General features: G+C 51.3%; 4 protein-coding genes and 1 long non-coding RNA gene across 7 annotated transcripts; 2 read left to right on the forward strand and 3 right to left on the reverse strand.

Annotated features, from left to right (window-relative positions):
* Positions 1-4,356: 4,356 nt before the first annotated feature.
* Positions 4,357-5,390, reverse strand: LOC121463962. Its single transcript, XR_005976480.1, has 3 exons — positions 5,351-5,390; positions 5,217-5,258; positions 4,357-4,470 (listed from the first exon to the last, which is right to left on the reverse strand). It is a non-coding gene; the product is annotated as an uncharacterized LOC121463962 (long non-coding RNA).
* Positions 5,391-5,417: 27 nt separating this feature from the next.
* Lmf1 (lipase maturation factor 1) lies at positions 5,418-110,871 on the reverse strand. Of its 3 annotated transcripts, none has more exons than XR_005976479.1 (12): positions 103,174-103,357; positions 84,026-84,335; positions 81,311-81,321; positions 53,382-53,530; positions 34,305-34,370; positions 22,719-22,886; positions 13,447-13,630; positions 12,853-13,006; positions 12,520-12,703; positions 11,888-12,000; positions 8,165-8,464; positions 5,418-5,553 (listed from the first exon to the last, which is right to left on the reverse strand). XR_005976479.1 is itself a non-coding variant. In XM_041676557.1 (11 exons), exons 1-11 carry the CDS (start codon positions 103,343-103,345, stop codon positions 8,278-8,280), a joined length of 1,698 nt encoding a protein of 565 aa, XP_041532491.1. In that variant the 5' UTR covers positions 103,346-103,355; the 3' UTR covers positions 8,027-8,277. The 3 variants fall into 3 exon arrangements, 1 of the variants encoding a protein (XP_041532491.1); XR_005976478.1 differs by lacking the exon at positions 103,174-103,357 and adding an exon at positions 110,648-110,871 and having other exon boundaries at positions 5,419-5,553; XM_041676557.1 differs by lacking the exon at positions 5,418-5,553 and having other exon boundaries at positions 8,027-8,464; positions 103,174-103,355.
* A 210-nt stretch (positions 110,872-111,081) lies between these two features.
* Positions 111,082-115,875, forward strand: Sox8 (SRY-box transcription factor 8). Its single transcript, XM_041675846.1, has 3 exons — positions 111,082-111,635; positions 112,814-113,043; positions 113,744-115,875. The coding sequence occupies exons 1-3, from the start codon at positions 111,223-111,225 to the stop codon at positions 114,490-114,492; spliced, it is 1,392 nt and encodes a 463-aa protein (XP_041531780.1). The 5' UTR covers positions 111,082-111,222; the 3' UTR covers positions 114,493-115,875.
* An 82,212-nt stretch (positions 115,876-198,087) lies between these two features.
* Positions 198,088-199,191, forward strand: Sstr5 (somatostatin receptor 5). The gene has a single exon (XM_041676547.1). The coding sequence runs from the start codon at positions 198,103-198,105 to the stop codon at positions 199,189-199,191; it is 1,089 nt and encodes a 362-aa protein (XP_041532481.1). The 5' UTR covers positions 198,088-198,102.
* A 16,420-nt stretch (positions 199,192-215,611) lies between these two features.
* Tekt4 (tektin 4) lies at positions 215,612-220,411 on the reverse strand. The gene is made up of 6 exons (XM_041676446.1): positions 219,878-220,411; positions 218,498-218,568; positions 218,041-218,184; positions 217,443-217,665; positions 216,607-216,761; positions 215,612-215,879 (listed from the first exon to the last, which is right to left on the reverse strand). The coding sequence occupies exons 1-6, from the start codon at positions 220,409-220,411 to the stop codon at positions 215,663-215,665; spliced, it is 1,344 nt and encodes a 447-aa protein (XP_041532380.1). The 3' UTR covers positions 215,612-215,662.
* Positions 220,412-258,964: the final 38,553 nt, after the last annotated feature.

Here is a 258,964-nt window from a genome sequence, read left to right on the forward strand (position 1 = left end):
CTGTCTTCAGGCAGCTGCCTTCCTGATCTCTCCTCTCCCCCTCCCTCCCCTCCTGTCCTCTCTCCCTCCCTCTCCCTCCTTCCCTCCCTCTCCTCCCCTCCCCTCTTCTCTTCACTCCCTCCCTCCACACTCCTCTCTCTCACACACACTTGGAAATAGAACCAAGGGCCCCACGTCTAGTGGTGAACACTCACCACTAAACTACACAGCAGCCCCCTTTAATTTTGAGACAGTCTTTCTGAGTTGCTCTAGTTTGCTTTGGACTCTCCGTCCTCCTGCCCCACCCCCTGGGCAGCTGGGAGTATAGGCATTCCCCAATGTCCATATCTCTCTCTTATAAATTCTTTTTTGTCTGTTTGTTTTTTGAGACAGGGTGTCTCTGTGTAGTTATACTCACTCTGTAAACCAGGCTGGCCTTGAACTCACAGAGATCTACCTGCCTCTGCCTCCCAGATGTGGGGATTAAAGGCGTGCGCCACCACTGCCACCTGGCTGCCCTATTTTATAAATTCTTACACTTGAAGCTGGGCTTGGTGGTGCGTGCTCTTAATCCCAGCACTCAAGAGGCAGAGGCAGGAGGACTGCTGCAAGTTTGAAGCCATTCAGACTGTATAATGAAAGCCTGTCTCAACTCTCACCAACACATAACAAGTGAACAGACATGTGAGCACAAAGGCTACCCTAATCCTGGGTGGCTATAGCATATGATCTTTAATTAAATCTGCAAAGACCCTACTTTCAGAGGTCACGTTCTGAAGTCCTTTGTTGGGATGAATTTGGGGACACTATTCAACTCTCTACAGTGGCGTTGTCTCTGTAGTAGACAGACATTAGAGAGAGATGCCTAGATGACCAGAGCGGATAGCAAGCTGGTGAGCAAGCCTCCGTGAGGGACCGGGTGACCACGCTATGACCGGGACCCGTCCTCACCCAGACCTCTGACTTGAGCTGTCCACCTTGCCAGGGCACAAAAGTGAACTGTACAGAGACAGGGGTGGCACCAGCCTGCAGCTGTGCAGCCACTGTGTGGGGTGGGGCCATGACAGGGATACAGCTGTTTTGCGTTTTTTCTTGACCTTAGCCGGGAGTGGGAGCTGGGTGGGGGGGAGCTGTGGGGGGGAGCTGCAGCCACTTGATGGGGCCCCAGGCTTCCCCTCCCCCAGCCGGACAGCTGGCTCCTTAAAGATGAATCCCCATCATTGAGATGCAAATGTTGCTCACCACAGAAGGCCCAGCTGCAGGGCTGGCACCAGTGCCCCTGGCAGCCCAGGTGCTGGTGGCAGAGCCAGGAGGAATTCACGACCTCCACTAAGGACAGCCACCTTGCTGAGCCTCTGGCCCTGTTGTGTTGGTGGCAGATTTCCTGGCTTTCATATGGGCTAGGTAGACACCCTGACCCCCTGCTCAAAGATGTGAGTTGGCACCAAGGACCCAGCATGGACTTGAGTAAACTTCAGCCCGGAATAGAGCCAGAGGGCTGCACCATTAGGGAAATGACCTGGGGAGGGTCAGGCAGATGGGATTCCAGTTCCAGGCTGATGGATGGTGGATACTGCTCCACAGCCACCTCGTCCCTGCCTCTAGTTTCCCAGGGAACCCAGAAAGGAACATTTCCAAAGAGCAGACAGGGAAGGGGTGGGGTGGGGGGAAGGTGAGGGAGGAAGGTACAGCCAGCAAGGGCAACAGTAGCCAGCAACATCAAGAAAACCACGTGGTTCTCAGACACCACAGATGTCACAGGACAGTTTTCCTCACAGTTCTTAATGTTCTTGTTGGAAGAAAAACATCCGCCCTGATGTCATTTATTTCATGATAAATGCAGATTTAATACTTAATGTCTGAAAACGCCTCCCTTTCTCTCTCTCTCTTTCTCTGCCTCCCAAGCACTGGGATTAAAGGTGAGACTATGACCATCACCATGACTAGTTGACCAGCGTTCTTACAGTGAACTGAAACTCACGAAAAACAGTGGGCAGAGTGGGCACTCTTTGCACAAAAGGAACTTCCAAGTAGCCATGGGGAAGCGGTGAAGTGTGATCGAGCCCCCAGCAACCTCCGTCTCTCCTCCTGTGCCTACTTGGGCTAAGCCTGAGGATTCTGGAGCAATGCCTCTTTCTCTTTTTGGGTGGCAGAGTCCTGAACCCAGGGTCCTGTACTGGCAGGTGAGTGCTTTAACCACTGACCTACAGCCTCAGACCTCTTAATTTTTTTTAAAATTTGGAACAAGGTCTTGCTAAAATTGTCCAGGTAGGCCTCCCTCTGCTTTAGCGTCCCAGGTAGCTCGGGTTACAGCACTGACTGACAGCTGTCCCTCCTGGTGGGTTCTCTTTGCCCTAGACCATCATAGCTAGGGTTCCCATGTTACCGTTTCATGGGACCCATGGGACTGTATTGTGGTCCCACAACAGTTTCAAAGGACCAGCCTGGGTTCACTGACATGAACCCTGAGAAGGCCCTGACACAAAGGTCAATGTCTCCGTGCCCTGGCTATCACCAGGACAGGGTGCCCTCTCCAGAGTATGTATCATCTTCCTGGGTTTCAGCATCTTTTTTTTTTCTTCTTGAAGTGGAGTACCCACACTCCTTTCGTTAGGAAGGAGCCTCAGCATTTCCATGTGTTTGTGGGAAGGGACTTGCAGTGTGCTAGATCACGTGGGGAAGGCCTAAGGCAACAGTGTCTAGGTCAGGAAACATGTGATACCATAGACAGATGCAGGCTCTGCTATGGCCCAAACCTGATTTTGTTTTGTTTTTCAAGATGGGGTTTCTCTTTGTATATTCCTCATAGTCCTGGAACTTGCTCTGTAGATCAGGCTGGCCTCAAATTCACAGAGATCCGCCTGCCTCTGCTGGGATTAAAGGAATGTGCCACCACCACCCAACATCCAAAACTGTGTTTTAACTAAACGGTGAGAGGACAGGTCATCCTGTAACAACCCACACGAGCGGCCAGCTGTTTTGTACAACAGCCGAGGATGCTGAGGCGGTTCTGAGGCCCTCATGGAGCAGGACTGGAATAAAAGCTCTTGCCCTCTGGACACTGGGATACTTACTACCTGTGCAGGTACAGACACACAAGAGTGAGCCTGGAGCATAGCATACCTGGAGGGAGGTAAGGTTCCTGTGCCCCGAGCCCATGGCACTGACCGAAGGGACAATGCACCTTCCTGGTACCCACAGGACTCTTCCCTCTTGGGTATGACGGTGGTACCTCGCCTGGTGTCGGCACTGGGCACTTTTTTCTCGCATGCTTGCTGGGGGTCTGCTGCTAAGACCTTATAAATGCTGAGACCCACCGCCTGCTGTGGCCCCAGAAGTGGCTGCTCAGGCAGTGTGTGGCACGTGGGCTAATGACCGAGGCCTGGTTAGAGAGGCATAGGGGTCTCCAGTACTGGGACTGGAACAGACCCACTGCCTGTGTGTTCTCAACAACCAGTACCATCTTCAGACCTGTCGGGAGGGGCCTCTGTGTGGTCACACCCTCTGCCCTGCCATTCATCACTGTGGAGATGCTCTGGGCAGTGTCACTGTGCAGCCCTCACCCAAGTATTCAGCAAAGAAGGGACAAGGTACCAATTATGAAGTTTCTGTTTATCAGATATTTTAAGAGTTTTTAGTGTTAGTTCTTTTGTTTAGGAGCATCAGTCATTTCTACATCATCATCATCATCATCATCACTGGTGCTGTGGATAGAGGCCTCGTGCACTTCAGGCAAGTACTCTGCCTGAGTCACACCTCGGCTCACCTCTTTAAAGAAAACCAATAAAACCCAATCTATGTGTGTGAATGTTTTGCACACATACATGTTAAGTGCGTTATATGCATGCCTGGTACCCGAGGAGGCCAGGAGAGTCAACTGGATCCTCTGGAACTGGAGTTACAGATGGTGGTGGGCTTCCATATGGGTGCTGGGACTGAATCTGGGTCCTCTGCAAGAGCAGCCAGTACTGTGAACCACTGAGTCATCTTTCCAGTCCCTGGAACCGATCTTTTAAAGTTACATTTTAGAATGTGTGTGTGTGCATGCACGTGCATGTGTGCATGCACACACATACCATGACATGAAGTGTGTGGCGGTCTGACGGCAACTGTGGGACTTGGTTCTTCTTTTCATCTTGTGAGTCCTACAGCTGGCAGCAACTTTTCTGCTCAGCCTCTCTCCAGTTCTATGACTTGAGGTAAGGGAGCAGCTCCTGCCCTCTGCATGAGGTCAGTTGTCTTGTTCCTGCACTGCCCCCTGGGAACGAGTTTGAGGCAGTGAGACAGGTCAGTGGTTAAGAGCAGCTTCTTGCTCTTTCTGGCTCAGAACCCCCATCAGGTGGATCTTGACAGTCTTTAACTCCGGCTTCTGGGGATCCAATACTCTCTTCTGGCCTTCTTTTCTCACACATAAAAAAATCCCAGGAGATGATATTTCCTATTAGGTGAGATAGGTCGTGCTCACGGTGACATGGCCATAGACAATATTTCCTTTAGAAAAAGAAAGAAAACAGGTGTGTTTCTTTCCTCTTGCTTGCTTTTAGAGCCCTTGTCAAAAACATTCAAACATATATGCCAGCACTATCTGGGCATTTTGCTTTTTCCTTGAGACAGGCTGTCATTCTGCAGCCCAGGCTGGCCTTAGATTCGTGGAGATGCTCCAGCCTCAGCTCTGGGTTCTGTCTGGTATTACAGGTACATGGCACCACACCAGGCTACCACACCGTTTTCATCACTGAAGCTTTGTAGGAAGTTGTAAATCAGAAAGCATGGGGTCTCAAGTTCAATTCCCTATTAAGATTCTGTGTGTAAGAACGTTTGTGTGTGTGTGCACGTGGAAGTCAGAGGTTGGCATCTTCAGTGATTGCTATCAACCTTATTTTCTGAGGTATAGCCTTTCACTAAAACTGGAGCTCACCAATTTGTCTAGGACAAGCAAGCATGGAGCTTGCCGTGTATGGGGGTGCTGGGGAATTGAACTCAGGTCCTCACGCCACACGGCATGCGTGTTACAGACAGCTGTCTTCCAGCACGAGACTGACTATCATTTTCGGGTTCTACACTGAGTCTGGAGCTAGGGTTCCTGCTTCTATGGAAAGAAAACTAGGGCTGTGTCAGGATTGCGCCTCAGCCATCATGGGGAGAACCGTCATCCCGGCAGTGACGTTTTCAGGTGCCTTGACACCTGCTCTGCCGTCTTCAGTTCCTTTAGTTCCTTTGCTGAGCCTAGCACCTACCTGCTTGGCTGGCTTCCTTCCGGCATCTTGTATCCCGTGATACTGTAAAGAGGGATATTTCCTTGGTTACGTTTACTAGCAGCCCAGGTGACTGGCTGGGGACATATGTCCAGAGAATGATACGGGAACATCACCTCTGTCATCTGATGGAGAGGGAAGGAGTGAATCCCACCGCACTGCTGGCAGATAGGGGACTAGTCGGCCCAACGTGGCACCTCAGGGAGACAGCGCCTGGTGACTTGGAGTCCTGAGTTTGCAGGCAGGTAGAGGTAGGGTTCTCCATGAGTGTCCTCTGTCAGTCCAGAGATTCTGCTCAGCTCCTGGCTGATGCCTGTGTCTGGAAGGTGTGGAAAGCAACTCTAGCACACCAACATGTCACCAGCAACTAGGACACGCTCAGATTCTAACCTAGCTTCTGTGCATCCTGCTGAATGAAGGCGGGACCACTCAGGTCACAGCTGCTCTGCCCACTCCCCTGCTGTGAGGATCTGGGTAGAGAGGTGAGGAGGCTCTAGTGAGACAGTACTGTTTAGCAGCCTGAGTCTTCCTCCCCCTGGACGGAGCTTTCCATGTCTGTCCCAATGCCCCACACAGAAGTTTCTTCCTCGGGCTCTTCCATGGAGGGAGAGTGTGGCCAGGGGCAGGTGGGCAAGTCTGTTAGCATGCCACAGTTGACCTGGTAGACCCATATAGCATGCCTGCTACACTAAGAAACAAGGATGAGACCCCTCTCCACCTGGAGTATGACCAGGGAGCATAGTACATCCAGTGCGAAGGTCCTGTGGCCCTGATGCAGTCAAGGCATGGGTGGGAGTGGGGCTCCCTGGATGGCTTTAGGTCACTCCTGGTTGGATTGACCCAATGGGGCTATAAGGATCATTTGCTAACAGAGCTAGGGACACCCCCAGCTTCCAGAAGGGGAGCTCTGGAAGTGTATGTATGATGGGATACATACATACATACATACACACACACACATATATATATATATATAATCAGAGGTAGAAACCTGTGAGTGTGACCATGGTTAGGGCTTCAGGTCCCTGTTTTAGACCTTTGATGACAGAGTCACCACAGCCAGGACCCGTCTACCCTGGGGTGAAAGGTCTCCCTGAGTATGGCTGGACCACCTACAGTCAGAGCTGCCAAGTCTCTTTGGTGGTTCCCCTAGGCCGCCAACTACTGTGATGACCTCTGTGCTTGACAAGGGAAGTAACTGCCCACTGACAGCCACATCAGCTTGTCTACTGTCACTCTTGCTGGGCTCCTGTGGGCCTGAGGCCCTAATCCCACACTGAGCACCAGTGTTATCAGGTGACCACTCCCCACATCGTCCCCCCCCCCCCCCCCCCGTCCCCGCTCCAAGTGGCACTACTGGTGTCCTCATCCCAACTCTGGAGGCAGTGTTGACCTTTAACCCCAGCACTGTGAGTTCAAGGTCAGCCTGGGCTACGCAGAGAGAACCTGTCTCGAAAGAACAAAAGATGTCAGTGAACCTCCGAGTCATCCAGTATGACAGTGTGAGCAAACCCAGACACGGGGGACAGCTCAGGCAGGACTCAGGGTGACTTCTGGGTGAAGATGACATTCTGCAGCCAGCAGGGCCCAGCTCCTACCTGTCCTGATCACACTCTGGCTGTCAGACCCTGTCTGTCCTACAGCAGGCATCCTGGTGGATTTTGATTGCACCAGGGCTGGCTCCTCCACCCCCCAGGCTTCAACACTGCTTTTAGCCCTGCTGGACCTGCAGCCCCCACCCCCCCAGGATCCTTGGGAAGGAGGGGGTGCATTGCTGGACCAATGCCCAGGGGTGTGTATCTGGGGCCCTGAGGCTTCTCCTGTTGAGCCCCGAGACTGTGGTCCTGGTAACCTGGTAAGGGCTTGGAGGCCTCATGGTGAGTTCCAACATAGGCAACTAGGTGCTGCTTCCCAGGTCACCAGACTATCCAAGCAGCTGGTGTCCCTGCTAAGAGCCCCACCCCCATGTCTACCGCCTGGGACATGGACAGGACGCCCCCAGGAAGGGCTGCTCAGGCTGCAGGCTGCCAGTCACTCCTGTGGTGGTCATGGCAGACTTGCTGGCTCCAGTCTCCCTGCTCTGAGGCTTGTCTGTCCCTGACACACACAGAGTGCCCTGTTTCCTTGGGAGCTGGAACACGGGCTCTCTGTTTGCACCTGGGCTGGCCGTCCCCCCGAGACAGGCTGAGGGGGTGCTCTGTACAGACTTGTGCTCCCCCCCAACCAGCCTCCTCAGCTGAACCTTTTTGTTGTCCCTTCTGGGATTCTCTGCAGTGTGGCCCAGGGGCGGGCAACATGGGCTCCAGACACCACGCTTGGCAAGGAGGGGGATGGGAAAGCATTCTGAGTCTCTGCTGTCCTTGAAGCTGCAGAGCCTGGGCAATTCTCTCCACTCAGTGAAGTCTTTTCCACATATCCCTATGCTGGGGTGTGTAAGAAACCCATGAGCTCGTGTTTCTATGTGTGTCTGCCCAGGTAGTATGCAAGGGTCCCTGGGTGAGGGACCAGGCTGAGGATAGCAAGCCTCCTTCCTCAGGGAGATGGCGGGGTTTTGTGCTGCCACACTAGAGAGAGAGAGAGAGAGAGAGAGAGAGAGAGAGAGAGAGAGAGAGCGCGCGCACTGGCTATTGGCCTGACTATGAGCATACGGTTGGGTTAGGTGAGAACTAGCCTCTAGCTCAGGGAATCTGAGGACTTCTGAGGACTCCTAGGGTTTACCAACCTATGGGGTTGCTATCATAGCTCAGACTAAGAAAAGTTCCCCAAGTGACTGTCATCTAGATATGGGCAGTGGCCTCCTGTGATAGTGGAGGAGTGCCCATGTGACCCTGCTGTGTGGCCACATGCAGGGCATGGGGGTGATGAGGCTTCTCTGTAACAGAGAAGGGATAGCAAGGTGACGGGGACAGAGGCAGGAGGCTGGCAGTTACCGAAGCACAATCTTTTTCAATTCTCTTCTTGGCAGGACCGATGGGCTCTGTGTGGGACCCATGGCCACAGCAGAAAGTACAGGCAGGAAAGCAGTTAGTCTCTGGTCTTTATTTCAGGATGTGTCTGGATGGGGTTTTAGCAGCGGCCACTCCCGAGTCCTAAAGAAGTCTTTCAGATCCTCAAGGTGGAGTGGCGGAAAGTAGGGACCAATTCGCTTGCGTATCCACCACTTGCCCTGGGCAGCGTGCTGGCCACTGGGGAGGCTGAACCGGTAACGGTAATGTTCTCCTCGGATCCACCTGCGGGGAAAATGTGTCAGCCTGCTGTCTCTTTGCCACCCCCCAGACTCCTCACGGCCCCTGAATCCCAGAAGGCAGGCCTAGAAACCTACAATCCTTGGGTGGAGCCCCATCAGCCTCACAATCAAAATGTTCCCAACCCTGTTACAAATCTTGACTGTAAGACAGGTACATCTGGGCTCCAGTGCGCACAGAGCCTATCCTGGGACTTGAGGAAGACCCTAGGTGATGCCCTGTCTCCATGATTCACCCTCTCCAACTCGTGCTACTAGGGTGTGCACAGGGCACAGCAAGCCTTGTGATGGGACCAGGGTATGGGTCTCAAGGCACCACTGGTTCTAGGTGGGACAGCCATCCTTCCTCTGGTGTGCAAACCTGGGTGGAAAAGGGTTCCTGATGATGTCAGTGTCAGCCATGCTGGACTCCACAGGTGGGCACGGAGAGGTTAAGGCTGTGTCTTGGAGATGGCCACAAAGTCCCTCTTCTCCTGAATCTGGGGTCCTGACCCTTCATTTCACAAGGTTGGGGAGACTGGGGATACACAGAGCCTCTGGGAAAGTCACTGTTGTGCGATCATGCCATCCTCTCTGAATTGGCCTTCTTGCTTTCATTTTCTTCTCAAGATACAGTCGAAGGTCTAGGATTGCAGGGCCTGGACATTAGTTACAGCCAAAGAGGGTGTGGTGTGTTTGGGGGAGTCCTGGGACAGGGCTCAGGTGCCCAGGGTTGGGCACGGGAGGCTAGGGAAGAGTCAGGGCCTTATGCTTTCCCTGACAGGTCTGTGAGGGTACGGAGGACTGATACCACCCGTGGAATGTTCTAGAACATGACTGGGCTGGTTGGTTGTTATCAGTGTGACACAAACTAGAGTCACCTGGGAAGAGGGAGCGTTAGCTTCAGAACAGCCTCTATTAGTGACCTACAGGTTGTCGGTCTGTGGGGTGGTCCTGGGTTGTGGAAGAAAGCAAATGAAGCAAGCGATGGACAGCAAGCCCGTGAGCAGCATCTCTGTGGTTTCTGCAGAGGCCGGAAGAGGGTGTTGGGTCCCCTGGAGCCTGAGTTACAGGCAGTTGTGAGTTGCTGGATGTAGGTGCTGGGAACCAAACTTGGGTCCTCTGGAGGGGCAGGCAGTGCTCTTAACTGCTGAGCCATCTCTCTAGCCCCTATTTTCTCTCATTAATTTTATGAGTATGAATGTTTTGCCTGTAAGTGTATACATGCACCACATGTGTGCCTGATGCCAGTGGAGGTCAGACAAGGGTGCTGGATCCCTTGAACTGGAGTTACAGATGGTTGTGAGGCTCAAAGTTGGGTTCTCTGCAAGAGTAGCCAGTGCTCTGAACCACTGAGCCATCTCTCCAGCCTCATTTTTTTTTTTTTTTTTTTTTTTTTTTAGTGATCCTTTTAGAGGGCTGGGGACATAGATCAGCAGATATAGTGTGTGATCCCTAGAAACCACATTAGAAAAAGAAAGCCGAGCGTAGTGATGGACATTTGTAACCTCAGCGCTGGGAGGTGGGAAAAGGACAATCTCTGAGGCTCTCTGGCTGGCCAGCCTCCTTGAGTTGGTGAGATCTGGATCGCAGTGTCCTCTGACCCTCAGTGGCAAGGTGGTTGCTCTGGTTCTGACTGCTCAGTCCCTTTGCTGTCTACAGTTTCTGCACATCTCCTGTGCCTGATCTGCATCTCTCCAAGATTTACCATCTGGGGTTCCCTTTGTTTACTGACTTCCAGGTCTGTGTCTTTTGGCAACTTTGGGAAATCTTCACTAACGCCTTCCCAGACCCAAGTGAACTCTTTCCCTGGGGGCAGCCACCCACCCTGGATCTTGTCGAGGTCCTCGGCCCACGCTCTACGCCGGCGCTCAGCTGGTTGCCTACACCGGGTCACCATCGACTCCTCCTTCATATCCCATTTCTTCCTCCCCTCTTCCGGTGCTTTACCCCAGGGACTACTTTTCCATCCTGAGTCTCCCCTGTTCTCCCTCTGTCGTGTTTCTTTGCTGACTCTTCTTGTGAGTGTTGTGTTTATAATCACCTCACGATTGCTGTGGGGAGAGTCAGCTGTTGAATCTGCTGACTGTTTATTCCTGATCGGTTCAATGTCTTCCTGGTTCTCAGTGTGCTCTTAACAGTTTGGGTGCTGGGATTCCAGATCACTTTTGACCCTTCTGTTGCACTGATTCTTCTAACTCCATGCTGGAAGTCCGGATGTTTTTTACCTTGCATCCTGGCACTGCCAGGCAAAGGTGGCAATCGAAGGCCCCCACTGATGACACGAAACCAAGCTGTCACTCCTTGCTGTGGTGAGCATCTGGGTCACCACAGGGCCGTCCAGCAGCTCAGTGAGTGACCTCTCCTGCTCTTCCTGCTAGGTGGGACCATCTGCTGGGTGGCTTTGGCTGGAGCCGAACGGTCTTGCTATAGCTTCTCTCTCGCCAGCGGCTCCTTTTTGGGCATCTGCTGCTGCTGTTTCATCTCCACAGACAGGAAGCAAGACACGCTGGTGCTATCTTAAGGTTGATCCTCCCACTATGGCGACTCCAGAGTCGCCCACCCATTCAGAACATCCCAGCTGGCTGTGGGGTGAGGCTGAGGTCGCATTCAGCTCTGCCACCAAGCAGAGTGTGATGACGGCCCCTCTGCTGGGCCATGCTCTGTGGCATTTGCTGTATTTCAGCTTGCACATATATTAATAGTGACCAACAATTCACTACTGATTCACGCAAGAGGCAGCCGGGTCTGCATCTTCATATCCACAGATTGGCCTGTAGGCTTTGTCTCCACAAGGTATACCCGACCACATCCTCAGAGTCTCCCACTGGATCAGGAGACTTCATCTGAAGCCCCAGCCTTCCACCTAACCCAAGACGGTAGCCAGGAGGCTGGTCAGTGAAAAACTCTCCAGAGTCAGGAAGGACACAGCTCTGTGTCAGAGCCATTTGGCCACTAGCAAATCTGGGGATGTCTCCTGTGTATCCACTTCAGTGTGTGCCTAGTTCAGGTCTCCTGGTGGCTGCAGGGTGCTGGGTAAGGGCAGGGAGGCAGGTGGTCCCTGGGGAGGGATGTCCCCACATCCTCAGTGCTACAGTAGGCAGTGTGGGAAGGCACTTGGCTGGCTCCCTTGCCTGGGATGCCACACTTGCAGCTGCTCACGGCCCCTCAGCACCCCTCCTGACAGCCCCGACAGCTGTGAGCAGCCCCAGGTGCAGCTGTCCTGAGACTTCTCCAGGGAGAGACAGGAACGTGTTTTCTGTCAGCATCAATGGTGGGCAGGACACAGGAGAGGGATGGGGCCAGGGCTGCTCAGTCCCCTAGTCTCTGGCTGTGACTGAATTCCACATCATGTATCAGGGTGCCCAACTCAGGCACTAGTGAACACTACCCACTGACCACAGGCTGAAGTGAATAAGGAGACTCTTACCTGGGGGGAGTCTTGCCCTCGAACGGGTTGAGAGCTAGCAGGGACAGGGCCTCGGCGTCACCAGCTAGGAGCTTCCCCGCCAGGTGGATGATCCACTCGTTCTGCTCATAGGTCTGAAAGGACAGTGTTCATGAGGTCGGAGTAGGGGCACAGCCATCCCTCAGCAACCTGGCACCTGCCCCGGTGTAGTCGCTACCTGGACACTCTGAACATCATCCACTTCCCTGAGCTCCACAGTCTGGCATGGTCAGGTGGGCCAGGGTTGGGTTTCCTCTGAGGGCCCACACGCCAATCTTCCAGAACTGCCTGCTTCATGTTCTTCCTGGGGTCTCACCTGAGGATCACTCATTCACAAACCAGCCCTCAGCTGTGTTTTCTACCTGGCTACTTGTCCTGGCCTTAGGTGTGAATGGCCTGGGCCTTGCGGGGAGAGGAGCTATCTGCAGGAACTTTCACCACGCAGGTTTAGGTCAAAGCAAGGCCTGTTCAGTGCCTTGGGTGGGATGCACCTCTAAGGAGAGGTCCCCTTTTCTGTGAACCTTTTGGTAGGAGTCTGAGCACACATGCAGGACTTGTCTGTGGACAAAGGGGAGTTTGTGCCAGGTCAGAGCATCATGGTGGGACATTATTACCTGGAAAGCTGCAAACCACATCAGCCAGTCCAGGCGGTAGTGGTATGGAGAGATAAGGCATGGCCGCCTCCAGAGGTCTCCTGGCTTACACTTGAACTCATAGTCCTCCCACACTGCGTCGGGTGCACTGGCATTAGGGCTGGCTGTGCCCTGCAGGATCACCTCAGTCCGTTCCTTGGTGATACTGGGGGAGATGAAGAAGGTCAGCGAGACCACAGTATCTACCTTCCCCCAGCAGGAGAGGGGGATGCCATGAGCCCATGCCTCCCAAAAGTGAGCCAGGATGGTCAGGAGGGCAGAGCCCAGTGCCCCAGCCAGGATGCTGGCCCATACCTTCCAAAGGCCCCGTAGGTGTTGACAATCCTGAGTGGGTTGAAGGAGGTGTTCATGACCTGCCTGGAGCTTAGCAGGTTGATGACCACAGGCACGCTGAGCCAGGCCACCAGGATGCCCAGGGAGAAGTTGACCACTTGCCGTACCATGCAGCCTAGTCCAAAGGTGGGGGTGGGGGGCAGGGTGGTCCTCATCAGCCAGGCTCCCAACCTCATGGCAAAGCCGTGCTATCCCTTCAGGAAACCTTGGCTGCTATTCCGCCACCTCAGCTCAGGAAGGCCTAGAGAATACCCAGCTGGCCACAAAAGCCACGAGCCGGGAAAGGTGTCCTGAGCCACAGCCCCTTGTGCTTGAGCCAAGAGCACCCCCTGAAGTCAGTCAGGAGGATGAAGGGTGACTGTCCATGCAGGGGGCCCTGGAAGTGGCTAACGGGCCAACAGTCCTGGTAAAGGTAGGCAGCAGATGTTCCCCCCCACCCCCCCGGGGCCTATGGTACCCACCCTTATTTTCCTGAGTGCTGTTGATCTGGGGGGTACCCTACCTGCCTACACTAGGCATGAGGGTCATGGGGCTAGCTGGTCCTGGTCCACCTACCGTATCTTGGCTTGGACTGGACCCCTTGTGTTTCTTCCTTTTGCATCTTTAGGACTTGGTTCTTTAAGCCTCGAGGTCCTGAGGGAAACAGGAATCCCAGAGCTGCATCGTCAAAACAGGCAAGGCTGGGCACAATGGTGAGCCAATTCAGGAAGCTCAGGTTCCCACTGATGATGAGGATCACCTGTGGGCGGAGACTGCACTGTAGTATGCCTGGGAGCCGGGCCTGCTGTCCTCTAGTCCTCCATGTGTCTGTGCTGGGTGCCCGCATTTCAGTAGCACAGCACAGGCTCCAGGGGGGTTTCTGAGCTCCTCTTGCTGTTCTCTTGGCTAGGGGGTGGGATCCTAGGTCCTCTCTAAATTTGCAGGTGCCGCTGAGGCCCCAGGTACAGAAACCCACACAGGAATTGGCAAGCCCAGGAAAGGCTAGGGTTGGGGGATGGATTGACCTATTTCTGTGGTGGCCTGAGAACACCGGGATATACCACGGTGGCAGCTCTGGCTAAGGTATGGCTAATGGTAGGCACTGAGGTACAGACTTTGCCTGGAGGTGATGAGAACCCAGGGGGAACTGGAGTTCACAGGAGACACCAGAGTGACCTATGACCTAGGGCTGAAGATAGTGACCACAATGGATGCCCTTGAGACCTGGAGGACAGTGGCAGCTGGCCAGGAGTCATGGCTGGGAGAAAGGTTTACACCTGGGTAGGTACTTTAGTCAGACACCCCTACCCCGAAGGCCAGCACCCCTCACACTCTGATGATCCTGGGCTCTCCCAAGTTCACAGAATGAGAGCTACAGGGTGGCTTCTAGGATACTGTGGAGGGTCACCCGATAGGGACAACATCTATCTCAGAGTCCTTGCTTGTGCTCCTGCAGTGGACGTGACCTGTGCCGGGTCCTGAGGCAGGCCTGTGGTGACTCTCCGACTACTCTGCAGGATGGCCGCAGGGTTTCACACTCTCACAAGTGGGGCCCAAGGCTGCTGCTCAGGGTTAATATATGGTGCTGCCTCCTGGCTGGGAGTCTCAGGTGCTGCTCGGCATCTCACCCGCCTCTCTCCCTGAACGCTGGATGCCTCCTACTGAGCAGGAGTGCTTTCCTAGCATCTCCTGCTAGGAAACTCATGCCCTGCGCCTCTTTGATTGGATGGTTGGGGGGTTTACATTTTCACAGGTCACAGCGGTGCCTCCTGTCCCACCTGAGAAGTCCCTGCCCATGCCACAGTGACACGTCTGTGAGCACAGGGCCAGTTGCTTCTTCCCTCCCTTTTAGATATCTACTGTGGATGGACGTGACCTAGCAGCTAGACGGGCAGGTTCTTTTTAGGTCTAGTATGACCTGGGGGCAAAGAGATGAGGGGGGTGAGGGGTTCCCAGATAGGAAGGTGGCAGAGAAGGCAGCTCTGACTTCCCAGCGCTGGAGGGGATGTGAGAGGCTGGTTGAACCAAGCTTGGGGAGCCCAGGGGCGAGAGAAAGACTTGGGAGAGCTCCTGACCCCCACCCCAGTAGGATCAGGAGCGGTCCCCGGGCTGTAGATTGTTATCGGAACAGCCCGGAGTCCAAGCTCCCTTGTACCAAGGGATGCAGGTGTGGGTTCCCTAGGGTGCTGGAAGGCCATTTAGGTGCTGTGCAAGACCTCTCAGCATCCCTGTCTGTTCCTAGATGCTGTACCAGCCCTTCCAGTTGCCCTCTGTGGCTAGCCTGGTGTGCCGAATAATACCTCACTGGATAGCTGGACATTGCTTCCATATAGGTCTGTCCCTTCTTGAGGGCCTACAAAAGAACCCAAGTGGTTCCAACTCCATCCCCTCAGGCTCTATGTGGTCTGCTCCATCTGGGAATCTGCACAATCTAGCACCCAGATGTGTGCTGTTCCTTCCCCTCAGCAGAAGTCTGAGAAATGCATTGTTTCCAAACACCTCACACACCGAAGGGCCATCACAGGCGATCGTCCCACCCTGCCAGAGCTGCAGAGCTCCCAGGAGTCCAGCCCATGATTTCCCAGGTTAGCCTCCATGGTCTAACCTGCACCTGTGGCTTTCTGTGCTTCTGTGATCTGTGCATGTATTGTTCCCAACAAAGGGAATTTGAGGGGCTTACTCTGCTTTATGTGGTCAGGGTTGCCAACGTGGCTGCATCCCACGGCTCTGCCCTCTCCCGCTCAGCATCTGCTCTGTTCCTGAGCTGGGGAGTCTGCCTGCCCCCCTCTCACATGTTCAAGGTATTCCACTTAAAATGTCATCCTGTCCACTCGAAACTGAGTCCTAGAGTAGGGACCATGACCAAATCAGTCTCTCAAGTCCTCCTAGCTGGTGACAACAATGAATGCAGATAAAGAAGCTCAGGAAATCACGACCAGGACAGACTTGAAGAAACACACAGGTCCTGCCCAGTTTCCAAAAGCAGGACAAGAGTGACCGTCAACTGCACATCATATACAGGAGCAGAGACAGAGGTGATGGCCATCTGGAGTGACGTGTGATAGAGAGCAGGGGAAGGACACCTTTCTGAGGTGACAAGGAAGCTGTCAAGCAGCTAGGTGTGGTGGTGCATGTCCCAGAACTCAGAAGTGGAGGCAGGAGGGCTCCAAGTTCTAGCCTAGCCTCAGCTACATCATGAAGCCTATCTTGGGGATGGTGGGCAACCTCTGGGAAGAACTAGAAACCAAGTGCAATGGAAACTCTCAGGAATCGATGAGGGTGACCTAGCTAATACCCCTAGTCACGGGGGACATGGAGCCTGAATTGGCCATCACCTGGAAGTCCAGGCAAGATTTCCAGTGGAGGGATTGGGACACCAACCCAGCCACAAAAACCTTGGTCCGAAAATTTATCCTGCCTTCAAGATGTGCCTGCCCGTAAAGACGGCGCACAGCCTGTGGGAATGGCCAACAAAGGACTGGGCCAGCTTGAGAGGGAGCTCACTCCTGAGGACCAGGAAACAGGCAGGGCAGGCCAGAGACCTAGGACAGAACCAAATGTGACTGCAAAAAATAAAAAAGTCAACGAAAGGATCCTGATGATATTCTGCTATACTCAGGTCATCAGAGAGACCTCACCAGCAACTGATGGGAACAGATGCAGAGACCCACAGCCAAACACTAGGCAGGGCTTGGGGAATCCTGTAGAAGACAGGGAGGGAGGATTGGAGGAGCCCAAGGGGTCAAGAACACCATGAGAAAACCCACAGAATCAACTAAGCTCCTAGGGGCTCACAGAGACTGAACCCACAACCAAGGAGCCTGCATGGTATTGACCTAGGCCCTCTGCATATATGTTACTGTTGTGCAACTTGGTCTTCTTGTGGGACTCCTAACAGTGGGAGCAGGGGCTGTCTCTGACTCTGTGGCAAGTTTTTGGGACCCTTTCCACCTAGCAGATTGCCTTGTCCAGACTTCATCAGTGCCTAGTCTCACTGTAACTTGATATACCATAGCTGGTTGATATCCATGGGAGGCGCACTCTTTTCTGAAGAGAAATGGAGGAGAAGGAAAGGATTTGGGGGCAGGGCTGACGGGAGAAGGGGGGGGAGAACCTGTAGTTGGGATTTAAAAATAAACAAATAAATAGGTACAAAAAGCGAGAGCTGGGTGTGGTGTGGAGAGGCAGAGGCAGGCGGAGCTCTGAGTTTGAGGTCAGCCTGCTCTCCAAAGTGACAGAAGCCCATCAAGAGAACTCCAGCAAATCTAAAGAACAAAACAAAACGCTCTCCAGATAAACCTGATTCCTGTGTAAGCTTGGAGCTACCCAGTGCAGAGCGCTAAAAAGGTGAAATGCGCATTAATATTCAGGTCTTTGGGGTTTGGAGGACCAGCTCAGTGGTAAAGAATACTTGCTGGCCTTGTAAAGGACCCAACTTCTTTCCAGCAGCCACATGATGCGGCTTAAAATCCCCCGTGACTCCCGTTCCAGGGACCCGTCGCCCTGTGCTGGCCTGTGCAGCCCTTTCACACACACATGCACACCCTCACATACGTGTTAAAAAGTCTTTAAGAATTTAAGTCATTAAAATTCCTTATAATACTAAAAAATGAATATAAAAATTAGCCAGGAACACAGAACTTTTAGCTTTGAGACAGGGTCTCTGGGCCCAGGTTGTCCTCAAACTCCCAACCCTCCTGTGCCAGCTCCAGAGTGCCAGGGTTACAGCTGTGTGCTGCATGCCTGCCTTAGAACTGACTTTTGATATAACAGAACAATCATCCCATGTGGGAGCCCAACTGCGCTGAAACACACCTAACCGGCTGATGAAGCATTGTTTCTGGGGTGTCTGTGTAGGTCCAGAAGGAAGACTGGAAAACCTTAGAAATGCCAGCCAGAGTTATGACTGCCCTGCCCAGTGCACTGTCTATCAACCCCCGCCCCCCCCCCCCCCCACACACACACACCAAGGTCTGGAAAGAGCAAAAGTGTCCAGGAAGGGCATCACTCCTCTCTCTGAGCTGGACGTCCACCTCCTCCTGTTCTGGCCTACGGCGGTTCTTGGTCCATGGATGAAGCCAGGGTGAAGACTGCTGGCTTCCATCCATAGCTCTTGGTCCTTGAGTTTGGGCTGGGACCAACGAGCTTTCTTGGGTTCCCAAACTTGCAGGTGGCAGATCCTAAGACTTCCCACGGTGCACAGGCTGAGTAGCCACTCCCCTCTAATCTGTGTGCTCTGTAGGCTTCTCCTCCAGGGAACAAATCCGTGGTGGAAATGTGTAAACTGCCCTGACTCCTGTGCCCAGCACGTACAAGGTCCTTACATTTGTGTCCTTCCATCCCTGCACCCGGAACCTCCTCCTTAGCTTTCAGGGGCAGGTGGCAGCCTCATTCCTTCTTTTCCCAATCATGGTTATGTTTATGGAAAGCAAGGCATGGAGAAGTGCTGTTGGGGTTCTCGGTGTGTCCCAAGACACTGCTCAGTGCTGCTCGGGAAGGGCCTCAGGAGGAACCCAGCTACTGCAGAGGGCTCAGGGCATCCCTTTGGGCTGCAGTTTTGGAACCTGTAGTCTTGAAGGCTCTAGTCAGCACCTTCCTGGAGAGACACTGGATCACATGACAGATGGTGACTTTGGATCCTTACCAGTCACTGCTCTCCTTCTGCCTACAGACACCTTCTCAGCCAATTCAAAGTGTCTCTAGCTTCCAAGCAGAGAGGCTGCAACTCAACACCTCACGGTGGTGAGGCTATGGCTGACCACTCTGCTGAGATGACATGCCCGCCTGTTGCAGACACTTGTCTGGTGAGGCTGGGGTGATGTCCTGTGGTCATGAGCCAGGGGTCAGTCCCCATGGGCAGACTCAGCTGTACTGCTGATGACCTAGAACCCTGCATGGCATGAGGCCTCTCCTCAGCTGTCTGGCAGCTGTGCTAATACATCTGGGGAACTCTGAATGACACAGACCCACCCTAGAACTCATGGCCTTGGGGTGGAGGGCAGCAACTTAAGGAAGGAAGGGTTTGTCTCACAGTTTAAGGGCACATAGTCCATCATGGAGGTAAAGCAAGGTAGTGGGAACTTGAGGTAGCTGGGCACATTAGACCTGCAGTCAGGAAGCTGAGAGAGATTGAATGCAGGTGCTCACTCTCTTTTCTCCCTCTTCCCTAATTCATTCAGTCTGGGGATGGTATGACCCACATTCAGAGTGGTGGTTTTCCCTCCTCAGTAACCCTCTCCGAAACACCCTCACAGACATGCCAAGGTGCTGACACAGGTGAACCGTCACCGGGTGACATCCTGTTTCTAACAAAGCACTGTGGAGAGCCTGTGACACTTTGCCCAGGTGGACAGATGGGGGCTGTGCTCGGGGGGGGGGGGAGGTCAGGCCCACGCGGCCCCCGCAGCTCAGGATCCCCTCCCCGCACAGCCTGTTTGTTGGGTAAGACTGGAATTCATCACGCAGCACATGGTCCGAGTGCTCCAAAGGGATCTTATCTCTCTTGTTTTCCTTCTAGCATCACTGCAGCCATCCCTCTGAGGGAAATGAATCTCGTCACAGCCCATCTGTGTTTACCCCTGGCTGGTAGGGTCCTCAAGGAACTCTCAGTGTGCTCTGCAGATGACCGGCTTGGAGCACAGCCGGGCGAGGCTCGAGACGGCAGAGGAAGATGAACGTGTGTTGGTGGAATTCGGCCCCAGAGAGGCTCTAGCAGATGTTCCAGGCAGATGCAACATGACCCCGAAAGGAAGAGGGGGGATTTCTGGATGTCCCTGCTGGGCTTGCAGTTACCACAGAGGACACAGGCCTGCAGGCAGGCTTCCCACAGGGGAGACAGGAGCTTGAGAGGACCTTCCAGAGGACATGTATGTGGTCACAGGGAACTTCCACAGAAGACATGCATGTGGTTACAGGGACCTTCACAGAGGGCAGGTATGTGCTCCCAAGGCATCTGGGTAACCCCAAGTGACCTTAGCAGAGGAATCAACCTCAAAGCTGCCTCCCAAGACCCTCTCTTGCCTTCTCTCCAGAGTCTCAGGTCCAACCCCACCTCCTTCTTGTTCCTTGGTGGGGACTGATACCATGGTGGGCCTCGGAGATGTCCTGACCTAGCTCAGCAGCGGAGGCTGACCATACCGCCCCTTCCGGGGTCATCCCCTCAGAGCTCTTCAGCTCTTCCCACGTGGATCCTGCGGCCTTGCAGGGATCCTAGGAGCAGCTGTGTAAACCGAGTGTGGGAGGAAGTGAGTGAACTCAGACTCTGCCTGGCCCACAGGAAGGAACACAGGAACCAATGGGTCAGGACACAGTGCAGCTCCACACCAGGCTCTTCTCAGACGCCCCAGAATGGCGGGTGCTGGGGGCTGGCACTGCACTCTCGACACCTTCCATGGGGGCTCTTGGGATGGTAAAGGCCACACCAGCTGACCCTGATCCTATACTCAACTCTGCCTGGGGGACGTCAGACCAGTCCTGGGGAAAAGCCCTAGCCCTGGATAGCTCCATTTCTTCTGGACGTGGTGTGACCAGTTCATGTTCTCTACCGTGGGAGTCAGGTGGAAGCTGCTGGCCAGGGATCCCCTCATGACAGAGCAAATTCACGGCTGCCTCTGCAAGGACTACAAGGAGTTAACAGAGGCTCAAGGCTGCTGGCAGCTCTTGGAAGGTGTGGTGTAGGCTTCTTCATTTTCTAGGGTGTCCCACGTGGGGGTTGCTGAGAGAAGCTTGCTGTACAGCTCCTTGTACACAGGAAGAGGAGACTCCTGAACCCCAGGAGACCCCAGAACCCAAGGTGTCTGCTTTGTCCAGATGAGGACTCTTGCTACGTGTCTCTGGTATCTGTGTAGCTGAGGCACTGCAGGCAGCCATTCCCAACATGGCATCCCTGGTCTCTGCAAAACTCCCCCGTGTTTAGTGTGGAATGCATGTGCCTGCCCTGACCCTTATTCTCCCTGAGGCTCTGGGTATTATTGTGGAAGGCTCAGTCTAGGCACCAACTTCCTCACTAGGCCATGCTGGCCCAGGAGCAACCTCATTACCCTCTCCAACCTTACACATGGGCCAGGACAAGAGGGCAGAGACACTTCCAAGGCTATGGCTCTTCCTCAATGTCTGGTCCACCCAGCTGGATGGTCTTGCTCCTCAGGCAAGGTGGGGTCTGGGAGCCAGTAGTCATCTCAAGACTGGAACTGCCTGTGGCCTCCAGAAGATGTGTGGGAAATAGGCACTCCAGGCAAATCTAAGCTCTGAAGAGATATGAGGAGTTACACCGTAGGGAGGAGCCTGGGACACATGACTGAGAGAAGCTCGGGAAGCCTGAAGACCAGGGGTCAGGGGAGAGGAGGATGAAGCAGTGCTCCCATGACTCTCAGGGTGGGAAGAGGTCTGCACGACAATGACATTCTCCATTGTCCAAACCCAAAGAACACTCTGCGGCCTTTGGTGAGTCATGCGTCATGTCGGCACCTCCACCTTGTACCCAACAGTGGGAAGTGCTCATAGTGGGGATGTGGGGCACAAAGGAATTTTCTAGAGCATCCTGATTAAAAGACAAAACAAAAAGGAGCCAGTATGTTAGAGCACTAGAGCTCGTGAACAGGTAGTGGCCAGAGATGTGGAGCAGCCAAAGGTCACTGCGGCAGAGGTGCCAGTGAGACTCAAACACCTGCTCCCCGTCAGTCCTGATTTAAACAGAGCTCTGCACGGAGAGAAGGGACACGAGAGAGACAGGCTCAGGGACCCAAACTTTGCACCGAGGAGAACATGACGTCCCCTCTCCCCTCTGCACTAATAAATCTGAAAACAGCTGAAGCTGACATTTATTCCCAGGAAGATGCTGACTGTCAAAGCTGCTTCAAAAAGGGTGTCCCACAGCCACAGTCCGCACCATGGCAAAGCTCTCAAAGCTCTGCGCAGAAGCACACCCAGCATTGCCCAGGCTCCTGAGTACAGGCTGCCTGGGTCTCCGTGGACCCTTCAGAGAGAGCGGACAGTCTTCAGAGCCCAGACAGGGAATCCACACTAGGCCCACATTACGCTGGAAAACTACAGACAGGTCTCTCTCACTGACAACCATGCAAAATCTAAAACAAAACATTGGCAAATTAGCCCTAGCAATATATTAAAATATCTACAGCATGACCAAACTGAGTTTATTTTAGAATATGAAACTAGCTCAACCGGAGCAGCGGTAATGTAATTCACCTCATTAACATATTGAAGGGGAAAACCCTGCGACCCTCTCCTGACTGATGGTCAACATTCATTCATGACTGAAAACAGAAAACCAAAACCACAAGGTGAGCCTGGCCTGGTGGTGCAGGACTGTCATCCCAGCTGCCGGGAGGGCTGAGGAAGGAGCACAAGCTCAAGGGCAGCACAGACAACTTCCTGAGACCCTGACTCCAAAGACATCAGCCCTCAGGAAGTAGAGGCTGAGGGACCACAAGTTCCAGGACAGTCAGGGCCACATGGCAAGACCCTGTCTTAAGCAACTTACCCAATTCCTAGTAGACTGATGTCTATGTAGAGCAAGACACCTAACATTCTAGGGTTGGATCCAAGAACACAGGGCGTGTCTGTGTGGAGCAGAGGGGTGCCTGAGCAAGGTTTGTGTCTCTCCCTGCAGGCAGCTCCCTGAGGGCAACCAGACACCACCATGGGCTCATGGAATCTGGGAAGGGGACCCTGGAATCCAGCCTGGATCAGATGCAGTGGGGCTCCTGCAGGGGGTGAGATGGAGCTGATGAAGCCACTCCCCTGGGTGCTAACTCAGAAATGACGAGACAGGCTCTTGTCTTCTGTAGACACACGGGGACCCCAAGTGGTGGCACCCTGGCACAGCCTACCTGGAAAAGGATCTGCAGCACCCCGTGAAGAATGCACATCCGGCGGCCGAGGAACAGGAAGAAAGGCACAACAAGTTCCAGGAAGTGGTTGCTGAGTGTCTCAAAGTGATGGAACCACCAGGGTGACCTGTGCAGGTAGTAGGCCATCGGGTTGGGCACTGGCTGGGTCTGTGGGGACAAAAAGAGGCTTTTGAGTTACCACCTTGGCTGATGAGGGTGGTACTGCCCTGGCTATGAAGAAGCCATCTGTTCTCTAGCCCTGTGCATTTGCAACTGGCCTAGCCCATCGGGGCTGGAGGACTTCTGTGGGCAGGCTATTTTTGAAGCAAAAGCGAAGTTTTTTTTTTTTTGTCCTGTTTTAAGCCTTCATTATCTATAGGCAAAAGCGTACACTATCCCTGAAGGAAAAATCTTTAAAGACTTGTGAACAGATGAAGAATCTAAAGATGTAAGAACCAGCCTGCTGCCCCTAAGCACCAGTGGAATTGTGGGTGGCGGCTGCCTGGGGCTCATGGCCCACTGAGTTGCCAGTGGCCTGCCACCCAGTACTCACAGCCCACTGCCAGGCTCTATGGCCCCTAGGATCCCTTTTACCCCTCAGGGGATCCCACAGACCCATGCGGGCCTGTTCCACAGGAAATGGGTTTGAGCATAGGGAACTGGAGTCAGGGATAAGGGTCACAGGAGCAGTGGCTCTGGAAACAGGAGCAGGAGGTACAGGGAGGCAGAGAAGGGGCTGCCATGGTGCTCAGAGGACAGAGCTTGGTACTCTGCTGCTTCTTAGGCACGGTCCCCTCAGGATTTCACCTGGGCCATGGAGCACTTAAGGAGCCCACTTGTCAGCTCACCCCATCTTCATAGGTGTGGAGCCCCTCCCAGAAGGACACCTCCCCTGAAGCCCCGGGCCCCTACAAGTGCCCTGCTCCACCCCACGCGGGGCCCCTGCTACTTGAACCACCCATGTGATCACAAGAAAAATAAACAGCCTAGTAGGACAGAACAGAAACCAAGCTTTTCATTTAACAATGCTTCAGGCCACCCTCAGCCTAGCTCTGTGGGGCATCACCGCCCCTCTTCTAACTGGTCCAAACAAAGTGACCCCACAGCCCTGTGCCAGGAGACAGAGGCCATTGTGAGATCTTTGTCTGCCAGATCCACCTTCTCTTCAGCTGTGGACCCTTTACTTTCTCCCAGATCCTTCACTCCAACAGGACCAGAAACTGGAGCACTCTTGGCTTGCTGCCCCTCCCCCTTCCATTCTCCTGGGCTGCTGCGGCCCTTGTCACTGTTCCCTGTTGGGCAGATTCTGGGAATCAGTGTTGACCTCCACATCCCTTGGACTTGGAGACTCTGTGTCCCGACTGGAGACACCATTTGCAGCGGAACAGTCTAAGGATGAGAGTAATGGACCGTCACAGCCTCTGACCCTCAAAACTTCCAGAGGTTCCAGAAAGGGTAGGAAAGCAGACAACGAGGGAGGGTGACCATGGCCACAAGCATACTGGCAAGCGAGTACAGGGCTGGCGAAGACATCACCTCAGATCGGTAGGAAGCAGTGCCTGCAAAGTCACTGTGCTTCAGATCCGCACAGTGTCTGTCAGCTTGCAGGACAGTGTACCACAAAGAATGAGACACCGAGACGCAGGCATTGATCCCAGCTCAACCAGGGGTCTACGCAAACTCAGCGAGGCAGATGCTGGGAACTAGAAACTCGGTTCTATCCCAGTCCTCATGGGCTTTCCTAGACCAGATGAAAACGAGAGTAGTAATCAGAAGGTAGTGTTAGTGAGAGGTGCTGCGGCCTTCCTGACAAGGGGGGTCCCTCCGAATGCTGCACCTCTGCCAAAGGCATCCTGGGAAGCACAGCTTCCCTGGATCTGTGGGCCAGGGCCTGACTGTCCAGCAGGGTCTGTTCTGTGACCTGAGGCCTCAAGGCACACCATAGGGTCACAAGGGAGGGATGCAGCCTGTCTGCATACCATGCCAGGGACAAGGCTCATTTCTGTTTGCATAAAAGCTGGGGAGTGGGTAAGTGTGATTGTTGTGGGGGTGGCAACGTTGCACCCCGTAAAGCACAAGAGAGCACTGAGAGCCGCTGACACCGCAGCCCTGCTGGGGGCCCAGCTTGACGACTCATCAGACAGCAGTGACCAAGCGTCTCCATGGGCACAGTGTATCCAGACCTTGGGCTATGGTTTACAAACATGCTCTACAAAGAGACTATCTTAAGTAAGAAAAACACGAGGAAACACAGGGGGTGAAGATGCTTAGCTGGGGATCCCGAGGGCGGCACATTTTGGGGAGACACAGGTCTGTGCTGTTGTCGCACTGGTCCCTGCTGAAAGAAAAGTCTGCCTCCAGAGACAGAAGATCCCATGCTTGGGGCTGACATAAAGGGAACACCTATTGCCACCTGGAGGACAAATTTCTTACAACTCTCAAGTGCCAGCCACATGCTGAGCTGCTCACTGAAGACGCTGCCCTCCACAGCCCTCACCACTGGCCAGTCCCTGACTGTCTGTGTCCTGCCCCCCCTGGAGCTCACTGGAAGGCAGAGCAGGTGCCGCGGCAGGCCCAAAGCTCAGATTGTTATGGGGTAAAGTAGCCTTTCTGTACCTGAATACTGCTTGTCACTGGGGAATGTGGAGGTGACAGTGACAAGCTCCTCCCTGGAATGACTCACGCTCATGGTGTGGCCTCAGCAGGGTTACCATGTTCCAGGAGCAGAGCAGACCAGTGGCCTATGGATCACGGTGACTGGCTCTTGGAGGTGAAGACCCAACATGGCAGGCACCTCTGGGCAGCAGTGGAAGGTCTGGGGTGGGGGCCCTTACGGTGCTGAGCACTGGCTGCTGGCTGTTTCCCACATCCCAGGGTGACTGGGGGCGAAGAGAAGGGAACGCTAGCCATAAAGGTGCTTATGTAAAGATGACCACAGCACTGAGAACCGGACAAGGTCACGTGGGTTCTTCTGGGGTACAGATGGCCACAGATGGCATCTACCAGCAGCTCCCCATGTGCATCCCATGGATCAACTGAGAAGAGAGTCCGTGTCCTCTCTTCTCAAGCCCCAGCTGGCCACCAAAAGACACAGGCAAGAGATGTCTCATGGCCTTATGCAGCTAGGTTAGAAGGGACACCCCACTGTGAGACAAGCTCCCTCCGTGTGAGGAAGACCAGACATTGTGAAGGCCACCCTGCTGTGGGGACGGTTACCCTACTCTCAGGAACGTCATTTCCATGTGACAAGGGTCTCCCTGCTGTGAGAAAGTCCACTCTGCTTGTGTATCTATCGGTCATGCTGCTGGGTGTGCAGCCACAAGGGGCCGCACTGATGTTCTGAGGGTACTGGGGACCCTGGCACACTGCACTGGCCTTTACCTGAAGTGAAGTAAGGCAGAACCTCCAAGAACCTGGAACATCACATTATAGGACCCGTGAAGGGAAAAAGATCCCTTTCAGTTCAAAAGCTGTTGTGTCTGCAGCAGGTTTGTGATCCCACTCTGTTTTCCACGCCACAATCAGACATGCATTTTACAGCCATTATAGGTCTAAGAGCAGCATTATTGGAACTTTGGCTTATGATCCCATGCTGTTTTCACATAACTCGAGAGACAAACACATTTAAAGTATTGTTAGCTGGAGCTTTGGATTCAAACGTACAAAGACATAATTCCGAGGCGTCAACAAGTGAGGGGAGCGGGACCTGGCACATGGGAGCAGGATGTTCAACTTGTACGCTAATGCGTGAGGCGAAACTGGTATAAACCAGTTCAGGATGTTCTGTGTAACTCCCATGGAAACTGCAGAGCGGAAGAGAAATATCGCACAAAAGGTAACAGGGAAAGAATCTACATTTGTACCATTAAAAAGGCGCGTGACAGGTTTACCAGCAGGAGTCTGAAGAGGAGAAGGGCGTGTATGTGAAGACTGCGTGGAAGCTGAGATGAAACCGCACAGAGGAGATTAAAGAGACAACAAGCACCAGTGGCCTGGGGACACTCCAGGCAGGACAGCACACAGGTAATCCAATCCCCAGAGGAGGAAGTGTGAAACAGTCTTCAAACGTGATGGAGCCCAAAACCCCACAAATACAAAAACCTCAGCAGACTGCAAGCGAAAGCAACAGGAAGAAAACGACACCACCCTAATCAAACTGTTCAAGATTCGTGATAAAGAGAAGAATCTTGAAGCAAACAGAATGAAGTTGTTACAGAGACACAGACGCGGATTCCTCCTGGGGAATGACGCAAGTGAAGAGACACAGGCACCCTTAGGGCACTAGCCTGTCAGCCTAGAGTTCTGAACTCCAGGGGAAATAAAGACATTATCAGGCAGCAGCCTGCCACGAGATTCCATCTCCTATGAGTCACACTATGAGAGGGTGAAGGAAACTGGAGAAAGAGAAGTCGAGCATGGGAGTCTGCAAGACTACGAATAAGCTCAGGGGCTACTTTCTACTTTAATTATCTTTTAAAACTATTTTATTAAGCTGGGTGGTGGTGGTGCACAACTTTAATCCTAGCACTTGAGAGGTAGAGGCAGGCAGATCTCCGTGAGTTCGAGACCAGCCTGGTCAACAGAGTGAGTTCCTGGATAGCCAGAGCTACACAGAGAAACCCCTGTCTTGAAACCCCCCCCCCCAAAAAAAATCAAAAACAAAAAACAAACAAAACCATAACTATTTTATTATTATTATTAGTGTGTGTGTGTGTGCGTGTGTGTGTGTGTGCATACATGCACACGCACATGCACCACAGTACACATATGGAGGTTCATCAGGCTTGCTGGGCAAGGGTTTTTAACCTGCTGAGCCGTCTCACTGGCCCTTAATTAAATATCTTGATGTGAACATCAAACACAGTTACAATGTATAAAAGCCAAGAGAATAACAACAGCAGCAGGCACTGGGGTGCTGGTGTCAGAATACTGTAAAGTTCCTTCAGATTCAAATTAATTTCACTGGAATGTGAACTGAGGTGGTCACTCATCCATTATGTCTCATACATGCATGCATGTGAGTGTGTGTGTGTATACATATGCCTGTGCGCAGAGCATATGTGTGTAAGGGTGTGTGCACACACACACACAGTATAAATCCTGAAATGACCACAGAAATAAAATAACAAATATTGACACAAAGTTAGAGCTAGCAAGCCAAACAATGACTAAGTAACCAAATGAACAAAGAGTTACACAGAGTTATAGCTAGTAAAAAAGGAAGGAAAGAAGAGCTACAAAAATATTCAATGAATTCACAGAAAAGTCAGAAAAATATTTAAAAAGGGGATAAATAATAGATGATAGGAAGAGAAAAACTGTGTTTGTTCCAGGCTGGGGTGCACGCCTTTAATCCCAGCACTCGGGAGGCAGAGGCAGGTGGATCTTCATGAGTTTGAGGTCAGCCTGGTCTACAGAGTGAGCTCCAGGACAGCCAAAGCCACAGAGAAACCCTGTCTCAAAAAACAAAACAAAAAAACAGGCAAAAAGAAATGTGTCCGTCCCAAAGAGTTCAGCTCAAACAAGAGGCCTAAACACTCGGTTCAAAGACAGAATCCATTAGACTGAGTAAATAATCAGACCTGGCTACAAGCTGCCCGTGAGAAGTGACTCCAAACGTGAGGGCATATGCAGGCTCAGAGCCACCACAGAGGCACCTGTCACAAGCAAGCTGGAGCATGGTGTGGGACAAAGCAGAGAAAGCAAGGGAAAGATCAGGTCAGAGGAGACTGCAGCCCCACGAGTATGCCAGCACAAACATGTATTCACCAAACATCACAGCTCCAAATACACAAAGCAAAGGGGAGAGAGATCTACACATGCTGGCAGATGTCCAGCTGTAACTGGAGCCCCCCCCCCCCGTGTGTGTGTGTGTGTGTGTGTGTGTGTGTGTGTGTGTGTGTGCATACACACATATTTGACACTAGCAGACAGAGAACTAGGAAGTGTGTAGAGAGTTGGGAAACACTGCCAACCAATGTCACCTTGACGACCACTGTCCCACACACGGCAGACTCTAATGTTCAAGTGGAATGCCCAGAAAGACAAACCAAGTACTGGGTCACAAAACAGATTTTAAAAGTTTTAAAAGACTCAAGACATGTAAAGTGTTTTCTCTGACAGTAAAGGAATTAAATGAGAAATCATTAAGAGAAAGCTATCTGGAAAATTCTCCCATGTTTTGAAGCGCAATTACACACTTCTAGCTTTTTGGATGGGAACCCAGTGGATGTTCCTGGGGGTCTTGGGACTGGGGCATACAGTGTCACCAAGCCTGAGCTTGTGGAGGGCTGCTATTCGTGTCTTGAGGTGAGAGGATGAGATGGAGAGATGGTATGAAATCCCCCCAAATCTCCAGCAAAAGAATTAAATTTATCCCTTAAACATGTGTGTGACCTATCTTCAGATGACAGCCCCACCCCGACGCCTGTTCATGGCTGAGGCAGTGGTTCTTAAGGGTTGATGCCACCATTCAGAAGGCTTCCTATTTATTTATTTATTTATTGATCGATTGATTGTATGTGCAAACACCACAGTGCACATGGAGTTCCGAGGACAAGCTGAGGGATTTTGGGTTCTGGGGACTGAACTCAAGTTGTCAGACTTACTTGCAAGCACCTTTATCCACTGGGCCGGAACTTCTATAACTCAGGCTTTGGAAATGCTCTGTGGTGTAAGCACCTCATGCTGTTGCTTCCTGAGCTCTTGGAAGCAGCAGTCTGCTTAAAAGAATCAAAGATACGACTTGGGCCTTCGTGTGCCCCAGGGCTTTGCCAGTCACAGGCCATTCTATGGGGCCAGGGTCCCGAGAATCATATTGGCAGCTGACTTCCCAAAGTCCTTGTGAGCATCAATCTTGCACTGAATGACCAGGAGAGATGATAAGAAGACAGTGGGCCCTGCAGGGAGGTAGTGGCGAGTGTGGAGACACACACAGCCCTCCAACCACTGCTCAGGTTAAGAGGAAACAGATCATACCACAGGGGAAGAAACAGCCTCAGCCCAGCCATGTGTTCCTAGATCACACGGGCCAGCTTTATCTGACAGGAGCCCTCCTGTTCCTCAGTTACAACTGCCCAGTAGGCTTCCTGGGCTGTGGGAGCACGTATAAAAACAGCAAAAGTGTTCTGTGTGAGAGCTCTCTCCTTTCCATGATGCATCCCTCTCAACTCTGCTGAGGGACTGGCAGATGGCACCTTCAGGCTGGGATGCCCCAGCTCTCAATACAGGGAAGCATCTGAGACACACGCCCATACCTAAGTACTTGGCACCCGAAGGATTAGTGCCATCTTCGCTGCAACCTGGGGCCATCGTTCCCATATTTAGAGATAGGAAACTTACACAGGAAATGAAGCCTCCTACTCTCAAGAGAGAGAGGAGGAACTATAGCAATGCTAAACAAAGCTGCCTGTGGGCACAGACTCCATCCCTAGTTAGAGAAATGGAGGAGCACGGAGAAAGCTGCAGGGCCCAGGTCATCACTTGCATCAGGTACATGCATGTTACAGAACACAGAAGTAGACATGCAGGGATGTGCACTGACACACCATGGACTTTGCCCGGCCTGCCAGTTCCCAGGCATAATCATGGCACCCATGTTGTGCAGACCATGGTGGAGGTGACATCAGCTTCTCCTACCATGGGCTTGACACTCTAACTTAAAACCAAGTAACACGGCACAAAGGCTTCCTTTGTGTATGCCGAGGCTGCGGGGCTTCACCAATAATAGGAGCTGAAAGTGATTTATTTCCCTGGATTAAAGGTCAGCTCAGCAAAGCCACAGTGCAAACTTCTATTACCTCATTCATGTTGCCCTGAGCAAGGCAGGGGAAGGAAGGGGAGAGAGAGAAAATGAGGAGGGGTGGGCAGAGACAGGCAGTGAGAGGGAGAGACAGATCAAGGGAAGAGGGAGAATGAGAAGGGGGAGAGAAGAGAAAAAGGGAGAGAGGCAATACAGTCTGCTGTGGGTGACTGTGGTCAGGCCAGGACACCTTCCAACAGCTCGGGGGACCAAAAGGCAGCCCTCCTTGCTAAGCTTTAGCTGGGAGGCTGCAGGGTGAAGCTTTTCTACAAGTGGTGTGCTCAACACTGGGTGTGAATGTGAGAAATGGAACCGTTCTGCTGTAGAAACATTTGGTCAGAGGCGAATGCACAAATGTGGCTGCTTCCCCGTTCAGACACCTGAGTGTGGGACACAGTCACTATGGGTGATCTGTATTTATAGCCCCACCAGTAAGTGCTGCAGGCCATGGCATCTCACGGCATCTTCTGTACACAGTGGTCTGTGACTGTCATGCTGTGCGCTGGGCCCTGAGCATCTCTGGCAGGGTTTCCAGATGCTGCTCCAGCAGAGGACATGCTCAGAGAGGCTGTTTGTCAGCATGGAGCTGAGCTCCAGGGTCTGCACAACAGTGACCAGTGCTCACATCAGCCACCTTGTGTGAGCCGCAGTTGAGGACTGCACTGCAGTAAGCAGCAGGCCACAGGGACCAACCAGCATTTTCCAGGCTACAGAACACACGATCCGTGAAGCCACACGGCATGTCCTGTACCGCCCAGGGATGGGGTGTCCAATATCAAGCAGAAGACCATGTGGAGAATTTCATGGGTGGTGTGGCTGCTGGTGGGCTGGGCTTAGAGCTAGGACATCATGATACGGAAAGAACATTAAGATCACCAGCTTAGCGTCCTTTTAATCCTCCAGTGGTGTGTGAGTGACCACTCCTGGCAGTTTCCTGGGCTGGTCATGAATGACAGGATCCTCCCTAATGCTGTGAAGCTGAACTACAGCACATGGTCAGCTATGACACCTATGGACCACCGGCACTCTTCAACGTGCTGTGCTACGTAGAAGGCTGGTTGTAACCCTATGCTTCCAATAGGACACAGCCTTGTCATGGTCAAGGAGTTTCTTTACTTGGTCTTTGTCCAGATTCTGGGCCCACAGCTCCTGAAACCCCTACAATGGGTGGCAGTGGTGGTAGGACATCTGCTGTCCACATAAATCCGTGATGCCACCACTTATGCCACTCCCGGGTGAGGTTGGTCTGCTCACCAGACCCAGGGCCACTGCAGACCCTAGGGTCAGTGCTGGAGTTGGCCATGGTCACCAGTGCCAGCAGTGAGTTCTTTAGCCATGCCCATACCGTGAAGAGGCCTGGATGCTCAAGGCAGGACGCTCAAGCTTCAAGACTAATGACTAAGCGGGAGAGACCACGTAACTTCTCTTTGGCCTTTCCCAAATGTACACTTCACAATAAACAGAATCCCAACAAAGTGTCCCCAATTCTGTGAGCTGATCTGCATGCCATTTGATTGAACATACTGTGGGAACCCCAGTTTATAGTCAAATTGGACAGAGGGTATGGATCCCCTGGGGCTTGCTGCTTGTAATGACAGCTGTCTGATGAGGGGCTGTGTCTCTGGATAAAGTTAGGTTGGGACTATGGTAGCTCAGAGCTCAAGTGCTACAGTTTAACCCATCCATAAGCGTTGATTCCACATGGCCTGGCCTGGCACTGGCATCGATCTGCCCATAGGCACAGTTGCACCCTCTCTGCCTGCCCATGTCCCTGCAAGGCTGAGATGGAAGATCTGCCCTGACTCCAACTAGGCCTCCCTTCCCCAGTCTACATGGCTACCTGTGAACTATAGTACCAAGACACAAGTACAGACACCCACATGGACAGTCAGCACAAATAATGTAAGGTCTAACCATACAGTTTGTCTCTGGTTCAGCTGGATGCCAACTATGGAGCCTGAGGAAACACAGCTTAGAGACAAGGTACTTACTGTGTGGTAGCCCACTGGGGAGAGATACCCCATCCTGTCGGGAGGGTCTTCTCCCCATTACCCTCTCATATCACAGCCCAGGGCAGTTGGGTCTGGCTCCGTTCCAAGACCAGTCATCCTCAGCTCTGGCGTAGGTGCCAGCTGCCCCCTCCTTGATGCTGGGGACTTGACAGGTGCCCTCTGCCTCTCCTCAAGCACACTTTGCCATGCTTAGGCCAAGCCTTAAGCAAGGAGAATTGGATTTGGGGCAATTTCCAGCGTCTCTAGGCTGGCTAGTGGCATACCCCGTCCACTGGCCACACTTGGAGAGAATACCAGCCTGTCAACCTGACCCATAAGATGAAGGGCATGCCTTCCCTCACTTGGCCTATCATAGTCCAAAGCAGCCAATAGGCTCAGGAGCCTTCACCAATCAGAGTGCAGCAATGGCCATGGGGCTTCTATGGACGTGGTCCATGCCTCATGTGTGCTTGGCTAGGCCCTGAGGAAGGGGACAGAGAACCTGAGCTGCTTCAGCTCTTGAGGGGGCCCAGGTTTATTATGAGATGCATGGTGCAGGATGTATGGATGAAAACACAGGCTCCAGTGTGCGTTCCTGCAGAGCAGACCTCAGATGGCTTTGCGTCAAGGAGACACTGATGCATGGGTTCCCCATGAACTCTGCATCCAGACGGTTCCTGGGCTTGCCAATGCTAGCCTGCAGGTGACCTGTGTTCACAGCGCTGACACCCACCATGCTGTGTGGGCGTGGGACCATCTCAGTGAGATGCTGCTCCCTGAGGGACAAGGGCAGCCCAGCTTCACCGACAGGCTCTGAGCCCTATCCTCTGTGCCATGGCCTGTATGTGTAAATAGCTCGTTGCATACGGTCAGCCACTCATTCTAATGGACGCTCTCCTGAGAGTGCGAGGCCGAACATGCCTTCTCTCTGGCACTTACAGAAGCTGGAAACCCCACCATAGGAAAGAGAAGATTGCGGGATCCCTAGTGAAGCAGAGACAGGATTTCTGGAATAGATGGGGGATGATGGCATGGGGACTCCCAAGACCTTAAAAAGTGAAGTCTAGACACCCTGGTTAGCCACAGCAAACAGTGCATCCCTCCCGCTGATGGACAGGGATGAGCACACAGAGGAGCGGCTGCAGGCGTTAGTGTCTTCAGCGGTTAGAGGACTTGAGTGTCTAGACTCAGTACTAAAATACAACAAAGGTAGAGACCGGTACCCACAGATCTCAGTGGGGAGAAGGCAGTAACTAACTGCGAGTCTCCAGCAGTGGGCAGTGTGGGCTGGGCAGGGAGAAGAAAGGAATGAGACACACACAGGAGTTCCAGTTCTCCTGGCTAGGGTGACGGGCAGATGGACATCACCACAGTGCCATGTGCCCTTGGATTAATTTGCAGTTTGAAGCTGTTCCTGACCTCATCTCTGACACAAGCACATGGCCATCTGTAAGGGCAGGCTGTTTTGAGGGCCAGAGACCTGGCCAAGGGTCCATGTTGTCCCGGTGCCTGGGATCGCTGTCTTTGGGAGTCCAAGCACAGCGGAAGGTGTGGAGCAGCCTCACCCTCCACCTGCAGGAGATGCAGCCAGAGCTGCAGCTCCCAGGATGGGACTTAGCCTGTCCTAGAGGGAGGCCTGGGCAGAAAAAGGGAACCAGATAACCAGAGGAACCAGCCCAGCAGCAGGAGACACTCTATAGGCCACCTGGTGACCCAACCCTGCCCCGGACACAGCAAGGATGCTCACTTCTGAGAGCAGTGCACAGCTTCAGCCACAGCCAGATCTGTGCTCACCTCATAGTGGAAGTCCATGCAGGTCAGGTCCAGCCAGCACTTGTCCCCACGGATCTTGATTAGGCCCTGCAGAGAGGCAAGACAGAGGACAGCATCACTCATGTGCTAGAGGTTGAGATACAAAGACCCCAAACAGGATTTACTTCTGGGGATGAGAAGTGACCCACCCCCAAAGGCAAGGTCGCTGTGCTTTAAAGAACATGGGAGGGGTCTATTTCTGTGGGAAGTACTCCAAGAGGTAAAGTCCAAACAGCTTTATGATAAGCACCCGCAGACTCCTTCTGAGGACTAAAAGCCAGCACGCTCTCAGCAGGAATGGCATCCTCTATACAGTCAGTGCCCATGTCATTTTGGGGATGGAGCCCAGGGCCTCGCCTATTTTGAGTAATCACTAAACTGCACCAGGGACTATTCTGTAATTTCTTTAAAACCATTCTTAGGGAGTTAGGAAGATAGCTCACTTAGTAAAGTGCTTGTTGGACAAGCACAGAGATCCAAGCTCAATGCTCAGAATGCACATAAAAAGCTGGCCAATGGTGATGTTGGGGAGGGGGAGACAGACAGACGCTGGCCAGCCAGTCTAGCCTACTCAGTGAACGTCAAGCCAAGGAGGGATCCTGTCTCAAAGGAGGCAGATGGCATTCCTGAGCATGCCACTCAAGGTTGTCCTATGGGCTCCACATGCAGGATGCGTGTGCAACCTCACACACACACATGTACCAACAGAGAGAGAGAGAGAGAAGAACAAATGGGCTGAGGAGATGGCTCAGGCAGTGAAGTGACTACAGCACAGTATTAGGCTCTGAAGTTGGATCCTCAACATCCACACCCCGGGTCTGGATGCAGTGGTGTCCATCTGTGATGCCAGCTCTGAGATCCTGGAAGGCTCTGCAGCTAGCTAAGCTGATTGGTGAGATGAGTAAGAAATGTAGCTCAGAAAAAAAAGGTGTAGTGTGACAGAAGATACCCCATACTAACCAGCACGTTTGCGTACCCTCTTTTCCCTTAGCATGCACCTCAGCACACACCTGTACATACACCACACACAGACAATACAACGCTATTACAATAATACAGTTGTGCCTTTAATGAAAGAACTGAATGAGTCCAAAGGCTCAGATCTCACACTACAGATACCCAGGACATCATCAAGGGAAGACCTGTCAGCACTACAAAGGTTTAAAAGTTTCAGTGGGGGATGGAAATGTGCAGCCACATCCATGAGAGATGTCATGGGAAGCCCAGGTTCAGGCTGGCAGTCTCCCCATGAGCAGAACATGCCCAGTACTGAGGATACTGAGCACCGGAGGGAAAAGTTTCCAGGGGGTCTTCTGTAAGTCAGATGAGCCCTTGGGAAGAGCAGCTGAGAGTGGGAGTAGCACCCGGCAGTTGGTCCTCACGGCTCTGCCTCAGCCATCTCTATAGTCTGCCTACGTGTACCACCTGGGCCTGTCCACCTTCTTTCTCTTAAAGAAAGCCAGGGCTAGGTGCCTTGTTTGTAAATCAGGAGCAACTATGAATGAAAGAACTAAAATCTTAGCTTGAGATACAGAAATTCAACTCCAGTTTCTGTCATTTCCACACTAGCTGGGGGAGAAGGTGAGGAAATGCCTCAGAGAAAACAACCCAGCGTCCTGAGATGGCAATTCCTGTAACTACAACTGTCCTGGAAAGTTCCGTTGGTTCCATCCATCACTACCCATCCATCTACCCATCATACAGTTATATATCATCCATCCAACAACCATTTGTCCACCATCCATCTAACTCATCCACTACCCACACACCACCCATTCCCTTATCCATCATCTGATCACCTATCATCCACCTGCTCATTGTCATCCATCCATCCATCCATCCATCCACTCACCCAATCACCCACCCATCAATCACCAGTCCAACATCTACTCACCGGCCCATCTACCATCAATCTACCACAAGCTCACAGACCTGGACTGAGTGCCATTGAAGTCTAGGTGGGCACAGAAGAAGCCACATCCTAGTGCAGGAGGGAGAAGAGGCAGGTCCAACAGAGATGCAGAGAGCAAAGGCCAAAAAGGGTATTAAAGCTGTTATGACAAAGTGGCAGATAAGTGATGTATTAAAAAACAAAATTTTATTTCTCAGTCTGGGGATTGAAAATTCAAAGCGAAGGAGGATGACTGGGTCTATCAAGGGTCCACTTCCGAGCTGTAGACAACTAGCCTACACCCTGTGTTAACCTCACCCCGTGTTAACCTCACAGGGTGCAGAGATGGTGAAGGATTTTCTGGGGACTCTGAGCAGGGGACTCATAACATTCACAACAGCGCCCTCACTGAGACCGGAAGATGTGAGCCCCCTACTCACATCATCTCACTAGGCTTGCAAGTGGATGACGGGGTGAGAGAAACAGCCTTGGGAGAGGGTGTTCTGGTTAGTTTTACATCAGCTTGACACAAGCTACCATCATTTTGAAAGAGGCAACCTCAATGGAGAAAATCCCTTCACCAGATTGGCCCACAGTGCACTTTCTTGGCTAAAGACATCACTGTGGGCAGTGCCATTCCTGGGCTGGTGGTCCTGGGTGCGCCAAGAAAGCAGGCTGAGCAAGCCAGGAAGAGCCAGTCAGTAAGCAGCGCTCCTCTGTAGCTTTTGCATTGATTTCTACCACCAGGTTCCCACCTAGCTTGAGTTCCTTCTGATGTCCCCCAGTGATGGACTCTTATCTCCAAGTGTAAGATGAAATAAACCCTTCCCTCCCCAGGTTGCTTTTGGTCATAGTGTTTAATCCCAGCAACCGAAACCCTAAGAGTGGTATTCCTGGATAGGCCAGGGGCTGCCATGAAAGGAATGGGGGAGTGGCCTGAGGATGCTGGGATGGTGGGTGGGAGGCTTGCTAGGGGCAGAGAGGAAAATGAGAGGTCCCTCAGCCTAGACCAGGACATGGGTGGAGACTGTGAGGTTCACTAGAGACAGCAGGTAGCACTTAGTATGCCATAGTAGGCTGCTCAGAAAGCCCATGGTCCACGGGGAGGCCACAAGATTGGGCCACCAGACATCTCAGCAAGGCTGGGGCTGCTGTCCACTAGCTGAATGGGTTAGTCTGGGCCTCCTAAGAGTGGGACTAACAAAAGCTAGCATACTGAAGTCACACTAACCAGCACCTTCCCAGACATGCCGAGAAGACCACCTTCTCCCCTCTTACATGGGGAGGATGTGGGACAGCTGAGAGTCTCAGCAGGGACTGGTGGCACATAAGTTGTCTGTTCAGTCCTCTGGCTGCTGTGGGGTCAGCAGTGGCCTCTGCAGCTACCCAAGCAAGGTAATCTGGGCAGTGTGAGGTTGTGCGGGAAGAGAGACATGTCTAGTCCTAGACACACTCACAGAGGGAGTCCAGGACACAGTGAGCGACAGATCTGATATAAACGCCAAAAGGGGCTGCGGCCACATAGAGATGCTGGCCTGAGACCCCCCCCCAACCTCCTCCAAGAACAGTGTTTGAATGTAGCCACCAACACCAGGAGACAGGGTGAGCTCAGCTCAGAACCTACGGGAACACGTTGAGTACTCACACCAGCGTCACATGTGACACTACTAATGGGTGCCTGCTGGTGAAGTCTGGCTTTAAAGGGAGCACTCTGTTCAGAAGCAATGTCTCCAGGGTGTCACAGGCCCCACAGGGCTCCCAGCAATCCTGATGCCACAGGGGAGCCGTGTGCACTGCGGGGAGCTGAACTGCACCGCCTCCTGGGAGCACTCTATTTAAAGACTCCCTGGATGAGTTACTCTGACAACCAAGCTACCTCTTGGGAAACGAAAACACTCAGACTGTAAGCTCTGGGGCTGGAGTCCAGTGGAAGTCCTGTACTGTCCAGCCATGGTCACGTGAGCGTGGTGTTGCTAGGTAGGTCTGTCTGTCTGGTGCCTGGACACTCCCAGCTCGGCATGACGCTGCTCTGTGTGTCCGTCAAGTGGAGGCCCTGGCAGCCGACAAAGCACACCTAGTGCGCAGGGGAGTTGGTGCCACAACTAACCCCGGTGAGGGCTAACCTCAGCATCCACGAGCTGCACCATGCTCTGTATCCCGCAGAACCTGAGCAAGAGGGACTCTTTGGAGACTCACACCAGGAAAAGAAGAAAAAAACAAAATAATTAAAATGTCAATCAAACGCGAAGCTGAGATGAGACACTTAGAAACCTGAGGCATTCTTGGGGAGCGGAGGGCGTTCGAGCTCCTCCCATCCACTCGCTCCTGCTGCAGATGTCAGCCTTCCCACGGGTCTTTCTTTCAGAGTGTCAGAGGAACAAAGCCTTCTTTGAGCCTTTTTCCGCCCAAAATTAATTTAAGAAAAAATGGCACAGACGGGTCTTAGCATGCCAGACCGAGAGGGAGCCGAGTGACCTTCAGTCTCCTATGGCCCCCGCTTTCTGCCTGGGAAGAAGAAGAAGAAGATGCTGGAATGTTCCAGGCAGATAGAAGATACCTTGGCCTCTCAGTGAGTGGGGACGAGTGTGTCCCTGTCCAGAGGCTCCCGATCGCAATTCTGCTTCGTAAAAGCTCCCACTTGGCCATGGAAAGCCACACCAGGAGAGCCGCAGCACGAATCTGCTTTGGATGCCTAGCACCCTGGCTTGGTGTAAGAGGCCTCTGTATTCCCTCAAGAGTTTGATGGGATCTAGAGCACTGTTGGCATCTCAAAGGCAGCTAGGTATGGGGCACTGGGCATCTGGAGGGACTACTCCTTGCTTGCCAGAGCTGAATTCCTGATGGAATGCCCATGAGCTCTGTACGCTGTGCTGGGGGGACATGTCACATGTCAGCACTGGAGGGACTGTGCCCATTCAATCTCAAGTCCCCTGTCACATGCGATGTAAGCGCAGGCTCTACAGTTTCTTGTAAAGTTTTTGCAACACTTCCAACCAAACACTTCTCTAGACCCACTTGTCTCCAGACATGGAGGGCACAGCCTACAGTCCCCCTCCTTGGAGAGTGGTACCTACCATTCCCAACCTGGGCCAGCAGCACTCATGGACAGAGGGTTACTGAATGCGCTCCAGGCTGCAGACCTGAAGGCCTCTCCTGGCTCAGCTCTGCCCCGCACAGGAAGCGCTGCCATGAAGAGGTGGCAGATCCCGAAGGCAGGCCCAGTGTTTGAGACCCTTGGTGGCACCGAGAGTGTGGTCAATGGGGTACTCTAATGAAGGTGCCCTGGGCTCTGCACTGTGACGGCAAAGCTTTTCCCTTGCTATCACAGTCACCTGCTCGGTGTGTACTCGGCACTGGGACGATTTGGAATCAGAGGGACCTCGGGCATGATGACCACACCTGGCACTTCCAGGATGGAAAGGAACTCCCGCAACCATCAGGACAGGCCCATCTGTTTGTGCAAGGACTGAGAAAATGCAGCCTCTGCGCAAACAGCAGCCATGTGCTCCAGGTGTGTGTGTGTGTGTGTGTGTGTGTGTGTGTGTGTGTATGGGCACGACAGATGGGCCCAGCACACTGTCCCTACATGGTGGAGGAGACAGGTGTGCTATAAGCCTCAGTTTAGCAAAGTTCAGGGCGGCGCAGAGCTAGGCAGAGCGTGCAGTTTTACATTTCGAGTACCTTCAGCAAAGACCTAGTTCAAAATGACAGAGGCGGTTAGGGTTAGGGTTAGTCCATAGGACTAGGGCCATCCTGGCATGGCTAGTCAGGCCAGAGCCAGAGCACACCAAGCCCTGGACACCTACGGGCTTACAGTATGGTTTCACCAAAACACCACTACCACACCTCAAACAGACTCCTGGTCTGAGAGGTTAACTGGAAGGTGTGTGTGAAAACAGTAACTATTTCTACTATAGCAATCTGCCTTTCTGTGAGCTCACTTTCCCTTCTGGAAGCTTCCAGACCTCTCTTGCCTATTAACCCCTGCAGATTCACTAGTTTTCCTGACAACTCTTGGGACGGGTCCGATTCACTGTCTCCTTATTGTCAAGCAGCATGTGATTCAATAGCATCCTGCCTTCTGCATTCACATGGTCTGCATATGTGTGTGTGTGTGTGTAGGATAGCCTGATGCGAAACAAAACAAAAACAAACAAACAAACAAACAAACAAAAACCACTTTGAGAGTAGACATGTGTAGAGCTGCAAAGATTTTGCCCTGCGCCCTTTGAAAAGGGCCACAATCCTATGAGTGATAACCTTTGATGGACTGCTAGGAAGGGATGAGAGGGTTCTGCAAAGCTCTTGGCTGTGCTGGGGTTTTGATGCTTTCTTAAGCCCCTGAGGGTCATGAGCTGTGGTTGAATGAGGACCCAAAGAGGATGCCAGGGGCCGGGCTGGGATAGCTGTATGAAAGGCCTGCAATTGGGGATCAAAGGTCATGACACAGGAGACATGGGGTCCAAAGATTCCCGCGATGTCTCTGAGCAGAGTCAGAGGTCAGCCCTTCTGACTGTCCTGGGGGCTGTTGGGAAGGCAGGAAGAAAAGCCCCCTTTCTCTAGCTCTGCCTACGCTAATGCAATAAAGCCAATTAGAATGATTGCTCTCATTTCGGAGTTAGGATGCCCAGGACGAGGGAAATGGCAGGGACATCCGTTTCATTCGGCCTTCACAGGCACACTCTGCATTCCAGCATTTATTTCATTATATTTAATACGATTTTACCAGCGGCACTCCAACGCCGAGAAAGAGCCCGGCAACTTCAAAGCCTGTTTTTGTCTCAGTTCCCTAGCACCGGCTCTTCTCTGCTACCGCTGTCTCCACCCTGCTCGCTAACTGCTCAGAGCCGCCCACAAGCCCACACTTCCGTGGCCTGAGCATCATCTCCTGAAGCATCCTGGGGGCGGTACACGCTAACATGGAAACTGCTTTTAAAATTATCCTGGCTCATCCCGTTCATGAGCACATGAACGACATGAGCACAGCCTGCCTCCTGGATAACAGGGACTTGGTTTTGCAGCAGTCTTGGGGTCCTCACCTCCCAACAACCTGGGGCTGCAGGCTGAGTGACCCTGCTTTGGAAGCAGACATGAACAGAAACATACTTCCTTCTACATGAAAATGACCCACAGGAAAATATCCGAGTTTCTCTGTAAGCTACACATCTAGCCCCACCATGGTCTGCAGACACTCCACTTACTCCCAGCTACAGGCCCACAACACTCTGTCTAGAGGGGACGGGCATCATCCAGGGCTGACCAGGTGCTTCTGGATGTCTTTGACTCCTGTCTACTCTTGGGATCTGTTGGCTTTTTGTATCAGTTGCTGAGTAAGCTTTTGGACCAGGCTAGGCAATGCTTAGAACATCTTGGACACAGGTAATCCTGGGGCCATCTCTTGCTTCAACAGGAGCTGCTCTATGGTCAGTCCGATCGGCTGGCTCTTTCCTTCCAGAATGCATTTCCCACTCAGTTCGCAGTCACTTGCCGGCATCCCCTCCCACTCACCGCCCACATCTTCTCTGGCCATCTCTGCTCTGTGCTGAGTTGTCTTGGCTCTGAGAGGTCTCCTTATGGCCCCAAGTTCCATGTGGCTTCTTAGATGCTATAATGGGCAAGAACCATGGCCACTCTCAAGGAACATCTGCCTGGCTACTTCAAGCTGGCACAGCTGCCCTTTGTGTCCTGCTCAAGTCCTCCACCTGAGGACCACTAAGTCCCCTTTCCTTTCTTGACATACAACATAACAGACTATGGTAGTTTGAAGGTAACTGGCCCTATAATCTCATAGGGAGTGGCACTATTAGGAGGTGTGGCTTTGTTGGAGTGGGTGTGGCCTTGTTGGAGGAAGTGGGTCACTGTGGAGGTGGGCTCTGAAGTTTCCTATGCTGAGGATACTGCCCGGTGAGTCAGTTGACTTCCTCTTGCCTGCAGGATGTGCGACTCTTGGTTATTCTTCCAGCACCACATCTGCCTGCATGCCACCAGTTCCCACCATGATGATAAGCAAGTCTCAATTAAATGTTTTCCTTATAAGAGTTGCCATGAATGCTGAGTGGTGGTGGTACACACCTTTAATTCCAGCATTCAGGAGGCAGAGACAGGTGGATCTCTGTGAGTTCAAGGGTAGCCTGGTCTACAGAACAAGTTCCAGAACAGGCACCAAAGTCACGGGGAAACCCTGTCTTGAAAAACAAAACAAAACAAAAATGAATTGCCATGGTGTCTCTTGACAGCAATAAAAACCCTAAGACACAGGCTCACTCATCAACACAAGGCATGTGATGCCAGGCTGCACCTCACAGCGTCCTGTGTATGAGCAGGCTTGTTGCCTGCTCTGACAACAGAAGGCTGTGCTATGGTTTACATGAAACAGATACACACATTACATGTGTCCAGGTCACTGGCAGGAATCCGGCAGCCTGACAGGGCATTTCCATCCCCAGAAAGATTTCTCTACGATTCCTTTCTGGTCAGTTTCATGCTTTATCTACCACAAAGAAATCATAGTCTAGCTCGATGGTCCTGCCTGGTCAGGGGCATCCCCTGAAGGTCACTTACTCCAGGGAGCTCCCATCTGCCTGGCTGGACACCGTGTATTTTAGTAGTAACCACGCAGCCACCTTCCTTTGTGTGCTGTTCTTCTCTGTCATAATAAATGCCTGGGTTCTTAACAGATGGGCACGTGGACGTCTCTAGCACCTGCCCGTTCTGAGCAAAGTTACAGGACACCCAAAGCCCTGGCCCAGAGGACACAGGCCTAGGGATAGGTAGAACGGCTGCCCAAGGGCAGCTACACATACCCCCGGAACAGGAACTTCTGTCGCACGTCTCCAGCAGCTGATATTGCCATGCTGTTCTTATCCCTTCTAAAAGGTGTGGTCTCTCTTAGCTTCCCACACACTCATCGGTGAATCTTGTACCTTCCTTTGCCTTTTGCTCACGTTTCTATGGTTGCAATGTGTGCTCTATGTTGTATGTCAAAACCGTGTGCCCCAAATGTTCTCCCCGACTATGGTTTCCGGGCTCACTTTTCCAGGGGGTCTTTTAGTATAACTTTTCAACACCTTTTTTTAGTGAGCCTGCGCAACCACTCCAGTGCTGTCTGTAAGAGATAGTTTTGTTTTCCCCTCAGCTTGCCGGTGCCCATGAAGAGCAGAGTATGAGATCTGTTCTTGGACCCCACTCTTCCAACATAGGTCACTAGCATACTTCAGCTTTAAAGTGAGCCCTAAAAATCAGCATAACCCTCTAACTCTGTCTTTTTTTTTTTTTAAAAAAGATCTTCTGTATTTTCATACGCAATTCAGAATCAGTCAGGGCGTTGGATACTGATCACCTTGAATCTGTAGGTAAAACTGGGCAAGCCAGATGCAGTGCTGAGTCTTTCTGATCTATGAACATTGTCTGTCTCTCCATTTATAATATTTGAAATTCCCTTCGGCCCCACTGCACAGCTTTTAAAAATGCACATCTTAGACACCCTTAAAGTTTTACTATGAGGCTTCTGAGGGGCTTTGATGCAATAGATAACACCCTCAAATTTTTATTTTGAAATGGCTTGTTAACAGGTTATGAAATATTGGGCTGGAAGGATGGCTCAGTGGCTAAGATCACTGGCTGCTCTCCCAGGGGCAGGGGTCCAATTCTCAGCAGCCACGTGATAGCTAACAACCATCTGTAACTCTAGTTCTGGGATCTGATGCCCTCTTCTGGCCTCCTTCAGCATTGCACATACACGGCACAGAGACAAAACACCCATATATATATCTTAAAGAATATATGATGTCAACCTTGCACCCTAAAGCCTCACATTCATTTTAACAGTTGTTTCTTCAATTCCTTTCCTTCCTCTTCCCAGGTGGTCGAGGGGCAGGGGAGTAAAGGGGCAAGGTTGGCCTTGAACTACACAAGATGACCTTGAACTCTCGATGCCCAACTTCCACCTTCTGAGTGCTGAGATTAGGTGCGTACTGTGCTCAGCTTTCACTGGGTTTTCTAAATACACAATTAAATCTGTGGATTATAACTTAATTTCCACTTTTCCAAACTTGATGCCTAATATACTCTGAAAGAGTGGTCCTGAGAACAGGCACCCTGCCACTTCTGACCTCATACATGCTTTTATGCTTTTTTTTTTTTTTTTTGGTTTGTTTTTGAGAGCTTGAGAGTGTTCCTCTGTGTGTCTAGGTTGTCTTGGTCTCACTCTGTAGATCAGGCTGGCCTCAGCTCAGAGATCCTCCTGCCACCACATCCAGCTTTCTTTCTTTTTAAAGACTGGGTGTGTGTGTGTGTGTGTGTGTGTGTGTATACAGCTGCAATTGTGTATTAATTTTTAAAAACTTGTTGTGATGATAAAATGTTTTTATCTCTATTTTGTTACTGTACCAAATGACATGAACTTATTTTTAAAAGTTACCCAGCCTTGCATCCCCAAGATTGAACCTGTACCTTTTTATTCAAGATTTCACCGACCAATCTTTGCGGGCTCCTTTGTGAGGACCCTGGGTTCTGGTCTTTGTTTCCACAGGTTCTCATTATGTCTAGGGGTGCTGCAGTGCTGGTTGCATGAGGTACTTGGACTGCTCCTCCTCCAGTGTTTTCTACAGCATCAGCGTAGGACTGCTGCTATTTCCTCCTGAAATGTCTGACGGTTCACCAGGGAAGCCAGCTGGGGAAGGATTCTTTCTGCAATGGTTTTTCTTCTCTTCTAATTCAATGTCTTTAACAGACACAAAACTCTCCAGGTTTCCTGCTTCCTTTGTCTTGGTTTTGGTGGCTGCATTTGCCAAGGAATCTGCCTGTCTCATCTGAGCTGTCAAATCTGCAGACCTAGAGCTCTTGTGACATCCCAGGTGACCCGCAGCACACGTGCTGACCTGGGTGTGTGTGTGCATGTGTGTCTTCTCAGGAAGTCTTGGGTTAAGTGCTGGCTGCTGCTCAGTTCTGACCCAGAAGCCACTGACTATGCAGGCTTCTGTCTTTACTTCAGATGATGCCATTTCCTGTGTGTGAGGAGCATCGGAGGGCCCCACCTGTAGGCGCTGCAGCGAGGGACAATCACACAGGACTGGAGGGCAAGGCACACACATGGTGGTGGTCAAGACTGCCTCTACTAACAATAAGGAAGCTGAAGTCGAATGGGTAGTGTTCTCATCACTGTTTTCCACAGCCTGTGGACTGGGAACACCTCAACATGAGACACAGAATGCCAATCCTCACGGCACTGCAGATACTTAGCCTTGATCTCTCAGCCTCCTCCCAGGATAAATGATGTAAAACACCCCATTCAGCTGTAGCAGCTGTTCTCAATGCAATGAGAATTGCCTGTTTAGCTTATGTTTTGTTCTAAAAAAATCTAGAGTCCCAAATTCTTTGCTATTGTTGTTGTTTTGAGACAGGGTCTCACTGTGTAGCTCTGGCCATTCCAGAATCATCTATAGATCAGGCTGGTCTCAAACTCAGAGATCCACCTGCTTCTGCCTCTCAAGTGCTGGGGTTTAATAGTACATAGCAGCAGGCCTGGCTGAGTAGTAAATTCCTAACTTCTGAAATATGAAGCAAACATAAAGAAAACAGTATCAGAAGTAGCACATTATGTGCATATATGGAAATGTCAGGAGATCCATTATATTATACAATAAATATATGCTAATTTTAAAATTAAATATCAAGAAAACTGGCAGCACAAGCTGTTAAAGAACAGCACTGATATGGGGGTGGGGGAGAGGGGAGGGTAAGAGGAGAAGAGGAAGGGAGAGGAGAACTTGAGGGAATGGGATGGTCGATATAGAGGAAGGACAGAGATGAGAACAGGAGAGAGATATCTTGATTGAGGGAGCCATTATAGGGTTAGCAGAAACCTGGCTCTAGAGAAATTCCCAGGAATCCACAAGGATGACCCCACCTAGGACCCTGGGCAATAGAGGAGAGGGGACCTGATCTCGACTTGCCCTGTAGTCAGACTGATCTTATATCACCATAGAGCCTTCATCCAGCAGCTGATGGGGGCAGAGGCAGAGACCCACATCTGAGCACTGGACTGAGCTCCCAAAGTCCAGTTGAAGAGTGGAAGGAATGAGAATATGAGCAAGGAGGTCAAGACCATGATGGGTTCACCCACTGAAACAGTCTACCTGAGCTAATGGGAGCTCACCAACTCCAGCTGGACTGGGAAGGAACAAGCATAGGACCAAACTAGTCCCTCTGAATGTGGTTGACAGATGCATAGTTGGGGCAGACTGAGGGGCCACTGACGGTGGAACCAGAATTTATCCCTACTGCATGTACTGGCTTTTTTGGGATCCTATTCTCTTTGGATGTATATCTTGCTCAGCCTAGATATAGTAGGGAGGGTCCTGGACCTTCCACAAGGCAATGTGCCTTACCCTCTCTGAGGAGTGGATGGGAGTGGGGTGAGAGGGTGTGTGGATGGAATGGGAGGAGGGGAGGGTGGGAGAACTTGGATTGGTATTTTTTTTAAAAAAAATCTAACAAATTTTAAAAAAATCTGAAAAAAAAAAGATGAGCACAGACAGAAACTGTGTGGAGTCTGGTGCCAACTCAGGACACACTGTAGAGATGCAGCCTAGAGGCAGGGTCAGGGGAAGGGACACCCTCTGCCCCTGACCTGACAGCTCCTATCATTTGCTGTCTACCAGCGCTACACGCTCTCTGCCTCGTCTCTACCCTCATGGGCCCGCAGCACCTCTGCAGGTGAAGCTCACAGCAGGCTAGGCTCTCCAGGAAGAGAGCAGTGTGTATCTCACAAAGGAGGGACTGCCACCCACACATGCAGAAGCAGAGGGAGGCAGAGGTTAGAGGAGGGAGGTGTACGACCAGACAGGTTTCTCAGCTTTTCCACACTCTAGGGGTCAATGTGAAAAGCAAGTGGTCTCCCCTTGGGTAATGTGCAGGCCTGAGAATTCCCAGCAACAAAGACGCTGGCTTGATTCCCAGAATCTCAGCAATGGAGACCGCTAGCTTGTCATTCAGCACAGTTCACCGGGATAGGATAATCAAGGGCAGGGCTGGTTCCAGAGTTTGCATGGAAAATCCATCTCTGTCCGATGCCAGGCTCTGCCCGGTAGCTTTAGATGAGGAGGAGGGGCTGCACTGACGAGCACTCAAAGCCAGTTCTGCTGAATGAGGAGCATATAAATCTCATTACAGACACAAGAACTGCCCAACAGAATGAGATCAAGAAGTGCAAAAGAATGTTTAAAAAAGCATCACAAAGGTAATCTACTGCCTTCAGTGTTGGCGCGACACCCACGTCGCTACAGTTTCCTGAAGTAGGAGAGCCTCCGCCTCAATGTGGCTGAGAATGATGTGCTAAGGAAAACATCACAGTCTGGTGGGATGGAGGCGGGGGAACCTTCCTGGGATGAGGGAGCCATGTGAGACTGTCTGCACTCCTGCAGTTGAGAAAGGAGGGCAGTGCTCCACATCCACCCACACAGAACCGCTGACACTCCCCGTGGGCCACAGCCCCACCCAGCAAGGCTGGAGGCATGGGAACACCTGGGAACCCAGAGCTCTAGAGTAGGCTCCTGGTGTGTGGTGTGGGGGCACACAGCGCTGTACCTTCCCGTTAGGTTCTGCTCCTCGCAGAGACCCTCTTGCAAGGAGCCTATTCTGTTTCCTGAGGCCTGCTCCTGTCGAGTTAGTGAGTGCTGCCACCACACCCACAGACACCCACAGCAGGACGGTTCACTCGGCTCGGGACAAGCAGCTGCAACCTGGGTTCCTGGTTGAGGAGAAGAAAGGACCAGGCAGAGCGCCGGGCACTGCTGTGGCACTCTGGCACATGTGCTCTCCCTGCATCTGGTCACCTTGATCTGGTCTACCCACTAGCTGTAGACTGTCCCCTAATACCACCTTGACTTCAATGCCACCAAAAACTAGAAGAGGAAACAAGATTCCTCCCCTGCTGTGCTCTAGGGGACCGGGTGACAGAGGGAGGCCATGGCCGTGGTTGGTAGCAGCACAGGTGGTGGCACTTGGCTGGGCTGAGTCCCACTACCCCAGAGGGACATGGTTTCTGAGGGATGCATGGACAAACAGGTTGGAGGGGAACTCCTACTCCCCTCAGTCATCCTTCCTTCCTCAGCCATAGGCTGACCTCATCAGGTCTAGAAATAACTCTTGAGCTGCCGCACAGCTGAAGGCTTGAGGAGATGAGGACACACATTCACACAGCACCTTCTCCCATTGAGACACCAGATGTCCCCATCACCCAAGAAGGATCCTGTATGCTCTTCCTATGGCTTCTTCCTATGGTTCTTCCCCTGGTTCACCCAAAGAGGACAGCCAGGGATTACCTGTTCTGGAGCCTTTTGTGAAAGAGCCACGAGTGGGGTGTGTGTGTGTGTGTGTGTGTGTGTGTGCGCGCGCGAGCACGCGCATGCATGCACACGTGTGCACGTCTTTCTGTATCTTTGTCTCTCTGTTCCCCCCACTCTCTCTCTGTGTAGTTATGACGGTTTGAATAGGAATGGTTCCAATGAATTCAGATATTTGGATGCTCAGTCACCAGGGAGTGGCACTATTAGAAAGGATTAGAAGGATCAGGAGGTCTGGCCTTGTTGGAGGAAGTGTTACTGGGGGGAGACCTTTGAGGTTTCAAAAGCCCAAGTCAAGCCCATTGTCTTTCAAAGAATCAGGATATAGAACTCTCAGCTACTTCTGCAACACCATGTCTGCCTGTACATCATCATTCTTCCTACCATGGTGATAATGGAATAACATCTGAAACTGCAAGTCAGTTCCCCATTAAATGCTTTCTTTTTTGACTTGGTCATGGTGTCCCTTGATAGTGCTAGAACAGCAACTAAACAGTGGTGCTGGGCACTGAGCCAGCACTGTGCGCACGTGAAGCAGGGCTCTACCACTAACTTTTGACTTTATACGGGGGCCCAGCTGGCCTTACACTTCCTCTGTAGACCAGGGTGCCTGTGCTTATGATCCTTCTTCCTCAGCCTCCCAAGGAGCTAGGATTACATGCCCGGATTACAGCCTGGCTTGGATGTTACTGCAAATGCTAGACTTGAGGATCTCATTTTCTAGTTTCTACAGTACAGAATATAGTGTCTTGTGGGACTGCTGAGAAGGTTCAGTGGGTAAAGGGACTTGCCACCAAGTCTGATGGCCTGAGTTGGCTGTTCTCTTCTGTTTCTAATGACATCTGAGAGGAAGCGGGCAGTAATTCTGTCCCCACAGAGGGCTTGCTGATGTCCTTCATCATTAGATCAGGGCTCTGCAGAGGCCAGAGGCCAGGCCTCTCAGAGCTCCATCCAGAACAGATCCCTCCGCAGCCTCCACCATCTTCTTCTCCTTCAGCTCAGTGTGGTCTCAGCTCTGCTTGATCTTCCCCTTGCCCTGGCCAGGTATGCCGCCCACAGAGGCAGAGGCCATGAAGCTGGCTCCGGATCTCTGTAGATCATGGGTCCACACCACCCCATCTGAGCTGATAGCAGCTGCATCTTACAGGGTGGATGGTGGCCTGGGTCAGCCATGCAGCCTGGAGGATGTGGCCGTCCTAGTCCTGACTCAGCCTCACACAGGCGACAAACGCTACCGCTTTTCCTCTCCAGTGAGGCACCACCGCATCATGACTGTAGGACTCTGAGACTCAGCTCCAAGGGACAAACCAATCTGGGTGCATACAAAATGCCTCCAGATGATGAAGTCTTGAGGGCTGGTTTGCGGTCTTAGGTCTGAGCCAGCCCACAATGGACAGGAGGCTACCACCGCTCTGTTGCCACAGCACCTCTCCTGATATGCTTCCCACAGAAGCAAGATTAATAATATCCAACCTAAGACTGTAGCAAGTAATTACACCTTTTAGTGCACCTGGTAATTTTTATCCAGCTGGTGCTAGCAGTCAATCAAAATGCCATAAAAGGGCTTCAGAATGTGCTAATGATTCGCGCACTGTCAGGCATCATGGGGCGTGCATTCAACTCTTGGCACCAGAATGGTGCATGGAACAGCCGTATAGCTTATCCATACAACTCAGCTTCTCTAAGGGCTGTGCTTCTTCACACAGCCCAGCTTCTCCACGCAGCTCAGCTTTCCTCTAGAGCTTAGCTTCTCCATCTAGTTCATCTTTTCCACAGGGCTGGGTTTCTCTATGAAGTTGGGCTTGTCCACAGAGCTGAGCCTTCTTCTCCACATAGCTCAGCTTCTCTGCAGACCTGGGCTTCACACAAGTTTGGCTGCATTCTGCCTCTCATAACACGGCTGGCTTCCACATAGAGCTTCTTGAAACTTCTGAAAAGTTTCAGGCTCCCTAACTCCAACCAGGAGAGGAGACTAAGCTTGTAGCACTGTCGGCCATCCAGGAAGAAATGCCCTTTGTCACAGAAGACAGCAAAGCAGTTCAGTGTCCCTTCCCAAATGCACACTGGCCTTGGAGAAGGCAGCACACGGCAGCACGCTTGCAGCACACGGCAGTACGCTTGCAGCATGCTTGCAGCACACGGCAGCACAAGGCAGCACACGGCAGCACAAGGCAGCACACGGCAGCACGCTTGCAGCACACGGCAGCACATGGCAGCACGCTTGCAGCACACGGCAGCACGCTTGCAGCACACGGCAGCACACGGCAGCATGCTTGCAGCACACGGCAGCACAAGGCAGCACACGGCAGCACGCTTGCAGCACACGGCAGCACACGGCAGCATGCTTGCAGCACAAGGCAGCACACGGCAGCACGCTTGCAGCACACGGCAGCACAAGGCAGCACAGACACGGAGTCAGCACTGTGGCCTGGCAGGCACAGGATTTCACCCATGTTAGTTACTGTTGACAATACTGGCTCCACACAGCCTTTCTAGGGTCTCTCACACCTGCCCATTCTCCTGTCGGGCTGTTATGGCCCTTCATATGCCCAACATGGGGAAGCTCACAGCCACCGGAGACAGCTGGGGACATGGGTAGATGTGGTGGGTCCCAGCTGAGGCCTCTCCAGGAACCCCGGTCACAAGAGCAGAGAAAGAACACAGCTACAGTCACAGAGGATTATGGGCCAGGTGACCTGCTTCAGAGAACAAGCATGCGGAGAGTGCCCGGAAACCCGGTGACTTTCTTTTTTCCTTTTTAAAAAATAATTTATTTATTTTATTTAATGTGCATTGATGTTTTGCCTGCATGTATGTCTGGGCGAGGGTGTCAGATCTTGGACTTAGAGACAGCTGTGAGTTGCCATGTGGGTGCTGGGAATTGAACCCGGGTCCTCTGGAAGAGCAGCCAGTGCTCTTAACTGCTACGCCATCTCTCCAGCCCTAATCAGGTGACTTTCAATGTCCACACATAAAAACACAAAGCTATTGGATTGTTTTAGTCCCAGAAACAATTTGTCAGGTGCCCTGATCACCACCTGAGCCTCAGGACATCCTTGGGGGCAAAAGCACCTGGGCCAGAGCCAAGGCCAAGGCTGCAGTGTGGAGAAAGGGGCTTAGCCCGCCATGCCACATGCACACACATGCCCACTGAGGCATCAGGGACCCTCCTATGGCATTTCCCTCACTGAGGCCCATGCCCTATATAGTGAACTCTGTAGAAGATGGTGAAGAAGATGGGGTATTTATACTCGGGGAGCTTATCTCATCTGAGCATAGGCTGCTTCACCCACAGTGCAGAGGGGTCCCAGTCAGCTTAAACTGTCAATCAGCTTGATATAGCCTAGTCACTTAAGAGAGCGTCAGCCGAGGGATTCCCCAGATCAGGCCTGCCTACTGACATGTTGTGGGGCATTGTTAAACGACAAAGGAGAGCAACCCACCGTGGGCAGCGCCATTCCTAGGCAGGGATTCCCGAACTGTATAGGAAAGCTAGCTAAGCATGAACTTCAGAGCATGCCAGAAAAGAGAATTCTTCCACGGTTTCAGTTCTTGTTTAAATTCCTGCCCTGACTTCCCTCGGTGATGGACTATGAAGTTCTTGCCCTGAATGTCTCACACAGCAGGAGGAGTCAGATCAGACCGGAGGATCTGCAGTGCCACAAGAGCACAGTTCTGGTCAAGATGCACAGCCCCAGAGAGACAGCATGGGCTCCAGAGGGCTCATAGCACCCTGGACTGCAGTGGGAAGGCGGGCTCCTCCTGAGCCTGCAGCCGGAAGCTGGTCAGGAAGGGGCAGACACTGCTGCCACTATGAGCATAGGGAGATAGGTAATGCCCAGAACAGTCATGCGGTCACCAGATAAGCCTGAAAATCAAGGTCTGGGCAGTCAGAGAACAGTGCAGAATGTTCTAGACTGAAGGAGGTCTTGGCTTGAAGACTCCTGCCCTCACATGGGAGCACCGTGATCACATGACTCAGGGACCCATTCTTTGTGGCGTGCCTCAACTTCTCTGCACATTTGGTTTGGTAAAAGCAAGCAAAGAGATCCACGTAGAGAGGATATGTCCAGTAAGGCTGCAACATGGAAAAGCTAGAAAAAGAGCTCACCAAAGAGTAAGAAGTGCAACGTAGGGAAGTAGACAGCCACATTCTCTGTAGAATCCAGAGGTCAAAAGCAGACGGCTCACTCTTACTTCAAAGTTTCAAATGTGTAATGGGGTGGGGAGGAGCAGACGTGGGGAGAGCGGCCCTGGAGCAGGCAAGGACTGTCGACCACACAGGCTGTCGGATGATTGACATGCTGGACTAGAACATTTTGGACACATCTGGTTTATGTGAGAGACACATAGAAGCAAGCTGGGGAATCCAACAAAAAGACCGACGCAGACAGAGGTGTCTGGAAGCTGCTGCACTAGGTCGGAAAGAGAGGCTCACACTGCAGCCCCTTCACCAACACATTTCAATGGCGCATGACCTTCATCATTCTGAAACGACTTGGAGGCATCCAAGACATTCTGAGAGAGGACACAGCTCTTCCCCAACTCTCCTCCAGAAAAGGACTCAAAGTTGTGGTTGCTTCCCACAGAAAACGATTGTGTATGTGGCTGGTGGAACTGATGGGCAGACTGTTCACAGCAGGCCACCTTGTGAAGTGGAGGACTCAGTGGGCAGAGTGAGGCCAATACCAGGAGAGCAGTTACAGGTCAGCAAGAAGGTCCAGGCTCCAGATGAGCCAGCCCAGCCCAGCTCAGGCCAGCAGAGTCACCAGGTCTGTTCTGAGGACATTGTTCCCAGATACACTATATGACAGTTCCACTTACCGCTCCAAGCATGATCCTGAAGATCAGCCAGCGGAAGCCCCACAGGACAACTCCAGATGTGGGGGTGTGCTTAGGGAGGCGGGACAGCGTCCAGAGAGGGCACAGAAAGATCCCCAGGAATCCTGTTTCCAGCAGCTGGGATTCCCATCCTGTATTGAGGGTGGGGCAAAAGGAGAGAAAGAGGAAGGTCAACAGGGTCAAATGATTACATAGCAATCAGGTTCAGCCTGACCAAGAGGTCCTCAAATGTCACCACGTGTCTTCACAGAAAACAGGATACAGATGTCTGAGCAGGGTGACCCAGAGCCTAGGACCAGGGAACTCTGCAACGCCAGGTTCCCTGCTTTCATGAACAGGAGAGACCTGTGATGCCCAGTTCAGATGATGGCCACCATCCTGTGGGAGATGCAGCGTAAGCATCAGATCTGAACTGCATGCTTGGGCATGCACTGCCCATGGGCATTTGTGGGAAGCCTTTTGTTTACAGGTTTCTGTGAAAAAAATCACAGCTTTGAACGTCCTTCCCAAGGAATGCTTGCCAGCACAGGTGAAGGTACAACACATGACACACTCTGAGAGGGCGGCTCACACTCTGGCCCAGGTCAATGAATCAGGCAAAGCTGGCAGCCAGGGACCAGCAAACCTAAGCACAGCGATTGGCGAGCCCCGGAGAGGGCAGACTGTGTGTGGACACTGGCTATTCTTCCAGTGGGGACTCGGCACAGGACATGCCATGAGAACAGCCCACGGGTGAGCCCTATATTGCCAAAGACCTAAAGAGGGGAGCCCTGTGGCACAGATGGCCCCACTGCTGGCATCACCCTCACCATCTAAGGACTGGTGGTGACTCCATGGTGCCAGGATGCCAGGCAGGGCTGTGCTGTCCCCCGTGCTGACAATCAGCCATCCGTAGTGACAGCAGTAACTGGGCACACATGTACTCCCAGAAGAGGGGCCGCAGGAGGATCTTCTAGAGGGCACAGGCTATTTTAGAATTAAGTTGATAAAATAGCTAATTATCATGAAGTTATAATACTGTATGAAGTAGGTATGCATGCGTTCACACCGACAGAACCAACAACTGACTTAACAGACACAGAGGACCAGGAGCAGATTTCCCAGAACAGCTCCTCATAGTGCACAGGTCACAGTCCTCTGCAGGGAGAGGCTGCATAGCGCCATCTTGCCACGGCATGGGGGTGGGGCCATCTATGGTAGCCATCCCAAATGATCAACTCAGTGAGGTTTGCAGTGCGCATCAAAGTAGGTGAGGGAGGTGCTACCCCTCCCAAACTCACATCAGCCTAGCACGGGGAAGACAAGAGCCAGGCCCCACGGAGGGGTCTCCACTGACTCTGAGCAGCACGTCAAGGCTTCAAAGGCAAGGGGACAAAACATGTCAGCCTGGAGCAGCTGGAATGAGGTGACTAAAAGCTACCTGGGTCAGTAAAACCTGACAAGCAAAGAAAAACTTAGGGAAAACAGAGGAAGCATGAGTCACGTGGGCATCAGTTAATTAGTTGTGGGGACGGTAGTGTGTGACTGGGGCACTAGGGATCTGGGGTCGCAATCTGGGTGCCAGCTACATTTTCACAATATTCCTGTAGATCTCAATAGCTCGAAAATAGAAAATCCATTCCTGACCATCAGGATCCTGTTGCTGTGCCCGCCCCCATGCACTTCCCACACACCACCCTTAAAGGACTGCCCCCCTGGCAAGTCTGCTAGCCCCTCTCTGAGCGTGGCACGGGCTTCATTGGTTCATTTCAACAGCCGCCTCCCTGGAAGCCATCCACTTGACGAGGAGGGCGAGGAGGGCGCAGTTAGCACAGGGACAAGCCATGGGCTGGTTCCGACAGGCACTGCCTGTTCTGGGAGCTACAGTGGGACGGACAAGCGGTCACGACCAGGGCCTCTGTGAGTGTTGAGGCTGGGCTGTGGCCACAGCAGCTGGAACTTGCTGAGCTGGAGGCCACGTGTGTCAGGTGGAGCGAGGCCTCTGGTGCCAAGCTTCCCTGCTCTTGGCACTAGTCCAAGGCTGAGCATTTGTGAATTGTCACCAAAGGGCTGAGGGACAGCTACAAACCAACTCTGGGATGGGATGGCTTCTGGGTACCCTTGGCCTGGCTGCTTCTGCTGCTGCCCATGCCCAGTAAAGGAGCTTGTGTCTCTCTGGGTATTGCATGATTTAATCCTGCCCCGCTGCACTGAAAAATGGGATGAGGAATACTCCCACCCCCAACTGTCTCCCCTTTACACATGGGTGTTTCCCCCTTGCACAACAATCCCTCTGGCTTTTCCGTGGGATAATTTACATTAGTCCAGAATACATTTCACATGACTGTGCCTGATACTCCATGGAATTTTATGGCTGGTAGGGGTAGTGTCCATGGACCAGGGACGTGTCTGGTATAATCACTGTGAGAGTCACTAGCAGCAACCATTTTGAGGAAGAACCTTAAAGACTACATGCTCCAGCCCCCTCCTCTACTGGGCAAGCAAAAGAACTCAGAAGCCCAGAGGTCATAGAGCAAATCTAGGGCCACAGAGTAAGTCTACCTCATACCACATAGAGCAAGCTGTTTGCCCCAGTTTGCCCCACACCCACCAAGCTGCCCACCCCTTGCTGGGACCCATTTGCTAGCCCTGGGGCAGAGTAGAGCTGGCACCGTGACAGATGCCACACACAGTCTCAGAGCTTTTAGGGGACACATTCCCTAGAGCTCAGAGCCTGCCTAATTGCCAGCTCGATCTGCAGACATAGGAATGGAATTTTAACACGCACTGCAGTGAGTGACACCGATCAAAGTGATTGATACACAATGGCAGAACCCAGAAATGCATCCGAGTGCCAAAAGAGGCAGGGTGACAGGGCTGGGGGTGGGGTGCATGACAGGGCAGGGCAGGGTGACAAAAGACAAGCTGTCTGTAACGGGAAGGAGGGTGCGTGTGAGCCCCCGCCATGGTCTTCAGAAGGGATGGGATGCTCCTATCCTACTTGGACATTGCTGAGCCAAGTCTTCCAACCAGACCCTCTGCCCTGCCCCAGTTCATGGAATGGCTGTGGCTCACCAGCATCTTTCTGACAGAAGCTGGACCTGCCCTGGTGGCAGTGGCCTATGACAGACACCCGGGGAGGGAAGGGCTGCTGCCCTCCCACCTGCTTGTCCTCTTTGCCTGGATCTCTGGTGTCTCAGCAGCTGCACCGTGTGCACAAGGCAGGCCATTGTTCGCCGCTTCAGCATGGCAGGAGATGAGTCCCCAGAAAACATAAATACCCAGCACGTGCCAGGGGCCAAGTGACCCAGAGAGGGTGGGTGGGTACTTAGCCACTCTTGCTCAGTGTACCAAATTCTTAGGCAGGGGACTGAGGGAATGACACCTTCTACAGGACAAAGGATAAGGGCAGCTACAACTGTGAATACATACAGCCCTGCGCAATTGTATTCTGAACAGCCCCCTCCCACCGCCTGTGCCTGTGAGCCAAGGCCTCTCTACAGGGCAGCTAGCGAGGGTCTCTGGGGACAGTGCTGCTTCTTCCTAGTTCATGCTTCAGGTAACAGGGGCACAGTCTCACCAGCGTAACATCAGGCAGCTGTCAGGACAGGCCTTCGAGGGATCCTGAGTGACAGTCCTGTGTGATGGACTCCTTTTACATGGCCACATGCAGCTGGTTCTAGAACCTTCACTTCAGTGTCTGCCTCCTTCATCGCTAGTCACACAGAGCATGGAAGCAACTGTATCAGGGATCTGTGCATATGGAAAGACACCGCACAACCTCTCCAAACAGCTTAGAAAAGCTCTCCGTTCAGAGCTGTTTCTTAGGGTACGGGCAAAAGGCTTGGGTGGCCCCAGGAAGCATCCTCACTGGGTACCACAGATGAGATCAGATGCACCAGGGCGTGCCTGTGAAACTATTCTTAGGAAGGAGCGAGTGTCTCATGTTTAAGAGGGACTGCTAGCAGAGTGTTTATTGGGAGCGTGCAGGGAGCCTTGGGTAAGATCTCTAGCACCACACCAATAGACTGAGCATCATGGCGCAGACTTGTATGTAACTCTAGCACTCTGGAGGTGGAGGCAGGAGGATTAGGAATTCAAGGTCATCTCTGCTACAGAGTGAGTTTAGGACAGTTTGGACAACTTAGTGAGATCCTATTTCAAGAATAAGAGCCAGGTAGAGCTGGGTGGTGGATGGCACATGCCTTTAATCCAAGCACTCATAAGGCAGAGGCAGGCAGATCTCTGAGCTCTAGATCATCCTGGTCTACAGAGCAAGTTCCAGGACAGCCACAGGCTACAAAAAGAAACCTTGTCTTGAAAAACCAAAAACCAAAAAAAAAAAAAAAAAAAAAAACAAAAAACAAAAAACAAAAACAAAAAAAACCATCCCAGAAACATATGGAAACGGCCTGGTTGTTGAATGGTGGAGAAGAAGGATGTGGTGAGAGGCCAGCCCACCTGGCCACATCTCCGCGCTGTGTCTGAGGAGACACTCAGGGGGTGCCAGTCTTGCTTTCCCTACATGCTGTTCACAGTGATCACCGTGGCTTCTCGAAGCCAGCTGTGCAGCCTTCCTAGCTCCTCCAGCCTGGGCTAGGAGGAGCACACTGCTGTGGACCCACAGGGAGGCTCCCCGGAACTAAGTCTCTAAATGTAAACACCAATGGTACGAGGAAACGGAAGCAGACGCCATGTAGTTCTCAACCTGAGGTCACCAGAACCAGGGGCTCCATCTGGGCCTCTCCCTTATGTTATCCAGGAGGCTTAGGCATCTACAGAGACTGGATACAGCCAGGAGAAGACAGATATAAGGGAGAACCAATAAGGCAGAAGATTCTAGACACTAGAGATTGCAAGTGGAGAAGCAGAGGCAGAGGGACCGATCTGGGCCCTACTCTCTGGCTAGGTTCTACATTACTTGTTCTCAGATAGAACCAAAGGATGGTGCTGGCTCCTCTGTTCACTGGCACTGAAGAAAGAAGAAAGACACCGAACATCCACCCAGAGGCCTTGTCTGTGCCTCAGCTGGACAAATGCTGGAAAGAAGGGACACAAGGAGCCAGCACGAGGAGGTCAGGCAGCTTTACACTGGACAGTGGCTCTGACGGGGAGGCTGTCTGGCTGAGTGGCTCAGGGATGCGGAAGCTAAAGCTAGAGAGTTTGATGCTAAAAGCAGCCAGGAAGAAAGACAGCTTGAGGTGGGGGACAAGGGGAGGTGGGATCTCAGGACCACCAGCTTGATGAACACGTATGGTAGGTGAGAGGCAAGGCATGCATCATCTGGCTGGGTGCAAGGCTGGAGCCAACCAAGGGCAGAGCACAGCCAAGTCAAGCTGTGGGCCCAACAGTCTGGGAGGGGATCACAGGATTAGTGGGATGGGATGGGAGATTTAGGGAGCAGGGAGCATGTAGAAAACTTTTGGAAGGTCCCATTGGTAGGGTGCTAGCTTATCAGGCAGGAAAGCTCACCCCAAAGGCTATCTCTTGCTCCAGGTGTCCAGGTGAGCAGCACAGGAGTCACGCTATGGTGTGGTACCATAGGGGGTTAGGGAGAGCCAGGACACAGATGCACTCAGCCATGTGAGAAATAAAGGCTCAGGAGTGACCCGGTCCCAGGCCAGGGGCTAGACAAGAGCGGTGGACATCATACAATGTGAGACATGATGAAATACCACCTGGAGCTAGTTATGTGTGTCAAAGGCCAAGCTCACTCCCTAAATAAGGAGCAAGTCCTGAAGCATCTCAGAGGGATGCTTCCCTGAGATGGCCACTCTAGGAAGAAGATGGCAACCAGGCTGCACGAGCTAGTCAGAACGACTTCAGATAGTCAGAAGGAGTAATTAAATATAGCGCAGATGATCCTTCAAAAGTGACAGCACCATCCACGTGAGGAATAGGAAATCCATTAGCTCCTTCGTTAAAAACAGGGAGAAGGGGGCAAAGCGCTCCCTCCTGACTGGCTGTCACTCCAGCAGTGAGCCACCCGCCCTCTGCCACCCCAGGGGCTTCTAATGATGGCCCTGGAGGGAGCCCGCAGCTTTTAAAAGTTTCCTTAATTTTCATAGGTTATATTTTAGGAGAAGTTATGAGCTAGCATAGCAAAATTTTGCTTTGCTCTACTGCTAACACGGAAGGAAGGGGTGCGGGAAACAGAAATTCCATGGGCCACAAACGGTGCCCACCCGTGCATAACAGCCTGGGGCCCACACAAGCAGTGACATCATGGGGGAGGCTACCCCTAATCCCCAAAGAGCTGCAAGCCCTACTCTATGTCTCTGACCTCAGGTCTGTGTCCTCTATGGTCAGTGACTGTGACGACGAATCTGCAGGCAGCCACAGGGCACAGAGAGAAAGCAGTGTTCTGTTAGCTAGACTACCAGAGAGCGAGGGACTCATGCTGTCACACTTTCCAAGTTCCCCTAAGTTTTGATCTGTGGTTTTATTATGGACACTGCTCTGCAAAGCCGCTTCTGTGAATCTGGGTTTGTCTTCTGTATCTGTGATGGAGATTCAACCCGAAGTTTGGATTTTCTTTGGTCTTTGTTTTTAGGCAGGGTCTTTCTTGCTCTGTAGCCCAGGCTGACCTGGAACTTCCTATGTATTTCAGACTGACCTCGAACTCATAGTGAACCCACTGCCTCAGCTGAGTGCTGGGACTGCAGATGTGTGCCACCAGACCCAGGGCAAGCCAAGTGTGGAGCGCTGGAACAACCACACTTTGAACGGAGATCTGAGGCCACTGGAGCAATCCTGCAGCCAGCAGGCTTGGAGTACACGCACAGTTGGCTTCTGTCTCAGTCAGCCAGAATCCCCATCAGCATTGCCCTGCACACATGTGTGGGTAGTCACCACCTTACAGAAACCCTCGAGTAATGGCTGACATGCAGCCTTGAGGCAACCTTTAGAGCAGGTGCCGCATCGAGATGCTGCTTCTCAACACATCCCCCACCCATCTTAGTACACTCAAAGCTGCCCTTGTGGGTGCTGAAAGGAATTAACTACGGAGCTGCTCCCACAGGAGAGGAAGACTATCTCTTCACTCCCCACTACCCCCTCCTCCTCCCGCTCTGGAGCCAGCGGGGCATCCACAGCTCTACACAGGAATCCACACGCCAGTGGAAACACAGGGCTGTCAGTCTGCTAGCCATACTGTTTCCTGTGTTGAGCATCCCATAAGTAACAAGGTACAGTCTAACCCACTGAAGGAGGAGCAAGTCATGAGTGGAGTGTGGAGACCAAGCCTCGGAGAACAGGACTTAAGGTAAAGACCAGACCCAAAGAGGAAGAGCATTTTCAAGTGAGCAGATATTTCTCAAAAGTACTGGCTGCAGGCTACAGGTTATAAGAAGTACTCATGAGAGCCAGGTGTGGTGCCTCATGCCCGTAATGCCAGCACTTAGGCAGCTGAGGCAGAGGACTGCCCTAAGTTCAATGTCAAAGGGCCACAGGGTGGGACCCTTTCTTAAAAAGCAAATTATAAAAAAGAAATGGACTTACTGGCAAAGGCATGCCACAGCTGCAAGTTTGGAAGCTTGCTAATACACATTCTAAGGATGTCCTTGGGCACTCAGAGAAACAGGAAGTGACCTCCAGAACCCACATGACCTTGTGGTGACCCTTTCGGGAACCCTGGTCCCAGGTGCTTGTTAAGGCTCGGTTGCTAGGACAACCAGACTTCCTAGCCACCGGGTGTCCCCCACTGCTTAGATCTCTGCAGGTGTCGCCAACTAGCCTGGAAACGGGATCCACAGAAGTGACCTCCACAGCTTTATTGCCTCAGGATAAATACGAATATGCTTCCCCTCAACGGAAATTAGACTTAGCCAGATTTTTTTCGGATTAATATATTCCAAATATTTAACGTATAGATAGCATGCTAAAGGGCACACATTTTCCCGGGCTTTCTCTTGTTTCCTGTGTGTGGAAATGAACTACAGACTGCTCAACCTCAAAGCCACAGACCAGGATCCCGAGGAAGTGTCAGACTCCATGGCCCTGTGGCTCTGTCTGCAATGCTCAGGGTTGGTGAGGCATGGCAAAGAAGCCATAGGGGCCTCTGAGATCTAAAAATGTGGTTCATGTGACTGACAGAGAAATGTAAAAGTTTTTAAACTTTAGCTCAGCTGAATTTAGGTTTAAGTGGCTATGTAGGGTGGTGGTCCCCATGGTCCACAGGTCTGGACCCCAACTTCTAGCCCCTCTCAGAGGCAGTGCCTACTTAGGTATGTGTGGTGTGGGTCTCAATGCAGAACCAAGGCTGGACAAACCTGCGTACCTACTCCCTACCCTGGGTGTCCTGGATGCATAAGAGGCCTACCAAGCCGGGTGATGGTTGTGCACACCTTTAAACCCAGCACTAGAGAAGCAGAGGCAGGTGGCTCTTCTGTGAGTTCAATACCAGCCTGGTCTACAGAGTGAGTTCCAGGACAGGCTCCAAAGCCTCCCACCAAGTGCCCTAACCCTACACCTTTCAGGGGCTTCCAAGACTGTTGTGGCTCAGGGACATTAATGCCCTCATATGGCATCATCCAATGCTGAAGAAGTGTGATGTCCCCGCAGACTTTTTAGGAAGGAGGTCAGCTTGTCTGGAAAGTGGGCCAGAAAACACAAACCACTGCCATGTTCCCACGTCAGAGGCCAGGGCAGTCCTGTGGGCTGGGAACCCAGGGTGGACACTGCTCCTCCCCTACCCAGACATCTGCATGCAGGACCCTCACCCTGTTAAAGCAGAGTGGCTCCAGCCCTCCTGCAGGCCTACAGTGACACTGGCATGGCTGCTGGGCAAAGGTCTGAAGAGGAAGGCCAGTCTGCACATGGAACACGTGACCAGTCTAGTGCATTCCCGGGAGCCACACTGGATTGGGGTGGGGATGACCCGCAGCCATACATTAGGGCTCCGCGGCACTGCCTCACTCAGAGTTGGGCAGCCTAAGGCATCTCATTCTTAATGCCACCAGGACAAATATCCAGAAATGCTTTCTTTTGGAGGACTAGTCAAGGATCCCTTTTTGGGGGGAGGGGAATTGGTTTGAGACAGGGTTTTTCTGTATAGTTCTGACTGTCTTGGAACTCACTCTGTAGACCAGGCTGGCCACTAGCTCAGAGACCCACTAGCCTCTGCTCTCAGAGCACTGGGATTAAAAGCATGTGTCATCATTCCCAACTAAGGTTCACAATTATGCAAAAACAGGCGACATAATTCTCACAGAAAAATGGACCAGACAGGAAGTGACCAGCGTCCATGATCAGCATTCCTCCCAATACCTGCCCTAGGGTCTCCTTTCTTCTCTGGAGCTCAATCCTACCTTACACCTCTGCTCCAAAGCCTTCATGGGAGGGTGGGAGGCATTTCACAGGCCAGGCAGAGAAGCAAGAGCGGAGTCCATCCTGGGCTCCAAGAGCCCACAGGGCCGCCCTAGTCTCTCACATGGGTAAGCGGCGGCAAGTGTGTGGGTTCTTTGCCCACTTTCCAGGCAAGCTGACCCCTCCTTGTTCCAACTGAGCACTGTGATTGGATTAGGAGATTAGCAAGCACACTCCTGACATTAACAGAGAGAAGTGGCAGGCAGGGCAGCAACTGAGGAGGCCCCCCTGAATGCGGGACACACCATCCAATAGACGTTAGGGCCCTGGCAACAAAGGCAGGGGGAAGCCAGCCAGTGTGGCTCACTCCCTCTGTCTCTTCTCCTGTCTGCCCTAAGATGAGCCACCTTGCTGTATCACAGGTTCCCTGCCACTGTGTTAGCATTACCACACACAGGCACAGGAACCCTCATCATCAGTGACCATGGACTGAGCCCCCTGATGGGGGGAGACTTTCAGACGGGACAAGGTGGAGGAAAGTCACCAGCAGAACAGACACCTACCTAAGTCAGACAGAGAAGTGACTTCCCTGTCACTGGGGAGCCAAAAGGCACTTGGCATTAAACAGACTTCACTCTTTAGACGATGTTGCACCTCTTGCCTTGTGTGCATGTCCACTAGCCATGTGCTCACCAGGCCACTGTCGGCACTGGAAGCTCACACTAAGACTCCATTTCTCTGGGGTTATCAGGTAAGCCCCTGCTTAACTGAGACCCCCACATCACAGACGTCTTCCCGCTTACGCTTCCATCCATCTCATCACCCTCACACCTGTCTATGGGCTCCACACCAGTCAGGGAAACCTCTGAGCAAGCTGATGGGAGGGGGGTGTCTGAGCATCTCCCTGACATCCTCTGCACCCACTTCCTGAAGACCCACCCTCTCTCCCATCCCCAGTACTGCCAACAGAAACACAGAACATGGCCCAGAACCTCCCAGTGACCTGGCTGTCAGATGGGCAAGTCCTGGAGCAGGTGGCCCTTCATGCTGCCCTAAGGCAGTAGACTCCCCTGCCAGTAAGAACCCTAGCTACTGAGCTGTGATGCACAGATTTTCAGCAAATAGACTGCCCCCCCCAAAAAAAGTCCCCACACTACATAATAATCAAAACACTAAACATGCAGAATAAAGAAAGAATATTAAGAGCTACAAAGGAAAAAGGCCAAGTAACAAATAAAGGCAGACCTATCAGAATTGCATCTAACTTCTCAATGGAAACTCTGAAAGGCAGAAGGTACTGGATAGACGTTCTGAAGACACTAAGAAACCATGGATGCCAGCCCAGACTACTCTACCCAGCAAATCTCTCTATAACCATAGACAGAGAGAACAAGATATTCCATAACAAAGCCAGATTTAAACAAACCTATCCACAAATACAGCCCTACACAAAGTACTAGAAGGAAAACTCCAACCCAAGGGAGCTAGCTACACCTATGAAAACACAGACAATAGATAATCTCACAGCAGCAAATTTCCCAAAAGGAAGACACTCACATATTACCACCACCACCCAAACCAGAAATAACAGGTACTAACAATCACTGGTCATTAATATCTCTTAATATCAATGGTCTCAATTCACCTATAAAAAGACATAGGCTAAGAGAATGGATACGAAAACAGGATCCATCCTTTGGCTGCGTACAAAAAATACACCTCAACTTCAAAGACAGACATTACCTCAGAGAAAAGGGTTGGGAAAAGATTCTCCAATCAAATAGACCTAAGAAATAAGTAGGTGTAGCTATCCTAATATCTAACAAAACAGACTTCACACTAAAACTAATCAAAAGAGATTAAGAAAGACATTTCATATTCATCACAGGAAAAATCCATCAAGATGAAGTCTCAATTCTGAAAGTCTCTGCCTCAAATACAAGGCACCCACATTTATAAAAGCAACATTACTAAAGTTCAAATCACACATCAAGCCACACACACTAATAGTGGGAGACTTCAACACCCCACTGTCACCACTGGACAAGACTGCCAGACAGAAACTTAACAAAGAAATAAAGGAACTAACAGAAGTTATGACTCAAGTGGATTTAATAGACATCTATAGAACATTCCACCCAAACACAAAAGAATATACCTTCTCAGCACCTCATGGAACCTTCTCAAAAATTGACCACATACTCGGTAACAAAGCAAAATATATAAAACAACTGGAATACCCCCCCTGTATCTTATTGGATCACCACGGCTTAAAGATAGAATTCAACAACAAGACTAATTGCAGAAAGCCCACAAACGAATGAAAATTGAACAATGCTCAAATGAATCACCCCTGGAAGAAATAAAGAAAGAAATTAAAGACTTTCTAGAATTCAGTGAAAATGAATGCACAACATACCTAAACCTATGGGACACTCTGAAAGCAGTGCTAAGAGGAAAGTTCATGGCACTAAGTGTCTACATAAAGAACCTGGAGAAATCTCACATTAGTGATTGACAGCACACCTGAAGGCTTTAGTGCAAAAAGAAGCAAACTCATCCAGGAGGAGTAGATACCAGGAAATAATCAAATTGGGGGCTGAAATCAATAAAATAGAAACAAAAGAGAGTAATACAAAGAATCAATAAGATAAAGAGTTACTTCTTCAAGAAAATCATGATAGCCGGGCGGTGGTGGCGCACACCTTTAATCCCAGCACTCGGGAGGCAGAGGCAGGCGGATCTCTGTGAGTTCGAGGCCAGCCTGGTCTACAAAGGGAGTTCCAGGACAGGCTCCAAAGCCACAAGAGAAACCCTGTCTCGAAAAACCAAAAAAAAAAAAAAAAAAAAGAAAGAAAAAAGAAAATCATGATAGAGACAAACCCTTATCCAAACTAATCAAAAGGCAGAGAGAATATGCAAATAAACAAAATCAGAAATGAAAAGGTGGACATAACAACAGACACAGAGGAAATTCAGAGAATCATCAGGTCATACTTCAAAAACCTGTACTCCATAAAATTGAAAAATTTAAAGGAAATGGACAATTTTCTGGATAGTTACCACATACCAAAATTGAACAAGAACAAATAGACAATTTAAATAAACCTATAACCCCTAAGGAAATAGAAACAGTCATCAAATCTCCCAACCAAAAAAAGCCCAGGGCCAGATGGCTTCACAGAATTCTACCAGAATTTCAAATAGCTAATACCAATACTCCTCAAATTGCTCCTTCCACAAAATAGAAACAGAAGGGACACTGCCAAGCTCTTTTTATGAGTTGGCAGTTGCCCTAGTACCCAAACCACACAAAGATGCAACTAAGAAAGAGAATTACAGACCAATTTCCCTCATGAACATTGATGCAAAAATAAAATACTGGCAAACTAAATCCAAAAACACATTAGAAACATCATCCACCATGATTAAGTAGGTTTCATCCCAGAGATGCGGGGATGGTTCAACATAAGAAAATCTGTCAATGTAATCCACCATATAAACAAACTGGAAAAAAAACCCACATGATGATCCCATTAGATGCTGAAAAAGCCTTTGACACCCCTTCATGATAAAGGTCTTGGAGAGTCAGGGATACGAAGAACATATCTAAACATAATAGAGGCAATATACAGCAAGCCAACAGCCAACATCAAACTAAATGGAGAGAAACTCAAAGTAATTCCACTAAAATCAGGAGCAAGACAAGACTGTCCACTCTCTCCATATTTATCTAATATAGTACTAGAAGTTCTAGCTAGAACAATAAGACAACAAAAGGAGATCAAGGGGATACAAACTGGAAAGGAGAAGTCAAACTTTCACTATTTGCAGATGATATGATAGTTTACATAAGCCACCCCAAAAATTCTACCAGGGAACTGCTACAGCTGATAAACACTTTCAGTAATGTAGCAGGATACAAGATCAACTCCAAAAGATTAGTAGTCATCCCAAATACAAATGATAAAGAAATCAGAGAAACACATCACCTTTCACAACAGCCACAAACAACATAAAATATCTTGGGGTAAATCTAACCAAACAAGTGAAAGACCTGTATGACAAGAACTTTAAGTCTTTGAAGAAAGAAACTGAAAAAGATATAAGAAAATGGAAATATCTCCCATGCTCTTGTATAGGTAGGATCAACAAAGTAAAAATGGCAATCCTACCAGAAGCAATCTACAGATTCAATGTAATGTCCATCAAAATTCTTCACAGACTTTGAAAGAAAAATACTTGACTTCATATGGAAAAATAAAAACCCAGGATAGGCACAATAAAGGAACTGTACAATAAAGGAACTTCCAGAGGCACCAGAATCCCTGACATCAAGATCTATTACAGAGCTACAATAATAAAAACAGCTTGGTATTGGCATAAATACTAAGAGAGGTTGACCAATGGAACTGAATTGAAGACTGATATTAATCCACACACCTATGAACACCTGCTCTTTGACAAAGAAGTTAAAATTATACAATAGAAAAAAGAAAGCAATCTTTAACAAACAGTGCTGGCATAACTGGATGTCAACATGTAGAAGAATGCAAATAGATCCATATCTATCCCCATACACAAAACTCAAGTCCAAATGGGTCAAAGACCTCAACATAAAACCAACCACACTAAACCTCATAGAAGAGAAAGTGGGAAGTACACTTGAACACATTGGCACAGGAGACCACTTCCTAAAATAACCTCAGTAGCACAGACACTGAGAGCAACAATTAATAAATGGGACCTGCTGAAACTGAAAAGCTTCTATAAAGCAAAGGACATGGTCAACAAGACAAAATGGCATTCTACAGAATGGGAAAAGATCTTCACTAACCCCACATCAGGCAGAAAACTGATCTCCAAAATATACAAAGAACTCAAGAAACTAGATATCAAAATATCAAATAATCCAATTTAAAAAATGGAGTACAGATCTAAACAGAAAATTCTCAACAAAGGAATTTCAAATAGCCAAAAGGCACTTAAGGAACTGCTCGACATCTTTAGCCATCAGGGAAATGCAAATCAAAATGCCTCCGAGATACCATCTTATGTCAGTCAGAATGACTAAGATCAAAAACACTGATGATAGTTTATGCTCGAGAGGATATAGAGTAAGGGGAACACTCCTCACTGCTGGTGGGAGTGCAAACTTATACAGCCACTTTGGAAATCAGTATGGTGGTTTCTCAGAAAATTAGTAAACAATCTACCTCAAGACCTAGCAATACCACTTTTGGGCATATCCAAAGGATGCAGACCCATACCACAAGGATATTTGTTCAACTATGTTCATAGCAGCATTATTCGTTAACAGCCAGAACCTGGAAACAATCTAGATGCCCCTCAACCAAAGAATGGATAAAGAAAATGTGGTACATTTCCACATAGGAGTACTACTCAGCGGTTAAAAAAAAAAAAGGCATCTTGAACTTTGCAGGCAAATGGACAGAACTCAAAAAAACTATCCTCAGTGAGGTAACCCAGACACAGAAAGACAAACATTGTATGTACTCACTCGTAAGTGGATATTAGACAAAGGATAATCAGCCTACAGTCTACAACCCTAGAGAAGACAGAAAACAAGGAGAACCCTATGGATCTCCCTGGGAAGGGGAAGTAGACAGGACCTCTTTGGTAACATGACACTGTGGGGATCAGAGGAGAGTGGTAGGGGAGTGGGAAGAGGATGGGAGAGTGGGGAGGAGAGCATAAGGGATCTGGAAGATTGAGTTGGGGGAAGGACAGAGAGGGAGAGTAAGGAAAGAGATACCTTGAAAGAGGGTGCCATTATGGGGTTAGTGAGAAACCAGGCACTAGGGAAATTCCCAGGAACCCACAAGGATGACCCCAGCTAAGAATCTAAGCGATAGTGGAGAGGGTGCCTAAAATGCCCTTTCCCTGTTATCAGATTGATGACTACCTTAATTGTCATCATAGAACCTTCATCCAGTATCTGATGGAAGCAGATGCAGAGATTCACAGCTAAGCACTGGGCTGAACTCCTGGAGTCCAGCCATAGAGAGGGAGGAGTGATAATATGAGCAAAGGAACCAAGACCATGATGGGGAAACCCACAGCCGACCCAAACTAGTGGGGCTGACAGCTGGGGAACCTGCATAAGACAGAACTAGGCCCTCTGAATGTGGGTGACAGTACTGTGGCTTGGGCAGTTTGTGGGGCCACTAGCAGTGGAACCAGTATTTATCCCTAGTGCATGAACTGGATCTTTGGAGCCCAATCCCTATGTAGGGATACCTTGCTCAGCCTAGATACAGGGGGAAGAGCCTTGGACCTACCTCAAGTGATGTGACAGACTTTGTTGACTCCTCATAGGAGGCTTCACCCTCTCTGAGGAGTGGATGAGGGGTGGTGCAGAGAAGATGGGGGGAGTGAGAGGGAGAGGGAACTGGAATTGGTATGTAAAATAAGATTTTTTTTTTTTAAAAAAAGAACTCTAGCTACTGAGCTGCAATGCACAGATTTTCAGTCAGTGTTTGGTGATCGCCAGAGGGGCTGACGAGTAGTCAAGGTCCTAGTCCTGAGCCTTTGAAGTCTCCTTGCCCTACTCTAACTTAGGGCTAGTTCTCACATCTTTAACCCCATTTCAGGGAGACAAGCTGCAGGGCTCATACAATCGTGATTCCCGATCACTACCATGCCAGCCTTCAGGAAGGGCCACAGCTTCAGTGGCTTTGGGCCATACCTGCCACCCCAGGCCACCTGTCAACATTCCCTAAAATCAGTGTGAGAGACAGCGGCTTGATGCTGGGTTAGTTCTCTTGAGTTTGTTGGCCTAAACCTCTTCAGCAAACTGCGGTTTGTTTGGTTTTGTTTTTCTGCATATTTGTGCATGCCCGTGTGTACACACGGCTGTGGAGGCCAGAGATCAACCTTGGGTATCATTCCTCAGTCAACATCCACCTTTTATTTTGTGAGAGGCTCTGAGACCTGGAGCTTGACAGGCAGATTAAGCTGGCTAGATCGCAAACGAGCGCTACCGTGCCTGGCTTTTCATGTGGGCTCTGGGAATCAAATTAGGTCCTCATTCTTGCAAGATAAACATCCTACCAACTCAGCTCCCACTGTAGCCCAAACCGCTGGGTTTTTACAGCAGCTTTTGTAGTTTGTGCTTTCAAATGCACTGGCAGAGGACAACAATCATTTATGTCAAGCTCTTTCACCTGTGTGTCACGTCAGCCTAGACACGTTACCTGCATTCTGCCCGTGTTTATCAGGTACTGTCGGTTAGAAACCAGTTTCTCTGTTATGTTTCATACCCAGCTTTGCACAAATGTACAAAGAGAAGCTAAAACCAACTCTCTGACAGACCCGATGTGTCAGACTAGGTTCAAGTTCATGGTGCCGACTATGAAGTGTACCACTCCCCTACAGTCTCACCCCAGATACGAGGACTGACAGCATGCAGATATCCCCACCACTGGCACAAGTCAGTCTCCTCCAGCTCTTGGCTAATGATACAGCCTGTCCTCTCTCACTATGGCTGTCTTGAGAACACAGAAAGGGGCACAGGGCAGGAAGTATTCCCTCAGCTGCCACCCTGAGAGGCATCAGATCGACACCCCTATGTCATTCCTCTTCCTTGTGTGGATGTGGTAACCTCATTATTTCCTAGCTCTGCCCACCAAGAGGCTAGAGCAGCAAGCACCACTTTCTAGATTTATTTCCATAGGAGGACCAAGGTCCTGAGCAAAACTTGATAGACGGCTGGAGCAAGACAAGGTGTGCCTGGTGCATGTGCTAATACTGGGTAGTGTGGGAGAGGCCTCGGGGACGGGCAATTTATGGCCCAGGGACCAGTGGGAAGATCATGGATGTGAGGCACAGAAAAGACCACAGGGATGTTGGGCGATCACCCAAGAGAATAAAATAACCTCCATTGTTCTGCATAAACACCGGGGAAAGGAGGACCACTCTTCCTCACAAAGGGGCTCCACAGAACAACTGTCTGTGGAGGAAAGGGAAGCAGGACTCACCGTGGGATGTCTCAGCAGCAACCTCGGCAGGTAAGAAACTGCCTAGGTAAGACGGTGACCTGCAGGAACCATCCGAAATCCTCTACAATGCTGTGTGGCTTCAAGCCCTATAGACTATGTGACACCCCTCTAAGTGGCATGTGGACCCCCCACCACTAAGGAATTGACTCAGGAATCTACTTCCTATGGGAAGCTGTAACTGGACAGAGGGACACTTGGCAGACATAGCTTAAGGTAACATCAGGAAAGTGTGGCAGAAAAGCCCTCCTCGTTGGGGCGATCCTCACCAAAACCATTATTCCGTTTATCCACCAGGAAGCATGGGTCAGACCAAATCTGAGGCATATTCTGCAGGTGCCCTCTGGACCTGAGGTCAGCTTCTCCCGGGGAGTCACTGATGCCCCCAGCGCTAAGGGGAGGGTGGAGCTCTCCTCTCTGCAGTTCCTCAGTAAGCGTGGTGCAACCACACGCTCATCTTCTAAGGTGTGCCTGGCACTGTTTCTCCACGTGCAAAGCTTGTGTTGCAGCACCGGTGTTGGCTTTGCTGGCTGCTTTGCTGGCTGCTTAGCTGTGACACACCTGACCGCCATGAGGCACAAGGAAGACAGGTGCCTGCAGCTCTAGTCTTGGGAGCAGCTTGGGAAGAGGATGGGCCTCAACCTAGAAGCCCACTGGCCCTTGGCTGCCAGAGGGGTCCCATAGTGGGCACTACTCGATAAATAAGGTGGCGCGTGCTGCATTACTGCGACAGCCTGGAAGAGGATGGGAATCTCCGATAGCAAGCGAGTGTGCATTGCTTAAAGTTAACCTTACAGCTGAAGCCACCAGAGAAATCAGTATGGCAGCCCCTACAAGGGTCAGTACAGGAGAGGGAACCATGCCCACACACGTACAATGTACCCCTGGCCCAAGCACCTTCAGCTATAGAAGGGAGTTTGGGATCTGCCTATTTGGCCCTACAGTTACCACCATGGCGAGGCAAGTGTGGCAGGCTTGAGGTCACTGCCATCAGGCTGGCCCTTATATGCCTTTGTGGCAGAGACACTGATGAGATCCCAACATGTGACAGGCTCAATATCAGAGTTCTTACTCAGTGTAAAGATGGTGACCTTTGTGGGGTGTCAAAGGGATACGATCCCAAGACATGCAAGGCCCCTGTGGCCCTATGGGCACTCCTAGTCCACAGTTACCCGTGTCCCTATGGCTGCCTACACATACTACACACACGCATCACACACACGCAGCACCAGTAACAATAAAGCTCACCTCTGACCCCTCCTCACAGTCAGCCTGTAAATGTCCTAGAGTTCATCATGGCAAGGACCAAACAGCTTGCCTGCCATGGAGCTACATGCCTAAGAGGCAGTCAGCACTCGCAACACATACAGGGATCACACCTCGAAAGAAGCATAGTGCGCTGGACAAGAGGACAGGAACTGTCAGGAAGGCCTGTTACCCACATGTAAGAGCCATTAGCGGTAGCCAAACAGCACCCATGCCCATCTCCTCCCACAAATGCACACACAAGAGCTGCCATTGTGACAGCGTGGAGTACGGCTTCCTCTTTAAGAGTTTCTGTTTCAGAACATCAAAGCGTTCGCAGCAGACACTGGCATGCAGACGCTAGCTGGGGCAGCCAGCAGAGCCTCTTCCTGTTCCTGACACCGGCCAAGGTCAGGCTTGCTGGCAGTGCTCTCCCACAGCTAGCAAGGGGTCTGGGAGCCAGGAAGCACTGGGGACATGCACCAGGTGCTGAAGGTGCCAGGCCAGCTGGCAGTCTTGATGGTGTCTGAAGAGACCAAAGTGCTTCTCAAGTCTCTTGGCCGCCTGGTGCAAACAGACCATAACACTTGCATGGGGGAAAGCTTAGCAGGCAACATGCATGCAGGATGGCCTGCCTTGCCTTGGACAAACAGTTGCAAGCTGGGTAAATCAAGACGAGGATCCCAATGACCAGCTGCGTTCAGGTGCCTCCCTGTGAATGTGGTCATGCAAAAGGCTGACAGATGGTTCCTCCTAAGAATCCCGTGTCAGGGGCGGGGGTCACAGTGGAAAAAGCAGTTGTTGATGTGGAGACTTGTTTTTTGCATGACACCAACCCCTGTGGATGGCAAGGATCTCTTGGACACAGGGAGGGGTAAGTCGATGAGTGGAAGCTGCCACACAATCTCCAAACTCAGATGTCTAAGATGCATCTGCTCCAAGCAGTTCCAGAGAGCCTGGAAATAAAGAGAAACCTCCACAGTTGTGGGGAGAAAGAATGATAGACTGTGTAATGTGTTTTCTATAAAATAAAAAGATCAAGAGGAGCTAAGCAGTTGCACTAGAATACATTGATGAGACAAGATCAGAGATGAAAAACTAAACCATGAAGGAAGGGCCAGCTGTCAACTTCTGGAAAAACCAAAGAGGACGACAAAAAGCTACAGCTCACTCTCTGGCACAGCAGTCAGAATCTGCATAGACGCAACAGTGCACAAACTGACAAATCATAACAATTATATCTGCATCACTTTCTGGTCTTTTGACTAAAATCAAGCGTAAAAATTATACCTGTGACATAGTTATGCTAAGATGTTGAAAAAGCATCAGGAGTATGGGAGGGGTCCTTGTCACTCATGACAGAAGACAGTACACAAACAGAATCTAAAAGTGACCCACCAGAGCAAGCCATGTACACGCCTCATTAGAAATATGGATTCAAGGACTGGCAAGATAGCTCAGTTGCTAATGGTGTTTGATGAACAAGCCTGGTGACCTGAATTTGATCCCCAGCACACACATGATGATACATGGTTTTAAATATCAACTTGCGACAACCTAGAATTACCTGAGGAAAGAGTCACAATTGAGGAATTGCCTGTATCAGGTTACCCTGTGGGCATGTCTGTGGAGATTGTCTTGATGGTTAATTGATGCAGGAAAAACCAGTCCACTGTTGGTGGCACCATTCCCTAGGTCCTGAACCTTCTCCTCCAAGAGTGAAGAAACAAGTAAACCTAACTTCTGGGGGGAGGGGAAGGAGAGGAGAAAGCTAAATGAAAGCCGTAGACAGCACAGATGCTTTTACTCCTGCTCTGTTCTTGATTGTGAATGTGAAGTAACAACTGCTTGAGCTCCTGCCTTGACTTCCCTGAAATGGTGGATCGTAACTTTCCTCCACTGCGTTGCTTTGAGCAGGATAGCTTGTCCTACTAATAGAAATGAAGCCAGGATACTGTATATGATAGGAAGGAAGGCGGGAAGGAAGGAAGGAAGGAAGGAAGGAGGGAGGGAGGGAGGGAACAAACTGACTCCACAAAGTTGTCCTCTGACCTCTACATGGGTGCTGTAGTACACGTGTGCTCTCACACACATCTTAGACAGACAGACAGACAGACACACACACACACACACACACACACACACACATAATAGGTTTTTTTCTGTTTGGTTTTTTTTTTTTTTTTTTTTTTTTGCTTTTTTGGTTTTTCGAGACAGGGTTTTTTTTTTTCTGTGTAGCCCTAGCTGTCCTGGAAGCTCTGTAGACCAGGCTGGCCTAGAATGCACAAGAGATCTGCCTGTTTCTGCCTCCCAAATGCTGGGATTAAAGGGGTACACCACCACCACCTGGCATAAATAATAATTTTTAAATGAGAAACAGAGAAACCTTTTACTGAAAAACTTAAAAAAAAACACATAAAACAAAAAACCAAAACAAACAAACCAGAATAAATGCTAGTGGAGATAAAGGGATTTATCTGCAGAGCAGAAGCTGGGGTGAGCAGAGGTAAAACAGCATTCAGTTCTGTTTAGAAGAAACCATGCAATCCAAGTGCGTGCCTAGGTTTTCTTTTTAACAGTTAAAAGAATAATCTTTAGGTCATGGTCTAGCCAAGGTATAAAGAATCCAGAAGCTGATAAGCAGAGGAAAAAAGATAACACCCAACACATGTCATATTGTTGTCTATTTCTTTTGATGGCACTTGTCCAAAGAGGCATCAGCGCTGAAGGTTACAGAATCACAGTGGCTGTCATGGGGTGGAACAGGGACACAGCTAGAGGGCAGTGGTCATCTGTGTGCGCGCTGCTATTATCAGAGAGGAGACGGAGAACAAATGAATTAAGCTGTCAACTGAGAACGCTGGATAAACAGCCCTTTCCTCCAGGAGACAGCAACCTACAAAACTGAATCCTGAAGAGCACAGCTGAACACCTACCAGGGCTAGGGTGTGGCCAGGGTGGGGCACGGGCGTGGCGCTGCACAAATCCCTCCAGGTTTCCAGCATGGTAAACAAATTTTTATTTAAATTCTTAAAAGTCTGATAAATAAAACCAATTCTTTCAAGACCACAAGGGAGACAGTTTCTGAGTGTTTTGCGCATGGGGAACAGAAAGAGAAAGAAGCAAAGATGGGCATTGTGCTAGAGAGTGACACGATATGCCAGAGAGCGAGATGGACAGACAGCTTGGCAAGTGAGGCCACTCAGCACCACAGGTAGCTTCGAAAGGAACGAGCTTGAAATCAGACAGATCCTTATGTAGGAGACAGACTAAGCCCACGGGGCTCTCTGTCCTTTAGAGAGATGGATGGAGACAGAAGACTTCCTACCCGAGTGGGACAGTCAGGACCAGACAGACTCCCCATTTCCAAACAATCTGGCAAAAATAAAACTAAGAGGCAAGCCAGAAGAATTCCAGATAAAACCCACCCAGCAGCCTCAGGACTCAAGTGAAACAGTTCGTTTTTCAGTGTCTCGGAACTCTGTTAAAGGGGACCATGCTTTGGAAATGGAAGCTATAAATGCCAGGCAAGACCCAGAGTGAGGAACAAGAGAACACAGACTTAGCAGCCAGCCCCTGCTGGCCTCGAAATGACTATGGCCTTGAACTTGCCTCCACCTCCAGCCAGTGGGGTTTGTTTGCTGCTTCAGACTGAGGGCTTCTGAATGTTAGGCAAGCAGTCTGCACACTGGGGGATGTCCCTAGCCCTAGCATTTACTTGTTTATTTTACTTTTTGTTTTGAGACAGGGTCTCACTCTGCAACTCAGTATTCCTCTTGTTTCACTCCCTATTCCGCTAGGATTAAAGGCATGAGCCGCCATCCATGGGAACATTTTCTTTTAGATTCAGTTTCTGATTTTCCCTAGATTTAAATGGGAGGGGGTGGATAGGGGAGTGAGAGGAAGCAAAGGAGGCACACAGAGAGGGAGATGAGAATATGATATCACATCCCTATTTGGGTAAACACCAACCCTACCTAGGCCACTATCGAACAGCTGACTGAGACAGTCCACGGCTAACATGCCACACAGTGGCCCCCACATGATAGAACCAGGTTTTCCTGGGCTCCCACGAAGGACTTGACTGGACATGGTACTGGGACAGAGGGCCTGCTGTCATCCTGAGTTGACATTTTCCGGAAAAGAACTCTACAAGGCTATTCTTCCCCTAGTGAAACACCAAGAGGTTAAGTTAACAGAGACAGGGCCCAGGAAGGGGACACAGGGTTGCCTTGCTGAGCAGGCCGTCGAGGCTGCCTCTGACTGCAAGGGTAACTCAATTAAGGAGACTGCCTTCTTGAGCCCGGGACTGGGAGGAGAGTGAGGGACTGCAAACTGCAGCCGAGGGCTGTGCCGGCCACTGCAGCTCGGCCACAGGTCTGGAAGCAGTTTCACGGAACCTGCTGGGCTGGGCCACTGTGCTAATCACTTCCTGCAGGCAGCCTCTGCTCACTCACTAATGGGTCTTAATAAAAACTTCCAATTGGGCCAGTAAACCCCTCATTAAGCTGTTTTTAAAGCATGAATTTAAGAGCGGCAAGGGTGAAGGGTCACATGGAGCATTTAATTCACAACGGCTGGCAGGAGGTGCTGCCGTGAGGGGAAACACCCAGGTTCGAGTGTCCCAGCCATGTAAACATCCCACGCAGCCCAGGGCCTGCCAAGGACAGCCTGACAGAAGAGGGAACTCTCTACTTGGCAAGAACAAAGCTCCCCAAATTATTAAGAGCTGCATCCACTTGGAAAGACGACAGCTATGGGAGCAAAGGACAGAATTCACAAGATTATCTATGGGTACCATTCTTGCAATGCAGCCTGGGCCCTCCTGGGCTGCATGAGAGCCGTGGTTATTGACATGCCCATAGGCTTCCTGCAGACACCTGGTCTCTCTCCCCTGCAGCTCACCCACTGGCGTGCAGCTTTCTTGGGTCACATGCCTTAGAGGTGTCCCCAAACTCCTGCTGTGCTTACAGCTAATGGGCTCTGTGTGCTCCAAGGCAGATGCCTCTGTGGCTCCCTGTGCCTGGACACTGTGCCCAGGCAGCTGACATAGCAGAACTTCTGTCCTTGTCCTCATCAGCTGAGGACAAACTAATCACTTATCAGTGCGGCTTCTTGCTGAAAGGAGCAACCCAGACTCATTCAAACGTAGTGTTCAGTTCCTATCCTGACTGTCTTGCACTGAACGCGGAAGGCATGGGGTCTTCTAGAATCTTTTTCTGAGTCGCAGGGACCGTCACGCCTGGGATATCCTTAGACTACTAGACATGTGCTGCCCTGAGAGGTGGTGGGGGACCCAGGCTTCTTGTACCCCCAATCCTGATGGGATCTCCTGAGGCCCAGGGCTCTCACCATACTACCCTCACACAGCATCTTGGTCCCCCTTTCTTACAGTCACCAGAGACAGTGTGGCCTGGAGACACTGAGACCAAACCCAGTGTCCCAAGGGGCCTAGGCAGAGAGAGCAGGAAGTGTGGCCTACACTGTCTGGGCATCACTGGGAAGTCAAGGCCTACCCCCATTCACCTATCTTGGTCTGGAAGACCTTGAAGTATGGCCCGAGAGCCAAGCGGGAGGAAGCTGCGCTACTTGGCTGGAGTCTATCATGCAGTCATCTCACAGGCTCGCCCCAGTCTTGTCTGCAGGCGGTTCCTGTAACAGGACACTCACAAGCCTCTCTTTTCCCATCATGCCTTGGACTTAGAGCAGTCATACTGTTGCTGCTCCCTGCCCCCCAGCCCAGGCCTAGAGGGAGTCAGTCTGGGAATAAACCTGAAGAAACCCTAAGGATAGGACACAGGACTCAAGTCCCAGAGACAAGATGGAAGTCCTCTCTATATAAACCCTTTCACACTGAGCACAGAGCTTGGTATGGCCTGGACCCCAGGGTAGACAGTGGCCACACTAGGGACAGCGGCTGAGCTGGAGATATGGGTCATGCTGAGAGATGGTCATCAGGCTGGGGACTGCATGTGCTGGGATGGCACCTGCCAAGAGCAGCCCTGTTCTTCAGGAAATCACAGGACAGGGTGAGTTCCAGAAGGCCAGGCGAAGGGGCATGAGGAAGCACAGTCCACTGGGACAGAAGTAGCCTCCATCCGTAGGGCGCAGGCTTAAAGCCTTTCCTAACTCAGTCTTTGATCTGCATGCTGCCGAGGCAAGCTGAAAGCAGTGAAGAGTACGGAGCAGATGACCAATGGTATGGGCTCCCTGTGACCCAAAGAACTGCGCCAACATATACCCTGAGCTACTCAGCAACCATATCTATCCAGAAATGGGAGTCTGGTACTGAGGTAGTGGCAGGTGATGGAGCAGAATCCAAAGTTTCCACAACTAAAGGGGGCCTCTTAAAGAGATAGCCAAAAATTGCTAATAAAAAACGAGTATTTTCGGGAATTGTACTGTCTGAGATGAAGGAAGGCACTAGAAACGGGACCTCACTGTCTGGGCTCCTTAGCCAGAATCTGCCACTGCCACTGGCAATGTGGGCAGAAGAGGCCAGGCCCCCACATCTCTGGCCAAAGAGGCACTGCTCCCCTTGCCCAGGAACAGGGTGCCCAAAGCCCTTTGCTGGCTGAATGGGTGTCCTCCATGAAGCCCTGGCCAAAGACCCTTCTAGAGTTCATGCCTTTCAGTACCACAGATATTCCAAGCACTCCATGGGAGGCTGATGCAGCTAAAGGATGGGCATTTGTACTGATTCAATTATAACTAATATAATAAATTCATGTTAATCCAGGCACAGTGGGAGAGTGAAGTGGGAGGACAAAGAGTTTGAACACAATATGGCACACATAGTAAGACTCCTACCTTGAAGTGAATAAATGAACAAATACAGACTTAACGCACACGGAGAGATGGGACTCCAGAAGGGCATTTCAAGCCACCATTCAGGTAACAAAGGCCCACAGAGACCTACGAGCAGCTCCACATTGGGGCTCCTTGTAAGACGGAGATGACTGATAGAATTAAAAACACACAGCTAGGATGGTGAGTGCTGCTCACTGTGAGGTCTCTAGCTTGGGTGGGCAGCAACACAGGGCTGGAGAAGAGAAGCTTCCAGGAGAGTCTTTACTTTTATACATGTGGGTATTTTTCCCAGAATGTATGTCTGTGTACTATGTGTGTGCAGTGCCCATGGAGGCCAGAGGAGTGCAATGGAGCCTCTGGAACTGGGTTAGTGATGGTTGTGACTTTCCAAGCAGGTGCTGGGATTTGAACCCAGGTCCTCTGGAAGAGCAGCCAGAGTTCCTAACCACTGAGCCATCACTTCAGCCCCTCCAGAAAAGTCTAAACCCAGTGCATCAGATGCCTGCCCTGTGCTGCCTCCCCAAATGGGCCTTTGTTTTCTGGAACAGCAAAGGGGAAGATGGGAGACAGGGCTACAGTGATACCAAGGCTCCCAGGTCCCTGCATCAGGATGTAAAATGGAGGCTGCTGAGTGCCAGTGGGAAAGGCGACTGAGCAGCGGCTGTCTTCTAAGTTCCTGAAGTCACCACCTGGAGGTCTTCCACTGCTCAGCCTCCACAGCTGGCCAGATAGTGCTCCGAGGTCCTCCATATCTCACGTCCCCCAGGACTCTGGGGGTACCCCACTGCCCACACGGGCCTAACGCTAACCACGTGTGTGGAGCACCTGTTACTGCTCATCACGTCGGCCCTGTGACACAGCCTCAGCTCCAAGCAGCTGCTAGCAGTGAGCACCCAGCGTGCCTCAGACTTGATTTTTCCAGTAATTGCCAGAATCTTCTGTACCAAGGAGCAGGGATCCCATCTAGATAGAGGAGTCAGGGCCTCAAGGTTTCAATATTCATAACCGGAGAAAGTAATCTTGTTGCAGTTTCAGATAAGCAAAATTCACTAAGAAAAGAAGGTTTGTTCCCTGAAGCACTGGAGAACACAGGGTTCTCTGGAGGACTTTGATACAAGAAACAAGGCGCAGATACGAATGTCCTGGACCCATTGTGCGCTGGGCAGTCACACTGACACTGCCCGCAGCTGTGTGGGAAAGGCCCTATCAGCACATTGGAACAGCTTTGCCCTACACAGGTATCTGCCTACTCAGGGAACTAAAGATGAAGGGAAACATTTATAGGGGCAGCAGACATGCCCTCGTGTTTGCCCGTGGACCTCCCTTTTCAGTGCAGTGGGGAAAACTCAGTATGTGAGGCTAAGAGCACAGGAACTTGGTACTCAGGCCTCATGGCTGAAGCTACACAAGGTGAGCCCAGAGTGTGGGCCCAGATACACACACACAGCACAGAGGGGCTGAAGCTGGGCCAAGGTGCCTCCTGTGGGGTCCTTAGGCTACAGAACTGCAGGGCAGTAAAGGCACTCCTGTCCCTCCCCCTCCCCAGACCAGTTTCATCGTGTTCTGCGGCAGAACTTTAGAGTTTGGTCAACTGACAGACATAAGTTCCCAGATTCTTAGGCTTCTCTGCTACTTGGGGGCTGCCCGCTGCCACACTCCAGTGACTGTCACCTGGCATGGGCTGGGAGGATCTGAAATGCTTCTCTAGTCAGCAGCAGTGCCCTGGACAGTGCTCTCTACCCTGCCCTTTTCTGTGATGCACCGATGTGCACACACCGATGTGCAGGCCACAGGACACTATGAGACACACATGGAGAGGGACCTGCTGCACTTTTTCTAAGTGCCTTCTCTGGTCATCACTCTTCTCAGTGTCTCCATTATTTTTTTTTTTATCCTTTTGAGACAGGGTCTTACTACATAGTCTTGGGTGAACTGGAATTTGCTATGGAGACCAAGGTGTTCTCAAACTCATGGAGCTCTGCCTGCCTCTGTCTCCCTTGTGTTGGGATTATAAGCAGGTACTACCACAGCAGCCACTTTCCCCCAACATTTACTTATTTTTATTTTACGAGTATGAGTGTTTTGCTTGTATGCATTCTCTGTGTACCACATACATGCAGTGCCTGCAGAGGCTAGAAGACATTAGATCCCCTGTAACTGGAGTTAAAGGTGGTAGCTAGCTTCCATGTAGGTGCTGGAAACCGAACCCATCTCCTCCACAAAAACAGTAAGTGCACTTAACCTCTGAGCCATCTCTCCAGCCCCCAGCATCTCTATTATTATGGAGTGCAGGTGCTACAGGCACCCCAGGACCTCACCTGGAAGCCCCCAGTCCCAACCCACCCTAGCCAATTCCCTTCTCCTAGAGCAGACCTCCAGGCCTTGCCAGCCTGCTAACAAACTCTGTAACCACACCACACCCAGAGAGTCAGCAGGAATGAGATAGTAGCAAGTATTTCAACAGTGAGATAAGCCCCCCGAAATGCAGATATACATACCCCAACATACAAGGCAAGCCCTCGCAGGGTTTTTTTCTGCATGATTGTCACTTACCAAAAGAATACCTAAAACACACACAAAAAAGAAAAACATTAAAATGTTGGCTTGGTGTTATATGTTAAACTATCATGTTTATCCACAGAACGGAACCCACTTGTGAGCTCAGGGCAGCATGGGGCATGGAGCACTGCTGGGAGGACCTCCTGCCTCCAGGAGGACCAGCCATCAGGCACTGCATAGGCAATGCTGGGTGAGAGAAGATTCATTGACCAGCAAAAGACACTGTAGAGTGAGCAGATGCACAATTTGTTTTTTTCCTGCGTAAAAACTGATTGTGATTAATCACCACTGCAAATGTTCTACCCTAGGAGCCGAAGCTCAGGGGTGCCTTGACATAACCACTGGAAGAGGGGCTATGTCAAAGGAACGCAGCAGGTTCCTTTGCCCATTTCCGTTACTTTGAAGTCACACTGGACAGACGCTTGGTGCTCCGCCTCTGGAACCCTGAGCATCACACATGCCAGGTGTGGTGGTCTGAATGAGAATGGCCCCGCAGGCTTATATATTTGAATGTTTAGTCACTAGGGAGCAGAGATACTGGGAAGGATTATAAGGACTAGAAGGCATGGCCTTGCTGGAGAAACTGTCACTGGGGTTACTTGAGTAGGCTTTAAGGTTCCAAAGGCCCATGCCAGGTCAGTCTCTCACTCCCTGCCTATAAATCAGGATGTAGCTCTCAGCTATGTGCCACCAGGCTTCCCATCATAACGATATTGGCTAAACCACTGAAACTGTAAGCAGTTAAATGCCTTCTCTTAGAAGAGTTGCCATGGTCATGGCATGTCTTTACAGCAACAGAACAGTGACTGAGACACTAGGCAAGCACTCTACCACTGAGCGGCATCCCAGTGTCCCCAGGCCTGCCGTCATCTATATCAAACATGGACTCCTACTATATCGTGAAAGACATAGCAGTATAAACCACACATGATGAACCCTAAAACACCTTGCTGGGGTGGGGTGAAGCCAGACACAAAGCCACGCACTATGAGGCTTTGTTCACAGGAACTGCCTGGGGCATTTAAGCACCATGGGTGTAAGTGTGAAGCGAAGGGCTGTTGAAGGAGTGAGCTGTGGGCTAAGACACAGGGTTCTCTTGTGGTGATGAGAATGGTTCAAACTTCATGGCAAGATTTTTAGAATCCTGAATACACAAAACCACGGACTTGTAAAGTTTATTGTTTGTTTACTCCATTTTGAGTCAGTTTCGCTCTCTAGGCCAGGGTATACTGGAACTTCCTGTGCAGCTCTCCTGCCTGACCTGAGCCTCCCTAGTGCTGGGATTACAGCACATACTGCCATACTCAGCTTGACCTGTACACAATAAGTAGTTAAAGTTTACAGTGTATGAATTGCATCTCAATAAAGAGGAAAAACTGGATGGAATATGTGCAAATCAAAGGTAAGAGCCTGAAGCCGGGCGGTGGTGGCGCACGCCTTTAAACCCAGCACTCGGGAGGCAGAGGCAGGCGGATCTCTGGCAGTCTGAGGCCAGCCTGGTCTACAAGAGCTAGTTCCAGGACAGGCTCCAAAGCAACACAGAGAAACTCTGTCTTAAAACCACCTCCCCCCGCTCAAGAAAGAAAGAAAGAAAAAAAGAAAGAAAAAAAGAAAGAAAAAAAGAAAGAAGGAAGGAAGGAAGGAAGGAAAGAGCCTGAGATTTGCCATGGGGAGTGGGCCCATAACCTGGTGGTTCTGAAACTCTAACAATGATTCCCAGCCTGGGAGAGTACATATTGTTCTCTGATAAAATAATAATGCCGGGGGCTTGGTTGTATTTCTTTGTTTTACCAGATGCTGGAAGCAGTAGGAACATCCGTGAGCATGCTACCACATGTCCATAGAGGACATATTTACGTGAAGAGCACACTTGCTCGCTCATATTCACTGCTAACCCAAGAAATACCCTATGTGAGCAATGTCTCTGGACAAAGAACAGGAGAGGGTCATGGGTGAGGATGGAGAGATGGTTCATGGGTAAGAGCATGAGGACCTAAGTCAAAGCTGGGTGTGGCTTTGTGTGTCTATAACCCCAGCACTCTGAGACAGGTGGCTCCCAGGGTCTTGCTGGCCAGCCTAGCTGAGATGGTGGGGTGACAGTTCCATCTGGCCTTCCCACACCACTTTCTTAAGTTGCTTTTGTAAGGAGAAAAATAATTAATACAGGTAATAAGCCCCTCATCCACTTCCCACGTGTCCACAGAGACACTGATCTCCATGTCCACTGACTTCTCCAACATGCTCTTCTTTGGTCCATAATCTCTCTGGCCTTGGTGGTCCTATAAGCTCCATCAACACCTCTCGATCTAAAGGTCACCATCAGGGCAAGGTTTGAGCCATTGCCACAGTGTAGCATCTGGCATAGGCTGGCAAGACTCTTTTCCATAAGGGAAGAAGGGTAGTGTTTCAAAGTCAAGTTTCTCAAACTCCATGCTCCCTCTGGCTGCGCAATGCTTGCTGTCTCCATCTCTTCAAACCTCATGGCTCGAGTGAACCGGCAGCATGTTCTCAAGGGGATATATGTCTCCAGGCACAATCACACATTTTATTCCCCAGAGACGAAAGCCAGAGTTTGGTTGGGTGGTAAGAGCAACAACCTCTACCAAGGCCTAAGCGCTCAATAATGTACCCCGAACAAGTTCACCCTGGCACCTGAGTGGCCAGGACGTAGGTATAGATCCACAGGGCTAAGCAGCAGGCTCTACTTACCAGATCTGCCCTACGTTGACCAGGGACATGTAGAGGGCCCAGAGGGTAGCCATGAGGATCATGTTGGCACAGCCAGTCACCAGGACAAAAGAGGAGAGGCCCAGCCCCAGCAGAGCAAGAAGGTCCAGGTTGAAGTTCATGTTTGACCAGTCCAACAGCCACAGGACGGTTGGAGTGGAGCTCCAGGCATCCCAGCCAGCCCTGCCCTGGAAGTACTGCTGGACATTCTTCAGGTACAGTCTGCAGGGCAGCAGGCCCCGGTCACCGATGAGGGCCTTGTTCTGATTGAACGCCACCAAGAAGGCCACAACTGGAAGACAGACAAATGCAGTCGTGAGTAGGAAAAAAATCACGGCTCCATGGGCTCAGGGGACAAAGGCAGAACTGGGTTCCTGTGGGAAAAGGAAATGCCTCATTGGCCCTCAGGAGAAAGATTGACACAGGTAGGAATAGGCCCCAGGGACAAAGGGGACACAGGAAAGGACAGGCCCCCATTGGTACAGAAAGCCCCTCTGGGCTAATGGGATATAAAGAGGCTACAGTTCTATGGACATACGGTGTATACAAGGAAACGGCACCATAGATATGAGAGAACAAGGCCCATTTCTCTTTTTATCTTTTTTAAGTTTTTAATTTTTTTGTTTTTTAAAATTGTTTTTATTGTGCTATGTATTTTTATCTACTCCACTCCCTTCTTCCCCTCCCCCCTTCTAGCCTCTCCTGTGACTCCCATGCTCCCAATTTACTCAGGAGATCTTGTCTTTTCCTCCTTCCTATTTAGATCCATGTATGTCTCTCTTAAGGCCCTCTTTGTTGTCTAGGTTCTCTGGGGTTGTGAACTAACTGTACCTTGCTTTTTCTTTGCTTTATGTCTAAACGCCACTTATGAGTGAGTACATATTATATTTGTCTTTCTGGGTCTGGCTTACCTCACTCAATATGGTTTTTTCTAGATTCATCCATTTGCCTGCAAATTTCAAGATGCCATTACTTTTCACTGCTTTGTAGTACTCCATTGTGTAAATGTGCCACATTTTCTTTATCCATTCTTCGGTTGAGGGACATCTAGGTTGTTTCAGGTTCTGGCTATGACAAACAATGCTGCTATGAACAGAGCTGAGCACATGTCCTTGTGGTGTGATTGAGCATCCTTTGGGTATATACACAAAAGTGGTATTGCTGGGTCTTGAGGTAGATTGTTTCCTAATTATCTGAGAAATTGCTATACTAATCTCCAAAGCAGCTGTACCAGCTTGTACCCCCACTAGCAATGGAGGAGTGTTCCCTTTACTCCATATTCTCTCCAACATAAGCTATTATCAGTGTTTTTGATCTTGGCCATTCTGACAGGTATAAGATGGAATCTCAGAGTTGTTTTGATTTGCATTTTTCTGATGACTAAGGATGTTGAGCATTTCCCTAGGTGTCTTTCAGCCATTTGAGCTTTGTTTGTCATGAGTTCTCTGTTTAGGTCTGTACCCCATTTTTTTTTTTTATTGGAGCATTCTTTTGATGTCAAGTTTCTTGAGTTCTTTGTATATTCTGGAGATCAGTCCTCTATCCAATGTGAGGTGGGTGAAGATCTTCTCTCATTCTGTAGGCTGCGGTTCAGTTTCTCTCTTGCTGTGATAAACACTATGACCCAAAGAAACTTAAGGGAGGAAAGGACTTACTTTAGCTGATACCTCCAGGTCACCGGCCATCATGCAGGAACTCAAGCAGAAACAACGAAGGAACATTGCTTACTGGCTCACACTCAGCTAGCTTTCTAGTACAGCCCAGGACCACTTGCCTAGGGATGGTACCACCTCCAGCAGGCTGGGCCCTCCTAATCAAAGACAATGCCCCACAGCCATGCCCACAGTTCAGTCTAATGGAGCAATTCTTCAACTGAGATTACTTCTTTCCAGGGGACTTTAGGTTAAGTCAAACTGACAATAAAAACCAGGGCCTGACGCAACCAGGAAACGGCCCCATGGACTTAAGCAGATACAAGCAGGAACGGTTCTCATGGGCAAAGCATGTTTCCCACCGGAGGCAGCACACATGGTTTGGCACCTGTGTGGTTTGAATGAGAAATGTTCTCTATAATCTCAGGCATTGGAACACGTAGTTCCCAGTTTTGGGTGCCATTTAGGGAGTTCTAGGTGGCACAGCCTCGTTGGAGAAAGCATGCCACCAGGGAGGGGCTCTGAGATTTAAAGGCTCCCATATTTCCAGTTCACGCTCTCTGCTTCCGGCTTGTCACTGATAATGTGAACGCTCAGCTTCTTGTTCCTGCTGCCATGCCTGCCCTGTGCTGTCACGCCTCCCCACCACCATGGATTCTTATCTCTCTTCCTTCTCTAAGCTGCCTTGCTCACAATGTTTCATCACAGTGGAAAAGTAACACAGCACCCAAGCTTCACACAAGCCTCAGACACTCGCTCAGGATCTTGGGGGCTCTGGAAAAAGCATGCTGTGTGCACATATGTGTACTATGTCTGCTCTCACATGATTGACATTGCTTATGTAAGCCTGTGCCTGGTTATGTGTGAGCACTCGGGATTAGTCATCGTGGAATATCCTAGTGACCTGGCTCCATCAATAGCACTGCTTCCCAGGGCCAGCCGCTGTAACAGTCCAATCCAAGCTCAGACTTCTGAGTCATTTCTAGGATCCACCCTCTACAGGGCACTTTCACTTCTTGGGGTATCCTCATTGTGTGTGCCAAATATGTATGTTGGGTGGGGGGAGGGACAGAATGAAGAGACAATAGAAGAGGGAGTGAAATAAAGGCCACAGACAGGGAAGGAAGAAATGTCTTTATTAGCAAATGACGGTCTATGCAGGAAAACCAAAAGGCCCTACAAAAACAAGATAAAACTGGCAACTTTCAGAACTAATAAGTGAGTTTATCTAGATCATGGGATGGAACACAAGGTCAGAACAGAAGAGTCAACTGTTTCTTATGAACAAATAAAGAAGAGCTGGTTCTTCGAGAAAATCAGCTAAACAGACGAACCTTTATCCAAACTAACCAAATGGCAGAGAGAGAATATCCAAATTAATAAAACCAGAAATGAAAAGGGGAACATAACAACAGACACAGGAAATCCAGAGAATCATCAGGTCATACTTTAAAAACATGTACTACACAAAACTGGAAAACTTAAAGGAAATAGACAATTTTCTGGATAAGTATCACCAAAATTAAATCAAGACCAGATAAGCAAATTAAGTAGACTTATAACCACTAAGGAAATAGAAACAGTTATCAAAAGTCTCCCAACAAAATCCCAAAAATCCCAGGACCAGATGGTTTCAGTGCAGAATTCTACAAGATTTACAAAGAAGAACTAATACCAATACTCCTCAAATTGTTCCACACAATAGAAACAGAAGGGACATTGCCAAACTCCTTTTACAAAGTTATAGTTACCCTGACACCCAAACCACACTAAGACATTACTAACAAAGAGAATTACAGACCAATTACATCTCCCTCATGAACACTGATGCAAAAATATTCCATAAAATACTGGCAAACCAAATCCAAGAACACATCAGAAAAATCATCTACCATGACCGAGTAGGCTTCATCCCAGTGATTTATGGATGGTTCAATATACGAAAATCTGTCAATATAATCCACCATATAAACAAACTGGAAAAAAAAATACATGATCATCTCATTAGATGCTGGAAAAGCCTTTGACGAAATTCAACACCTGTTCGTGATAAAAGTCTTGGAGAGAGCAGGGATACAAGAAACATACCTAAACATAATAAAGGCAATATACAGCAAGCCAACAGACAACATCAAACTAAATGGAGAGAAGCTCAAAGCAATCCCTCTGAAATCAGGAAGAAAACAAGGTTGTCCACTCTCTCCATATCTATTAAATATATTTCTTGAGGTCCTAGCTAGAGCAATAAGACAACAAAAGGAGATCCAGGGGAAACAAATTGGAAAAGAAGAAGTCAAACTCACTATTTGCTGATGATATGATAGTATACATAAGTGACCCAAAAAATTCTACCAAGAAATCCCTATAGCTGAGGGCTGGAGAGATGGCTCAGTGGTTAAGAGCATTGCCTGCTCTTCCAAAGGTCCTGAGTTCAATTCCCGGCAACCACATGGTGGCTCACAACCATCTGGAATGAGGTCTGGTGCCCTCTTCTGGCCTGCAGACATACACACAGACAGAATATTGTATACATAATAAATAAATAAATATTTAAAAAAAAAGAAATCCCTTCAGCTGAAAAACACCTTCAGTAATATAGAAGGATATGAGATTAATATATATATATATATTAATATATATATATATCAGTAGTTCTCCTTTATACAGATGATAAACAGATTGAGAGAGAAATCAGAGAAACATCATCCTTCACAATAGCCACCAAAAAAAAAAAAAATCATAAAATATTTTTGGAGCCGGGCGGTGGTGGCGCACGCCTTTAATCCCAGCACTCGGGAGGCAGAGGCAGGCGGATCTCTGTGAGTTCGAGGCCAGCCTGGTCTACAAGAGCTAGTTCCAGGACAGGAACCAAAAGCTACGGAGAAACCCTGTCTCGAAAAATCAAAAAAAAAATATTTTTGGAAACTCTAACCAAACAAGCAAAAGACCTATATGACAAGAACTTTAAGTCTTTGAAGAAAGAAATTGAATTAGACACCAGAAAATGAGAAAGATCTCCCATGCTCTTGGGTAGGTAGAATAAATATAGTAAAAATGGCAATCTTACCAAAAGCAATTTTACAGATTCAACGCAATGCCCATCAAAATACCAGCAAAATTATTCAAAGACCTCGAAAGAACTGTACTCAATTTCATATGGAGGGAAAAATAAACAGGATAGCCAAAACAATCCTGTACAACAAAGGAACTTCTGGAGGCATCACAATCCCTGGCTTCAAACTCTACTACAGAGCTACAGTAATGAAAACAGCCAAGTTTTGACATAAAAACAGACAGGAGGACCAATGAAATTGAACCAAAACCCATATATCAATCCACAAACCTACAAATACCTGATTTTTGGCAAAGAAGCTAAAAATATAAAATGGAAAAAAAGAAAGCATATTCAACAAACAGTGCTGGTATAACTGGATATCAACATGTAGAAGAATACAATAGATCCGTATCTATCCCCCATGAACAGAACTCAAGTCCAAATGGATCAAAGACCTGAACATAAAACCAACCGCACTGAACCTCATAAAGAAAATAGGAAGTACACTTGAAAGTATTGGCACAGGAGACCACTTCCTAAATATAATACAGTAGCACAGACACAGAGAAACAATTAATAAATGGAACCTCCTGAAACTGAGAAGCTTCTGTAAAGCAAAGGACACGATCGACAAGACAAAACGGTAGCCTATCGAATGGGAGAAGATCTTCACCAACCCCACATTGGATGGAGAACTGATCTCCAAAATATACAAAGAACTCAAGAAACTTGACATCAAAATAACAAATAATCCAATAAAAAAAATGGGGTACAGACCTAAACAGAGAACTTTAAATAGACAAATCTCAAATGGCTGAAAGACACCTAGGGAAATGCTCAACATCCTTAGTCATCAGAAAAATGCAAATCAAAACAACTCTGAGATTCCATCTTATACCTGTCAGAATGGCCAAGATCAAAAACACTGATAATAGCTTATGTTGGAGAGAATATGGAGTAAAGGGAACACTCCTCCATTGCTAGTGGGGGTACAAACTGGTACAGCCGCTTTGGAGATTAGTATAGCAATTTCTCAGATAATTAGGAAACAATCTACCTCAAGACCCAGCAATATAATTTTTGTGTATATATCCAAAGGATACTCAATCATACCACAAGGACATGTGCTCAGCTCTGTTCATAGCAGCATTGTTTGTCATAGCCAGAACCTGAAACAACCTAGATGTCCCTCAACTGAAGAATGGATAAGGAAAATGTGGCACATTTACACAATGGAGTACTACAAAGCAGTGAAATGTAATGGCATCTTGAAATTTGCAGGCAAATGGATGAATCTAGAAAAAACCATATTGAGTGAGGTAAGCCAGACCCAGAAAGACAAATAAAATATGTACTCACTCATAAGTGGCGTTTAGACATAAAGCAAAGAAAAAGCAAGGTACAGTTAGTTCACAACCCCAGAGAACCTAGACAACAAAAAGGACCCTAAGAGAGACACACATGGATTTAAATAAGGAGGAAAAGACAAGATCTCCTGAGTAGATTGGGAGCACGGGGGTCACGCAGGCCTATTCCTCAGTGTGGCAACGTTGGAGGGCCTTTCAGATGGGGGACCTGGCAGCAGGTCTCAAGACTACCCCACTCCATCATCTTGAGTCAGCTCACTGATGCCATCAAGGTGTCATCCTTTAAAAGATGACTTAGCAGAGGGCTCATCATAGCTACCACCATGGTGTATGTACCTCAAGCTCCAAACTGAGCAAGTGCACATCCATACTCAGACCCATGTGATAGGACCAAAAGCAAGCTAATACCAAATCCATGTGCAAAAAAGATGGCCTCAGACTTCACACCTTACGTAAAAATTAATCCAAAGGTCCACAGACTAAATGTGGTATAGATAAAAGTCAAACTATTAGAAGCAAATATAAAGGAAAATCGAGGCTGGGCCTGGCAGCTCACGCTTGTCATCCCAGCACTCAGGGCACTGAATTGTGGGTTCAAAAACAGAAAAGAAAGAAGGGAAGGAAGGGATAGCCTATATGACTTAAGTTTAGTAGAAAGATTTTAGATAAAATACTTAGTCCATGGACTTCATGGGGAAAAAAACCCACCTTAAATTTGCAAAAGAAACTTCAAAGAAAATGAAAAGATGAGGCACAGACTGGAGGGATATGCTTGCAACCACGCATCTGATAAAGGATTCGCATTAAAGAATTCCTAAAACCTCAGCAAGAAAACCCAAAAGCGGGTAAAAGATGTGAAGAGGTATTGAGACTGTCTGCCGCACACAAACACATCTGACAAGCAGCTGGGAAAATATGTGCAGTGCCACCATCACTGGGGAATACCAGTAAGACTGGTGAGGTTCTGGGCACGGTGGTGCATGCTCGTAATCTCAGCACTTGGAAGACAGAGGCAGGAAGATTGGCAGTTCAAAGTCATCCTCAACTATAGCAAGTTCAAGGCCAGCCGGGATACATGAAACAGTTTTTCGACCAACTGACCAAACAACCAACCAACCAACCAACCAACCAACCAAAAGGCAAAAGTCTGGAAAAACCTGGCCATGCAAGAGCTCTGGAGGCTCCCAAGCCTCAGGATTGCTCATCACCTTGGCAGAGAAAAATGCAAAACAACAGAGCCACTATTGTAGAAGACACACAGACCAATGGAGCCTGCACAACCCACCATAATGCTCTCGGGCATCCTCCCAAGTGAACTGGAGACTTACACTCACATAAAACCTCCACAACATGTTCAGAGTAGTTTGTTAGTAATTACTAAAAACCGGACACAGTCAAGATGTGGCCGGAAGCTGCCCCATTCAGACAGTGGGATGGCACTTCTGGGTAAAAATGCAGGAGCTACTGATTTAGCAACAGCATGGATGGGCAGTAAAAGCAACTCGTTCAGTTAAGAGTCTACACTCTGGCTGCAGACTGCAAGGCTCTCTCACAAGGCATCCTGGAAAACGTAGAGCCATTGACACTGATTGCAGTGGGCTTGGGGGATGCGGGAAGGGGCTGCCTACTTGAAATTTGTATTTGAAATTTATGCCCTAGCAATGCTAAAGCATGCATGGACAGCCTGTATATGGCGGGTCTGTTAAACTTGTCCATAATGGGTTTCATGGTCTAAGTTGGTGAGGACGACTGACCAGGTCTCTTCCTCAAGAGGGCACCAGATCTCATTACATATGGTTGTGAACCACCATATGGTTGCTGGAAATTGAACTCAGGACCTTTGGAGGTGCAGGTAGTATTCTTAACCACCGAGCCATCTCTCCAGCCCTGGCCATCTCACTGGGAGAACTTCACTGTACAGACAGCACCACGCATCTAGCAAAATTCACGAGACGGCATTAGCACACAAACTCAAAAAAACAAAACAAATGCCAGGAAGTAGTGGTGCACACCTTTAATCCCAGCACTTTGGAGGCAGAGACAGGTGGATCTCTGTGAGTTTGAGGCCAGCCTGGTCTACAGTGTGAGTTCCAGGCAGGACAGACTCCAAAAACTACAGAGAAACTGTCTCAAAAAATCAAAAACCGAAACAAACAAAGGAAGCTGAGGCAAGCGGGGAACGTAAAATGTGGCTAGAACGGCCAACTCCCTAACACGGCTAATACGACCTTCCTGATAGAGATGCTGAGATGTCTTCAGGGACAAGGACAAAGGAATCATGCCAAGATGGTACTCTGTCCCCACGAGTCTCAGTGAGCACACACAGGGTGTGGGAAAAGATAAGGGACGCACACAGCCTCAGTAGCCAGAGCTGAGGCTAAGCATGACCCGTGTACCAATCAGAAGCTAACACTCCATTTCGTGTGGTCACAGTGAGACAGAGGCGATCACACATGGACACCATGCCCTGGTTCTAGCAAAACCAGCTCTGCCCACCATGAAGGTTGCAGCAGACGCTTAACAGCCAGCCTCGGGGTTCCCATGTCATTCTCTACCCAAAGAAATGGGGCTTCTTAGAAAAGCAATTGACCCTAGAGCTGGGCAGGAGACCAGAAGAAACCCAGACCTGTAAGCTAGAAAGTGAGAGGACCCTAGCCACTGAGAAGGGCACATGAGAGGGAACAGTCACCAGTGACCACAGCTGAGACAGTCAAAGGGCACCAACTGCTCAGGAGCCTAGACAGGTATAAACCCAACGGGAAGGAGTCCTCAGGAATGCAGCCATTCAGTGAAGACACCGAGGATCCACATCTTCCTCCCAGAGGAACTCCTAAGGAGTAACTGCAAATATTGCTCCTTAATCAGGAATGGGGTCCCTCTTCCCTCGAGTATAAACTAAGAGACCGGCAAGGAAACACAATTAGCAGACACACCTTAACCAGATGACACAGGATAGTGTGGGTGTCGGGTGAGTGTGACAAGAAAACTCCACAGGGGGGAATCGTGCCCAAACTGATCATCTCGAGTCTGGCCAGCAGGAATCACTGGACAAACCGGAGGCATGTTTAACAGAGCATGTAGCCAGAACTGCTCCACATGGTCAACCAAGAGAGCATTTGGAAGACACCAACTAGAAAACCAAGGAGACAAAAAATGATGGGATAGGCTCCCCAGGGTGGTCCTGGGCTTTGGTGACTCCATAGTGTGTTGACTAGCTAAGTTAGTTCCTTCAAAGTCAGCTACCAGTCACTCAGGACATAAAAGTACAAGGGCTGGGCTCCATATTCTCTAGCCCAGGAGAGTCCTGGAACTACCAGAGCCCCAGCACAAGGCTTCCCATGGTCCTGCCTTCACCACAGAGCAGAAGGATCCATGTCCAACTGCCACTGCCTCTCCAGAAGATGCTCACAGCCCACAGCTACATAGGCAGCACCAGCTGCTTCTGAGACAGCAGGGAGGTGTGTGCATGGGTGCACACACAGGTATGGGACGCTCCAGCAGATTGGCACACAGGAGCACTGGCAGGCAGAGAGGGTGGAGAAGGACCCTACTCAGCCAGCTCACCCAAGCACCATCCTCACAGTGCCGGGCACACCGCTTTCCATGCAGAGCCCTCGGCTGGGAGCTACAGTACTGGGTGCCCTTCTCAAAGTGCAATTCCTGGACGAGAAAGGAGACCCGGTGCCCCCAGCTCATCACCTTCAGAAAGTGATCCTAAGGCAAGCGGCACAGGAGACTCCTTACGTGCCAGGAAACAATGGCAAAAATGGTCTTGCAAAAAGGAAGACCTATCCAAAAGGAGTGACTGTCAACTCCTTCAGCAGCTGAGAGGGGAGAGAAAGAACACTTCAAATATCCAATACCTCAAAGCAGAACCAAGCACCTAGTCTCAGGCATGCCCAGCTGCTGTGGGACAACGGTCTTGTACCCTGTAAAGATTTGTTAGTTGTATTGCTTTAATAAAATGCTGATTGGCCAGTAGCCAGGCAGGAAGTATAGGCAGGGCAACAAAAACAAGAGAATTCTGGGAAGAGGAAAGGTGCAGTCTGCAGTCATCACCCAGACACAGAGGAAGCACGATGAGAATGCCTCACTGATAAAAGGTACCAAGCCACATGGCTGACACAGACAAGAATTATGGATTAATGTAGGATGTAAGAGTTAATAATAAGCCTGAGCTACTAGGCCCAAATACCTTTCCCTCAGAGCCAGGAGCAGAGGATGGTGTCTACCTTCCAAGTTCAGTGTAGGACAAGAGGAGCCTGACTCCGGGCTTGTGCCCCTAGGAAGTTAAAGAGGTACAGCCCATGTTCAGACCCAAGAGGACAGGCTCTCAAGAGTGCTTTCTGCTTCTTCATTTGGGCTGGGCCAATGTAAATGAGGAAAGGTGACCAGGCAACTGTAAGGAACACTCATGCCCAATACTTGAGACATGTACCTACCCCAGGGTCAGGGTTTTGACACAATATGCATAAGGAAAGACCTGTAGATCCCACTCTTCCTAAGAGGGGGACATCTCAGAATGCACTTGGCTATATTTAATTTTAAGTCTTTCCATAGAATGATTGCCAATTCAACATTCAGGTGACATAGCTGGACAGCCTGCCACTTTGAAGGGACTCCAGAGTGTAGCTCATAGTCCAGTGAGACCTAGAACCTTTTAGAAGCAGCTACATTGGCTCAGAGAATTCAGTCTGAGGATTTGTGGAGACAGGATATTGCCCCCTTTGGTTTTAGGATTCAGTAGAGAATTTCTGTTGCAGCGGTCGGAACACCGGGCCGGGCGGCGGAAGGCGGCCGGAACACCGGGCCGGGCGGCGGAAGGCGGCCGGAGGACGCCCAGCACAGCCGGCGGGGACCAACTGGGACAGGCTGGAACCGGCGGGGACCGGAGCGGCAGCAGAGGACACAGGCTGCTGGTGGCGGGAACCATCCCAGCAGCAGAAGCAGGCTGCAGGGACCTCGCGAAACACCTAGAACAGATCACCCCACTACAATTAAACCAAAGAGGTAGGCATTTGGTTGGGGAGGTCCCTGGCAGAGGAGGAGCCGGGTCCTATTCTTGAAGACCCTTCTGAGGGGTGAGAGGGATCTTGGCCCCCCCCCCCCCCCCCCCCCCCGGCAGGAACCAGGAAACAGAGCAAGGGCATTTTGTAAGAGGAGCCCCTGGCCAGCAGGGAAACCTGAACCAGTTTTAACAGACCCCTTAGATAGCATCGATAGGAGGAGATGGGCAGGCGTCAAGGAAAGAATTCACCCAATAATCTGAAAATCAGCATGAAAACACCAGAACCCAATGACCTTACAACAGAAGATCTCCAACACCCTAACACAGAAGAAGTGGAAAAAATTGACTTTTTGAAAGCAGTAGAGTCCCTTAAACAACATGTGAAAAATGCCCTTATAGAAATGGATGAGAAGTATAACCAAAAATTTGAAGAAATGAGTAAATACATACATAATACCCTGGGAAACCAAGAAAGAACGATCAAACAGGTAATGGAAACAGTTCAAGAATTGAAAACTGAAATGGAAGCAAGGAAGAAAACACAAACTGAGGACCAGCTGGATATGGAAAATCTAGGTCAACGAGCACAGCCTACAGAAACAAGCATAATCAATAGAATACAAGAAATAGAAGAAAGAATCTCAGATTCTGAGGACACCATAGAGAAAATAAACGCTCTGATCAAAGAAAACTGCAAAGCCAACAAAGTCTCATCACAAAACATTCAGGAATTATGGGACACAATAAAAAGACCAAATATAAGAATAATAGGAATAGAAGAAGGAGAAGAGTCACAGCTCAAAGGCCCAGAAAATATTTTGAACAAAATTATGGAAGAAAACTTTCCCAACATAAAGAAAGATATTCCTTTGAATATTCAAGAAGCATACAGAACACCAAACAGACTGGATCAAAGGAAAACATCCCCTCGCCATATAATAATCAAAACACAAAATATACAGGTTAAAGAAAGAATACTAAGAGCTGCAAAGGAAAAAGGCCAAGTAACTTATAAAGGTAAACCGATCAGACTTACACCTGATTTCTCTATGGAAACAATGAAAGCCAGAAGGTCCTGGATAGAAGTACTGCAGAAGCTAAGAGACCATGGATGCAAGCCCAGACTACTATACCCAGCCAAGCTTTCGTTCACTATAAATGGAGAAACCAAGACATTCCAGGATAAGAACAAATTTAAGCAATACGTAGCCACGAATCCAGCCCTACAGAAAGTAATAGAAGGAAAACCGCAACCCAAGGAATCCAACATTGCCAACACTGCCTACAATAACTCAGGCATCTAGCGACCCTTCACTAGCACAACTCAAAGAAGGGAGACACACAAATTCTACTTCCAAAAACAACAAGAATATCTGGCATGAACAACCACTGGTCATTAATATCACTTAATATTAATGGTCTCAATTCACCTATAAAAAGGCACAGGCTAAGAGATTGGATACGAAAACAGGATCCAACATTCTGCTGTTTGCAAGAAACACATCTCAACCGCAAAGACAGGCATCTACTCAGAGTAAAGGGTTGGGAAAAGGTCTTTCAAGCAAATGGTCCTAAGAAAAAAGCAGGTGTGGCCATATTAATTTCTAACAAAACTGACTTCAAACTAAAATCAATCAGAAGAGATCGAGATGGACACTTTATACTCATAACAGGAACAATTTGTCAGGATGATGTCTCAATCCTGAATATTTATGCCCCTAATATAAAAGCACCCATGTATGTAAAAGAAATATTATTAAAACTCAAGGCAGATATCAAACCACACACACTAGTAGTAGGAGACTTCAATACACCTCTCTCAGCAATGGACAGGTCAATCAGACAGAAACCTAATAGAGAAGTAAGAGAACTACTGGAGGTAATGAAGCAAATGGACTTAACAGACATCTATAGAACATTCCACCCAAATAGGAAAGAATATACCTTCTTCTCTGCAGCCCATGGAACCTTCTCGAAAATTGACCACATACTCGGAAACAAAGGAAACCTCCACAGATACAAAAAAATATCAGTGTCCACCTGCGTCTTATCAGATCACCACGGATTAAAGTTAGAATTCAACAACAATCCTACCTCCAGAAAGGCGACAAATTCATGGAAACTGAACAGTCAACTACTGAACCACACCTGGGTTAAGGAAGAAATCAAGAAAGAAATTAAAGTCTTCCTGGAATTCAACGAAAATAGAGAAACAACATACTCAAACCTATGGGACACTATGAAAGCAGTGCTAAGAGGAAAGTTCATAGCACTAAGTGCCCACTTAAAGAAAACAGAGAAAGCATACATCGGAGACTTAACAGCACACCTGAAAGCTTTAGAAAAAAAAGAAGTAGACACGCCCAGGAGGAGCAGAAGACTGGAAATAATCAAACTGAGGGCGGAAATCAACAAAATAGAAACGCAGAAAACAGTCCAAAGAATCAATGAAACAAAAAGTTGGTTCTTGGAGAAAATCAACAAGATCAACAAACCCCTATCCAAACTAATTAAACGACAGAGAGAGAACACGCAAATAAATAAGATCAGAAATGAAAAGGGGGACATAACCACAGACACAGAGGAAATTCAGAGACTCATTAGTTCTTACTACAAAAGCCTGTATGCCGCAAAACTAGAAAATGCAAAAGAAATGGACATGTTTTTAGATAAGTGCCACATACCAAAGCTAAACCAAAACCAGGTGAATGATCTAGAAACGCGAAGAACTAGAAACCGTTATCAAAAATCTACCTTCCAAAAAAAGCCCAGGACCAGATGGTTTCAATGCAGAATTCTACCAGAACTTCCAAGAAGAGCTAATACCTATACTCCTTAATGTATTTCACAATATAGAAACAGAAGAGTCATTGCCAAATTCCTTTTATGAAGCTACAGTTACCCTGATACCAAAACCACATAAAGACCCAACCAAGAAAGAAAATTACAGGCCTATCTCACTCATGAATATCGACGCAAAAATTCTCAATAAAATACTGGCAAACCGAATCCAAGAACACATTAGAAAAATTATCCATTATGATCAAGTAGGCTTCATCCCAGAGATGCAGGGCTGGTTCAACATACGCAAATCTATCAATGTAATCCAGCATATAAATCAACTGAAAGAAAAAAACCATATGATCATTAGACCAAAAAAACCATAAAGACCATTAGATGCTGAAAAAGCATTTGACAAAATTCAACACCCCTTTATGATAAAAGTCTTGGAGAGATTAGGGATACAAGGGTCATACCTAAATATAATAAAAGCTATTTACAGCAAGCCGTCAGCTAACATTAAATTAAATGGAGAAAAACTCAAAGCCATCCCACTAAAATCAGGAACACGACAAGGATGTCCACTCTCTCCATACCTCTTCAATATAGTGCTTGAAGTTCTAGCAATAGCAATAAGACAACATAAAGGGATCAAGGGGATTCGTATCGGAAAAGAAGAAGTTAAGCTCTCGTTATTTGCAGATGATATGATAGTATACATAAGCGACCCCAAAAACTCTACCAAAGAACTCCTACAGCTGATAAACACCTTTAGTAATGTGGCAGGATACAAGATCAACTCCAAAAAATCAGTGGCCTTCCTATACACTAAGGATAAGGAAACAGAGAGGGAAATTAGAGAAGCATCACCTTTCACGATAGCCACAAATAGCATAAAATATCTTGGGGTAACTCTGACCAAGGATGTGAAAGATCTATTTGACAAGAACTTTAAGTCTTTGAAGAAAGAAATTGAAGAGGACACCAGAAAATGGAAAGATCTTCCTTGCTCCTGGATTGGGAAGATCAACATAGTAAAAATGGCAATTCTACCAAAAGCAATCTATAGATTCAATGCAATCCCCATCAAAATCCCATCAAAATTCTTCACAGATCTGGAGAAGACAATAATCAACTTTATATGGAAAAACAAAAAACCCAGGATAGCCAAAACAATCTTATACAACAAAGGAGCGTCTGGAGGCATTACCATCCCTGACTTCAAACTCTACTACAGAGCTACAGTATTGAAAACAGCTTGGTATTGGCATAAAAACAGAGAAGTCGACCAATGGAATCGAATAGAAGACCCTGACATTAACCCACAAACCTATGAACACCTGATTTTCGATAAAGGAGCTAAAAGTATACAATGGAAAAAAGAGAGCATCTTCAACAAATTGTGCTGGCAAAACTGGATGTCAACCTGTAGAAGAATGAAAATAGATCCATATCTATCACCATGCACAAAACTCAAGTCAAAATGGATTAAAGACCTCAATATCAGTCTGAACACACTGAACCTGATAGAAGAGAAAGTGGGAAGTACTCTACAACACATGGGCACAGGAGACCACTTCTTACATACAACCCCAGCAGCACAGACATTAAGGACCTCATTGAATAAATGGGACCTCCTGAGACTGAGAAGCTTCTGTAAAGCAAAGGACACTGTCGCTAAGACACAAAGGCAACCCACTAACTGGGAGAAGATCTTCACCAACCCCGCAACTGACAAAGGTCTGATCTCCAAAATATATAAAGAACTCAAGAAACTAGACTGTAAAAGGCTAACCAACCCAATTATAAAATGGGGCATTGAGCTGAACAGAGAATTCTCAACAGAAGAACTTCAAATGGCCAAAAGACACTTAAGGTCATGCTCAACTTCCTTAGCGATCAGGGAAATGCAAATCAAGACAACTTTAAGATACCATCTTACACCTGTCAGAATGGCGAAAATCAAAAACACCAATGATAGCCTTTGTTGGAGAGGTTGTGGAGAAAGGGGTACACTCATCCATTGCTGGTGCAACCACTTTGGAAAGCAGTGTGGCGGTTTCTCAGGAAATTCGGGATCAACTTACCCCTGGACCCCGCAATACCACTCTTGGGAATATACCCAAGAGAGACCTTATCATACAACAAAAGTATATGCTCTACTATGTTCATAGCAGCATTGTTTGTCATAGCCAGAACCTGGAAACAACCTAGATGCCCTTCAATGGAAGAATGGATGAAGAAAGTATGGAATATATACATATTAGAGTATTACTCAGCAGTAAGAAACAAGGACTTCTTGAATTTTGCATACAAATGGATGGAAATAGAAAACACTATCCTGAGTGAGGTAAGCCAGACACAAAAAGAGGAACATGGGATGTACTCACTCATATTTGGTTTCTAGCCATAAAACCAAGGACATTGAGCCTATAATTAGTGATCCTAGAGAAGCTAAATAAGGAGAACCCAAAGAAAAACATATAGGCATCCTCCTGAATATTAACCTTCAGCAAGCGATGAAAGGAGACAGAGACAGAGACCCACATTGGAGCACAGGACTGAATTCTCAAGGTTCAAATCAGGAGCAGAAGGAGAGAGAGCACGAGCAAGGAACTCAGGACCATGAGGGGTGCACCCTCACACTTAGACAATGGGGATGTTCTACTGGGAACTCACCAAGACCAGCTGGCCTGGGTCTGGAAAAGCCTGGGATAAAACCGGACTCTCTGAACATAACGGACAATGAGGACTATTGAGAACTCAAGAACAATGGCACTGGGTTTCTGATCCTACTGCACGTACTGGCTTTGTGGGAGCCTAGGCAGTTTGGATGCTCAACTTACTAGACCTGGATGGAGGTGGGGGGTTCCTTGGACTTCCCACAGGACAGGGAACCCTGATTGCTTTTCGGGCTGAGGGGGGGGGGGGACTTAATTAGGGGAGTGGGAGGGAAATGGGAGGCAGTGGCTGGGAAGAGACAGAAATCTTTAATAAATAAATAAATTTAAAAAAAAAAAAAGAAGCAGCTATATTTAGGACTGCTGCTTGCCCAGGGCCATCACTGTTAGGATCCAGGCATTATGCTGGCTCCTGTCAACTAGTAGGATGCACTCAGGCAGCACCCTAGCCAGCCCAGGGTCCTATGGCTGCTATGTCAGATGCAAAAAGGTCCCTTAGGAGACAAACTCCACCTCCTCCTGCTCTCTTCTTTTTGTTCTGAAGAGGCAAGTAGGTCTCTCTCTCTCTCTCTCTCTCTCTCTCTCTCTCTCCCTTTCCCTTCCCTCTTCTCTCAACTCTTCTCTCAATAAACTCGCCATATAAGTTCTATATGCATGGCGTATTTAGGCTCCCAGCTGCCGCCAAGGTCCCTCCTGCACAGAACAACAATGACAACCATGAAAACCATGACACAGGAAGATGGGAAACCTAAAAAGTGCATCTACTCCAAGTACCTCTGAGGTAAGAAAGAACAGAACATCACGTAAACACGCTGAGCAGCAGCTGGAGATATCTGCCTCTTGCCTCAGGCTGCAGCTCCAGCTCTCGTACTGACTGGCCAAAGGCAGCACTGCTCACCCAAGAGCCTGGGAGCCCATCTGCAGAGAGCATCCTCAACACTGTCACCAGTGGCCACTGTTTTTCCCAATATCCGCCTTGAACACTCCCTTCATCTTGCTCTGAGTGTGCCAGAACCAACTTCCCCGTGATTCCTTAGTATTGCGTGGGATAGAAAAACGTAAGTCTGGGTGTTTTTTCCTGCTAACTTTAGAGAAGGAGTGGAACCCAGGCAGACAACCCCAGAGGGACTATTTGTTTAAGAACCCTAGTTCTCCTCCACAAGAGAGCCGCACGGTCACAGCCTAAAGCCTCAGAGGTGACTCTTCCTAAAAATGCCCGGTGTGCACCATGCACAAGCCAGGCAGGGTGGCTGGCTCGTCAAGCACAGCCACTCTAGCCCGGCCCTGCCCTGGCTTACTTAGCACTTCTTAGCTTCCCTTCCTCACTAAAAGGCTAGGCCACGTCCACCAGTGTTTGCATGGTCCCAGGGCCACCCCTCTAGTTAACAGGAATCAGGGTGAGGATTTGGAATCCACAGATGCTTCCACCAGCCAGGGGTCCACAGGTTTTGATCATAAACTCTGTGTGATGGACGCAGGAAGGCCAGTCCCTGTGTAAGTAGGACAGGCTCTCAGCCACAGTTGGGGGACTTAGGCTTCAACTATAGTGAGCCTTTCAGAGCTGGCCCTATATGACATCTCCTGGCTCACTTCCTCTAGGGGTGGGAATAACAGATGAGTAAAGAAACAGCAGTGCCCAGTGTGGTGGCGCATGCCTTTAATCCCAGTGCTCTGGGACACAGCAGGCAGATCTCTGTGAGCTTGAGCCCACCCTGGTCTTCAGAGCGAATTCTGGGGCAGCGAAGGCTATGCAGAGAGAAGCCAGCGGTTCTCTGTGAGTTCGAGGCCAGCCTGGTCTACAGAGTGAGTTCCAGGAAAGGCTCCAAAGCTACACAGAGAAACCCTGTCTCGAAAAACAAAACAAAACAACAATAACAAAAAGTCAGCATGACCACCAGTCCCCTCGGTTCTGCTTTTTCTGAAGTGAAGGAGGCTCCTTAAGGTTTCCTCAGGCTCAGGCGGGTGTGGGATGTTGCAATGGGCTGTGAAGGCCTGCAGAGCCAGATCCTAGGCAGAACCCGGGAGTCCCTCCAGAGCAGACCTGACTGAACCTTAGCAGCAAGCACACATTTCCAGCCCGCCAATGAATCTAGCTAGACCCTTGGCTCTTTGCCAGGCGTCCTTCCAAGCTGTCCAGGCTGGGGCTGCCGCACCACCTTTGGGTCCATTGGGGGGCGGCTGACACGGCAAAAGTGACAAGGCTACGTCTAAGCTGCAGGTTAAAGACCCTCAACTCCCCTAGGTCTTCGGAACAGAATTTCATAGCACTGTCTCTCACCACTCCAAGGGAGAACGCAGAGGGAGCGTGCATGGGGATGCCTTTGCCTCTAAACCTGTGCTAAGTGGGGCTGCGTCGAGGCAGGTGGGGTTGAGGTCCCAGGGACACGCCGTGGGACCTGACATAACTTTAGGCACCCACGGAGTCGGGAGTAAGAAGGCAGGTCCAGAAGCTCACAGAAGGCAGCACGGTTGGGGTGGTGCAGAGTCCTAGAAGCGTACAGAGGGGCTAACGGGAATCCGGAAGCGAGCAAGGATTGGGACAGGTCACAGGATGCCGGCGATAGCCCGCGCCCACCGGACACTCACAGTAAATGAAAGAGAGGGCCCGCAGGAGCACGACTCTGGTCAGCCAGAAGGTGCCAGTGCGCAGCCGGGCTGGAGAGCCCACGGGATCGCGAGCAGCCGTGGGTGGCGACGCTGGCTTCTGATCCACATTTCCGACCTTCCGTTTCCTCAGCGACCCTTCGGGCGCAGCCATTACCAGGCTATCTGGGCGCCTGCGCACGGAGGTCCCGCCCACACTTCTGGAAAGTCACACAGGCTCCCCTGGTCGACACGCCTACCTACTTGCAACCAAAGCCCACGCGCCACGCCCTCTCTGGGAGGTCTGGCCTAGCGGTGGCGTTTTGTGCAGGCTTCAGTTTATGCAGAGGGACAGGCGTCAGGTGAAGAAGCCAGTAGACACCCGCGCTCTGAGTGCGGATCCCCACTCCGTAGCAGCGATGACCAGGCCTGTGGCAGCGCCAGAACAGGCCCTTTACCCTGAGCTCCCAGGCTGCCCACCGCCCAGGAAGGCGCGAAGCATACTTTTCGACAGTTGGCAGGAACAAACCTGAAAATCAGCCTGGAGCCTCCAATTTCCTATCCTGGCTAAATCTCCTTCTCTGTGGTCCCCAAAGACCCCAGTGGACCTAGGTGGCACTCCTAGGAGGTCTCAAGCTACTCAGAAGGCAAGAATTTACCGACCAGTGGCCTGAGCAGAATCCCAAGGAGACACACACCTACAACTCTGCTTTTATATTTTATTATTTATTTTATTTAGTAGCTCACAGTGGCCTTGAACTGTATAGTCCAGGACGACAACAAACAATCCTCATGACTCTGTCCTCCTCAGTGCTGGGATTGCAGGCCACAGGCTTGATAGCAACTCTGCTTCTTCATGTTAGGGGCACTCGGGCCCGCACACAAATGATAATGGAGAGGTGCTCTGCAGCAGGAGGAAGGGTGTGTGCAGGGCAATGGTTCCACCAGCCTAGGGGTTCTCCGGCAAACTACCAGGCTCTCGGGCACCGCTGGGGGAGTTGCGGGATTTCCTTCATTCCTCTTTCAGACTCTGTATGTCTTAGAGATCTTGTGAATTACCTCTACTGTTTTTAACAATCTGTCTTTAGTATCTCATTTTTGCTGTTTTGGCATATAAATTACCAATGCCTGCCTCGTCAAACAACCCAATAGTGTTTATACCTCCACACGAACCTCTCCTGGGTAAGGACTGGTCTGCAGCTGCCAGGACTCTTCCCAGCCTCCAGTCTCCCCGATACTGCAGTAATAGCATATAAATACATCCCATAAAGTGTTTGGTTTTTTAAGTTTCCTTTTTTTTTCTTCAGAAACACTCCCTTGGGAGCCCAGCTGTGAAGTATGTCCCTTACAGATGTTGCAATGGATAAGACAAATACTTCCCACCTGCCAGGCCTCCCACAGGCCAGCATCTGCCCAAGGTCTCAAACTTTAGAGATCGAGGGAAGGAACCTGTGTATCCTGTATCCAGGTCTTTCGCTAGGAATCCTTGTCCCTGCCTCTCCTCACTGGCATGTGCCAGGCTTGGGATGGGCCAGCAGAGTCATTTGGGGAAGTCAGTTCAGGCCTGCACAGCTTCCCCAGGTCATTTCTGGAAGCCAGCTCCGCGCAGGGACTGGAAGGAGAGGAAGGGCTGCTCCACTATCAGGTGCGATCCTGGGTGCTGCTGCTCAGGTGGGAACCATCCTCACAAAGGGCCCTTTGTCCTCAGCTTCCCCTTGCAGTGGTAACATTGTCCTCCCTGCAGAAGGGCACAATGGGGCATTGTGCAGAGCATAAAATGGGCCTCTTGTTCCAGAATCCAGCACTCCAGCTGGGGCTGGGACTCAGCTCTAGGCTTCCTCTCTGGGTTTGCCCACAGTGGGTGAGGCCAGCAGAAGGGTCTGCAGGGAACTCATGTCCTCGGTGGCTCAAGTTTCTTGCTCCTGGCTTGCCTTCTTGGGATGCTGTCTGGAACTTTCAAGCAGGTCACACAGGGCAGAATTGAGCCAGGAAGGGGTTAGTGTTCTTGCTCATTTCTGCTCAAATTTAATAAGTACTCTGGGAAGCTGGGTATGATGGTGCATACCTGTGATCCTAGTGCTGGTGGTGCTGAGGCAGGAGGATTGCAAATACTAAGACTCTGTTTTAAAAACTGAAACAGCTCTGGTATATTACTCACCCATAAAGAGGAATGGAGTGATTATACTACAATATGGATGAGCCCTAAATTCTTGAGTGGAGACAAGTCAGGCATGTTGTGGGAAACCTGTAGAAAAGGCACTTCCATTATGAAAGATGGATTCGTGGTTTCGAGGGGTGGGGAGAAAAAAGGGAATATGGGGACTCCTTCTGGGATGTTTTCAAATTAGATGGATACATGACCATGCTGATACCCTACATGCCACTGAATTCTTTAGTTTATGTGAATTTCACTTTCTTTCTTTTATTTCTTCCTTTTTTTTAAAAAAAAATATAAGTCTCAGTATGTAGCTCAGGCTGGCCTTGAGCTTAAATCCATCCTCCTGCCTTTGTCTTCCAAGTATCAAAATCACAGATGTGTATCGCCATACCTGACTTCAATGAAATAAAAAAAGTAAACAAAAACTATGAATGAGCTCCTGAAGTGGGATGTCTCACGGTCAGAGGCATTGTTTCTACTTGTCAGAGTAAGTCGTGGCTTCTACCACGTTTGTCTGTGTGTCGAACATCTGGCAGATGAGTTCCTCCACATAGAAAGCAGAACCTAGACAGAGCCAAGCAGCTGGAGGCTCATGCACAGGAGGGGGCCCCAGGGGCACCCTGAGATTTGCTGCTGTCACCTTAGAGGCCACCAGCATGAAGCGGGCTTCTAAACATCACTTTAAGCCAAAAACTACAGAAAGAGTCAAGCTGGCTGGCCAGAGAGAACTCAGATGAGGAGGGGCCGCCCTGGGGCCTCTGGCAGAGAGCTCCCAAAAAAGAAAAGTGGGGAGGGGTCCCAAAAGGGACTGCCAGCACAGGACCCGGCTGGTGTCTCTGGAGGCTTGGTGCTCACCCACTCCTAGCTGGGTCCTGCGCCCCAGCTGCCTGAAGCCTCCAGCCAGTGGCTAAGATGGGTATGGGGACAGGGCACACTGCCCGCTAGCTGGCAGCTCTCCCAGCAGCTGCGGAACGGCTTCACAGAGGAATGAGCCCCCTGTCAGCACCTCGTCCAGCTGTCCCTAGGCACCCCAGCCCAGCAGTCCCCACTGTCTCAGGACTATTGTCCCTGACGTGCAATCGCAGCTGTCTCTGGCTCCCCGAGAACCCAGCTTTGGCTGAATATAATCGTGTACCCTTCATTTACCCCAATTTTTCATGTCTTGAAGTCTGCTTGTGGAAGAGGGCAGGTTCCACATCTGTTGCCTTTGCCTAGAAGAGTGGTCAGTTGGACTGGTCCCTCCCACACACACCCCCGCCACTGTCCACTGGCCAAAACCCGTCCGAGACCGGCAGGTGCGGCAGTGAGCAGGTGCCATGCCATTTGCTGGCTGGTCTGAAGCTGTGACTCAGCGGCTGTTCTCTTGGCTACTGTACCTCCTCTGCTGCACCCTCAGCTCCCCCTGCACCCCAGGGGGATGAGGCCTTGAGTACCAGCAGCAGCTGTGACTTCAAGGTAGAATGGCAGTAAGCTGTCTGGGGTAGGGCCCCGCAGCAGAACACGGCTGTGAGCTGTGCTCCAAACTGGAAGAATTCTTGGAAAGCCCCAGCCCAGAGGTCAGAACCCGGGGGGGGGGGGGTATGAGCTGGACTCTGCCCACAGAGCTGAACTGTCACTGTATCAGCCACTAATGCTGCATAACAAACAGCCCAAACCACAGTGTATGGCCTAGTGGGATCTAACTGAAACCTCCCTCACCACATTTAAGGGAACAGATGCAAGTCAAACAGCAGAAAGCCATTTAGTGGTGTGTTTAATTTGCCCCAGGCACTGATAGGTATCTGGAACCTTCAATCATGGCAAAAAAGGTTTTGGGCTGTCAGGTTATTTTGTTACATTTTTATTCTAAGTCATTTGCTTTACTGCTTATTCAGGAAACAGGGTTCTGCTTGGTAAAGTTGAAACTGTGGGCACCATGGATGGGCAGGAAACCTTGCTGGATCTGAGAATTGGCGCTTGGCAGGGCGAACAGAGAAACCAAGTAGCCCGTGAGTTTCTGAGTGAGTCCCCGCCAACACCTGCTCTATCTAGGCCCTCATGACTCATTTCTGGGGAACTAATACTCAGGTGATGGGGAAAGGCTAAGATCAGGGTGGCTAAGATCAGGGTGGTGTGGGGTCCCCAGGATGAGCACCAGGCACGGGGCTGGAGATCCAGGTGTCTAGTGTCAGAATGAGCCTTTCAAGTCCAGCTTAACCCATGCTGACACTCTGTCACCAGACTTCACCATCCCAGTCACAGATGCCTGCACCTGTGTGGAGGACTTCACGGCGTTTGCCTCCACCCAGGAAAAGCAGCTTGAGCACCATGAGGACCCTACTGAGGTTGGCTTTGGCTTCAAAAGCACCAATTGCCTTGTGCCAAGGAGGAAGTGCCAAGACCCTCTGGATACTGTTGGGAGTCAGCTCCACCCAGGACCCTGATAGGGTGAAGGAAGGAATCCAGCTTGAAATTCAGGGACCCAGGAGTCCCAGAGGAAATGGGGCAAAGCAGTGGAAACAATGGCTTTTCCCAACACATCTCTGGCCTCTGCATAGACCTGTCTGACACACTGAAGCAGATATATGGTCTCCACTGCATGGGTTAAAATACAGACCCTTTCCAGAATCCTTTCAAACTGAGCCCAGCAGAGTGTCTGAAGGAGCATCAAATGCCAAAGATGCTGCTGGGCTGGAGGGAGCGTTCTCACCCTTCCCCGGAGCCAGAGGCATGCAGCAGACTCGGCATAGCATGGCATGACACAGGAGCAGGCAGCAGGCGTGGTGTGGCAGGAACACTGCCGCTGTAGGTCTGAGGGATGGACCATGGGGCAGCAGAGAGGGTACAAACTGACCTCAGCAGCTCCCCTATAGATGACAGGTCTACTGAGGGACTAGCTGTGACCCCAACTGCAATTTCCACTGCAGCCAGCTCTGACAGCATCCCTGAGACCACTGAACGAAGAAGGGATAGGAGGCCAGGTGCTTGACCCAGTGCCCTGAGCATGTTACTGGGAGAGCAGCCTTCTAGAGTGACAAGTGGATCCACTGAGCCCCTCTCCTGCCCCTGGGCACACAGTGAGCAGGGCGACAGTCCACAGGAGTCCTGCTCTGAGTTCACCCTTCACTGCCTGCACATTTTGTTTCTTCTCGGCCAGTATCAGAAATAAAAAATCTCCATGGCCGGCGGGGATGCCCTGCCAGCTGTCTTATGTACAGCTCTGGGTGCAGGGGCAGAAGGAGAAGCAGGCCAGGGCTGAGGACACACAAGCCAAGCTGAGGTTTACAGACCTACTCAATAGCCCTTCCCCAGACTGTTGAGGGATTGGTCCAGGAATGGGCACTTGGAGCAAGTTTAGCCAATAAGATCCTTCCTCTAGAACTGCAAAATCCACACAATAATGGGGAAGTTCGGGGCTGGGGCAAGGTCATGCAGACTGGGGCAAAACTTGGACCAGCCATGAAAGAGGGTGGGGGCAGGAAAAGTTAAGAGAAGGAGGAACTGGTCCACACCTGAACAAGGTCCAGTGGCCCACAGGTAAATTGAGAGGCAGTATCTACAGTTTCCGTTCAAGTTTTAAAGAACTGTCGGTTTCTGCATTATCAGATCAAGGACTAGGAAGCAGTTTCCTACTGTTTGGTCCTAAGGAGGCGCTGGTCACAGCTTCATGTCTGTTCAGGGTCTGTCTAGTGGCCAAGGATGTGAACCAGTCAGTCTGAGAAGAGTCTAAAGACCTGGAGGATGTACTGGTTTTTCAAGATGACCCAACAACGGCCTGGCATGGGCCTGGAGCACCACCTGTGTGCCCATGACTTGTATTGGCCTCAATTCTGAACACAGCCTAGAAGAGCTCAGGGTACCACTTGTGTGCCAATGTACTGGGCAGGGCTGGGTCAGCTCCTGGCAGCCCATAGAGGCCTATAGCTGCATAACTAACAGGGCTGACTACCAGTCCTCTGGGGGTCACTAGAGACCCCAGTGAGAGGAAGGTTCAAACTGTGGGTGGAGCCAGGATGAGCTCCACCTCCTTTCTTCCAAGGGACCAAGCAGTCTAGGGATCTGAGAATAAGTATATTATGGCCCCACGGGTGGGGACCAGGAAGAAGCTGCACTGAGAGCCTGGGGTACCCAATGAGAACTCAGTTTTATACTTTCTCAGCAAAGTTGAAGCCTGAGAGCATGGGTCCATGGAGGCACAGGGGGTTGGGACCTGAGACTTTGGGGGTCAGCCCTGAGAAGAACACAGGGTGGGCCTGGTCTCCATCCTCAGCTAGGCCAAGTAGACTTCTTTTGCTGGTATGGATGGCACTATAACAGTGCACTAGACAGCGGGGGGTCTTTACGCCTTCTAGACACTTCGTTCCCAAAAGGTGGGACCCTAAATGTAAGGATCCCCAATGGAGAGGACAGCCACCGTAGGTGTATAGGGAAGGGTCTTTCTCTCGGCAGGGGCCAGTCAGAATAAAGGAAGAGTTTAGCAAACAATGGCAGCCAGTTCTCCACCCACTCAACACACACACACACACACACACACACACACACACACACCACGAAGCACAACTAGAATAAAGTCGCAACTAAAGTAGCTTCTCTTCCTTGGGGGTCCCCTCAGCAGGTGCCAGGGACTTGAACTTCCTTCTTCCAAGCAGGAACTGTAGGTGCCCCAAGGCCACAATTGCACAGCACTGGCCCTTTCCAGAAGTGAGACTGCGGGTCTGCTGGCAAAACCTGAGGCTGGGATCCCAGACCTGGAGGTTAGAGCACCTCAGCTCCAGGTACACAGACTACCCAAATGGTCTCTTCTGGAAAAAGAAGCTCCCCCAGGTGATAACGGCAGGAGCCATGGTTTTTCCCTGCTGCCACATCCACTGGTTTGGAAGACAGGCAGCCTCGTTTAGGGTTACCTGGCTCTCAAGAGTCACAGCTTAGGGTGGCAGGTACGTCGCCTCCATAGAGTTTGGCGAAAGAATTCTAGCTGCCCTTGGAGACCTCCGGGCCGGGAGCCAACTCGCGGGGGCGACCTCGGGCGCGGCTCGGACTGGTGGCTTGGCGCTGGCCTTGGGAGAAACGTCCCCTTTCCAACCCTGAGCACTCTCCTTCTCTCCAGGCGCTGAGGCGAAGTGGCCCAGCGTGGCCTCCGCCTCCGCCAGACCACCCAGGCCCGCCCGCCAGGACCTCCGCGCCCCTGCCGCAGGTCATACCCGGAAGGACCCGGGCCCCCGCCTCCGGCCCGGCCTTCCGCCAACCGCCCTAGGGACACAGCAGCCGCGACCTGCGCAGCCCCGCCCAGCGCCCCCGTCCTCCCACCTTTGTCCGGCCCCGGGGGGTCCTCCAGCTCACCTAGGTGCTCGAGTTACCAGGGTCACGTGGTGGCTACTGTCATTGCGCCACCCGGCGGGCAGAACCCAGATTTGTTTGAAATAGCGGATTCCCAGTGGAGGGAGGGATGTTGGGCTCAGGAACCTGTGGATTAGCGTCCTCGCCAGCCGCCCGAAAGTCGAGCCACGCTGCAGAGAATCGGACGCCCGGACGCTGGGCAGTGTGTCACCCTTAGCCCTCTGACCCTGCCTCAGTCGAGGGATCAGGCTGCGGGGCGCCTGGCCCACGTGGTGCGGAGGGCGGGGCGGGGTCCTCATCCTTGGATTTGGGGCGGGGCACCCAAGCTCCTCCTCGAGGAGGGCTTGCCTGCCAACCCGGGCCGGGAGGGGCGGGGCTTCGGCCACCGCTTAAAGAAACTTGTTGCGGGTCCCAGAACTGAGACTGAGCTGCAGCGACGGAGGAGCGGCAGCTGGGCGTCTGCGACGGGGACAAACATTGATTCCTGCAACCTTGGATTCCAGAGTGTCCGTCCATAGTGTGACAGGGCGCGACCACTGTGTCCATCCCCACTGCGTACTCCTCCGCGCGTGGCCCCGATGCTGGACATGAGTGAGGCCCGCGCCCAGCCGCCCTGCAGCCCGTCCGGCACTGCTAGCTCCATGTCACACGTGGAGGATTCAGATTCCGACGCGCCACCGTCGCCTGAGGGATCCGAGGGCCTGGGCCGTGCTGGGGGCGGCGGCCGAGGGGACACGGCTGAGGCTGCAGACGAACGCTTCCCTGCCTGCATCCGTGATGCAGTGTCACAGGTGCTTAAGGGCTATGACTGGAGTCTAGTGCCTATGCCCGTGCGCGGCGGCGGTAGCGGCACGCTCAAGGCCAAGCCACACGTGAAACGGCCCATGAACGCCTTCATGGTGTGGGCTCAGGCGGCGCGCCGCAAGCTGGCGGACCAGTACCCGCATCTCCACAACGCAGAGCTCAGCAAGACCCTGGGCAAGCTGTGGCGGTGAGTGTGGGGACTCATGACACTCTGGCTGAGGAAGGGGACATAGGGGCTGAAGGAGGTGGCGTCGTGCCCTAGTTTGGGCAGTGCTCCAGGGCTGGTTCCAGGGTGGGTCTGGTGGAAAAATACCTTGGTCAACAGAGACCGGACACCAGGTGTGGGTGGGACCTTGGAGATGCACGGAGGCCAGTACCCGGAGTGTCACCATCCAGCACTTTATCCCTTCCCGGGGTATCCTGATGAGAACTACAGACCTGGGAATCCCAGCTTCGATTGGCCCACCATGGCCCGTAGGCATAGATAGGGACAGGCATCAAGCTGCTTTGTCCTGGGCATAAGCTGGGACTCAGGATAGCCATGAGGAGTCCAAGTCTGCTGGCTGGTACTGTCCCCAGGTACTATTTCTCTCAGGCCACACCAACCTGGAATGGAGGGAGGGAAAAAGAGTGGGTGAAAAGTGAGAAAGGCTCAGTGGGCACGCTGGCATGAGAGAGGCAGGCATTACTAAAGAAGACAGGAGCACAGAAGTTCCTCCGCACCGCACATCCCAAACCTTCTTCTGCTTGATTCCCAAATCTCCCAGCTGCTTCTGCTTGATTCGAAACAGGTTCTTCTTAGTAACACTGGGCTGAGCAGGATGGTGAGGTTGCCTTGCCCCAACTCAGCTCTGCCCGCAGGCAGAGGCAGAAGGCCGGGAGTCTTAGGGTGTGTGCACAGAGGACAGTCTCCTGGATTTTGCCTTCACTGTTGGAAGCTTGAGGTCGAAAGGGCAGCAAAGCCAGCTAGCTGCCTTGAGTCACAGCTGGCTCCCAGGAAGCCTTGCCTTTGTCAAAGTGTAGTTTCCACTGTGGCTGAGAGAGGGTATGGGATGGACGAGAAAATACGGTTGGAAAGGGGGCGCTCCAGAAAGATGGAGAATTGGGGTCTTGCTTGTTCCTTGGACTCTAAAGAACATACAGTCTTCACCACACAGGCCTAGTGGGCTCTGCCCTGGTGCAGGATGCTCAGCATAAGGGCAGGCTACCCGCTGGAGGGTGCCTTGGCCTCTCCAGCACCCGATCGTGTGCTCCTGCTGTCTGACTCCAGGCCAGCTCCCACAGTAGTGTGTGCGCTGGTGCTGCCTGGGCCCTTGGCAGCCCTGCAGCTCTGGGGACATCCTCGCCCTACTGTGTTCTCTGCAGCTTGCTGAGTGAAAGCGAGAAGCGTCCTTTCGTGGAGGAGGCCGAGAGGCTCCGTGTCCAACACAAGAAAGACCACCCAGATTACAAATACCAGCCACGGCGGAGGAAGAGTGTGAAGGCTGGCCGGAGCGACTCGGACTCTGGCACGGAACTGGGCCACCACCCTGGTGGTCCCATGTACAAAGCCGATGCAGTCCTCGGCGACACACACCACCACAGCGACCACACAGGTAGGCTCTGGGACCCTTAGCATGGGGTAGGTAATAGTGGGACTGACCTGAAGTGTAGGAAGGCCTTCCCTCATTATGGGCAGTGGGCCAGATTTTCCCTAGCCCCCCGAAAAAGCCTCTGGATATAGCTATTTCTGATGCTCTAAAGGAGGGGGCTGAGTAGCCCATCAGCACTCTGGAGATGTGTATCTTCAATAGGACTCCTCGCAGTCTGCCTCCACTCTTCAATGATAGTAGCATGGGACAACAACCCCAGCTTCAGAATCAGGCTGGTGGGTGGGGTCCCAGCAACCAAGCAGCCTTAGTGAAGCTGGAGGCAGGCCCGAGCTTCTCTTTACTCCGCTGTGATGGGGAAGAGCGGGGTTGTGTGGGTTCACCTTGGTCCTGTGCCCAGGGCCAGGTATTCCAAGAGTGTCCCATTAATGCTAGTTCTGGTGGGGCTGGCTGGCCACCTTCCATCCCCCACCCAGGTCTTCAGGGAGGGGCCTTGGGTCTTCCCACAGCATAGTGCTTAACGGAATTTTCTCAGCCAGTAAGTGAGGGCTAGGTCTGAGTTTGCCGGAATTTCTGGGAAGGTAAGGAAACAAAAAGCTGTTGATTCGTACCTGTGGCAGTTACCAGGGTTCCTGGTGTCACCCACCAGCTCCACCCTGGACCCACAGAAGGGGCATTCATCCTTGAAATATACTCTCTTCCTCAGGCCAGACCCATGGGCCGCCCACCCCACCCACCACCCCCAAGACAGATCTGCATCAGGCCGGCAGTGGAGGCAAGCAAGAGCTAAGGCTGGAAGGGCGCCGCCTAGTGGACAGCGGCCGCCAGAACATCGACTTCAGCAATGTGGACATCTCCGAGCTCAGCAGCGAGGTTATCAGTACCATGGATACCTTCGATGTCCACGAGTTTGACCAGTACTTGCCCCTCAATGGCCACTCAACCCTGCCCACAGAGCCCAGCCAGGCCACTGCCTCTGGCTCCTATGGGGGCACTTCCTACTCCCACTCCGGGGCAACTGGCATAGGGGCATCCCCTGTGTGGGCCCACAAGGGAGCTCCCTCGGCGTCAGCCTCGCCCACAGAGGCAGGACCCCTTCGGCCACATATCAAGACCGAGCAGCTGAGTCCCACCCACTACAATGACCAGTCCCATGGCTCACCTGGCCATGCTGACTATGGTTCCTACAGTGCCCAGGCCAGTGTCACCACAGCTGCCTCTGCCACGGCTGCCAGCTCCTTCGCCAGTGCACAGTGTGACTACACTGACCTGCAGGCATCCAACTACTACAGCCCCTACCCTGGCTACCCCCCCAGCCTCTACCAATACCCTTACTTTCACTCATCCCGCCGGCCCTATGCCTCACCACTGCTCAATGGGCTCACCATGCCACCCGCACACAGCCCCAGCAGCAACTGGGACCAACCCGTGTACACCACCCTGACCCGACCCTGAGGCGGCTGCACCCCGGAGGACTCAGTGTCCACGAAGTATAGCCAGGTCTTTGAGGTCTTCCAGAAATGTACTCGGTAGAGGGTGGAGGCAGCCAGCGCAGCCTCGCTCCGTCAAGTGCCTGCTGAATCTGCAGGAAGCCAGGCTTTGTCACTCTGTGTCCCTTTGCCTCTGGATATCCAAACTTCTGCCAGGGGACAGAGCTCTCTTTTCCTCCTCTTCTCTCTCTGAGGTAACTGGTTATTTCCAAGACAGCCATTATGATGAGTGGGTACCAGCGCCTTGGTTTTGCATCTCAGTGAAAGAGAAGATAGCTATGGCTAAGGACAAAGGAGAGACAGGACCTCGGGTTCTTACCAGCCCAGCCAAGAACTCCCTGGAACCAAGGGATGTTGTTCCCATGGTGAAAGCACACCCGTGGACCCTCGGGATACATCCACTTGGGCATCTCTTGGGACCGATGTGAGATGGAGGGGTTTCTCATTACCACAGTTCTTCCCAGCAAGGTTTGGCTGAGACAAACACTTCTTGTGTTTATTTTATTTTTTTGTAATTTTTATTTTAAGGCTTAAACATGTCTGTTTTGAAAGCTGTTGAAGATGTATTTATGTTCTGTATTATTTTATCTTTAATTAATGAAGTCATTTGTGCAGAGAGTAGAATTTAAGACAGAATGGAAGCTTGTTTTGTGAAGGACAGGAGGGAAGTGGTTCAGCACCCCATCACATCTCTTTCCCTGGCCTTCAGATGGCCCGGGAGGCCTCTACCAGGCACGGGAGGAAATGATTACCTCTTGGGGTCTGGTTAGAACAAAACGCCCAGCACCAGCATCAGGTTGGGCATCGGAAGACAGGAATGTCAGTTCTGCCCTCAGTGGTGCCAAGCGGTAGAAGACAGAATTTCCTGCAAGTTGGCAGCTGCAGAACCACGATAATCTTGGCTCTTTGGCACCAGGCGCTACTTACCAAGCTGTGAAGGGAAAGCCCCCTCCACTAACCTGCCCAGGTTCCTAGTTAGAAAACACCACCTGCTTCACCGCCCCGCTTCGCTGTGTGCTGTGTGTAACTGGCTACTTCACAGAAACTTGTGCCTTGGAGACTTTGTACATTTACTCACATCTGAGAAGTTTGCTTCTTTTACATTTTTCTACTTTTCCTACCTTTTTTTTTTAGAGGAAAAAACTGTCTTTTTTTTTCTTTTAGCATATCTCATTCTGGGGGAGGGGGTGGGACCCACAGCAAACTCATTTTTATGCAATCTATTTTTTTTGGCATTAAATTCAGAAAGATATTTGCTGACCTTCGCCTGCTGTGTTTCGCTACTTTCTGACCAAGCAATGCTAACTTTTGTACAGATCAATTTGATAAAATTTTAAAAAGTGCTTTTTATCTACTTGGAGCATGCTTTGTGTGTTACTTCTCTCAAGCCTGGAGGTTTTTTTTTCGTGAAGGTTCCCAGGAGGGAGGTGACACTCTGCTAAGGGTCTGGTCATTAGGCCACTTTTAGGGGTGCAGAGCTCATTCAGACTCCCCAAATCAGGGGCTTCAACTCATCATAGGGAGGTGGTCAGACATCCCCTCACAATCACTTGCTCGGAGTTTAAACACCACCCCTTTAGCCTTGTCTGGCTTCCTCATTTTCGGGGTTGCTCCTAAGGATACAAACAGGTGCAGATGGGCCATTTTAAGCCATGTTTTCCTCCCAGGCGAATCAAGACTGGTATCTGGGTAGCTATGTAGTGTGTCTCAAGCTGATAGACATTTTGGGGGAGATGGGGTGTCCTGTCTCAGAGCCAATCGGGAAGCAGCGAAAAACCATCCCAAGAGAGCCTGGCAGAGCTGTCTGCTTAGAGGAAAGTTTCTAGGGAGAAAGTTGTTGTGAGGAGAGACAGCGGGAGGCCCCTGCCAATCCTCTTGGGTGCATGTGGTTAGCAGGGGCTGCCAGGGCCGTCTGCAACGCAGCTATGTAGACTTCATCCTCAGTCTGGAGGTGGAAGGGACTCTCAAGCACCCCAGTGTGGAGGGGTTTTACTACTTCCCTTGCCCGACTTTGGGAAGCCTGACTTCAGGGCCCGCCAAGCCCAGCACTTGGGGAAAGCCACCTGGATCTGTCTACAAGAGCTCATGAGGTCTGAGTGTGCCAGGCTGCCAGGTGTGGTGCCAGGAGTGGTGCTCTGAGAACTCGTTTACTGGATGGCTGATGCCTTCACAGCCAGTTGCCCATGTGGATCCAGCCCTGCCAGACCTACATCCAGCCAAGGGTTGTCTGTACCCATATGGCCCTCAGAGTTTTCTTATTGACACCCCACACCAAGAAGAACCCCAGGCGCCCGGCTCACTGACAAAGCTGCGAGGCCCTGCTGCTGGGCTGGGATTAGCTTTGGGGCTTGCCAGGTTCCCAAGGGCCAGGTGGCCCTGCCAGTTCTGTTGGGACTTGGCGAGCCTCCTGAGAATTAACTCCTGGGGCCCGGGCCCATCTGACTTGCCTACCAGCCCTGATTCTGATGTTGTCCCCTGAGAGCCTCCTTGCATCGGAGCAGCATGAAGGGGGACACCAGTGTCCTGGCCACTCCCCCACCACCTCTTTCCTTATAGATGCCCTGTCCTTTGTATCTGCCTGTCTGCTTCCATCTCAGCTCCTGGGTTTACCCCAGCTGGTGGCTTCCCATTGGTCCACTCAGTCTTCAGAGGCAGAACCCCAGGCTGGATATCCAGGCAGCTCCCAGCGCTGCACTGAAGCTGTGTCTGGGGTGGACAGGCTGGGGGAGGAGAAGTATGGTTGCACTGGTCCAGAGGAAGAAATAAAAATATTTCCCTGGCCAGCTTCACCCCGAATCCAAGCTTTGGAGTCCTGTTCTCTCAGAGTACCCATCCCATTAGCCCATCCCAGGGGTAGACTGGAAGAAAGTTTCTCATTTTATTTCCTCACCCAAAACAATGTTGGCTCTGATCTCAATAGAATGGAATGCCCTGTCCAGAAGAAAGGGGGCAAGGGACCTGTCTGCCCCAGTGTCTGAGAAACTGGGGGGGGGGGGGGGGAGAACCTCCATCCCTTGCTGATCTTCTTAGGGTGGTGTCAGCTCTTGGGAGCTGGTGTCTGTTTGGTCAAGTTCATGTCCATTCCAGCTATCAGTTCCTGATAATAGAGGACTTGTGTCCCTCCAGGCCGTCCCCTCTTTCCAGACTCTCCCAGGTAGTCAAATGGGGTCTACATACCCATCTTTTCTTCCCAGTGTCTGACCTCATGCCAAAGCCCTGCCAAGGACTGAGTCTCTCTGTCCACCCCCACCCCCTCTGCCTACCCTATGCTTGCTGGGGCTGCTGCTGCTGGCTCTGGGCTCTGGAGATGTGCTCTGGGGTGTGTGTGGGGGGAGATGTCCCAGTTTCCAGGCACTGGGAAGATATGGATGCTCATCTGTAGGCTGTGAACCAACACTATCTCCTGTCTCCCACTCTACTACATCGTGGTCAGTGTGACCCCAAGACAAGGAGATAAACTGCCCCTGTCTGTCCCCTGGCCAGGCAAGGAATTGTCCCGAGGGAGGAAGATTGGACAGGACACCATGTTTTCTCTATTTTTGTACTGGTAGCACATAAGATGACCTCCATAACCTAGTAAAGTCACCTGGTACTGGCTTTGCCAGCCTGAGTACTGCCACTGAAGAGACTTCCGGCTCCCACATACTGCAGTCCCTCAGCCAGGAGCCTCCCCCTGGAGGCCCTGACTTTTCCAGGAGCTTGGTCAATAGGGGGATATTATCCCACAGCAACCACCGCCACCAATTTTTGATTCTTCAGGCGTCCTGTAACCCCAAGTCATTTGGGCTGAAATCTCAGCTCTGAGGCCTCTGTACATGATGGGTATTCAGAGGCTATTGTTCTACCTGTATCTGATGGGGATTCAAAATAGAGGTCCCTCAGAGCCACCTCATCTGCTACTACCTCTTCTTGTTGGAGCACACGGCTGCCTCAAAAAGTCTTGGTTTTCTCACCTATAACTAAAAATGACTCTTTTTTTGGCACTCCTTCAGACCTCTTGAAAATCTTTTTTGCTCATGTGCAAAATAAGGAGGATGGTTTGAGGTAAGAAAATATAGAGAGGAATAGTCAGAGTTTATGTCCTCGGTAGGGACTTAAGACAGCCATAGGCTTGCTTCTTCCTCTTTGTCTACTCCCAGTACTGAAGCCCGTCCACTGAAGGGCCTGTCTCCCTCGCACAGCATTCAGACATGTGAACAGTTTCCTGTTGGGGAGACAGGATGGAACAGTGACTAGAAAAACTGCCTCAGTTTCCCCCATGCCCATGGGACAGCCTCACCAAAATTTCCTGAGGATAAACAAGCCTGAAGTGCTATGGCTCACTGGCTGACCTCTATGAGTAGCACCTTTCCTTCCCGTCTTGGCCAAGTCTCCAGGGAACCTGTCCCTGGATCCTTGTCCAGTGTCAGCTGTCCCTTTCCAAGCCTTTCTGTTCCCTAAAAGGGACTGGGTTCTCAAAAGTACATCCGGGTCCCTTACACCAATCCCGAGGAAGCGTTCGTCTTTCAGGAGAGCCTCTCACACCAGGTTCTTGGACTAGCTCACATCTAGATTTTTCTGGGCCGTCTAGCCCAGAGGACCCTGTAAAGGGTTAAGGGGCGCAGGCAACCATGCCCACAGCGGGTGGAGTGGCTGGTGCTGGGCCAAGAGCTGGGAAGGCTCTGCATTTTAATGAATCATTATTGCCGGCGAGGCCTTTGTCTTTCTTTATCCGGTGCACAATAAAAGAATTAATTAGACAGAGAATGGCAGGCCAAGGAACTGACAGGCCATTAGGGGCTGCTGAGTGACCGATGAGACACAGGCCAAGTGGAGTTCCGCCCCGGAATGATAATGGCCAGCCGGGTGCTTTGTATGCAGGACCAGTGGGCCCCGGTGGCCAGCACTATGACTGCCATTATGGCCTGGGCAGACACAGGGCCCTGATGATCTGGATAGCAGGGAGAGAGAGATGGATGAAATCATACACTCATTTCTCTATTTGGAACCAGAAGGGACCTTGGGGAGATTATTCTCTCCTTTGGACTTTTGTTCTTTGGCTGGGGGTCAGATGAAGTTCAAGTATAGGGATGGAGGTCCCCATATTACAAAAAGTAGAGAGGGTAGGAGGGGAGAGATGGGAACAACACAGGAGGGAGGAGCTGGCTGTGCCCAGCCTTGGCTACTACTGGCTTTGTTATTCAAACATCACCAGAAAACACATACTAGCTGTTGCACTTAGGAAAACTGAGTTCCCTGCAGCTCGGTGTCCTTCCCAGTGACCAGCAAGTGTCCAGAAAGGAAGCGTCCAGCCCAGGATAGGAGCAGAGATACAGCCCAGTCAGAAGCTCACAACTGGAGCCTGCTGCCTGCAGTGTGTCTGGCCAACAGGAGGCTCAGCTGGCCTAGTCTCTGATTCAGTGAGTTCAAACTCCGTGAGAACTTCTGGGGTTCCAATTACTGGATGGGTTCTTGTTCACCTCCCTGACTTGCAGAGCTATGAGAGATGTGTAAAAGACAGTCTTTCCGTGCTTGCTCCTGGTGACGTCAGAACCCAAACAGGGTAGGTCAGCTGGCCAGTCAGCAATCCTTCCTGGGATGGACGTTAAGGGGTGGGTGATACCTACCCCACCCTCGGACTTTGCTGTACCCAGCCTGTGTTTTGAAGCACATCTTCCCCAGGGCTCTGCTGTCTTCTTTATTCAGTCAATGAGCTGGGGGTACCGAAGAGGCCAGCAGCATTTATGGGCTTTTATCTATGAAAGTACAACTGCCAAGATCTGTCCCTGGAGCAAGATCTTGAATGCCAGTAGCAGCAAGACTGTGTGAGGACTGCCCTTCCTAGAGGACCATGCCCAAGTGTAGGTAGAGGCAGGACTGGAGGACAGACTGGAAGGGATGGTTTCACTCTGTTCCAATCAACAGCAGTCAGACCTGTTTCCAGGTAGGGAAACATCCATCCATTCATCCATCTACCCATCCATCCATTCACCCACCAATCCATCCATCCATCCATCCATCCATATACACACCCATCCACCCATCCATCCACCTACCAATCCATTCATCCACCCACCCACCATTCATCCATCCACCCATCTATCCACCCATCCATCCATCCATCCATCCATTTATCTATCTATCCATCCATCCATCCATCCATCCATTTATCTATCCATTCATCCACGCACCCACCCACCCATCTATCCATCCATCCATCCATCCATCCACCCACCCACCCACCCATCTATCCATCCATCCATCCATCCATCCATCCATCCACACATCCACCCACCCATCTATCTGTCCACCCACCCACCCACCCATCTATCCATCCATCCATTCATCCACACATCCACCCACCTGTCTATCCATCCATCCACATACCCATCCATTCATCCACACATCCATCCACACACCCATCCATCCACTCATCCATCCACCTGTCCATCCATCCATTCATCCACACATCCATCCACACACCCATCCATCTACTCATCCATCCACCTATCCACCTATCCATCTATCCATCCATCCATCCACTCATCCATCCACCTATCCATCTATCCATTCATCCATCCACCCATCCATCATCCATCCACCCACCCACCCATACACCCACCTTCTCATCTGGCCCCATAGCAGGGCATTGGGCACTGCTTGAAAGTGTTGTCATTACTTTTGCCATGCGCTATCCAATGAGGGAGTTTATGGTCCTTTCTCTCATGTGTACAAAACTGAAGTAGTCCTGGCAGCCTCCACATTACCCCCACAAAGTGACTGAGGTAGTTAGTGTCATTGTCAATTTGACAAGATCTGGATCCTCTAAGAGGCAGGCCTCCAGGCATACCTGTGAGGATTATTTAGATCATGTCAGCCTCTGGGCATGCCTTTGAGGGATTATCATGCTTAGATTAATCGAGGGGGCAGACCCATTCTAATAGTGGGTGGCCCTGGGCCTGGGCCCTGGACTGTGTGAAAAGGAGAGAGATCAATCAGGTGGAATGCCAGCGGTCAGGGCTCTTAACTACAGCTGCATTTGGCCAGCACTCCTGCCACTCTGCCTTCCCTCCTGTGATCCGCTCCCCTTGGAATCCTCTACCAAGCTAAATCAAATCTTTCTCCCTTAAGTTGCTTATATTAGGATGCTCTGTTAGACCACGACCAGCCTACCTTCTTTCCCAGTTTCTGGGGCCGCTCTGTCCCTGCAAGGAGTGTGTTTACTTTCTGCAGAGGGAGGTGAAGGGAAGCTGAGGCTTGGCTCCCTGGCTGTAGCTGCTCCCTAACAGTTGAGGAGGTTGAGCTTCTCCGAGACACAAGCCAGGATCGGGAGGACTTAGGCTGTGAGAGGTCTGAGATGCTTGGCTTTCCCATTAACCTCCAAACATGCACGGCCCGAGAAGTTACTGGCCTCTTGAGCTTCATCTGTAAAATGGGAAGGACAACCTTGCCCTCAAGAGTGATGCCCAGAAGATGTGTGTGACTCCAATGCTTAGTGCAGGTTTCATTAAGGAGCAGGCACTCTTTCTACACTGCCCAGAGTTTTCATTCAGATGTAGAAACAGAAATCGCTCCCGCATGAGATCAGCAAAGATTTACCATGTTATGCAGGACCGATGTGCACCCCGTATGTCTATTCTGCCATCATTCGCTTACCCCTCATCCGTCTATGCGCTTTCCAGTCCTCCATCCATCTACCCATTCATTCACCGCCCATCCGTCGATTCCCCTCCCACCCTATCCATCGAGCCATCTACCTCCCCACCATTCACCTCCTGTTAATTAATCTGCCACCCACCCACCCTACTATCTATAATCTTTCCATTCACCCAGCCACCCACTTCCCACCATATGGCAGCTATTCATCCATTTACTCATCATCCAGACACCCAGTTCTGGGCACTGGACCTTAAAGAAGGAGACAGATCCTGCGCTGCACTCCCTCAGGAGACAGTCCCGTGGGACAAGTGCGGGAACCTTAGGAACAAGGCCTTGACAGGCCACGTGGTTGGGAGGACTCCTGAGGAGCTCAGAGGTCTCCACTGAGTGCCGTCCCTCTTCAATGTCTGCAAACTCATCACTCAACTTGTGCTGATCCCAGGAGACTGATCAGCCTGCTGCTCTCTCTCTCTCAATAGATCTGACTATGTGGGGTAGGCAGAGCCCCACATGCAAGCCTCTCACAGCACACTCCTGGTGAAAAATGGGGCACACAGCTCATCCTGACTTGCATGTGTCTGATTTCTAGCACTGAGCGTCCCTTATCCCACAGGACCCCTTGATCCCAGGTAAGAGAGCTGAGTGGTCTTCCTACTGAAGATGCACGGGAGGTTCCATGCTGGCTATGGCCCTTTCTGGAGGAACCCATGGTCTGCAGTATGGATAGAGGGGATGGAGAGCAGGCCATCACATTGGGAGCGGTGCCCCTATGAGCTCAGGGAGGTCAAACCACGGCTGTCTTTTCCTGCGTCTGTGACTACACTGCCGGCGCAGGCCAGATGCTAGGTAAGAACTGGAGTGTGAACGTGCTCTCTCTAGCAAAAGGGAGTCATTGGAGGCGCTGCGATATTGCCGCGACGGGCTGAGCAGAAGCAGCTCGAAGTTCAGCAGCAGCATTTCTCCTTCTCATTGCCAAAAGGAGACCCACAGAAACCGTCTGGCAGCCTGCACAAAGAGCAACGGACAAGGACAAGCGGTGTCCTGGTTAGTGTTCCATGAACTCAACACAAACTAGAACCATCGAGAAAGAGGGACCTGCAATTGAGAAAAGACCTCCATCAGATCGGCTTGTAATCAGGTCTGTGGGGTTGATTAATGATTGATGTGGAAGGGCCCAGCTCATTGTGGGTGGGGCCACTCCTGGTAGTTGGTCCTGAGTCATATTTTAAAAGCAAGCTGAGAGAGCCATGGGGAGCAAGCTGGTAAGTAGCATTCCTTCATGGTTTCTGCTTCAGATCCTGTCTCCTGGTACCTGCTTCCAGGTAGCTGCCCTACTTCCCTTCATGGGAGACTGTGTGAGAAAGGGAGAAACCCCTTTCTCCCAAAGCTGCTTTTGGTCATGTTTATCACAGCAACAGACAGCAAACCAGGAAAGGAAAAGAAGCAAAGAAGGCCTGGGTGGCTGTTGTCTGCAATCTGAGGTGATGCCCGTCCTGTGACACAGGTAGTATCAGTGTCCTTTAGTGCGTGGATGGGATGATCTGCTTAGCGGGTGCTTCGCCAAGATGTTTAATTTAACACAGGGCCAATGGCTGTGAGCTGCCAAGAAATTTTGAAAGGTTCTGCCAAACCTGCTTCCTTTATAAAGACATGCCACTTGCCGGACAGGCAAGCATAGAGGATGAAGACAGGGCAGGGGAGATGGCTCCACAAATAAAGCCTTTGCCGTGCAAGCCTGAAGCTTGGAGTTCAGATCTCAAGGACCTGCACAAAGTCTGGTACAGTAAAGTGCCTCTCAGCATCCTAGGAGACCTTGTCTCAAACAAGGTGGAAGCTGAGGACCAACACTTGAAGTTGTGCCATGCTGCCAAGGATGAGGGCAAGCAGGACCTCCTCCTCCTCCTGGCAGGACTTAAGGTGACAAAATCACTTCTAAGATACTTGGTGTTATTGTTAAGAACATCAGGTAGCCCCAGTTGAAATGTGTGCTTGTCTTCACAAGACTCGAAGGTTCTGTGCAGATGCCCTTGGACTTCTTCACCCTCAGTTATGCCTGGGCAGTGACTGCCCTTGGACCCTGTCAGGCAGGGCTTCCTAAAAAGGGCAAGCTTGAGGTCCTGAGCAGTAACAGCTCTCTGTCCCCTGAGCCCTGACAGAAGAGCCTGTGGCAGTTTGGGGTGCCAGGATCAGGGGTTATGAAACACTCCTGGGAGTGAGGCTCCCTCCTATGCCACCGGATGCTTGTGGGGACCTCTGGACATGCGTCTGGTAGCTGTCCTCTTCTGTGTCCTGCTGCAGGAGGCTGCTAGGACTGGCGGCGCTGCAAGGATGGGATCGCTGCAGAGACTGGATGAGGACGGGACACTGAGCAGCCAGAGCAGGAAGCTGCCGGCTAGAGCATTTCCTCTCATTAAACACCATTCCCTGCTCCCCAGCCCCAGGCGAGAATGGATGTCACAGGCAGCCCTCTGCAGGCCCAGGCTAAGTGAGGCGTTTTTCATCTCAGGAATGCATGGGGTGTCGGGGGAGTTAGCGGCACTGTCGCCAGAGGAAGACAGAAACTGTAACGGCGGCAGAGGTGGGCGTCCTGCGCCCATCTGGCAGAAAAGTCATATTCTTGTGAAGCAGGGACCAAGCCAGCTCTGTCTCCTCTGAAAAGGAGACAAATTACACTTCAATTATTTGATGGGGTCTCGCAGCCTCGCCCCTGACTCCCATTCCGCACACCCTGGAGATTTTGGAAGAGCTGACTCCCCTCAGAGAGGGCGCCCGCCCTGTCACCTGTTCCTCCCATTCTCCAGCTAATTCCGCAGGGCCCGTGGGAGGCAGCGGGCTCGCAGATCTGTGTGTGGGCGCTGCCGCTCCCTGCCTCAGTGTCTTTGTACCTTCTGGTTACAAAACAGGCTGAGCAGGCTCATTTGCATGAAGCCCGAGCGCGGGCTACGAATCCTCCTTCGTTCTTAGTCGGTAATAGAATCTTCAGGCTGTATTCCGCAGGCTGTATCCCTGGGGATCTGTGGGAGATAGAGCCTAGCTTCAGGGGTGGATGGATGGCATTCTTCTCTGTGAACTAGCGCTGCGCATATCACTGAGCAGCTCAGAATCTGTTTGGGAAGTGGCCATCAAGTGACCCTGTTTGAGGCAACCAGAGGGAGACTGTTCACAGCAAATGACAAATCTCAGCCCAGGCACGGATGCAAGCAAGCCGGTCAGCATAACTGGCTGAGCCCTCAGTCATGGAGACTGGGCACCGCTAGGAAACAGAGTAAAGTCCTGAACTACAGAGCAGGGCAGGCAGGCTGCGGCTCGGCTCTGCGGTTCCCGGTTCCCTCCTACCTCCCAGCTGCAGCGGTGTCAGCCCCTGGGTCCCTGCCAGGAGCACAGAGGGAAACATTGGTGCCTTCCTGGCCCCAGGGTTCATTCAGGACAAGGCTTGGGCAGAATGTAGGGTGTCCTTCTCCTAGAGCTCTTGTAAGTAGCAAACCAGAAAAGAGTGCAGGGGAGCGGGCAGATAGAGAGTGAACCAGACATGTGCTGGACCCAGGATTTCAGCTCAGCATCCTCTTTATTCAGTGTTAGAAGGGCCTCAAGATCAATTGTGCCCCCAGTTTTCACTGAGGGGCGACTCAGTGCTGAGTTTCCCAACTATGGGGGCAAACCCAGTCCCTATCCAGGTTCCTTAGTGATCTTAATCACGGCCCAGCTGAGCTCTGGCAGCTGATTCTGGTTCTGTCTGAGGCTACAGCCAGTTGGGGAAGCACCTTTGGTGGACCAGGCCACTCTCCAGTGTCCTGACCTCAGGATTGGCACTCCCCAGCCCTCGGGGAAGTGCAAGGGCAGACCTGCTGAGTCTGGGCAAGCACTGAGCTCTGCTTCAGGCTACTCTGGAAAAATCAAAACCACATTTTCTCTCCTGGAGCTTCCCAGAGGGTTTTAACCCAGACTCCAAAAGCTGCTTTGGACAAATGCTGTTTCTCCAGGGAGAATTTCACTTTTCCTAAAATGCCAGTGATAAAATCAGCTGGAGACTGAGCTATGGACAGCTGGAGGGGACTCAGAGGCTGGAGCAGGCCTGCTGGTGGGACTAGGACTCCAGCTCTACCACATGGTCTCCAAACTCCACAGATGGGTCACCTAAGAAGGTGACAATAAAGGTCTAGCCCCTTCATATCTGACATCCATTGGAGCTTGTTTGTTTCTGTTTTGCTTTATTCTGTCTGTTTAGGACAGGGTCATATGTAGCCCAGGCTGGCCTTGAACTCATTATGTAGCCAAGAATAATCTTGATTTTATTTTTTTTAATTAAAAGAAAAGCGTGTGTATGCATGTGTGTGTGCATGTATGTGTGTGTGTGTGTGTGTGTGTGTAACTCCATCCTTTAACATTTTTTATCTTAGCCATGCAGTGGTGGCACACATCTTTGATCCCAGCACTTGGGAGGCAGAGGCAGGCAGATCTCAGTAAGTTCGAGGCCATCCTGGTCTACAAAGTGAGTTCCAGAACAGCCAAGACTATTACGCAGAGAAACCCTGTTTCAAAAAACAAAACAAAACAAAAAATTTACATCTTAAACTGGATGGTGGCGCACGCCTTTAATCCCAGCAGTTGGGAGGCGAGGCAGGCAAATCTCTGTGAGTTCAAGGCCAGCCTGGTCTACAGAGTGAGTTCCAGGACAGACCCCAAAGCTACTCAGAGAAACCCTGTCTTGAAAAGCAAAACAACAATAACAACAAATTTAATCTTGAACTTTTATCCTCCTCTCTACATCTTCCAAGTGCTGGGATTATCGGCATACACATCCATGCCTGGTTTTACGTGATGCTGGGACCTGAACCAGGACTTTGTGTGTGCTAGACAAGGACCCGACCAATTCTGCCATGTCCCTAGACTCCTTCTTAAAAATAATCTGAGACAGAGTTGGGCTGTATAATCTAAGATGGCCTTCAACTCACTCTGAAGCCCAGGCTGGCCTCAAATTTATAGTATCCTCCTGATTCAGCCTTCCATTTTAGCATTTTGAATGGTGAGAGCTGTTTGTGAACAGGGCAGAGACTCCAAGTAGAGGGGTGGCAGGGAAATCCCAGGACACCAACACACTGCACTGCACTGTTTAAGACCAGTGAACCCAAACTATTTGGGGCTATAAAGTCTTCAACTCTGGTGTCTTCAGGAGATGGGGAGGGCCAAGGGTGTGGCTGAGAGGCAACACCTCCTGCCAGGGAGAGAGAATCAGCCTGTAATAATAACCCTGGGAGAGCTGGCTTGTAAGGGTTAGGCTCTGGGCTTCCTAAGAATGGGGCTTTCTGAGCTGAGACCAGAAAGTACAAGGCAAAGAGAGTGGCTTGTCACCCTCTCTGGGCCCAGACTGTGACACCTCACCTTGGCCACTCCCGCTGCCACTGCAGTCTGCTCCCCAGGGCAGGTAGGACATGCTGAAGAGCACTGGCTTCTGCCTGGACCTGGCCTGGGACCCAGCTAGTATGGGTTGGGGGAGGCCCAGGACCCACATGTAGCAGAACAGGTGAGCATTCAACACCCTGGCTTCTGCACAGAGGGCGGATCCTTCCTGCCTATTCCCACCTGTACTCGAAGAGCTGAGGCTGCAGGCTGTTAGTTTAAAGCAACTGACACTTTGTATCCCTGTCTGAGGCCCAGAAGTCGGAAACCAAGGTAAGTCTGCAGGCACCAGGAGGGCCTTGCATGTTCTCCAGCTCCTTGGGAACTCCAGGTTCTCATGGTTTGCAGTGGTATCTGTTTGGCCTCTGCCTCCATCTTCACAGACTTCCCCTGGTCTCTCTGTTCCACTAATTCCACTTTATCTTCTGTCATGAGGTCACAACTGTCTGAAGATTCAGTTGCAGGGGATTTGACACCTTCACACCAATGCACATAAAATAAAGTTAAATAACCCATAAAAATATTAAAAAAAAAAACAAGGTACAGGTTTCTAATTCTAACATGTAGGAGCTAAGGTAGGAGGGCCAAAAGTTCAAGGTCAGCCTCAGTAACTTAGTGAGACCCTGCTCAAAATACAGGTAAGGGGCTAGTGAGCTGGTTCAGTTGATAAAATGCTTGCTGCACAAGTTTGAGGACCTGAGTTCGGATTCACAGACCTGACATCAAACCCTAGGCGTGGCAGTTCATGCCTGGAATCTTAGTTCTGGGGAGGGAGAGACAGGCAGATCCCCAGGGTTTCCCGACTTGACAGTCTGGGCAATCAGTGAGCTTCAAGTTCAATGAAACACCTGGTCTCAAAAAAGGAGGTGGATCTGACAGGATGATCAGTGGATAAAGGTACCTGCTACCAAGCTTGATGGTGTGAGTTCAAGCCACAGAATCCACATGGTGGATGGAGAGAACCCACTTCCATAGGTTGTCCTCTGACCTTCATATTCTCAACAAGAAATAGGACTCTCTCTGTGTCTCTGTCTCTGTTTCTCTCAATAAAACCTAAGAAATAATTTTAATTAAAAAATAAGATTGAGGGTGATTGATGAAAACATCCAACATCAACCTGTGACCTCTATATAAATGCATACATGTGCCCATGTACCAATACACATACATACACACACACACAAGTACACATACACTCAAAATACATAGAATAAAATAAAGCAAAGGTAAAAAGAGGGGCTGGGGATGTAGCTCAATTGTAGAGTACCAGTCTAGCATACATAAGGCCCTGAGTTCAATCCCAAATAAAAGTAAAAGAAAAAAAAGATGCTGTGTGTGTATGTGTGCGTGTGTATGTGTGTGTGTGTATGTGTGTGTATGTCTGTGTGTATGTGTGTGTATATGTGTGTGTGTATATGTGTGTGTGTATATGTGTGTGTGTTGCCTTTTACCTCAATAAAGTACAAGGCCCACAGGGCCAAGATGGCTCAGCTAGTGACTCATCTGACCACTGGTGGTCACAGAGCCAACTGATCTTTCCCAAGAGTTCAGGGACAAAGTGAATTGTCAGCATCCTGCTGGCAAGTGGATGAGCACCTCATTCAGGGCTGGGTATCATCAGAGACATGAGATGCTTATCCAAGCAGTGGACAGGGCTCAGTCTTCCCAGGTAGAAGCAGCAAATCCCTCCTCAGAGCTGAGCCAGGGCCACGTGGGTGGTGGGCCAGAGGGGCTAGGTGTAGCCCGAGAACACCCTGAGGACCCCTGTGCAGCAGATCTGCATGGGCACCAAGAACTATGACTGAGAATAAGATGGTGGTGTGGGCGTAGGTCCCAGCACTCTACATCTGGCCCATATGCTGTGGGGCCCTGGCTTGATTTCTGAACATTCTTATTCACTTAGCATGTCTCTGCCACCTCACCATCACCACCTCTACCACCACAGCCATACACCAGATACATTTTCCAAACTTTGGGGAAAGTTGCTGCCTGGATCCAGAGTCCAGGAGGGGCCTCCATTGGCCTTCTGGGTCAGGAGTCAAGACTGTACTCTGAGGGACTCAGGAGCCTGCTGGTCACCTTCCTAGGACAATCCCAGCAGAGTGTCTTATCCTAATAGCCTCTCCCATCAGTACTTGGATGCATACAAGGGGAACATCCCTCAGAAAGTCCAACCACAGAATGGCCTCTTTCTGTACACAGCTGATGCCTATCAGGCTTCATCAATGAGCAGCCAGCCTGCTATGAACTGTGCCTCTGCTGTTTGTCCAAAAGCAGGTGGACTCCAACTGAGAGTCAAGGGCTAAGACCGTCCAGACAGGCTCAGTGTGCATGCACCTGTGGTTCCCAAGGAGGATACCACGTCTCCAGCAGGCTCCATGGCAGGGGAGTGACCTGCTTCCCTGAGGCAGAGCCGTTTCTCAGAGAGGGAACAGAACTGAGTGGGTAGATAGAGGGGTGACTGTTTCGTAGGCCTGGCTTGAACGTTGTCACTGGCCAGAGACCTTACACCCGAGGGCAGTGGCCCTTTCTCATCGGACATGGCTTCCTGGTCATGCCATTGCTGGTGTTAAGAAAGCTACCGTGTCCAAAGCATACTCTGCCCTGGATTCACCCAAATCCCAACTCACCTGACTTAGCAATGAAGACTCCACGAGTTCTATTTTACAGATAGGGGAAACTGAGGCTCAGAACCCAAGAGTGCAGGGGAGGGTGTAAAAGCCTGCTTGGAACTGGCTATGTTGGGGCACTCAGATAGCTTAGTAGGAGGATAGCTGCTCATCCTCACAGAGGAAGGCCCTGTGCTTTATAGAAAGATCCTGTCTCAAGAAACAAAAACACCTAATTGATAATTTTTTTTTTAAAAAAAATCCATTTTAGAAGCCTCTACCCCTCCTTCTGCCACCCCGCTGTCTTTTCATGGGCAGGAGGTCCGGGGACTGCTGGACAGTGTGCACATCTCCTTGTCTCTCCCAGTCACTGAACGTGTTGTCATCACCTAGCAGCGTAAGCTAGATTCCAAAGCTCTGGGCTCTGCGGGGCTGATTACTAAGGTCCTCGTTACTGGGGTGTGTAGCTAAAAGTATTCTCTTTTCTGTTTAAATAAAAAGGAAAGTTTTAACTTTAACATAGTAACATTATATACAACAACAGTTATCAAGCAAGAATTATAGTTACAATATATAGTCTATTTGTATTAGGCAAAAATTAAAGAAGATATTTTATCATCTTTCTTATCTTTGTGAGGCTAAAGCTTTGTCTCTAATTTATATTTTATCATAACTAAGAAAAACTATAACTAATTGTCTTCAAATCTATCAAAGAACCCCAGGAGGATATAATGTTATCTAAGAAAACAGAAAGGACATTGCAAGTGACTTCCAAAACTCTCAGACTGACAGAGACATCTCACTGCCTGGACAGTCACCCAAAGTTCTTCTGTGATGTTGGGGCATCCATCTTCAGCCTACAGGCCCATAGTATCCAGCAGACTTTTCCATGAAGCAGGAAACTTGAAGATCTGTTCTGCCTTGTATTGGCAAAGTTTGTCAGTTCCTTTCTTCTGTGTCCTACAGAAAGTCTGGCAGTTTCTTCCGTGAAGCAGGAATCCTGAAGGGCCATGCCATCTTTTGGAAAGTTTAATATTCACTTTTGTGGGTCCTGCAAGCTCAGTTCATTCAGCATACGATTAAGTAGTCCAAGCAAGAGCAGTTTCTTGCCCAAATGGCTAGCCTTGCCACATTGAAGGCAAATTATATAATGAGTTTCTTCAATGCCCATCAACCTCTCTGAAGTAATTGGTGCTGCCAGAAGCAGACATTTCTCACAGTCAAGAAAAGCCTAAGTTTTCAAAACCTTTTAAATGCCATATTATGTAGATCTTTGAAGTATTGAAGATTATCTAACTGAAATATATCTTTGAATACCTAGAAAACCTAACTAACATGACTAAAAGTTTGATTATTATAGATGACTATCTATTATATGTATTTCTTAATTTGTCACATTTTTAAATAAGCTGCATAAACATAATACCTTAAACAAGGGTAGAAAAATATATAGTAGCAGAATTGACCTTAAATTTGTATCAATAGAGCAAAATCCACACCAATGTATTTATTTCTATATCATATTTCCCTTTTTAAGAAAGAGATTGGCTATGACCATTAACCATTTATAATCAACCCTTTTTAAATAAAAACAAACATTTATAAACAATCATTTTGGGAATTTGGGCACAGTTTTTTTAAAACTCCTTTTTGCTGTTTGTTGAGTGAAGAATTTTTACAGCTTGGAAGACCTTTTGGGGGTCTTGTTCCATCAAACCACACTAGCCTGGAAGGAATTCACAGGTTTTTATACTTTGTGGAAACAAAAGCAGAACCTGTGTTTTAAAGTAACATAACTTAGACTCAAATTTTGGAATCAAGATACCTTTAAAATATATATATGTTGCCGGGCGGTGGTGGCGCACGCCTTTAATCCCAGCACTCGGGAGGCAGAGGCAGGTGGATCTCTATGAGTTCGAGGCCAGCCTGGTCTACAAGAGCTAGTTCCAGGACAGGAACCAAAAGCTACGGAGAAACCCTGTCTCGAAAAATCAACATATATATATATATATATATATATATATATATATATATATATATATATATGTTGATTTAACTTAACAGCCCCCAGAATCAAACATCTCTCTGTAGTCAAAAATTCAAAGAAAACACATTAATATAAAAAGTCCAGACTCTTTGTATCTTTTCCATCTTTTTTGTTGTTGTTGTTGTTGTATTTTCAAGACAGGGTTTCTCCATAGCTTTTGGAGCCTGTCCTGGAACTAGCTCTTGTAGACCATGCTGGCCTCAAACTCACAGAGATCTGTCTGCCTCTGCCTTCCGACAGCTGGGATTAAAGGCGTGCGCCACCACCGCCCGGTTATATTTTCCATCTTTATGTGGCTTAATATACATATATTTTATTACTTTATTTCTTTTTAAGGATTTTAAATCATTATTTTAATCTATGACTTTTTTCTCTTTCTCAATTCTATGCACATTTGTTAAACACAATGTAACCCATTTAGAGGTCTTTTATGTATGAATCTATCCTTATTGTGTATCTGAAATCCTTTTCTGACCAGGAGCATTTTTTAAATGGTAAGTGGTGTGGTCGCAGTAGGCGCTGGATGCTGGCTCTGCCTTTCTCGGCCTTTTAACACAGCAGAGGTATGTTCATCACCAGCTCCAGGACTGTTGAGTGGGAGCCATGCTCACCACCTCAATTCTGTAAAGCAGTGTACAACACACAAACCCTTTTCGTCTGAGTAAAAGCTAAACCTACCATGCAATACACTGGGCGGCCTGGAAATGTCTCTGTGTATGGTGATGGGAATCCGACATGCTCTCCTGCCTGTGTATGCCTAACAGACCTGATTCGGCCAGTTTCGCGGGTGGGGAGTTCTGAGCCCTGGTGCACTTTTAGCTACTTTTCTCCTAACCCCAAGCAGGCACACATATGAGCACCCAGACCCGTGGGTGTTGGCCCATGTAGGTTAACCCCACGGTGGGTTAACAGATACAGTTAGAAGCATTCTGCGTTCTGTAGTCCTCCTGGAAAAGTTTTCTCCACCCACCTGATCCTGAAGCCACTTACAAAATGAGGCTTATAATTAGTTACAATTGTTTGACCAGTGTCTTAGGCTTCTTATTGGCTAGTTCTAACTATTAAATTAGCCCATTTCTAGTAATCTGTGTGTTGCCACAAGGCTGTGGCTTACCAGTGTGGCATGTTATCCCTTCATCTCTTTTGACTCTGTCCAGTCTCTCTATCTCCGTTCAGATTTTCTGCCTGGCTTTACTCTACTAAGCCATTGACCAAAACAGCTTATTCATTAACCAATAAAAGCAACACGTATACAGAAGGACTTCCCACATTAGGGATGCTCCTTACACCTTCCTAGTAAAGTCCTGACCACCCAGGACTCAGAATGTGAGTATACTTGGAGATAGGGCCTTGAAAAAGATGAAGTTCATCATGAAGCCCCTCATCCAGTGTCCTCATAGAAAAGGGACACAGGCATGTTCAAGGATATCCCTGTGGGGACATAAGGAAAGGAGGAAGATCTGAGGAGGAGCTGATCAGTCTACAATTTAATCCCAGACCTCTAGTCCCAGAGAGAATAGCAGCTGGTGAAAGTCATCGTCAACTCACAACAGTCACAGAAAACCACATAGAAGTCACCCACGTGCTTGCAGGCAAAGGGTTTGTTGACTTGAAGCCGAACCTGAGCCCCTCGGGGTTCTGGGGTTTCTCTACCCATCGGATTTGCTCACTGATAGCACCCATGGAGGCTCAGGTAGTAGGAATTTTGTTCAGTATGTTGCCTCTGCCTGTGTCCAAAAGAGAAGGTAGTTACATACAATCCACAATTCAGACTTTGACACTGGACCTCTGAGGAAGCTGGCCTGGAGGAATAGCCCAGGGTGGAGGTGCTGCTCATAAAATTTCATCTCTATCTCTGATTAGCCACTGAGTGAGCTTCATTTTCCCAGCAGTGTTTGATCCTGAGATTCCCCTTCCCTCCAGGCATTAATAATCATTTCATGGAAAAAAAGTAGTTGCTATTTTTCCAAAAGTAATTGAGAGAATCCAGAGAATTTTCAGTTCTTCACAGCATTGCAGCCCAGAGTAAGGTCTGGACACTGTGCCACCAGAACCACCAGACCCTGGTGACCTGTTCCCAGCCTGGTAAATATTGATTCAGAGGAGCTGGAACAATCTGCACACACCTCTCTGGGTGGAGAGGATGAAGAGGATGGAGAAGAAAATAAGGGGAGAGATGGGGTTGAAGGTGAAGATGGAGCCGAGTGTAGAGATGGAGCCGAGGGTGGGGATGGAGCCAAGTGTAGAGATGGAGCTGAGTCTAGAGATGAAGATTAGTATAGAGATGGAGCTGAGGGTTGGGATGGAGCTGAGTGTAGAGATGGAGCTGAGTGTAGAGATGATGGAGCTGAGTGTAGAGAAGGAGCCAAGTCTAGAGTTGGAGATGAGTGTAGAGATGGAGCTGAGGGTGGGGATGGAGTTGAGGGTGGAGATGGAGCTGAGGGTGGCGATGGAGCTGAGGGTAGAGATACAGCTGTGGTGAATGGATGAAGTCCTAGGTGAATGTGTGTTGTTGACATGGGCATAGTCATGTCAGGAACCCCAGTGTCTTAGATCCACAGGAATGGCAAAGCCTCCCCTGGTTCAGGTTCAGAGAAATGGCAAAGACTTCCTCTGGTCCATTGTGTGGGTGTTGACAGTTTACACTAAAACTAGCAAAGGAAGTTTTCTCCTTCTGGACAACCGTGACATGAGACCTCCCACCAAGACGTGCTCACCCCTCCTCCTGTGCTGTGCTTGATAAACGGGCTGACGTTGCAGGTTGCATAGCAGGTGCTCTCCATCAGCGTGAGCACAGCCCACCAAGTCCCAGCTTTCCTTGTATGTGCGCCTGTTGTTTCATCACTGTTGTCATTTGCTCATTCCTGCATTGCCCCAGTCAGGTGTTCAGGACCAAGCGATGCCACAAACAGCTGAGGGTGGAGAGGGGTTGAAGATGGAGATGGAGTTTACAGTAGAGACATGGCTGAGGGAGATGGTACTGAGAATCAAGATGGAACTGGATGTGAGGATGGAGTTGCGGGTAGAGTTGGGATTGAAGGCAGACATTTGTGTATTGGCAGAGATGGGGTTCTGGGTAGAAAGATGGAGTTCTGTGTGGGAATAGGGGTGACAGTAGAGAGGAGGCTTGGATGGTGAAGATGCCTAGGAACAAGGTCTTGCTACTGATGGCGAGACTCCTTTCTACTCATGGTACCCAGTAGTTGGCTGTTTTCTTTTCCCAGTTTGGAATCCATAGAGATTTCTAAAATTATACTGATTTGCCTTCAGTTTGTCTAAGGTCCTTTTTTCTTTTTTTTAAAGATTTATTTAGGGGCTGGAGAGATGGCTCAGCGGTTAAGAGCATTGCCTGCTCTTCCAAAGGTCCTGAGTTCAATTCCCGGCAACCACATGGTGGCTCACAACAATCTATAATGAGGTCTGGTGCCCTCTTCTGGCCTGCAGACATACACACAGACAGAATATTGTATACATAATAAATAAATAAATATAAAAAAAGATTTATTTATTATGTATATAGTATTCTTCCTGCATGTATGCCTGCAGGCCAAAAGAGGGCACCGGATGTCATCCCAGATGGTTGTGAACCACCATGTGGTTGCTGGGAATTGAACTCAGGTCCTGTGGAAGAGCAGCCAGTGCTCTTAACTGCTGAGCCATCTCTACAGCCCCCTAAAGTCCTTTTTCCTAATATGTGCCCCATAATGTTTTGAGGCATGCTGGTTAGCTTTTTGTCAACTTGACACAAGAGAAAGTTATCTGGGAAGAAAGAATCCTAATGGGGGTGGCGTGTCCCCCTCAGATGGTCTGTAGGCAAGCCTGTGAGATATTTTCTTTAAGGGCCCAGGCTGTTGTGGAAGGTACCATCCCTGGGCAGGTACCTTGTATTATAAGAAAGTAAACAGAGCAAGCCAGTAAGCAGTATTACTTCATGACCTCTGCTTCAGTTCCTGCCTCTGGGTTCCTGACTCCAGGTTCCTGTCCTGACTTACTTTGATGATAGACTATAAGCTGTAAAATTAAACCCTCCTCACCACAGGCTCTCAGCCCCAAGTTGCCTTTGGCCATGGTAATTATATCAGCAACTGCCGCGCACCATGCCCCCGTGTCTGCGCTCTGTGCCCTAGAACCCAGTTCGCAAGCTTCGGGCAAGGGGGCTGGAGGTTAAAACACACAGACATACACAGACAGAGAGACAGCGACACGGGTCATCCTTGAATTCCCCAAGAATGCCCCCTTTATTGTGTTCAGGGGCAGATTATATAGAGATAGCCACGCCCCAGCCAAACCCACCAGAAACCACTCTCCTGCCATCAGGAACTCCTGAAGGTCTCATGCTCAGAACAGCTGTAGGCACTCAGATCAGGGGATTACAAGAAATTCAGGATCTGGGGTCTCACTGCTCCCAACAAGCATCAAAAGGCAAATTAACACATGAGATGTCCCTAATAACCAGGTTTTTCGGTATTGACAATATATCCCACGCTGCCCAGCTCTAGTCTCCCCATCTGCGCTCATAGAAACTGAAGGTGGTGTTAGAGCTGTACTAGCTTTTTGTTGTTGTAACAAAATCCCTAACAAGAGACACGGAAGGAAGGAAGGAAGGACTTTTGGGCTCAACATAAGAAGACATACAGGGCCATGGCAGGAATATTTAGAGATGGGAGTGTGAGGGGCTGGTCACACTGTATCTGCAGTCAGAAAGCAGAAAGACAAGAATTCTGGTGCTTGGTTCACGTTCTCCCTTTTTGCTTTTGTTTTCAGTCCAGGATCAACCCATGGCAGAGACACACACATTTAGAGAGTTTCTTCCCTCCTCAGTTAAATCAGTTGAGATTATTCTCACACTAGGTGAGAATAAGACCACTACCATAATTTTTGAGCCAAATATGAAGCAAGCTTTATTCCACACTGACCAAAATGATGGGCACTGGCCAGGTCCATACCTGAGATTCCCAGAGAATGGCATCGAATTACATTAGTTAGGTGTTTACAATGCAACACCCACAAGGTTGCATACTTCCTGCCTCCATCCAATGGGGCAAGCATACATCCTGATGTGTTTTCTGCTTACACACATTCTGTGCAGGTGGGGCAACCAACCTTGTTTACAGAAGTGAAAGCACATGGTTTGTTATCTTATATGAACAGCAGCCCCCAGCATTCCAGGAACTTATCTGGCCTTGGGCAAGTGGGGCTTTACAGATGAGGCTTCCAGGTGAGAGGCAATTTTGTTTTACAGATCTCTCAAGCACAAGAATTAAAACTTAAAGCATAACTTTAGCCCTCACAATATGGGCTCAGAGATATATCCAGAGGCACATCTCTGAGGACTTCAAATCCAGTCAGCTTGACAATGAAGATTAACCACCCAAAGCCTACTACTTGTCAATTTAATTGGACCCTGTATTAGTCAGGATTCTCTAAAGCAGTGGCTCTCAACCTTCCTAATTCTGCAACCCTTTAATACAGTTCTTCATGTTGTGGTGACCCCAACCATAAAATTATTTTTGTGGCTATTTCATAACTGTAATTTGGCACTGTTATTAATAGTAATGTAAATATCTGTTTTCCAATGGTCTTAGGTGACCCCTATGAAAAGGTCATTGGAACTCCAAAGAGTTGCAACCCATGGGTTGAGAACTGCTGCTCCAGAGGAACAGAATTGATAGAATAAGTATCATTCTGTTAATTGTGATTACACACACACACAGGATTTATTAGAACACTTATGGGTGGTGGTCTAGTTAATCCAACAATGGCTGTTTACCAATGGATGGTTCAAGAATCCAGGAGTTGTTCCATTCACAAGGCTGGATGTCTCTGCTGGTCTTCAGTATATGCTGGAATCCCAAAAAGTAGGCTCTAAGGCTAATAAAGGAATGGAGTTATCGGTGAAAATTGAGGCAAGCAGGCAAAGAGCAGCAGCTTCCTTCTCCCATGTCCTTTATATAGACAAAGACACTAGAATTATATAGGCTGCCCAGATTGAAGGTAGAGCTTCCCACTTCAAATGGCTAAATTGAGAAAAACCCTTCACTCCCTCACAGGTGTACCTAGCTCGTGTACCTGGGCTTTAGCTAATTCTACATGTAGTTGACATCCAAGAATAGCCATCATGTACCCAAACAAATAACTTCAAAAATTGTTACATTCTACCCCTGGCCTTTAAGGGTCATGTCCATTTCGAGATGCCAAATGCATTCAATTCACCTTCAAAAACCCTCACAGTCTTTAGCAATCTCAGCACCATTCAAAAGCCCAAATTCTAAGATCTCATTTGAGGCTCAAGATGAACTCTTAACTGTAAGCATCTGTAAACTATTTCTAATCTGCAAAGGCACAATCAACATTCCCATTCTAAAAGGACGGATGGGAACATCGTCAGGAAAGAGTGAACCAAAGCAAGACTGAACCTAGCAGGACAAATACCAAACCACATAGCTCCATGTCTGGCATCTGGGCTCAAGCTGGTATCATCTGGGCATTAACGAAGACTGCCTTGGGCATCCCCGTCCTTCCAGCTTTGCCACCTGTAGCACAGGTGATCTCTATGCAACCTTTGCTCTGCAGGTTTTCTCAGGAGAGGTCCCAGAGCCCTGCCATCTCCACAAGCCTGGTGTCTGTTCCAATTTATTCTCAGCCTTCACGGCTTTATGCAATGGCCTTTCTTCAGAGGCTCTAACCTGCTACACATTGCCTAATCTCTGCAGCGTTCTAGAACCTTCTGCATTTTTCCTGCCTTTAAACTAGTGTCACGAGTGCTACAAGGCCAAGCTTTGTTGCCAGCTCAACACATGGTCCGGTTCTCTTCTGCCACAGCTATAACGGTCTCTGGGTAACGTGTCTTGTCGCCCAGTCTGGAAAAAGATTCCTCGAGGCAGCTGTTGTCAGGTGAGGAATTCCTTCAGAGACACTATGTTCAGTCTCTTTCAGACTGATTTGTTCTCGCACACATTAGAACCTTTGAAGAGTGGAGTCCCACCCCTCCCCCACCCCCTATTACTTTCCCAGTTGTCCCAGTGTAGACTGTAAAGTGCAGGGAATTGAACCCAGACCCTCCAGAAGAACAGCCAGTGTTCTTATCCACTGAGCCATCTCTCCAACCCCTGAGAATGCTAAGTTTTGGGTGACATTGTGTCCACAGTCAAAAAGTAGAGAGAGCTGAATGTTAGTACTTAGCTGACTTCCCCCTTTTTTCCATTTTATTCTATTTGGCACGGTCCTCCATTCATGGGGATGGCATCACCCACATCCAAGGTGTGTCCCCCTCTGTTAAACCTCCCTGGAAATAACCTCAAAGACACACCCAAAGGCTGCCTTAAAGGTGATTAAAAATCCGATGAAGATTAACTGTCACAGGAGCCGTAACTCGTTCTCCATTTCACAGCTGAGCTGCCCTGGGGACAGCAAAGGTCCCACAGGACATGTGCAGCCAGGGAGCACAGCCAGGGAGCACAGCAGGTAGAGTGGAGTCAGCATCACTAATCAGCCAACCTACCCTCACATGGTAGCACTGAGACTCCATGGTGGTTTATCCAGGGAGCCTGGCACCAGGACAACCTCAGAGCCCTGCAACCTGATTCCTTCTGTCCTGCTTGCTGGGTAGCCTGTAGGTGAAGACTCCAGGCACCTGCTTGTCCCATATGGGTACTGGTTGCTCCTTACATGCTGTAAATAACGCTTTGTGTCAAGTGTTGGGTCATCTACTCAGGTCATCTACCAGGGTGAACATTCAACATCCATTGAAACAGTGGTCATAACCATGGTCACTACCACAAGACTCAGGAACTTTGCAGGGCTGGCCTGCTCAGACAGGACCAGGAAGGGCTATTTCCTGTCTTCTCACTCTCCAAGCATCCTGCTGCTGCCAGTGGTGGCTGGGAGGAACCATGCCTCTAAGGGATAGTCATCAAGTCCCAAACTGAGCTGGAGTTGATAAGCTATATTGGAACTTTGCAGACCCACTAAAAAAGGCGGAGTGTCTGAGTTTCCATCCTGAGCCTTGGTCCTCTAGCTCCTTCGATTTCTTTGGCATGTGAAAAAAACCACAGGCTCCATCGAAGGTGCAGACCTTCTCGCAGAGCTCACTGGGCCAGCCAGCTCTCTCTGCGATATTCTGAACACAGCAGCGTCTTTCTGCTTACCTGTAATGACAGAGAGCTCATGTCCACAGAAGTAAATGTGGGACAAAGGTCTCTACTACCATGGGTTTCCCCGTGTAATACCCAGCCTGGCTAGAAAGAAAATTCCACAGTGAATGAGTGGGTGTGCTATCTATCTATCTATCTATCTATCTATCTATCTATCTACCTATCTATCTATCTCTTTATTTTTGGGTCAACTTGACACTGGAAGAGGGAACCTCACCTGAGAAAGTGTTTCCTCGACATTGGCCTGTAGGCAGTTGTAGGCACTCTCTTGATTAGTGATTGATATGGGAGGGCCTAGCCCCATTGTGGGTGATGTCATTCCTTGGCAGATATCCTGGGAAAGTAATCTTAGTGCCAAGCTTGTCGGTGTAAACCTTTAATCCCAGCAATCAAGAGGCAGAGGTAGGAGGATCTCTGTGAGTTCAAAACCAGCCTGGTCTACATAGTGAGTTCCAGGACCACCAGGGCTGTGTAGAGATCCCCTGTTGCCATAGGGACAAGCCACTGAGCAGCATTTCCCTAAGGTCTCTGCTTCAGCTCCTGCCTCCAACTTCCTGACTCTTTTATTGCCCTGACTTTCCTCTTTGCTGGACAGTGATAAAGAAATGTAAGTCAAGTAAACCCTTTTCTCCCCAAGTTGCTCTTGGTGATGGCGTTTATCACAGCCATAGAAAGCAAACTGGGACAGCAGGTAAGTGAATGAATGCATGAGTGGGTTTGCCACACGGGCCCATGAGGACTCAGGATAGTTTCTGTAAGATGCATAGCAGGTGCTCTTCTCCCCAGCTCACTTGATTGGCAGGTTTCTCTCACTCCCTGTGCCTACCCAAGTGTTGTGAATATGCGTGTGAGACACGAGGACATCCAGCCCTGTGATTGCTGCCCAAGGATGGTGTATTAAACACATTCTTTTTGTGGATTTATGGCTTTCGTTTCTGAAGCAGGGCACTGCCCATGGGAACCATGTTTTATACAGAATCCTGTATTTACAGGGGAATGAGGTCCATGCTTGTGGCAGGTGGCTTCTAGATTTTCACAACAACAAATGCCAACAAATTCCCATTCGCCAACAAAGTCCATGCAAGAGCCACAGGTGACAGTTATTTTCCAATAACCAGAACGCTAGAGGACAAAAGGAGTTTAGATCTGAACTGAGAAGCGATCGTTTTGTTTCCTTGCTTCCATGTTGATTTGGTTTCATGTGTGGAAATCAGAAGTCAGGGGGAGCAGAAGGCCTTGGGCCCGGGCTCAACTCTGGCCTGGGCTGGGATGATCTGGCTCCCTTCTTTGTAGGGACCCAAGTGCCAAACGTTCTCAGCAGCAGCTTCAGAAAGTCTACCTTCAGCTCTGCCTAAGGTCAGGAATAATTACATGAAGTGCACAGAGCATGGAGTTTGATAGCTTTTGGGATACAGGAGCAGAATGCCTCCCTGCATCCGGTCACCTCCCCCACCCCTTACTAACCTTTCCCAGCTTAGGAACCAGGAGTTTTTGAGTTTGTCCCCAAGGGCATGGTGGTCAGCCTGGGCCAGCCTCAGCATTCACCGCTTCCACATCCTGGATGAGCTTGTCATTCCACCCCTGTTAACATGGGAATGGTCGTTCTAGGTCATCCCACATTCCAGATCCAGGTAGTAGACTCCTTAGAACTGCTGGAAGGGACCCTGTGTCTGCTCGAATGTTAGGTAAGGTGGGGGTCACTGATACCTTTGCCCAAGACAGGATAGGAGGGTGGCATGGAAGAGACCCCAAGGAAAGCACAAAGACAGCCAGGGTATCGGCCTGGCTCTGCTTGCTTTCTTCACAGTAGAGGTATGTCTTTGTTCCCCAGGGAAGAGTACCTTGTCTGGCAACCAGAAAGCCTAGGTCCAAGCGGTCAACCCATCAAACTCACCCTCCCAGTCCTCCAGAGCAACATCAGGGGACCTCCTAGAAGGTGTGTAGAACTCTGGCAGGGGTGGGGAGGACCGTGAGTGGTGGCCAGGCCTCAGCCCAGTCAAATGGCTCATGTATCCACCAGGTGTTTTAAAGAGCACAGGAAGGAAGATGACAGAGCCATGAAGACATTCCACGAGCCTGGAGCCACTGTCGTCCGGCCAGGCAAGGGAGCTGGAGTTCAACCCAAGGAGATGTTCAAGCAGCTGAGGGTATATGGGCTGTCACCTCATAAACCCTACCCTAGCTCATCTTATCCCGGCCACCCAGCTCCAGGCAGCAGTCTCTTTCTGCGGCCTTGAGTCTTGGAAGCTCCAATAACCCAGAGTCCCCCAGACTCTCCCATCAGGCCTCGAGACTCACAGGAAAGCAGCCTCATGTGAACCTATAGGACACATGATTGTGGGGCAGGCAGGGATGCTACCTGTGGGTGGAAATTGGGGGTAGTGTATAGGTGGGGAACCCTACTGACACTGTCCTTGCTACAGGCCTTGGCACATCCAAGCTGCATGTTCTGGGAGCACAGCTATTGGGAGCGAGGGTAGTTGGGGTACCACTTTTCCAGGTTAGTCCCTAGCCCCTGTTTGGAAGCTCTGGTTCTGTGTACCTCATACCACCGCCTTGTTAGCAGAGGTGCGATCACCCCAAAGTCTCAAAGATGAAACAGTCTACTGTCAGGGCTGCAGGAAGAAGCAGTCAGAAAGGACCACACAGGACTGGAGGTACCAGGGCCAGGCAGTGATGGCTCCATATTTAGAGGGCACTGTTCAGCATGTGGGCAGAATGTTGGAAATGAGCCTAGAGAAGATCCCAAACCCAGAGTCTTCAAGCAACAGCCACTAGGCAGACAGGGCAGCAAGGGGCGTGGCTCACACGTGTGCAGCGACCGTGTTGCTCTGTTGACCAGGCTGCTGCTGTTGCACTTGAGCCAGCCCAAGCCATAGCTGTTCCCGCTCCCCTGTGTGCAGCTGTGTTCCCGACACCGACAGGATTGGCCAGGAAGTTGCAGCAGAGCAGGGTTAGCTTTCCGCTCTAAGAGGAACGCAGAAGGTGAGGCAGACCGCCTCGAGGTTATGAATGCCCAGGAGCCCACACACAGGCTGGGTCTTTCCACTTGTGTCCACCATATGACCACCTACTCAGCACTTTTCTCCAAAATCAGCTTTGTGTGTGGAGGTTGGGGCTCAGGCGTCCCCAGGAGCTCGCCACCTTGATTTTTGAGCCAGCATCTTTCATGGGACCTGGAGCTCATCGATTTGGCTAGGCTTGCTGGCCACTTAGTCCCAGGGATCAGCCAGCTCAGTCTTTCTTATGCTGGGATTACAAATACATGTCACCACAGCTGGCCAGCTTCACTTGGGTTCTATGGGTCAAGCTCACTTCATGTTGGGCTGTTCTCATCGCCAAGACCCCCTTAACATCCCAGAGATTATGAGGTCAGAGACGGGCATCAGCCCTATCCCAGGCCAGAGTTCCTTGGTCCTGGTTGCTCCAGGCGTTGGAGAGTTGGTGGCTGCAGAGGTCAGCATGATACTGGCCTGGGATGCTGGACCCAGGAAGCTTATAGAATACTGTGGGTCTCAGGTGAGAAGAGGTTACCCAGGATGGGGGACAGGGTGGCACCGTACATAATGTCTCCACCCACCTGGATGTGCACACAGGAACTGGAGCTGACCCAGGTCTGAGTCAAGCCCAGCCTACACAGACATGAGGCTCAGATATGTTCCTTCCTCCTGACCTCTCTCTGCCTTGGTTACCACACCTCTAAGGACAAGGTCTTGTGTTCACTGCTGGCCCAGAGGGTATAGAGTGAGGAGGCTCCAGGGAATCCTGCTGGACTTGGGAATGATCAGGGAGCTTGGAGTTTCTCCAGGCCTTAAAGAGCTAACATGAGCCCTGATTTATTTAGCCCCAACAACTGAAACTATACCCCTCCTGGACCAAATGTGGAATGGTTCAGACCTTTAATGCGCCCCCCATCCGAGGTAGGTACTGGTGCACCCTTTGCTCCTTCCTGATTTTAGTCTATTAATTGAATTGGGACTGGTGCTCAGAGGTCCCCCTTCTGCCCTAAGCCTTATTTTTCTATCCATGACATGCCTGGGCCAGTTCTTCCTGAGGGACTGTGGGAGTCACTTCTACCATGCCCACAAAGAGAGTTGACTGAGGTCCATTCACCTAGCCAGGTCAGCTTTGCTCCAGAACCCAAGTACCCAGCAACCTTTGGGCCACCATGCTGGGCAAGCAGAACATGCCCACTTTCCCACTGGACTATTAGGTAAGTGGCATGGACCTGCTCACCAGAGGCCTGGACACTGGGTGGGAGGGGCCAACACGGGTTCCCAAAGCAGACACTGTTCTGAGCTGGGAGGTGGACAGGGTTCAAAAGAGGAACTTGTACTTGGCAGCCACTCTGGGCAATGTAAGCCAAATGTTCCCGGGCCATGCTGGACCTCATTCCACTCATCTCGAGGAAGAAGAGGGTCTGGGGTACTCAGGTTGGTCTGAGACGACCAGCTCTTTAGCTAGAGCTCTGTGGGCAGGCTGCTGCACAGGGCAAATAGAATTCTAAAGAAGGTTCACGAGGAAGGGATACAAGCGTGTTTACCTGCAGAGCTAGAACCCCTGCTGTGGTTGTTACTTTGTGCTAGAGAGCCCACACTTTGCAGGGTACCATGTTTCATCATGCAGAAGGAGTGTGGTCCAGGCCAGCTCCCTGAAAGTTTTGGGAACATTGAGTGTGGCGACAAGTGACTGGGCAGATCCAGCAAGCCACCATGAAGGCCACGAGCAGATTTCTCAGGAGGCCACCCTGGGGTACACTCAGGGCTGTGTGTGTTGGGGCCAGGCCCATTCTCTGTGGTGAAATGCTCGCCTATGAGTCTGCTTAGTGCAAGTGGGCAGGCCAACCACAGGGACCTATGTTAGCAGAGGACAGTGACCTTCAGAGCCCATAACAGGACAGGAGAATGCTTACAGTGTCTCAGGCTCTCGCAGGACCCCATGAGCGCCTATGAGTCCTCATGAGCTCTCGTAAACCCCAGATCCCACCTCAGAGGTGTCTAGGTGCCATAGACTTCTCACTGGTTCACCTTCTTCACCTGACTCTCGCACTGTGAGTGCCAGCTACAGACAGAAGAGAGCGTGTCTAGCCTGGCCCAGCTCCTCCCACTCTCCTTGACTTAGGCCCTCTGGCTCTACTCCTTTGTCTTTCATCAAGGTGTTGACCAGGGGGTCTGTGGGATAGCCTGCTACACCTATTCTCATGGCCTTAAGTTGGGTGTAGTGCTATGTACCTTTAACCTCAACCAGCACTCAGGAAGCTGAGACAGGAGGATTGTAAACTAGAGATCATGCAGCCTGGTGCTGTGTGAGAACTGTGGCTGCATAGGCTCTACTCCACTTCCCCAGCTCCAACCCTGGGACAGTGGCAACAAAAACACAACCAAGACCTCAGACTGACATGCTCGCAGCTCAGGGTGTTCACAGTCCAGGGTGCTCGGAGTCCTGGTCTCTTGGGGCCTGCCCTCCTTCAGGGCCCTGGAGGTTCAGTCTTCACTCTATTCTCAAGGCTCCAGCCCGGCCAGGCACCAGTGAGCGTCCCCGAGATCTTTTAATAACAGAATGCCCATGGCTGGAGACAGTTAAGTTTTAGTCGTGGTCATTTCAGAGCCCACCTCTCTGACCTGCAGCCTGCCACGACCTTGAATATCCCCCAAGGACTGACCTCAGTCCTTCCTCTTTGGCAAGGACTGCCATGCTTGGAATGCATCTCCCACAGGGTCCTCCCTGTGTGTAGGGAGGCTTCACTGGAGTTGAGGGACAAGGCTCTGGGTCCCAACAACCAGAGTCCTAGTATGGGTTATTCCACGTACCAGCTCGTGACCTTGGGCTTGCCTCAGTTTCTCCATCTGTAAAGCCCCCTTTCTGTCCAGATCATGTGAGGATTAACTGAGTCAACCCATGAAGAAGCCTGCAGCGAGCTCAGCCAGAGCATATGCTTAGCAAATTGGAGCCAACAGCACCGTGGAAATGCAGGTGTTTCTGACTTCAGCTTGCCGCATGAGTGAAAGCTGTGGCTGCCCTTAGCCCCTCCAGCTCTTCCTGGGTTTCTCCTACCCCCTGACCTTCATGGTTTCCTTTGTCATTATTCTTTCATTGTCTGTTGTTGTTTCTGTTTGGATCAATTGGTCGTTTTGTTTTTGCTTTTGCCGATTCTTACTATGTTACACTGACTGACCTGGTGTTCACTATGTAGCCCAGACTTAGCCTTGAGTTCAGGGTAATTCTCCTGCCCCAGCCTTTAGATAGGTGAAATTAGAGATATGGACCACAACATCCAACTCATAAAATCATACTCTTGTGTTTTCCGGTGAAGCCCAGGCTGGCCTCAAACTCACCATGTAGCAGAGGATGACTTTGAACTTGGAGTCCTTCTGTTTTCTCCTCTGAGTACTGGGATTAAAGGCCCGGGTTACTACCCTGAGTTCATGTACTGCTGGAGGTAAAGCCCAAGGCTTTGTGCCGGCTAAGCAGGCACTCTACCAACTGAGCTCTCGCCTTCCTTAATCTTTTTCAAAATTTCTTTTGTTGGATGCAATCCCCAGTCCCTGCAATTTGCTATTTTAAAGCATAGCTCAGTGGTCTTTGGCACGATTTTGCTAGAATTGTGCAACCATTGTCACAGTCAACTTTAGAACATATCATCGCCTCCCAAAGGGAGCCCCAGCCCTGGAGCTGTCCTTCCCTCATCAACCCCAGACAGTCATGCCGGAGGAGTCACCCATTCCAGTCACCTCGTATGAATGGAACGATGTGATACGGCCTCCCATGTCTGAGCCTCTTCTGAGCAGCACGTTTTCCAGATCTCCCATGTGAGTCTGCGCTTCTCTGCGCAGGTGTTACACCAGCGTGGCCAGTCCACAGCTGCTCTGCACACTCATTTGCTGGTGGATGTTGGGGCTCCCACCTTGTATATAGACGACTGCTAATTACAAAGCAAACATTCACAGCCAGGCTGGTGTGGGCATTCTGGGCAGATACCCCAGAAAGGACTGCAGGTCTTGGGTGGTTCTGCAGCCCAGTTCTAGAAAAATGTCAAGTGTGCATGTATGTGTGTGTGTGCATGTGTGTTCTGGTAACAGCTTTATAAATATAGAATGACATCTTGCCCAGTTCTTTGTTTTTGGGGTTTCATTTTTGTTGTTTTGCTTTGTCTGAGACAAGGTGTCGTTCGATAGCCCTGGCCGCCCTGGAACTCACTGTGAAGAGCAGACTGGCCTCAAAAGCACAGGGATCCACCTGCCTCTGCCTTCCAGGTGCTGGAATTACAGGCATGCGCCCACACCTGGCTTTCATTTTCTTTTCCTGGAGGCAGGGTCTTGCTATGCAACTCAAACTGTCTTGCCACTATTAGCGATCTCCTGCCTCAGCCTTCCATCACCAGCTGGAATTACAGGCATGGACCGCCATTCCTAGTTTTAGGCGGTTGTTTCTTGTTGCTGAGCTGTGTGATTCTCCATGGGGACGTGAGATAGATGGTCTGAAAAACTTCCCCATTTGGAAGGTTTTTTTTTTTTTTCCATTTTCCTGGATCCATCATATAAAAGTTGTTAGCTTGGATGATGTTCAATTTGAGTATTTTTTCTTCTGTTGCCTGTTTCGTCTGTTGGTCTGTGTCTTTATTCTTTAGGTTGGGGGAGCTGAGTGCTTCCTGAGTGGAGCTGGCATGAACATGGGCTTGCACATGTGTAAGTAGTGGAGAGGGAGCACTGCTTCTGGGCACAGATATACGGGGCAGTCAGGGCAAGCTTGCTGTGCGAGCGACCGTTTTATGATGCTGGGTAGGGGACCTTCTCCTCTCTGTTGTGTGAGAGCCTCTTGGCATGGGTCTCAGATCCCGAAGCCCATTCATGTTGTGGGGTGTCTCCTCCCCTCCCCGCCATCCTGATCTCTGAGCTCTTCCTTTCTGGGGCCACTCTGAGCAGTGAGCAGAGAGGCCACTAGACCGGAATCACATGGGCTAACTAATTTTGACTTACAGAAGCTGTCTTAAGTTGGATAGAAATGGGTGAAAATAGGATTAAGTAGAAAGCCAAGCCAAGAATAGATGAAGGAAAACTCCCTACGAGCCGTCCGCCTGGCTGAGCGGGCACTCAGAGGTGGCCGGGTGGGAAGAACACTGGACATTGCTGGGTGATTGCATCATATCCCTGGGCAGCTGCCCACACCACCCCAGCCAGACTGTGGCCGTCTCAGGGCGGGAAGATAGGGTGTGCATTGCTCTCCCTGTGGCTGGTTTATCTGTGTGGAGCTCATTCCATCCCAAGAATGAGTTTGGAAATAATTAAAATTCTGTGTAACACAAGCAGAGGCCGGGTGGCCAGCGGTGACCCATGAAGGGCCTTCACCAACAGAAATCTCAGCACAAGGGATCGAGTTGGCCATAAACTGGAGAGCAAGGATGGAGGAGAGCCTGGAGCGAAGATGGCAGCGGGTGTGGGAGAGCAACTCAGAGGCTCTTTCTAGCCCCCTTGCTCCGCTGCCCCCGCCCAGGAACTCTTCCCTGTCTGTGTCAAGAAAAGGCTAATTTAGACTCAGCAAAGTGCCCGCTTGACACAAGGACTGAGCTGATCCCCAGACCCGGTGTTAAAGAGTTCGGACCAGTAGTGCACACTTGGAATCCTAGCTCTGGGGAGAGAAAAGCAAGGGGATCCTGAGGCTTGCCGACCAGTCAGCCCAGCTTCCTAGGCAACGTCCGGAACAGTGAGAGACCCTTTCTACTAAGTGTCTGATAAGCCACACTAGGACACCAAGAGCTATCGTCTGGTCTTCCAATGTGCACATAACCAAACATACACACCACGCCACACCACCACCCAAAGAGAGAGAGTGGGGGTGGCCAATCCATCTGACTCTCCAGGGGTGGGAGCCAGAAGTCTGCAGACACTGCAGACTGAGCCTCGGCAGGATCTCCGAATCACAGCCGTGTGGCACAGATGCCCTTTATCCCAAGATTACTTTTGGGGTATTAGTGAGCCCTGTCCTCTGTGAGGCTGCTGAGATGCATGCGACCATTTTTCTGGCATTTGAAGGAGAGTCAAACTTAGCCAAGAAGCAGCAGAGGATAGGTGGCGACTCTCAGGAGGCAGAGGTGACTCGTACACCAAGACATCCCCAGGGTCCCCTAGAGCTGAGGTACGCGAGGGCCACCAGAGCACAGTGAGCTGACACATGCCTCTGCAAGTTACCCCTCATGGCTTCCTCAGAGTCTAAAGTGCAGACACGAGCAAAGGGCACTCAGTGCCTGGCCTCAGAACACACACGCTGGCCACCCTCAGGGCAGTGGTAGCAAGTCTTGGGACAGCTTCAGGGGGCTTCTCCTAACCCCCTGGCTTCTGTTCCACAGCCTAGGGTCTTCCCATTCACACCACTGTTCTTCACATTTGTGGACCCCAAGTAGCTAGAAGCCTGCCTTTGCTCAGGGGCGAGAACATGAGTGCCCAGAACCGGCTCCCAGGGAAATGCCACTGTGTCTGGGCCCTCAGATTACCATGCCACTTCTGAGTATCCTTGAGTCCCGGAGTGACAAACTGCAATGACCAGGACAGCAGGGTGTGAACAAACACAAGTGTAAGAGCGACTGTGGTCCGTGCAACATGTGAATTACATGTGGGAACACACCAAGGGGTCCCCTACCCCATAGGGCTGCGGACACAGTTCTCGGGGCAAAGCTTTCTGAAAAGGATGGGTGAAGGAGAGCGAGAGAGTGTCCTCTGTGAAGAAACAGCCCCCTTTGGGAGCACTCTGGGCTCCTCGTCTTCCTCCGTGCTTTCCACCCAATCAAGGACCTGGGAGCTGGTGAGAGACTTGGCCCACCACAACACCGAAGAGTCTATGATGAGCTGGGTTCCCCTCTTGCCTATGCCTAGCCAGGTAGCCAGTGTGGACAGGACCTGGTGACGGGTCCTCCGGGGACCTGGCTGAGCAGATGTCTACCCTGGCTCCCTGATCCATGGTGGCTCTCTGAGGGGCTTTATGCATCTCTTGCTATTTAAAAAGTTTCCCTCTACCCCCAGACAAAGTGACAGGTGGCAGAAGACCAGGATCATGTGGGAGCTGACGGGTTAGTGGTCGGGACTCTACCCAAAGAGAAACCATTATGACAAGAGGAGGCTACCCCCAGAAAATACTGTCACCTAAATGGGAGAGAGATTCCAGTTAGCCTTAAGTTACAGTCAGGCCCAGGGTCATGTGGTGGCCAGAAGCTGGGCCTGGCTCCTGCCCTTTTTGGCTTCACTCATGTGTGATCTGGTGTCCCTCACACCCTAAAAGAAAGCCTGGAATGCCTCCCAGGCCTGCAGGTGTGCAGGGGCTTCCCAAATTTCCTCCTACAGCCTCTGCCTGAGGCCCCTGGGGGACCTCACCCCAGTGTGACCCTGGCCGGGGGTTTCAAGGTATGTGAGCAAACTTCTGCTTCTGGGCGAATTCCCCAGCCAGGGAGGAGCGGGGCTTTCCTGCCAGAATACAGAGTTCAGCAGGCAGTGGCCTGAGTGACCAGCAGTAGGGACAGAGGGTGCTCCTTTCTCAAAGATAGGCATAGCTCCACCTGCAGCTTGCTGCAATTCCAGGCACAGAGCAGATGACAGGTTAACCCACCAGCAGCTGGGACCCCAGGGAAGTCTTGAGTCCTCTACCCATCCTGGCATGAGCCCTGGAAGGAGACCCTCAGAGATTTGAGGTGCATGTTGGTGGATCTTCGATTACATCAGTAACTGACTTCCTCCAGCCTCCTCCTTTGGAATGGGAGTATCTAGAGTTCCCCCATGAATCTAATACCATGTCTATTTTCCTAGTGCCATGTTCCAGTCTCTGCCTCCCCATGAGAGGTGACTCCTACCCCTAGGAGCTAGGCCATGCCAGCACTTGACCAGCCTCACAGGGTAGACACTGGGAGCCTCGATCCCCACTGCTGCTGGCCCTGGGCTTGTCAGCCCCTTGCAGCTCAGTGTTAGCTAAGGGTATCCTGTCTTCCCCTAGGAGCTCCTGGGGCGCAGGTGAGGGGTGGCAGTACACTGTTCTCTCCCTGAGGTGCCTGTAAAGTGGGTCTTGAGGTCTGGGCCAGGAGTAGACTACTTCCTGATTTTCCTGGAAAATTCCCTTGGAATCTACTTGGCCAGAGGCCAAGGCTCCTCAGGGGCATCTTCCTCCTTCCAACTTCAGACAAAAGCACAAGTGGCTGTTCCACCCAGTGAGGGCAGAACTCCCTGGGATGATTCATCTGAACTTCTCCAGAAGCCTGGCCTCTCTTTGTGGGGCAGATAGGGCTGGGGACACATTAAAGCTGGTGAGTGACAACCCAAGGCTAAGTTCTCCCGGGCCAGGTGACATCTCTTGGGAGACAGGGTCCTGTGCTCATTGGTTCCTACCTCCTGAGGGTGGGTCACAGTGGAGTCGGGGCACCCTATGAATCCCAACTAAACTCAGAGCCTCTGTCCTCTCTCAGACAGGCCCTGAAGGACAGTAGGAACCACGTTGGAGAGTCTGGACCCACAGGTCCAGATGTACTTCTAAAGATCCTAAGCTGCCACCCAGCAGGTATGGCTAGTGGGTTGATGGACTGGTGGACTGGTGGGCTGGACTGGTGGGCGGGGCTAGTGGACTGGTGGGAGGGGTTGGTAGGTGGGACTGGTGGGCGGGGCTAGTGGACTGGTGGGAGGGATTGGTAGGTGGGACTGGTGGGCTGGTGGGAGGGGTTGGTGGGCTGGTGGGAGGGGTTGGTGGGCTGGTGGGAGGGGTTGGTGGGCTGGTGGGAGGGGTTGGTGGGTGGGACTGGTGGGCTGGGGGGGTGATGGGTGGGGCTGGTGGGTGGGACTGGTGGGCTGGTGGGTGGGACTGGTGGGCTGGTGGGAGGGGTTGGTGGGTGGGACTGGTGGGCTGGTGGGAGGGGTTGTTGGGCTGATGGGTGGGGCTGGTAGGTGGGGCTGGTGGGCTGGTGGATAGGGCAGGGTTGCTAGCGGTTTTTTTGGGTGCAGGAACTCCACACTCCAGTTTTGTGGGAAATCCACAGAGAACAAGCTGCACCTCCATGCCTCTGTTCCCTGACACTTCCCTTTGCTCTTCTCTCTTCCCAGACGCCATCTTTGGACTCCTCCCTCAGCCTCAGTTCCCACATTTGGGTAGTGGATAGAACAGCCTCTGGTATCCTGACAAGGATAGGCTAAGCACTGCATGAGCACCCCAGGCAGGGAGTGACCAGGCCAGGCAGAGATGGGTCTCATCATAAACATCAACTCAACCCAGTAGACCCTAGGTCTGAGGCCCAGCCTCCTTCTGCCAAGCTGGGCTCAGACTCAGAGATCCACCTGTCTTTGCCTCTCAAGCGCTGGGATTTTAAGGTGTGTGCCACCACCGTCTGGCTTGGTCTTGCTTTTTAAAACATGACTGCTAGGAAATCCCACCTGTGCAGGCAATTCATATTGGACATCGCTGTCTTGTGGTGACATGCATGACCTTGTGGTTTTGAAATCAGAGACCCTCCCAAGGTCAGGCCTTCCGATGCTCTCTCAGGGAAGGAATGAGAGGAGGGTTATCAGACCCACGGTTCCACCACTGTCCCTCTCCTGATCTCCTCGTGCACGAGATCCTACCTCAGCTGTACACGGCCTCTGGAGGTGCTGGAGGGTATGGGGGGTGGAGCTGACTTAAGGAGGAGGGTTGGGGGGTTGTCACCTATGCTGGAGGGGGACTTTCAGTGATGCATCTGGGACATCGTGTTCTGGTGAGTACCTCTCCCTCAGGTTTCAATAAACCCAGTGAATGAGCTGGTCCACTGAGCTGCACATGGTCTGCTGTCGTTGTCTCCTCTCCTTGAACAGTCTCATCTTGGGTCAGGCTGCTCCCCATTTCCACAGCCGCTCTCTTGTTCACCCCAAGTGTGATTATGGTGACTGTGGGAAGGGAGAGGCCCCAGTGCAGCTCCTGTCTTTACTAGGTTGTCAGGCCTTCTTCTTTCATGGAGAGACAGGCTGACGTTGCTAAACTGAAAATGGTGGGTCTCAGGCATGCACACATAAGCCTCACTGGTCCTGTGGTCCTCTACTGTGTAAGCGCAGAACAGTGAGAGCTTGGAGACACATTGTGTTAATGGTGCACTCAGGAGCTCATAAATTAAACTGGGGCCCCAGACATTCAAGGTTTCTGAGGCCAATTCAAATGGAAGTCACAGAGGGTCAGTGGCACTAATCTGAAGACAGCATCACTATGGAAACTGGAAGGGAACAGACACAAAAGGACAGTGAAAGATGCTCAGGGGGGCTGAGGAGTGTGCCCACAGGTCAAGATGGCAGCTGCAGAGGCCAGGTGCCCCTTCCAAGGCCCTGACCGCGCCACCCAGGCTCCCGGACTAAGAGAAAGCAGACTGCGCTCGTTTTGAGCCACTTGGCTCAGGCCCTGGGAAACGGTACACTGCTTCACGGAGGTGGCTGTGCCCAGGCCTCAGCTTAAGTCATCCCATCAGCTAACCCCTCCCTGCCAGGAACCAGCCCCCCCCCCCCCGCCCCGTGAGTGTTCTCAGCACCTCCGCTCCATAAGTAACTTCACAGGACCATACGCAACAGGTTTCATTCTTTGTCCCAGCAGCAGAGGAGGCTAAGAGAAGTTGTACCATCTGCACAAAGTCACACAGCAGGCTTAACTATGAAGTTTTTCCTATTTTACAAAATAGCAAGGAGGCCTCCAGCGGTAGGGACCTCTGGTCAGGCCCATCCTAAGAGCCACAACTCAAGGGAGGCCAGGGAGATGAACACAAGTCTATGAGTGCCTGGGTTCCTAAATCAGGTTCTCGCCCCTGTGATTTCTATAGTGGTGGTACCTCTGTATCCTGCTGCTTGTGGATGCTCTCCTCCCCATAGGGCTGTCCCACTTGCATGGCATCCCAGACTCTACTCACCAGGAGGGCTAGTGGACAGAGTCGAGAGGCTGGCAGGGACATGGGGGTTGGGAGTCACTAGCAGATCCACGGGGGATAGAGATACCTAACTGCCATTTTGCTCCTGTGTTGCATCAGTACACTAGAATTTTCTAGAAGGTTCAACCCAGACACCCACAAAGGGAAGAGGCTTGGGGTCAGAAGGCCAAGATGGAGGAATGAGACCATGAGTCCAGACAGCTCAGCACTGGATGCAAGAGGAAACCAGAAGAGCATCTTAGTGACTTGTTACTGTGAACAAAAAAAATCCCACAGAGACAATGTGTGCAGGAAAGGTTCATTGTGACTCAGGGTTAGGCCCATCACAGTGGAAGCAGGCAGTGTGAGTGCCATCCACAGGGGTGGTAGCACGAGGCGGGGGCTCCACCCACAGGGGTGGGAGCATGAGGCAGGGGCTCCACCCACAGGGGTAGGAGCAGGAGGTGGTGGCTCCACCCACAGGGGTGGGAACATGAGGCGGCAGCTCCTCACTTCTTGGCAGGTAAGGTTAAATGAAGGCTTGGCTCTAAACCTCAAGACCCACCCCAGGTGACATACTTCGTCCAATGTGTGTGGAGCAGGGACTGCTTCCCGCAGGCTCTGCAACATCCCCAAACAACCCAGTGCTCAAACCAGAGTGGGATGGGAGGAAGCTGAAGACTTTGGAAGGGAAGCTGACTTTTCCCACAGACCTCAGTTCCTGACCCCCATACCCTCAAGGGAACAGATCTGTGCCTGAATCCCCTCCATACTTTGGGATCAGTCATAACAGCACCATCCACACCTTGTCCCTGCAGTTGGCCGGGTGTACAGACCCAGTCTTGAACAAGGCTTCTAGGGTTTGCACGTAAGTAACACCAGCGCGGGACCGTGGGGCCCTCCATGAGCCTCCAGATTTTGCATTTGTATAAGCGGACACGTGGGGTGTCCCCTTGGGGGAACATAAGGATTCAGGGTTGATCCAGGACAAGTGATGCGTCTCCCTGGCCACATCAGCATAGGTCTCAACCCCTGTGCACATATCCATGTGGAGAGCTGGCTCCACCCTGCCTGATGGGCCCTGACTGGGCTGCTCCTCATGGCCCCACAGCCGCTCCCTGGCAGCTGGCAGCTTCACCTCCTGTTTTAAATTGCAGCCTGGTGGGGTTCCTGTGGCCCATTGCCCGTGGCTCCCCTCCGGCTTGGCAACCAGGAAGTGCATGGCCCTCTGAGGTGTTCTGGGCTGCTCTATCCAGCCAGTGTGGGCTGGGTGGAAAATGACCTCAGAGGGCGGGGCAGCGGGGCAAGCCTTAGGGAGACGGGCATCTCCCAGGGCCACCAGGTTCCCACGCCTCAGCTGCATCCAAACACTGTGCCTAGATCCTTGGTTCTGTGACGGAGGAGGAGGAAGACCCTCATTAGAAATGCCTTGTGCTGCTCAGCTCCTTCAGGCCCTGCGGAAAGGAACACAGGTAGTAGGTGGCCCTGCCCTGCAGCTGCAGGCTAGTATGAAGGGAACACAGGTAGTAGGCGGCCCTGCTCCCACAACCCAGACCCAGACATTACACCTCCACCCGTGAAGATGCAGTCAGGGCCCAGCATGGACAGCTGTGGACACAGGTCAGATGAGGCAGCGGCATCGGGATCACAAGGTAGCCAGCTTTCTTACAGGCCCAAGAAAGAGCTCTCTCCACAGCATTTAGACCAGGCAAAATCTAGGCACTCATGATAGGCTCACAGGAGAGGCAAGAGGTTCAGGGTACTAGCAGCTAACAGACCACTTCTTGGCAGGAGGGCCAGGACATAGTAGTGAGTGTTCTCTTAATGGCAACAAAATTCCTCAGAGAAGTGACCTGAGAGAGGAAGGGTTTCCTTTGGCTCACAGCTCAGGGGATACAATTCAGCGTGGCTGGAATACGCATGGCATGGTGGGAACTTGGGGTTCAGCTTGTGGCTCCACTTGATCTTGGGGTTTAGAAAACAGAACATTTGGGTAAGAAGGAAGGCTGGGCTATAAGCCTGAGGTCTGCCACCTTGACCATACCTCAGGCCTCATAGTTCCATAACTTCTCTGAACAGCCCCACCAGCTGGGAGCCAAATGTTCGGACACAGGAGCCTGGAGGGAGGGCAGAGGGCATTTCACATTTGAACCAGAACAGCAGGGCAGGGCTGGGGCCACAGTGGAAGCTGGGATGAAAGCCCCTGAGTCCACACAGGGCCTGAAGTTGTGATCATCTGGCATGGCAGAGGTCACTGGGCCAGAGGGTGGATAGAGTCCCTGCTTTTTCCACCCAGTCTAGCTGGGTGTACTACCTTGGGCAGGGCAGGGAGGGGTGTGCCACATTGGTTTCCTGCTGGTGGGTCTCAAGGACAGTTTGCTGGGTTCTGGTGGAGTTGGCAGGCTTCGTCTCCTGTATAATCCCTGTCTCCCATATGGATGAGAAAACTGAGACTGAAGAGGCTAAGGAGGGGCTCAAGGCAGGTGTCCACCCCCAAAATCATCTATCCACACGCCTATTCACTCACCCGGTACTCAGGGTCATGTGGGAGAAGACGTCTGTCCCTGTAGTCTCTAGTGGACTTCTCGATAGTGAGTCCAGATGTGGTCCAGGATCCCGGATTGAGGGAGGTGACTCTCTGGGTAGCTGCTGAAGATTCTCATTGTTCCTTGCATGAACACATCACCTTGACCCCTTCTCTGTGACTGTGCCTTCTCCAGCTTTGTGTCTTATGCATCACCCACAAGGACTTGGAGTCTTTCAACCCAGGGTTGATCTAGACACCAGACTTCACCATATCCTGATCCTGTGCCCGTCAACCCCCATGCCACCCCCTGTCGCAGGCACGTGAGGGATGGGATCTACCCTCCGTTTTCCCCGCTGACTCCTATTCCCATTGTGCTCAGCATCATGGGACAGAGAGCTGCCACAACCTCCGAACCCTTGCAAGGAAGTCTCAGAGCAAGCTTCTGGTGACATGCACAGCATCGAATTCTCAAAAAAACTCACAGGCCACGGTCAGGGAGAGTCACAACTTTTGTGAGCCTCTTGGGTGAAGGACTGGACACTTGCAGGCTATTGGCTCTGTCCCCCAAAGCCTCTGGCATCCAAGAGAAGTGAGTAGAAGATTCTACGTACCCTTCAGACCATCCCCCAGGTCTTTTAAAATCTGTTCATTTACCCACTCACCCATCTGTCTATGTATTTATCCAGCTCTTTAAATTTTATAAACTTCATTATAAAAACTTGCAAATAAATTAAAAAAAATCACATACCAAAATTAACTAGATCCAAAGCTTATACAACTCAATGAATTTCTATACGACTAGAATAGACATTTGGAATGAAATCTGTGTAGTGTAATTTCACATTAAAACTGGTACTTTCAGCTAGGTGGTGGTGGAGCACACCTTTAATCCCAGTGCTCAGGAGACAAAGGCAGGCCAATCTCTGTGGGTTTAAGGCCAGCCTGGTCTATAGAGTGAGTTCCAGGACAGTTAGGGCTACACAGAGAGTCCCTGCCTCAGAAAACAAACAAACAAAAATTATACAGTCTTAAATATATTTTAGGTACTTATCTACTACCAAAGCAAATCAAACGAAACAAAATCTTTAGAACTAGGAAAACACTTAGCTTTCTGCCCTCCTAGAGATAATTTGTGTTCAACACCTGCATGCAGGTCTTCATCCTCTTATATTAGTCCCTCTTGTTCATTTTCTTCATGTTATAATGTATGTACATGTACATTTGCTTACATATATAGACATATTATTGGCTAGATCCTAAATATGTTATTGACTGTTAGCTCTACTTAACCTGTCACCGACGTGTCCACCCACATGTCTGTCTGTCCATTTATCCATCCATCCACCTACCCATATACCCATATCTCTACCCATCCATCCTCTATCATCTGTTAGTCTATCCATTCTTCTTCCCACTCATCCATCTCTCTGTCCATCCATCCACTCATCAAACCAGCTAGTCAGCCACTAACCTATCTGCATATCTGATACGCACTAGTCCAGTCCGTACATTCATCCATCTATCTGTCCATCCACCTATCCATTTGACCATCTGACCTTGGGGGTGTGGTGAGTGGGAGGGAAGTTCAGCCAGGTCCCAAGCCCCCTTTCTGGTTGTTTTTCCTGCTGGTCACCAGGCAGGAAGCCCAGCCTGCAGCTGGAGCTCCGGGTGGGATCCTGGGCCCTCTGGCTCCTGTTTCTGCAGCTGAAAAGCATTTCTAGCTTACAGCAATATAATAATTACTCACCCTCTGTTAGATGGGAGTGTACAGGGAGGCAGATGTCACTGGTCCAAGTCGATTCCTACTACAGAGGACAGGAAAGTTGGCTATGGCTATGCCTGGGGCGGGGGTGGGGGCATAGGAGTGGCTTCCCTATGCCACTGCATCCATGAGTCAGGACTTAGAGAAGGCCTGAGGGCACAGAGCCATCCCAAGCAGACAGGCAGGAGCTGAGAGGGTCAGGCGCCTGAGCCTGGGAGGGGACTGGCCTTGGCAGAGGTGCTGGCCAGTAGGGCCAGGCTGCCAGAGCCCTGGGAGCCCAGCCAGGGGGTGCTGGGCTCAGGGTGGGGCTGGCCCCACAGCTCTGAACAGTCAAAAGGAGGGGTGGGTTTTCTAAGGAAGGGACACACAGAGTCTTGCATAGGCCAGGCCCCAGTGGATGCTAGGGGATGCGGCAGTGGCTGACACATCCACCCCATTTTAACATTGCTCCTGTAAACTTGAGGCCAGCTGGGCTAGATGCGTGAAGGCCACCTTCCATAGAAGTAATTTTCAGTGTGTCTGGAGGGGCCATTCTGGTGATCCTGGGTCCTAGAGAGATTTGGGACACATGATTGGCCCCAGTCCTGTGTCAGCTCCAGCCACACTGTCCTTCAGGCTTCTTGTTCCCTTGTAGATCCATGTTGGGAGAAAGTGGGTCTTGGTCAAGTTATTTTACCACCATCAGCAGGAGCCAGTGGGATCGATCACCTCCCTTCCCATCATGGAGGTACCTCTGTCAGCTGCCAAGCTCTGGATGTGAGTGAGCCAGGTCATGGACTCTCCCGGCCCTGCCATCAGCCATATGTGTCTGACCAGTGCCCTTTTCTCCTTTTCCCCTAGCATGGGCTTCAGAGGACAACAGAAACCCTCTGTGGTGCTGCCTGAGTGGGCGCTAGGGAGCAGAGGGAAGCCTAAGAGGTCAAGAGGGACTTCCCCAGCCCACCCACCTACTCATCATTAACCCCTTAAGGCTAGGAACCCAGAGGCAGGAAGCAGGGCCCTGCACTGTGAGCTGAGGCTAGGTCTCAGTCGGCACCTATGTGACACTGTGGGAGCCTGGGAGTCACAATAGATGTATTTACTGAGAGCCTCCTGCATGCTGCTGCTCAGCTGAGCCCTCACATAGGGGATCACCTCTGTAGTCCTGTAAGAAGAACCGTATTCACTGCCTGAGTGAATCTGCAATACCCCAGAGGCCTGCAGTGAAAGCCTTGGCCTCTCAGTGAAGCAGTGATGAGGCTTACAGGGAGGTATGAGGGCCTTGATTTTCGTGTGTGTACATGTGTGTTCATGTGTGCATCGGTACATGTGTTTGTGTGTGCTCAGGTACATGTGTTCAAGTGTGTGCAAGCACATGTGTGAAGGAGAAGAAGACAGTCTCCACTGTCATTCCCTGGGGCTCATCAGTCAGTCAGCCTAACCTACTCAGAGAGTTCTGGACTAACGAGAGACCATCTCAGTAAACAAGGTGGGTGCCTGAGGAATGGCACCCAAGGCTGACCTCTAAACGCCCCGGTCCCATAAGTAAATAGGTGATCCTTTCCTTAAGCCTTTTCCCAGCTGTCTAATCACAGTAATGGACTGCTGGCAGCATGCAGAGCCCGCCCAGGTTTGCAGAGGTGCAGGGTTCCCAAGGGCACCGTGCAGTCCCCCAGTGCCATTTCTACTTTGCCCCTGCCACTAGCATTTGTCACTGCAGGACTGTGGGAATGGATACTTAGACTTGTGCATGAACCTATCACCCTGTAGGCTATAAGACCCCTCCTCACTCTCTCAACGGGGTCCTTGCTTGGAGTCTCTCTGGGTGCTGCTACCCAAGACCTACACCTAGGGCGAGTGAGGTATGGTTGCATTCACTGTGGAACACATCCGTGTCTTTTAGTCCCAGGACCTCAGGATTGGAAGGCGCTGAAGGACCCTCCCTTCCTCCCTCGGAGCAAACAGACCCTTGAAGGGAGAAGAGGAGAGGAAGTTTCCTGGGAACGTGGCCCTGGGTTTGCTCTTCCATGATTCTATAGTGGTTTCTCTCTGTGTGGGGCCTTGAGGGGAAGTCAGAGTCACAGATCCCTTGCAGGGGACCCCATTCCCTTCATAGCCTGTCCCTTGTCCTTGGGCTAGTCCTCTTGCAAGGCTCAAGGTACCCTCGGGAAGCTCTGCCCTCACTATCTTGATATGGTCATGATGGCCTTGGTAACCTGGTAGCCAGAAACAACCTGTCAAAAAGACATCTCCAGGATCTGTCTGTGTCTCTCTCCCCACCCCTGAAGCTAATGGGTTACAATATGACCCACAGGGGTCATCATTTCTTCAGAGCCTGACAGCTCTCCCAGGGCAAGTCAGACCCCCAGAACGACCACGGCGACCACAGCGGTGAGCACCTCAAAGGGAAGTCTTTCCTGTGGCCTAACTCACTTCAGATTGCTTGGTGTACCGCATTTGCCAGCTCCGCAAGCGTGTAATCCCCCCATTTCCTAGGCCCAGCCTTATAATTAGAAAGGCTTTCTCTTCCCTCACTCGAGCCAACCTCAGGCTCCAGCAGCGACTTCTGAGAGACGTGCTCGCCACCTCCCAGGCTGGGGAACAGAGCCCAGAGCCGGCTTCCTGAAGATGGAATCCCAGAGTTGCCCCAAATGTGAAGGGAGCCAGGAACAACAAACAGAAACACAGGCATTGGTGGGAGGGGCGATTCCCCACCCCAGGAATCCTCGTGGGGGGCCGCGGGGCCCACTAAGATCCTGTAGCTGAGAGATGGGATCTGCCTGGAGCCAGACCCAGTGTGGCCCTCCTCCCTTAGAGTGGCTGATGTGGTCTCTGCTTTGGGGATTTGGGACAATTATGTACAGTGGTTTGTGGGTTTTCTTTGGTAATTGCCAGTTACCGGCCTGTGACTGCAAAGAGCCTCAGCCAGAGGAGGGACCGGCACCTGGGTTGCTGCACTGGAGGGTCACAGGAGGTTGGCCTGGGCTCACATGCCCAGGATGGGGAGCAATCAGGACTGAGTGGCTGAGAGAAACCTACCTGGGCACATCCTTCTAGGCTCCTGTCTCCTGGCAACCTCCAACTTTGGGGCAGCTGTATCTAGATTCTTTGTTGATCTTGAGTCAAACAAGTGCTGGTGGGTGCCCTATCAAAACTTCCACTCCAGAGATTTCACAAGAGCTAGAAACCGCTGGAGACACCCACATAGTTACCATGACAGCCAGAGATGGCCCAGCACATCCAGCCACAGAGCATCTCTGCCCAGGGCCACTGTCTCAGAGGCAATTTGGGAGAATGTTCCTAGAAGTTCTAAGAAGAAGGTATATTCTTTTGTGCTTGGGTGAAATGTTCCGTAAATATCTTTGGGTCCATTTGATTCATAACACCTGTCAGTTCCATACTTCTCTGTTTAGTTTTTGTAAGCCACCCTTCCCATGGCATATCTGACTCCACGCAGACATCTTTTCTCAAGTCTTTGGGCACAGAAAGAGACAAAACTTGGGGCAATCTCTCTGAGAGATAAGCATCTCCAAGAAGTCCAAAAGAACGTGAGGGACCTGAGGCCACTGGATACAGTTATTCCAGAAGCCAGCATGTTTGGTCTACCTTCAGCAGCAATGGAAATAGGGGTGCCGTTGCTAAGGTCCAGTTGCTAAGGCCTGCAAAGCTCCCAAGGGCTGTGGGAGGTCTCAAGGGCTCTTAAAGAAGGTGCCCATATCTACATATTGCCACAAGTGCCTCATACTGTGGAGCACTTGAGAAACCTAGCAAGGCATATTGAACGGGACAGAGATCACTGAATGGGCACCACAGGATTAGCTTCCTGCTTCAAGATGAATTTTTTTATCCTTGTATATTCTCTGTACTTTGTGTACAAGCTCTTAAGAAGCCCCAAACCCAGGACTCTAAAGCCTGCGTTCTGCTGTCAGCAGAAGGTTTGTGGGGTTTTGTGGGGTTACTGCTGCCACGGAGAATACTCAGGACCCCCGCCTCTCCCTATCACGAGGCAGGTGACAGCCTCCAAGATGCCTGAATAACAGTCTCTCATCTCAAACAAAAACATGGGACCCACAGTGCTGGACTCCCCACACCCCTGGGGGAAAGAAAGAGATAATTAAGACATCCCATCTGGGTCTGGAGGCATAGGTCTGTCTAGGAGGATGAGGCAGGAGGATGGAAAGTTCAAGGCCAGCCTGGACAACTTCAGACTCTGTCTCAAAGTAAAAGCTGTTTGTTCATTTTCTAAGACCTGTAGAAACAGGCCATTGGTAGAGTATTTGGCTACGTGTGCAAGATACTGGGTTCCATCCCCAACACCCCTCAAAAGATATCCAGTCCCTTGTCATTTCAACAGGTGGCCACCTCCGAGGACTACCACCCTCAAACTTCTTCCAAGGGAAGGCCCCTCCTTCCTAACTTGGGCTCACCATTCTTGGCCATGTTGCAGCCTAGAACTCTGAGAAATTTAATATATTTGTGAATTATGTAGTCTTTCCCCCTTATGATTTCTGGTATGGGCATCATGTTTGGAAAAATTTTCCCAGCACAAATTTATTAAAATATCATGTTTCATTTTCTTTGCAGTTAGGTTTTCATGGTCTGGGGGGAAAAACAAAACAACAACAACAACACTTCCATCTACCTGGAATCTTTTTACTTTTTTTATACCTCTCTCTCTCTCTCTCTCTCTCTCTCTCTCTCTCTCTCTCTCAGCAGTGTGAGGTAGGGATCTAACCACCTCTCCATTCTATGTTAGTCCTACTGTCCATCCTCTGCACACTGCTTTCCAGTGAGCTCCTCCTCCAGCTCCTGCTGCATGCATGGTCTCCTACCAGACTCTGTTCTCTTCCACCAACCCCAGTCAACCTACAGAAAGGAATATAATCAGCCTGGTTATGCATGACTCCAAAACAGCTGGTTAATTCACTGAAAAGAATCGTGTACCAGATGTTGGAGGGATCATGTAACCCGAGGGTTGTTTCTCTATTTTCAGTTTTAGCTGAGGATTTCGATGACCGTTTGTCCACTGACTCACCCAGCAAATACGTATACAATGCTTTCTGGGTGTCAGGCACCGGACTGGGCTATGCCAGCAGTGAGTGGCACTTAGTCTTTCTACCTGGAAGTCAGGTGCCAATGGAGGCAAGTGCACACACCAGCTCATTTCAGGAAGGAATTCACGTCATGAAAGAAATGACAGGGTGTGGACTCACATGGCTGGTCAAGGATAGCTTATTGAAAGAGACAGTATTTTTGTCTGGGTCAGAGAACACCTCGGAGCATTCGAAGGTGGAGAAACTCAAGTGAAAGACCCGTGGGCATTGTCAGCTGTAGAAAGGAGAGCGGTGGCAGCATGGAGGTGAGGGAGGTGCTTGGGTCCTAGAGCAGAAACATTGAAGGCAACGTGAGCCTTCCATACACCTCAGTGTGGTGGACATTCATCCAATCCTCAGGAGGAATGGGGCTGAGCCAAAGGCCAAGGTTCTGTCTACTACAGGCAGGTCAGCCTTGCTGCAGCCTCTGCCTCCCCATGAGACTCTCAGCAGCCTCTGCAGCTGCCATCCCACTCTCTAGCCAGCCATCTCAGCCTTGCTGGCCAGCTCCAGGTCCCCTACTGAGTTTTCATCCTTGTGACTATGGTTTTCTGTGGTGCCCTCCCACCTGGCATACCCCATCTGACCTCCTGCCTGGAAAGTCAGAATAAACCTGGGGGTGAGCTGTGGGTGGGTCACTGTGAGACCATCAAGTTCTCAGGGACATTCTTAGTTTTTAAAGCCAGATGTCTCAAGACTCAGTTTACCAAATCACAGAGGAAGGATCACAGGTAGGATAATCCTTATGGCCAGACGCAAGACAGAAACAACCGTGGTTCAGTTTTGGTGGCCAGGCAAGGAGATGGGCTGAACTCAGTCTCCAGGGATGGCGGGGTGTGCCTGGGTGCAGATCCCACCTAGCCGGGCTAGGACAGTGAAACTCCAGTCACTTGGCTGGGTCCAGGTGGAGTAGAGGTGTTTGGGACCAGCAGCTGCCCTTCCAAGGACCCCCAGGGCCTTTAGGGAGGCTGGTAATTGGGCTCTGGCTGTGATTTGGGCACAGCCGTGGGGGCTGCAGGGGGAGTGCTGTGGGGGAGGTGGCTCGCTCAGCATTAAGCCTGGCTCCGCTCAGCTGGCTGTGGAATTCCTCCTCTGATCCGGCTCCAGATTGGCCCAGGAAGAAATTGGGGGAGAATTGATTGGTGCCATGTTATACAAGCACGTCCCTCATGACAGACGCCAGGCGACTGCGGTATGGAGCCCTGGCCCAGCCCCATTCCTCCCCTGGGATCCTCTGGCTCCAAGGCTCAGAACCCCCCTTTACTCCTCCACCCCATGTACCCCTGGCCTGCCTGTCAGGCGCCTAGAAGGGGAGATGGGATGCCCCATTGAGCCACACTCACTTGTCAGAGGCAGGGCCTGGAGTCTCCTGGGTGATACTCATTGTGTGTGGGTTGGGCTTTATCCTATCTGCTGGCTGCCAAGACCCAGAACTGCAGACACCCTGGTCCTAAACGTCCCCCAAATAGAGATGCTCACACAGGACAGTATCAGAGGCCCAGGGTGGGGCGAGGAACCTTTCTCCCACCCTGAAGAACCGAGGTCAGCAGCACTGGGCTGGGGGAGCTCCAGGCTTCAGTCTTTTCTTTTGCTCTTACTATGGCAGGGGACAGGGAGAGCTGAAAGACAGGTAAACTGCCGGACGGAGGTGGCAGACGATAAGCTGCAGAGGTTGGGGCCTTGTGCCAGGGCATGGACCACCATTTCTTCAGAGTGGGGTATCCTCCGAACTGGGTATGAAGGAGGGGTACTGCCCTGGGCTCAGGTTCTTCATCACCCAGAATGTTCTTCCTGACACTCCAGCAGGCTGGAATTTTAGATGGAACCCCCTTCCAGAGCTACCAGGCCCAGAGTGGCCTCCCTGGTTGGGCTCAGTTCCAAGGACAGGCGGAGTCAGGCAGAGTTTGTGGGAAGGCCCATTCATAGTGCCAGGGCGGGAAAGCACCCAGTGGGTTTGGCTTCCAAAGTCGTTGGGTTCACAGTGTCTCAAGCCCTGTGAGCAGGGACACTGAGAAGAGACCCTGCTCCGATGGCATCAAAGCAGGAATCTCAGGAGCAATAGTCTGGGTCTCGGCAGCAGAGAGCCTGGTCCAGGACCGGACACACACAGGCCCCCAGGCATCAATGGGTTCTGAGCTCCAGTTTTGTTGGCTGCTAAACCGGCAGTCTGCTCAGCCTGCAAGACCATTGCGCGGGCCTCCCCGGGGCTGGGGGACGCTGCCTGTGGACACTCAGGACTCTCCCTCCTAGCCTGTTACTTTGTGTTTTGGACAGTTCTGGGCTGCCAGCTAGCGTTAACATCCATGCCCATCTCCAGTCCCAGGGAGCATCAAGTCAGGACAAATTGCATTTGAACTCTAGTCTTGCTGTGGAGCCAGAGGTTTGTGATGATCCTGGTGCATCCCATGTGTAAACAGTCAGTGGCCTAGACTGCTTGTCTGAAGGACAATGAAGCTAGGCCCCAAGGCTACCAAAATGCCCAGTCTTTGACCTGCTTGAGAGGTGTTCACCCCCTGCTAGGATAGGTGGCCCCAGTACCTGAAGGCAGTTGTGAGATGACCTAGCATCTGTCGTCAGAGGCCTAGCTACTTAGCAGTCCAGCCCTGGTAGTCTGCCTTCAGTTGCCCCTCCAGTACTCAGGATGAGGAGAATTGGCATCACACATATGTTCCTGCCCAGGGCGGGGCATCCCAGAGGAGCCAGACCGGGGCTCCACCTTTGCTGACATGGTAGGCTGGACCACAGGTTACCTGCTCCATTGAGAGCAACCCTGCTACAAGTTCATCTCTGTCAGCTGCTACAAGATGGGCGTGGGGGCAGAGCTATCGGCACCTTAGAGAGGACTGAGTGGCTGGTGAGGGCAGGCAGTAGACGGGGGTGGGGGTGGGGGGGGGCAAACAGACTTTTCAGCCAAGTTAGCACTGGCTCATAAGAACGGAGGGAGAAGCCTCACTTGCCCGTGGGCTGGCTCCTGGCATCTCCCAGCCACAAAGACATTCTGTTCTGTCCTCTTGTTCCAGATAAGACTACAAAGGCAGAGAAGGAGTAAGTGGCCCAGTGGTGAGAGGTGTTAACTTAGGGTATCCTGTCTCCTGTCCTAACCAGCATACAGTGACCTGTAATGGCTTACCACCTCCAAGAAGCGGTCTAAAGCCCCTCCACCATAACCAACCCCCCCCCCCAGCATTCCTCAGACCCCCTCCCCTGGTGGCCACATCCTAGCCAGAGCTCTGGCTAGGATGTGGCCTTGGGCTACTTCACACATGCTGTCCCAATTCAACACAGTAGGAGACAGAGCAGAAAAACAGACATCTTTACTCTGCAGGCCTGGATGTGTGCTGTGCCCTGACCTAGCTTAGCTTACCCGTGCCCCCACCCTGCTGGGCCCATCGTGCCCTCCTCCGCTCGCGCGGCTGGCGGCAGAGCCTCCCCGTGTGGGACCAGGCAGCCACCTGCTGCCCACAGCCGCAGCCACACAATGAAGCCCTTGTGAGTAACGGGCAGCGGGCAGCGGGCAGTGCCTCCCAGCCCACCCCAGGCTCAGAGCCCCGTTGTGTGGGGCGGCTGCCCTGGATGGGCAGCATGGATCCAGCAGGGCTGGCCCCACCCATCCTGGACCACAGTGTTCCTTCCTCTCCCTAGTAGTCTAATAGCCGCTCCTCCTGTCTCCTGGTGGTCTGCCTGCCTGAGGACAAGAGGACCACACCATGGGCTCACAGCCAGGAACTGAGGGCTGGGTCGCCCGCTCTAGCTTCACCTTGACCCTAAAATTCTGCCTCCTCAGACCCTGGCAGGAAACAAGCAACAGACAATGAAACCATCCCAAGCAATGTTGGCGACCCATGCTGTTAGGAGCCCTGAAAGGTACAGCTCCAGAGGAAGCCATCAGACATAGGAGGGCCAGCAATGTCCATTTGCGGCCATGAGGAGGTCTGGAAGTCTTTACGCCTCCGCAGGGTTCAGCCATCCTATGCCAGGGGCTATACAGGCCCCGGGCAAAAACCTCAGAAACAAAAACAAACAAAAACCCAGTCGCTCCCACTGGGTAGATGCCACAAGGCTGTCGTTGGGTAAGCAGTCGACAGCCAGGTGCTGCCTCTTGGACGCTTAAGCCAATCACGTTGCAGGAGGGAAAGAACTGGGTTCTGTGGTGTGTGAGGAAATGTTATCACAGTGACCCTCTCTTCCCACCGCTGGGATGAGACATACGACTCCACAGGTCAACCAGAGTTGTCCCTGAGCTGGACAAAAGAGGAGCAAGTCAGTGCACTTAGGATGCTGAACTCTAGGGAGAACCGGCCCAGAGAAGCTGAGCTGATCAGAGGGATGGAGGACAGCTCAGAGCCTGGAGCCAGCCACACCTAAAGCCATTCCTCGTTTCATAACCCCATGCCTTTTACTGAGGGAGGCTACTGTTTCTGTCGTTTGCCTTGGAGGACTTTAGGGCTTGATGTCCAACCTACGTGGGTCAGGGAGTGTTCTGGGGTAGCTTAGTAAACTCCCCACCTTCCTTCTCTTGGGAAACCCAGCCTCAGTAACTGAAGCTGGGTGGGTAGGACTTGAGGGCATACCCACTCACCCTAACCCAGCAGCCCTGCAGGATTCCCCAACCACATTGTGAGATCACACAAGCAGCCCTTTGCCCACAGGCCCTAGAGAAAGTGTCAGGGGACAGACCGGAAGCTGTCAAGACTTTGGAAGAGTCTTGGCTCTGCCAGCCTTTAGGGGTCTCTGAGCAGGGCTCTATGCCTGTCAGCCTCAGGCTGCACATGGCTGCTAACTCTGGGGCCCACAGATCTTCTGGTCAGTCCTGACTAGGGCTTTGAATTCACCGAAAGGGGTTCCAGGGTCCAAGCCCTGCCTCTCTGTCTACTCTGGTGAGAATTCCTGGAGTTAATCTTGAGTTGTTTCCTAGCAAGGGAAAGGCCGGGACCTGCAGTAAAGATCTTCACAACTAGTAAAAGAGGGATGTGCTAGCCTCGTGGTGAACCCTGGCAAGAGGCATAACCCAGACCCTCACCTGCTCTGTGGAGGATAGCAGTCCCTACCAGGGTAGGGAGCCTGGCCTCATATCTCCTCAGCTGTATAGGTCAGATCCCTGAATCAGAAAGGCTGGACTCCTAGCAGAGGGTCCCTCCTCTACCCCCCCCCCCCCCCCCCCGCCACCTCAGAAACTGCCTCAGCTCAGTCCTGCCCTAGGGGGAAGAACCATTTCCCCACAGGCATGCTCCAACCCGGCTGTTGCTGGCTGCAAGCTCAGGGTTCCCCAGGGCTTGTGCAAAGCTGAGGATTTCCTCTGGATCCTGGGGCCACAGCTGTGCTCACGTGCATGGGGGAGGGGGAGGTACTAGGTGGCGGGAACCAGTAAGGGTTACAGGCAGCAGCTGCCAAGCCACACGGGGTGGTTGCACTGGTAGGTTCAAGGCATGGGCTGTAACCAGGAGTCAGGCTAGGCTGTGACACTTCCCCCAGGGGCAGGGGTCGGACAGGAAGGTAGTGTGTCCCCAGAGTAAGGAGATGCTCCCTGGCTGGAGGAGAAAGGGTACTCCACACTGCATCCTGAACCCAGGGAGTCTTAGCCGGGTTCTGTTGCTGTGATAAAACACCATGACTAAAAGCAACTTGGGGGAGGGGAGCGATTCTTTCAGCTTACAAGTCTCAGGTCACACTCCACCATCAAGGGAAGTCAGAACATAAATTCAAGGCAGGAGCTGAAGGAACGACCGGAGAAGGGCTGCTTACTGGCTTGTTCAACCTACCTCCTTCAAACCATCCAGGGCTACCTGCCCCAGGGGTGGTACTGCCCTCAGTGGGCTGGGCCTTCCCACATCAATTATCAATCACGAAAATGCCCTACAGATTTGTCTGCAGGCTAAACGTGTGCTTTCACTTTCTCAATAAGGATTCCCACTCCTTAGGCTAGGTTTGTGCCAAGTTAACAAAACCAAGCGGCGCCCAGGGCCAGGAGTTAGAGCTGATATCACTAGCAGCACAGGACCTGAAGAGGTGGGAGCCCATCCCTGGCAGGAGCCAGCAGCCCCAGTCTTCCTCCTGGGCAGTAGCCCTTGGTCAGAGTGCTGGAGTGCTTGGCATTGTTAAGAGTGTCTGAGACAGACTGCGGCAGCTGTGGTCAGTTGGCTGGGGGAGCCAGGCAGCCGTCTGCACCAGCATCAAAACCCACACCTTCGGAGAAAAGGGTCACAAGACCTTGATGGGATGGGTGGTGCTCCAGACATCTGGCTCGTGCCTACCCTACCAGCTGTTCTGCCCAGCCTCTCAGAGCCTCTGTCAGCTCTGGGGATCCCAGTGGGGGTGGGGAGACTGGGCTATCTTGGGAACGGGGTAGGACTGGAGTGAGATGTCATGTGTCTTCATGGATCACCACCATGTCTGGGATGACTGAGACTTGGCTGTAGGGTCACTTCGTGTTCATTAATTTAGGGAGTCGTCATGAGGAGGGTGGGGTGGGGGAAATCATGCTGCCCAGGCTTCCATGAACAAGTGGAGCGGGAGCTAGGCTGGGAGATGGGGAGCCCAAGAAAAGGGGATGCTCTAACATGTCCCTGACTATCAGGACAGCCAGCCTTGCCTGCCCTGTATGCCCAGCCCAGTGGGCAAGTCCAGTGGACTTGAAGGGACTAAGCCTGAGCTAGCCTCAGGATCAGACAGATCCTGAGAGGATGGGGAGAGGGTGGGGCAGGGGCTAAGATGACAGGAAGGTGGGTGAGCCAATGAACCAGCACCTGCCTCCTACCCCAGAGTGTTGTGTTGTGGATTGAGGACCTTGTGACTCTGCGCAGCATATCACACCAACTCCCGGGGGGGGGGGTCTCCTTTATGGTCCTAAGCCTCACACCACAGCCCGTGTGTGTTGGGGCCCACTGCACTGAGCTGTGTCCCTATCCTGCCCAGCTCAGAGGGTTGGGGTGCCTGAGTTGTGAGAATTCCTTCCCTGGGGAGACATAAACAATGTCAACCCCCTTCTCATAAGGTCCTAACGACAAATCCTTTGCCACCTTCCCACTAAAACGCCGAGGAACCAATGAGTCCTGGGATTGCTTACAGAGGCTTGCCCACAAAAGTGTGAGAGGAGCCCAAAGCTCCTGCAGTAGGATGTTTTCGCCCAGTACAGGTGATTGCTTCTCCACGGTTGCATAGGTAAAGCGCCGCCAATTGACCTCCTCCAATCTATATACTCTAGCACCTCCCAAGACCCTGTGTCCAGTTAGGACAGAACTGCACACAGATGGCTTGGAGAAGTGGCAGGGATCTCAGGTGAGGGCCCAATGACCTTTCTCACTTCCTCTTGCTCTGGGGGAAATTAACAGTTAACAGGCCCACTACTGATGGCCTCCTTCACGCAGGCAGAGCTGACCTGATGACAATGGTGCTGGTTTTGCTCAGAGGGCCATGCTCTACAACAGAGGACCACACCAGAGGTCTCAGATTCCATCTGTGGAGGTGGCCAGGGTTGGAGGGCAAGCAGGAGCTGGTGAGGACGGTGAACAGCAGGCCCTACTCAGGGCCAGCAAGTCCTAAGGACCATCTGTGAGCCTGCTACCAGGTCTTGGCTTCGTAGCCTCGGTTCCTTCTAATGGGGTAAGGCAAGGATGTCAGATTAAGGTGTGGTGAAGAGGCCAGCTGGGGGCTGAGATGTTCTAGAAATTGCCTCCCAACATCTCATCCATCCCATGTGATAAGGGCTATGTCAAGTTCAGGGATGACTGTGTTCTGTCTGTGCCAAGTACTAGCTTATTCCTCCTGGGAGTGTTAGCTGGCATCCTGAGAGGTGGGGTCTTCCTCTGGGCATTTGTGGGGGTCTGTGGACCATGCAAGGCTCAGGCTTTTCTCTGGGATGGCTCTGGCTTCTGGAAAGACCCTCTGCTAAGCCCCCAGAAGGCGTTTTGGAGCAGAGTCCCAATGAGCCGATGGAGCCCCATGGAGCTGCTGCCATGGGCAGCTGGGGTCAATGGAACGGGATGGTAGAACAATTGAACTGAAACGGAGGTTTTAATGGCAAAACCACTTATTTCAAGAGAAAACGTGATCCATGGCTAGCCCAGAACAGACACATGAGGGTCTGGAAAAGAGAAGCCCCAAGGACCAGCGACCCCAGGAGCTGCTGCGAACCTGCTGCTGAGATATTAAACTTCTGCCCCGGGGAAGCGATAAAATAAACATCCACCCGACGTGTCTCTCAGAAGCAGAGGCTCCTGTGATGAGAAATCCAGAGACAGCCGAGGCCCCAGTCGCACCCTCAGATGTTGGAAGATGCTGAGGAAGAAACAACCCAGATGGACCTGTCTGTAGCCCTGACCTACTCACAGCCAGGAGAAGTTCAGCAAGGCGTGTCTGTGTCTGGAGGGATGGATCTGGGGCTGAAGCTGCCTAGGAGGGGGCAGTGACAGATATGAGACGCTGCCTTGGGGGAGCAGAGCCATGGTGTCCTGGGTGGGGACCGTGTCTGGCCCAGGCCTCCATCATGTGGCTCAGGGCAGGACTGGTTGGGGGAGCTGAGTGACTTCTTGCCCTCTTTACCCTTCCGGCTTCCCTCTCTCTTCCCCTCCCCCTCTTCTGTGTAGACTATGTAATTCAGACTGGCCTGAAACTCTTGCCCCTCCCGCCTCAGTCCCCCAGGTGCTACAGTGACAAGTGTGGGTTACCCACCTGGCTCTCTTCCCAAGGAGTCCCAAGGTCTCAGGGACTAAAGCCACTGGTCAACTCACCTGGACACCTCCTGGTGTCCCAAGGGCTCTGTTCTCTGGCCCTGATCTCTGCAGCTGGGGTTGGGTAGAAGAATCTTAGGTTGCCTGGATTTTTTCTCCCTCTTAGTCAGCCAAGTCATACACTCTTGAACAGATTTGAGGCTGACATCGCTCATCAAGCCCTGACGACTCACAACCTATAGCATAGCTCTCGGGACAGCTTGACCTTCGCGGCTCTGGCTTGAGAAATGAGATACATGTGCATGCATACACACACTCACACACACACCTGCATTCACACACTCACATGCATACACACACTCACACACACACACCTGCATTCACACACTCACATGCATACACACACTCACTCACACACACCTGCATTCACACACTCACATGCATACACACACTCACTCACACACACACCTGTATTCACACACTCACATGCATACACACACACTCACTCACACACACACACACCTGCATCCACACACTCACATACAGAGACACACACTCACATGCAGAGACACACACTCACACACCTTGTCTGGGAACCCCTGACTCCCATCCTACATCTGCTTCTGGGAGCTGGTACCCTAACCCAACTCTGCTCTGTCCCCAAGTCCCCCAAGGTGCCACAGTTCAGCCCCTTGGTCCTCAGGGTGGGGCTTGAATGTTGGCAGTGCTTAGGCCAAGTCTGCCAGACCTTTGCCCACAGGGCAAGGAAGCCTGACACACTCATGGCCCATCCCCTCTAGACCCTGACTTCCCTGGCTAAGGATAGTGGAGGCTCCTCATTGGACAGAGCCTAGGTGACTAAGGTGGCCACCAGAAGACACTCCCAGAGGAAAGGTCTTAGGGAAGGGGTCCCAGAAAGGAGAATAGGGAAGGGGCTGAGGCCATAAGCCACTCTGGAGAGGTGGTTGACAGAGCATCTGAAATAGGCTTGCTGAGTCCTGGACACAGGGAGCCCAGTGAGGACACAGCTATCGTAGTTCTTTGCCTTCCCCTGTACCAGCAGCAAAGCCTGTGCAAGGGTCCTGGAGTTGCCTTACCCCGGCAGCACAACAAGAGCATGCCTCTTCCAGGTCTGCAGGGCACTCATCCAAGTCCAAGCTTTACCAGGCTGCTCTCGGCCACACTGTAGAGGGGTGACCCGGCCTCTTGGTATATGGCCTGTGGCCACGTTCAGCTCCAGTCTCTGCCTCTGTTGTCCTCAGGGAAGTTCAATACTGCATCTGGAACCATATGACAGCTGCAAAAATCCCATTTCCAAGCAGGGCTGAATTTGGGGGATACTTTACCCTGCTGCAGGTACCAGCAGTAGGAGGGCAGCATGGATCCCCAACTTCTTTGTACAGGGGTCTCCATTCATAACCCTTTCAGGTCCACCCACTCCCACTGGAGCTCTCCTGGGCCCAGCAAGGGAGCAGTCTCCATCTTTAGAGGGGTTGTGCTGGGCAATGGTAGTGAAGCCTGACATGGAGACGGAGAGACTCAGAGGTCAGGGACGACAATGACAGGTAGGAGAGGCTCAGAGGGGCAGGGGAAGGATGAAGAGGCCAGGATGCTGGAGAGAAGGGGAGGGGAAGACCAGGCTAAGGAGTAGGGAGAGGTCAGGGGTGAAGAAGCCAGGGGAGGGTATCATTGCCCAGAACTGGGCATGGAGGTTGGAGGGAGACCCAGAACAGGTCCCAGTTTGGAGCTTCATACCAGAAAAGTGAGGAACCATACTTGGTGGGTAAGGCCTACCTGAGCTGGACACAGGGTTTAGTTTAGCCATTCCAAGGGCAGGGTGGGTTGTTGGGAACAGCATGGGGAGGAGAGCAAAGACAGCAGTTTTCAGACGACAAATGTTTACAGGTGGTGTGAATGGTCCTTCACCTGGCCATGGCTGGCTGTGTGGGGTGGACATGGTCACAGACTGGGGGGCCAGTGAAGACAGTGGCCTCAGAATATCAGAGCTGTGGTGGGGAGAGCCGGACCTGGACATGAGGGGAGCCGCTAACAGGAGCATCCTCTTGCACCCAGCCACACCCTGCAGCCATGCAAGTCTTCACTATTTGCTGCTGCTCATCCTGGTGGCCCCAGCAGATGCTGTTGCAGACACGATGCTCCCCTCAGGCCTGAGGCCCTGAGCCCATGCTGCCCCAGGACCCCCAGAGCTGAGTGGATGAGGTTCAGACTTCTGCACCCCTGGGATCCATCTTTGGCTAGCTGGGCTGGGGTAGGGGGCCACACCTGCTCTGGGGTGGGATGGGGGGAGCTCTTCCGGGCCTGCAGCTGTTGGCCCCGAGGATAGACAAGGCCTCCGCTGCAACAGCTGGGCCGGAGGCTTGGGAGCCAGGAGAGCCCAGAGCCCAGGCAGCCCCCACAGGGGATCGGTTACAGCGGCTGCAGATGCTGGGGGGCAGGGGGTGAGGAGGAAAGGAACAGAGGGACCACCCTCCTCACACCAGGTTCCTTACCTCCCATACCCCATGTGGCCCAGAGACCCCAGTCACAGCCGGTTTGGGGCTGCTTCCTATGTGGTGACACCCCAGCTATTCCCTGAAGCTCTCTGTCAGGGCTATGGCACAACAGCCTGTTTGGGCAGCCCTCCTCTAGCCCCTGGGCAGAGCGCAATGGCAGCTGCTGTTGTCCCAGTTGGGCAATGCCTATTGCTCAGCAGGTGTGTGAGGGACTGAGGAGGGAGGGACGTCACGGTGGGTGAAAATTCAGGGATACCCTTGTGTGCACCGTGCCGTTATCCATGAACAACACGGACCTTGGAGGGTCCACCCCAGAAACCCAGATGCACGAGCATCCGCACAGTAGGCACTCGGGACGCCTTGGGAGTAGAAGAGTATCACCATGGCAAAGGGATTGCCGTGCAGTCTTGCCTCCTGCGTTCTGCAGGATGGAAAGGAAGCTGGAGTCTCACCCTGCTTGGGCCCTGGGAGGGGAGTGGGTAGCACCTCCTTGTCTCCTGGCTCTGACAGCCTGGCATCTAGCAAAGCAAGAAGGAGGGCCAGACCCAGGCCAGAAGCAGCAGAGGCATGTAAGGGTAAACTCAGCAGTCTGATGGTGGCTTCTGGCCAAGTACTTCCCACTAATACAGCCCACCTTTCCAGTCACTGAAAGAATGTTCCAGGTCACACTTCATATAGGGCCCCACGGGCCTGCAATGGACAACCTGAGAGTAGATGACCCAGGCTTTTCCAGATTCCATTGCAGGGTCCCCTCCCTCTCCACCAGATCCAATCTATAGCCCCACATGGGGCTGGAGCAGACAGCCTCTCGCATCCCAGGATCTTGGGTGCTATCTGCTTGCCCACCTGGCCGTGGTCCCTGACAGCCGGTTCAGCAAGGGACAGGCCCAACTCTTGAGCCAAGGACACATTGGCCTGGCTACTGAAGGACCAAGTGGCTGGTTTGCCAGGATTTGGGGGGATTTTGAACCATCTGCTGTGGCAGGTGTGGTCAGCCTGACTAGCAGCGTCCATGGGCTGCCTGGAGGGTGGCCAGCCAGCTGCTAGGGGGCTGGGTTTGCCGGTCTGGCGGCTTGCCGGGGGCAGCAGAGCCAGAAGAGAGAGGATGGAGCAGAGAGGCAGATCCCTGTCCCCTGCCTGGCATGGTTCAGACTCCCAAATGGACACTGTGGCAGCTGGTCAGCAAGGCCGAGGCCTCCTCGGGGACCTGGGACTAGGCCTGCAGGTGGGGATTTCAACCACGACATGGACATCTGTCGATCTAAGGCAGTAGGCAATGTGATGAGGACCCTGGCCCTAGTCTTAGTGATTCGTGGGGTAACTGTACACTGTTGTGAACTGAGCTTTTATGAACTGTGTGAGTGCCCCCCACTGGCCAATGCTGCCCTGTTCTGGAAGAGCACACCCGAGCAGATGGACCCCAGGCACTGGGAAGCAGCAGCCAGGGGGCGAGGGATGCGCAGAGGTGCTAAGGTGATCCTGAACATCCCCTTGAGGTTTAGGGGTGCTTAGGCAGGGTAGGGGAAAGAAGAAGGCTGCCTGAGCTAAGACCCCCAGAGACAGGTCTGGGAAGGCTTTGAAAGTCACTGGGGGAGCCTAGGCAGGCAGGCATGGTGAGCAGGTCTGAGACGCCAGGCTCAGCTCTGTGGGAGCAAGCAGAGCAGCCCAAGGGTGCCCTCACAGGGGCCAAGGGTGTGGCGTCACAAACCTGGGCTTTGGCCAGTCTTTCTCTGAGGGCTGACTATTACACCCTGGTTCACACAGATCCTCTCTCCTCCTTCCGGGTTGCCCTACCATGTCAGAAATAGCAAGGCTAAAGAGAGCTAGGGCTGAGCTGGGGCTATGGCTTTGCAAAGTGATGTTGGAGCAGAGGGGCACTGAGGAAGAAGGCTGCTGGGACTAGCGGATACCGAAGGAAAAGTAGAGAAACCCAGACAGGCTCAGAAACCCAGGCAGCCTGTGAAGCTAATCTCGGAAAGGCTACAGGACCAGCCTTTCCCCCACAGCCAATCTGAGGAGATACCACTAGGGTGGGTCCCCAAGGAGACAGCCACTGGCCTCACCCCTCCTGCCATGAGTGCAGAGGAGCGAAGGATGAAGATGCTGATCTCAGGTTCAGGCTTGCCTGCGAGGGCTCTGGGGTTTCTCGGGGCACACTGAAGAGGTCTGACTAGGCCCTATGGCGATTGCTCCCGGGAACTTCTGAAGGAGAGTGACGGTGTGTTACTGAGGCTATCAAGACTCAGGACAGGTGTGGGGTGTAGGGAGGGGCTGGATAACCAGACAAGGTTGCACAGGACGAGCTGCTGGAAAAGCCACTCCCTAGAATATGGGTATGGGTCACTGGCCTGGAAGCCGGTGCCCTTCAACTAGTTCAGAAAGGACCCGGAACAGAAGCAATTAGGCTCAACCAGCCCAGACCCTTAGTCTTACTTCTACCAGCAATTACGTGCAGTTGCATGTAGTGACCACTATGGCCACAAGATGGCACCAAAGGCCGGGTGTTGGAGGCGTCAGGACTAGACTCCTGGGGGCCAATTAGGGGCTGGACTTTAATTTTTCATTGCTGGCCAGGCTCCTCCCTTTTGGCCTTCAGAGGACTGATACAGCTGAGGGAGACAGTGGGCAGCTCTGCCTACTGTGTGTGTGTGTGTGTGTGTGTGTGTGTGTGTGTGTGTGTGTGTGTGTCGCGCGCGCGTGTGCCATCCAATATGAGCCCATTTCTCTAAATGAAAGTGGAGGAGACTAGAGTTCTTGCTGAGGAGAGTCCTGTGGTCCTTGTTGAGGTCTTCTATTCTACGCTTCCTCCTCCCACACCCCTGGCTTTGCTGCCCAGGCTAGGTGTAAAAAGAGAGCTCAGTGCTGGGAAGACAGGAACTGGGACATTACTCACTCAGTCCCAGGTCCAGGGCAGATGGGAGTCCCAGAAAAAGGACCTGGAGGGAGGGAGGGCTTGAATAAACTGGGTGTGTAGGTTCACACTCACAAGGTGGAAGCAGGAGGATCAGAAGTCAAGGCCATCACTAGCTACACAGTGACTTCAAGGCCAGCCTGACTACTGAGACTCCATCTAAAAAAAAACAGGAGGTGGGGTGGGGTCTGGGAAAGGTGAGCAGAGTAAGTGTCCCTGGAGACAGGGGCTGATGAGAAGCCCGTATCCTCCCTCTCCCAAGCCTGTAATTTGTCCCCGTCTGATGTTATAATTGTCTTCTCAGCTGATTATCACAATGTCAGCCTGACATGGGCTGCAGTGAGAGTCTGTGCACAGGCGCCAGAGAGCGCAGGCCTCACTCGCATGTTCCCCTTTACCCCTTGGTTTAGAAGGGACAGAGATCAAGGCGCAGCCCTAAGAAGGGAAAGGGTGCCATCCCCTCACCCTTCCTGCCTGAAGTCCTTTAGAGTCCCACTTTCTTACTCCTACTTCTGAAAGGGACAGTTGGCCCCACCCTTCCATTGTCTCAGGGGTCCCCTCATGCCTGTGTCCCCCTGAGGGACCTCAGGAGCCCCTTTCTGAATTTCATAGGTCAGGAGAGTCTGGCAGCAGGAGCCAGGACATCAGATATCACAACCTCTCTGAGTCTAATTCTTTACTCGTCATTGTTGCCCCAGGCCCTGGCAAATGTCACCAGCAGAAACACTCGGGTAGCTCAGTCTCGGTCTCTGGCCAAATGTACCCTGTGCCATCTGCCAAATGACCTATTGCCCAACACCCTATTTCCTGGCCACGTCTACGGCTATTTAGACCGTGCGATGCTGCTTCTTGTCATGAAGGTTCCACTTGCTGTTTGTTGCTGGTTTTTCCCATCTGCTGGATTTTTGTGTGTGACCGTGCTGCGTTCTGTGTCTGCTATTATCTCTGTAATCATCTTACTCCACTGTGAGTCTTCTGCTATTATCGCTCCAGCTGACCATCACCCCACTCTCTGAGAGCTCATTGGGGTCACTTCCGTGGAGCTCTGTTCTGGGGGCACTTCTACAGGGCTTCACATTTCATAACAGGTGCTGGATCCTGTTAGCCTCTGTGTCCCGAAACCAGGCCCTAGCTGTCCTCACACAGTTCACAGCAGAGTATCAGCGCCCCAGACTCAAAAGACAGTGGGCACCCAGGTGCAGGCCCAGCATCCCTGACGGAACTTCAACCCCAATGCTCTCAGCCTGAGACATCACCCCTCCCTTGCAGGTGATGAAGTGGGATGATTTGCCAAGGGTTCAATGTACAGCTTGTTCTTTTTACTTGACCCTGAAGTCCTGGATGGACCTGAGACATTGAGGTCAGATCTCAAAAATAAGTTCTGGCTTCTGACTTCAAGGATCACACCTGGATCTCTTTTTGGCTGACGGCCGGGGCTCATTGCCCAGGCTAGGCTGGCTGGGATCCAGGCCTTCTGACAAGCAAAGGCCACTGATGTTGCGTGGAAACAGGAGATGAAGGCTCTCATTAGCACCTGCTCTCAGTGCAATCGCTGAGGAGTAGCTCTAGACTGATGTCCTAGATGGTCACCTCCTGCTTCGATGGTCAGGATCTCCCCACCTGAGCGCCTGAAACAGAAAAGGGTTGAAGTTATGTCAATTGAGTGTGTGTGTGGGGGGGGCAGAGAGATGCCCCAGCCTGTCATGAACCCCATCATGTGCAGGGTTCAGTGAACTCCCAGGATAGTGTCCATGTTGTATCTGGACCCAGAACCCCCTTCCACTGCCAACAGTGATCACAAAGGGCAGCTCCTTCCTTCCTTCTTCTTTTCCTTCCTTCTTTCTTTCATTCTTTCTCTTTCTTTTTCATTCCTTTCTCCCTTTCTTTCATGTGTATGTGTGTGGTGTGTTTTTGTATGCATATTCACATAGGCATGAATAAACGTGTGTGGAGGTCAGAAATGGGCCTCGCTGTTTTCCTCGGCCATTTTCTACCTTCTAAATTGAGGCAGGGTCTCTCACTTGAAGCTGGGGCTTGCTGACCAAACTAACCAGCCAAATCAGCAAGCTCCTGGGGGTGCGGCCATCTCTTGGAGCAAGGTTGATCTACAAAGGGTCACACCCCTAAAGAAATCCCACTTTCCTTCTCTTATAATCTATCAGAGGCCAATGGCCCCTCAGCAAAGAATGGGGCTTCACGCCCCTCTCCCTCTATACTGAGATTTTCCCTGGCTTGAGCTATGTGGTCCCATACATGATGTCCAACCCCTGTGACATCATATTTCTGCTGCCCTGTTGTGTTCAGAAAGCAGTTTTTGTTGCAGCCGTCCACCTCCTCTGGTTCTTACAATATTTTAGCTCCATATTCCTCTAAGATCCCTGAGTCTTGGGGAAAGGGTAGGATATAGCTAGATAAGATCTTAAAAAAAAAAAGCCTGGGTGGTAGTGGCACACTCCTTTAATCTCCCAGCACTGGAGAGGCAGAGGCAGGAGGATCTCTGTGAATTCAAGGCCAGCCTGGTCTACAAAAGGAGTTCCAGGGCAGCCAGGGTTACGCAGAGAAACCCTATCTCAAAAAACAGCAACAACAACAACAAAAGCTATCATAGATGTACAGAAAGAGGAGGAACAGTTATTCACTGCTGGTTGTAGTACAGCCGCTGTGGAAATCAGCATAGAGGCTCCTCAAAAAGCTAAACTAGATCTACCATTTGTGGGGCACATACCCAAAGGGCTCTGCATCCTCCTGCAGAGACACTTGCCCATCCTTGTTCATTTCTGCTCTAGTCACAATAGCCAGGAAATAGAATAGCCAAATGTTCATCAATTGATGGATAGATAAGGAAATGTGGTATGCATTTACAAAATGGAATATTCTGCAGTGGTTAAGAAAAATGAAATTATGACATTCACAGGTAAATGGATAGAGCTAGAAGCAATCATCTTGAGTAAAGTAACTGAGACTCAGAAGCACAGAGGTCACATGCTTTCTCTTATATGCGGATGCTGGCTTTGAATCCTTAGATATGTGGAATCCATTAGAATACTCAGAGAAGTCAGGGAAGTGGTAGTAGGGGCCATGGGGCGGAAAGGAACATTCAAGGGAGAGAAGGTAGAATGTAGTCAAAGGCTGCTTGTTCATTCTTAGCCACTCAGACCAAAAATAATTACACAGAAACTATATTAATTAAAACATAGCTTAGCCAATAGCTTAAGTGTATTGCAAATTAGCTCTTTTTTTTTTTATTTCAAGACAGGGTTTCTCTGTGTTGCTTTGGAGCCAGTCCTGGAACTAGCTCTTGTAGACCAGGCTGGCCACTCACAGAGATCCACCTGCCTCTGCCTCCTGAGTGCTGGGATTAAAGGCGTGCGCCACCACCATCCAGCTGCTAGTTAGTTCTTATATCTTAAATTAATCCATTTCTATTAATCTGTGTATTGCCACGTGGCTGTGGCTTACTGGGCAAAGTTCTGGGATCTGTCTCCTCTGGCAGCTACGTGGCTTCTCACTGACTCTGCCTACTTTCTCCCAGCATTCAGCTTAGTTTTCCTGCCTAGCACTATTTTGCTCTATCACAGGCCAAAATAGCTTCTTTATTCATTAACTAATAAAAGCAAAACATACACAGGACTTCCCAACATCATCTCCCCTTTTCTGTCTAAATAAAAAAGGTTTTAACTTTAACATAGCAAGATTACATATGAAAAAATAGTTATCAAGCAAGAATTATAGTTAAAATATTTAGTCCATTTATATCTGGTAAATTAAAGAAAATACTCGATCAACTATCTTATTTTTGTGAGTCTAAAGTTTTATATCTACTCTATCTTTTATTATAACTAAGGAAACCTATAATTATAACTGTCTATTCTTCAAGTCCATCAAAGACTCCAGAAGGATATATTACCTAAGTAAACAGGAAGTACATTGTAAGCAACTTCCAAAACTTTAGAATTGACAGAGACAACTCACTGCCTGAACCCAAAGTTCTGTAACATTGGGACACCCATCTTCAGCCTACAGGACCATAGTATCTGGCAGACTTTTACATAAAGCAGAAAATTTGAAGATCTGTTCTACCTTGTAATGGCAAAGTCCATCCATTGCTTTCTTTGTTTTCACAGTTTTCTATGTCCTGAAGAATGTCTGGCAGACTCTTTCATGAAGCAGGAACCCAAAAGAACCACCTCACCTTTAGGCAAGTTCAGCAGCCATTTTTCTGTGGAGCCTGCATGTCCAGTTTATACAACATAACATCAAGCAGTCCAGGCAAGAACAGTTTCTTGCCCAAATGGCTAACAAACTACATAGGGAGCCTCTTCAATGCCCATAATCCTCTTGAAGTAATTGGTGGTGCCAGGAGAAGATGTGTCTCATGTCATGAAAAGTCCTAAGTTCTTAAAACATTTTAAATGCCATATTCTGTAGGCTTTGAAAGAGCTGAAGAATATCTGTCCATCTGAAATATATCTTTGTACATATAGAAAACCTAACTAACATGACTACAGACTTGACTATTACAGATGGCTATCTATTAACCTATATTTCTTAATTATACATTACATTTTTAAATGAGATGCAAAAACACAATACCTTAATCAAGAGCAGAAATATATACACAACAAAACTGACCTTAAGTTTGTATCAATAAATCAAGATCCATACCAATGCAAAGTATTCATCTCTATAGCATATTCCTTTAAATGTAAACAAACATTTATAAACAATATTTGGAAATTTGGACATAGTTCTTTCCAAACTGTTTTCTGCTTTTGTTGGGCAAATATTTTTTCTTGGGGGGTTCATGGAGACCTTTCAGGGGGGATCTTGTTCCATTGAACCACATTAGCCTGGAAGGAATCCACAGGTTCCCATCTTCTGTGGAAACAAAAAAGGAACCTCTTTTCCAAAGTAACAAATCCTTAGACTCAAATTTTGAAATCAAGATATATTTAAAATATGTATGTTGGTTTAGCTTAGCAGCCTGTACAATGAAATGTCTTTCTGTACTTAGCTCATTTACAACCATAAAAATTAAAGAAAACACAATAATATACATAATCCAGACTCTCTGTGACCTTTCTTTCTTTCTTTTTTGTTTAAGTCAGGGTTTCTCTGTAGTTTTGGAGACTGTCCTGGAACTAGCTCTTGTAGACCAGGCTGGCCTCGAACTCACAGAGATCCACCTGCTTCTGCCTCCCAAGTACTGGGATTAAAGCCGTGCACCACCACCTCCTGACTGGCTTATTTTTCTTTACTCATCTAATATATGTACTCTGTCTCTTTAAAGACTTTGTTTAATTTTTTTTAAAACTATTTGCTTCCTTTTATAACTGTCTATACTCTTTTTCTTCTCTCCCCCAACCCTACATATATTTATCCAATGCTGTGACCCATTTAGAGGTCTTTTTTTAAATCTGAATCTGTCTTTATTGTGTATCTGTAATTATTTTCTGACCAGAAGTGCCTTTTTTTTTCTAAAATGCTAAGAGGGCATTACTAGGACCAACTCCACAATCCTACCTGTTGGCTCTGCCCAGTCCAACATGGCTGAGGCATGTTCACTGCCTCTGAGAGGCATTCTTTCAGCCCCAGATCCAGGATCGCAGTGGGTCTGTGTCACCATTAAGCAATTTGTTACACACTGCTCACAGACCCCATTTAAGTGCTTGGCTTCCTGAAAGAGCCAGAGTTCATGCTGGCAGCATCCACCAGGAAGTTGCAGTTTCAAAACTGCACTTTTTTTTCTGCTATGGCTGAATCAGGAAGACCTCTCTTAAAGGAGCCATGGCACCCCTGTTCACTGCCAGCAAACAGAGCCCATCTGGAAAAAAAAAGTGACTAAACTTTGTTTTCTTGTGTGTCTAGAATTCCTTTCCAAGCTTTCTTAGATTTTATGTGGATTTAGCTGGCACACGTTGGGTGCCAGTCATGTTGGCTGCCAATCTGTAGTCGGAAGCTGCTTGTTTGTTCCTGGCCACTCAGACCCAAAATAATTATACAGAAGCTATATTATTTAAAACACTGCTTGTCCAATAGCTTAAGCATATCGCTAGTTAGCTCTTATATCTTTAATTAACCCATTTCCATTAATCTGTGTATTGCCACGTGGCTGTGGCTTATCAGGCAAAGTGCCAACATCTGTCTCCTCCAGTGGCTACATGGTTTCTCACTGACTCTGCCTACTTTCTCCCAGCATTCAACTTAGTTTTCCTGACTAGCTCTATTCTGCCCTATCACAGGCCAAAGTAGCTTCTTTATTCACTAACCAATAAAAGCAACACATATACAGAAAGACTTCCCACATCAGTAGAATGCATGATATAAAGGGAGGAAAGGATATAGTAGAACAGGATTAAATGGGGTGAGAGATGGGAGGGCAGGATAGAGGATGGAGTGCAGAGAGGAACAACTAACACTAAAAGCCTTTTAAAAACATTATACAGAAACCTGCTACTGTAGAAGCTTCCTAAAACATATACACACAAAGAAAGAGTTTATATGGAGTTATTCTATAGAAGGGGGCAATGTCCCTCCTACACATGTCAGTAGCCAATATAAAGTCTAGTATGACAAACTGGTTACCTCCCTTGGAGCTGTTGGCCAGTGGGGTCCCATAGAACACCCCCAAACATTATAGGCCACTGCCATTACTCTTGTTTACTCTCTGGAACTTAGTGGTGAGATCCTATTGCTGAAGATACTACACACTTGAGTCAGAGAACATGGAGAAATCATGCTGCTTTCTGTCCTGAAGTCCCACCCCTACAAGCCAGTTTTCACAGCACTGGAAGGGTCTGCATTCTGCAGAGGAGAAGAGTAACTGTCCACCTTACCCAGCTACGAACCCTGTGAGCTATACCAACTACTGGCATGTACAGTACACCTGCTAGTTCAACAGTGGCATCGGTGTGAGGGATAACCAAACACTTCCTGACTGGTTTTAAGTCCCACTCCACAAGATGAAACCCACACCTGGTACCATTACTGGGGCCAAGAATCTGTGGCCCCAGGGAAGAGCCTACTGCTACTATTCTAATACACAGACAGAATTAAACAAGATGGCAGCTCTAAACACCTCTAGACACCACTTTGACATCTGCTACGCTAAAGTGCAAATGAATTGCTCCCTGAGCTGAGAACACTGCCCAGCTGCTCATGGGACACAGTTCAGGGTAGGCTGGAAGCAGGAACAGCCGTCAGGCATGTTCAAACCCAATGTTTGGTTTGAACCAAATGAACAAGAGAAAGTCTCAAGGGAGTACTCCTCTGGGGCACCCCCAGACCATGGAACCCAGAAATCCCACAGGTAGGGTGAACATTGTACCTCCCCAGAATCTGTCTCTACTGGAAGCAGCTAACTGGTCCCACCTCATCTGAGGGCCATTGCATGGACTGGACATATGGGACTTAGACAGAAGCCTAGGGAAGACCCCTGGTGAACAGAGTAGACCAAAGGCCACCAAGACCAGAGGTAGATGGAACCCCCCAGGACTTGGAGGCCTATATGCAGATTGAATTGTATCCTACTTGCGAAGATAAGCTGAAGTCTGAACTCCTAGTACCTGCCAGCACGGCCATGTTAGGGAACAAAGTTTCTCAAACAACCATGCTAGGTATTTATATGTCCTGCATATAAAACACAGGGATCCCTGCACATCCATGTTCACTACTGCTCTGTGAACTGTGTGTTCACAACATACGGGAGATAGAGCCAACCTAGATGTCCGTCAACAGATGAAGAACATGCAGTTCACGGAGACAGTGGAATCTATTTGGCCATAAAAAAATGAGGTTGCAACATTTGTAGCGAAGTAGATGGAATTAAAGATTATTATGTTGCATAAAACAAGCCAAGGGTTCAGTGTGTGTGTGTGTGTGTGTGTGTGTGTGAGAGAGAGAGAGAGAGAGAGAGAGAGAGAGAGAGAGAGAGAGAAGAGAATAAAGTAGAAGGGAGGGGCTAGAGAAATGAGTCAGCCATTAAGAGCTGTTCTGCTCTTGCAGAGGACCCAAGCTCAGTTCCTAGCACCCATGTTAGCTGGCTCCTAGCCTCCTGTAGCTCCAGCTCCAAGGGATCCAGTGCCCTCTTCTAGCTTCCTCCAGCACCTGCACCCATGTGTACAGCCTCTGCCCCACCCACCTCCATACATGCAATTTAAAAAATAAAACAAATCTTTAAAAGAGAAAGTAGAGAGAGGACTATTTTGGGGAAGAAAGAGAATAAGAGTTGGGAAAAGGGTCAGGAAGGCCAGTGGTGGGGCGATTAGGAGCAAAGTACAATGATATATGAGAAAAAATGTGCAATTAGGGCTGGAACAATGGCTCAGTGGTTAAGAGCCCTGGCTGCTCTTCCAGAGGTCCTGAGTTCAATTCCCAGCAACCACATGGTGACTCACAACCATCTGTAATGAGATCTGGCACCCTCCTCTGGCCTGCAGGCATACATACAGGCAGAACACTGAATACATAATAAATAAATGTTAAAAAAATAAATAAGTAAAATTAATGGGAAAAACTTACATCAAAGAGAAGGGGTTAGGTGGGTGTAGACTTGGGGGCAGCTGGTCCTGGCATGAGTCAGGCAGGGCATCCAGACTGAAGGCCTCACTTTTGCTTCCTATGGGCTGCTGTCCCTGTAGGTCATGAAGCCCAAAAGCCAGCACTGTGTTCTGCACATCCACGACTTGGTTAATGATTTGTTCTCTGATGAGGAATTCTGTTCCCGATGCTATTAGACTTTCAGACTGAAATGAAATTAAATACGCTGATAGATTGCTGAATTGTAATGTATTAGAAAAGATGGCGTTCTGCTTGCATCCGGTAAGTGAAACAGACCTTTAAAAATTGATTTTATAGTTGATCGATGTGACCGAATCAAGGGAAACATGCTTGTCTGATCTGTCTGGGACTTGTAAATTAGTGAGTTAAACAAGCTTTGAATGAGTCGACCTCTAAATGAGCCTTAAACAGGAGATACAAGGCTTCGAAGGGTTCTGCTGTCAGAGAGAGAAAGGAGGTGAAGAACATCTCTGTCCTGGAGGATACAGCCCTTCCTTCTACCTGAGAAGCTGAAAGCCATAGAGGACCTGGCCCAGCCGTAAGAACATCTGGCCACATCCCCAAAGATCTCCAAAGAAAGACCAGAGTCCCAGAAAGCATGGCTTGCAGATGTGGACCAGCCCCTTCTACTCACTCTGGGCAGCTACCGTCCGTATTCAGGCATCTGTACTGGCCTGCCCTTGGGGCTCTGACAGGCTATGTCTTCAGCTGCAGCCACTAAGAGCACCTCCTGTGCACATTCACTACTTTCCCTTATAAAAGGGCCCTGCCCACCTCCCGTCTCTCTCTTTCTCTGTCTCTCTGTCTGCCTGTTCCTCTCTTCTCCCCTCCCTCTCTCCCTCCCTCTCTCCGTCCCTATCTCTGCTCCTCTCTTCTCTTCTGCTGCTCCTGTCCTCAGAGGCCAGTTTCCCCCCTCTCCTTCCCTCTTTTTGTGTTCCTTCCTCCACGTGATCTCCGTTGCATGGCGTTTTTATCTCTCATGCCACTTTTTTAAAAAAAGAAAAATCAACAACAGCTCCTGCCAACTCCTTTGGCCGTAGACCTACGCCAGTGGGTCTTGACTCCTCCTCACTAGAGAGGGAACTGACCATATGAACTAGCTCAACTAGGAACCTGGCCATATGCTTGTCAGGGGTGGGGTCCAGTGCCCTGATGCCATATGTTGGGGAAAGTAGATCCCACTTGCCTGGGTAACAGAATAAAGAGAGGGACGACCTTCTGTGGCATGCTGTCTGCACCACGACCCTTGTAACAGAACAATCTCAGGTGTTCCCTAGTCCCCCTGTACGGCTGATCTCTGTGTGATGTGCAGAGATGCAGTTTGTGGTCTGGGTCGGAAATGGGCTGCCACAGCCAGGCCCTGATGGACAATTTCCCGACTGCAGGTGGGCAGATGAGCTAAAACAGGTCTGGATGTCTGCCAGGCCACCAGGGTCAACCCAGGCCCTTCCCTGGGCAGCAGTTGTCAGAGAGGCTGGGGTGGCATACTATTGCTTCATAGCCTGCACAGGGGTCCCCCCAACGTCTTCTGGTGAGGACTTCTTCCCCCCCAGTGGCCCCTTTCTGGTCCTTAAGTCCAAGACTCTGCAACTGGGACCTGGAGAGAGAAGACGGACAGGCAGGCAAGGATGGGGAGGAGTCTGAGTGGTACCTCTTCAAGAGGTGTGGACAGAACGGAACCATTTCATCCTGGCGACTTACCCCTACCTCCTGTTTAAAGGCCAGTGGCCTGGGAAGCTGGATTTTAACAGAAGGAAGGGGCATGCACTGGAGCCTTAGGCCCCAGCCAGGCAGGGATTAGCTGTCCCTTCCTGGCTATAGGTTTCCAGGTACAGGGCTCCAAACAGTTCAGGGACTTTGTCTATCTAGTCCCTGGGTGGGCATCACGCCCTGCTTTGTCTGTCTAGACCTCACTCATGTGCCTTCGCAGACACCATCCATGACCAGTCCCCCGCTAGAATCTGCAGACTATGATGCCCTCCACACTTGGTGACTCACCCACATTCTCTTACGGAGACGTTCTCACAGCCCTGCTGAGACAGTTCACTGTGGCACCCATGTGATCATGAGCTCCTGCTGGGAGCCTGGCAGGCGATGTCCCAGAGGCTGAGTGGGCGGCAACCCACTGTGCTGGCCCCACAGGAAGCTGATCTTCTCCCCCCTACACGGGCCCCAGTGCCCGCTCCAGCTGCAGAGGCCAGGAAGTGGGCTGGCCAGTGGACTACTGCTGCATACCAGACCCCTAAACATAAGCAGAGAAGCCAGGACAGGGTGGGGCTGCTGGGATCTTCCTAAAAGAAGGTCCACTGATGCTAGCAAGGGATTCACTTGAGAAGGAAGTTGGTGCATTGGGCACGAGGTACAGCTGAGTTGAGGTTTGGCAATCAGAGCAAAAGAAACACAGAGTGGCCGGCTGAGTCGGCCTCCATTGCTCTTAAATAACCACATAGCTTCGTAGATGCCAGGTCTTTTCTGGTCAGGGGCTGAGACGAAGGGCTCTGTACTTGGCAACCACTGAGAACCTCCGACAAAGTGTCATAGGTGTGGGTCTCAGATGGGGTAGAGGTCTTGAGACCATCTCTGGGGAGACCATGAGGCCACTGTCCTGTTGCCATGGCTCCAGGCAGCTGCTAATCCTCCCCCTGGGCTGGACCTCCCTACTGTGTTCCCAAGCGGGCCTCACCTTGTTTGATCCTCCTTGGCAGAGTGGCCAGAGCAGAGGTCATCAAGAAGGCAGAAGCAGCCCTCCAGCAACCAGACCACCTATCTGTTATCACGGACTCCTGGAGGGCCTAGACAGAGCCAGCATCCTTCCTGAACAAGGGCTGTGTCATTTTCAGTGCCATCAACAACTCCTGATAGTGGAATCCCAGAGCCTTGCTGGGGAAGTGGGAAGAGACAGTGCTCTGATCTGACTTACAGTGGTGGGGGTGGCATCAGGGCTGAGGCGGGGAGACTAGGGGCGGAGGAAGCAGATGGCGGTAGCTGAAGCACCACTTTCCTGAGAGCTGTAGTGTGCAGCACAGCGGAGACCCAGCGTCTCGAGAGGAGGGACTAGGATGAGGAAGCAGATGCAGGAGCTCTGGCCCAGCCTCCAGCCCCCAGAACCCCAGTCTGGGAAGGTGGACAGAGTTTCTCCACAAGACGTGAGGAGTGAGAAGCAGGGGTCTTTGAGACTTGTGATGGTATCCAAACTGTTTTGTGCCTGCAGCTTGGAGGCTCAGGAGTCCTGGGGCTGCCCAGTGACTGAGAACCTTAGGATAGTCAATCCAAAGTGCTCCCTTGACTGACTTGTCCCTACAACAAGGTCTCAGTTTCTCCAGCAGCATAGTAAAGAGGCAGGGCAAAGGCATTACTAGGCACGGGGAGTTCTCATGGTGCCTAAAGACCCCAAATCTCCCCTCTCTTTACTGGGTACCGATAGCAGAGAACCAAGCAGTGTGTGCTGGAGTCCACACCATTGCAGAGGAAGGCTGATTGGTTCTCCGATCTTACTCATGGGGTCCCTCCTGCCTGCCTGCTTCCCATGCCTGGCCTGGCCCGTGGAATGGAAGGTGACAGTCACTAGCACCTGCACAGGAAGCTCCCTAGAGTGCTGGCCAAGGCCAGACAGCCAAGGGACAAAAACATCACTCAGAGAAGAGCCAGCGGACAGATCTGGGAACCGGCCCCTGGGATTAGTGGAGACCAAGAGGCACAAAAGCTCTTTGTGTATGGCAGACACAGCAGAACTGAAAAAACCTCAACTCTCAAGCCAGATCCCTTTGCTGACGATGTCTTGATACCACATCCTATAAGGAGACACACTGGGGCTCCAGGGCCATCCTTTCGCCCGTCTCTCTGGACACCCCTTGCCTCCTGGCTTGTGCCTTTATATTAAGTCCCCATAGGGACAGCCAGCCATACGTGTCCAGAAGTCTGGACAAGTGGAGGGGCCTACTTGTCTCTTGTGAGTCTTAGGCCATCAAGACAGGGCAGAGCTTGCCCCTGGGTCAATATGACAAAACCTGTGGGAAATGGCCTGTCCTGGAGAAAGAACAGTGGTTTCCTCCAGCCTGCCACCACAGGGCCTGAGAGAGGGGCTGACCCAAATTCCATAACGTGAGGAGTGAGGCCACCCCTCAGTGGCCAACCTACAAAGCTAGTCCTCAGATGAAACTCTGAGAGGGAGCTCAGCTCTGGCCCGGCCTGTGCTCCACTGGTGCCAGCCCAAAGGTGATTCTAAGGCTAAAGGCCACCCTGTGCTCAGTCAACAGCACCTCTGGTTCAAATGGCAGCCAGAAGCCAGCTCCTTTCACCCTGATATCACCCTATGTCCCATAACAGGAAAATACTCTTAGTGGGAACCAACCCTATTGTGGCCAAGCAAGGTCATGAGGGAGTGTTAGCTGGAGTTTCGATTGAGGGTAGCCTCAGTCTTTGGGAGCTCAGAAACCAGCAAGCTGCCTGGATCCTGCCTGCCTGCTGGACACACTCTACAGAGGATAGAGTAGGAGATGTGGTCAGGTGGAGATCAGCCTAAGTGGGATCCTGTTAGAGATCCTGGTTGGGGGAAGAATGGGCTATGGAACAGGGCTCACTGCCTGTCTCTGGTGTCCCAGTTGGAGGAGCCCAGGCCAGGTGAGCAGCGATCAGATGTGCTACCTTGAAACGGCCTCTTGAGGTCTCTGCTGGTCTCCGGCCAGGCCCTACTGGCTTGTTGTCCATCTCCCAATCTTGGACATGGTCACATGTGGATGAGTGAGAGGGCTGGTGACAGGAGCAAGAGAGTGAGGACAATGGCTGGAATGCAGGAGAGCCAGAATTGTGACACTGGACAAGGGGCCACACTGGGACCGCGTCTGTGTGTGGCTCACTCAGCCACAGAGCTTCTCTCTGCCCTGGGGAGCCTTCTCACCTGCTGGGTCCTACCGAAAGCTCTTCCTCACTGTGCCCACATTGCACTGTGGAGAGGTGGGCGCTGACCTCCTACTTGTCTTTAGCACAATCTGAAAATGTCTTATGTTTTATGATTTTATGTATGTGTATATGGGTGTTGTGCCTGAGTGTGTTTCTGTGCCTGCTGCCTACAGAGGTCAGAAGAGGACATTAAATTCCCTGAAACTGGAGTTACAGACCATTTTGAGCTACCGTGTGGGTGCTGGGAATTGAATCCCGGTCCTGTAGCCAGTACTCTTAACTGCCGAGCCACCTCTCCAGTCCCGAGAACTTTCTATATGAAGTTTCTTGTCGTTGTTGTCATTGCTTATGACCTCTCTGCTACACAGTGAACTGGCGAGGCAGGTTCTGTTTTTGTCCCGGGAGTGTCTGCCTCACAGGGAACACTCAGAAATGGTCTCCTTCCTAAACGCAGAGAGGGTTCTGAAGGCCTGCAGTTCCTAGATTTCTTCTCCAGCCAGAGGGCTCTGGACATTCCACCGGACCCCAGCCAGTCTCCTCATCCCACACAACCACCAGAAAGCCTCCCATACAGCATCAGAACATCTGGTGCCCCATTCACGTTGTGCCCGTTTCTGGCAAAACCCCCACCCGAGTATCCAGGATTGTTCAATCTGTCTTGATGTGCCCTGTAGAACGCCAAGCATCATGTCAGCTGCTGGAGGCAGTGAACTAGCATCCGCCATCCCTGGTCAGAGAGGAGACCCCTCAGGTTGCAGAACAGTGGAGGTGTCTTTACGGCAGGATCTGTGCAGCCTTCTTGGAAAGCGGACAGTCACTGGCGAAATGGAGCCTGGGATTAGGGGAAAGGTTGAAATCATCCTAAACATGGCGTCCAAGTCTGGCTGGGGAGGAGCACTGTGAGGAGCTGGAGCATGGGCAATCGCAATGCGGTTGGGTTCTCTCCATTGCAAACCTAATTCAAGTTTCTTGAAGAAAATGTAGAAGTACAGAAAAATTGAGAAAGACCAGGCACCGTCTACCAGATCGGCTGAAGAACCTCCTCTTGGGGACAAGCAGTGTGTGGCTGACCCCCACTTCTTTTGGCCAGGTTCTGATGTCATATGGATGTATGTCATCTTAGCTGTTCCTGGTGGGACTGCAGGATGTCATCTCAGGTTAAAGAGCTGCAAGCAGGCTCCAAGGGCAGGGAGCTGCTGGGGCAACCTCTGTGTCTAGATGAGGCCCTCAGCTCTTAGAGTCAGCAACTCCTCAGTGAGCAGCGTCCCAAGACCCAGGAAGTGCCTGGTAGAACACACACACACACACACTCATCAGTCCTGCAAGGTCAGAGAACCCCAGGTGCTCGCTTGCACTCTGCCTTGGGGATTCCCACTGCCTCCATTCCACTCTTTGAACTTCACCTGGGACATCTCTGTAGGCCACCAGACTTCTCTCAGCAGGATTCTTCTCAGACTCTCCAGGCACTAGAGGGACTGCTTTCAGTCACAGCCCAAAGAAGTTGTTGGAAAGAGGGGCGTGGTCTAAGTCACTGACAACCATACTAGGGCAGGGAAAAGGTTTCGGAGACGGAGACGAATAGACTTGGGGCATACGGGGAGCTAGGAAGATGAAGTTGCATAAACAAGAGTCTTACCCAGACAACCTGACTGTACTGCCCAGACCCCCGACTCCTCTGGAAAACCCCCTTTCTTGCCATGCCCACGGGAGCTTGCCCCTCCTTACCCAGCCTCCCCACCACACCCGAGGCACTAGCCCCGCCCTGCCTCGCCCCGCCCCTTTCACCTCCTCCACCTCTCCCTCTTGCTAGCCTGAGGGCGGGCGCCGACCTCCTACCTCGAGTGAGCACTCTGCTTAGGAGCCCGAGGGCGCTGCCTTGTCGCGAAGTGCCCGCTGTCTCCGGTGTGGGCACCCAGTTCCGCACAGGTCTGTCGCTTCCTCTCGCTGTCTGCAAACAGCCCGGGCCTGGGGTCCCGCCATTCGGACCCTGCCTGCGACGCACAGGATCCTCAAGCTTTCCTGGACATCTGCGGGGCTGACCCGCCTCTGCCCCAGTCCCTCTGGCGTCCTCTCCCCAACCTCGGAACTGCATCCCTCTGCCTTTTCTCTCCGCCGGCCTCGGAGACCCGGCGGCCGCCCCGTGTGCCTGGGTCAGGTCAGAAACCGCAAGGGACCCAGATGTCTCTCTCTGCTCATGCACCCTCGGGTCCGACCACTCCACGGCGCGCGCACCCAGTGCCAGGGAGGGTTGCGGACTGAACAAAATTTGAGGTCTCAGGAGCCGCGGGCTAGAAGGGAAGGTGGAAAGACGCAGAGGGGGCAGCCTAGGCTAGGAGGTCTGCAGCTGGACTCCGGGGGTGGAGAACGATCGGGAGAAGCAGTGGCTTGCTCATTTGGATCTGCTAGTTGGCGGGCATGGTGGGGCCAGCCATGGGGCTGTGGCCTGACACGCATGGACACCCTGTGGGATCTGGGGTCCCTGCGATTGTTTGCGCGGAGGAGGGAGTCTGGTTACCGGTCCTCCAGCCATCCCGCCCCTCTGTTGGACCGAGAACGTCCTGGAACTTTCCTTCATGTGTAGAGCCCTTCCCTCCATACCACCCCTGTGTGACTTAAGGTGATGAGGGCCAGAACCCAGGTGCCCAAAGTCAGACATGGGAACTGTTGCTCGACAACACAACGCGTCTCAGGGTCAGGTGGGATGCACTGGAGTCTCTGGCAGCACTAATACCCGATCGTAAGCTGGCATTGGCTCCCCATAAAGTAAAGGAAAGGCCCAGATTTCTGAAGAAATGGATTGTAGACGGAAGTAACCGCCTTCAGGGCAGGGAGACCCACCTGAGCTACTTCGCCAGATCGTGCGGTTCTCTCCTTGCCTCCTGACTGGTCCTAAACCTGCCTCACTTTCCCCCTGCCCTGGCCCAAGCAGCCTCCAGAAGCGTTCAGAGGTGGAGTATATGTATCTGGGGAAAGACAGGAGAAGAGGTGTCGCTAATGACTGTGGGTAGGGGTGGGGTGTGGATGTCGGACTCCAGCCCCCCCCCCCCCCAGCAAAGCGGGTGGGGGACAGAAGCATACAGCACGGGTGACTTGACACTTCCATCTCCAGATGAGTCAGGGTCCGGCCATTTCATCCTTCGGGCAACTCCGCATGTGTATGGGCTTGCTTACACCTGAAGCCTGGGCTCAGGAAAGCACCAAGGTCCCCAAGATCACAAGGCAGGTATTGGGGTAGGGGTTAGAACCTGCTGGGGAAGATGGCACTGGAGGGTGGGCTTGTCTAAGCAGGTCTTTAGCTGGACTCTGGATGCATAACCCCCTCCTTTGCTCCTCCCTCCCACAGTCGAGATGGCCTGAGGGGCAATTTTCCCGTGAACATGTAATTCTAGTGAATAAGAAAATTGCTCTTTTAAAAACGGTTCTTGCAGAATCAAATTCTACGAGGCTGGCACAGCTCTAGGGCCCATTTTGTTCTTTGTAGCTCCTAGGCTGGTCGGGAGTTGCAGCGTTTGCATAGATGGCAAGGACTGGTGGCCTGCTAAGCCACTCCTGGGCTCTGGGCAGCAGTGAGGAGGGATGGGACAGAGAGAAACCTCAGAAGCCCAGAGAAAAAGAGAGCTAGACTTAAGGTCAGAATGCGTTCAAGAGCCGCTACCCCAAGTCAGAGCCTGTTAGAGATCTCCGGAATCTCTCAGCCCTTTCCCCAGTAGCGGAGAGCTCATCTTCAGGGGTTGGTCTATCACCCACATCCAGCCCTTTTCAGGTCCTTTGCTTAGTCTTTTGGGGAGAGGTGACCCACGGGCTTCTGCAGCAGGTCTATGTGTGTTGGCCATGTGAAATAACATTTCGTGACTCCTGGCTGAACCATGGTCCTTTACAGGACAGTTCTCTACAGGAGTCCATGGGACCCATTGGTGAGCATCACTTTAGACATATCATATAGATACTTCCTGAGACCAGCCCCTGTGAGCCAATCAGCAGTTCCAACTAGGGACTCCAAGGAAGCTCCTGTCCGAATGTCTTGGTTTCCCGCCAAAGCTATGTGTGATATGGGGCCCAGCTAAAACCATTCTTGTCCCCAATCCAGGGACACTCTTCTAGACCAGGGGTTCAATGCCAACAGAAGAACTCCATCATTTACTTAGCTACAGCCATCTCGCACCTAACATTGTCTTTTAAAGCTATTTATTTATATGTATATGGGTATTTTGCCTTCATATATGTTTATGTACCATATACATGCAGTGCTATGTGTGCAGAGACCAGAAGAGGACCTCAGATCTCCGGGACTGGGATTATAGATGGCTGTAAACTGTCATGTGGGTGCTGGGAATTGAACCTGGGCTCCTCTGAAAGAGCAGCCAGTACTCTCAAACACTAAGCCATCTCTCCAGTCTTTCTCCTTTCTTAATACCAGGTCTCATATATCACGACTGGCCTCAAACTTAGTATCTAATCAGGACAGGAATGGCCTTGAGCTTCTAATCCTCTGCCTTGATCCCTTTCAAGTGCTGGACTCACAAACCTGTGCTAGCACATCTGGTTTATGCATTGCTAGGAACTGAACCCAGGTGATTGTGCATGCTAGGCAATCACTCTCCATTCCCAGCCCTACCCTTGGCCTTTGTTATTAAATAAAGTTTGTCGTGTACCTCTTGCCTTAGCTTTGTTGATGGAATAGTATCGTCGTAGTCACTGTCTGTGGTGTTTCCATGTGGTGTCCCTACTGATATTCTTTGGGATATTCTGCGGCTCTGTGATGACGCTGCTGTATTGTGACTTAATCCTACTGGAGACATGATTAACCATGAAGTCTCATCCTTCCCTCTTGTCCTGTGGCCCCTGCTTGACCTTCCTGTTGCTTTCATGTATGCGTCTTCTCAGTATCCCTCAGTGTCTTCTATTTCACCAATTCTCTCCTCAACACTATCTACATTAAAATTAGTCTTTTTTTGAAGTTGCTGTTTATTTAAATGACTGTATTTTTCGTATTTTAAAGATTTGTTTCATTTCAAATTATGTGTATCTGTGTGGGGGTTGTGTGCATGTCAGTGCAGATTACCAGAGGCCAGAGGTATCAGATCCCCCTGGAGCTGGAGTTACAAGCAGTTGTGAGCTGCCCAGCATAAATGCAGGAATCAAATCTGGGTCCTCTGCAAGAACAGCCTCGGCTCTTAACAGATGGGTCGCCTTTACTGGCACGAAATGGCTGTGTTTTTCATGTCCAAGTTCTGTGGCTTCCAAGTAGGGGACCTGCTCCATTTACTCATTATTCCTTATAATGTTTTATCCATACTGCACTCAAAGATCTTACACTTAACTGAAACATGTTCCGGGCATACTAGTTAAATCATTAAATCATCTTATTTTATTTTAGCTTTTCCAGGTGAATCCACTGCTGGTCCCCTCTGTCTTGGTCTTCCAGGTCATATTCCTTAGCATCTTTGAGCCTTGAGAACTTGGGACTTTGGTGAGTTGGCCTGTGGGGAGGAACATTTTTATTTCCTTGTTGCTGCTGCGGTTCTCTCTTGGATCCCCACACCCCGGTCTGCCTTTCCTTATTCTTCAGATTGCAGTTGCCTCTGCTAGGTCCTGCACCCCTGGACTAGGTTCTTCCCTGACAGTTGTGAAAGTGTCCCATGTCTGCTCTGGCCTAGGCCACTATAGATCAGCTGAGCAGACCCAGGTCTCTGAGGACAGCATAGCTAGTGGACAGCCTGGCTCAGGCCGAGGGCTCCTGCCTTGCTATGGCCTGTCCCTGGCCTGTGTCCTCCTAGTACTTCAACCATGGGCACCAGTCCTGCCCATCTTCTTCTTGCCCAGCAACGGAGATGTTTATTTCTTCTTGGGCATCTTGCTTTTATGAAAAACTTCAAACACAAACACAAATGCATCTGCCACTCATCTGTCAGGCACTGTCCGCCCACACCTGCCTCTCCGCTTTCTCCACAAAGCCCATGCACTGCCTCTGTGTCCTCCCTCTGCTTTCCGGGCCTTAGTTCGCCTGGCTCTGCCATGTGCTGGGCTGTTGACCCCCTCCTGTGCTGTGCCCGCAGCCTGGTGTGTTCCTGTTGGCTGAGCTGTTATGTCTGTTCTGTGTGTTTGTCCTCTCTGCACTAGGCACCTTTCCATCCCATAGCGAGCACTAAGCCTGGACTTAAGGATATCTGTTCTGCCATTGCTAAGCAAGAGACAGACCTTTGCCCTGGGCAGGCAGTACCTTCAGCCTGGTGTCCTCGGGGGCGAGAAGCGGGCCAGCCACTGTATAGTACAGGGACTTCTGGAGTCACCGCTGCTGCAGAGTCTCAGGCCCTGCTGGGGCTTTAAACCGGCCTACTGGGGACAGCATTCCTAAGATCCCCTGTCGGGGGAGAGTCCCACCCCAGAGAGAATCCAACCTTGTACTTACTGGCAGAGCAGGCCTAGGATGCCATATGTGTTGGGTACGACTGGCTTACGGCAGCCATGGCATCTCAGCCTCCCCATCCTTTTCTATCAGCCACTTCTCCTCATAGTTTGGGGACCCCTGGGAGGTGATACCCACTGAGTTTATGTCACCTTCCTGAAATACTGCCCTCCAGGGCTCTGAGAGGTTTTGGAGAGAGGGTGCTGGACATCAGACCAAGCCAGGGGAGTCATGGGTTGCGTGCGCATCCTAGGCCAGTCACTGTAGTATAAGTATTGACAGGTAACGCCCACCTTGGCTCGTGGAGCCACCCATCCTCTCGTGGCTTCTTCTTTCTCTCCAGCTTGTTTTCCAAACAATTTGCTTAATGCGATTCCCGGCCAAGTCGAGCATGATTAATGGTGTTTACCCACTACGGTCGGGCAGGCGGACTGGGGGTGGCTGGAAGAAGGAATGCCCGAATGTGTCCACTCACGACACTCTCTTCTCTTGCAGAGACACACGTAGGCTGGTACCTAGCCTGAAGCCGGCAGCATGGAGCCCCTCTTTCAAGCTTCTACACCCAGCTGGAATGCCTCAGCTGCTTCCAGTGGTAACCACAACTGGTCACTGGTGAGCCCAGTGTCATCGATAGGAGCCCAGGCAGTACTAGTGCCCGTTCTCTACCTGCTGGTGTGCACGGTGGGGCTGGGTGGAAATACACTGGTCATCTATGTGGTGCTGCGGCATGCCAAGATGAAGACGGTTACTAATGTGTACATACTGAACCTGGCTGTAGCTGATGTCTTGTTTATGTTGGGGCTTCCCTTCCTGGCTACGCAGAATGCCGTCTCCTACTGGCCTTTCGGCCCCTTCCTGTGCCGCCTGGTCATGACGCTGGATGGCATCAACCAGTTCACCAGTATCTTCTGCCTGATGGTCATGAGTGTCGATCGCTACCTGGCTGTGGTCCACCCTCTCCGCTCAGCTCGGTGGCGTCGCCCACGGGTAGCCAAGCTGGCCAGTGCTGCTGTCTGGGTCTTCTCACTGCTCATGTCTCTGCCACTCTTGGTCTTCGCCGACATCCAGGAGGGCTGGGGCACCTGCAACCTGAGCTGGCCGGAGCCTGTGCAACTGTGGCGTGCAGCCTTCATCACCTACACGTCTGTGCTGGGCTTCTTTGGGCCCCTGCTGGTCATCTGTTTGTGCTACCTGCTCATCGTGGTGAAGGTGAAGGCGGCAGGTGTGCGCGTGGGCTCCTCCCGGCGACGGCGCTCAGAGCGTAAGGTGACTCGCATGGTGGTGGTGGTGGTGCTGGTGTTCGTGGGCTGCTGGCTGCCTTTCTTCATCATCAACATCGTCAACCTGGCCTTCACGCTGCCAGAGGAACCCACCTCTGCCGGCCTCTACTTCTTTGTGGTGGTCCTGTCTTATGCCAACAGCTGTGCCAACCCCCTGCTCTATGGTTTTCTCTCCGATAACTTCCGCCAGAGCTTCCGGAAGGTTCTGTGTCTCCGTAGAGGATATGGTATGGAGGATGCAGATGCCATAGAGCCGCGGCCAGAGAAGAGTGGGCGGCCGCAGGCCACACTGCCCACACGCAGCGGCGAGGCCAATGGGCTCATGCAAACCAGCAGGCTTTGAGTGCCCCAGCAGCACCCAGGTCCGGCTAGGCCTCTCTGAAGTTGTCTTCTGGGATGTGAGGGGGCTGAGATGCTCTTATCCCCAGGTCTGCAAGTTGGATTCTTCTTGGTAGCAGTGTGAAGACAGCTGCCTGGGGCTAAGCCATGGGTAGTCAGCACAGCTGGTGTTCTGTGGTGACTGACCCTCGCTTTCACCAAAATGTTCTGCCAGGCCAGGGTCTGAGAGTTTGGAGGTCCTGAGATGGTCTTGGCAGGGAGAAAGGGCTGGATTTGCCCTCTGGAAATATTCAGGCACCTTCACCTCCAGTGTGGCACGATTGTCAGCCTCTCAGGCCAAGAAGCAGCTTTCCGGGAGGAAGCCCGGAGACGCTCGTGCAAACTGTTGGTTCATGCCAGAGACTGCCCTCCCTGAAGCCATGCTGGTCAGCTGGCCCTCAGCCTCTGCTCCATCCACCTTCTGGCCAGCATGGAAGCCAATTGAAAGGTACCCATGTGTGCTGGGCCCCCAGCCTCCGCTTACAGAGCTTCTAGGCCTCTGCAATCTTGCAGCTGCATGCACTTTGAGGACAGTTGAAGCAAAGCTGCACTGATCCGGGGACAGAGGAAGTAAAACCCTAGGGCACTACTCTGGCCTTTCTGCCATTTCTCCAGCATGAGGAAAGTGAGGCCTGTGCAGGGCAGACACATGGTGAAGATCAGGAAGAGGAACAGACTCACCAGGACTCGGTCTATTCAGAGTGGCCCAGAAAGGGTGGCCCCAGGAAAAGACTCTGCAGAGGCTTCCTTGAGGCTCAGAGACTGAGGACTTCACAATGATCTTTCTCCTTAAGGCAAAATGCTGGGGCTCTCTCTGTTCTTGGAGAGGGGGTAGGGTGAGCAGGTAGCAGGCAGGAACTGTTCCCAGTGCAAACAGCACAGTCTGGAAAGCCCTACCGTGTGAGATAGTGCAAATGCCAGGGCCAAAGAGGGCCAAGTCCCTGGGGAACCTGTGATCCCCCTCAGCCCCCTCCAGCAGCTTCTCCACTCAGACCCAGAATGTGCTCAAAGAACCCCCGGGGTCCCCAGGGCGCCCTTGGGCCTTTCTGAAGCTGGAGAAAGAAGTAATCGTATTATTTCCCTGCTCTGGGCAGCCCTGCCTGGCAGTGCTTGGCTCCCTAGGAGGGTGCAGAGGCCAGGCCAGCAAGACTGGCCAGAGAAAGACTGTGGGGGTGCTAGGTCACATCTGAGAACGTGACCCCTCCCTAGACAGATGCTGAGCCTGGAAGCTCATCCTTCATAATGAGGGCTCTTGTGTCTTACAGCCTGCCCCAAATAAATGAGAAAATAAAGTGTTTAATTCCTTCCCAAAGCAAATATTGTCCATGGAGCCAAGTGAAGTCAGTTCAAAGCAGAGAACTCCACGGCTGTAATGTCATCTGCTCCCAGAGACCTGACCTCTGGCAAGGAAGGGCAGGGACATTTCCATTTGCTGGTCCTGGACCCAGTTCTCAGGAACTGGTGGCAAAACCCACCCCACCCATCAATGTCAGCATCCCAAAGAGGGGTGTTTCCAGAGGAAACTGAGGCCACTTTACCCCCTAGCCTCTGCCCACCATTGGGCCTTCTCTTAGGATTGGGTTGCAAAGGGCAACCATACCAAATGGCCCAGGAGAGTGAGCAGAAGGCTCAGGTCTCTGCCGACAGTTTTAATAAAGGGGGTTCCTGACCGGACAAAAGTGCTCTTAAAGGTACAGACATGGCAGGTAGCCAGCACCCTCTTGCAGGGAGCGAGGCACAAACACGCCCCATGGACTTGGACATAGAAATGAATGGAGGGTGCTTCTTAGACTATCCTTGGTTCTAGAAGCTTCCCCTACACCTCTGGGCACCCTGTTCCTTTTCTCGCCAGCCTGAAGCCCCATATAGCAGTAGCAGTATCCAGGCCCAGCATCAGGGAGCCTATTCCCTTTAACTCCAATCCATCCAGGCTCACACCCCAACAGGGCTGCAGTCTGGCCGTACTGCACTCTTGTGACCTTTAGCCATTCCACCGGCCACGTGATGGTCAAATGCATACCGTCCCTGCCCCCAGATCCAAATTACTGGTATACAATGCCGCTTTCCAGTCCAGATGGTGGATCTGGCCGTACTGACCCCACGGCAGGCATCAGTCAGTTCCTCTGCTTCCCTAAGCTAGGCTGGAAGAGTGTTCTGACAGAGGGAACCAAGTGTGTGAAGCCTCAGAGGAGCACAGGCAAATGCACCCTCCTGTCAGGGACACGTTGGGCAGGAAAGAGAATAGGTGCAGTCCCCAACTCTGCCTCAAAGGTCTCATCATGGGTCACCAGCAAGTAGGATGAGAGATGTCAACCAGGGAGGGGAGAGCTAGGGTGTGGATAGTGCGCAGGTGCTGGGCTACCAGGAATGGAGTAGGAGGTGGGCTGAGCAAGATGGGGGACTGAGATGAGGCTCCCAAGGTGCTGAGAGGCTAACACAACCTCCCTGGCAAGAGCCGGGGAACCCCAGACTGGTTTCTGATTAGGGAACTCTGAGGGCGAGACCTGGGATTGAGAGCGGTGTGGACTATTCTGGGAGGTCCAAACTTAGCCGACATGGAGGGGCAGGGGAGACAAAGCCCTGGACACCCCAAATGCACCTATATTAAAGGCCTGATGGGTGTCCAGGAGAACCATGAGTCCTGGACAACATAAGTACTGGGATGTCCTCCACTGCAGTCCCAGAGAATTGCAGGGGTAACCCAAAGCAAACATCCTGGGGCCGCCGTGGCGGTCTGCTGATCTACTTTATGGCTCTGTCTGCATCAGTGGGTTTTATGGGACACTGGGTTCCAGCGACTGAGTGACCTTGCCCAGGAAATCTGGCCTGTGAGGCAGGGCTGAGGATGGGGAGGGGACAGGAGATGTCTGTTTGCCTGGCAGGGTGGGGTGCAGCCTGGACATGGTGGGGGCAGAGAGGCAGTCCCCTCAGTAGAGCCGTAGTTGAGCCACTCCTTTCGTCCCCTCACCCCTAGCAGCAGGAGTAATGTCAGGGATCCCGTGGCAGATTCTGAGAGTAAAGAATATTGTTCCCATCAGCCACCACTTTCAGGTGTCCTAAGGAAGGACAGATGGATAAGTAAAGATGGCAGGCTGCCACTGGCCCAGGTACTTAGGGACACCATTGCTTCCTACTAAGTAGGAGAAACTGAAGATAGCAAGAGAGAGCTTGGGTGGGGATGTTCATTCGGTCTCTCCCGCTTCTCACCCTTTAGGGCCCGCTTTCTGTGTTTCCTGGGATCCTGTCCTCTGTCATGGGGAACGGGGCCTCTCCATGCGAGTGGCAACAGGGAGGTTTGGTGGAAGGACACTTAGTGCTTACCTGGAAACAATGGGCGCACGTATAAGCCGTGACGGAGGGAGGGGCAGCATCATCAGATCAGAAGAGAATACAAGAGAGAGGCCCCATGCAGAAACAGCCAGGGACAGGGGCCTCTACCCTTCCTCCTTCCCGGCTCTCTCCATAGTCAGGCACCACTGAAAGCTGTGGATGGGTCCATCGCTATCCAGAGTGAGTGCCGGCCAGTGGGAAGGTTGAGAATGGGCAGGCGAGCTGGAGATACCTGTCCCTTCGCTCTGGTCACAGGAGAGGACACCTGTCCATCTCGCCCATTTCTCCTCCCTCCCATGAGGCCTGAAGGAGCTAATGGCAAGGCCTATTACCTCAGAAGTCTGTATCCTCACTTCTAACTCAGTCCTGAGTAGTTTGCACTAGGTCTCTTGGAACAAGTCGGGGTGCTCCTCCTGCCCACCCAGCTGTGCTCCCTCCCACGGCCCCCAGTGACATCATGTGCTTGGTGTGAGTGGACCACATTTTGCCAAGAGCCTTGTGTACATGCCGTCGTGCAGCATTTGTCCCATCATGGGTTTATCACACAGCATGATGTCCCCAAGGCTCATCTCTGGGTCCTGACAGGTGTCAGCACATCCTGGATAGTACTTTATTGCATCTGGGGCATGCTTCATGCTTGGCAGACATGTGGGTTGTGCCACCATTTGGGCTTGGTAATGTAGAAACCACATGTGGTTGCATAAACCTATAATCCCAGCACTTGGGTGATGGCAGCAGGAGGCTCGGGAGCCAGGAGCTCAAGGCCAGCCAGCCTCAGCTGTAGTGTGCTCGAGGCCAGTCTGGGTTACACAAGGCCTTGTCTCTGTCTGTCTGTCTGACTATCTATCTATCTATCTATCTATCTATCTATCTATATTTCAGAAAATTAAACTCCAAGCCTTCTAGTCTGTTTATTCCTTCTCATCAATACTATTTCTGCAGAGTTAAAAAGTAGATCTTTTATGCAGTATTTGTTATAGCATTGCCCATAATAGACAGCAGCTAGAAACACCCTCATAGCAGCAGGTGAGTTCTCGCCATGTGCTGGAATATTACTTAGCCATAAAAACAAAAGAAGTTCTGATGCCTGTGACAACGAGACAGAAACCCAGAAATGTGATGGCCAAGCCAGGCATGGTGACTCAGCCTGTAACTCCGGCACATGGGAGAATGAGCCATCAGGACTGCATCTAGAACTAGGTGATTGGCAGCCCCTGATACAGGCTTTGGGAACAGAACTCAGGTCCTATGCGAGAACAACAAGCCCTCTTAACAACCCCAAGTCACCTCTCCAAACTCGAGAATCACAATTTTGAGACCAATCTCAGATACAGAAAGAGACTGTGTCTCAAAAAGGAAAGAAGGAAGGGGGAGGATGTGGAAATGGAGGGGATGCTCTGTGAGAGGCACATCAAGTACACCTGTGATTCCACTTGCTCAAGATGCCCAGGAGGGGCAGAACCACAAGGACAAGAGTAGAATCCATCGTTAGGGCACAGAAGGAGACTAGGTGGCCACCCATAAGCACAGATTCCTTGAGGAGCTGAATGGAGGTGGAGGCTCCCCAAGCTGTGTTAAATGTTACTTGACTGTTTGCCACCAACTAGTAAGTTTAATGTTGTGTGAGTTCAGCTAATGATTCAGGATTTTGTTTTGATGGGAATCCACTCAGCTGGAAATCAAATACAAGACAAACCTCCCTTGGCAGGGAGCATCGCTGGAATGTCTGTGCACCTGAATATTTTTCCTTCCATCTTTCCTCTTTTATGGGGGGGGGGGGGGGGTTGTTGTTTGGGTTTGGTTTTTTTTCTTCAAGAAAAGGTTTCTCTGTGTATCCTTGGTTGTCCTAGAATTCAATCTGTAAACTAGACTAGAACTCAAATTCATAGAGATCTGCCTGTCACTGCCTCCTAAGTGCTAGGATTAAAGTCGTCACTGCCTCCTAAGTGCTGGGATTAAAGGCATGCACCACCACGGCCCAGCTCTTTCTCTTTTAAAGCCAGGGTCTCACTATGTAGCCCTGACTGGCCTCAAACTCACAGAGATCCCCCTGCCTCTGCCTTCCAAGTGTTGGGTTTAAAGATGTACTCTACCATATCTGACATTTTCCTTTTCGAAGATTGATTTATGATTTTTAATTATGTATTGGTATACGCACATGCATGTGGGTAGCTGCATGTGAGTGCAGGTGTTATGAAGACCAGAGATGCCAGATCCTCTGGAACTGGAGTTGCAGGTGGTTGTGAGCTACCAAACACGGATTTCTGAGAGCCAAAGTCAGAAAGAGCACAAGCACCTTTAACCGCGGAGCTGTCCCTCCAGTCTCTGTATATTTTTCTTAGTTTTATCACATGGAGTGGAGCCAGCGTGTTCCTGATTAACTCTGGTTCTGCACAGCTGGCGGTTCAGGCTGCTGCCATAAATTCCCCCTAACTCTAATCTCTAATTGCTCGGGATAGTGGCCAGAGTGCCATTGATTTTCCATCTCGGGCCTTTTCACAGGGTGTGCTTATCACTCTGTCAGGATCGGCCGTGGCCCACACGCTTTTATCGCTGTGCAGAAAATCGAATCCTGACAATCACATCCCCTCCCAGCTCTGGTCATCTTAAGATGCTGTGTAGGGGTGACTGTGGGGTGCAGGCACCTCCCCAAGAGTGCAGGAAGACTCTTAGTCTTGTGTTGGGTCCCCCACCCATCTAGAGTTTGCCAAATACCCTTTGCTGCCTTCGGAGAGCTGGGAACTCCCTTGATCTGTCCTGCCCACACTATGGCAGTGATTTTATCAGCCCATGGTGACATTGCCTCCTAATGAGCCCAGTTCTGCTCCTCCGAATGGGCCACCTGGAAGCAGGCCTGGCCATGACTTTCCTGTCTCTCCGGCCTGGTGGTAGGCATCATGTGGGCTGCATGTGTGGAGGAGACTTTCCTGTACCCATCTGTACATGGCATCATGTGCACTGGGGAACTGTGGGACCGGGTTGGGCTGAGTGAAGGTGCTGTTCTCTGGCAGTCCCTGTCCAAAGTCTTTGAAGACAGCACCCTGGGAGAACAGGCACCCTTTGACCCCCAAGTCACCACCCCACAAATCCCAGCTGTTCTTCCCACATGACCCTTCATCTCAACAGCAAGAGGCCAGGTGTCTGCACCATGGCCAGGTGCCAACTGCTCCGCCCTTCCGAGTCCCCATAGGAGACTCCAGCCCGGGCTCCCTAGCAGTCTTGAAGCACCAGCTGTGTTCACACTGTACAGCTGTCAGGAGGCAACGGGACTCCCTGGGTCTGCATAAGAGGCTTGGCTGTGGAGGCCCCAACTGGACATGCGAGCTGAACAGAATGCAGGCTTTAAATGGGGGCATCTAGGCTGGTCCTCTCACCCCAGAACAAGGCAGAGCAACCACTGTGTCTAGCCTGAGGCTCAACAGGCTCCTATCAAGCCCAGCCATTCACCCTGGTGCTTTAGTGGTCAGGCAGCAGGTCTAAGGATGCATAGGCTCGGCCAGGCTTGGCTTCTCTGCTACCCAAGCTGGACCTCAGCATCTGGGGACCAGGACCTGAGAAGAGTCTCCCTTGGGCCTCTCCCTTCCTGTTTGGGTACAGTGTGGGAGTCTCTGCACGGGACCCTCTCTGTTCTACAGCCCCTACTAGCACCTGAAGGCAGTTCCTGACATATCTCCTGCTTGCCCAGCATCCTGGGTGTGTCCAGCTATTCTAACTGTAAGTGGACACAAACCGAGGGTCAAAGTTCAACCTGAGCTCCACCGACCTCAGTATCCTGAGTAGGGCTGGATCCCTGAGACAAGAACAGGCCTGGGCACCTGTCCCATTCACTGCGTCTGGGACCTTTCTGGACCATTATGCTTAGGTTTCTGCAGGCCATCCTGAGGCAGGGTACCCTTTGTTTTCAGGAGATGGCCAGGGCACCCCATGTCCACTTGGAGTGGACATCTCTTGGTAAGAAAGTGGGAGATTCCCTAGAGTTAGGCTGGGAAAGTCCTGTCTAGGGAGACTGTCAAGAGAGTTGATACTGTACGGGGCCATGGAATGGAGTCATGTCTCCAATGCCTTGTTCCCCGTTTCCTCTGCCCCCTCAGCTGACCATCCCTGAGTTCTGTAGGGTTCAGAGACTATTGTATGATAGTCATACTTTCCATTTTGAATTAGTGAGTTTATTACGTACATAGCAATCCAAGTTAAAAAAAATAACTAGCAAAAGACAGACATAGATGATGGCGAACCATCAGCAACCTGGGTGCTCAAAACAGCCAACCTTAGTTGATTTGCGAAGTCTCTTTAAGGCGACCACCTGGAGTTCCCAATAGAGACTGTCCTGAGCAGAGCAGAGTGTCTGTCCCCCTTAGAAGAGGCTTCCAAAGAAAATAACAAATAAAAAATAGAGATGACACCATCAAATCAGGGGCATGCAAATCTGCATGTAGCAGAAACCAAGTGGGTAAGTTGAGGCAGTCAGTTGAGGTCTTGAATCAAGGTTCATCTCTGTGGATGATCTTTCCCTGGCTGAACTGCTGACTTCCTGTCCCTGTCATCTCACTGTTGAGTCATAGGAAGAGCAAAAGTCAGTCCTGAGAGACGGTTTCTCTCCTCAAGGCCGTGCTTTCACTCGGGCTATTGGCTCGGCTTTCCTCCCGGCCACAGCCTCTCCTCAGACAAGGGGTCTGGGGGGGGACACTCTGAGGCAAAGATGGGTCTGACGTGAAAGGCAGGACAACCCTGCCCCCACAGCCAGCTTCTTGATAAGCACAAACAAGAGGTGACAACTTACCGATACAGCGTCCATTATGTCTTTCCTGTTGCTCATCCTGGCACTGTCAGTTAAGGTGAACAGATGGAAATATTGCTTGGCAAAGCTTTCAACCTTGGCTCATGGTGGTAGTCCTAAGGTATCATGAGGGAGTTCGTGCCTATTGGTCACCACAGTGACCCAGAGGGTCACCATGTTCTCGAGGAAGGATATAGGAGCTGTGTCACCTGTTCATGCTTCCCTGACCACAGCCTTGAGAAGTCCCTGGACTCAACTCACCCTTCCAGTTGTGAAGGCTTCCTGTCCTTGGGAACATGGAAAGGCCTAGAAAACACAGGGCTCAGGGGCCAAGGGTCTCCCAGGACAAAACCTGAGGGTCTTTGGGTATCTGGAGCCCCATGACCACACAGCACCAATAGCCCTGGCACCGCACAGAGAGAGAGGAGCCCTCAGACCACCAATTGACATCTTCGGCCATGCTCCCGTGTTTCTGCCTGCAGCGATGTAGGCTGGATCCTGGCCAACTTGGCTAGCCTTGAGGTGCCAAATGAAACTCTCGGGGTTACCCTAAAGAGAAGAGCCAGGAGGAGCAGGGGAGGCTCATGGGAACCAGCTGGGGTTGGCGAGGGACAGGTGTGTGGGGGTCGACAACCTTAGGGACAGGTGGGGGGGATCGACGACCTTAGGGACAGGTGTGTGGGGGTTGACGACCTTAGGGACAGGTGTAGGGGGGTCGACGACCTTAGGGACAGGTGTAGGGGGGTCGACGACCTTAGGGACAGGTGTAGGTGGGTCGACAACCTTAGAGACAGGTGTGGGGGGAGTTGACGACCTTAGGGACAGGTGTGTGGGGGTTGACGACCTTAGAGACAGGTGTGGGGGGTCGACGACCTCAGGGACAGGTATAGGGGGGTCAACAACCTTAGGGACAGGTGGGGGGGGGTCGGCGACCTTAGTCACTAACCTGAGGGCAGGTGGAGGTTGGGATGTGTCTTGCCACACCTTTTACACAGAGGAAGAGGGGTACAGCCAGGAAAGGTGACCCTAATCTTTCCCATGTCTAAGAATAAGACGACCCCCTGTGGTCTAATACCAGGCTCTGGGGCCTGTATCCGAACCTTCCCCCATACCCAGCCCTTTCCAGGTGGGAGACTTCATGAGTCCCATTCAAGCCCTCAGTGCTCAATTGCTGCTCACCCCAAGAGTGAGGTGAGGCTACAGCTGCCCCATGCCAGATCCCCCCACTGCTCTTGCCTCCTTCCATCTCCTCAGCCTTCCAGAGTTAGCCTCAAGTTTCAGCCTCCGTTGACCTCCCCCTCACCTACCCAGCCCAGTGGGTGCTTTGAAAGGGGATGTGGGCTGCACAGTCAGGCCTGGCACAGCCCTTTATGGGCAGAGACAAAGGCCCTCTCCTAGGTAGCACATGGCCTCCCCACATCCCTATTATATGGGGGGGGGAGATTAAAAAAACTGTTTGTGACCCACATCACAAACAGACTAACAAATGACCCTACTCAAGTCTAGCTTGGTAAACCCAGTGGGTTTAACTGAGGTTACTCACCGAAGCATGGGCAACTCATGGGCAACTCCACCAGCCAAGAAAACGCCTCTCTCTCTGCTATTGTTGACTGTCTATCCTCAGGGAGAGGCGAGGCCTGTGGGTAGCACCGCTAACAACTGTTGCCCCTGCAATCCAGGAGGAAGGGTGGGGCTTGTGAAGTCCTGACTCCCAGCACATAGCTGCAATCTTGAGGAGGGGCAGGACTTCATTAGCCCCTCCTCCCAGCAACCGTTAACTCTCTATACATCCACAGGGAGAGGTCAGAACCTTGCGAGCCCCTCTCCCTGCCATGAAGAACCATGAATAGACCAGTTTGGGGCAAGACTTGTGCAGTCCCTGCGTGCTCGAGAGTACAGCAGCAGTGCCAATCCCAAAGATCAGCCACCCACAGCAGTGCTGAGAGGCCTTTCAGCCAGCAGCCACACGCCCAGCGCCACAGCTCTCTGTACTGCGTCCCCACAAGAACAGGCCAGACTCACCCACTACTGAGAGCTGACTCCAGAGTGTCAGGTATGAAATGGGAGCCACTGAGAGCCACAGTCCAGGGAGGGTACTGCTGCTGGTGCTTGGGGGATGTCTCTGCACAGTGTGGATGGTGAGGTGAGCACTCTTGGAGCTCTGAGTCCCCGATGTCCCCGTACCTGGTCCCACATAGCAGACATTCCAGGCCGTCATCTCGCTGCCAGGCAGAGGGAAACCTGACCAACTTGCCCAGGGTGGAATGAAGGCACGTCCCTCTCCCCACATTTCCTTCCACTTCCTGTTATTATCCCATAGTAGTGCTGCCGGCCTGGTCAGCTGTGGGCATGGCTCTTTTCCCCAGTACTCAGTCAAAGAACCCTTTCATACTGCCTGGCGCCTGTGGCTTACCCTGGTCCATCCAAGACCAGTAGGCTAAGGGCTGGCTCCATAGAGCTGAGTAGAAGGCGGGAAGAGATCTTTCACTCACCACTCCGCCTGCCCTAGGGCACCTGCCTCGGGCTCTCTCAGCCTCACTAGGGTTCCTCTGCACCTTATGCAGTATAGGGCTTCAGGCTGGTGTCACCCTGCTCCAGGAAGCTGAACTTGCCTCTTGTCTAGGGTAATGAGTTCCATAGTGCGGGGCTTGGTGAGGAAACTGGTATAGGAGACCCAGGCTGGGGCCATCACGCTGCACCCAACAAGCTAGGCCACTGACTCACCCAGTCACAGTGTCTATCTGTGGACAAATGGAGCTCTGCGGAGTTGCATCCGGTCATGCTCTGTGACGCCCCCTCCCCCACACGCTGTATCCCAATCAGCCTCAAGGTAGAGAGGTTTGTGCCCCTGAGCTACCCTAGTAGGGATGGTTTTGGGGGATCTCCCCACAATCCCTGGTGGGTCCAAGACCAAACCCACACAGGACTCCCTCATTCCTGTTTAGTCCCCAAGCACACACTACTCCCAGAGGCTGAGTGCCCCTGAGCCAAACTGCCTATTCAGGGAGGCTTATAGCTAGTGTTTGGGGGTAAACTAGCCTCATCCTGTAGCTTGGTATAGCTGGAGTCCAGTTACATTCCCAGCTTCCCTTTAGACCATCCACTCTGATGACCAGGAAAGAGGGGAAGAGGTAAGGAAAATGAGTTAAGGGCAGCCATGACTGCTAGCCACAGGTGACAGTTCACACCAGCTCAGCACCCGGCAGACACAGAGATAGCAGTTTGTCACCCATTTGTCGGCTGTGATGACTCAGATGGGGGAGGTGTGAAGACAGAGGTCTAGTGACTGAATCACCCTCCCTCAGGCCAGGCAGCACCCCCCCTCCTTTCCCAAACATCTCTGTCTGGCCTGGTTGATTGGGGACCTTTCTCTGAAAGAATTAGGTGACTAGCGCCAGGGTTGGAGACTCTTTATAGTCTCCTAGAGAAAGATGGCACCATGAGTCTGAGCATTGTTCTCTGAAATAAATGGGCTGTCATGGCAGGATCAAATGTGTCCTCTGTAGCAGGGCAGACAGTGAAGTCACTGAGGGATGCTACTGGCCCCAGCCAGATCTAGCCCCAGAGTCCTTCTCCCTAAAGTGTTGGGGGAAGGGCCTTTTCAGGAGTGAGGGATAGGGAGGAGCCTGGGGTTTTCAACTCTAGACCTGCTGTGGGGGGCTGGGGTGTCTTTCTGACTAGGGGACTAGCCAGACAGGTGTATACGTCTTGAACTCTGGGTAGAGTGGTCAGCATTCAGGGTGACTCGGTGGACAGGACAGCGCGTCTCAGGCCAGAAATAGCTCTGGCTGAGAGCAGCCACCAGCATCACCGTGACGACAGGGTGTCATGGCTCCCAGCATAGATAACCTGCTGTGGCGTGGAGAAGCTATGCCCAGCCCTAGAAGCCTGCAAAGCCATGTTCCGTATGACACAGAGCTGGGAAGTGGGAAGCTTGCACCAGAGAGGGCAGCTGGGGTACTAGGCACGGGGGACTCAGCACCCCAACACCCTATGAGTCATCCCCCTCCTCAGAGAGGTGGTCAGTAGTCCATAAAGGTGCTTGAGTAACCTGGACAGCAGACAGTGAGTTTGGGGCTCTGTTGTTCAGGCCCCCATTCCAGGACATGGACGAAGCGTAGGATGAGTGACGGAGGTGGGGGGTAGGGTCGGGGGAGCAGGTCTGAGGCCAGGTATATGGAAATAGATCCCACAGCAGCCAGTAAAGGCCAGCCAGTCCAAGGAAGAATGAGCAACAGATCTGTAATTGTGGCTGTAGTGTCAATTCTTGGTCTCCAAGAAACTAACCGTTTGGTCCAGGCAGGAGGCTCAAGGGGCGGTGGATGCTGGGAGGGAAGCTGAAGAGCATCCCAGGCAAACCCAAACAGATTGTATCCAGGCTCAGCTGGTTAGTACTGTCTATACAGCACTATGCAGCATGGGGTTAAGTCGGAGACACTTGCGTTCCTTGGTGGTAACATAGTACCAGGGAAGCTGTGCATGGGCAGCCCTTTCTACCTTTGCTCTACTGAGGTCATTGCCCACTTGTGTTGGAATTCTCTCCTCCAGGCATAACAGCCTTACCATCTTCATCAAAGAAGCTGTGGTCACTTGCAAGTGACCATCAAGATTGGATTTGTTGACCGTTGACCTTTACTGAAGGGGAGAGTGAGAGGGTTCCCCACTCCTCACCAGAGATCTCAGTCCTTCCTATCCCTCCAAGCCAGATGTATGTGGCCCACCCCAGCTGCATGTAGTCTTGGTGGCTCTGAGAGTGACAGAGGTGATTACCTCGGGGGTGGGGCAGGGGGAGAGAATTGTCATCTATGTTGGGGGTCAATGACACAGCTGCTAGGTGGGGGTACGCAACCCCTTACCCATGCTCTGTAAGTAAGCCAATAGACTCATTGGTTCACCAAGCAAGAATCAGGTGAAACTGTACTTTGATCTGTTGTAGGTGGTGCCCTATCTGGGGGGAAGAAGGTGTTTGTCCTCATAGCCCCAAGAAAAGTTCAAGCAACACAATTACTGGGGTCCCATAGGTGCCCCTGGACAGCACAGCATCAGAGAGAGCAACTGTGTTTCCTCTTTCAACTTAATCCATGGGCCCAGAGTAGGCAGAGGGTATTATGTTATCTGTCTCCTTAGACTGACGTGACCACCACCATCTTGAATCTGGGCAGCTCTGATGATTCAGCCTGAGACTCTGGAGATCCAGCCTATGGCCTCACCCTCCTGGGGCGGGAAGTCTCAGAGAGCCTCATAGGGCACTTCTCTCCTTGTGAGGCGGTAGAGACTGGCCGGGGTGGGAGTGGGGGATCTTTAGGTTTGTTGTGAGTCATCCATGCTCCAGTGGAACCCTTCAGTGATCAGCCATAAGCTTCCTGAGGGATCTCCAGATGGCGCAGCTGCTTTAGGCTGTCCACAAGCACCTGTGTATGTAACCCAGTCAGCTCATTGGCTCACCAAGCTGCACTTGGGCAGATCCCTTTCTTTGGTCTGCCAATGCCTGCACCTATCTGGAGTGACTGGAGAGTTCTTTATGTCTCCCCATGAAAGGTCATGCAGCAGAAGGTCCAGAGGACATCCCAGGGCGGACACCACCCCTCCTGCGTGCTGTGGAGAGGACATCCCAGGGCAGACACCACCCCTCCTGCGTGCTGTGGAGAGGACATCCCAGGGCGGACACCACCCCTCCTGCGTGCTGTGGAGAGGACATCCCAGGGTGGACACCACCCCTCCTGCGTGCTGTGGAGAGGACATCCCAGGGCGGACACCACCCCTCCTGCGTGCTGTGGAGAGGACATCCCAGGGTGGACACCACCCCTCCTGCGTGCTGTGGAGAGGACATCCCAGGGTGGACACCACCCCTCCTGCGTGCTGTGGAGAGGACATCCCAGGGTGGACACCACCCCTCCTGTGTGCTGTGGAGAGGACATCCCAGGGTGGACATCACCCCTCCTGCGTGCTGTGGAGAGGACATCCCAGGGCGGACACCACCCCTCCTGCGTGCTGTGGAGAGGACATCCCAGGGTGGACACCACCCCTCCTGTGTGCTGTGGTAGAGGACATCCCAGGGTGGACATCACCCCTCCTGCGTGCTGTGGAGAGGACATCCCAGGGCGGACACCACCCCTCCTGCGTGTTATGGTAACTTGAATCCTTGCCATCTCATCTCACTCTGCCTGGGACATGGAGTCAGAGGGGTCTTCCTGAAGCAAGCTGCAGGGACCTCCAGGGAGAAACTGCCGCTTGTGTCTGGATGGTCTCAAGGCAACAGCAACACCACCCTCATTACCTTGTGTTTCCACCTCCACCTGAAGAAATCAGACCCTGGGGACAAGATTTACCTGCCATGGCCCAGGTTTCTGAGGTCACAGAGAGGGAAAGATTATCTCCTATCTATTTTGGGTGTGAACCTAAAGGGCCGGGAGACCTTCCTGGCCTTGCTTTCTCTACTTGTAAAATGAAAGGACCCACCACAACAGAGCAACATTGCTTAAAATAGTGCCCAGCTGCCCCCACCCTTGGGGAGTCAGAGGAGGCCCACCCTGCTGGAGCATGGGGAATGACCTCAGTGGGAGGTGACGATGGGGTCTGAGAGGCAGGTTCACCCAGGGAGCTGCCAGCTTGATCCTTTTCCCAGATGACTCCCATTCCCAGGGAGAGGCCTGGGAGTGAGTGCCTCTGAGGATGGGGGAAGGGAAAGATGTTACTGAGAGAGGGTTTGAGTGGGCACAGCAAGGAGGCCTTGCCACCAACCCCCTGCACAGGGAACCGTCTGGCTACTGCTTCCCAGGCTAGCAGGGGTAGCGCTTCTACCCAGACCATGGAAACAGGACCCAGACAGAACCCACCATACCATTCCAAGGCAAGGAGTCGGGGTTCTGTGGCCTCCACCCCTACTCCAGCTTGGAAGCCCCTGGGAGGCTGAGCACTCTGCAGCTTCTGCTCCTGTCCTCCCACCTATAATGTTTCCGGGTGCGGGCTTCACGGGTGCCATGTGCCCCAATCCCATGGACTAGTCTGCTCTGGGCCCTCTGGGGGGCAGCACCCAGGGCACGTTCTGGATGGCACCCCAAAGAGCACGAGCTGTGTCCCGCTGTCGCTGTGGTGACAAGCGGCATGGTTTCCGTGGGGACAGGAGGTGACGTGTCCTCTGAACAGTCTGCTGGCGGGAGCACCCGATGCCTCTCCCATGCCCAGCTGCAGGGGCTGATGAGAAAGGACAAATGCGATGGTGGCAAAGGCTGCCATGGAGAACCCCAGAGCTGGAGTTGTCTGGCAGGCAGGTTACAAGCTGAGCTTTCTGTCTGAACTGGAGGATAAGTGCCCCCCTCTCAGGGGTCATACGCCTCCTCAGAAAGACCCGAAGGCACACTTCATCCTCCCAGAGGGCACCGAGGACAATATGTTCAGGAAATTGAGGAGCCTGCTCCAGGTAAGCTCCAGAAATGAGAAAGCACCTGGCCCCATCAGCTCAGTATGGTTCCTGCCCTGGTCCAGGGCTTGTCCCGAGGTCTGTACTGTGAAGTACAGGCCGACATCTCCAGAAAGCCCTGCCTGTCCTCAGCTGCCCCCACACAGCTGTCCCATGTCCCGTTCCAGGCTTTGATTTCCAGGAATGCTCTTATGTCTCCAAAATTTCCTCTCCAGATCTTTACCTGCAGTAGGCATGGGGACATGTGGCAATTTCTCCTGGAACAGATGTGGAGAGCAGAGGCCAGAATGGGGTCAGGTGTCCATGTGTGGGCAGTTTGTGGTAAAGGCATGTTATCCCATTCCCCCCTACAGTCCAGGACAAGAAACAGGTATCCCCTACCCCAACAACCACAGGGCATGAACATACCTCCCCTCCTGACTCCACTGGGAAGTATTGGGAAGTAAGAGCTGCTGAGCTGTGGGGGAGCAATCAGGTGTGAGTGGGGTGTGGCTCTGCCTGAAGAATTTCTCTGAGTAGGGCTAACATCAGGAGGGACAGCATGAGGAGCAAATGGGATATAATCAAAGGGATATAAACCTAGCCTCAGGCCTGGGGTTAAAGGGAAAGGAAGCTATGCAATGTCCCCAACAGATACCCAAGACCCTCAAACTGGTGAAGATAGGAGAAACCAGGTTTGATGGGGCTCTAAATGGGAATGAGGGGGAGTACCTGGCCTCATCTGGATAGACGGTTTCCCCTGAGGTATGGAGGACGATGGGCTCATGGACAAAGCCTGTCTGCACATAAGTTCTGAAATGCCCGTCCAAGTGGACGGTCGCCTGTCTCTTCATGCTACGCCACACTGTGGGTGGGAAACTAAGGTGCTCTTTATTTGGATGAGATCATGTGACCAGGTGCCAGCCCCAGTCACTGGTAGCCGGCCAGCTGTAGGACACTGGGGTAGCGGCTGCGGTGGGCCATACACTTTTGGCGGTCGATGAAGAGGCTGTTGGTCTTGACGGCAATGTCCTTCTCCAGGCTCATGCGTGTGTCCTCCAGGTTCCACAGTGCCTGCTCTGCGTCCTGAAGCTTCTCCTTCAGCGAGTTGAGGGACATGGTTAGCTCCTCCACCTCACTCAGCAACCTTCAGGGAAGGGAGTGGTGAGTTACTGGGGAGAAGGGGCAATGATGCTACTACAGAGGACCCCAAAAGACTTACAGAAACCCCACCAAAGTGGCTACAGTGTTGCGAGATCACTGTAAACCTGGCATGAAATCAAGACTGGCCCTTATTTCCAGCGCCCAGGGGCCTCCCTAGCTGCGCAGCAGTTAGAGGGAGTCTTGAAATACTGCCCCCTTGTGGCGAAAATAAGCAAGGATTGTGGAAATAAGCAACAACAGCCTGAACAGGTGCTAATGATGTTTGCAGGCAGGAACCACCCTCGAAACCTTGATTTCTAAAATAAAATTACAGTCAATGAAGGAAGAAGACAGACACTTATGCTTAAGAGGGCATCCTGGCACTGGCTAGATGAGGAAAGTAAAAGGCATAACCCACCATGCCTGTGGGAGATACATGAAACACAGAACTCCATCAGAGGTACAAGGGTGGGTGGTGGCCCTGCCTCGCCTCTCTGCCCTTTGGCCCCAGGAATCTCGGTTGCCAGACTCTAGGGTCCTTCCAGGAGGGTTAGGCACCCCAGAGTGGCACGGGACCTTGCGTTGTTCCTGACATGCAACCCTCTCCAGGGTCCACTCCCCACCCCCAGTCTCATGTCTGCTCATATGTGGAGTGGTCCTGTGGGAGAGGCCTAAGGAGAATTAAAGGGGTTCAAGGATGACCCTCGCTGCCCGGGATCGCTCCAGGGTACCTGAACTGCGCGGCGTCCCGGCACAGCTCTACGTTGGGCCGGTGTGACCGCTGGTACAGGCGGGTCTGGGCCACACGCAGAGGAGCCTCCTTGTCCTTGATGGCCTGCTTCAGGGCTGCCACCTGGTGCTCCTGGTCGGTGATCTCCCTCAGCGTCTGCACAGGGCAGTGTGTGAGCCTGGGGCCAGCTCAAGTCTGGAGCAATCAGGGCACCTGCCTACCCAGCCCAGCACGAGGAGGGCCAGACTACTGGCTCCTTCATCTCCAGCTCTGACTGGAGGCACTGAGAGCAGCCCTGGAGAAAACCTTCAGAGGGTCCTATGAGTCAGGCCAGTCTGTTTGTCCTCAAACCCGGGTCAAGAAAGTTGGGGCTTGGAGTTAGGATAGGCCACAATGAGAGCCCAGAGCAGGACCCCACGGGCATACCATGCCCCTCCCAAACCCCATAGCTGGCAGCTCCTACGGGTCAGCCTCCCGGAGTGGCTGTACCATCAGGCCACTCCCAAATATAAATCTGCTTTTACCTCAGCTCAAGGAGCCTACAGAGGTATGTGGATCTCTACTTTTGGGTGGGAAGCAGAGGGGACCTTGAAGCCAGGTCATGACTGAGATAGCAACCCCGTGGTTAAGGGAATTGATAAGGAAAGAGCGTAGCTCGAGCGGGGCAGGTGTGCGTTACGCGTGTGTGTTGGGGGGGGGGGGGGGAGTGGGATTAGCTCAAACGTGAAAATGTGAGTGGGTATGCCCTAAGCATGGGACGGGCTTGCTGGTAGGCGTGTCCTGGGTGCGGTCAGACAGGTGGGCGTGTCCAGCGGTGGGCGTGCCCTGCCGTCCCACCTTTTGCAGATGGTACTGCAATTTGTGGCGGGCGTCGTCCAGCTCTTCGCAGCGGCGTGAGAAAGCCATGTTCACTGCATCGCACTGCAGCCGCAGGTCCTCAGCCGTATCCCGCAGGATGCAGTCAATTAACTTCCGCAGGTTAACCGAAGCTAGCCGCTCGCGTTCGGCTCGAAGCAGATTATCCTGAGTAAACTTGGCCCACGTCTCGGGAGTGGAGGCACTGAAAGTGGAGGTGCGACCTGGTCGGGTTGTAGCCACGCAGAGACTCCAGCACTGCGATCCCCTTTATCACACAGACAACCCTAGGTTCTCCCGGGCCTGTAGTGGCGGTTGTTTGCCCTCTGCTGGACGCGAGCAGAAACGCAGTCCAGGCCACCCACGGGGATCCAGGGGTTGGAGCAGGCACCGACCCAGTGTGAACTGTGGGAGCCAGGCACCTGGGTAAGGGGTTTCTCTTTTTTCTCACACCAGCTGCAGACAGAGATTCCCCAGGGAACTGGTCCAGGTCCGCGGGGGCAAGAGTCCATTCTCAGATTTTGGACTTGACTTAGAGTCAAGAAGGTGACGGGGCAGACGGGGATGCCTAGGAACCTACCTCTCCTCCAACTTGCCGGAATGCGGGTAGAACTGCACCTGGGTGCTCTCATTGTTGTAGCGAGAGCAGGTCTCGTCAATGTTGTAGGCCTCTACTTTGTTCGACCAGTCCATCTCACAGGTCTCCTTGTATTCCCAGTTCAGCCTAGTGGGATGGAGGGGATGCAGGACCCCATTATGTGCCAGGGAACCCCGGGGAAGCAGGCCCCATTCCAGCTTCCGGGGGCTCCAGTTCCAGCTCAGGCTTCCTTCCATGGCCAGCAGGGCCCAGGTTCCAGAACAGAAGTGGAGATAGTTGTCTATGTCCTGCTGAGCAGTGCCTGCATCCCTGGCTATGATCCAAAAGCCTTCTGACCTCTTTGAGACAGTCACTGTCCTAGCTGTCCTGCCTCCCCCCCACCTCTGACCAACCTTGGGGTGGGGGTTAGGGTTGTCGCTTTGGGGCTGCTGTGACCCACCGTATCTGGCCCACGGCTTGTGAGATAGTCCTCTTCAGGAGCTCCTGGATGTTCCTGATCAGCTCAGTTTCCTGGATAGGAGACAGTCCTTCAGAGTAGCAGAGCCCTGCCCTTCCTCGTGGGGAGGGACCCAGCAGGAGCCAAGGCATGGACCTCGCCTCCATTGACTTTTGCCTTAGTTCTACCCCCCACCAGAAAAGGAGGTCTGATCCCAGCCCTTCCATGCTAGGATTATTGAGGGGAGAAGGTTGGGCATGTAAGTGAGTGTTTGCTCTAGCGGGTGTCTTTTGGCCGTTGGATAACCCGTGACAGTTGTCCAGGCTCTGGGGTCATCTTCAACACTCCAACAGTATACTGAGGGGCATCAGCCTTATCCCAGGACCCAGACCACCTACCCCTGAGGACCCCAAGCGCATAGGAAAGCAGATGCCCTCTGTCTGCTGCCCACTGCCCAAGGACAAGAAGGAAGCTCTAGGTTTCCTTTAACCCCAACATTTTCTGGGTCTCAGGAACTTCAAGTACAAGTCCACAGAGGCCATGCTCTCCACTGCCCTGTGTCCTCAGTGAGCCGCCCATCTCTGCACACTGACAATACTTCAGATACGCAGCGGTGGTCAAGGCTTGGGATGTAACCGGGGTTCCCTGGGGTCCCAGCATGGCTGCTTATTTCCCCGTCTCTCACCATCACCCACAGGCTTAAGACCACCACAGGAGGCTCCAGCTCTGAGGGATTCAGGGTTGTGCAGCATCCAGACTGAGTGGCCCCCTAAATCTTAGTACAAGGTTTCCCAAAGCAAGCTATGCTGGGTTTGGGGGGAAGGGTGTCTAATGGAAGGAGGAGTGGAATGTTTTGTTTTGTTTCATTTTGTTGCAGAGTCTTTCCACGTAGTCCAGACTGGAACTTGTGACCTCCTTCCTCAGTCTCCCAGATGCTGGCATTCTAAGTGTATATGGGATCTGTGAAGCTGAGGCTTGGAGACTCTGGACAGAAAGAGCAGATGCCGTGGCCCTCCACATCCCCTCCACCCCCTCTAGACTTGCAGCACTGACTGCTGTGGCTTTCTGCCTGGAGAGCAAATACCGCACTAAGGAGCATGCTGGTACAGTGGGAGCCTATGGCTAAAAAAAACAAAACAAACACACAAAAACCACTCAGGGTCAGAGTTACTGTCTTTGAAATCTTGGGGGTCGGAGGGGATCCCACAGAGAGATAGTTATTTGGAAGTCAGGGACTCCATGTGGTAAAAATCCTCCTGTCTGAAGGACCAGGGGGTCCCGCATGGGCAGAGGGGTATAGCACTGTGTGAACCCTGAGGCCCTGCGATTATCCATTCTGTATGAGTGCCAGAGCCTGCCTCCCACTCTAGGCCTAAGCTGCACCTTCAGCAGCTCCACTTCCACGTAGTCCCGCACAAGGTCTGGATGCTGGCGGCGTTCTCGGCACTGTAGGTTGTCGGTGGCAATGGAGAAGGGCACGGCAGTGGCGTCCAAGGCGCGCTCTAGCCGCCGTTTCTGGGCCCGCATCAGCTCAGTCTCGGCAGACAGCTCGTCTATCTCCCGCTGCAGCTCTGACTTCCAGCAATGCATGTCCTCCAGGCGCTCTCCCACCTTTCGCGTGGAGTCCTGCTGTGTGCGCTGAGCCAGCGCCTCAGTCTCGGCTGCCAGCTGCCGGCTCTCATGCCGCTGCCGCTCAGAGTTGTCCCGGTCTGCAAAGGCCTGGTGGTAGCGGGCGTAACAGTTCTGAAACCACTCGTCCATTAAGTATTTGGCTGTGCGGAAGCCAGCAGTGGCCAGACCCGAGGATGTGTAGGCACCAGTATTGCAGGCCACATCGTACTCTTTGTGCGGCAGCTCACAGGCCTGGATTGACTGTGGGGCTGGCTCCTTAGTCAGGAGCACGTCCGTTTGTGCCATGGTGCCCACTGCCTGGCTGAGCAGGAAGGGGGGCAGAATGAAGGGAGGGTCACTGGGCGGTCGTCCAGGCACGATCAGTGGGGCAGTACTGGTCACTCTGTCCCGAACAAAGCTTCTGGTTGCCTAAGAACATTGTATACACCAACTGCCTCCTGTTGCTGGGCAACAGGGTCACTCAAGGGGCGGAGCAGAACTGCCTTCTTAAAGGGCCAAGGGCTGAAGAGATAGCTTAAATAGACAAAAGTATTTGCCTTACAGGAACTTGAATTTGATTCCCAGAACACAGACGGAATTGGGTGTTGTGGCACGTGTTTGTAATCCCAGCATGGGGAAGGCAGAGACAGGTTAATCTACGGAGTTCACTGGACAGCTGGCTCAACTATATTTTATGAGTTCTGGGCCAGTGAAAGACCTTGTCTCAAAAAATAAGACTGACCAGTCATCATGGCAAACACTTTTTAAAAAATGATTTATTTATTATATATACAGCGTTTTGCCTGCATGTATGCCTGCAGGCCAGAAGAGGGCGCCAGATCTCACAGTAGATGGTTGTGAGCCACCATGAGATTACTGAGAATTAACTCAGGACCTCTGGAAGAGCTGCCAGGGCTCTTAACCTCTGAATTATCCCTTCAGCCCATGACAAATACTTTTCATCCCAGCACTCAGGAGGCAGAGGCAGGTGGATCTCTGTGAGTTTGAGGCCAATGTACATAGTGAGTTCTAGCCAGGCCAGGGCTACATAGTGAGATCCTGTCTCAAACAAAGCAAAAAAATCCAAAACAACAACAATAACAGAACAAAAATAAACAACAAACCAAGGTGGATGATACCTGAAAAATATCACCTAAGGCTGTCCTCTGGACTCCACATGCATACGAGTACTCACACGCATGTGCACTTACATACGTGCACTTACGAAGGAGCCAGGCAGGCCCCCAACTCACCCCTGTTCACCCTGCTGTGACCCAAGCAGCAGAAACTCAGGATTCATATTCACCAGAGGACCCTGGGGCCATCCCTGGACCCCAGAGTGGAGTAGTGAAGGGTCCCAAACCCCTGATATCCTGTCCTCCTCCTGGCTTCTCAGTTCTTTCCTGGGGCTGCCTCCACAGCCTGGTCCTGAGGTGGGTTTTCTCTGCTGCATCAGGGTGGAGGAGGCTCTGCCTACTTAAAGTCCCCTTTAGGGTGAGTGAGCTGAGCTGGAGGGAGGGGAGAGTATGAGGGGCAATGAGAACATGGATAGACTCCTCAGCCCTAGAAGTGGCTCCTCTTCCTGCTCTTAACTCCAACACTCCCGGTACCCAAGTTACCCCACGATCCCACAAGTTGGCCCCATTTTTCATGTGGTCCTAACTACTCATGCAGGTCCAGGGAACCAAACGCCCACTCTATCTTAGCCTCCAGGGCTCACTTTGGGAACTGAATCCATGGATGTATCCATAGGGAGCCTGACCCCATCTGCTCCCAAGGCTACTGTCTAAGGGCCAGGCCCTCCTCTTCCTCCTGCATCCCATAGCTAAACTCACACCCAGGGCCTCCTGTGGATGGGGGCCAGTGTCCTGAAGGGGTTTCACCCACTGGATGTATCTGGAGTCGAATGTCCTGATCTGCAGAAGGGTTCTTTCTGGGCATTCATCCCCAGGGCGCTAGTTGGATGGATAGGAAACGGCTATCTAGCTCCGGCATAAGAAACCCTAGTCTAAGTCAATATCCAATGTGACCAATAGAGGACGACATTGACTGCAGAATTGCAAGCCACCTGTTTCCCGACTGTTCTGGCCTGAGTTCTCCCCCACCCCCACCGGGACTTCCCCAGAGGCACCCACGTAATGGGTTCTCTCTGAAAGAAATCCACACCCTTAGCCAACATAGGATCTACAGCCAACAGCCTCTTCCCTCGCCATTGTCTTGTCCCCCATTTCCAGTCTCAAGAACCTCAGGGTCTCTCTGCTTAACACACAAGCTTGGCTCCACCCCAGGCTTCTGCCCAGGCCATGCATTTCTGGCACCTTCCCTGGTGCTCACCCCCTAGTATCTGGCCCCTCACTCCATGCTGGCCTGACCGTCTTCTGATGGTGGATCCTGGCATCTATCCAGAATGGACCGTAGGCATTCCATACATGTGTGGGTCAGAAGCCCTGAGAATTCAGAACCAGACCAAGCACAAGGAGTTGTCCCTCAAGAGCTGGAGACCAAGAGCCTTCGGAAGCCAAGGTGACCCTCCATCTATCTCCTCCGTGACTCAGGGACACCCAGAGCACGGCCATGGCTTCTCCTTAGGCTCATCCCTGATGTGTGAACCCAGGGACCGCTAAGGACGAAACATAGCCTCCGCTCAGGAATCACGTGATCTTCAGCTTCAGGAGTCAAGCGCTGGGGCACAGCAGGTGGGGTACACCCATTGGACCCCCAAGAAAATGAGGAAGGCCAGGTCTCAGTGTAGTCTCCCCCAGGCCAGGAGAGTCTCCAAAGCAGATCTTGGTTGAGCCTTTGTCAATCCAGGGTAAGAGGTATTTATGCTGTGGAGGTGTCAGTGAGTAGCCTCTCCCAGACTCCCCCCTGTGCGGGGAGGAATACCAGTTATTCCACAAACCTCCATGGGACTTACAAGGCAGTCACAACTACACTCAAAGCTAGGGCTACATGGGGAGCACGCAGGCACAGTGGGCACATGGAATGGGATGTGCGGACACAATGGTGGGGGGTACAGAATTGTACTGAGTCGGTGCAGGGGTCCTCTCTGATGTTGGACCTCTTTCCAAATTGCACTGGTAATGGGAACACTTGGGAAAGTTCCCTCATCCCAGCTGCAGGATTCTCTTTCCCGGAAGTGCCAATTTCATGGACACTCTGCCCATGCCCCCAGGGTCCAGGCCCCTCCACACAGGGATGCCTGGGAAACAGAGGGACAGTTCTGTGACACGGAACTGACCAAGAGTGCAGATGTCCTTTGTACAGATTGCTTTACAAGCTCTAGACGCCATAAGTGGACTGAACTGGGTCAGCAGGGGACCCCTTTTTTTTAAGGCTGGCCAGAGGGCATTCCCTCAGATTTACCCCCAGCCTGCAAGGTTCTAATGGAGGGAACCCCTATAGTCTCACAGCCTCTACCCATGACAAGCACAGCCTGCGTGTCCCAGGCTGAGATGAACCCAAGGTCACACTGACATGTTAGGGCCAGCAAAGGAGAGACTGCCACACGGCCACCCTATGTACCCTGGCCAGCATCCCCACTTGTTTCTGCCTGGGCTGACAGCCCAAGGAGCCATCCTGACTGGACAGCCCCAGCTGCAGGAGCAGTGGGTAGCACAGTACCATCTCCCAGGCCAGTGGGACATTTTAATTACAGGAGGACCCAAAGCTCCCTGGCATTCCCAAGCCAGGGCTGCAGTCAGCAGATGTCTGCCCTATGCAGGCAACAAACAAGCAGGAGGAGGTGGCCAAGGACTTCCGGGAAGAAGAGTCCTCACGTCCAAGTTTAAACAACGGTAGGAAAGAGATGTGCAGGATATTGGGGGTGGACCCCTCCCCTGTTGACCCCCTGGGCCACGGTGAAAGACCGGTTTCCCTTCAGAAACATCAAGGCAGTGGTTCTCAATCTGAGGGTCGCAAACCCTTTGGGGATCAGATATCCTGCACATCAGATATTTCCATTATGATTCATAACAGTAGCAAAGTTAGAGTTATGAAGTAGTGAAGAAAAAGTTTTATAGCTGGGGAGGTCACAACATGAGGAACTGTATTAAAGGGTCACAGCACTAAGAAGGTGAAAAACTGGCCAGGCGCTTGTGTCTCACACCTTTAATTCCAGAGGCAGAGGCAGGTAGATTTCTGTGAATTTGAGGCCAGCCTGGTCTACATAGTAAGTTCCAGGACAGCCAGAGATGTTACATACACAGAAAAACCCTGTCTTGAAAAAAAAATACCAAAACAAAAAGAAAAAAGAAAAAAAAAGAAGAAGGTTGAGAAACACTGCCCTAGAGACAGAGCAGAAGGATGTGGGATGGACAACACGCTAAGGGCTGAGGCCAGGCTGCCAGCCTGGCACTGGGATTGAGCCTCTCCATTGGCAAGGCAGGACCAGGAGGCCAGGAGAGACTCTCACCTGTTTTCCCAAACAGAAAACAGAAAATTATTCTCGTTGCTACTTCATAACTGTAATTTTGCTACAGTTATGAATCATAATGTAAATGTCTGATATTCTGATATGTGACCTGTACACAAAAAGGGGTCACAACCCATGTGTTGAGAACCACTGCTTTAGGACCAAAGGTTAGCCTGGGGAGATGGCTCAGTCAGTAAAGCCTAAGAACCTGAGTCTGGGTCCCCAGCATTCTTGTAAGGAGCTGGGTATAGTAGCACACACCCCTAAACCCAGAGCTGGGAAGACAGGAGACAGGAAGATTCCTGGACCTTGCTGGATGGCTAGTTCAGTCAATCAGTGAGCTTTAGAGACCCTGTTTCAAAAAAAAAAAGTGAAAAAGTGATTTAAAAAGTTACCAAGTCAATACTAGCCTCCACATACATGTGTATGCACACACAAGCATGGACACCCAAATGTGTATGCACACACAATCATACACACACACACGTGTATGCACTAACAAGCATGCACACCCACATGCATACACCATATTTACACAAATCTCCAGGATCATGCATAGCTTTGAAAACATAGAAAAGAAACTCTTGCCAGGTCTGATGGCACTTGCCTAGAATTCCAGCTACTGGGAAGGATAAGGCATGAAGATCACAAGTTCAAGTCTAACCTGGGCAATTTAGGAAAACCTTGTCTCAAAGTGAAAAGAAACAAAAGAGACAAAGTGTAGCTGGCAGAGCTGTTGTCCAGCACGGACAAAGACCTGAGTTCTGTCCCCAATCCCAACAAAACAAAACATGGCACTTCAGCGAGGCACTTTGAGTTACACCTTTCCACACCTTAAAAATAATAACCTAAGCCAGGCGGTGGTGGCGCGCGCCTTTAATTTCAGCACTCGGGTAGCAGAGGCAGGTGGATCTCTGAGTTCAAGGCCAACCTGGTCTACAGAGTGAGTTCCATGACAGTCAGGGCTACAGAGAAATCTTTTGTCTTGGAAAACAAAACGAAACACCAACCTGAACAAGTGCCAACACACTTTCCAAAGAAAAGAAAACATCAAAACGTGGAAACCCAGTATGGACATGGCTGGGGAGAGCCCACACGGTCTCTCATGAGTATCTCAGCGGGGCATCCAGCTCCATACGGAAGATTCACAGGTACCGCTGGGCCGCTGAGCCATGCTAGGCTTTGAAATCCAGCTGTAGGAAATGACTCTAAATCAAGGAAGGAGGTTCAAAAGGACAGGGAACAACCATTTGCAGCAAGCTTTACCCCAGAGACACATCAGAAAAAGCAGATAGGAACCTGCACTTAACAGGAGGGCAAATAGAGCCACAGTGAGGATTGATTCCTCTCCAAGGACACAGGGTATCTGAGAATCAGACACACATCTGAAATACACAGAGACATATGCATGGTGAAAGGCAGGCAGGGAGCAGAGCTTCCTGCAGGGACTGAGCCTGCGGGGACCCAGGCAACTACCTGCCAGGGTGTGGTAGAGAAACCAGCTAGGGACAGGAGGGACACGGTCAAAGCTGACACCTAGGAGAGTCTGAGGTTTCAAAGCCAACAGGAGGCCTGGACTGGAGTCAGCTGTGGGAGCGGGGCAGAGGGTGGACGGCCAGGAAAATGCTCCCATATTGAAAGGAAGAGGGGGTTCCAGAGAGGAATGGTCCTGGTCTCCATCAAAAAGGGGCATTGGGGTTCCCTGTAGGCCAGCGGGGATTCCTGGGGACAGAGCATTATCCTGACTGGCCACAACTGCTCATTCAGTCTGAGGAGCCTATAGGATATACAGAAGCCTAGATCTAATGACCAGGGGTCCCCCTCACGCACCCTCACCAGGAACTTCCTCTGCCAGGGAGGCAGGGGGAACATATCCCTACAGGTGTAGCAGCCTCATACCCGATGGGCCCATGAGACAGTGCCCAGGGCCTACTGCCTTTGAGAACAGCCAAATCCCTACTTTATCAGCTCAGCTTTATCTGCAAAACCTCCTACAATTCCCTGAGAAGAAAATTAAATAGAGGATTTAGCAGAGATTCTGAGACTGTCTGGGCAGAGCTGGGGTGGACTAACTCGCTGGAGGCTGCTGAGCTGCGTCCTGGCGGGTGGGCAATCACCCCAGCTGACCCTCCCTGACCCTGCAGGCTCAGAGGTCAGTGGAAAGGGCAACTTCAGCAGGAACCACACAGAGGCCACTAGGCTTTCTGCTTCCCTTTCCTCCCCCACCTGAACGCGGGAAGCGAGGCTCAGGGAGGTAGCACTGTTAGCTTACATAGGAGCTCTGTTGTCATACTCCCAGGCACCCCAAAGTGTAGCTATGGTGTTCAAGTGCTTACCCCAGGGAGAGAGATAGGCATCATAGTCCCCACCCCCCAAAAAGAAACTCCACAGCTAGATAGTGGGGTGCTCGACAAGCTCCCAACAGCGCAGTCTCCTTACCCTTTATCACGGGCTGGATAAAGCACAGAGCAGCTGGGATCTAGCAAGGGAAGACGCATCCTGGGAACCATGGCTTCCTGAGATGTCGGTAAACTCTGACTCACTCTGTTATGTTCTTCATGCAGAGCCGTCCAACCTCTGTGACCTCCTGGACCTGAGTTCCTCGGCTGAGCAATAGATGAGGGGAGAGATGATAGCCAGAGGTCAGCCAGATGTTGGGCCTAATTACCATGGAAGTGTCCACCTCTGGCCCCACCATCCCTCCCCAGGGCTGTAAGTCAAAAGCCCACGCCCCACTCTCACGTCCCCGAGTCTCAGAATAGGAACCCGGTCACTTGGTCACTCCTGCTGGTGGGGCGACAGGTAGGCAGGGAGCATAGGGACAGCTGGAAGGGACTTTCTTCTGGTTTCTGCCCATCTGTGGTCCCCAAGGAAAGTCCCTTTGCAGAGGGAGGACAGCCGGCTGCTGCCCTACGGATTCTTGTTGGTTTCTTCAGGGCCCATTTCCTCTTCAGGGCTCTGTGGTGAGGGGGCCTGGACATTCCTGTAGTACCTTAGACAGAGGTTCTAGGCCATATGCACTGTGAAGCTGGGTATAGAGGGCAGACTTTCAGGTAGAGAGACATCTCAGGATGCTAAAAAGTCCTGCAAGGGCACCAGCACCACATCTGAGTCCACTCAGCATAGTGGACCCATGTGGGCTGAGGGGTCTGGCTTGGGCAGGGAAAAAGCATTGCCTTCAGCAGCTGGGTAAAACCTTTGCTCAAGGACCATCATCCCCCTCACACATGAGAGTGCATGATCACATATGTGCACACACACACACACACACACACACACACACGCAATGGCTCTGATCCAGAACAAGTTGGCAGAGCCTTTGAAAGCCTCCCAGCAGACCTACCAGCCATGACGGATCAGCGATACACAAAGTAAAGAATCTCTGCATTGACTGGGGGACCAGAGTGATCATACTCCTATCTAGAGACCATGCAAGATCATCTGGACCTTGCTTAGTTCACAGGTCCTCAGGAACCTGGGTCATCCTAGGGCTTTGAGACACAGAGCTTGTCAGCACAGCTGGCCAGTGTTACCAGTGCTGAGGGGCTGGCCCAGTCGGGAAGGCTTTGGGGGGCTCATGGCACCTTTCCAAGACAGACACTGTTGGTGGAATGTGACCACCAAAGGGAAGACAGCCCAAGGCTAATACCGGGTGGTTAGCCCAGCCATATGGTCTCCAGGAAGGAGCCTACAAAACCCCTATCTGCTTGGGTCGGAGGGCATTGGATCAATCACCCACACTTCTACGCTATCTCCTCACCAGATGACCCTAGGGGCTTGTCTGATCCCAGAGTCTCCCACTATTCCCTACCACCCAGAGCTAGACAAGATAGTGACTGGGGTCCTTGGAGAACGGTGAAAAAGTGGGGCACGCTTCTGTCGCTGGACCTAGTAGAGAGAACAAGAGGGGAACACATTCTCTCTGGCCCCCTCCATTATCATGGTATTAGTTTTTAGGGACACCCCAATCCAGGCCTCTGGTCAGCCAGCCCAATGCTTCTACCCAGCAGGCTTCAGTGGCCACTACACTAGCTGGGCATGCCTCCGGTTCCAGCAGTGACAGCGGCCCTGTGACCTTGATCATCTCAGCTGAGGGGGATGGGGCAGCACTGGGAGCTCTCAGTCCCAGTGATGTTAAGAGGCCCCACATCTTCCAAAAGATGCTGCCACAGCAGAGTAGATTAGGGCTGTGCTGGTGAGAGATAAGGGCCTGAGGGTCGTTTGGAGGGCAGGCACTGAGCACGGGCTGGGATGGTGGGGCTCTCTCTACTATCCTGGCCTCTTCCCATTGCCCTGGCCTTCCCTCCCCCTCTCCCTTCCCCTCCCCTGTGGTTCTGCCCTATGAGGAGATGGCAGGGGAAGGGCACAGTGCTGCCTTGAAGTCAGGACACCCAGGGATCCTTGCCAAATGCATTTGGGAGTGGTCGGGCCCATGGATAATGTTGATCCAGGAGCCTAGCCCAGCACTTTTGTGCCCACCGCCCAGGGACAGAAATAGACAAGAGGGTCTGGGCTCCACCCATCACTTAGTTCAAAATGCCGCTGAAAATAGACATGAAGAGAGTCTACTAGATTCACATGCTGTGCCCCCAAAGATCCTTTTTGTGGCCTAGAGTCACTTAGCTGATGGGACCAGGAGCACTCAAAAGTTCAAATCCCCACCAGAAGGGAGCAAACCACCCATTAAGATAGCAGGCCCCTGAACCAATCTCTATTCTCCTGGCCAAGCTCTCCAGACCACCCAGTCCCCATTTACATCCCCACCACCTCGTTCCCATGCCTGCCTTCAGACATCTTCCGGCCTTGACCTCCGCGCAGGAGCCGCTTCTCCTGCGCCCTTTCCTTCCCACGGAGCCAGCCTGAGTCCCTGGTCTCACAACCTCCTCCCTGCTCAGGTGGCTCTTGTCACTTTGTACTCTCTGGATGAAGCCACGGCTTAAAGATGCTGTCCCTGGGGCTCTCCTGAGGGCTGGCTGCGGAGCCCACCCCGTCACCTCTTTAGCTTAGGCCTGAAGTGAAGGAACAGAGCACAGGAAGGAACTCCATGCCCAATGATGGGGAGGGGGAGCATCTCACAAGCAACTCCACTTTTTGCTTACTAGACCCCAAGCCAGAGCTGTCACAGAGCGGCACAAGATGCACCCTGAGGTCTGGGTTGAGGGGGACTGAAGTGTTAGTCACAGGGCAGAACTAACTATTTTCCTTCCACACATTCCTTGGCTGCTTTAAAGAGGCGCATAGAGCACAACATTATCATTTAGGAGCTGGTCAGGGAATTAGCAAGGCCAAGAAGAGAACCAGAAAGCTTTTCACACCACAGTACACAACCACACAGCCGTACAGATAGCCCTGAATTCATACACGGCCCTGAATGCAACCTTGAACGTGCTCACACAGATTTAAACATGGCTGTGCACATGGCCCTGTTCACAGCTGTGTATGTTACGCAATAAACGAGGGTAGTAGCGTTCTGGCCGCCCAGTGCTGCAGAGCAGGAGTCCACTGGGAGTTTCAGGATCTGCGGGGGCTGCAGCTGAAGGAGACACAGGCTGCAGGAGTCAGCACGGCTGGGGGGGACAGGGACCGGACCAAGAGCTAGGTCCTGTCCACGTGCTCCTACCAGTCAACCACCTAGTCCCAAGCAGGACCCTAGGAAATGCCCAGGGAATGTCAGGTGGCCATCCCATCTTCCTGAGCTGGGGGAGAGGGGCTTCCTTCTTCCCTACTGCCTCTGAGCTCATTCACATCTTCCCTCTGCAATCTTTCAGACTTCATGTCTATACTGATGGGGCTCAAATGTCAACTTAGCTCTAATGCATTGATGTTCCTTTCAGACAGCAAGGTCCTGGTAAAGCGGGGATAGCCCTGGAAGAAGACGAGGAAGAGGTGGGCGTCCAGATGTCCAAGAACATGCAAAAGGCCACATGAGTTGGTGAGAGACATAAGGGAGGCCCCAGCCTGTACCTTGAGTTCTTTGAAGGCTGGAAAGGAGGGTGACAGAGCCAAGGCCAGGGCCGTGCAGCTGTTGGCTCTTCTATGCCCAACAAGGCCAGCTCATGCAGTTGGTGTCTCTAGGTGCCCGTGGCCACATCCACCTGCAGAGGTTGAAGAGCCACTAGGAGACTATGTTGTCCCTAAGGTCTAAACTTAAAGCAAGGAAGGGGGTAGACCTTCCTAAGTAGTGGGGAAGAACAGAGCCTTCAGCCCATGAGCCCTTAGTAGGTGATAGCATAGGACAGAGACAGCAGTCCCACAAAACTCTGTAAAGTCTACCTGTCGCTTGCACCAATGACTGGTTATAGCCAACTCTCAGACTGTGTGGTGTCTCAGCAAGTACTAGATATTCACGGGGCATCAAAATGAATGGCAGCAGTGAACTGTCCAAACCCCAGATCCATGCAGAAGCTCACTTTCTACCTGACACATCCTCCAGCCATTGACTATGGACCAGGCTAACATCCACCCTCACAAGGGCAGGGAGGCTGCTGTACACAGTGGTGAAATGCAGATATGGCCTCACAAACAGCAAGTCAGGGCAGGGAGGGCCTCTCACCGCCAAGGCAGGGCTAGGGTGGAGCTACCACAGAGTCACGGAGGTGTGGCCTTGGTTGCTCCCCATTAACAAGGCCTGCCCCTGGAGGCCCCTGATCAGGCCTGAAATAGCCCAGCGGCAGCCGACACAAAGGGCTGTAAAGACGCCAGGGCGGGCTGGCAGCAGACCCCTCCCTGGCGCTAATGCACTGTGCATTATTGTAAGTGGAGCTTTTGTGAGCAGCAGCAAGGGTGCTCCGGGAGTCAGATAAAAAAGCAGAGGCTCTAACCAAGTAAGCAAAGACAAAGAAAAAAAAGCATAGGAAAGGAACACCTTTCAAAAGACCAAACCTATGATAGGCATAGATGAGGGAGGAGAATCCCAGTACAACAGCACATATCAGATCTTTAACAATATAACTTCCCCAAATGTAAAAAGACACACCTGCACAGATTCAAGAAGCACTCGGGTGCCAGGAGATGGTGGTGGTTCACGCCTTTAATTGCAGCACTTGGGAGGCAGAGGCAGGAAGATCTCTGAGTCTGAGGTCACCCTGATCTACAGAGTGAGTTCTTGGACAGCCAGGGCTACCCTGACTCGAAACACTAAATAGAAACTCTGACAGAGAAACTATGACTTGAAAAACTAAATAAAAAAGAAAAGAAAAAAAAGCACACTGAACCTCCTAACCTAGACCAGTCTTATATTTAAAACGCTAAATGTACAGAGCAAAGAAAAACACTGGAAGTTGCTAAAGAAAAAAATATAAGACAGATAATAAAGGAAAGCCCATCAGGGTAACAGCTGGTTTGTCGATGGAAATTCTGAAATCCAGAAGAGCCCTGAATGATGCTTTCCAAGTTCTAAAAGACATGGCTGCCAGCCTAGACTGCTGTACCCACCAAAACTGTCATATTCACCACCAGGCGGTGTGGCACACACCTTTAATCCCAGCACTCGGGAGGTAGAGGCAGAGGCAGGCAGATCTCTGTGAGTTCGAGGCCAGTCAGGTCTATAAGCACTAGTTCCAGGATAGGCTCCAAAGCTACAAAGAAACCCCATCTTGAAAAACAAAACAAAACAACAACAAAATCATATCCACCAACAGCAAAATGCTAAAAAGAATACTAAGCTAAACAACACTTTGAACCAAAGAGAAGAATAAGTACATCCAGGAGACTCTAGAGACCCCCCCCAAGAAGAAACTATAATTAATGAAATACAAAGCACAGCTAAGAGCACAAACAGCAAACAACAACAACAATAATAACAAATGACTATAGTTAACACATATCATTCCATAGTAACTTCAACTTGCTCTCAACTCTCCAATCCAAAGACTGGCTAGCTAAATGGATTAAGAAACAAAATCCAGGGCTGGAGAGATGGCTCAGTGGTTAAGAGCATTGAGTGCTCTTCCAAAGGACCCGAGTTCGATTCCCAGCAACCACATGGTGGCTCACAATCATCTGTGATGAGGTCTGGTGTCCTCTTCTGGCCTACAGACATATATGCAAACAGAATAGTGTGTCCATAATAAATAAATAAATATTAAAAAAATATAAAAAAAAACAAAATCCATATTTCTGGAGCGCTGTCTTAGATTTACAGACAGGCACAACCTGTCTGTGAATGGGTGGAGAAAAGTACCCAAGCAAATAGGATCCAGAAGCAAGCAGGAGTTGCCGTCCTGGTATCTGAAAGAATAGACTTCCAACTTACAAACCCGGGCATGGTGGCATGTATCTATAATCCCAGTTCCAGGGAAACAGAGCCAGGAGGATCCCTGGGGCTTCCCCAGACTAGCTTACTTGATGAATCCTATATCCAATGAGAAACTATGTCCCAGGATGAGATGGAGAGCGACCAGAAAAGACACCAGATATTGATCTCTGGCTTCCACATATGTGTATACATGTGCACACATAATTGCATGCACAAACATATAAACTCACAAACACATACAGAGAAAGAATGGATGTGATGGTAAAACTGTGAGCAGCGAGACCCTTCCACAGGTCAGGAGCACACAGAAGGCTCTTTCTGTAGTCTCCTGGGCCCTAGAATGCACAGGAGTTTCCCAGGGGACCCTGGAAGGGAAGAATCTACCTCCCACTCTCTCGGGGAAGGTCACTGCCTCCACCTTGGACAACTCCCCAGTCTTCACTAAAGGTGAGCCATTCACATGACAGAAGGCTGATTCTCCACTGAGTACATAGCACCTGCCTTGAACTCCAGCCAACAGGATCTGTGATGGATTATTTTTAAACTCCTCTATGGTGCGTGAAAGACCTAATGGGGTTTGCTGTGGGATAATTGCATAGGGAAGGTCAAAGTTCAGTGAGGCAGCTGCCAGGCCAACTCCCTCCACAGTCACCACGGTCTGAACCCACAGCCAGGCACAGAATACTCCAGGCTTGGTGGTCAGCAAAAGAGGTTCTGAAAGGCAACAGTCGCTGGGATTGGGAACACACAGGCCCAGGGTTGAGGCTGTGGGACCTGGCACAGGAGCGGGAGGTGACAAGCCATAGCAGGGAGGGGCATGCTCAAGAAGAATAGGTGCCCAGTTTATGCGACCACAGGGCTTGAGGCATGGCTAAAGGGCGCCAGGCATTTGGAAGCACTGACTCTGGTTGCAGAATAGGTAGAGTCCTAGACGTAGGCCTTGGGCTCAGAGGCAAACAGGGACCACCACTCTATGGATAGATACCGATCCAGTCTAGGAGTTCTACAGGGTCATAGGTCAGCACAGACATTTTATCCGATTTTCACCTTCACTGTATGTATAGTAAAGAGGACAACCTAGCTCCTTGGGTGTGAATCTGTGCATCCATGCCTCTTTGTCTCCTATTAACTTGGATTGGCTAGTTGATCTGGGGGTTCTTAGCCAGGAGAAAAGCTGTGACTCCAAGATCCTTGGCAGAAGAGATGACATCCCCGAGCCTCACTAAGGAACCATCATCAACTGTAGCCACATCTGAGACTCTTCCAACAGAAGGGGCAGCTAATAAAACACGATATCCCCAAAAGTTACCCTGATCCTGAGGTTTAGTGATGATAAAGAGTGTCCCTCCCACACCAGGCCCATGGCTCAGACTTCAACAGAGTGGTGGCTTCCTCCAGGGACAGCCAAGTCTTTCTGAGACCCCTCCTTGCTGTGAACTGGTTCTCCAGGAGGATCTTGCCCCTCTAGAACCCTGGTTTCTAAGCAGAGCCCAGTCTGTGTATCTAGACAAAGCTTCTGGAAGTTCTGCAAATCCTACTAGGCAGGCACTATGTTCAAATTTCTGGGGCAGAGGGGGCTGGAGAGATGGCTCAGAGGTTAAGAGCATTGCCTGCTCTTCCAAAGGTCCCGAGTTCAATTCCCAGCAACCATATGGTGGCTCACAACCATCTGTAATGGGGTCTGGTGCCCTCTTCTGGCCTACAGGCATACACACAGACAGAATATTGTACACATAATAAATATAAAAAAATTTCTGGGGCAGAAAAATGTAGGGATGGGGGTGGGGCTTGACTCTAGACATTGCCCAAAGACAGAGTAGGTCCTGGGGTCATTGGATTTAAATGTCACAGATGGGGATGAAGAAATGAGAAAGAAGAAGCTTGAACAATCAGGTGGAAAGAAATGACGGCAGGCCATGAAGAATCGCTGGTCACGATGTTCACTGCTAGTGGCAAACAGCACTTGTTGACCAAAACCAGTGCCAGGGGTCTGGAGATATACCCAACGTGGTTTAGACCTAGGTACCAGGGACAGGGAGGTTCTGGTGCACCGACCTCCTTCAAGGCCAGCTTCATCAGGAAGCTCCTCCTACCCGCACCCTAGCCCTGCTGTCTCCCTCTGCTTCTGTCCCTCGGCAAAGTGCTGAGTCTGAAGCTGGCAGAGCCGGGGCGCAGACCTGGTTGAGCTACTCTGGGCACACTGCAGAGGGGACAGAGCTGTGATTGGCTTCAGTCAATGGCATATGGTAGCCACAGCTGGGGGCAGAGCAGCCTGCCAGGCGTGAGAGTTTGGGAGTAGACTAAATTGCTATGGTATGAGGGCCAGAGTCACTTGGGGGAAGACAGAGTATATTAGGCTTCCAGATGGGTGGGGTGGGGGAAGGAGGCCCAGCATTGCCTGTAGAGTGTGAGGTATGTTAGAAGTGGAGGTCATCCCAGTGAAGGCTACAGCCACAGCCCTGAGCTCCACACACAAAGGGCTCAGTGTCTAGTTCAGGACACATCTCAGGGCGCCAATGACCACTCTCTTGGAGAGGAGAGATCATAGACAGTACACAGACATTCCATCTGCCTAGTCCCTAGGGGTCCCTGCTAAACAGTTCAGTTTAAAGTGTTGGAAGTCTGGTTCATGAGTTCAACGTGCGATACCCACACTTCTTGACTTCTACACCAGCCAGCTGGATTCCCAACTGCCTTCCCGTAGATTTCAGGTAATGCTCAGATCTCTTTGGAGCCCCACATTTCTCATGTAGCCCAGGGGTTTCAAGTCTGACTGCCTGCAGCAGCTCTGGGCTTTAGGTGTCCTAGACTGGAGATCTACAAGGCTACCCTATCCACACTGTGCACTTTGGGGAGACTTACGCCTACAGAGGTCAGGGGCTGTACACTTCCACGCTAGTCTCTTCATAGTGTAGTTTAGCTCAAAACAGGTTTCAGGGAGGCTGCCTGCTGATTGCTAATCTCTACTCTGGGTAGGCCAGGATAAGATGGACCCCACTTGGGTTTCTCTTCACTCTGGTCCAGGCAGAGAGACATCAGCATCTGGTGTCATTCTGGGTCCAACAGAAGCCTCTGTGCCCCACCAAGGTCGAGGGTGGGATACATGGAGTCAGGCCATCCTGTCTCCGCTCCCAACTCTGAGCTACTGCATCTGCTCTGGGAACGCGGTCCCCTCTACCGAGAGCTGATGTCGAGGGGAGCAGTGGGCATTTCAGGATCCAGACTATAGTCATCAACCTCCAGGGTGGTCTCTCGGAGCAACAAAGGGAGTTAGTTGTCTGGAATCCCTCCTGCCCCTGCTGCCCTGAGCAAAAGCAAGGCTCAGCCAGGAGCAGAGCTCCTACATTTGGTTGGAACCTGTGCTCATCCAGCCACTCAGTGCAGGAGATGGGCCGGATGCGCGTGGCTGTTGCCTGGCAACCTCCTGCCTGCGCGCCTGAGCCCCTGCGCCCACGCAGCCATCTCTGTCTCCACTCAGCACTCCTGCCCGTGGGCCCAGATGGCCAGGCCAAGAGGGGACAGTGGAGGGAAGTTGCCCCAGTGTCTGCCCTGGTCAAATCTGTGTCTCTGCCCCTCAAGGTGGATTGTGGGCTGCGGGTCTCAGGGGAAGAGAGGCAGGGACTCAGTCAAGTCTGCCTGGGTAGGAAGGAGCATCTCTGGTTCCAGCCTCCTGCACACAGCATCCATTTCTCCCAATGTCTGCTCTGCTCCACCCAGAGCTCCCTGGTCTCACTTAAGTCTCCAAAGGAGCCCTGGGGATGGGCAGTCTTTGCCATTCTAGGTGAGGAAACGGATGCCCAGAGGGTGTGCCAGTCCAATCTGCAGCTATAGGCTCCAGTAAGGGATAGCACAACTCTGAGGAGTGAGAACCCAATTTTAGAGCAGGGGTGGCATGCCCTCCACCCGTGTGACAATCTGAGGATCTCTGGATAGGTGTGAGGCTCCAATTAAAGATATCATGACATCGGCCAGTGGGGGTGCAGGATGCAATTGCCTGTGCTCCAGGAGGTGACCCCATTGTCACTTAAGGTTATGCTATCGGGCCCAAGCCAGAGCTAGGACCCAGCGTGATATCTCTAAACCACTGTGACAGAGGACACCCTCCCTCTGCAGGACGCACTGGCTGGAACTCCCTCTGCAGCCCTCTGTGACCTGCGAACTCCACTCTCCTGTCCTCCTGGGCTAAAACAGTTCCAGCTACTCCCTCGCCCTTTGACCCCAGGAATGGCACTGGGGAGTTGTTAATACCTCAGGCGACAGGATAGCTGTGATAAGGCTCCTGTCCCTGATCATAAGGAACCAGTGGGCTCCTGAGAGTAGTGACAGGAAAGGTCACAGGGGACAGGAGGTGGAGGCTACACTATGGGGAAAGGCAGCCGATGCAGAGGCCCAGGGACAGTCTGAACTTCCTATGCAGGTGCATGAGAGGGACCACCGTCAAGGAGAGGCCTGGCCATCCTCTTGAACACCTCTGAGTTTCATGGGGCATGCGAGGCACAGTGAGGGTCTCAGCTGGGCCATTGTCCTGGGCAACAGCTTCAGCAGGTTCAAGCTGGGCCCAGGAAAAGCTTGCTTAGCTACGCCGCGAACTAATAAAGCCGATGAGGGTAAGAGAATCCCTTAAAGGGGCTGAAGTTGTTTGTTGAACCCCTGGGATGCCCCCCAAGTACACTCAGTAGCAGGTCTGAGCATCCAAGATCAATCCCTACCTTGTCTCCTCCAAATGCCACTTTCTGAAGCTGGCCTAGAGCACCGTGGCATCAGAAGGTCCTAGGAAAGCTTCCTGGGTGAGGGGCTGAGGAACTAGGGTCTCCTTACGGGCTGTGCCCACAGACTCAGGATACAGGAAGCAATTAGTGAGCACCTACTATGTACAGCAATGAGTGCTGTTCTTTTCTCTGCTGCCTGTTCCCATCGGGCAGGGACCGACCATAGGACCCATGAGCGAGAGTGGGGGCGGGGGGGGGGCGCCCTGCCCTGCAGCTGACTCACGGGAAGCAGTGGAGGTGACTGTCTCACCAGGGCTTTTGGGCTCCTCCAGGCAGATTGAGGACTGCGACTGTTTGTTGGAAACAGAACCGACATTTGCATTACCAGGCCCGCAGCCCTGGAAACCAAACACTGTGTTCTGAGCTCAGGCTGCGCTAGGCCAAGCAACGCCTCTGCCTGTCTAGGCGGGAGCAGGAGACCTGCTGGCATTTACCCCCATCCCAGCCTGGGTTGTCTGTGTAGTTCTCAGGATACTGCAGTTTAAGGAGACATGGCCTCTACCCCAGGGGTGGAGGGACAGCTGGGGGCAATAGAACTTCAGCCCTGCTTCTCTGTCCCAGCCATTCTGCTTCCTATGGTGATGAAGAATCAATAGCCAGGATATAGAGGACGGCCCAGCTCGTCCTAGAGGTCTGGGAGTCTCTGTCTCTGAGGAGCATTTCAGCCTGAGCCCCAGGGGCCCAGATGGGGCCGTCTTATCCGTGCCACCCCCAGCAGCCAGCACAGCCCTTGGCACACATGGGTACAGGCCACATATTTATAAAATGAGTGGAAGGTTCTAGAAACCTTGCTCCACGGCACTGCTCTCAGAAGCCTTCTAGGCTGGAATACCTCAGCATCAGAGCACAGATTGACATGGGGACACTCACCTGCTTGGCAAGACCTCAGGGCCCGGAGCCAAAGGCTGCATGTGGAAGGGGTCTGTTTGCTATCTCCAGCTTCTGTCTACACTGGTGCCTAGCCTCTGGGTAGCAAGTCCTGGGTAGCCTTGCTCCACTCAGCCTACTGCCTTTGGATGGTGTCGCGAGGCCTCAGTATAGCCGCCCACAAGCTGGTTACCACGGCTGTTTCCGTGGAGACCTTCCCTGTCAGGCCACTCAGGTTCCACATGTCTACAAAGAACTGGGATGAACCTGTGGAGATGATGACAAGATGATGATGTGGGCAGGAGGCCTTGTGGGTGAGGGACAGAGCCAGAGTCACCTAGGCAGCCTCCCTCCCCCAGCTCCTCAGACATTCACAGTCAAGGAGCCCTCTCTATTCAGAGGTGGGGACTGGCCATCCTAAGTGTCCACCCACATCCCAGTCCTGGACCCCTGTGAGAAGTGGAGGGAATGGTGAAGGAGAACCCCACCTTGACCCACGTGCCTGTAGCGACATCAGCAGTTCAAATCAATCCTCAGTGTCACCCCGCGAGTTCCTCCATTAGACCCTACACTGTCCACTCCCCACTCAGCCTCCACTCAGGACCAGGGGCCACTTTCTGCCCTGATATCTTTCCTGGCGACTTCAAGAGCAACTACATTTTAAAGGGACAGTCCTCATGGAAGTTTGAAGGTTGAGCAGGAATGTGTTTGGTGGCAGAAGGAAGAGAGCCATGCTTTCCAGAAAACACCACCTGCAGAGAGGTCATGCCGAGTACAATTCTCACATAGTCGCCATCTCATGGTTCTGGGCGGGGGGTCTGAAAACAGGTGCATCCCAGGGTTAAACGTGGGATGCTTCAGAGACAGTTCATCCCATGTGCCGGAACATAAAACGAAAGGACTCCAGTTTCCCAGAATCTACTTAGTCACTGACCCTGTTCTGCCTATGCCAGGTAGTGGCGGTCACGGCACTCGGAGATGACCATATTCGGTCACTGTCCACTGGACATGATGCAGGTTGGAGGCCAGAGGCTACCTCTGGCCATGCTGGAGAATCACATCTTACACTTTTACTTCCAATGAGCCCGTGAACGGTACTGGGAGAACAAGAGGGCAGGAAGATGAGACGGTCGCCTCCAAAAGACATGTGTGAGGCTTGCTTGACCCCTGGGGCTGGGCAATGTGGTCTTACGGAAAAGGGATCTCAGCAGATGTCATTATGCTTGAAGCTCCTAAGCCAGGATCATCCTGGATCATCGCATGGATTATCTGAGTGGCCCCAAGTCCGGTGACATTGTCCCCCTAAGAGGCAGGAGGACACTGGCACAAGGAGGGCGAGGTATGATAACAGAGAAAATACATAGTCACATGGCCAAACGTGAGGCTGGAGGACTCTACTTCAGCATTATTGGCGTGATGAAGGCCTCCACACCTCTGCTGGACCTCCAGGTTCCGGGATGAGGCAGCAGGTGTCTGCTGTTCCTGGCCACTTGTCACAAAAGCCTCAGAGGTCCTGCACACTGGCCTTGGTCTAACCCAGGGTCAGAGACTCCAGATGCAGGCCTGGAGTTCCAGGATCACAGTCTCCTGCCCACAGAGAGTGTTGACATCCCTGGGGAGGGCCAGAGGCTGATGAGGCAAGGGTAAAGGAAGGGTCACCAGAGCCACCCCATTCCTTGAGCTACTTGAGGCCCAATTGCAGCCCCCTACATAGGGACACTTGGTAGCTTGGGGAAAATTCTACAACTGTGTGACGTTCCAGGATTCAAACCCAGCCCCGGAGAACATGGGCGAGGTTCCTCCCTTACAGACCCGACGCTAGCATTGCCAGTCTTGAGGGACTCACAGCCTGCAGACCTCCATATGTGCACGAACACCGTCAACTTCAAACCCTTGTGGGGGCAGGCAGCAGCGTCTAATCTCGAAACTCTAGAGGCTTTATCCCATTATATGATAATAAAACCTGAGCCCCACCAGGACCTGCACTCCCACAGAGAACCCCTCAGCCATGCCTGGCCTACCTCGTCCTCCACCACCTCTACCCTGGCAATGGAGGCTGAGCAGGAGATATGAGCTGTGCTTTAGCTTGATGCTTTATTCTGAAAGCATTCTCCTCATTGGACCCAACACCGTGAGTTACAGCTCACTAGAAAGCTGGAGGGGAGACAACTGCAGACCAGCAACAGCAGCCAGGCCTCGAGGCAGAGAAAAGGAGCAGAGAGAGGGCTCCGTGTGTACACGCACACACATGCAGGGTCTCAGCACCCACATGCTCACTGAGCATGGGCCATACAAGACGAGCATATTCTAAGCACACTCCAGCAGTTTGCCAATGCGGACATGCTGCGAAGACCTCACGGTTTCCTCCTTGGCCCTCTGGGGGCCAGTTACATACCACAGTCTCTGCTTATCAGCTTTGGTTGTAACAAGGGTCTACCCAGAAATGTTCAGACTGCAGCCTAGCTGACAGGCGTCTATCATGCCCAGAAGACCCATGATACTCTTTAGTATTGTGGTGCAGAGCAGGCTGCTGGAGTCACCTAAGTAGTCAAGATGTGCCGCTCATGGCCAAGCCAGGGCTTGCTATAGGGTTCAGTGGCCCAGCCAGTGGCTTGGGCTAACCTTTCATGTCTATCTCGTCTGGCATTTTAGTCCTGCTTTGAGAACCCCAGAAAGTCTGAAGAGGCTCTGTGTGTTTACCTATCACTAGGTGGAATGAGGTCGCGTCAGCTCCGCAGGACCGCGCATCCCAGCTCACAGACCAGGCTGCCATTTGGCCCCACTTTCCCAGTAAACAGGCTCGATGGTTAAACTCTGTTATCTAAATGGAGTGACAGCTGGGTATGGCCTGGATTAGCCGTACCAGGGCGGTAAAACCTACCCACTGCACACCCACCCACCACCATCCATACACCTGCCCATCCACCCTCCTATCCTCCTACCCGTTCACACACTGTATTTCCATCCACTTATCTTAGTTGGTATCTTGTACCTGCAGACCAGGCAAGACAGAGTAAAGGCATCCTAGCCTTGTCCCTAAGCAAGCTGAAGTCAAATTCCAGGGCACCTACTTGCCATATGAGTCACAGTCCTGCCCATCACGTTGGCCCTCCTTGAGGGGCTTTGCTTCAGTCTCCCCCCACCCCACCCCCAGCTGCCCGGTGCATTTGCCCCATTGTGGTCACTGATTGGACAAGGTGCCTTGGGGACAGAGCCCACTCTTAAGCCCGGCCAGATGGCTGCCCAGCAGCTGATAGGAAAGAGCAGGTCAGGATCTATAGAGCAACCCCCATTAGGCCTGGAGCCTGTCCTCGGCCTTCCTCCCATCTGCCTGTGTGTGACTCCGGTCTTCTCCTTTCCTCGCCTGTAGCCTCTGAGAAGCCCCAAGGCAAGACCTTGGGGCTGGGCTTTTACTAAAAGGTCAGAGCCCAGAACGAGGACAGATATTCCATAAAAGGCACAGACCTCCGAGTACAAGGGAGCCAGCTGCCGGGAGTGAGCTGCTGGGGCCTGCAGCATCGAGGAATGTGGGTCAGGCCCTCCCACATGTCCAGTGCCTTAAGGGAAGCCGGGGTTGGGGAGGGGGCACAGGTCACAGACACCTCTCCCAACTGCCTGGCCTCCTCCTGCCACCCCTGACTTTGCCTAGCTTTCCTTTGTCTGATTTTCCCTTATAAGAAAGCCCTGTAAAGATGACCACGCATGGAGGCCCCATCAGAGCTCTTGGCCAGGAGCCACCCTCTGTGCAGGGATGAGGGCTGAAGAAGAGCAAGGGAGGGAAGTGAGAGTCTCGGTCGAGGCTGTGTATGAAAGGTACCCGCTGAGGTCACACAGCCAGGAGGTCCAGCTGGCCTAGGTCTGCCTTCCAGGGACCTGACAGCCACGGGGCTCTCTCTACTTCTCACTCTCCTCCCTTGCTCTTCTTCAGCCCTGGTCACGCTCTGGGTCTAACCCAGGACCCTCAAGCACAGGCCTAGTGTACAGGCTTTGTCTTCCCAATGCATCAAGATGGTTAACCACCTACTCACTTCCTACTCACAGAGTTGACAGGTCACATGGGGTGTGAGGTGCAGAAGCAGCTGCCAGGGTGACCTGAACGAACACCGTAGGGTCCCGTAGTCGTAATGCCAGTCTCCTAGGCAAGCAAGGGGAAGTGTCCAGCAGTAGGTGCTCCAGAGGCTACAGAGGCTCTTTAGTTCAAAGGGAGCTGACCCTGCCGAGGTGGTGAGGCCCAGGGGAATCCTGGACATGTGATGGACAGCTTTCTCTATGAGCAGGGATTGGACGTTGCAGAGTGGAACACATGGCCAGGATGCTGTAGGGCTCTGTCTGGCTATGCCATCCCTTGGTGAACACCGTTAGGGACAGGCTGTCCTTCCCACACCAGAGGCTAAAGACAAAGCATTTCCCAGTCTGTAAAAAGGGGTGGAGGGAATAGCAATGAGGCCTAATGGTCACCTTTGTCCTAAGAGGGACACAGACCACAGCTTCATTGATATGATGAAGGTCTTGACTTCACCCAGAATAACACTCAAACCTCCCAGTGTTCTTGGCTCCAGACTTGGGTGCTTCCCCATCCTATGCCATCTGTCAGCCCTGAGCTGAGAATTGGTAGGTGGGGTAGACTGAGGTGAAGAGGGTCCCGTTCAGCTACGCTCAGTCAGCAGCCCAGATTAAGCTCCAGTGATTGCCTGAGCTGAGGCCAAATCACCCCGCAAAGGAGCGTTCGAGAGCCTGCAATTTATGAGGCAGGACCCAAGTATCCTTTCCAGAGGGGTGCTCCAATCTCAGGACCTGTCCCCCACATCTTCCAGGCTGTCACATTGGCTGCCAGCTTCCTCCTGTTTAAATATTTAATCCAGTTAAATATTAAACCTCTTCCGAGTCCCAATTACAATTGGATCGATTCTCTGCGGCTGTGGGGACCAGGGCTGGTGCTGTGTCCTCCCCCCCAAGTCCATCATCTTGAGTGGGGATTGGGGCATGGGATGGAGAAGGGGAAGAGTCAGAGAGGGGCGAAGTGAGTAAGGGACCTGTATGCAGAGGAGGGGGCTGGCACAGAGTTGGGGTTGGGGAGGAGCCTGGGAGAGGGAGAGCTCTGGAGGCAGGGTTGTTCTTGCTTCTTGGTGCTGACCTGGCTCTTAGGGACTCCTCTACCTGTGAGTCCCCTCCCAGCACTGCTTCCCTGCTCAGAGTGGGCAGGCAGGGAATGTTCGCTCTAGTCCCCAAGGACCTGTCTGGTGGGAGCCTATGAGAAAGAGAGATGGAAGATCTGTCGCTGCTCCGGGGACCTAGCCTGCCCCACAGGATGGGCTGAGCCTGGGAGTTTCCATCCTATGAGCAGAGGGCCAGAGGGGGTGCCTGTAGAGGAGACCTTGAGAGCTGGGCCTATTTCTGTTTAAGAGTAGCTTCCAAACTATGATATATTTTATATATCCTAAAAGGCAGGGAAAGGGAACCTTGCCTTCACCACCCTTTGTGGTAACACAGCATCTCAAGGCTTGGGGTGTTTGCAAACTTCTGGAAATGAGGCACACTTGGCATAGTCTTTGTGAGTTGCCACTTCAGTCTAGGTGTGAACACCATCCCGCAATGCAGGCAAGCATCTGCACGAGTTCTGTAGCTTAAAATGGGTACTGGGATGAACCACATCAAATGTAGCCAACAGTTGACGGATAGACAGTTCGGGATGCTCTTGGCTGTAAGTCCCACATAGCTGTCGACTCTCTCAGAGCACCTCCCTTGACTCCCGCCCACCTCCTGCACCGGAGGACCACAGTGTGACCATCCAAGAACAGGTGAGCTCTTTCCCTTCCAGGTGTGTGCTCGCTAACTCGAGACGTGATCCACGGTTCGGTGGCTTCTCACCCTGCCAGGTGATGCTCATCAAACAGAAGCTTCTTCCAACCTCAGCACTAATTGCAAGTTTGCGTAACGCAGTTCTTACTGGTGGCTGTGTTTAACAAGCAGCTTCCTAATTTCCTGAAGGTTTACCCACTGGCTCAGAGGAACCTGCTCCCACACAGGGCTGTGTCACCTGCTTAAGCACCTGCTGAGTTGGTGGCACCTCTACTCCCCTGATCACGGCGTGACTTCTCTATACTCGGGCCATGTGCCTGGCTGGTGTAGACTGCTCTGCCATGCTCCTGCTCTCTGCGCCCTGGAATCAGCTATCTAGCCTAGACCATGAGCTCTGAAATCTGACGGACAGTCTCTTCCTTTACTATTCTTTCTCGAAGGCTTAAGCGCTCTTTATTCATGCAGCTGAAATGTAGGGCCATCTTCTCGGCGCCAAAGAAACACCTGCTGGGGAGTTGATGGAAAGGGCATTGAATGTGTAAGTTAACTTGGGCACAACTGTGATTGAATCTCTGCTTCCAAGTGTCTCAGCTCCTCGTGCTCTTGGTCTTCCTTTACGACTTTGAAGAACGTGTTTTGCTGTTTCCTCTGCCAGTGTCCTGTGCAGCCTCATTCTTGAAAAAGGAGTTCCTGGTTTGTGTAAAGGCTCTGGGTCCCTCCTTGCAGTTGTGTGAGATTGGTGCCAACCATAGGTTCTCTCTGTATGCCGTGTGTTCATTTGCCATTTTATCCAGTGCTGGAGACTGAAGCAGGCTTCACACATGCCCGGCAAGTGCTCTGCCGACGAGCTATATCCCTTTCCCTCTACTGTTTGACTTTTATTTTTAAATGGGGACTCACTAAGGTTCTCAGGCAGGCCTTAAATTCATCATCCTCCATCTTCAGCCTCCTGAGTAGCTGTAATTACAGAATTGCGACACCACGTCAGGCCCACCTGCTGTTCAAAGCCACAGGCTTGCCTCAGTACTTGGCTTCCCTTTGGGGAGCCTGCACGTTTATGATGTTTGGGGCTCATTATGTTTCTCCAATCTGAGGACTCTGAAGTCACTGACTTTGGAAAATTCTCAGCCTTCACTTCAGCGGCCGTCTCCACTCACGTTTTATCTTCTTCCTAGAAGAGCTTCTTCTACAGCGGCTTACTTACTTTTTCTGGAAGGACCCAGATAGAAAACATTGCAGACTTCATGGTCTAGATGGCCTGTTGCAACTTTTCAGCCCCTTTGGTTCAGTACGAAAACTGTTTATCATACGATCGGGACAGTGTGCGAGCAGCTGGACGAAGCTGTCCCAGCAAACCACTATTACGAAAGCACATGATGACCCCCAGTTGTCCCTTACGGCCCGTTCTGGAGGCACGCAGAACCTGGTCCTCATGCCCAGGTCTCTCTGCTCTTTTCCATGTGTGTTAGCTCTCCCCTGCCCTGTGGGGCATCCAGTGATTTCCCAGTTTTATCTTCCAATTCACTAACCCTCTTGCCAGCCGCACTCAATTAGCTGACTAACCCATCTGTTCACTTTTTTACTTCAAAGATTGTAGTTCAATCATCTGTAAGCTCCAGCCCTCTTCCCCTTTGGTATTTCACTTCCGTCCTTAGGATTTGTTTTTTTTTTTTTTCCCCCTAATTTTCAGCTTGTTGCCAGGGTTTTCAGCCCAGCTGGCTCTTATTTCTGGTGGCTATGAAGGAGAAGACACCAGTCCTGGCAACACAAGGAAGTCATCTGCCAGGTGCTATGAGGTCAAGCCTGGCTCGAGGGCTGTCCCCCTGAGAAGCTATGACATCACACGTGCCATGGCTTTGGGGAATCGCTGGCCGGCAATCAAATTCTCTGTGGATTTCTCAATATAGAGCTGGAGGGGTCCCAACCCTAGAGGTGTGAGTTCATAAACCTTAGTCCGGCACGGGCTGACAATTTCCCAGAGACTGCATTCTCCCCCACTGAGTCTGAGGGAAACAAACCATGTCTGAGTGTGGGCCTTTCCAGGCCACCACTCACTGAGGATCCCGATCTCAGCCCTTGACCCATGTCGTCTTCATCCAGGCTATCTGCCTGGTTCTGTGGAGATTTTCTTCCCTTTCTAATAAATCCTGCTCCTGAGGTAATGTTTATCTGTTTATCCAACATGCCTGACATTTTGGGTGTTACGGGAGTAGGTTTCATATCAACCTCGGTTCCATGGTGGTTCCATGGTCCTTGGGACTTCTAGTCTCGTCTTCGGGCATCCCCAAAGGCCCCAGACTTGACTGGAGTCTCCACCATAGACTTAAAAGTTCCACGAACTCACAGCTACCCACATGGCCAGTCCCCCAACTCCGGGGCCAAGCACATGCCCTGGGGGCATAGAGCAAGCTTGAGGCTTGTCTTGGCACCAACATTAAACATTGATGAGGCTGCTGTCCGCGTTCCAGCTAAGGCAAAATAAAAAGAGGGAGACGACGCCAGTCCTGGCAACACAAGGAGGTCATCTGCCAGGTGGCTGCTGCAGCCGCTCAATACAGCTATAAGGAAGTGGCAACAGAGGCGATCTATAGACATCAAGCAAGAGCCTTTCCCCAGGGAAGCCTCTGCAGCTTGAGGCCCCATCCAAGGCCACAAGCCAGGCTTTGTGCACCAGGTTGGTGAACAAGTCTGAATGGGACCAGGTCTCCGCAGGCGTGAGCAAATCAGGAGTTGGGTAACTAGGAGGCCTTAGGCAACTCAGAGCAACTTCCAGACAGCTGGGGAGCTGAGCCACCACATTGGCCTGGCAACAGTCCCAAGAAGTGGTGCCTGAGAGATACACCCGCATCCTAGCCCTGTTAGCTCGTGGAGATCGCGGTGTTGGACAAGAGGATCTTGGCAGGTATGATTAAGCTGAACATCTTGAGGTAGGGTCACTTGGGAACATCTGGGCAGGTCTTCAGCACAGAGAGAAGGCCAAGCGCCAAGAAGGGAAGGTAGAGGCTGAGCCACGAAGCTTCAGGGTGAGGAATACTGAGGCTGGTTGCCACAGGGGACCGAGAAGATCCCTCCTCCAGAGTGAGGATAGGGCAGACACAGGACACAAACCCAGGGTTCCTGAAAGGCACTGTGATTGCAGGTAACGGGAAGCCTGGTTTCAGTGCCTTCAGATGGGGTCAGAGGGCTGATATTGTTTGTATTTCATGGAAGGGAAAAATCAAAGCTCAGTGCTCCTGGCCACTGGGACCAAGTGGGGCTTGAATTTGGGCCTCCTGCATCCCTTACCCCACAGGGAAGTGAGATGCCAGTCAGGTGTGGCGGGGGTCACCTAATTTCAGGCTGGAGACATGTCTCGATTCAAAAGGCAGAGTCAGCCTGCTGAGGTGAGCATAGGAGTGCTGATAGCCCGTGGCAGGAGAGAGCCCCAGAGGACTCCCCACAGCCCCGCTACTCAGGGAAGGGTTAGGGATCACCACATCTGCCCTTAGATGATACTGCTCTGGGTTCTTCCTTGACTGTGAAGGAAGAGTTCCAATACAGAACAAGCATTCCCTGGGTGTCTCAGGTACACTCACTTTCCTAGTGCACATATTCTCACTAGGGTTAGAGGCCTTGGGCAGACTGCAGTCCTTCCTGTCCAGAACAGTGGTCCTCCCATCATCAGCTAGCTGTATGGCCTTCTCACTGGACCTTAGTGTCCCTTTAGAGGAATGAGGGGTTGGCTTGTCACAGGAGGGTGGAGTGGGCCAGTGGGTGGCAGAAAGAGATGGGGCTTTGGGGACTTCAGTGGAGCTGCTGGCTCTGTCTGCAGCGGCCTCACAGGGGTGCAGTCTATGGGGACATACTCTGGAGGCTCATACTGGGACTCTCTAAGATCTACATATGCCCAGGACCATACACTAGGGACTGAAAGGCCCACTTGGGCTAGAGGGCTTGGAGCCTCTGCCCTAACGGTGATGATCCAGAGTTCTGGAATTCTGTACAGCACAGCTCAGGCCTGTTGTGGCCCAGCACAGGCTGCATCTCTGAACCTGCCATCCGCAGAAGGAAGACAGATGACACCGTGCAATGAAAGGATACGTGTGGTCTATGACCAAAACATCGCCCAGAACTCACTGTGCTGATCAGGAATCCACAGCCAGGGCTCAGGCCACCAGGGGCCCCAGCAAGGCAGGCAGGATGGGGCTTACAGGACACAGGGCTGACAGCCAAGCAGGTCAGCTTGCCCCCTGCACCTGTGTGAAAGTCTTTTCTCCCGTGTTATAAGCCTGAACAAATCTCTTTTTATGGACTCTCCTTAGCCTTGAAGAAAACGTTCCACACCCAGAAATGCACAGCTATAAGGCATTCAAATTCTCTGAATTTGGGAAGCTATTTTATTTTGGGTGTGCGTACCCAGCACCCTACACCCAGGGTCCTGCCCATGCTGGGCAAGCTTTCTACCACTAAGTTGCATCCCAGCCCTATTTTTAATTTTGAGACAGGATCTCACTAAATTGCCCAGGCTGGCCTAGAACCCCCCTGTAGTCCAGGCTGACCCGGAACTGTAGATCATCCTGCCTCGGCCTCCCTCCCGAGTAGATAGACAGGCCTACACCACCAGGCCTGGCGAGGGAGATTTTTTTTTTAAGCACATGTATTGTAAAGAGCTCTGCTAGGGTGTAATCAAGTGTACTGTATGCATCTGAAGTTCGACACGTGTTCATCTATAAACCACCACTTCTATTGAGATGGCTGAAACATCTGTCACTCTCAAGCTCTGCCGCCTCCCTCCTCTGACCCCGAGGTGGCTGCCCACCTGTTTCCTGTCACGGCAGGCCGGTTCGCATGTTCTGTGAATACACAGAGACCAGCACACTGTGCTCTTTCTCTTTGGCCGTTTTCATTCAGCACGGTTGCTTTGGCGGTCACCTGTGTTTTATGCCAACAGTTCCCTCATTCCCGGTGGGCTGCATCCGGTCCTATACCACAGAGCTGTGACTCATTGGGAATGGACCAGGCATCGAGCATCGTCTGTCTAAGAGGATGCTTTGGACACTTAGACACGTCTTCATGGGATAGCGCCTGTCTAGGCTCATGGGGTGAGGATGTGTTTCCCACCCTAAGAAACTGCCACATGGTTTCCAAAGAGGCTGCAATATGTTGCAAACCCTAATGGGTTAACCAGGTTTTGTTGTTGTTTTTGTTTGTCCTTGTAATGAATGCCTAAGAGAGACAGATTTAAGGAGGAAAGATTATTTATTTGGCTCATGGTTTCAGAGGTTTCAGTCTCACCACTGGCTGGCTCTGTCTCTAGGATGGAGGGAAAGCCCTGTATGTGGAGGAGGGTGTGGCAGAGCAGCGCCCTTATTCCTATGATGGCCAGGAAAGGGTGTGGGAATGAGAGGGAAAGAGAAAAGGAGGGATGGAAGGGGCACACAGCAAAGGAGGCACACCCACAAACACACACTTCCTCCAACCAAGCCTCTTCTACTTTTGGCCACCTCCCAATAATGCCAGCAGACTAAGAATCAATCAAGAGATCAATCTATAGATGATATCTGAGCCCTCGGGATTTACTCTCCTACTCTAGAGACCAAGCCTTCATTATCTGGTCTTTGGAGGGACACTCAGATTCAACTCACAGCCCCTCCCAGAGTAAGGACTTTCTCCCTAGCCTCCCCAACTCAGCGTCTCCCACCTTTAGACATTGCCTTTTGTGTTTCAGCTTCCCCTAAGACCCCAGCCTCAACCTCCATCCCCATCTGCTTATTTGCCACTATCGTCCCTGGTAACTAGCCTTCCAACTCTTTGGCCATTTTCAAGTTTTAACATGAATGAGGTATTTTTTGCCCAAACTGAGCATCTTGGCAGACTGCCGCTGCCTCTGTCAGGGCTTCTAGACCCTGGATTTCCCATCAATCCCACTCAATCTACTAAGAAGGAAGGATCTAATAGGGGTGTTGGCCACAGCAGGGTCACCACAGACTCCTGACACAGCTGGAGATGGGTAGTCAACACACGATGCTTGTTCCACAAGCCCAGTACACCATTGTTCCCGGGATGCCCATTGTGTCTGCCTTGATTGCCCACAGCCGCTGAGCTGGGTGCAGCTTTCTTCCCCTGAACCTACTGTCTGAGTCTTACCCAAGCAGGCCAGCTGAGGAAACCAGTATTAAGTAGAATCAACAGAACATTAAACAAAGACCAAATGATTTACAATAAATTATGTAAATGGTGTTGGAGCCATCAAACAAGGCCAAGGAGCACGCCTCAGCAGTAGCTGTACAGACACATGCATCTGCTCCCGCCATCCACAGATGCTGCAGCTGGGTGGGTGCCCCAGGTGCTGACCTTTGTCACACTGGATGAGGGCACCCCCTAGAGAGGCTGTTCAAATATTTGGCAGTTGATGACTTAACTCAGTTAACTGTAAAGATAGAAAACATCCCTGGGGGTGACTGTATGAAAGAGACATGAGTCAGAGAGAGTTTGCCTAGACTCCCAGCTGGGCACAGATCGTCTTTGCAGCCCAGGCTCCTGCTGACCTCCAACTGCACACCTACCCTCTTTGCCTGCCTATGTGGACTTTAAATTGGTTGTGCCTCCTGTTTAGTCTCTACAACAAAAGCCAGGCTATAAAGTGTTACCCGTACCACATGCACTTGGCTGCTTCCTTACTCCCTGGTGCCCTTCCAGGAGTCCCTGAGATGCTGTCACCATTTGACTGCCCCAGCCATCCTTCCAGTGTCACAGGCAGGGGCGGCCCCTCTCTAGCAAGCTCTCTCCCCAACTCTCTGGGCTCAAGTGACCATCATTACCCTCAGGGTTTCAATCAGACTGAATGTCTAGGGTTGGACAAACTAAGGATCTAGGACTAATGTAGACATACATTTCAGGGAGGTCACCAGTGTGTGTAGTGCCTTCTCTGGTCCTAGACCAGTGTTTGGAGGATATGGACCTCTTCCCAAAGCACTGATGTCTAACTGGTGACTAAGTGATCTGCCATGTGTACCTCTGGGCATCCTTCTGTGGAAAAGGTCACGCCCAGGATGAAGGCTTTCTGTGAGTGGATCTGCAAGGGCTCAGTCTTCCCTTTCTGCTAAAGAGGGGCTGGGAAGGCCCCAGCCTGGGCAAGGCCAGTCATCAGCAGGGCCTGGCATCTGCCTGTGTTTCCCACAGACCGTCCAATGTCTGCAAGCTCACAGCCTGAGCCGAATTCTCAAGGGTCTACTCCATTTGGCTGGCCAGATGTTTCTGCAGCCCAGCTCCCAACTTCCAGAACTCCTGAGACCCTCCAAGGACCCACAGGATAGGCTGTAAGCCTGGATCCCTTGCCCACAACAGCAGCTACTCCAACCAGATCCCATAGAGGCTGCACGTCAGGGGCTCCAACTCCCCGCCCCCCACCCCCACGAGTAGGTAAGTACAGCTGCCCCTTTCCTGCTGCCTCCAAAGCCTCACAGAACCAAGGTTCATTCAGAAAGACAAGCTGTGGGCTTTGGCACATGGGCCACTGCTATCCCCTCAGACCCTTCACCACCCGCAAAGAGCCCCACACACTGCGGTCTCCCCTTCTCCTCTGTGTCCTGTGTCTTTACAGGTTCTGATAATGTCATACAAACAAAGCCATGGATGTTGTCTTCTGTGATTGGCTATTTTCTTGAAGCAGGGGCATCTTCAAGGACTGTTGCGCACAGGTTGCAGCCCACCTTCTGAACAACTGCGATGGGATGGAAAGGCCACATTCCACTTATCTCTGTGTCTACTGAACACTTGGCAGTTTTCACCTCAAGGCTGCTGTGAATTGCACCGCCGTAGCTGTTCATGAACACATTTCTGTGTGGACTCTCTGTCACAGCCCCATGCTTAGCTGTCCTCAGTCCTGCCGTTTTGCCTTCACTTGTCATTTGATGAGAAATGTTTCCCAGTGCAGGAAATTTAATTCTTAGGTCAAAACATTTGCCACACAGCCAAGAAATGATAGAGGTGAGATTCAGAACAAGCCAGAGATGAGCATGGCTTGCTCCGAAGGCCCATTCCTGCACAGGGGCCCAGGCTGGCCCCCCATACCTAGACACCAAGCAGAGCAATGTTGGGCCTGGTTTCCAGCTCTAGGCTAGGACAGACCTTTGGTGACAGTGATCTGAATGAAGCATTTACCTGCTTACAGGGGGCAAAAAGGATGTCACAGGGGTCAGAAAGAAGAAAGGGCCTTACTGGTCTCTGGGATGGACATCATGGCTAAGTCCTTAGACTATAGGAACAAAGCTCTTGGTTCATTTGCTCAGTGTCCAGCTCACACAGACCAGCTGGTGGGGAAAGAGCATGTCTGAGTTAGGGTTACTATTGCTATGATGAAACACCATGACCAAAAGCAACTGGGGGAGGAAAGGGTTTATTTCGCTTACAGCTCCATATCACAGCTCATCATCAAAAGCAGTGAGGACAGGGACTCACAGGGCAGGAACCTGGAGGCAGGAGCTGATGCAGAGGCCATGGAGGGGTGCTGCTTACTGGCTTGCTTCTTTGGCTTGTTCAGCCTACTTTCTTATAGAACCCAGGACCACCAGCCCAGGGCCAGCACCACCTACAATGGGCTGGGATCTCTTACATCAAACACCAACTAAGAAAATGCCCTACAGGCTTGCCTACAGCCCAATCTTATGGAGACATTTTCTCAGTTGAGGCCCCTCCTCTGATGACTCTAGCTTGTGTCAAGTTGACATAAAACTACCAGTACAACTTGACACACAGACACAAAACATTTCAATCAGAACCTTTCCTTTCTCATTTATCCCCAAGACAGCATTTTAATATTAATATCACAACATAAAACACAAAGTCCCACACCCTTTACAAATTCAAATGCATTAAATGTTAAGTCTCTTTAAAACACTCAATCATCACTTTAAAAATCCAAAATCTCTTCTAAAAGTTCAAAGTCTTTTGGCTGTGGGCTACTGTAAATATCAAAATAAAATCAAATACCTTCTTCAAGAGGGAAGAACCACGCCAGGTGGTGATGCATGCCTTCAATTCCAGCACTCAGGAGGTAGAACCAGGCAGATCTCTGAGTTTAAGGGCAGCAGTATAAATAACTCAATGCCCCATTATCTGGGGTTCGCTCATGATCTGGGCTCCTCTGAATGGCTTGGGTCACTTCTCTGGCTCTGTCCTCTGCAGCACACACGGCCTGTCTTCTAGGCTCCTGCTGGCTCCACTCCACTCCACTGCTGTTCTCGGGGGTCAGCCCACGGTACTGGCATCACCAAAATGCTGGAGCCCCTTGCTGCAACTGTGTCGCACTTTCACCGACAGCCTCTCCTGGGCTCTTTTTTAGGGACTGAAAAACCCCACCACATAGCGCCAAGCCACAACTGCTCTCCATGACCCTTCAAAAACCAGTACCACCTGGGTGACTTTAGCTGCCAGTAGGAGGTACGACCTTGGCCTCCTCTGGAACACAGCTTCTGTGTGCCGACCCTGAGGAAACACTTTCCAGAGGACTTTACCTCAGTGATTCTGGTCTCTTCTCAGTCCCAGCTGATTCTTCATCCCCAGCTGAGCGGCATCCGCTGTCCCGGTAAATCAAGGTTTCACTTTGTTGGTTCTGGTCTCTTAGTCACAGCTGACTCCTCGGCTCCAGCTGACTAGATGCCGCAGATTCTTCACACACAAGGCCTTGTTTCCCACTGAAGCCTCACGAGCCAGGCCTCCGGCATCTGCACTCTTCTCTGCATTCTCAGTCTTCCAGGCTCCCACAGAGCAGCCCACTGAGCTCTCCACACTCAATGGCTCTTCTAGCCCAAAGTTCCAAAGTCCTTCCACAGTCCTGCCCAAAACAACACGGTCAGGTCTGCCACAGCAAGACCCCACCATCCTGGTACTAACTTGTCTGAGCTAGGGTTACTATTGCATAGTGGGATATTATTTGTGTCTTAATAAATAAAGCGTGGCTGAAGATGAGTACAAAGAAGTCACATTAGGCAGCCATATGGGTCAGGCAGTGGTGGCACACACCTTTAATCCCAGCACTAGAGGGGAATAAAAAATGGGAGGAGGCAGGTCTCACACTCAGTCTCAGTCTGAGGATTTGTGGAGGCAGGACCACACATTTTCAGTCTGAGGTAGAGGTGTGAGCTAGTGGCTGGCTGCTTTGCTTTTCTGATTTTCAGGTTGAACCCCAATATCTCTGGGTTTATCTTATTCTTGCTACACTATTGCTGTGATGAAACACCATGACCAAAAGCAACTTGGGGAGGAAAGGGTTCCATATAACACAGTTCCATGTAACAGTTCGTCACCAAAAGCACCAAAAGCAGGAAAAGCAGGAAATCACGAAGGCAGCAGGAGCTGATGCAGGGGCCGCGGAGGGTTGCTGCTTATTGGTTTGCTCCCCATGACTTCCTCAGCCTGCTTTCTTATAGCACTTGGGACCACCAGCTCAGAGGTGGTCCCATCCATAACCCCACAGATTTGATGTGGCCCTCCCAAATCAATCACTACTTAAAAAAAAAAAAACAAAACAAAACCCTGCTGGCTTGCCTATAACCCAGACTTATGGAGACATTTTCTCAACTGAAAACCCCTCGTCTGATAACTCTGGCTTATGTCAAGTTGACACAAAGCTAGCCAGTACACAGGGCCATCTCAGGATCACTCAGGGAATACACTAGCCCCAGTGCCTTGCTTGAAACCCCTGTCCCAGACACCCTTGTTTCTAGAGGTAAGAAGGCTGGAATCTATGGCAATCTTAAGGTGCCCCCTCACCTTTGAGTTCCGCACTCCCGGAGGTGGATGGGGTTTCAGAGTTGCTAGGAAAGGCAGGGTGTGGAATGGAGCCCTTCAGGTCTATTATAGCTCAGTGGACACCTATCCGAGGCTACTCACCTGCTTAGTGATTCCATTAGCTCCTCTGAGCCCAAAGGTTGCTGTGCTATCACCTGCTCACACAATAAATACTTCCTGTCCACCCATTTGGGGATAGAAGTGTGTCTGGGGGTAAGGCACAACTTCACACATAAAAAGGGAGCAACCACAAGAACACCATATAGGACCTGCAGACATGCCTGGTCTAGTAGATATGTAGGTGAGGGGTACAAGGGCTGAGACGCTGGGTGACAGAAGCTTTGCTGGTAGAATCCAAGAGGACCCCAAGGTCTTCTGAGTTGTAGGTGAAATCAGGGCTGGGAGCCTGGAAGGGCCAACTGGTCAGGGGACAGTGCCTGTGGTCTGATGGAGACAACAAAGACAGGATACTTGGTGCCTAAGAGAGGGTACTGTAGATAAGGGCATCGGCTCAGGACTCTGGAGACCAAGTTCTCAACACAGAGAGACAGAGGCAGGGAATAAGGGACAAAGGCAGGAGATAGAGGAGAGAGTGGGAGGGAACAAGGGAAAGGGGTGAGTGATATTCGTCCCAGAGGGACAAAGGACTACCTGTGGAGAGAGAGGAGACAGATGTGGCCCATTGGAAATGGCAGTTTTATAGAGGTGAAAAGGGAAATTCCGTGTTAGGATAAAGTGATAATCAGGCATGTTAATTAGCTGAGCCAAAGGGGGCTTTTGATTGCTGGACTTCAATGCTTTGATAACTGGCCCTTGGGAGTCAGCCTCAGAAGGAGGAAGTGGCCAAATAAGGGAATAGATCTTGGTGGCTAGCTTTAGGGATGTAATCTAATAGTTTTTAGCAAGGCAGAGAAAATGGGGGAAAAGGTCGAGTCTGCCAGAGCCACATGCTTGAGTGGGCTAGTGTCCCTTCAGGTACCCACTCATTCATGGAGGATACAATCCAAGCTCGAGGGCCTATAGGTGGGTGAAGGTGGGTGCCAAGAACATCTTCTGAGCTAGACAAGTGCCTACAGGCTGTGGTGAAGGCATCCCCAGTGCCCTGTGGGCCAGCCTACCTTCAGCTGACCATGAGCTGCTAGGTGGAGGGCCAACGATCCCAAGGATCATGGCCCCAAGGTTACTCCTGGCTGAATTCCCTGGTTATTTGTTCCCCTTCCAGCACCCAGCTCTGTTGAGCAGTAGCTCTGTGCACGCGCGCGCGCGCACACACACACACACACACACACACACACAGGAAATAGCAAAAAGCAGAAACAAATCTTCCAGAGGCCTGGAGGATTTTTAAAATGCATTCGAACACTCTGTACGGTTTAATTAAACAATTTAAACGCCAACTTCCATGTTGTCCTATGCTTGTCTCTCTCATTCCTTGCTCGCCACGTGAAAGTATTATGTGTTCATTGTTCTGAACCTGATTTTCTCATCTCATATCTGAGCAGTGTCTGCTTTTCATTTCCTCTCCTGGAGGCAAGTCTGTGTCACGTGGACGTGCTCACCCCCTGCAGCAAAGCGGACATTATCTTGGGCTAATGGGTGCTCAGGTGTGGAAGGCCACAGTGAATGACCACTGCCACAGGATACTGAGCAGGTGGAGTACCATCCCAGGGACAGTAGGTCTTCAGAAGACGTGACAGAGCGGAGGGGGGAGGAGACATGGGGAGAAGTTCCCCAAGGTGTTAAGTCACACTGTAGGTGCCTCTGCATCTGGTCCGAAAATGGGCTCTGGGTCCTGCTGGCTGTGGGCATTTTTCGTTTGGTTGGTTTTCCGACTCAGGGTTTCTCTGTATAATAGTCCTAGCTGTCCTGGAACTTGCTTTGTAGACCAGGCTGACCTCGAACTCACAGAGATCCACCTGCCTCCGCCTCCCCAGTGTTGGGATTAAAGGCGTGCGCCACCACCACCTGGCTCACTTTTAATGGTTCAAAAGTCCACAGCCAGGGTGAGGGAAATCGCTCAGTCATACATATAGGAACATAAGAAGTCAGGGGCCCTTTCCCTTCTATAGGAATTTGGACAGCGGAGTCTAACAGAGATGGGTGTGACAGCCTTCAAATCTAGGGTATACGAAGCTACCTCCACACTCCATGGGGCCATGGAGAAAATCAGCTCTGGGCCTTTCCTTCCATCTGACAGCTGCCCTCCGCAAGCATGCCTCCCGCTTGGGTCATGTGCCACCACTCCCCAGCCATCCTGTTTCCAGAGAGCCCTTGCATAGGGGCCATGATACTGGAGAGATCTCAGATTCTCCGTTCCTTATCCTCCAGAAATCCATCTCGACCTCCGAGGCACTTGCTCTGGCCAGCAGATACTTGTCTCTTCCATCCATCCACTTGTTCAGAGCCGGTCTCCCACTGGAAGGAAGTTCCCGGAGACAAGGGTAAGATTTATAGTGATCTCCTCAATTGTGCTTTCTTTCACCTCCGGTCAGGGCCTGACACCCAATCGGCCTCCAGCCACTTTTCAAGCAAACCACCACTGAATCTTGCACTTCATCTTAACCTTTAACAAGGGGCTTAAGGAAAGTGGCAGGCTTCCCGGGAACCTTGTTCAGTACCCTGCTTTGGCACGGTCTGCCCCCTCTCGTCTGCAATTTTCTAGGCTGCATTCAAGGCTCTAGGCTCTCCTGGTCCCTCTCCTGGGTGGCTAGGTCCTTAATTGCTCTTTGAGGACCTTAATTACGAGCCACAGTCACCCACTGGTAAGCAGGGGCATTAAAATAGAATAAATGTTTTCCTTTTCTTGAAAAGTTCACATATACAAGATGAGGTGCTGCTGGGCCCAGGGGACTGCCCCGCCTGGACCTGTATACAGAGGACACAGCTCTTGCCTGCCATCACCTTCCTCCAGCTTGTGCCCTTCCCAGGCCCAGGTGTGAGACCCTCCCAAAGTTCCAGAACCACACATGGAAAACTCAACTTCTCTGCAGCCCACCCTGCCAGGGGCCCATCCAGGTCCGGGGTTGCTATGTAGCTCTGGCTCTCCAAAGAGGCTAGCTGCCCCAGGGCAGAGAGAAGGAGGCTTGCTCTTTGTCTTGGACAGGAGTGATCATACCCAATAACAGCCTGAAGTAGAGGTGAAAGAGCCCCTTGTCGGTTGAAATTTGAGTGGTTATACACCTAGGAGCTGGAATTTTATGACCCTGGAGTAGTAATTGTGAGAAAGCAAAAATCCCTGCATACCTTCAGTGGAAGAGGGGGTGCGGCCCCCTGCTCATGCCTTCTTGGGATAAGGGTCTTACAATCCCAGAGTATGGAGGGATTCAGCGATATGATCAGGGTATACCCTCTGGGCGCCCTCGGGTGCTGGGAGGCGCCATTCGGTTTGCACTCCTTCACCAGGTCCTTCCGTGCGCCCCAGTCCCCACGAGAGGGGGGGGGGGGATGGGCAACGGCAAGTTTGAGGAAACTGGATGGAGTGTCGGGGAGCTGCATACCGGAGCACCTGGACTGCCCCAGGACTATTGGTGTTACGTCGTGCATCGCGCCCCAAGTCGCCCACGCGCTCCAGGACACTGGCGCCCCGGCACACCCAAGACACACGCGGTGGGGGAAGGGCACGCGCCTGGCTGACATGGTCACGGCGTGCCTCCCACGCCTGCTGAGCCCCGCCCCCTAGCCGACCCTAGCAGCAAAGGGAAGGGGCGGCGCGCGAGGAAAGGAGGGGGTCCCCGCCGGCTCCGCGCCCCCGCAGTGGGGGCGGGGAAGGACGTTGGCGCCGCTTCCCCCGCCCCTCGACCGAGCATCTCTACGAGCGCCCCCTGCTGCCGTGCTCTCCCGCGAGACGGTATGGGGCGGGAGGAGAGGTCGGGAAGGGGGGCGCGGACCGGGTTCGCCCAGTCCAGGACTTGGGGCAGGCGGGATACGGGCATCGGAGAAGAACGGAACAGGGGATCGTGGGATAGCGTGCGTCTTGGGTGGGG

The sequence above is a fragment of the Microtus oregoni genome, unplaced genomic scaffold (genome assembly GCF_018167655.1).
Source record: "Microtus oregoni isolate MIOR12 unplaced genomic scaffold, Mior012 000027F_ref0000203, whole genome shotgun sequence".
NCBI lineage: Eukaryota > Metazoa > Chordata > Mammalia > Rodentia > Cricetidae > Microtus > Microtus oregoni.

Coding starts and splice junctions, on each gene's coding strand:
- Lmf1 (XM_041676557.1), bottom strand. CDS start 103,345: ATGGCTGCGCCCGAAGGGTCGCTGAGGAAACGGAAGGTCGGAAATGTG. Junction 34,371..53,381: donor TCAGGATCATGCTTGGAGCG/GTAAGTGGAACT, acceptor GCCTCTCTGCAG/GGCCTAATCAAGATCCGTGG. Junction 12,001..12,519: donor TGTGGTTTGCAGCTTTCCAG/GTAATAATGTCC, acceptor CTGTCCTTTCAG/ACCTATGAGCAGAACGAGTG.
- Sox8 (XM_041675846.1), top strand. CDS start 111,223: ATGCTGGACATGAGTGAGGCCCGCGCCCAGCCGCCCTGCAGCCCGTCC. Junction 111,636..112,813: donor ACCCTGGGCAAGCTGTGGCG/GTGAGTGTGGGG, acceptor TGTTCTCTGCAG/CTTGCTGAGTGAAAGCGAGA. Junction 113,044..113,743: donor CCACCACAGCGACCACACAG/GTAGGCTCTGGG, acceptor TCTCTTCCTCAG/GCCAGACCCATGGGCCGCCC.
- Sstr5 (XM_041676547.1), top strand. CDS start 198,103: ATGGAGCCCCTCTTTCAAGCTTCTACACCCAGCTGGAATGCCTCAGCT.
- Tekt4 (XM_041676446.1), bottom strand. CDS start 220,411: ATGGCACAAACGGACGTGCTCCTGACTAAGGAGCCAGCCCCACAGTCA. Junction 217,666..218,040: donor TCCGGCAAGTTGGAGGAGAG/GTAGGTTCCTAG, acceptor CTCCACTTTCAG/TGCCTCCACTCCCGAGACGT. Junction 216,762..217,442: donor TGCAGTACCATCTGCAAAAG/GTGGGACGGCAG, acceptor TGCCCTGTGCAG/ACGCTGAGGGAGATCACCGA.